Below are 243,793 nucleotides of genomic sequence, written 5' to 3' on the forward strand. Positions count from 1 at the left end.
TTTTAAAATTCTTGTCCTTGAGGTCAGATATTCTTTCTTTCACTTGGTCTATTCTGCTGTTAAAAATCTCATTTTTTTTTTGTTTGACCGATTGAAGGTTACATCTCCAAAATTTCCATTTGTACTCAATGAATTCTATCTTCTTAGTAATACTTTCAATCATGTCACTCATTGATTTCCTCATTTCTTTAATCTATTTGTATTCTTTTGCATCTGCTTGAGTTTCCTTCCAATCATTATTTTGAATTCTGTATTAGTCATTTCATAATTTCCTTCAGTTCAGGATCTAATTCTGGAAGAGTATTGTGTTTTTTTGGAGGTGTCATGCTCCCTTCCTCATGTCTCCTTGGTAACCTCCTTTGATGTCTGCCATCTGGTGCATTTGTCCCTTCTTTATGGAGAAGGTTTTATTGTTAAGGAGCTTGTGAACACAGGGCTTCACTTGGCTTGTTGATTTGGCCTTGGTTCTATGTGAGCCCTTGAGTGTAGTCACCAAGTCACTAACGTGCTGCAATTCATAAAGAAGTGTAGCTTTGAGATGAGTGTGTTCTTGTGTGTATATCTTTGGACCATAGAGTGTTTTGTGTCAGTCTCCCTGGTGAATGTGATATCCAGGGCCTTGTTCTTGGTGCTGAGGGAGACCACAGTGGCTTCCCGCCTTGTCCTACTGGCAAGCCTGTGTGATGCTGGGGCTTGTGGCACCAATTGCTGTGGCTCCAGGACTGTGTGATACAGATGGACCCTTCCTCAGATTCTGTTAAGAGAGTCCATCTGTTGCTATAGCTTATAATACCAACCATCCTAGGACTATAGGATTTGAAGTGGATCCTGTTCCAGTCCTACAGAGTGACTACAAAGGTATTCTGGAGGGTATGTGTCCAGAGAGGTGGAAAGCAGGTAGGTTCTTCCCTATATCCACTGGGTAGAGTCAGTGGCACCAAGAAATTTAGGATTAATTGTTCCAGTCCTGGTGTTGTATAGTGGGGTCATAACCTAGATCTCCTAAAGTGGGAGTTTTTTTTTTTTTTTTTTTTTTTTTTTTTTTTTTTTTTATGGGCTGTTTCTGTTATTAGACCTCAGAAGCTAGGTTGAATCTCCCTTGCTCCTGTAGAGTACATCAGCATATCTCTGGGGCTGATTCCCCAAAACTCTGATTGTTGCAAGGTGTAGGGGATGTCCTTTGCCTCATATGTTGCTTCGACTCTGAGTAGCATGCTGGCAGGAGAACAGAGGTGTGCTGTGCTACTTGTCACTGCTGAGTATGGTGCTATGAGGGAGTGGGGGAGGGAAAGGAAGCAAGGTGGCTTCCCTGCTCCAAGCCTGACAGTTATTCAGACCCCAGTCAGCCCTCCAGGCTGAAGTAAAAGTCAATGGGTAAAACTGTGAGTGGTGGGGCTCATGGCAATTTCTTCCTACCTTGACATGGTAAGATGGTGCTCATGGCTGGTAGCTGGCTGTGGCACACCAGGCTGGCTGCAGCCATGTCTCTTTTCTCCTCTTTTCCCATGGAGTCTTCTTTATCTTATTTTTTTTCTTTGCCGAATATTTCCATTATTCAGACCACTGGAAACATAGTCTTTCCTTTGTTTTCATATCCCATGTTCTCTATTTTATTTCACTGAACTATTTGTCTTTCTCTCAACCAGCGCCATACTATATTGGTTATTATATAGTAATGACTAATAATGGGTATTATGAATATCCCCATTTTTTCCTCAAAGTTGTTTGAGGTATTTAAAATCTTATGCCTTTCCATATACATTTTTTTAGAAGCTTGCGTGTGTATACAAAAATCTTTTCTGAGATGTTAGCTTGTAATCACATTAAGCCTTATATTAGTTTGGAAAGTGTGACATGTTTCCTATGGGCACTACTACCTCTGCATTTATTTAGGTCATCTTTCTTTCATCCAAGTTTCCTGAACATTTTATAACTTTGAGCATAAATATCCTATACATATTTAGCTTGGGTTATGCCTATTTTATTTTCTTTAGAGTGATTTTCAGTGTTTTTTTTTTTAAAAGATTTATTTGTTTGAAATAGTTTACAGAGAAAGAGAAAGAGAAAGAGAGAGGTCTTCCTTTGCTGGCCTACTCGCCAAATGGCCACAAAGGCCAGAGCTGGGCCAATCCAAAGCCAGGAACCAGGAGCTTCGCTGAGTCTCCACTCGGGAGCAGGGGCCCAAGGACTTGGGCCATCATTCACTACTTTCCCAGACAAGAGCAGAGAGCTGGATAGGAATTGGAGCAGCCAGGACTCGAACCAGTGCCCATATGGGATGCTGATGCTTCAGGCTACGGCTTTACATGCTACACCTCAGTACCAGTTCCCCAAGTGGTATTGTTTTAAATTTTATTTTCAACATGTTTATTGTTATCATATAATACAAAATCGTTTATTAGTCATGTATTCCATGATCCTGCTGTTTGAGTTTTTTCCATTCCTTGAGATTTTCTATGTAGACAATCATGTTCTCTGTAGATAGCTTTATTTTCCAAGTGGTATATCATATTTTCTTTGCTTTATTTCAGTGGTTATACCATCCAAGAGGATGCAAATAAATGTGGCAGGAGCAGACATTCTTGGTATATTCTCAATCATAGGAGAAAGTCCTTAGTTTTTCTCCATTAATTATGAAGAATTTATAGATTAAAAATATCAAACTGAAGTAATTTATTTATAACAGATGAGTTTTGAAAATTATGAGTAGATGTTGGATGTTTTCTAAGTATTTTTCTCTCATTGATATGATTTTCCATCAATGACATATACCTATGGCAGTATATGGTTGATATATTGACTTTCAAAGGGAAAACTACTCCACATACACGGAAAAAGTCACATTTGGTTACAGTGAAAATTCTTTTTATTAGATTGCTCTTTCAAAAAAAATTTTGGCATCTGAGTTTGAGAGAGATAGTGGTTTGTAGTTTTCTTTGTGCTGTTTGTTTAGAATCATTATATAGTGCCCGTCTTTGTCCCTCTTAACAGTTTTTGTGTTAAAGTTTATGTTGTCTGATATTAAGATGGCTAGGCCCACTCTTTTTTCATTTCTGTTGGCATGGTATATCTTTTTCCAGCCTTTCACTTTCAGTCTGTATGGATCTTTGTTGGAAAGATGTGTTTCTTGTAAGCAGCAAATACATGGGTTTTGTTCCTTAAGACAATCAGCCAATCTGTGTCTTTTAACTGGACAGTTGAGGCCATTAACGTTCAATGTGACTAATGATAAGTGGTAACTTTGCCCTGCCATTTGCCAAAGATATTTTCTAATATATGCTTTGAATTCCCTGTGATCTTTTGCTGTGAGGTTTCCTTCCTTTACCTTCTTTCATATTGATGACCGTGTTTCTGTGTTTCTGTGTGTAACACATCTTTAAGTATCTTTTGCAGGGCTGGACGAGTGGCAACAAATTCTTTCAATTTCTGTTTGCTATGAAAGGTCTTTATTTCACCTTCATTCACAAATGAGAGCTTAGTAGGATATAATATTCTGGGCTGGAAGTTTTTCTCTCTTAGTACCTGGGCTATGTCTCGCCATTCCCTTCTAGCTTGTAGGGTTTCTGATGAGAAGTCTGCTGTGAGTCTAATTGGAGATCCTCTGAAAGTAATCTGACATTTCTCTCTTGCACATTTTAGGATCTTTTCTTTCTGTTTCACTGTGGTGTGTTTAATTACGAAATGTCATGGTGAGGATCTCTTTTGGTCATGTTTACTAGGGGTTCTATGAGCTTCCTGTACTAGGATGTCTCTGTCCTTCTCCAAACCTGGGAAATTTTCTGCTATTATCTCACTAAAAAGGCATTCTAATCCTTTCTCCCTCTCCATGCCTCCGGAACTCCTAGAACCCGAATGTTTTTTTTTTTTTTTAATAGTATCCTGTAGATTCCCCACAATATTTTTTAGATTTCTAATTTCCTCTTCTTTTCTTTCGATTGACTGTATCCTTTCCTGTTCTCTGTCTTCTAAGTCTGATATTCTCTCTTCTGCTTCACCCATTCTGTTTTTAAGGCTCTCTAATGTGTTTGTCATTTTATCTATTGAATTCTTCATTTCATTATGATTTCTCATCACTATCACAGTTTCATGTTCTAGTAGTTGTTTCATTTCATTTTGATTCCTCCTTAATATTTCATTTCATGAGAAAGATTTTCTATCTTGTCCATTAAGGATTTCTGTAGTTCCAGAATTTGTTTTTGAGAACTTCTTAATGTTCTTATCAATTTTTTGAGATCTGCTTCTTGCATTTCTTCTATCTCATCATCTTCATAATCTTGAATTGAGGTGTCTTTTTCATTTGGGGGCGTCATAGTGTCTTCCTTGTTCTTATTAACTTGGTTTTTGCATTTTTTTTGGCATATTGGAGATATTTGGTTTCTTCACTGTGGTGTTTTTTCTTGTTATACTATGACTCTAGATTAAGTGGACTGTTTTTGATGGAGCCTTAGAGGCATGAGATGGGTGTGGCCTGAGAGCTCTGTTTGGTTTCTCAGGGTTAAGGGTGTGCCAAAGGTGACACTCCCAGGTTAGGCATGGTAAATGTCTCTCTCTCTCTCTTTTGATTCAAAAGGGAAGTAATTCCACACAGCTGAACCGAATTGGAGGTAGTTAGCAGGCGAATGATATACCCACAGGAGCCAGAGATCAGAAGCTCTTTCCCAAGGACCACACAGGGAATCTGTTCTGCCCTCAGTGTGGGCTCAAATTCTCCTGCAGTCTCCCACTGTGTTGTTAAGGTTACCGAATTGTAGCATCTCTGGAGAGTACTCACGTGAATTCCTTGAGTTCTCTCCCTGACCGTCTCTTTTTTCACAGTCTCAGTTCAGTAGCACCACACATTCACTAGGTCCTAATCTCCTGTTAATTCACCCCCCACCCCAGAGTCAGATTTTTCTGCTAGGCTCAGGTCTGGTGCAGAGCTGAGGTTGCCCTGCTTATGACGTATGTCCAAGATGGTGCCTGCTCTTTGTCTTGCTCGCCTATGAGAGGTGAGCAGAGAGAGAGAGAGAAACTCGTTTCCGTATCAGTCACTTTTTTTTCTCTCTCTCTCTTCTAGTTAGCCTGGTGAACTTTTACCCACAGGGTCGTTCCATCTAGTCTCCTCTTTCTTCTTGCCTGCTGGTGTCTCAGGCTATTGAGGTTTGGCTCACCTCGCGTTCCAGCGCTGGTGTGTTGATTCTGCCACTGGTGTCCCAAACTGTGGGCTCCCATGCTCTCCACGCAGGTCCACCAAAGTCTTAACTCCAGAGATTGATGTTTGCTCAAGTTTTACTGAGGCAGTTTGAGCTTCTTCAATTTTTCTCCTCCCCTTCCAGCGCTGGCATGCAGACTCTGCGGCTCCAGCAGCTCCGGCGGCTCCGGCGGCTCCCGCGGCTCAGCTTCCACGTGGTGGGTGACCTTGCTCTCCCCGTAGGTCCTCCAAGTCACAGCCACTAGATCCGGAAGAGTTTCCTCTGCAATTTTTTACTGATCCTTTTCCTGAGGCTACCGTAACTCCACTTTTATTAAACTATCTTTTCCTGGACTATCGGTGCGTGCCCTCACTATTCCGCCTATCTTTTTTATTTTCTATAGTGACTACTACATATCAAAGAAAACATATTTGTCTTTGTGACTGGCTTGGTTCACTAAGCATAATGATTTCCAGTTATATCCAGAATTTCATTTTTATGGGTGAGCAGTATTCCATAGTGTATATATACCACATTCTCTTTATCTAGTAATCAGTTGATGTACATGTGGATTGATTTCATATATTAGCTATTGCAAATTAAGATGCAATAAGCATAGGAGTATAGATAACTCTTTTATAACCTGACTTCATTTCCTTTGAGTAAATTTCCTGGCATAGGATGGCTGGGTCATATAGTAGATGTATTTTCAGACCTCTGAGGAATCTCTGTACTGTCTTCCATGATGGAAGACATCTAATAGTGTATTAGGGAACCTATTCCCCCACATCCTTGCCAGCATTATTGTTTTATGATTTTTTAAAGATTTATTTATTGGAAAGAGTTAAACAGAGAGAGGAGAGGTGGGGGCAGGTCTTCCATCTGCTGGTTCACTCCCCAATTGGCCACAACAGCTGGAGCTGTGCTGATTTGAAGCCAGGAGCTTCTTCCGGGTCTCCCAAGTGGGCACAGGGGCCCAAGAACTTGAGCCATCTTCTACTGTTTTAACAGGCTATAGCAGAGAGCTGGATTGTAAGTGGAGCAGCCAGGTCTCAAACCGGCACCCATATGGGATGCCGGCACTGCAGGCACTATGCCACAGTGCTGGTCCCTGTTTTTTGATTTTTGGATATAGCCATTCTAACTGGGCTGAAGTGAAGCCTCATTGTGGTTTTTATTTGCATTTTCCTGATGGCTAGTGATCCTCAGCATTTTTTCATGCGTCTGTTGGCCTTTTCTATTTCAACCTTTAAAAAATGCCTGTTCATGTCCTTTGCATAATTTCTTAAATTGTTTTGTTGTTGAGTTTCTTGTAGTCTTTATAGATCTTGAATATTAATCGTTTATCACTTAAATTGTTTGCAGATATTTTCTCGCATTCTGTTGGTTGCCTCTTCACTCTGTTGAGTGTTTGCTTTGCTGTGCAGTTGCTTCTTAGCTTGATGTAAACCCATTTATCTATGTTTGCTCTTTACTGCATATGCTTCTGGGGTCTACTCCAAGCAGTCTTTGCCTATGCCAATGTCTTTGACTATCCCAATGTTCTTCTCTAGTAATCTGATGATCCTTGAGCCATTTTGTGTTGACTTTTGAATAAGGTGTAAAGTAGGGGTCATGTTTCATACTTCTGCACATGAAGATCCAATTTTTTCCAGTATCATTGTTGAAGACTCCTTTATTCAGGGATTGATTTTAGCTTGTTTGCCAAAGATTAATTGGTTGTAGATGTGTAGATTAATTTCTAGGGTTTCTATATGGTCCCATTGGTCTACATGTCTGTTTTTATGCCAGTAGCAGGCTGTCGTGATTAAAACTTCCCTGTAATATGTCTTGAAATTTGGTATTGTGATGCCTCCAGCTTTGCTTGTGTTAAGATTGCTTTAGCTATTTAGGAGTCTCTTGTGTTTCCATATGAATTTTAGTATCATTTTTTTCTATACCTAAGAAGTCTGTAGATATTTTGATTGGGATCACACTGAATCTGTAAGTTGCTTTTGGTAGTATCAACGTGGAAGATTCTTCTATATTTTTTTATGTTTTCTGCTACTTTTAAAAAAGATTTATTATTTTTTATTTATTTGAAAGAGTTATATATAGAGAGGTCTTCCATCTGCTGGTTTAGTCCCCAGAGGGCTACAATGGCTGGGGCTGAGGCATTCGAAGCCAGGAGCCTCTCGGGGTCCCTCACATGGGTGCAAGGGCCCAAGGACTTTGGCCATCTTCTACTGCTTTCCCAGGCACATTAGCAGGGAGCTGGATCAGAAGTGGAGCAACCAGGACTTGAACTAGTGCCCATAAGGAATGCGGGTCCTACAGGCTAGGGCTTTAATCCATGTGCCACAGTGCCAGCCAGTGTACTCTTCTATTTCCTTCTTTAATGTTCATTGTAGAGATCCTTCACATTCTTGGTTAGTTTTTTCCATGGCATTTAAATTTCTTGGTAGCTATTGTGAATGGGACTTATCTTACAAATTCTTTCTCAGCCATGGCATTGTTTGTACAGACTATTGATTTTTGTGTGTTGATTATATCCTGCAACTTTTCCTCACTCTGAGTTCCAATAGTCTCTTAGTAGGGTCTTGTCATTCACCTATGTATAGGGTCATGTTACCTGTAAACAAGGATAATTTGACTTCCTCCTTTCCAATTTTATCCCTGTGATTTCTTTTTCTTACCTAATGGCTCTGGCTAGAATCTCAAGAACTGCAGTGAATAGCAGTGGTGAAAGTCAGCATCCTTGTCTGGTTCTGGATCTTAGTGGAAATGCTTCCAACTTTTCCTCATTAAATATGATGTGGCTGTGGGTTTAAGACTGACCATTCTTTGACTAAGATGATAGACAAGATCAAGACATTCTCTTAAATGTGTTCACATTTAAAGATTTGCTTTCATTAAATACAAGAAAATCAAAAGATAAACTGACCTTAATATATATAACATATTTAGTCTTGAAATATTGTGAATAATATCTTTTAAAGATATTCATAAGTATTCTAAACTTGAAAGAAAAATAATGTAAAATTAATGAAGAACACAAGATGTCTCCATTTCTTTCATGCCGGACTCTGATTCAAAGCTTGGTTCATACCTTAAACTTTAAAAAAAAAACTTAACTGCTGAGCAATTTATTCCCTGCCACAGCATCTCAGGCAAGGGTCTGCTTTTATAGGACAAGTTTGGCTTCTGAGGGTGATTAGAAATAAAACAAGGAGTCAGTCAACTGAAAATTAGGCAGAATTTTCAGGCTTTGTTCTGATGGTCATCTGGGAAAGGCAAGATGTCATGTGAGTCAGGTGGAAGTTTCTTGGAGTTTAGCAGTCAGGTGGGTCAGGTGAAGGCTTGTTTCTTTGCTGGGTGTGATGTTTGCCATTCCATTCATTCTCTTTCAGTGGGCACATGTGATTCTTTACAGTTCTGTGAAAGGACTTCCTTTAATTCATCTTCATGGGTATGTCTGCTAATGACAAACTCTTTAAAGCTTTCCTTCATCTGAGATTATTGGTATTTACTCATTATTCATCAACAGTAGTTTCAATGGATAGGAGATCCTGAGTTGACATTTCTTCTTTCAGCATTTGCAAAATGTACCCCTTCCTTCTGGCCTAGATGGCCTCAAATGATAAATCTTGTATCATCTGAATTGATATTCTTCTGGAGGTAATTTTGCTTTTTCCAACATTTTTTTGCCTTTACTTTCTATACATTTGTGTTTGCATTTATCCTGTTTAGATTTCCTTTACATTCTGGAATGTGTATGTTTGTATATCACCACATTGGGAAGTTTTCAGCTATAACTTCTTTGAAAGCTATTTCAGTCTTACCATCTATTTCAGAACTCTGATGTTGGATCTTTGCTATTATTCCATAGATTGCTAAGACTTTTTTAAGTCAAGTTGTCTGTTCAAATTATGATCAAACTGTTGATATGTCCCCAAATTCATTGGTGCTATATGGTCATCTCCACTTTACTATTGAGCGTACACCAACTTTTGTTCTTGTACCTTTCAGGATTATTGGGGCCGGCGCCGTGGCTCACTTGGTTAATCCTCTGCCTGCAGCACTGGCATCCCCTATGGGTGCCGCGTTCTAGTCCCGGTTGCCCCTCTTCCAGTCCAGCTCTCTGCTGTGGCTTGGGAAGGCAGTGGAGGATGGCCCAAGTGCTTTGGCCCTGCATCCGCATGGGAGACCAGAAGGAAGCACCTGGCTCCTGGCTTCGGATTGGTGCAGCGCACCAGCCGTAGCAGCCATTTGGGGGGGGGGGGGTGAACCAACAGAAGGAAGACCTTTCTCTCTGTTTCTAACTCTGCCTGTCCAAAAAAAAAAAAAAAATCTTGAAGTCATGAGATTCTGGTTGAATGTACCCATGACACAACTGTTGTTGTGAAAGTTAAAGGAAATAATAGAGGCAATGCATTTATTGCCAATGCATGCAGGCAACAGTAAGTGCTCAATAAATGATTATTTCCCTTTTTTCCACAGAGTCCTATATCCCTCCATTTAAAGTCCCTGAGAACCAAAGTTGTTTTTTTCCACCTTGTTTCACTAGGGTCTGCAATGTATCTGGCAATAAAATTGCTTGAATGCTATTGTAGCATTTTAACACTTCCATTTTTCTCTAGTTACACTTTCTATTTTTTTGCCAATTTTTTAAGAATTCCTTGTGATTCAGCTTCTTGCCCCAATTAGCTTAACTAAGGTTTTCTTTCTTCTTGACTTATTGCTGTGCCATCAAGCAATAAGCTTCTCTGTGCTCAGTCATCTAATTTTTGGGGGAAAGTTCCTTTTTCTCCTGAAAATATTAGGCAGCATCTCTCAGAGGCCCTACAATCTGGTAGAAAATTGGTATTTCTTGACACCTTTTATCTGCCCAGGGTCATGGAATTACAAGTTTTAGCTTATTCATTCACTCCTCATAGCAAATGAAGAGGCTGAAAGGTTCTAAGAATTTTTTAAAATATTGTCAGTCTCTCAAATAAATAAATCTTTCATCTGCTGATTGACTCCCCGAAGGGCCAACAGCTGGGGTTGCCCAGGTTGGTGCCAAGAGCTGGGAACTCCATCCAAATTTCCTATGTGGGTGGCAGGGACTCAAGTACTTGAGTCACCATCTGCTGCTTCCCAAGCACATTAGTAGAGAGCTGGATTGAAAGCCAAGTAGCTGGGACTTGAACTGTAACTCTGGTGTGGGATGTGAGAGTCCTAAGCTATGGCGTGACCCACTGTACCACAACCCTAGCCCAAAAGTTCTAAATTTAATTCCAAGTTACTGAATATAAAGTCAAACCTAGATGAAAATTTGCATCTAAATTTTAACGTCTCTGAAACCTGCCTATCACCATGTATAATCAAATTCCAGAAAACATTTACTCAATCTTAATAAAACATATTAAAAACACTGAGTTATTTAGAAGTGCAAATTGCTCTAGTGTTACGCAACGAGAATATAAAGAATATTCATCTAATACCATCTTGAGATTTCAAAGCAAAATTTTCCACATTTCATCCTGAACCTTCTGCCAGTTCTGTAACGTCTGATACTACACAGAGCTGAGGCTCAAGGAGTTGACTGTGTTAGGAAAAACAAATCAAAAACTGAAAAATCAAACAACCTCTGAATGCAACATGAAGGTGTTTCAGAAACAGCAGGATTCCGACAGCGTGGGCAGCACAGATCCTGAGTAGTCTTTCAGCGGGAAACCCTTATGATCGAATAGGAATTAAAGAAAGTAAACATTTTGTCCAACTTTATTATTCAGGGAACAAAATTTACTAAGAGTTTCTTGATAATGAATTTCCTTAGCATTGAAATGGGCCGTTTGTAAAGATACCCTCTCAAGTCTTTAAAATATGACTTGACAGGAAAACGAATTAACAGCAAGATATGTAATATTTTGAGAATTTTCTTTGAACAGAAAAAAACATGCCATCAGTTCAAGGACACAGTAGATCCTTTTGACTCAATGTCATGCCATGAAAAGTGGGAAAACATCAAGGAGATAATTTCTTAAATATAAGGTTTTCAATAGATGAACTTTATTAAAATTATATTTAAAATTTTGTAAAATTTAGAGAGAAATTTGCATCAGTGTATGTGTACATTTCCCAAATATAAGTAGTGACATTTCTGACAGTGGAGTTGTGGTCTTCACTGATAAAGAAGAGCAAATAATTTTTCTGGACTTGGAACCAGTAGTAAAATTTACAGAGGAAACCTCTCTAAGAGGTTATGTAAACCTGTAAGAGGTTTCCTCTCAAAGAACTTTGAGAAGGCAAAGATGAAGCCATCATGAGAAACCAGTCATATTCAGCACATTTATATAAGCTGAAAAACACTGATGTTTTGGTCTCTGTCTGGGGTCAACAGGGTGCTCAGGTTAGAAAGGTCCAAACTTTGACAAGAAAACCTCATAAATCAAGCTGAGCAAATGATCCTTTTGATGTAAGAACATAGACTGATGTCTTTTTTTTTTTTCTTTCTGTTAATGAGATTAGGGGAAAAAAAAGGCCAAACCACTGGTTTCCTAGAAAGACTAACTATGGCTTATGGCCGAAAGCTTAAAGTTCCCATTCAACATTAATTATACTCTACGAAATTTCCAGTGTTAAGCAGAGATTGGGCCCATTAACTAAAATAATTCTTCAAAGGGCAATACTGCTCCAGCAGGGTTGTTAACTCTGCAGAATGGCATTTTATTTAACAGACAGCATGGACTTCATACACATCCAGAATCAGTGCCTTGGAAACCAAACAACTTTAAAAGTTAGCAGCAGTTTCTGCAAGTACAAAAATACACATTTATTACATAACATATGATAATAAAATTTGTCAAGATATATTATACAAACTCAAAGCATTTAAGATAAAGCATCAGTCTAATATATTATAGCTTGATGGAGTATGATAAAATGACATGTAGTCTGTCTTCAAATCATACAATATAATATTTTACAGCAATATTAACAAACTATTCACATTAAGTATTATAGGAGCATCTAAGGGAACACAGAGAATAGGAATGATCATGAAACAACCTCCGCAACTATTTTTCTATGCTTCAAATTGGGTGATTTTCTACAAGTCAACAAGAAAGTAAAGAGGTTAGAACTATTACAGTGGTAAGTAGAGAAGTCATTTCTTCCAGAAAGACACGCCAAGCTCTAAGAGCTTCATTCACATCTTGCAGTTCTGACAGTAGTATGCCCTAAGGGTAAGGGAGTCCCTGCTGACTTTTTCTATCATTCCACAGACAAGGTATATGGACACCTAGGCATCTTAATATGGGGGTGGTTGCTAATAAGGTGAAATCTACTTCACAGCTGTGACTGAGCTGGCTAGGGTCATGAAGGAGCTCTTTAGACACAGAGTTCTAAAAGTTAATTATAATGATTAGGGCGAACAGGGCCGTGTCCCCAAGAGGTAGGTAGCACCTCTAGCTAATTACAAAATGACTTCCTTCTTAGAGAAAACATTTTTTCCCCTGTAACTGAAAATGCAACCTTTAGGACAAAAGGAGAATATGTGATGTCACAAATTCCTGGTGATAAGAAAAATAATTTGGAATAAGTTAGAAAATGGTCCATTGATGGTGGACTAAATGGATAAAATGGGCCTGGCCTCTGAGCAACTTATCAGAGGGAAGATACACACCCATTTTCAGTGCTGCCCCTTCATACTGGTTGACAAGGCCCGATTATTCCTTGGGTAGAATTATTGATATAAACTTTTAAGGCAAAAGAGAAGAGAAAGGTCCATGGATGTAAAACAAACCAATGGGGTATAAGTTCTCTATATACAAGACAGCCACGAATTACTTGAAACAAAAATATGGCAAAACTTCTGGAAGTAAGAAAATCCAAATCCAATGATGGTCTGAGAAGGCCTAACAGGCACTTTGTTGGGTATTCTATCCTGTGACTCCTTCTAACCTGCCAACTTCCAAATTTCTCTCTAGATTGCCAAACTACAAATATCAAAGTCAAGAATGACTCATGAGTAATTTTTCTGGTTGACTTTAATCTGTAAGAGGCAGGGCCGCAGAGAAACATTTCAGCATATAGGTGCCATGCTTTGATCAAGTTGATAGCAGCATTCATGTAGTTGAGAAAGACCTATTGTAGTCTTTTCCTCCTCACTAAACAGCGAATGCTGTCAGCAGGTCACCTCCTAAATAGAAAAAGTTGCATTTCTGGAGTATTTTCCTAACACAGGCATCTTCGGACAGGGCACTGATATGAAGAACCATCTCCCTTCTCCTCACAGCCATTTCCTCAAGCTGTTACAAAGCAGTTCAACACTAATGGAGAAATAAATCAACTCACACAACCACCAACAACAAAAAACTATGATATCATGGCAACTATGGCTCTTGATATATTTGAGTTTACTACAGTTGCATCAATGAGCTGGTTCCTGGGATAATCCTGTGACAACATGTGACTTTAAGATGCTACAGATGTGGCCACAGGCTTGGATTCAGGGAACGCTTGTACATGATTTCCTTCATTACCAGACATGCTTCTTTTCATGCTTTGATTAGTGGCATTTTTTCTGCCTACTTATTTTAAACATTCCATGGAATGTGAATGGTTTCTCTGTACCCTCTCTCTCGCTCCCTGTTCTTCATGTATGATATCCTGGTCTTCTCAAGACACTAATCTCACAGACACTTCACATAAGGCATGCTTCCTCTACAGAGAATGCTTTCTTTAGCCCTATGCTAGTATCTGTGAAAACACATGGCAGGGCCAATCCTATACTTGAAAGAAGGAACAGCCTCCCAAACACTTAGGTGATGAAATTTTTTAGCGTTATCTTTCTCCAAGTAGTCTCAACAAAGAGAAATATTTTGTTGTCCTAAGTATCAGCAATGATTATCCTTATGCTACCTATCCCAAGTATCTCATATAAAGGGGTCGTAATAATTGTCATTATTAATAGCCCAGTTCCTGTTCTTATAGACATCAAATTGTTACTGTGGTTAAATGTCTTTGGTTAAACATCTGTCTCCATCATCACAAACCACTGTAGGCCTTGAATCTGGGCTGGCTGCATCATCCACAGTCACAGAGCTGGATGAGGCTCTCTCCCAAGGCGGTGGACCAGGAGAGCGCTGGCCACCGTTCTCTTCTCCTTCGTGGGACTTTATACAAAGCTTGAGTTTGCCTTCCACGAGGCTGAATGAAGAACTGCAGTATTTTTCCGAGTCCTGGCAGGGATGAGAACTATACCACTGGGCTGTCCGTGTGGCTCCAAGTCCTTCAGCTGCCCTTAGGGTCATGTCTCTCTCTCTCTCTTTCAGTGAGTTGGCTTCTGGAATACCAGAAGCATGTGGAGGTGGCTCCAATGGTCCTTTCACAGAAGTTATTTTATTTTCCTCCGGTTTGGCAGCCTTTGCTTTCTTTTTGAGGGACCAGTTTTTCAAGCTGGCCACACCATTCCTCAGCCACGTGCTGGGGTGAAGAGTTACAGCATGCATCTGTGAATGCCACTCCACGGTGTCCTTTTTTGTGTATGGCAGACGGCTGGTGGCCTGACCTGATGAGGAACTGGGCATTCCAGAAAGGAGGTTGGAACTACTAAATTCAGAAGAAAAGTCTCCCTGTTTTCTTTGAGACTGAAAAGTGCAATCTATTGGAGAGGAAGTTTCAGTGGGTGTAAACACAGAGTGTTCAGAAATTTGAGAAAAAGCACTGTCTTGGGAGCTCACCGAAGAGCCGGATGGGGAAGTTCCTGGAGAGGATAAGCTGGAATAGCTAGTCCTGGGGCACAGGTTTAGCCTTGGGGGTAGACCCTTCTCAGTGTTTTGGTTTGTTGTACTACTCTTGCCCACCTCAATCCCCATGACCAAACTCTGGTTAATAAGCTTTTGCCCTTCTATCTGCAAAGATTTATGCCGCTTCAGGTAGTCTTCCTCTCCCTGCAAGAGGCCAGCATCACAGCTGGTTTTATGTTGTTTCTTTGAGTAAATCCCCCTGAGATAGGTGAGTTTGCAATTCTGATCATCTATGTTGGGCTCTGAGCAGCGCCGGTGTGTCCTGGAACCCTTGAGGGAATCTGGTCTGTGAGGTGGGGAATACTCAGATGTATCCGCATCAAAGGGCTGGTTCCTGGGGTGGTCCTGTGAGGACAAATGACTGTAAGATGCCACAGAAATGGCCACTGGCTTGGACTTGGGGAAAAGTTTCACATGGTTGCCTTCACTGCCAGGCAAGCTTTTCTTCTTAATGTTTTGATGAGTGGCACTTCTCTTGCTGCTCTCAGTGCCTGTGACCGAACTCTGTTTAAAACTTGTCTTGCCCCCTTCCTGGAGGGGTTGATTCTGCTTCACATAGTCCTCATCCTTTTGAGAGAGAATGGCATCACAGCTGGATTTCCGTAGCTTTTTCTGGTAAAATTCCCTGAGATAGGAAAGCTTTGAATCTAGATAGTCAATGCTGGGCTCCGAGCAGCGCCGGTGTCGCCTCAGGCTTTTTGGAGCTCCTGCCACAGGTGTGGACAGGGAGCTGGGGGTACACGTACCAGGTGGGGCCCTGGCATGACCATGTGGTGGGATCTTCGTGTATACAACTGGAATATTCACCGGCTTGGATTCAACAGGGATTTTCATTTGTATGTCTTCATCTTTCGAATGGTCTAAGTCAAAGTCACTCAGGGTTAAAAGGCCTTCTAGCTCAGGCTGGTCGAGGTCATAGTCACTGAGGGTTAACACAGAATCCATGCTTCTGCTGCCCTGGCCAAGTTTCTTCACCAAGTCACTACATGGAGCATCAGCATCCTCATTGAGCTCATTTTCTAAGCTGTCATAGGAGGAATCATTTAGTTGAAAGCAAGAGATATCTGTAAAACAAAAACAAACCAAGATTAACATGTCACAAATACAATCCTATGCTCCTGTGCTGCCTTAAAAACAGACTACGCTTAAGATTTTCCTCAAAGCAATAAACACATCATACAATTGAAAGAGAAGCAATTTGTGCCAGATATACCAAGCTTCTGAATAAGATTGTGCCTGCTAACATGGATTGCTGGTGGTTGTACACAATTAAATCCAGTCTTGTAGAAATCATCTGCTAAGCCTAACAATTTATCTTTTATAAAGTTCTTTATGGTTCTTGTAAAGAGTGACTAAAGCAACAAAGTTTAGACATTGTTATGCTCTACATTTTAGATAAAGACACTGATGTTCAGTGGCAAAGAATAATTGGCTAAAGATAACATAACTAGTTATTGGTAAAGGAATCATTTCTGGAAGGTTCTATGTCTTTGAATTCAACATTACCACTCTATTTCCACCCAAATGACGCTATTTGTCTTCAGAATGTTTTACAGCACAGTGGAATACTGAGGTGTTTGTTGGGGGCTATTAAGAGGAAGAATAATAAGAAAAAAAAAACTGGCCTGCACCTAGGGCCTCTGGGCTTCTATTCCAGTTTCAATCATAGTAGTTCTGTTACATAAGGGATCTTAAAAAAGGGATGAAACTTTTGGTGCAAAAATTTTTTTGAAGTCCATGCATAATTTTTCCTAATGCTCATTTTTCATAAACTTCTTGGAGATCTCTTGTATAACACGGATTTCAAAATTTTTTTACAACAATATAAACTTTAATTTTGTTTTCTATGAACTTTCTGTGTGAGTGTGGAAGTCTTCTAAAAGTTAATGGAAAATGCATATTTAAAAACATTTTCTTCGAAAGGCTGAGTTAAAGTTTTCTTTCACTGTTTCACTCCCTAAATGCCTGCCAACATTGAGAGATAAGCCAGATAGAAGCCATGAAGGAGGAACTCCATCTGGGGTCTCCCACATGGATGGAAGTAAACCACATACTCAGGCTAACTTTCTCTGGCTTCTAGAGGCATGTGCAGAATAGCTGGGACTTGAACCACGCACTCCAAAACAGGATGTGGTGGCTTAAATCCCCGAGCCACAGTGACCACCCAGAAAATACATATTTTAAAATTCAATTTCCATGAACTTTTTGAAGTTACCTTCTATTAGCATTCCTCATAAAATTTTATTTATTACTAAGTGTGACCATTTTTATTTGTCAGCATTTGAGGAAGCCATTAAATCAATTATGTACTATTTAAAGTGACAGCTAATAGTAATTAAGCACTTTATCCTGTCATTTTGGTACAACCTATTTCAGGTAACCAAATATCCTCAACAAACAAGGGAAAGCTACATGTAACAGATGAATGCCTACCAATAAATGTATAAAGGATGACAGATTTAGAAAACACTTCACAAATTTTAATGAGATGATCATAACCCTCATTATATCAGATCACCACTATCAATTATTAAAATGATTGGTTAGAACTTGATAGTTTTAAAATGTAAATGTAGCAACAGATTGAGTCTTATTTTTAAGGCAAGAATGTAACTGAAGTGAATTGGCAGTGAGCACAGCAATCCAATCATCAAGCTCAAAATTATGTGTTATATGTCTGCTGATATGATTCAGCATGACTACTCATCACTTATTAAAATGTGAAAGAAAATACTGGGATAGAAGAACATGTTTCCACCAATAAACAAACCCAAAACGCAGCACATTTCTCTGAACAACTATAGGGCCACCTCTTCAATAGTGACCATAACAAAAAAGGACCTAAATAATCAGATGCTATATGTGGTCCTTGAATAGATCATGGTTTGTGCCAAACAACTGGTAAAAAGCATTTCTGGGTCATCTAGGAAATGTTTAATAGTAGATAGTTGATGAAATGGACAGATGGAGTTTGTTAACAAAGTTGCCTGTAAGAATGTTTGTACACTGAACTGTTTTTGCAAAAAGTGCATACAAGCGGTGGGGGTTTGATGTAGCAGTTGGGGCACTGCTAGGCACACCTGCACCCCATATTGAAGTGCCTGGTTTCTGAGACCAGGCTCTACTTTTTTTTTTTTCTTCAAACCAAAATTTATTTAGAAATACTTCCACTAATGACATCTAGAAGGTTGGGCCCTCATCTTGTGCATTTCTTAACCCTACCACACTGTTTAGAAGGCCTGCTGTTATGTCAGGCTGTGTTAAGAACTTATAGAAACCATGATCCCATGGACCCAGCTCACTTCACCTCAGCTATTATGGGCCAGGACGATTACTGTCCCAGAATCTTCATATGTTTATTTCTCACAAATCCAATCCAATTATTCACAGTACCTGAAGCATTCTCTCTAGTATCACATCTCAACGACACCTCTCCCAAGAGGGAAGTAATTTCCTCTCCAAATATTCTACAGCAATTTTCAATCAGAAATTGTATAAGCAGAGAAACCTGTACAATGAAGGACAAAAATGAAATGTTACTTTTGATGTTTATAAATATTTCATATGAATACCTGATCTTTTTTTTAAAAAGATTTATTTATTTATTTGAAAGTCAGAGTTACACAGTGAGAGGAAAGGTGGGGGGCGTCCTTCAATTCCCAAATGGCTACAATGGCAGGGGCTGGGCCTGGCAGAAACCAGGAGCTTCATCCAGGTCTCCCACATAAGTGGCAAGGACTAACCACTTGGTCCATTTTCTACTGCTTTTCCAAGTACACCAGCAGATTGGAAGTGGAGCAGCCGGGACATGAACTGGCACCCATATGGGATGTGGGTGTTAGAGGTGGTAGTTTAACCCTCAATATCACAGTGCCAGCCCAATGTTACTAAAATTTATAAGGTATCATTAAATAAAGACTTAGGATAAGTATTTGTTGCATAAAGGGTATATTGTCATAACCTTGGGAAAAAGACTATCAGAGGGATATACTATGCAAGACAGAGACACAGTTAGAAAGAAAACTTGTGTGCCTCTTGATGAGCCTACATGTAGTTTCCCTGCCCCGGCAGTTGAGGTGAAGGGCAGATACCGTGTCGGGAGCAGGTAATGCAGGAGAGTGATTTCTGTAACTTCTGTATCATCACCACTTCCACTTTTAGATGGGACAGTGTCAGTCAATGTAACTAACTTTGCCTAAGATTATACACATGACAAGTAGTGGGGCTGAGAACTGAACTAAGTCTTTGTTTTATTTTTCAGGGTACCAACTACTTTCTTATCATTCTCTGATTAATGTCAGTTACATTTTGTTTGGTTTTCTTCAAAGGAAAAAAGTAATTCAACTACTTTCACTTTTCTGCAATATCACCTGTGTATAGTCTAATAGTATAGGATAAAACACTCTAAACTCAACTTTATAAGTTAGTGTACTTAAGTAATTTAAGAGATCAACTTTTGGGATTAATACCCAGAATCTTAGTTTCAAATTAGGAATCCAGTCACCCAGTGCATAAAAATGAAAAACTTCCTTACCTTTTTTGTAAACTCATTTTCTAGTTCTGGGCTGGAGGAAGTAGGAGGCCAAAGAATGCTTGGAGCGATACACACGGCTAAATTAAATGCAGTCATCTGATTGGATGAGGAATGTTGCTCAATATTGTGTAACACCCCAAAAAGATACCTTAGGAGAACCACATTGGCTCTTGGAAGCTGGTCTAATAGCCTAAAGACAGAAAAAAGTGCTCTTTAAGCAAGACATTTCATTAAAAACCTGTAAAGACAGGTAACCCGTACTTTGCATGGGGAACCATGCAAGACAAGAGGGCAAAAACCAAGCATACAGTTCAGATATGGAAGTTTCAGGACTGCCTATACAGAAAGAAGGAATAAGCACAGGGGCTTTATTTTTCAACTTCTGTATACTGCCTCTACAACCCCATGAAAATGTAAAAGGTGGCAGAAAAATGTCTCATACAAAATACTGCATGAAGAACATCCCTGAAACTACGACGATATGTTTTTTTTTTTTTTTTTTTTTTTTTTTTTTTTTTTTTTTTTTTAGGCAGGGTGGACAGTGAGAGAGAGAGAGAGACAGAGAGAAAGGTCTTCCTTTGCCGTTGGTTCACCCTCTAATGGCCGCCACACTGATCCGATGGCAGGAGCCAGGTACTTATCCTGGTCTCCCATGGGGTGCAGGGCCCAAGTACTTGGGCCATCCTCCACTGCACTCCCTGGCCACAGCAGAGAGCTGGCCTGGAAGAGGGGCAGCCGGGACAGAATCTGGCGCCCCGACCGGGACTAGAACCTGGTGTGCCGGTGCCACAAGGCGGAGGATTAGCCTAGTGAGCTGCGGCGCCGGCTGACATGTTTTCATTTGGGCAAATCCTGAAACGTTCTCAGTCAAAGCCTACAGAATAGCTTTCTGATAAAATTAAACAGCAATTATTTCAAATGGCAACACAGGAATTGCACTGTCTTGGTGAGAACCCAAACCCGAGGTACCAAGACTTCCAGGTCCATCCTGACAGCTTGTGCTGTGCACTTCGCCAGATTCCAAGGTCAATACTGTCCCACATCTGTTTCATTTCTACCACTTTCAACAGAAGTCAAACTTAGAACAGTATAGTTTTGACTGTACTCATTTGGTTGGTAATAGGAGGTTTTTTAATAGCCATTCTCAAAAAATTATTTTCACTACAATATAAGATGATTTTTATCACTGTTGCTTTATTTGTGATTTCCAACCAGAGCCTATGACCTGGGAAAATAAGGTGATGCATCTGCTGCTGCTCAGATAGCAGAGAGGCCTTTCCTCAGTACACTGAGTATAGCTTCGTAGGACCTCAGTCATGAAGGCCTGCCTTCAAGAGATCAGAAGATGACTAGGCACATCCAAAGGAAAATAAGGCAACAGGATATATTTTTAGATGATCTGATTCTATGAGGGCCCCAAGATTTTGAACTGTTTGACAACTCTGTAAGATGTAGTTAGCCGAGAGCAGTGCACCTAATACTTATCTAAAACTGGATAGTTCTGACTGGAGACATAATTGACTGATCTGCAGCCCTGCCCTGGTAGAAAAAGCCAGTTTTGCATCCAAGTTCATTTCATTGTTTATGATTCAACTAAAGTACTTAAGCTGTGGTTCTTTGAAATCTCCTTTGAATTGCTTCTAACATCACACTGGTTCACTCATTAATGATTTAAAAATCATATTTGCTTTATATTTTAAATGAGTCATAATTAAACTTTTTTTTGGAAACTGCTTTAGGATGTAACAGCTTGTAGGATATAACATTTTGGACAATGAGCAATAAATTATAGAATTTAATGCTATCCTTTGGCTCACACTGAACTATGATGGAAACAGAAGTGGTATTTTGTTACACAGCTTTAATTTCTGGTGTCTTCAACAGTTACACTAAACTTTTTTACCGATGAAGGAGGTACTTAGTATTTTCAAACTGTCCAAGAAAAAAAAAGTCCTAAACAAGCATATGTAAATACATGATATTAAGAACGATGAGTGTTCACAGAACTGGAAGTATTACCCCCCCCCTTTTTTTAAATTATACCTCCTTCCTATTCTCTTACAAAACAGGAAATATTCAGAAATGAGGGGCAGAGAACTGTACTAGCAATTTCTCTTTGCCTGAGTAAAGACACTGCAGTCTTTGTGATCAGACTGAGACCTTGCACCTTTTTCTTCATGACACTTCTCAAAGAGCTGACTGCCTCGCTGCTAGGCTTCCCACATCTCCTGTTTATGTCACTGATCAGACTGAGCAACAATTCTTGGTTTATCTACCAGACTAAGATTTCCCTAAGGGGAGGGAACAGGCAATTTTCTCTGTATGACTTCAATTGCTGAATGAATCATGTAAGTGGTTAGAAGTCATCTGTTGAGTCAAATATCTACCAAAATGAAGACTATAAAATGCAGATGGTGCCTATGGTAGTAGGTTAATAGATTCTAGCTCCTATCAGATTCAGATATACAGAGGATGTACGATGTTTAAACATTCCATGTTAAAATTAGGGAGAAAAGCAGTAACAATGGCAGAAGTTAGCATAAGTATATTTTTAAGTTGGTCATCATAGATGTGACTTTGAAAGCTGTCATTATTTTGACAGACAACCTTACAAGTTTGAAATTATACTTAAGACATGACAGAATCAGAATAATTACCTTTGAACGGTATTTATTTTCTCTTCATCATTTCCTTGATCCATTACACAGACCCAGTGATCATAGAGATCTGATGAAAAAATACTTCCTGGAATATTTCGTAAAAAATCCTTATAAAGATGGAAAAATAATTATTATTCTCATGCTAAATATATACTGGAGAAATCAGAAGAAATCATTCTGTTGAAAAGTGAATTTAAATTCTCTCTGAATTACATGGTGCTCACTATCCACTGACTTGTGCACACATAAGATCATGCTATGATTTTTTTTTTCTTTTTTCTTTTTTTTTTGGATAACTGAAGTGTGGATTATGGTGGGGTAAAATCAAGGACAACTAATTTGGGATGAAACCTCTTGCTTGTATGTATGTTTTTAGCAAACCAGCACAACATGATGCCTGCAGTAAACCATCCTAAATCCTTTTCTTCCCCTAAATAGCTAGTTCAAGGAAATGTACCAAGCTATCAATGAGATTCATAATCTGGTAATCAATCATATATATATATATATATATATATATATATATATATATATATAAAATTTACTGCTATGTGCCAAGAACTGTTTGAGGTGCTTGGATAACAAAAGTGAGTAAAACAAAGTCTTTGTTATCTTAGTACTTTATTTTTCAGTGGCAGTGGTATGCAACTGCATCAAAAGGTTCTCAAAGACTGTCTGTTCTCCATCAAAGAACTTTCATATATTGGTGAGCAGAAAGCATTCCAGGTGATGGTTGGTTTCTGAAGCGTGGGAAAGCACCCACATGCCTGAGGTACAGTAAATAATACATCTGTGGGACATTATCCTTTCCTGGTGACCTTGTTCTGCCGAGACCACTGGTGGGGCTGGGTGTGGTGAAATCAGACTGACACAAACAGGATGTAACCCAGGGTGTTTGCAGTTTAGCTTTGGTTTACACAAATCTTAGAGGTTAATTGGTCCCTGGTCCTAGAGAGTTAGTTCTAGGCCAACTCTCTCTGTGGATTTTGGAATTGTATTAACAAGGCCAAGCTTGCATTTCTGATGTCCCCCTCAGTAAATTTTAAGCAGAGAAACCTCAGTTTCATGTTTAAGCACTATACTCATGGTTGTCTATCCAAATGTATATTCCTGCTGACAGAATAGAGAGGTGGAAGTCTGTAATTGGGCAATGTTAACTTTTGCTGGAAGACCAAAACAATAACCTTATTGTTGTACTTTGCAGGGGCAACACACAACTTGTTCCTTTTATATCATGTTTCTATTACCAATTCAGAAACTGCAATAACTTATTGATACAGTTAGCTGGTTATGTGGTCATCTTATCTGTACATGTCAATGTCAAGAATGGCCTCAGCCATAATAGGACTTTATTGAAATGTTGCTATGGGTCTTATGGCCAAATATTAATGTGGGACAAAGGAAGGTCGATCAACTATAACTGAGACTCTAAGATAAAGAATCTCATTGTAGTTATATCACTATGATCATACTAAATTTTTTTTTTTTGAGAGTGAAAGTCTTTCTCTGTTCAGTTGTATCTTCCTGCAGAAATGCACCTGGAGATTTGTAGTTCAGAGAGATCATCACGTAAGTTACCCATTTGGGGGTAAAACTATTTAATTTTCATAATTTCAAACTAATTTTAGCTGTAGCATCCACTTAAAGTAAGATTTAGAAGAGGCAAAATCTGTTATTTCAAAATGGGGTAGTTACAATAGTTCTCTTTTAACATCTCAGTGGAAAACATACTTATGATCTGTCTTGAAGAAAAACATCATTAAATCTTAAACCTACACTTGAAAGATAATAACTCGTAACATCTTACTGAACTCTCCCACAGCTGGAATAACAAGTTACGAAATACAGCCACCATCACAGTGGAGAGAGAGTGAGAGCTGGTACTGAATTACAATTACCAACTTGCAGCACTCAACTCAGTCTCCTCCCCTCCCAAATGCAAGCCCAGGTCACCAGCAGAACTTCCAAATTCATTTGAGATGAGATTCTGCAGGATTAAATATGCACTTTTCCTCAAAGGTCTGAGGGATCAAAGTTGCAGTGTCTGAGGCAATTTTCATCCAATTACAGTCTGAAAAGTTAAACTTATATTTAAGTGAAGCCAGCATAAGTGAAAAATTAAAGGAAAACTTAAGTACTACTTCAAAATAGTCTTAAAGACAAGAAAGCTAGGTATTAATTTTAAAAAAAGAAACAAAAGCTCAAAAACTTTTGGCAAAAATTATCTCCTTTCCTGAAACCACATGGGAGGAACATGAGAGTAAGATAGTAAACATGGTGATAAAATTCAGTTACTTGGTACCCACTTAAGCAGAATCTTCAGTCATTTGTGTAAGTTTTCTTTTATTTTTGCACAAATAATATTGCTGCATTTTGAGACATATTTAACTCTTCTAGAATCATATTTCTTTGCAGTAGGCCTCCACAATTTAGCATGAAATTTTAAAAAGTGTGGTTCCATAAAGAATAGCAGAGTATGGAAATATTTCTAAAACAGGCTTTACATTCTTAAAAAAAATGAAGAGAAAAAACCTAATTAAATAAAAATCACTGTATATATCTATATTGAAATCCACCACTGAAGAGCAATCACAAACCCTGGACAAAACAGATTTTCTGACCCTAGCTCAAGCTCTCCAGTTCTCTGGTGTGATATCCTACTGCCAAAAGGTTTAGGGTTTCAAAGAAGACATGGTCCATCTACTAAGAAACACTTGTTTGTTCATAAAGTAAGATTCTACAAGTTGTTGGTATTTCAGGTAGAACAGGGGTATGGGAATATTCTTTGCCATATTTCCCCTCCTCCTCTGACCTTTTTTTTTTTTTTAAATGCTTCAGGCCCTGGGATACAAGTTGGGCCTTATCTCTATTCCTGGCTCCAACACTGGGAGTTGGGAGCCTCAGGCAGGTCTGCGGAAGCTAATGCTGGAATTAAAATCTCTGCTTGAAGCTGATTTTGATTTTAGGTTTTCCAAAAATGCAGGGCATTTCCAAGAATGTGGGGAAGAAAACATTTTAGAAAAACTAACTTTTAGATGTGACGTAAGTAAGCACGGGTGAAGGGTGAAAACCATAAAGAATGACAAGTATGGTGAAGGTGAAAGAAGGTCCCAGAGTAGGAATCGTTCCTACTCTACTTTTGAAGTAGAAGGCTTGGGGGCCAAGGGAAGGAATATCTGTGGGAATGATAATGTAATGCATGGCATTTTTGGCCTCAGCAATTTTTTGTTCCAGTTGTAAAATAGATGGTTTGTCTATTATGATAAACTTCTATAATTATTTTCCAGAGTTCAAAAAAGTAGAAGCAGCGATGACAAATTAGTGTGGACTGAAAAAAATTTAAGAAGTATAGCTCACATATCATATTAGTCGTAACTTAAAATGTCCAATGTTGACTCTGTGAAATGATTTTTTCATACTTTGATTCTAAATCTATTATGACGCTTTGAAAATTAAATAATGCTCATGATGAAACACAAATAATACAACGAATCATTTACCTTGCCCCACAACTATACCATGGGGTGAAGAGAGAATGTTTCCTACCTTTAAGACTGATGCTATCACAAAAACAGATTCACAGTCTAGGTGTACTTGGACTCCAGAATTGAGTTTCTCTTTTAACTCTCTGCAGGATTTCACATTGGCAGACTGCCTGAAGATACCTTTTGTGAAGGGTCCTTTTTGATTCAGAAAAAGCAGCATATCCTATGAGAAAGTAAAGGGGAAAAAAACCAAAATGGCACTTTTCACATTCAAGCAAGAGAGTATATACTTTGGCTGCCAGGGGCTGGAGGCTGCTTGAGGGAGAGCACTGAAGGATTGCAGCTGGATCGATGACCAGAAAGATTAAAGTAATTTTTGGGGAGCAAACATTATGAGGCAGGAGGAGTGGTGTGGAATAAGGGAGATGTTGGTGAAAGGCTGTAAAATTTCAGTTAAGTAGGAGCAATAAGCTTAGGTAAACTATTATATAACATGGTGGCTACAGTTAATAACGAGGTGGTATATTCTTAAAAATTGCTAAGCGTATATTTTAATTGTTCAATTGTGCTGGTCCTCTGCAGTGAACAAAGAGAATGGGTCTGGTGACATGCAATCCATGAGACCTGAAACTGAGTTATGCCTTTTGACTTTTGCAACCTTGGGTAAGGTTCTGAGGCATTTTGTTTTTTAATTTGAAAGGAGGGAGGGAGGGAGGGAGAGAGCGAGAGAGCGAGAGAGCGAGAGAGCGAGAGAGCGAGAGAGAGATCTTGCATCTACTTGAGTTCACTCCCCGAATGGCTAAAAGGGCTGGGGCTGGGCCAAGGCTGAAGCCAGGGGGAGCCAGGAACTCCATCTAGATCTCCCACTTCTGGGGCAAGGGCCCAAGCGCTGGGGCCATCTTCTGCTGCTTTCCCAGGCACATTAGCAGGGAGCTGGATCAGAATTTCAGCAGCGGGGCTCTTACCAGTGCTCATATGGGATGCAAGCACTGCAGGCAGCCTAACTCCCTGCACCACAATGCCAGCCCCTTTTTAACATTTGTAAAGTAAGGATGATGATAACTACCCTCTATGTTTGTTGTGAAGGATAAACAAAATAGCACAAACTGTCATATACCCAATATAGTGCTGGAAGGATGCTAGATACTAACTAAAATGTTGCCTAACAGTGCTTATGTAATATAGCAGTTAGTGATGGTAAAATGTTAGTGGCTCTAATCTAATCTAAAGACAACTAACTGCCAGGGAATTTTATCTTTCTTTGTATTTAAAATGTGCAAGCATAAAGTTTATTAAACCTTTAAGAAGTATAAACATTGCGTAGTCTCTGCTGCTAGACTGATAAAAGATGACTCTCAGAACGATGTGGAATTCAAGAAAGGATTTGTGAGGAATGATGTGGATTCTCTGTAGAGCCAATTCTCATTCATGAGAACAGGCTGTGTGCCTCTTTCCTGGAACTTGTGGACTAACTTATCCATATTAAATCTCCCTTAGATAATGTAATAGCTAAATCAGATTTTTATTATCTGAATAAAAAAATAGAATGTCTGCAATTTTTCCATTTGGAGCCATATGTTATCACCCAGAGCTCTTTATTCCAAAAATCTCCTTCCCATTAGTTTATGGGCCAAAATGAGACTTACCAAGACAGGCTTGGGCAGATTGTCATTCTCACAAATATTTGGCAGAGAAACTCCAAAGAGCTGTCCTGGCACAGGTGACGTTGGTGACATGGGCAAGCTGTCCAGATGAGTGCTAGAACCCCGCCAGAAGGCCCAGTTTATGATAGATCTTCTCCTTTTAAATGTCTTCTGACCTGAATCTAAAGGAAAGACAATTAAAAAACCTAGTTCAATTCATGTAACTTCATCAGTTGAGTTTTAAAAAAATACTTTTTTTATTTGACAGGTAAAGTCATAGACAGTGAGAGAGAGAGACAAAGGTCTTCCTTCCATTGGTTCACTCCCCAAATGGCCGCTATGGCCAGCACTGCGCCGATCAGAAGCCACCAGCCAGATGCTTCCTCCTGGTCTCCCATGCGGGTGCAGGGCCCAAGCACCTGGGCCATCCTCCACTGCCCTCCTGGGCCACAGCAGAGAGCTGGACTGAAAGAGGAGCAATCAGGACTAGAACCCGGAGCCATATAGGATGCTGGTGCCACAGGCGGAGGATTAACCAAGTGAGCCACGGTGCTGGCCCCATCAATTCATGTTTGTTACTATGGCTCAAAGAGAAAAAATACTTACTACAGATGAGGTCCTTTTTTTTTAATCAACAATTCAACCTATGAAATTTCACTGTAATATGAACTAAGAAAAAATGAACTTTTGGGACTACTGGTTTATGCACTTGAGTGCTGGCACTAAATTTTCAGTTTGTCTGCCTCACAAATAATAGGGAAGGAGACAGAAAACAAATGAACTTGAAATTTCATGTGCTGATTAACTCTCCACATGGCTACAGCATTTGGGTTGGGCTGAGGTTGAAGCTAAGCACTGGGAACTCAATCCAGGTCTCCCAAGTAGGTGGCAGGAATCCAACTGAGCTATCACCTGGCTTCCTGGGGTCTGCATTACCAGGAAGCTGACATCATGGGCTGGGGCTGACATTCCAACCTAAGTACTCCAATATGGAAGGTGGACATCTTTACTGGTGTCTTAATTGCTAGGCCAAACACTCACCCTAGCATTACATTTTCAATAGAGAAAAAAGATTCCCTTATTTAACTGTAACAAATTAATGCAAAAAGTGCTTCATATCAGTATACATATTTTTCCATTTAAAAGATGAGACCAAGCATACAAAAAAGCTGAATATTGAAGGAGACCACAATTAAATAATAAGAAACAGCAAAGGAGGGAGATGGTAGAAGAAGAGATGAAGTGGATTGAAATGTGTCTCAAGTTGTTGCCCAGAGACAAAGAATGGTTTGTTACCTGATGCCCACTGTACTACTGAGAACAGAGACAGGAAGCTAATGTTCTACAATTTTTTTCCTCTTTCTTTGTAACTGCAAAGATGTATGCTGAAGGCAGCATGGATGGACACAAACATGAACGAGACTGGCCCTTGCTATGGTAAGTTCATAACCTAACAGGGACTAAGACTGGAGGTAGTGGTGGTCATGGGGGTAAGCAAGTATATTAATAAATGTTATAATGCAGGAACAAAGTACTGGAGACACTCAGAGGTATATCATTTTTATGTAGTTCAGTGGCAGGGGTCTTTGCATTTGATTTGGGTTTTGAATGAACAAGATTTCAACAGAAGGGCCATCTAGCATGGTGCCTTGTACCTAGTAAATAATACTTACTGAACAGTTGAAACTGATGGAGGATTTAAATGAAAAAAGGTAGAGTGAAAAAAGGCAGAAATGTCAACAGTGAGTTATAATCTTATGATAATCTAGTCATGCCATTTTTTTTGTGCTGTGTCTAATTTTAACATGAAAGTTAATGAGTTTGAACATGATTTGATAGAGAAAATGCTCTTCAAGGTTCCATTTGTAAAGGCGGTTGGTCCTCCTGCCATCTCCTCCCAAAACATACACATGGATAATAACTATAAGCCTTGGACAAATAAACCCAAGTAAAACTACCTGGAGGCACTGAAGAGAGGCCAAAAGAAGGTGGGTACTAGTGGTAAAAGTGTACATCTGGATGAAGGGAATGCCTGAATTTTCTATTCTTTTCCTCAAGCTTTTAGCCTGAGGACAGGCAGTAGCAGTAACTGAAATTTAGAGAGAAAGCTGTACTCTTACTGGCTTGAAAACCAAGAGAACAGAGAGGATGGAAATTGAATGGAGAAAACCTAACAGTGGGAGCCCCAAATATTGTAAATAAATTCTGCCCAAATCTGATTTGTGGAGTGGATTCAAAATAGCTTCAATAAAGATTTGAGGAGCCTTCATAGCTAGGCTGTTTCCACTGTTGGTTTGACTCCATCTTTTGCAGGGGAGCGCATAGGAATTAGTTATTAAACTCTGGCTGCATGGCAGTATTTCCAATGACACTCCAAGTTCCTAAGCACGATGGGTGGCTCCTGACCTCTGCTGATAATGGAATGGCAAGGGAATAGATCTTCCACTGATCTGTATTGTCAAAAGCTAATTTCAAAGCAGTCTTATTTTTAACATGCCTTACCCTTTTATTGCCTCAGGATCATGTACTTAAGCAAATATTAGACAAGCCAAGTTATGGGAGGATAAGCGAATAAGGAGTTTTTTACCAGACGGCCTAAGACAGTCACCCACATGTCACCACTGTACACACTCAGGTATGTAAAGTTTTCTGAGTCTGAGTTAGGAGCCTCATTATATTCCTGGTTCAGACACTTACTTGGACAAGTTATCTAAACTCTCCTCCCTATCCCTCTAGGGCTTACTGAGAGGATCATATAGGATAATGTATAAAGAGCATGACTTTGCCCATCGTATGGGTCACAGTGCTCCTGATTAAAGCTGCCAAGGTACCAAACTGCTCCCAACAGAGAGGCCCTACCCTCCATCCCACTCTCCATCTTGTTTGCCAGACTTGAGGAGATAAACAGACCCCAAGGAACACCACTGCTCTGTGCAATTGATGTATTCTTTTCCTGTCCTAACATCCTAGATCCCCACCATCTTAGAAAATGAAACTAAACGCTCTGGAATCCAAGAAGGGGTTCTTGTATGGTTAGCAATGTCAACCTGTGCACATATTAGTTTAATATACATGAATGTGTATTTTGAGGAGTTGTAGTTAGTATGGTTTGCTCACATTTATACTGGCTTTATTATTCCTAAAACTATCAGATATGGTTTAGCTTTCACAAACTTAAGAATGCTCTATCCATGATTTATATATCCAGCTATACTATGAGTGTAGACAGAAGATGAAGTTGAAATTGAATCCTTTATCATAAGTACTTTCAGCTGTAGCCATGCCTTTTGTTATGCAAAGCATTCAATCTGAGAATTCAGGTTCCCTCTGGGCTTGAGAGAAAAAAAATTTCATTAAAGTTTACTTTCTTGCAGAGCTTTTAATGTATAGCTCTGACTTTCTAAATGTCACAGGCTAATGAAAACACATACTATTGCTGTAAAAAAAAAGGTGAAGTAAATATAAAGCAAACTAAATTTATGTAGGTATAGCTTTCCTATATAACCCTGGCAGAATTCATTTTCACGTTTAAATTAGGGAACTGAATATTAAAAACTGCAATTCTTGAAAGTACAGAATGATACTTACAACACTTCAATTGGAAATTCTATTCTGGCCTCCATCTACCCAAATTATACCCCCCTCCCCAACAAGGGCAGTGAACAGTTCAATTGCACTTTAGATTTGCATCTTAACCAGATGTGGGACACTGTGGGCACAGAACTGCAACCTGGATGTGGAAACCCCAACAGTTCAGAAAAATCCCTCTTTACTCCAGACTCTCATATACAACTCAAAGTTTTCCATACTAGGTGTGATGCTCATTTAACCTCTGCTCTACACCCTGAGGATGAATTCCCAGGCCTTAAGATGCTAACAGTCTAAAGAGACAGGTAGACACCTAAACAAAACATGTATAAAATGCTCTGGGAACAGGAAGGGGCAAACACTTTCCTGACTAAACAGATTTCCTTTGATATCTGAGGTCAAATCTTTAAATGTCTGTGTCCTGAACCCTGAATTTAGGGACCAACCACCCCAAAGACAAAGTTACAGTACTCTAAGTCTCAGAGATGGCTGGTAGAGAGACTGAGGGCTACTCTACTTTCAGGATTACATTATTTTCTGCCTCCATGCTGAGGCAGAAGAACACTGGGGATGACTACGCTGACATAAGGTTATCTAGTTAACAGGATTATTTTCTTCAACTAGAGGAATCTTTCTCAGAAAGGGAGACAACAGAATTTTGCCTAATTATGCCCAGTTTTATTGAGGTGGCTTAAAAATACAATTATTCTCAGCTACTGCTCTTATAGAAATGATTTTCTTTTATCCTCTAAGCTTAGAAACAGTATCTGGTTTTCACAAAAGAGGCTATGCAAAATATCCACTTTGTAGGACTAAGCAATTTAAGAATCTATGTTTTATATGGATTTGAACTATACAGGCCACAGAGTCTGATGGACTCTAACAAGTGGTACTTGGTAAGTAAGATCACATTCTATATTTTTATAATATATGCTGAAAAAGAATATTGGCTTTTTTTCAATTGAAACATTAGGGAAAGTAAAACCAACTCTTGTTCTTAAATTTTGATTTGTATTAGGGACAAGCTGGAGAAGATTTTGATCTTCATATGGTTGTATTTTCTATAAGCCAATGATGCTATGGGAGAACTGAAAACAATGTCCACAGTGGCATTTTTTTCCTTTAAATTAAAGAGTCCCTATGAACAGTAACAGAAGCCGGGTGGGATGCTGACAATAAGACAACAACCATGTAAAGTGAATTCCAATTCACGAAGTTGGTGCTAACATGTCTACATAATAGTGAGCTTTAGTGACAAGAGCAGGGATTTAAAGACAGAAGATGTATGCTGCAGTTTGTTTCATTGCTTCATGCTCGTGGAGGTAGTTTGAGTCCATCATAAGAGATGCATTCTGGTTTTTGATAAGTCATGGTTATTGAAATTAGTAATACTGTTTACTTATTTATCCAAGAAGTCAATGTTCAGTGTGTAGCAGCTAAAGAGTTAGCTTTGAATTATCTGCATGGAACAATTACAGGTGAGAATATTTTCAAAGATTTTGAGAAAACAGTAATTCAATATTACCTGAAATGGAATCTGCTAAGATGTGTTGTATTTGATGGTGATGAAAATGTACTGAGCAGAGAAAGGTATTAATTTGACAAGTTTACAAAGCTTTGGAAAATGTAGTTTTTTAAGGCTATGGTTATTTATTGTATTGCACTGATCAGTGGTACAACAGTGAACTTCATTTTCTCTGAGGGGCTTCATTGTTCTTAATCTTGTGAATTTTTATCAGAAATAGAAACGAAACATTAGCCTGTCTTGTGTTATCACATAGTACTCAATGGCTGAATAGTGATAGTTTTTCAGTGATAATTTGAATTTAGGGCCAAGATTGGACTTCCTACCAATAGACACTGAATGGCTCTGGAAATTACTGTTTGCTGTAGATTTGATATTTCTTAATTAATTCAACCTAAAATTATAAGGCAAAACAATACAAATAAAACTTTCACCATGGTAAAGTCAAACTGCTTTAATACACATCTCATCCTGTCAAAAGTTAAAACAAGAACTCTATCCCTAAACCAATTTGCAGCAAATATTCTGAGCTCAAACTACAGTCCCAGCTATGTCATACCAATCTCAATGCAAGAGCAAAGGAAATTACCTTATCTCAAAATACATTTAACTTTTCAATTGAGGAGCGTCTACCTAATCTTCAGCTGAAAGTGATTAATCTGCAATGAAAAGATATACTGAAAAGGCAAACACCAAGACAAGAATCTAACAAAATTTTGCAAATACCATCCAAAAGAGGAATATGTTCAATTAAAATTATCTGCTTGCAGCACATCAGTATTTGGCAGTACCTTTCTGTGTGAAAAGATGTTTTCAAAGATGAAATATAGAAATCTCATTGCAGACCAGAACATTTGCAATCAGTTTTGATGATCAGATCAGTAATTTTTTGTTGTCCCTCTGAAAGAATTTTTACTATAAATTATTCAATTATTTATTGTTTTAAATTCCATCAATAAACTATATGGAAATTTGCTTCTTATGACACGAACATTGAAATAATATCCTTGGTTTTTTTGCACTGATATGCAAATTTTACTATACAGTTCCTTAAGGAAAAAGTGTACTAACTCCTGATTTAAGTCAGTGGTTTCCAAAGCATATGTCCATCAAAATCTTCTGTGGCTTAAAAATATTTAAGTGGTTCAACTATAATTATTAAGTTGCATAAGTGATTCTGTTACTCGGGTTTTGGAACCACTGGTCTATAGTTACTCCATCCCTGGTCCTATTTACCATGAATCACCTACTACTAGAACAACTGTTATCCTTACCTCAGAGAAGAACTAAGCAGAAGATGCCTACAACTGAATTGAGTAAGTTACTGGAAAAATTAGGTGAAACCCTCAGGGCACTTGACTGCCTGTTAGTGAAATTAAATAAAACTGATAAAGGATCCAGAGAATAAAGAGTAGAATATTACTCTCCTCAGCAGAGTTGTAGGGAATGAACAGACTGATAAAGCAATTCATTAATATCTGGGGAAGCCATTGTAATCCATATTCTGTACTTTGGAAATTTATATTCATTAAATAAAAGTTTAAAAAAATATCTGAATTAGCTAATTCAACAAGTACTGAGTACGTATGCCATCACTGTGCCAGGTGGTGGGGACACAGAAGTGAACAAAAGAAATGAAAATCTATGCCTTCATGGAGCTCACATTTTAGAGAATAAAAAACCATGATCTGTATATAGCACCCTTCAAAATGGCAGAGTTGTAAGCAAATAGACTTACAACCCCATAACTCAATTACATTATAGGAGATGACTAATAAAAATTCAAACTACCTTTGTTTGACAGAGGAGGGAGCCTTTTTTTTTAACTTTTATTTAATGAATATAAATTTCCAAAGTAGAGCTTATGGAGTACAATGGCTTCCCCCCCATAACGTCCCTCCCACCCGCAACCCTCCCCTTTCCCACTCCCTCTCCCCTTCCATTCACATCAAGATTCATTTTCGATTTTCTTTATATACAGAAGATCAGTTTAGCATATATATATATATATATATATATATATTTGCAGACACTAGTCTTGTTTATGTGATCTCTTTGGCTCTTAGTCCTATCATTATGATCAATTGTGAACAGAAATTGATCACTTGGACTAGTGAGATGGCATTGGTACATGCCACCTTGATGGGATTGAATTGGAATCCCCTGGTACTTTTCTAACTCTACCGTTTGGGGCAAGTCAGCTTGAGCATGTCCCAAATTGCATATAGGAGGGAGCCTTTGATGACTTACCAGCTAGGAGATCATCAGAAAGTGACAGGACAGGATGTGTATATAGAGATGTAAATGATATGGCTGGTTCAAGGAGCTCGAACATGTCTTAATGAAACATAATTACAATGGTCCAGCCAGTATGGAGTGCTCATTTGGGGTTGGTTATTAAGGATCACAAACTTTCCTGATGCCATAGGATTTCATCTAATAGTACTTAGAATTCACCTAAATAGGATTTTACTAGGACTATGGGAGAGTACAAAGGAGACTGACAGGGGCTCTGGTGTTCAGCAAGATGGAATCTCATCATAATCCTGAAATTTTCAAGTAGGATAGAGCGCTAATGGATGAATAAAGTGGTATGAGACAGAAGAAATCCAGGCTTCCAGAGACGAAAAATAAAATGAACAAATAGTAGTTGAAGAGAGCAGTTCAAGTATTTTTGCCTAACAAGCTGTCAGTCTTGAATCAATGGATTGAATAGGAAATGTTTAATGCCGGTGTTGCAATTATTTCAGAAACTAAGGTGGTTTTAGTGTGGAAATTATAAATTAAACAATTTAAAATGCATTGGCGGAGGTTCTGTTTAAAGGGATACTGATCTGTATGAACATCTAAAGCAAAAAAAAATCTGAATCTTTGCAATGAATGATTTGTCTGTTTTCTCTAAGTCTGGATGGTTGGTCTCAAAAAAGGGTCATTCTGCAGTGAAGATGGAAAAGGTATGAGGTACTCTTATTAATAGATGAAGAATTTCATCTGGCAGTAAGATGATGCTAATAATCTGTCATTTGCCAGGAAGGTCCATGCCATCCATTTAAACTTATTATTATTATTCTTTGGGCCTGAGTTTGCTCATCTGCAAAAGGCAATGCCATGGGTTCATCAGATCCCCTTAATTGGTTTACATTGACAACGACAGTTATAGAAGTTCATCATTAGTTTTCCACTATCCCACTCAGTTTTTGGTAGCCATTGTCTTCTGTCTCTTATAAAATCTTAATTTCAGATAGAGAGCTTAAACTTCAGTTAGGGTAAATTATGTTGTACATTGCTTTTCATTCTTGTCTTTACTATGGGATGGTTAAGAGACATTGGAGTTCAAAGGGGATTTATATGAGCTCAGTAGGCTAAGGAGAGATTTATGTAGATGAGGCTACTCCAAAAAGTTAGCAGAAAATGGAATTAAGAGATAAGTTTATTTTGGCATAATTCTTTTTTTTTTAATTTTTTTGACAGGCAGAGTGGACAGAGAGAGAGAGAGATAAAGGGCTTCCTTTTACCGTTGGTTCACACTCCAACGGCCGTTGCAGCCAGCGCACTGTGCTGATCCGAAGCCAGGTGCTTCTCCTGGTCTCCCATGCAGGTGCAGGGCCCAATGAGTTGGGCCATCCTCCGCTGGACTGGAAGAGGGGCAACTGGGACAGAATCCGGCACCGGCCTATTTTGGCATAATTCTTAAAAGACCCATGCGTTTTTTTTTTTTCAATAAATATTTTCTGTGAACTTTCTGAATAACCTTTGTATTTATCACTATCACCATCCAGGTACAGCATCACAGTCTTGTGACAGCCATGCTTTTTATAATGTAACCACTTGGAGGAACACACAGTACAGTGTTAGAGTGCAAAGAGGGCACTGACACAGCTGCACCATTGCCTGGAATAGTGAAAAGAAGAGACAGACTGTATTGCTACAAGCTGCTGGTTAAAATCTAGTCATGCCTACTGCTAATTTATAATTTATAAAATCATCTTCTAAAACTCCATCTTTCCAATTGAAAGAGAATGTACGTTATCTGGCTGGAAGTTGGAGTTCTGCTTTTGTGCTAAGTCTGTGGTCAGGAACGAAAACCTGTGCTGAGAGAAGGCTCTATGCAGGGGGAGAAGGAACTCACCACTAAGTTGCTGGGCTGCAGCCAGGCGGCTGGGCTTCAGGATGAACTGGCACTGCATCTCTCTGGGCAGCTGTTCCATGAGGAAGGGCTCTTGGAGGTTGAGGGTGGCAGCAAAGTCCTTTGATCCCTGCGTCAGGAGTGCAGTGTCTCGAAGATGGCTCATTTTAATTCCATAGGGATATTCATGTCCTGTGTATAAAAAAACCTACAAGTAGACTTCAGGCAGACTATTCCTATGAGCATGTATGCTACCAACTAGAGTAGACTCCTATTTACTCCTGCAACAACTTTAGGTTAGGATCCTTCTGCTGACTGAAGGTTCACCATGTATACTCCTATAGCTTTACAGATCACTGCATTACGCAGGTGACCCTACCAAAGCAGTTTATTTTCATGGTGAGGGAAGGAAAGCAAAGAGGAAAAATATCTTTCAAGAATTATCTGGGGGGCCAGCTTTGTGGCACTGCAGTTTACGTAGCACCTGTAATACCAGCTTCCTACTTGCGATCCAGCTTCCTGCCATTGCACCTCGGAAAGCAACGGAAGATGGCCCAACTGCTTGTTGGAGACCTGGATGAAGTTCCAGATTCCCGACTTTGGTGTGGCCCAGGCCTGGCCATTTGGGGAGTGAACAAGCAGATGGAAGATTTCTCACTCTCTAACTCTGACTTTCAAAAACAAATGAACAAATCCTTTTTAAAAAAGGATAGATATATTAATTGGAATAAATATGTACATCAGTTTTTGAGAAACCTAATGATTTTTCCTATGTCTTCATATATGAATATTTAAATACATTGTAATTTCTCTACTACCTAGAACTATAAATATTCAGCAAATTCATGTTCTGATTTGAGAAACCTAATGATTTTTCCTATGTCTTCATATATGAATATTTAAATACATTGTAATTTCTCTACTACCTAGAACTATAAATATTCAGCAAATTCATGTTCTGATTTGAGAAACCTAATGATTTTTCCTATGTCTTCATATATGAATATTTAAATACATTGTAATTTCTCTCACTACCTAGAACTATAAATATTCAGCAAATTCATGTTCTGATTTGAGAAACCTAATGATTTTTCCTATGTCTTCATATATGAATATTTAAATACATTGTAATTTCTCTCACTACCTAGAACTATAAATATTCAGCAAATTCATGTTCTGATTCAAGTACGTAATTTAAATTATTTGCCTATCTGACACAAATGTTATACATATCAAATAAGTAAACATTAGTGGTTAATTTCACTATTGGGGCAAAGGACTATATATGTAAAGCAACACTATCACTACTATGTAACACGTCTGTCTGAAAAAGACATCCTTCATTCTGCAATTAGAATTACGCCAGAGCACTGGGGCTGGCTTGATCCATGCTTCCCTCCACCGCTGTCCTCTAAAATTGTGTTCACAGGCACTAATCAGAAGGAGAATGCTGGGGATTAGAAACAGATGCAGAAAGGAATTTATGAACCAGAAAAACTAAATCCTGGACATCTGACTGCAACATGATTTTTGCTTTTTGTACTCTAAGTAATTGCATCCTCTCAATATAATCTGTAAATAATACTGTGCCATGGATTCTTTTTAAGTATAGAGAGTTAAGCAGTGGAGATGCCCACATTCCATGCTGGAATGTCTAGGTTTGAGCCCCAGCTCCAGCTCTCAGTTCCAGCTGCTTCTCCACCCACACCCTGGGAGTGATGGGTATCCTTCCTAACTCCAGCCTAGCTCTGGCCACAGCAAGCTTCTGGGGGTGAGGGCAGTGAGACAGAGTACTGCAGCTCTATCTTTCAAATTTAATATGCATTTAATTCTTGTGTGTCTATATTTAAATGTACACATATAAATACAAAGACATAAATATATACAATTAAGAATTGCTGCTAAATCATGGGACAATCATGTCTCACGCTAGTAATGCAGCATGGAGCTGTTCTAAGACTAAATGTTATGCAGCTATTTTTAAATAAATATATTAAACCAATTTCATTAAGTATTTGATTTTTAATGACAACTTTAATTCTTGCCCAATGACTTTTACAAAAAGGACATTATAAAATCTGAAACCCATTCAACTTTATCCTTAGCTCTGAGCATGATCACATGCTTATTTTTTTTAATTTATTTATTTGAAAGGTAGAGTGACAGGGAGAGACAGAGTTTTTTTTTTTTAAGATTTATTTATTTATTTGAAAGAGTTACACAGAGAGAGGAGAGGTAGAGAGGTCTTCCATCCGATGGTTCACTCCCCAATTGGCCACCACGGCCGGAGCTGTGCCGATCCAAAGCAGGAGCCCCACTTGGGTGCAGGGGCCCAAGGAGTTGGGCCATCTTCCACCGCTTTTCCAGGCCATAGCAGAGAGCTGCATCAGAAGTGGAGCAGCTGGGTCTCAAACCGGCGCCCACATGGGATGCTGGAGCTTCAGGCCAGGGTGTTAACCTACTGTGCCACAGCACCAGCTCCCGACAGGTTTATTCTAAGTAAAAAAACTAAATTAAAAGGTAAGTATAGGGGCTGGCATTGTGTAGAGAGAATAAAGCTGCCTCCTGAGATGCCGGCATCCTGGTATGGGCACTGGTTTATGTCCCGGCTGCTCCACTTTTGATCCAGCTCCCTGCCACTCTGCTTGGGATGCCTGCATCCCATATTGGAGTGTCTTGTTTTGAGCCCCAGCTCCTCAGATTCCAATTCAGGTTCCGGCCAACGCATACCCTAGGAGGCATCAGAGGTTCAATTGCTTGCCACCCAAGTAGGATACCTGGATTGAGTTCTGGGCTCCTGGCTTTGGCCTGGCCTAACCCTGGCTGTCATAGGTATTTAAGAAGTAAATTATGGGGCCAGCGTTGTGGTGTAGCAGGTAAAGCCACCACCTGCAGTGTTGGCATCCCATATGGGCACCGGTTCAAGCTTCTCTTCTGATCCAGCTCTCTGCTATGGCCTGGGAAAACAAAGAGGGCCCAAGTGCTTGGGCCCCTGCACCCACGTGGGAAACCTGGAAGAAGCTCCTGGCTCCTGACTTCGGACTGGGTGTGGCCATTTGGGGAGTGAACCAGCAGATGGAAGACCTCTCTCTCTGTCTCTCTCATTGTATCTCTACCTCTCAAATAAATACAATCTTTAAAAAAGAAAAAAAATAAACCAGCAGATGGAAATTATCTTTCTCCCTCCCTCTCTGCCTTTCAAATAAAATAACTACTATTTTCTTTAAAATATTGCTCAGATTACTTGACAGAAATCTAAATTATACAGTGACCTCACAGATAAAGGAAAGGATAACCTGAGATCATGCATGTAATGTTTCTCACAATACTTGCCAGATAATAAGCATTTTGGAATAACGAGGTCATGAACACCACCACTGTCGTCATTTCAGACTCTGCTACAGATGTTCTCCCTTGTTTTAAGTGCTCCATTTTAAGTGCTCCCTTGTTTTAAGTGCTATTGATTAATAAATGTTTTTCAACTAAATGATTTTAATACTGTGAGGTATACCATATTTACCAATAACTCTTCAAAACAAATGCTAAAACATTTAGGTGAATAGCGAAGTGTGCTAGGCAGTGAAGAGTTTTAGGACTTTAAATGGAATTATCTATTTTTTTATGATGTCTAACACTTGCCCCCTGTGTCTAGAACTTTGCTAAATACTCACGGATGTACTAAAATGTGAGGCTAGATTTCAGATGGTCTTCCACAGGGTAACACAATAAGTAGAGATAGGAAAAGAAAGCTCAAGAACTAAATAATAGACAAATGGAGGAAAATCATTATCAAACATGCTGCTTGCAGGAAAAAAAATTAAAATACTTATTTTAAAGGCAGGCAGAGAAGGCAGAGATTGATTGGGCTTGAGCTGGTTCACTCCCCAAATGGCCACAACAGCTGGTGTTGGGCCAGGCCAAAGCCAGGAACTCCATTTAGGACTCCCATATGGGTGGCAGGGCCCAGGTACTTGAGCAATTACCCATGGCCTTCCCAGGTGTGTTATCAGGGAGTACTGGAAGCAGAGCAGTGGAACTTGGGATGCTGGTGTCACAAGCGGCAGCTTAACCTGCTGTGTTATAATGCCATACCCAGAAAATGTGTTTTAAAGATTTAGCAGGTTAGCTCTCTTTGTAAAGTAAAACTGCAGGGAGGAAAATTTAGATTTCTCACCCCAGTCATACCATTAGCCACTGAGTGAAGAGATATTGTTCTACCACACAATAAATCTTTCAAGCATTTACTAACTGATATGAGATTTAATATTTAATTGTGTTTAACTTAGTATCATATTACCAATCTTCTGAGATACTTAAAATTATAATTAAATTACAATCAAAGCTATCTTAGATTTTTACAGAAACTTACCAATGAGTGGGTATGGTGCGTCTTCCTTGCCGGAATTGACCCATAATTGGTAATCTTTCTCAGAGCCCTTGGAGATAAAAGAATTAAAACTCACAATAAATCTTTCACACTTGACAACTGAATAAGGACACAGTTTTTGGCATTTTTTTAAGCTTTGCAAAAAGAAAAACCTGGGGACAATATAAATGCTATTCAGCTTCATGAGGGTAGATGTGACTTTTGAAGATGATAGTACTAAATTCCTACAACCCCCCCCCCCCCTCCGATCCTCAGTAGAGGATTCGGGAATCTTGCTTTCTTCCCTCAGTGATCACCAAGAATCCACGAACTGCAACACAGAATCAGGACCTCACTATTTAGGTAGCCCAGGGAATGTGAAATGATGGCTTTTACAAAGGAAGAACAAAATGCCTAGTTATACAAGGCTTATATTTTCTTCATAGCCCTGACATGCGCTGTGTCTCTTAACTTCTCAGAGGATGCTGAACTTAACTCCAGAGACAATCTGGTTATTCAGAAAGCTAAAAGCACTGCTGTGTCTGTGACTGGGAGGTGACATCTCAAAGGCTGATTGTTAGTTTAGTTGCTTCTGACCGAGCAGGAGAAGAATGACCAGGAGGTCTTGAGAAGTTAGGTGGCTGGCACGGTCTGCTCTGGCTTTAGTTTGGGCAAGTCCATTCCTGGGAACTGAAAGGACAAGAGCCATACTTAGAGAACAGGCTCAGTAATGGAAAACTATTTGGTAGTAGAATTATAACCCAGTGACACTATAAATCCCATTAAAGTAGTAGTATTAAACTATAGTTTTCTGAATCCTCTAGGAGGGAAAGAGCAATAACATTTACATGAAGCTAGAACAGGCAAGTCTGTTGGTAATATTTCATATACATACATTTAACTTCTGATGAAAAATTATGGACTTGCGCTTTATACTTCAGTGTCCAGTTATGGAGAATACCATGCAGACTTCCCCCCATATTCCACCTCCAATATAGCTTATTCGTAAGTTCCTCCCTGTCCCATCCCCAGTGGAAAAATTTTAGTGCAAATAGGAAGAACAATTAATAGAAGTCTTTCTTTTATGTAGTTTCTGAAAACACTGTAATAATCCTTTGGCACAGGTATAAGCAAATAACTTTACTTCCTACTTAAATGCATACACATATTTCAGTCTCAGATGGATCACATTATCCAAAGGGAAAGCCATAGGTAAGTTAGTCATGTCATTAATCTCTTTTCCTATCCCTAAAATTATCCACTGTCTTCTAAAATATATTCATAAAAGAAATCAATGCAACTTTACCCAGCACACACAAATTTAATTACATTTAAAATATATTACTAAATTTAACTAAAATTTATTACCACTAATTTTGGTTGGCTTGAGTTCTTAAGGGCTATTATAGCACTGTGCACAAGCAAATCTTAATACAATGACTACTACTATGCCATGTCTTAAATATGTGTCATATCACATATCAGTTATTTTAATATTTATAGAGAACCTCACTCAAAGAATTGTGTTGTTCACGTGCTTTCCTTAGTTTCTATCCTTCTGAAAGTTTCTCCCTTTAATGAAAGCACTAATTGTGTGCTGTTTTTATAAGTGGTAGGGAAGTGATGAATGTGCCTTCCAATTCTTATCTTCCTAATCTCATCTTCAAACATTTCAATTTTCCTCACTAATAAAATTTCAAAAAAATCATCTTTGCCCCAGAAAATAGAAGAGTGTGGTGTGTACTACAAAGCTCTTCAAATCCATGATTTAATTCAAAGTTTGCATTTTTTTTGGCAGTTTGTTAGAGGTACCAGCCATCTGATTCTCAGGACCTGCAATCAGACAATATGGCTTCTTGTCATGTGTTATTAAAATCTGAGAGGCAGAGGGAGAGACGCACACACAGAGAGAGCTCTCATCTACTCATTCACTCTCCAAATGCCTGTAATAGCTGGACCTGGGCCAAGCTAAAGCTGGGAGCTGAGAACTCCTCCAAGTCTCGCACATGAGTGGCAGAGAAGCAACTACTTCAGCCATCACTCTTGACTTTAGGGTCTGCATTTGCAGAAAACTGGAATCAGGATCCAGGACTGGGCATTGAATCCAGGCACTCTGATTTCGGATGTGGACTTCCTGAAAGGCATCTCAACCGCCAGGCTAAACCCCTGTCTCTAGCCATATGTTCCTTATGTAAAAATTCTGCTACAGAGTGAATCCTTCAGAAGTCATCATCCTAACACTGGTTGAATCCAGGGTAATAACAGAGGGGAGGAGAACAACGGAAGGAGACATGGGAAGAATAGTGGCGGGGGAGGTGGTGGCAGGGAGAAGGCTAGACTTTATCATGAATCATTTACCCCAATTTTTTTGTAGAAGTATATAACACAATAAAAATACATATTATCAATCTAAAATTATGTTTTTTCAGGTTTACAGGTTTTAAAATAGAAGAATTAGATTAATAGTTAAATAGCTAAAATAGAAGAATTATATTAACTAGTAGTAAAGCTTTACTATATTTTCTACATTTTTGGAGACAAAATATGATTTTCTATCTGTAATAAAAGATGTATTATCATGGATAAAATTCACAAGAGTATAAAGTATAAAATTAAAATTTAATTAAGAATATCTAGCAGAATAACTTACAGTTATCCCTAGCATTGGTAATGACATGTTGATAACGTCATTCACTGTATCTGAATTCATTACTGTTATAGTTTTAGACTGTAGAAAAAAAAGAAATATAGATATGAATAAACAATTTTTTAAAACAAGTAAACAAAACAATCATGGCTAAATGATTATCCAAAGGCAAATCTTGATTTCAAGTGTGGACAGAGTAAAGCACAAGACTTCAGCAGAACACAAGCCCATGATCATAACTGGCTTTCATACTCTTGTGATGTTACACACTTTAATAAGCATTTATTTCTCTTAAAATGAATGATGTACGGCTTACAAAATAAAAGTGTGGTTCGAAAAGTTCATAGAAAATAGAACAAAAAGTTTATTTTGGTGCAAAAACATTTGAAATACATGCATAGTTTTTTCATGATATGAATTTTCCATGACTTTTAAAAAATTATTTAGAGATCAACACAGATAAAGAAAGACCTCTCATTCTCTGGTTCACTTACCAAACATCCACAAAAGCTAAGGCTAGACTGGGCTGGCCTTACGCTGGGAACTCAATCCAGGTTTCCCATGGAATTGGCAAGGACCCAGCTACTTAAACCATCACCTTCTACATCCCAAGGTTTTCATTAACAGGACACTGGAATCCAGAGTAGAGCTGGGACCTGAACCCAGGCACTCTGAAGTGTGATACAGGTGTCCCACGAGGTGACTGAACTACTGCACCAATGACATACCACTCTGTGAATTTTTGGAAGAACCTTCTCTGCAGGAATTTAAACATTTTTCTTTTTGACACAAAAATACACAATGTTTCATTCAATTTGCCATGAACTTTTTGAATTACCCTCCTATAACAGCTTCAGCGTGGTAGAAAAAGACTCAGTATGTTTCAGAGATTATACATGGACCTTGCTTCCCATCTTCCTCTTAATCTGCCCCTCTGCCCGAAAAATCATTCAGACTAGTGTTCTGCCTTATTACCATAAGGCAGATAATAGTTAAAAAGGGAGACAGCTGGATCCTTATAAATTTCTTCCTGAGTACTGTTTTCTTAGAATGTGGTTTTATTTCTTTGCATGGTATAAAATCAGTTTACGTAAAATCAGAGTAAGAATTTGTAACAAAAGGCGTTTAAAACACTGAACAAAAAACCACTACTTATTTAGTATTTTCTATGTGTCAGGGACTATGGCTACTAAGATTTTCACTACTGATATTTCTAGAGGATTTTAAACCAATGAGTGTGGTAAAACAACTGAAAATTTTAGAAAGCTCAATTCTATTACCAACTCTGCCATTAAATAGGGTATTTATAATACCTCTGTGTTAAACCATATTGAGAATTGCTACTAAAAATAAACACAATTTGCAACAAGTAGAAAAAGAATTAAGATTCTCAGATATCTACAGAGCTCACAGAATTCCAAAAGACATTATTTAAATAAGACAGTACCATGCTATCTAAAATATTTTTTCTATGCACACAGATTTACACATAATTATCAGATAAGTCAGCAATGAGCATAAATGTCTATAATTGATATAAAAATAAAGCTAAGTGAGTCCATTGATAATTCAACACTAATCCTTCTATTATAGTATTTCTTCCCTATGAACAAAATACTTCACAGGACAAACTGCCTCAAAAAGTTGTTAATTGGATTTTTAATTTTTGTAAAGCATTTAACATGTATTTATTTTGAGTTACATTTCTTGAAGCTAGAAAGATTATGCAAAAGTTTGTTAGACTGTAACAGGGAGGGCTGAGTGTACCCAACTGGATTTGATTTCTATCAGAGTTTTTAAAAGCATGCTACATACTTAACTTGAGATGAAATTTCAAAACAGCTCCTGCTTCTACAGTTTCTTTAGGGTCTGCAAACCCTTCTATTCAATTTAAAGATATTATCTCACCAAGTTTTTATAAAGTAAGGAATCTATATTGTCAATTACCTAGCTTCTAAGATAATTTTTTTTCTTAACTTTGGGCACATCTGTATGAAACTACAACTATAGGATTATATTGTCCTCTGCAAGGTTTTCTGGTAGATAAAACAAACGAATTTCAGCACACAGAGCTCCTTGGCTCAGTCAAAGCTGAAAACGTGGCTATTCTGTTCCATGGTAGCAAGATGAACTGACAGGCTGTGCATAACTAAAGGCCAAGGATGAAGAATCTTCTCCATAAGGCACTCCTATTTGGAGGGATCACTCTTCCCAGGCGCAGGGATCCCTGCCTGGAAAGCTACTTCAGAGAGCAAAGGACAGAGTGTGTCACAGCACCCCTGACTTCTCCAGGACACTAGTGATAAATACAGGATATCTCTCTGACTGCATTTCTTACTGCTTTTTCTGAAGTGAGAGTTGGGCATAAGTCCTTTCTCAAGCATACACTTGCCAAAAAGTGTTAAAAATCAGTTCAATGGATTTTCCAAGAAAATCTTGAACCTAATCAACTGCCACAACAACTGAACCAAAGCAGGCAGAAACAACAGTGTTTTTTTGTTTTGCTTTGTTTTGTGTTTTACTTTGCTAAAAGAGATCTCTGGTAGGCTCATATCATAAAAATTTGAGTATTTTTTGCCCCCAAGCAGTGACATCAGGCATTCAGGAGTTGTTCAGAATATTTGCATAACTTCTGTTTTTGGCCAAAACTAACTGTTTCGCACTATATATTTTTCCACAACACAACACTATTCTGTGATCCAGAGCTGCTGTGAAGCATGGCATCTGTAGTCTCACAAAAATCATCATAAATTTCCATCTTGTTCATCACCAGTAACATCTTGGCTCTTGTACTGAAATTTCAGTCATCACAATTACACATACTAATGGAGTGTTAAAGACTTAATAATTATTTGACCAATATAATAAACATTGTGAGGCAGAATCATGCTAATCCCTTACAACTGTCATTTCTCTAAGATCATCATCCCTTTCTTAATCCAAGGAAATCAATCCTTAACAAAGATGAAGACGTTTTCAAAACCACTCTCTATTTAAGAAGTGAAAGATGGGAAAAAATTGCTTGATACCAAAAGGAAATACCTCCTTGTAGAAATAGCTTTACTATATAAGCCTCTGCAGATGCTAATGAAAAGATCCAGAGAAACAGTTGCCAGAGGGAGAAGGAGTCCTCTGACAAGCAATATTCTCTCCAAGTGTGCATATTAAATACTGCAGTGAAAGTTAATTTCTCTAGGGTTTACTTTTCACATATACATAGACATGCAAATACCCTAAAAATGCATCCCCCACCACAGTATTTCTAAATGCCCACCTTCCACAGCATATTCAGTCTGTCTTGTCTGCCTGCCTATCTGTCTCTCTTGTTACCCATAATGTTCTGCCTTAGGTGCTTGGAATTAAATTTTCTGGCTTAGAAACACAACACTTACATAGGCACAATTCCCAATGTCCTTGGCGAAGATTTTGAGGGGAATGCTCTTCGGGTAGTCCTTTTCTTTCTCTAGATTGATGTATCTAATCAAATGCAACAACAACCCGAAACAACACTGCGTCAGATGGCATTCACTAGTGGCTTATTTTTCAAGTCAATCTATTGTGCTAATAGTTTCAATATACTTATATGCTATTTTTAAAAAGACACATGGGAAGACTTAGCAAAGTCATTTTACATTATGGGTTGAAAGGGAATAAAATTTTCTTTCAGGACATTAGGCAGAGGCACAAAAAGAACGCAGCAACCATGAGGAGTGCGGATGGAGAAACATAACTGGGCCACCACACCTGTGGATGCTCCCCCTCCCTTCTCTGGAGGTCTGGGAACTTACTGTAGAGTGTAGGGGCTTACATAATACTTTACTAGGCCAAACCAAAACAATGGTTTTTACTTCTACTTTATTTAGCTTTCTAGTCAAGTGTAAACCTTGGTTATCCCAGAGCTTGGGGAGGGTGAAAGGTGAAAGGAGGGAAGCACTGTGGGTCTGAAACAGGAGCCCAAGCTGACCATTTCAGTCTGTGAAATGGCAGGGATAATCCTTGACCTGTGTGCACTCAGCAAAAAACCTCCCCTTTATGGAAACTTTATACATACTTTGAGGAAACTATTTGTTCTAACTGGTAGGTTGGAACCCAGAAAGAGATGGGAGAAATGACTAATTTTTGTCTCAAATGATTTAACTAGACCTCAGTGTTTTCCTTCCTAGAAAGTTAATACACATGTAACGAGAGAACATTATTCAAAGTAGTAGGTAGTGTACAATCTAACCAACAGCTTATTCTGAGGGCAAATGAACAATTTCTACTAAGGAAAAGGGGGAGAATTTGGAACACTTCGCTGCAGAATAGGTTGGAATTTGCATAGCATACGTAAAAGATTAAAAATATAGATATTGAAAAAGTACCTCTGCAGAAGAGAGAGCCATTTGTCCTTTTGTTCTGGAGAACTGCAATCAAAGAAAATGCGAGAGATATGAACAGCCTGTTGTTACTGATGTAGGTGCACAGACAAGCTGCAACCTTGGCAAAATTGTGTTCTGGAGAACACTGTGGTGACAATGCCCCTTAGGAAAACTACATAAGTCAAATGTAGTTTTATTAAATCCATGGATGGTATCCAGACAAACGTGCTTTCCTATTTTACTGCTCTTTTCTGAGTGGTACTACCAGTGGGAGGTACCTGTTACAGTGGAGAAGGAACTTAATTTGGAATCTACACACCTAGTTTCAAAATTATATGCAAACCAGAGGATCATGGCAAATCACCTAACCTTGCTAAGCCTAGGTTTCGTTATCTTTAAAATGGGGTTGATTATTTCAGAGTATTTTTGCAGTGTGAAATGACATACATACAGAAATTATGCTCAGGGTTGAGATTAAAGAAGAATTTGGTAATATATGGAAATATCTTGAGCCTGGAAACCAGTTTTTGTCAGAAAATAAAATTTTAATACATTAGGACAGAATTGTCAACTAGTGACAGTTTATAGAAAATTTACTATCACTATAACCTGGTTAAGATTAATCCATTGACAATTAAATTATTAGTTTTCCTGCTGTCATTGCTTACTTTTTTATAATGTTAATTTTTCATGAACTCTTTTTAAAGCTTTATTTCTATTTATTTGGAAGGCAGAGAGAGAGAGAGACAGAGAGACAGACAGAGAGAGAATGAATCTCTTCTATTTGCTGGCTCATTCCCAAATGGCCACAACAGTCAGGGCTGAGCCACGATGAAGTTAGGAGCCAGGAACTCCAACTGGGTCTCCCACATGGGTAGCAGGGGCCAAGCACTTGGACATCTTCCATTGCTTTCCCAGGTGTGTTCACAAGGAGCTGGATGGGAAGTGGAGCACTGATATGCAGCGTTGGTCTCATTGCAGTTGGTGGCTTGACCCACTGTGCCACAACACCAGCCCCTGTATTTAATTCTTAAGAGTAATTTAAAATATATTCCCATATGGTCTTGTCAGTGAAAAGCTTTAAAAACCATATTTCTAATCTCTTGAGAGAATACTCTAATCTCTTTATGTAGTTTTTTATTTCTCTAAAAAACACAAAAACCCTACTTTTGTTGTTGTTCCAGAAAAATACTTAATAAATACTTGTAATTTGTTTCTTTGTTGCTTAGCCATTTTCTTCATAAGAATCTTCCATGGTTGGTCATCAGAATGTACATTACATCATTTTTTTAAGCACTGACCACACAATTTCCATCTTTCAAAATCCCTTTTTATTTGTTTCTTAAAACAGACTGTGTTAGGTTCATTTACATCAAATCTTGATTTGGCAAAAGTCTATTGAAATTAGATGAGAATTTTTCTTCAGATTCATTATAAAGTTAAAAAAATTCTCCTTATCTCCTTATAATATTTAGCATTATTTTGACTTTTGACATAATATATAGAGAAAATTGTACAAAGCTTAAGTGTACAGCTTGAAGGATTTTTATACATTAAACACATCCATGTAATCAGCATCCACCTTGGCAGATCTCTTTACGCTTCTCTGTAGATCCTAGGTTTCCACTCTCCTGAATCACAGCAGAGAGTACATCTGCTGGTTTGGGTACTTCATATAAATATAAACTACAGTATACTATTACTGTGTGTCTGGTTTCTGTCATTCAACATTGTGCCTGTGAGATTTATTCATATTATTGTGTGCAGTGTTTTAGATCATTCTCACTGCTGTGTTTCACTGTTTGCATATATAACATATACTTTAAAACATAAATTATGTTTTAAGAAGTATGTCTTTTTAATTCATAGAGATTGTATAGTCTTGCATTTTCCCCTTTCTCCCACGTGATACAGAATCCAGGGCTCCAGTTTCCTTAGTAATTCTCAGTATCAGTCATTTAAAGGACTCCATAATCAACACCAATCTCAGAGTTTCAATAGCACCAAAGCCCACTGAAAGAGATAATAATAGAATCCTGGAGAGGAGGAAGCAATGCATCCTAGAGACAGAACAAGACAAGATGGATTCTTTCACATTATGGATCATCCCTCAGAGGAAGCTGGGAGCCATACTTCACTCAGTTAAGGTGCCCTAAGGAAAAAGAACCTGCAAGAAATGGTGTTACATGGCAACTTGGAAGGCCGAGTCCTAGGCACCAAGATTTTTATATCTGCTAACAGGCTTGTCTCCAACATCTCTGATAGGAAAGGGGAGCTCAAGGCAGACAAAGGTGTCAGCCATAACAACCAGAGACTGAAGGACAAAAACCTTATATCTGTTTTAGGAAGGAAAGTCTCCTGTATTTGGTCCCACCGTAAAGAAAACAAGGGTACCAACAAAGTAGCAAATTTGATTTCCTAGCAGCTGGCACAATGAGGACTTTTAAGGTGAGCTTTAATTTTATCTATAAATAAATAAGCATACCTCAGTTTGAAGTCTAAGAATCATACTAGGTACTTAAGTTAAAATATTCTTCTGATTCCTCTTGTAGACAGATCATTGTCAGATTTAAGTATTTCCTGTGTCTTCTGAACAGTGTTCCCAGTGTGTCATTTAGTTTATCTGTAAAATCAAGGTGTAGCACCTATTTTTCCAGTAGACACAGATCGCAGGTATGTGAATCAAAGTACAGGCAGTGGTAGAGATATGAAATTCCTCTGAACCTTTTTGGATCTGCTGTTACTGCTCTGTTTCCCAAAGTAAAGCATGGAAAGGTCATGCGGATGGCTCACTTTCCCCATCTGACTCCACTGGGAATTCCTCCCAGATTCTGGCAGTTGTTTTCAGTCTTGGATTACAAAGCTATTATTAGTTTTTATTTTTTTTTAAATAGATATTATAGTAACTGGGTAGAAGAGAATGTTTCTTGAGCTGCTAGCTTTATGGAACTGTAAATGAATCATGACCTCTATCTCCCTAGTATTTAATCAAGAGATAACACAGCATTTCCAGTGGTCTTATCCCTTCCTAAAGATTCAAACTTCCCTCTGACAATATTTCACTTTAGCCAATATTTCACTTTATTTTTAACATGTCTTTTGTAGAATAGGTATGCTGGAAATAAATTCTTATAATTTATTCACCTTCAGTTTTGAAGGATAATTTAGCTGATATTGTATTCTAGGTTGAACATTTTTTTTTTTCCTAACAGTTTATAGATGTTCCACTCACTTCTGACTGCCAAAGTTTCTTTTTTCTTTTGCCAGTTTCTAATGAAAAGTCCACAATAATGCAAATGGTTGTTCTCCTACATATAATGCATTGTTTTACAACATGACTGTTTTCTTCATATTCATCCTGTTTGGGGTTCATGAAATTATTGAATCTATAAATTTATATCTTTGGAAAAAAACTTTAAAGGTTTTAAATAATTATTTCTTCAAATGTTTCTTCTAACCCATTCCTTCTTTCTCCTATTCCTAGGATTCCAATTATGTTTTTATTATGCATTTTGATAGTTTTCCACAAGTCTCTGATGCATTTGTCCTTTAAAAAATCTTTGGGGCTTGTGTTGTGGAGCAGCGCCTATGACACCGGCATCCCACATGAGCACCAGTTTGAGTCTCGGTTGCTTCACTTCTGATCTAGCTCCAAGATAACACACCCAGGAAAGCAGTGGAAGATGAATCAAGTACTTGGGTCCCTGTCACCCAATGGGAGACCTGAATGCCGTTCCAGGCTCCTGCCTTCAGCCTTGTCTAGCCCTGCTATTGTGGCCATCTGGGGAGTGAACCAGTGGATGGAAGATCTGTCTTTCTATTACTCTCTGTAAATCTGTGTTTCAAATAAAGAAATTTTTTTAAAAAAATCTTTGTTTTTCAGACTGCACAATTTGTATTGATGCATCTTTAAGTTCACTGAATTCTCTCACTTTCATTCTGCACAAGACATTTTAACTTACTACACTGCAGTTTTCGGTTGTAGAATTTTCAGTTGGCTCTCCTGTGTATTTTCTATTTCTCTGCTGAAATTTCCTATCTGCTCATTAATTTTAACTGACTTTCCCTTTTACCAAGTATGCATACTTAGAAAAACTGCCTTTTTTTTTTTTTTTTTGTAATTCAACACATGGGTCATCTCAGGGTTGACCTTTTTCTGATTATCTTTTCTCTTTCTTCTTTATAAGTCAAGAAATTTTAGGCTGTATTCTCAACATTATGAATGCTTTGTTTTGGTGACTGCATTCTGTGTTGCTTTAGTTTTTGTTTCAGCAGGAAACTAACTTGATAGACCAAGTGACAAACTATCTCACCTGTGGTAGGCAGGAAACACTCAGTTCAACTCTTTCAGTCTCACCTTCAAGCTGCTTCAACTATATCCCATGCATGTGGAGCTCAGTGATCAGCCAGATTTGGACAGTGTCTGTACACGGAATTTGGAGCTTCTCTTCTCTGAAGTGCTTCCTTTTGAGACCTCCCCCCATCACTTTCTAATAATTGTGACTGACCCCAGAGTCTGTATTCTTATTTTTCACCCCAGAAAATTGTTGGTTTTGTCAGTTTTAGTGACCTGCATGTCATGATGTGACTGCAGACTGCTTTGAGGCTACAGCCTTGAAACTAGAGACGTCATTTTGTGCTGGTACCTCTCAGTGCCTCTCCAAAATGTACCAACTTTTGTTCACTCCTCAGAACCCTCAGAGAATAAACTGTTGTTAGCATATTTTTAACTGTAGAGTGGCCATTCTTAAGAGTTTACTCTGCCATACCAAAGGCAGAAATATCCAACACTTCATTTTTTAAAAAATACAACTTAACTTTGAAATAATTTTAGATTTCCAAAAACTTTACAAAGGTGAAATACACAGAGTCCTTGCATATTTCTCCTGAACTTTCAGTTTCCCCTAGTGTTACTATCTTATATTATCATGGCCTGTTTCTCAAAACTAAGGAATTGGTATTGGCACAGGACCATTAACTAAACTCCAGACTTCACTGAGATTTTACCAGTTTTTTCCTCCATTAATTCTATTCTGTTCTAGAAGCCAATCCAGGATCTTCTTAGTGACTGATCTGTGACAGCTTCTGTCTTTCCTGTTTTTTTTTTTGTCTTTTGACGTTGCCAGTTTTGGGGACTGGTTAAGCATCTTACACATTTCTCAATTTGGGTTCAATGGATGTTTTCCTCATAATTAAACTGGGGTTACAGGTTTGGGGGAGAAATATCACAGAAGTAAACTGCCCTTTTTATCATATTGTATCAAAGACTTCATAATATCCACAAGACCACTGGTGATGTTAACCTTGATCATTTGGTTAAAGAATCATAGTTTGAGCAAAATAATTCAAGTAAAATATGTTGTCACATTGCCAACTCTTCTTAAAAAAGGGTCCTGGAAATTCTTTGCTTAAAAATGTCATGTAGTCACCTCCCTCACACTTGAAATTACTCCCTTTCTCCTGTAACTCCAAGGAAATTAAATTAATAGAAAGTTATATTATGTACAGAAATCTGTCACAGAAAGAAGATATGCAGAGGATGATACAAATACACATTCCTTCCATATAAGCTCTTAAAACCTTGTGGTAGGCCAAAAATCCAAATGCAATTTAATGACATACTTGTCCCTTATTAGAAGATTAACAGTTCTAAAAATTTTAGTCATCGGCTCTAGAACGATGTCTGAGGAGTTTGATCAGAATGGGAAGAGATGCAGGAATGAAAAGGACCATGTGCAACCAACTCTTCAATTGTACAACAAACACTACAGTAGGGACACAGTTGTCTAAAATAGCAGTTTTGCTATGCTCACCCTGAATCCAAAAAATGCAATTAAGCAGGTTCAGGACAAGATGGCAACTATTCTGTATTCATACCTTCTCTAACTCCATCCCAGCCTTTGAAAGTCTTGGGAAGCTTCACTTCTTCAGGTCATAAATTTTCTTTTACTGTGAACAGCTCTACAGATACCAAAGACACCGATGTACAATTCAGGCAACCCACTATTTTGTGACATTAATTTTATTTGTACAATGGAAACTAATTCTTTAGAAAATTTGGGAGTATAGACCAGCTACTCAAACTTAATTAAGCTATTTTATAAAATGTGCTTTCCTGAGAGTTTACTTCAGAGTTCTGAAGAGACTGACAATACTTGAGAACTCAGTATGTAAAACACACACCTACACATTAGAGGAGGGTTATATTCGAGATGAGGTCTTGGGGATTGGACCCCTCTGCCTCTCCCTTTCCATATACCCTCAAGTTCCTGTTCCCCTAGTAGTTTCATTAAAGCCCCTTTAACAATCATTTGTCAAATGAGGGTAAATGACTCTAAGAGTTCCAAATATTTACCATTAAATTTTCATATATTTTAAGCAAAAGCTCTTTGAGAGGAAACATAAGTCACACAAGTATCTTTGTGAGGTATGTGTGTATCAAAAGATAAAATATTGGGGCCAGCACCGTGGCGCAGTAGGTTAACCCTCCTCCTGCAATGCCAACATCCCATATGGGTACCGGTTCTTGTCCCAGCTGCTCCTCTTCCAATCCAGCTCTGCCGTGGCCTGGGAAAGCAGTGGAGGATACCCCAAGTGCTTGGGCCCCTGCACCCACATGAGAAGCTCCTGGCTCCTGGCTTTCGATCAGTGTGGCTCTGGCCGTTGCGGCCATTTGGGGAGTGAACCGGCAGAAGGAAGACCTTTTCTCTCTGTCTCTCCCCCTCTCACTGTCTTTAACTCTACCTCTCAAATAAATAAATAAAATCTTTAAAAAACTGATGTAATCTGCAATCAGAATAAAATATCCTAGACATTGGCACAGCAGTTAACCCAGGTAAACATAGGCCAAGTTGTGCTTCTTACCTGAAAGTGGCCACAAAGTTCACTGTGGGCCAGCCCAAGACAAAGGATCTCATGGCATTGGTGTTGCCTTCTCCAACTTCATCCACACAGTTCGCTGTCCACATATCAGTTAATTTAATTTTGTTTTTAATCTTAAAGTTATTATTATATCTAGAAAAAGACAAAAACAGGACCTCTTGTTATTTTGTTTCTTAAATTTTAAGATAGTGTCTGCACAGTTTTCATTAACTGTGGGCAACAGATATCTTATTCATTATTTTTAACTTCAGGGCTCAGTCAAGGTAATTGTAACACAGTTGGCCACCTCTGCTCAAGAAGACTTTGAAAATTTTGTGAAACATGAAGTCCTCATCCTTAAATTTATATCAGTGAAGAGCCATAAACTAGCCATTTTGTTTTTATATGTGAATACTGCATTTGGATCAAAAATCACATTGCTCACATGTACTGAAATGTCATGGAGGCCAGAAATATGTATAATTAGTGTTAATGAAAAATTTGAAAAGTATTCCTGTTACAAAAAAGTAAGTCATTTATTACTTATAACACTTATTTTCAAAAAAATTGAGGGGGCAAACATAAAAATACATGATTTATTGAATGTTCAAAAAATGTTCATCTTAGGAGACAAGCACTGTCTAGAATTAGAAGAGTTCAGCATAAGTTATTTTCTTAAGATTTCTTTCAGGGACTGGCGCTGTGGCATAGTGGGTAAAGCTGCCATATGCAGTGCCAGCTTCCCATATGGGCACCAGTTCGAGACCTGGCTGCTCCACTTCTAATCCAGCTCTGCTATGGCCTGGGCAAGCAGTAGAAGTTGGCCCAAGCCGTTGGGTCCCTGAACCCACAAGGGAGACCAGGAAGAAACTCCTGGCTCTTGGCTTCAGACTGCTCAACCCGGCGTTGGCCAACTGGGTAGTGAACCAGCGGGTGGAAGACCCCCTCCCTCCCTCCCTCCCTCCCTCTTTCTCTGCCTCTCCATCTCTCTGTGTGTAACTCTGACTTTCAAGTAAATAAATAAGTCTTTTTAAAAAAAGATTTCTTTCAATCATTTTCCCTTATATTCTGGCAAAATTGAAAATCTGTAGCCTAAAAACAGAACCTAAACTGAAAAAAAAAGTAGGCCTGACACATTTATCCATCTCTGAGGACACAGACCAATGTTCTTTAAGCCAGCAGTGAAATTGCTTTTGGACAATTTCTACCTAATCCTCCTTAGACTTCTGATATGGAAACCACCATATCTCTTGACCTAATTGACATATTTAATGCTGCTGATGAATCTGAGAACTTAAATAGAAGACACTAAGAAGGATAAAGGAAATCTTGGGTATATCCTTACATTCACAGCCACTTATATAAACACTAAAAGCTAAAATGAAATCAAAGAGATCTTATACGGAAGTATCCCTAATATTCCTCTAATTCATGGAGTATTTAATGCTAAAACTCTTCAAAAGCATTTATAAAATGAAGGAACTATATATGTATGAAGAGTAATCTAGAGTCAAGGCTGCTACGAGGATACACTGAATTAGAGTATAATAGAAAAGTGCCTTAAGGCACAATGGCTTCTTTCTATAATTTTGTTTTAGTGTTTTTCACTGCCATGAAACTATATATTTTTTGTATGTGTGTGAAACAGACTTGATTACAGACAAAATCTGATTTTTCTCTTATACTATATATTTTTAAATTTAATTAACAATTTTTTAATTAGTTTTTAACATTCAATAGGATTTGTCAATACAATTCTAAGAACATAATGGTATTTCCTTCCTCCTTCACTCTGCTTTTCTCCCTCCTACCCTTCTGTCTTCCCCCTTTCTAGAATGTTTCTTTTTTAGTCTCTGAGATAACATGTTTTAAATTTACATTAAAAAGTTTTAATACTTCACCAAATAGGAAGTTTTATCTGGTAAGAAGCAAAATGACCCTAGTTTAGTGGGAATACGGACAACAGCTATAAAATAATAATTGAATGGAAAAATGACCACTTGACCCATATACAGTAAGTTTTAAAGTAGTCACAGATTATTAAAACTATAGTTGTATAACATTCTTAACCACTGGTTTGACAAAAGCATATAACAAAGATTTATAAAAATATATTTACAGCAATACTGATATACACAGGCATGTATTTCTTTTTTAAAAATTTTAGCTCCTACTTATAATGGAGAACATGCAATATTTATATTTCTGGGTCTAGCTTATTTCACTCAACATGATGTCTTCTCATTGCATCCATCTTGCTGAAAATGGTAGAATTTCATTTTTTTATAGCTGAATAATATTCCTTTGTGTATAAATATCAACTTTTTTTATCCATTAATCTGATGATGGATACCTCCGTTAATTCTAAATTTTGGCCACTGTGAACAGTGCTGTTATAAACATAATGATATAGGTATCTTTTTGATACCATGTGTTCATGTACTTTAGGCAAATATCCAGAGTGGGATTGCTGGATCATATGGTGATTCTATTTCGAGATTTGAAGAAATCTTCACATTGTTTTCCACAGTGGCTGCACTAATTTACCTTTCCACCAACAGTGTATTAGGTGTTCCCCTTTGTTTATATCCTCAGCAGCATTTGTTATTTTTTTTTTTTTTGACAGGCAGAATGGACAGTGAGAAAGGTCTTCTTTTTGCCGTTGGTTCACCCTCCAATGGCCGCTGAGGTTAGCACGCTGCGGCCGGTGCACCACGCTGATCCAAAGGCAGGAGCCAGGTGCTTCTCCTGGTCTCCCATGTGGGTGCAGGGCCCAAGGACTTGGGCCATCCTCCACTGCACTCCCAGGCCACAGCAGAGAGCTGGCCTAGAAGAGGGGCAACTGGGACAGAATCCGGCGCCCCAACCGGGACTAGAACCCGGTGTACCGGCACCACAGGCAGAGGATTAGCCTATTGAGCTGCGGCACTGGCTGTTAACTGTGTTTTGAATGTCAGCCATTCTGACAGGTATCAGCTTATATGTCATTGTGGTTCTGATTTGCATTTCCCTGATGGCTAGTGATTTTTTCATATATTTTTGGGTCATTTACATTTCTTCTTTTGAGAATTGTCTACTGAGGTCCTTTGCCCATTTCTTAATAGGAATGGTTGTTTTTTTGTTGTTGAGTTTCTGAAGTTGCTGATATATTTGGGATATTAATCCATTGTTGGATATATAGCTTGCAAATATTTCTTCATATTTAGCTGGATGTCTCTTCATTCTACTGACCATTTCCTTTGCTGTGCAAAAGCTTCTGAGTTTGATATAGTCTCATTTGTTGAGTTTTGCTTTTGTAGCCTGTGCTTTGGGGGTGTTGTCAAGGAAATCATCCCCTACACCAATCTCTTAAAGTGTCTCCTCTCTTTTCTTCCAGCATCGTCATAGTCTAAGGACTTAAATTTAGGTCTTTGATACATCTTGAGTTGATTTTTGTACATGGTGAGGGGTATGGATCTAATTTCATTCTTCTACATGTATACATCCAGTTTTGCCTGCACCATTTATTGAAGAGAATATCCTTACTCCACTGTATGGTCTGAACACTTCTGTCAACAATTCGTTGGCAGTATATACATGGATTCATTTCTGGGCTCTCTGTTCCATTGATCTATGTATTGGTTTTTATGCTACTATCATGCTATTTTAATTAACTTCAAAGCATACTACAAAGCTGTAATAAGTGGTATGATGCTTCCAGCTTAATTTTTCTTGATCAAGATCACTGTGGCTATTTGGGGTCTTTTGTGATTCCGTAAGAATTTTAGGATTTTTTTTTCTAATTCAGTCAGGAATGTCATTGGTATTTTGCCAGGGATTGCATTGAATCTTAGATTGCTTTAGGTAGTTTAGATATTTTAATGCTGTTGGTTATTTCAATCCATGTTAGTTTCTTAGGCTGTGTATCTTCGGTCTACAGAGAGTTTGGTGTCAGTCTCCCTGGTGATTGTGATAGTCAGGGCCTTGTTCTTGGTGCTGAGAGAGACAAGGATGGCTGTCCCCCTTCTACTGGCAAACGTGCATGATACTAGGGCCTTTGGAACCAACTGCTGTGGTTTTAGGACTGTGTGATGTGGACAGACATTTCCTCAGGTCCTGCTAGGAGAGTCCAACTGGTGCTGTGGCTTACAATACCAACAGCCCTATTCCTAGGACTAGGGGATGTGAACTGAACCTTGCTCCATTCCAACAGGGTGACTGTAAGGTATATAGGAGATTTTTCTCTGGAGGGTGTAAGTCCACAAAGATGGAATACAGGTAGGTTCTTCCCTATGTCCACCAGGTAGATCTCCATGGCATTGAGAAATTTAGAACTAATTGTTACAGTCCTAGTGTTGCAGGGAATAGTGGGATCATTACCCAGATCTCTGAGGGAGGGGGATTTTTTTTTTTTATGGGTTGCTTCTGGTATTAGCCCCTAGAAGCTAAGATGAATCCCCCTGGCTCACACAGAGTATGTGAGCGTAGTTCTGGGGCTAATGTCCCAAAACTCCCACAGCTGCAGGATGTAGGGGGATTTGCCCTTTGTTCCCACATGTCACTGACTCACTCTGATGTTTGTAGGAGCAGAACAGAGGCCTGCTGTGTAACACTTCAAAGTATGGGACTCTGCAGGAATCAGTGAGGGCAAGGAAGCAAGGGGACTCCCCTGCTCCAAGTCTGGCAGTTGCTCAGAACCCAGTCAGTCCCCCAGGATGAAATAAAAGTCAGAGGGCACTGTGGAATTCCCTCTCGTGAAAACTGCCAGCGACAGGATGCATGGCAATTTCTTCCTACCTTGACATGATAAGATGGTGGCTCACAGCTGCTTGCTGTGCCCTGTGACTGGCTACAGTGGTATCTCTGGTCTTCTCTCCTCAAAATCTTACCTATTGATGGCCAAGATTTATGTAATGTAAAACTAAAACTACAAATCTTTTCGAAGGAAGCTTCCAAATCTTTCCATATTAGTTTTCAAGCATTTCATGTTTTCTAATACATATCTATCAATATATTAGAAAGCTAAGATATCACATAGGCAAGTCCATGCTTACTGAAAAAGAGTCATTCCAATTATCTTTTCCCTAGAGCAATAAAGTGCCAAGATTACCCAAAAATTGGCTATAAGTACAAACAATGACTTTCATTTTACTAGACTAAAAATAATGACTAATATTTATTGAGAATCTACCTTGTGCCAAACATGGTTGTAAATACTTCACTCATATTACTTACTTTAATGCTCAAGTAGATAAGGAAATGGAATCACAGGTTACTTTCCCAAAAGTTAAACTTTTGAAGTAGCAGAGCTAGAATGTGAATTTTTTTTCCTGAGATAATTTATGCTCTTAACTACTATGTAACCATATAAACACCCTACAAATTGCTTTTTCTATGAACCACCTGGATGGAAGTATCTCTGAAGTTTTCTTCAGCTTTTTCACCTTTGGCCTACTTATTTTTAGTTTTTCTTCTTTCTCTAGAGCTAAAAAAGATGGGATTATTTTGCTTATTATGAAGGTAGAGGGAGAAATCTCATGAACATGTATGTACTTGAAGCGAGATGTTGTAGCATGAAAGTATTTAAGACAGTATTCCAGGTGCCATCACTGTGGTATAGCAGGTAAAGCTGCCGCCTGCAGTGCTGGCATCCCATATGGGTGCCAGTTTGAGTCTCTGCTGCTCCACTTCTTTTTTTTGACAGATAGTTAGACAGTGAGAGAGTCAGAGAGAAAGGTCTTCCTTCAGTTGGTTCACCCCCCAAATGGCTGCTATGGCCGGTGGGCTGCACCGATCCGAAGCCAGGAGCCAGGTGCTTCCTCCTGGTCTCCCATGAGGGTGCAGGGGCCAAAGCACTTGGGCCATCCTCCACTGCCTTCCCGGGCCACAGCAGAGAGCTGGACTGGAAGAGGGGCAACCAGCACTAGAACCCAGCGCCCATATGGGATGCCAGCTCTGCAGGCGGAGGATTAACCAAGTGAGCCATGGTGCCAGCCCCAGCTGCTCTCTGCTATGGCCTGGGAAAGCAGCGGAAGATGGCCCAAGTCCTTGGGTCCCTGCAGCCACATGGGAGACTCAGAAGCAGCTCCTGGCTCCTGGCTTCAGATCAGTGCAGCTCTGGCAGTTGCGGCCATTTGGGGAGTGAACCAGAGGAAGCCTTTCTTCTCTCTCTCTCTCTCTCTCTCTCTCTCTCTCTCTCTCTCTAATTCTCTGTAATTCTGCTTTTCAAATAGATAGTAAATTTTTTAAAAAAAGAAAGACCAAGTATTTCACTGAATCTTTATATTAAAATGACACAGAGGGACATTTTTCCTAGTGGTTAAGATACTGCTTTGGACCTTGCTATCCCATATTGGAGTGCTGAGGAATTCCCAGTTCCTAGCTTTGACCCAAGCTCAGCCTTGCCTGTTGTGGCCATTTAGTGGAGCAAACCAGTGGATGATAGCTTGTCCTCTCTCTCTTTCACTGTCTCTCTCTCTCTCAAATAAAGGAATAAAAATTTAAAAAAACCACTGGGATATTAGTATACTTGTGATACTTTCAATATCTAATAGTACTGGACTATAGGAATTTTTAAAAACATGAGTCTAATGTAAACTGGCTCCAATAGTATTACTATTATTAATTCCAATGATATTAGACCAATAGAAATTAAATGTGAATCTAATATGAACTGGCTAAATAAGACAACAACCATCCAAAACAATTCTTTATTTCTAAAATGTAGTCTGTTACTACAAATTTATGAAGATGACAGATCTGTTTTGCTATCCTATCCTCCAGTCTTTATATTGGAAGTAATGCTTGTGAATTATTTAAATACACAGAATTCTAGGGAGATTTTCTACCTATTCTAAGATGAAGATGTGTTATTAAGTAAATTTAAGGGTACTGATAAGTATCTGATGGTAATTCTAGTGATGATGAATTCATATTTCTTTTTTTTTTTTTTTTTTGACAGGCAGAGTGGACAGTGAGAGAGAGAGTGAGAGAGAAAGGTCTTCCTTTGCCGTTGGTTCACCCTCCAATGGCCGCCGTGGCCGGCGCCCTGCAGCCAGCGCATTGCGCTGACCTGAAGGCAGGAGCCAGGTGCTTCTCCTGGTCTCCCATGGGGTGCAGGGCCCAAGCACTTGGGCCATCCTCCACTGCACTCCCTGGCCACAGCAGAGAGCTGGCCTGGAAGAGGGGCAACCGGGACAGAATCCAGTGCCCTGACTGGGACTAGAACCCGGTGTGCTGGCGCCACAAGGCGGAGGATTAGCCTACTGAGCCACGGCACCGGCCCATAATATATTTCACTGAAACAGAGCTAGCTATTGTTTACTGTTTGCTTAGGATATTAATATGAGAACAGTGATGGTGAATACAGTCATTCCTTTCTGAAAATCCCCTATGGGTGCTTTATGGCTATGAACAGAATATTAACTCCTTCTACATGCTTGTGAAACAGACCCTGTTTTTAAAAATGAAAAGCAGTAATTTTATTGGAGAATAATTTGGTATTTATCACTCTAATGAATATCAAAAATAATCTCTAAGACCACATTTGGTTTTAATACTTTTTTCTAATTTAGTATTGGAAAAAATGACAATATACTAAAAAACATTCAGCAAACAGTATCAACATCCAGCACAAAATGGAACAAATATGTTCGCCAACAAAAGAAAGCTTTAAAATTCTATTATTATACTTACTAAAATTAATTTGATGTGTTATGTGGCATCTGGTCAATTATTTATTCCCCTTGAGATTTTTTTTAACATTTATTTATTTGAAAGGCTGAGTGACAGAGAGGGAAAGACAAAGAGAATGGATCATTAAGTGGAGCAGCCAAGACTTGAACCAGCACTCTGATATGGGATGCCAACATCGCAGGTGTTGGCTTAACCTGCTTCACAATGTTACCCACCTCACCCTCCCTACCCTCCTGAGATTATTTCTGTAGAAATAATTTCTATGGAAATTATTTAGAATTATAATTCTACATGATAAATATAATTATATTATATACATAACTAATAAATATGATTATGTAGAAATATTCCTGTAGAAAGACAGAAAGCAGGTTTCCAAAGGAAGCTTGATGATGAGCTGACGAAACATGGAAACTAAGGTTTCACTTTGTCCCCTGTGGCTAGTACGAAGACTAAGCACCAGTCTCAGATTATTTCAATAAACTCAATGATCCAGGGTAGCACCCAATCCTTCATCTAGGGATTAGGAGTGGGTACAGTGGCATTGTGGGGAGCTACTGCCTTTGGGTTGCTATTTATTTCAGAAAAAATTCTTTTAAGCTCAGAAGGATCTGTGAATGTCTACTGTAAGAAGGATTGTATAAAAAATTTCCTGGCCGGCGCCGCGGCTCACTAGGCTAATCCTCCGCCTAGCGGCGCCGGCACACCGGGTTCTAGTCCCGGTCGGGGCGCCGGATTCTGTCCCGGTTGCCCCTCTTCCAGGCCAGCCCTCTGCTGTGGCCAGGGAGTGCAGTGGAGGATGGCCCAGGTGCTTGGGCCCTGCACCCCATGGGAGACCAGGAGAACCACCTGGCTCCTGGCTCCTGCCATCGGATCAGCGCGGTGCGCCGGCCGCAGCGCGCCAGCCGCGGCGGCCATTGGAGGGTGAACCAACGGCAAAAGGAAGACCTTTCTCTCTGTCTCTCTCTCTCACTGTCCACTCTGCCTGTCAAAAAAAAAAAAAATTTTCCTGAAAAAATAGTATCCAAATTTTTTGCAAGTGGCAAGATTGAATAATCATCTCCTCAAATATCTATGGTCTATCTTAAGGCTCTTGCCTTTATGGCAAAAAATTATAACACTCACATTTTTAAATATTTCTAATGGATATATAAAACACTTAAAAATAATCTTCCATGAACCAAGTTTAACAGCATTTAAATCAATTGTATATAGTTCGTTTTGTCACTGCATTGAAACACTTAAGTGGACCCTAAGGGTATTTCAAAGCAGTATATGGTGACAGGTGGGGGAGGCACTGTTAACCCTATGTGTGAAAGAGAAAGTCAAAAAGTCAGTTATAGAAGTAGATGATGTGCAGGACCCTCTGTCCTCAATCAGTTATATTATGAGACTTAACTGTAAAACTAGTTCCCAGTTTTTTTGTTTGCATGCCTGTGTGTGCAAATTGTTGAAATCTTTACTTAGTACAGAGTTGGTCTTCTGTTTACAAGTTAACTGAAAATGAATCTTAATGGAGAATGGGACTGAGAAGGGGAGACGGAGAAGGAAGAGCCGTGGAGTGTGGGTGGGAGGGTGGATACAGTGGAAAGAATAACTATATTCCTAAAGTTGTACTGTATGAAATTTGTATTCCGAAAGAAAGAAAGAAAGAAAGAAAGAAAGAAAGAAAGAAAGAAAGAAAGAAAGAAAGAAAGAAAGTAAGTAAGTTAGTTAATGACGGGCACAGATTTTGCCCATCTTTCTGAAAGTAGAAGTTTTTTAAAAAAGATTTATTTGTTGATTTGAAAGGCAGAGTTACAGAGAGGCAGAGAGAGGGAGGGAGGGAGAGAGAGGGAGGGAGAGAAGGAAGGGGGGAGGGGGGAGAGGGGGAGAGAGAGAGAAGGAAGGAAGGAAGGGAGGGAGGGAGGGAGGGAGGGAGGTCTTTCACTCCCTAGATGGCCACAATGACCACTGATCCGAAGCCAGGAGTCAGGAGCTTCTTCTGGGTCTCCCAAGAAGGTGCAGGGGCCTAATCACTTGGGCCATCCTCTACTGCTTTCCCAGAAGCAGTGGAAGATGGTCCAAGTGCTTGGGCCCCTGCTCCCACATGGGAACCTCAAGGAAGCTCCTGGCTCCTGGCTCCTGGCTTTTGATCGGTGCAGCTCCAGCCATTGCAGCCATTTGAGCAGTGAACCGGCAGATGGAAGACCTTTCTTTCTCTCTCTGCCTCTGCCCCTCTGTAATTCTGCCTTTCAAATAAATAAATCTTTTTAAAAGAGATTTACCATGAAAGACACTGTATTTAAAAAAACAAACTACAACAACCAAAACCAAGTAAATTGTCTTTAAGGTTCTAAGGTTCAAGAATTTGGTTATAAGTTTTTGTTGCTGCTTATCTACTTCCAGGCTGAGCACTGAGGTAGGCATCTAACAAGCACAATGTGATCAAGTAGAAAGGGCCAGACATTGGAATTAAGGCCTACAATCAAACCTAGCTCTGATCCATATGAAATATCTACTGAGCTTCAACATTCAATATGTTAAACAGTTCTTATTTTGAAGAATTATTAGGAAAATTAAACATTTGTGATTCTCTTATTATAATACCTATCACACAGAACTCATTTAATAATTTTGAAATAAAGGAATTATGCCAGCACCGCGGCTCACTAGGCTAATCCTCTGCCTGAGGCACCGGCACACCGGGTTCTAGTCCCGGTCGGGGTGCTGGATTCTGTCCCAGTTGCCCCTCTTCCAGGACAGCTCTCTGCTGTGGCCAGGGAGTGCAGTGCAGGATGGCCCAAGTGCTTGGGTCCTGCACCCCATGGGAGACCAGGAGAAGCACCTGGCTTCTGCCTTCGGATCAGCGCGGTGCGCTGGCCGCAGCGCGCCGGCCGTGGCGGCCATTGGAGGGTGAACCAACGGCAAAGGAAGACCTTTCTCTCTGTCTCTCTCTCTCACTGTCCACTCTGCCTGTCAAAAAAAAAAAAAAAAAAAAAAAAAAAAAAAAAAAAAAAAAAAAAAAAAAAGAAAGAAAGAAAGAAAGAAAGGATAACTAATCATTATTTTAATAAAATTAAAAAATTAAAAACAACTATTTGCTGTTCTATTAACAGCCTCCTTGGTTACAGCCTCAAATGGACCCAGTGCAATGGATTTATGGAGAAACTTTTATTTCTCTGCATGCCTCAAAACACCAAATCCACTTCCAAAACTACATTCATAGGCACTGCTTCTATTCAAAACACATTTTGAAAGTTATCTTTAGCTTCAATTTTAAAAGAATATTTGAACAGTTCACTAATCATTCTATAACATTTCTTACTGAGTATTTGGAGCCTTTTGCTCATCCAAAAGAAAGATTAGTGGTGGAAAAAACCATAGTAGAAGAATCTTCAATGAAATACAGAAGAAAATAATTATACAATATAGACAGCACACTACATTTTTGTAAAAGAACAGACTTTGAAATAAGAGAGATCTGGAGCCAGCGCTGTGGCACAGTAGGTTAATCCTCTGCCTGTGGTGGCGACATCCCATACGGGTGCCAGTTTTAGTCCAGGCTGCTCCTCTTCCGATCCAGCTCTCTGCTATGGCCTAGCAAAGCAGGGAATATGGCCCAAGTCCTTGTGCCCCTATACCCGCATGGGAGACCCGGAAGAAGGTCCTGGCTCCTGGCTTCAGATCGGCCTTGCTCTGTCCATTAAGGCCATTTGAGAAGTGAATCAGCAGATGGAAGACCTCTCTGTCTCTTTCACTGTCTGTAACTTTACTTCTCAATAAATAAATAAAATCTTTAAAAAAAAATAAAGAAATAAGAGATCTATAAGTAAATTGTGGGACAACTAATTACCTTAGTGATCTTGGAAAAGTCATTTCTTATCAATTTCTTTTATAACATGAGAAAATTTAGTATATCATACACTGTTGTAAAGATTAAATTGATTAGAATAATACCTCATATACAATAAGTTCCAAAAATAGGGCCAGTGTTCTGGCACAGCGGGTAAAGTCACTACCTTCAGTGCCCGCATCCCGTATCGGTGCTGGTTTGAGACTTTACCGCTCTACTTCTAATCTAGCTCCCTGCTAATGGCCTAGGAAAGCAGCAGAGGATGGCTCAAGTACTTTGGGCCCCTGGCTGTGGAGATCCATAATAAGTTCCTGACTCCTGGCTTGAGCCTGGCCCAGCTTCAGCCATTGCTGCCATCTGAACCAGCAGATGGAAGATCTCTGTCTCTTCCTCTCTCTGCATAACTTTTTCAAATAAATGAATCTTTTTAAAAAAAGATTCAAATAAATTTTTGTTTTTTAGTGTTGTTATTATCAGAGTATTCCATAAAATCATTACTTAGGCCTGCCCATGTATTATGACATACTATAACTTAAGAGTGTTAGCCATAGAAAAAAATGTTTATTATTCTTTAGTGACTAAAAATCTCCTTGATGAGAATCAATTTGTTAAAATACTAATAGCTTTCATGTCATTTTATAAATAAGGATGGAGGATGGAACAAACAGTAGCCATCAGCTTCTTGGTTGGTGTAAACCATATTGGTATTCAGTGTTGGGCACTACATAAATCTTACTGGGTAGCTCTTATGCTCTGAATACATAAGTTCTTCAAAAAGTTCATGGAAAATATATGTTTGAAATGCATTAATTTCAAAATTTTTTGCAACAAGACAAACAACTTTTAATTTCATTTTTATGAACTGTTTGAAGTATGCTCAGATGTCTGATTCCTTCCATTTTTTTTAAGATTTATTTATTTATTTGAAAGGCAGAGTTACAAAGAGGCAGAGGCAGAGGCAGAGGGAGAGGAAGAGAGAGGGAGGGAGGGAGAGAAGGAGGGAGGGAGGGAGGGAGAGAGGGAGGGAGGGAGGGAGGGAGAGAGAGGGAGAGAGGGAGGGAGGGAGGGAGGGAGGGAGAGAGAGAAAATCTTCCATCCGATGGTTCACTCCCCAGATGGCCACAAAGGCCGGAGCTGCACTGATCTGAAGCCAAGAGCTTCCTCTGGGTCTCCCACGAGGGTGCAGGGGCCCAATAACTTGGGCTATCCTCTACTGATTTCCCAGGCCACAGCAGAGAGCTGGACTGGAAGTGGAGCAGCCTGGACAAGAACCGGCACCCATATGGAATGCCGGCACTGCAGGCAGTGGCTTTACCCACTACACCACAGCACAGGCCCCTGTATACTTCTAACTCCTTTCAGCAGATAAAGCCCTTACTATCTCTCATGAGGATTCCTACAATAACCTACTGTGTAGTCTTTTTGCGTCCACTCATTCTTATCCTCCAATCTACTACTGACCATGAGAAGAGTGGTATTTCAAAACTACCAACCACCTAAGCCATGCCCCTACTTAAAATCCTTCAGAATAAAGGTCAAACTCCTTACCACAGCCTCAGAAGTATGAGTCTCTAAGATGACCTGCAATGTACCCTGCTTCCTGGTATTCACACCCACGTGTAGTTCCCCTCCATACTGCACCAAGGTTGGTCTGTGTGGCCAACAGTATAGGTGAGAAAGGATGGTACCTTATATCACTTCCCCAATTAGGTTAAAAAAAAGACTGTGGGGGACAGCACTATGGATGGTAGACCTTTCTATCTCTCCCTCTCTGTCCGTAATTCTGCCTCTCAATTAAATAAAAATCTTTAAAAAAAAAAAAAGACCGTGACTTTGGTTTTGGGTATTCTCTCCACTGCCAGTACTCTGTCTCACCCTCTGAGATCTCATAATGTAAAGGAGGCAAACGACGATTTGTGGGCAGTCCTGTGGAGAGACCCGCATAAAGACAAACTGCAGCCCCTGGCACACAGCTGCTGGGGAACTAGGGCTGCCAGCATCCACATGAGTCAGCTTGGAAGCAGTTTCTCCAGCTCCAGCTGAGCCTTGTGAGGACTGATACCTTACAAGAGTCTTTGAGGGAGAACCCAGCTAAACACCCCTGGACTCTTGACTCACAGAAATGGTATGAGATGTTTAGTTTTAAAGTGTGATCGCTTCTCAGCCGTCTGGCTGAGACCAAATGTAGAGTTCTAAAGTGTTATGTTTTGGGGTAATTTGTTACATGGCAATGAATAATACAGCTTACAAATATCCTGATAACCTAATCCTTGTCTACTTCTCTAACTTAAATTCATAGCACTCTCCTGCCCATTATACTGCAGTTCCATGAGATTTTAACTCTTCCATTGGCTCACTTTCCCTGCCACATCTCTATCTGCTTTCCCTTATACCTAGAACGCTCATCCTCTCCGTATCTGAAAAGCTAGTTGCTTTATATCTTTTAATGATTTCTTTCCTCCTGATAGCACTTACCTAGCATATGCCTCATCTTTTACTTCACTTAGCCTCCATTTTCTTCACAATACTAATCCCAGCCTGCTCTGGCCCCTACCATAACACTGTAAGCCCCCAGAGAATAGGGACTACACCCACTATAATCTCCACTGTATCTCCTGCATTTGTTCACGGCACAGCACAGAAGAGGAAGTAAATAAATACTTGTCAAGTGAATAAACAATTTGAAACTTTTTTTTTGCAAAAACAAAAACCTCAGACATTAACTACAGTAACAGACATTCTCACAGTAAGTGTTGAGTAAAATCAGTATCTTCATTAGGGGAAATGCAATTTTACAATTATGATCAGGAAAGAGTGGAAAGTATACTTACTTGATTTTGGCCACAACAAAGAGATCATTGAACAGGAAAAGATGCCGCTCCTGCCTTTGTAGACCCCTTTTGAGTTCTACTCGGCCGTCAATCAGCAGAGTCCTGCTAGAGCTCGCAAATGATGACAGGAATGCACATGTGTCCACGCTTGCAGAAGGGCTTTCCCTGTAACACATCAAATGTCACAGGTCAATCAAATGACCACATATGGGGCCAAAATTTTATAAAAGTACAGCTTACAGTTGGTTAGGAAATATAAAACTCTAATTTTGTTAATACAGTACCATAGTATCATAACTGAAGTCTTTAGTACTTCATTATGAGAATTTTGAAACATAAAGCAAAGGTGAAATAGTTTCATAGTAAACAGATGTATACCTCAACCTAGATTCTATCATTAGTGTCTTTATATTCTTGCTTTATCATATAGCTATGAAATTATCTACCTATATTCTACCTATTCATTAGTCCTTTTTAATTTTGGCATTTCAGTGTAAACTGCATATAGCAGTATTTATCTCATTAAATAATTAAGCCTGCATGACTAACTATAGTAAATTAGAGTCCTTTGAAAGAAAAGGTAAAGGGAGTTTCTGTGCTTGATTTTATAGATTGTAATTGAGTAGAGAGGAAAGATAAGGCCCATATTCACCATCACAAAGTCCTTTTTCTCCCAAATTATTTTGGGGCACAGTAGTGGGAGAGGGTATAATGGCATATTTTAGTGTGTAGTGATTTTCAAATTTATAGACAACGAGAATAAAGCTTCACCTGATCTTACAAAAATTGAGCAAGGACAAGCACTGAATGGATCAAACAATGGCTAAAATAACATTTACATAGTTTTATTTTTGCTGTTTAATGAAAGGAAAATTTTGTGAGGGAAGAACTGTCTTGTATTTTGGCTTAAGTACCCCAAATTTACTGCTCTTTGATTATAACAACAAACTACCAGAAATCATCACAGTTTAAACAACTGATCCTCAAACTATTATTCAAAGGGTCAGATACCAAAGAGCTTAAGCTTTGTGGATAATACAGTTTTTGTTGGAACTACTCAATGATGCTTTTATATGCCAGGATTGATCATAGACAACACATAATGAACCAGCTTGACCACGTTCCAAAAAAAAACTTTATTTACCAAAATAGGCAGACCTTTGGTATTATTTTATACTTCTAAGATATTTAAGTGCATATAAATGAAGAGTAACTGGGGGCTAGTTTTAAATTTTTCTTCATGCTTTTTTAAAAATTATTATTTGAAAGGCAGAGTTAGAGAGAGAGAGAGAGAGAGAGAGACGAGAGGTCTTCCATCTGCTGGTTCAATCCCCAAATGGCCACAACAACTGGAGGTAGGCCTGGCCGAAGCCAGGAGCCAGGATTTCTTCCAGGTCTCCCATGTGGGTGCAGGGGCCCGAGGACTTGGGCCATCGTCCTCTGCTTTCCCTGGCTCATTAGCAGGGAGCTAGATCGGAAGTGGAGAAGCCAAGACTTGAACCAGCACCAAATGGGATGCCAGTGCTTTAACCTGCTGCGTCACAGTGCCGCCGGCCCTGCTTCTTTGTTTTTAATTAAGTACAAAGACTTTTCCAACATGTCACCTATAGACCATTTCACCTACTGCTCTGTTTGGCAGCAAGTCTCTCGACTCTTCAGAAATGGTGAGGCAGATTTTCTTCCCTCAAGGAGCAGAAATCCATGTTTTTTTCTTTTGCCTGTAACAAAAATGCTGGAAGGCTGAGTGGCAAAGCTGTTGCCATTGGCATCTTTTATATGAACGCCATCAGAAGAGTGAGGATGTGTCTCTGTTGCTAATGTCTCTCTGTTGGCAATCACCACCAGTTCTTCCCAGGGTGGTACCTCTACGACCATGTACAGGTTACCAGTGTCAAACTTGATGAAATCAGTAATCCTGCCAGTCTCCAAATCAGTGTGAATGGTGTCATTGACCTTGATGAGGGGATCAGGATAGCGAATGTTACCAGCATCATGGATCACTAGATGGGGGTTTCCTTTTGTGCCCACAAAGATCCTTCTCACTTTTCACAACTTGTACTTGGCCTCCTCAGGTATAATATGATGAACAGCAAAGCAACTTTTGGTGTCATGGATTAGATGGAAATTCTCTCCAGTCATGTAAATGATGACGATGATATCAATTAAACCAGTAGGGTAGGTTGTATGAGTTTGGAATTTGTCATCAATCTTAACGAACTACTGCATGCAAATTTTCTTTACTTCATCCCCTGTAAGGGCATACTTAACTTTGTTCACTTGATGAGGAATAAACACACTGGTCAACTTGTCCAGCACCCAATGCTCTGGAGCTGCTACTCACTTCAAATACTTCTTAGAACTTTGAGCCATGGTTGTAGTACAAATGGAAAGAGGATAACTCCTAGGCTATTTTTTTTTTTCAAAAAGAGTAGTTGTTATTTTAAAACAATTCCTAAGAATTTTCATACCTAATAACTCATTTTCTACCTCACAATAATACTTTCAAATAAGTAAGTATGGTACTGTGAGAATTCATAATGAAATTTAAACATTTTTTCTGTATGGATTTATTAACTTAGATGTCTTCAGTCTGTCATTTTAAAGATCTACATAAGAAAATGGCAAGGAAGGCCTCAAGACTTTATCAAGTAAGCACTGATTAAGAAACAAATCCCAACATTCATGCTGCAATACTCTAGAACGAAAATAAACACCTCAGCACTCTAATCTAAAGCAATTATCTGTGCTATTGATGAAAAAAAAAAAAAACATGAGAAAGTACTACTGCATTTCAATAGTCAACACATTGATAAAACCACATTCAAATTACCAAAGAAAACTACATAGCAATTATAACATGATATGGTTGTATGCAGTATCACCATACTTCATTTCACTGATTAAATGATGAATTATATAGCTCAAATACAGTCTGAATTTTGACTCGGATTATGAGAACAGAGCCTAGTGATAGGTTAATATCAGGACCAAAATGAACTAAGACAAGGTAAGAGTTTGGTAAGATGGATAGCTGAATGCTTGGGTAAGCAAGAAATAGAGAAAGAAGCACTTTTTAAAAATTTTTTAGGTTTATTTTATTTATGTGAAAGACAGAGTTACAGAGAGAGGTAGAGCCAGAGAGACAGGTCTTCCATCTGATGGTTCACTCCCCAGATGACTGCAAAGGCCAGAGCTGCACCACAGCACTGACCCCAGGAGTACTTTTAAAAGATCATCGATCATCAAAATGATAACTGGGACAGGCAGCATATATATTTTAATGTGATCAATAACATTACATAAAAAATAATACTAATATTAAAAAGGCATGGAGAACATAAAAATAAATAAGTAAAAACAGAATAGCAAGAGGAAAGGAATAAAGGACACTAATAAGTAGTTATAATAATAGAAAAGATCCAAACACAAAGAAGTATTATCTTCAAAGAAAGAAGTAGATTTTATCTTCAAAGTAAGGAGTACATTCATGCCTGGGCACAGAAGTTGCTTGACATCTATTAGGGAGTTATTGAGTAAAAGACACTGGAGACAATAAAATCTATGAACATTTATCTGAAACTTAAAAATAACTTAAATACAATGATGCAGGCCCACTTAGCCGAGAAGTTTCTGAGTTTTAGAACTCTGAACAGTCCAGTGAAAATGGCAACTCTTCAGGAAGAACAGCTCTATTTCATTATGAAAGAATGAGTAGAAACAGATAGATACCAACTAAGGATTCAAAGAGTCTTCAAATCAATTCAGTCAATTTTATGGCCTATTGATTTAAAAAAATCATTATAAATTAAGCAAAACTGGTTTAAGTATTTTTCTTGAATCAGGGAATACAAATATTCAAGCAACTCAAGGAATTTATATGTGTAGTTCCTGCAATGTTCTATGCCCATAGTCTACTGATTCAATGAGGAAGCAAGCATCAATAAAGTGACTGGACATGTTGAGTATTTGAATAGTTTGGTTCAGATAAATAATTATACAGTGGTACACTGAAAATTAAACAATTACACCTCATTAAAAGTAGTTTTGGGGGCTGGTGCTGTGGCACAGTGGGTTAAAGCCTTGGCCTGAAGTGCCGGCATCCCATATGGGTGCCAGTTCTAGCCCCGGCTGCTCCACTTCCAATCCAGCTCTGTGCTATGGCCTGGGAAAGCTGTAGAAGGTGGCCCAAGTCCTTGGGCCCTGCATCTATGTGGGATACCTGGAAGAAGCTCTTGGCTCCTGGCTTCGATCAGTGCATCTCTGGCTGTTGTGGCCATCTGGGGGGTAAACCAGCGGATGGAAGACCTCTCTCTCTGTCTCTTCCTTTGTAACTCTTTCAAATAAATAAAATAAATATTTTTTTAAAAAAGCAGTTTTGTTTGTAACTTCTGAATTAGCTAACGTTGGAAGATATCATCTACTAACTTCTAATTAGAAAATTAGTAAATATATTAATAAATATATTATACTAACAAATCACAAGGTCTCAAGGGAATATACCTTAGGCAATAACTTAAGGAGTCTACTACCTCCAGTTCATTTATACCAAAATGTCAGTTTTCAAGCTAATTTGTAAGTTAGTTGATCCATACTGGAGGAGAATTAACCTTGCCAGGAACCTTGAATTACTATCCTATCAAGATACTTAAAATATTTCAGGATAAGGAAAAATCACATAATGGATACAGTAGCATTTCTTATACATAGTTTCAGATCTATGGTTTCAGTTCCCATAGTCAAGTAAAGTTTGAAAAATATTAACTGGAAAATTCTAGAACTAAACAATCTGTATGTTTTTAATTGTTGTCATTCTGAATAATGCAATAGAATATCCCCTGTCCCATTCATCCTAGACAGAATGTGAATCATCCTTTTCTCCACTGTAGCCACTATATATGCTATATGCCTTTACTCTCTGTAATCAAATCAAATGTTGTAGTATTGTAGTGACTTGTTCCAGTAATTGTCATTTAGTAGCCTGACATTATATCATAACATTATATCATTCATCTTACCTCATCTCATCACATAGACAATGGGTCACCTCACATCACAAGGGTGAAGATAGTACACTATGATATCCTGAGAGACAAAATATTCATATAACTTTTATTCAAATATATTGTTATGATTATTCTATTTTATTAGTTATGGTTGTTAATTGCTATTCTATTTTATTAGTTAGTTTTACTCTTGTGCCTAATTTATAAATTATACCACAGGTAATTCTACAGGAACAAGTAGTATATATATATAGGATGTGGTACTATGCACAGAATTTCAGGTACCTGCTGGGGGTTTTGGAATATATCTCACTTCTTGGGCATGGATGAACTGTCATACCTGCCTTAAAACTTGTTTATTTCTTACTTTTTTTTTCACTTGTGAGGCAGGGAGGGAGGGAAAGAGAGCTCCCATCCCCTGAATGCATAATCAAACTTAGGTATTCTGATATGAGATGTTGGCCTCTTAACTAGCATCTTGGCTGCTAGGCCAAACACCCATTCTATTTTAAGACACTTTTGAAAGGAAGTCACAGCAATGAGCTGACTGAAATATCTTAAGGAAGGAAAGAAAAATTAGAGGCTCTGAAATAAATTTTTGAGCACATTCTCATTTTTGATAAATTTATCTCAAGTTATTTTTCAGTAGATGCTTAATAAAAATGAAATAGAGGAACATGTTAATCCATTAAGTTTTTCTTTTATACTAAGACGACTAAACTATCTGATGAAGTTTAACCTTCATTTTTTAAATTCCAAATTATATTCCATATTTACAAATAATTTACTCAACCACTAACATACTGATGATTTCCCACAGTGCATTAAATAATATTCAAAGGACTAGAGATAGAGCAGTGGATGAAGCAGCTGAGGGCTGCAAAGAATTTCACCTTCCTTTTGGGTAAGAAGAGGGCATGGTTTCAACATAGAAGTGATAGAATATATGTAGTGAAAAGATTAGAGAGAGGCAGGATGGAGGAATGCAATAAATATTGGCTTACAGAAAATTTTTAAAAAATTAGTTAAGTTCGATGACATTCCTTAAAAACCTATTAGAGGTTTTGGCAGTGCGGTAACTGAGCAGATAATGGTGGTTTTCAAAAGGCTGGTAGTTTTGAAGGTGATAAGAAACTGTTCTGTTCCTGACATACTTCTTTTTTTTTTATTTAATGAACATAAATTACTAAAGTTCAGCTTATGGATTACAATAGCTTCCCCCACCCATAACTTCCCTCCCACCCACAACACTCCCCTCTCCCACTCCCTCTCCCCTTCCATTCACATCAAGACTAATTTTCAATTATCTTTATATACAGAAGATCAATTTAGCATATATTAAGTAAAGATTTCCACAGTTTGTACCCACACAGAAACACTAAGTGTAAAATACTATTTGAGTACTAGTTATAGCATTGATTAAACACCTAAGAGTAATTGTGTATTAATTACAGAGTTCAACCAATAGTTTTAAGTAGAACATAAAAAATTACTAAAGGGGTAAAGTATTAAGTTCTTTTTTTTCTTTTTCTTTTTTTTGTTTGTTATATAGTTATTTTATTTTTTTATTTAATAAATGTGAATTTACAAACTGCAACTTTTGTATTGTTGTGGCTTCCCCCCTCCAACCTCCCTCCCTCCCACGGCCCTCCCCTCTCCCACTCCCTCTCCCATCCTGCCCTTCACCAAGTTTCGTTTTCAATTACCTTCATATACTGAAGATCAACTTAGTATATACTAAGCAAGGATTTCAACAGGCTGCACTCACACAACCGAACCAGGTATAGGGTATTGTTCGACTAGTAGTGTTGTTTTTAAGTTTCATAGTTAAACACATTAAGGACAGAGATCTTACGTGGGGCGCATGTACCCAGTGACTCCCGTTGTTGATTTAACAATTGGCACTCTTATTTATGACGTCAGCAATAACCCGAGACTCTTGCTATGAGCTGTCTAGGCTATGGAAGCCCCTTGAGTTCACCAACTCTGAACTTGTTTACAGACATATTTCTAAGGTAGAACTTAAACAGGATTTGACGACAGACTTAATGGGGGGGGGGGGCGGGAGAGACATCAGATATCAGAACAGGGATTTTAAAGATATGGAAGAGATCAAGTCATCTAAGGAGTTGATACAGATGGAGAACAGGGTGAAGTACTGAGCTCTGTATCACACCAGTACTTAGAATTTGGGAAAAGGAAAAACTAGCACTGTGGAATGAACTGGCTCTCAATAAATGACACAAAGAAGCCAAAGGCAAGCTGAGGAGAGTGCTGCAGAAAGGTCAAGGGAGACGATGTTACAGGGTCTCCAGTGACCCTGACAAGAACAATCATGAAGAAACGATTCCAGTTCAGTTTTATGTTAACATCACATTTTAAGTAATTGATTCTTCAAAGTTACCAGCTAACTTCTCAAAAACCATATTAAATTTTAGAAAATAATTTGTTAAAAAGATAGCAAATAAAACTGGAAACACACAAAAGTTTCTAAATTCAAGCGAATGCTAATAAAATGATCTTGGCCAGTATTTGGTAGAACTATTTACAAATATCTAACAGTACTTTCTCACAATATATAAAACTAAAGTTAACAGAACATAACGCCATTTCATAATTAGACTATTTTCATATATCCCAGAAAACTTTTGCCCAGTGTCCAGAAAATATCTCTCCTCTAAGAATGCAAAGCATGTTCTTTTATGCTCAGAAGCAGTAACTTTCATGAAATACTAGCAGCTTTCTGTAAATTGTTGGTGAATTTAAGAATCAGTTGACACAAGGAAGTCAGAACACATTGTCTTTGATAGCCAGTCTACTTCAATTTTCAAAAAGAACATTTTAAAACCACTTTATATATATAAAATCCTTGAATAACTACCAAAAATCTTGAGATTCCATTCCTGCCCCCCAACCTTTAGGACTGACCAAACTTCCTGTACACAAATCCCAAGTCAGTCATTTATGTATGAGTGAGTGCATATGTACCCACTCTGTGTGTATCAGAATCCTTGATAACTGAGGATTAATTATTCTAGAAACACCAGTAATTATAATCCTACCCAAAGGTAACAGGCTCATAACATGAATTTCATAACATGAAATTTTTTTTTTAAGATTTATTTATTTGAAAGGCAGAGGTAGAGAGAGAGAGATGGAGGGAGGAATGTGGGGAGGGAGGAATGTGGGGAGGGAGGGAGGGAGGGAGAGAGGGAGAGAGAGAGAGAGAGGAAGGGAGGAATGGGGGGAGGGAGGGAGGGAGAGAAAAACAGAGAGAGAGGGAGGGTGGGGGGGGGGAGGGAGAGAGAGAGAGAGAGAGACAGATCTTCCATCTGCTGATTCACCTCCCAAATGGCTGTAATGGCAAAGCCTGAGTTAGGATGAAGATAGAAACCTTGCACTTCATTCCGGTCTTCCACGTAGGAGGCAAGGGCTCAAGTACTTGGGCCATCTTCTGCTGACTTCCCAGGCACATTAACAAGGAGCTGGACTGGAATTGGAACAGCCGAGATTTGAACCAGCACCTCAGATGGGATGCTTTTTAAGTGAGTAAATCTCCGATGTTATAGCTGGGAAACTGGACTCTGGCCTCCAGCAGGCAGGTGGACGCCTCTTGCCTAGGCTCCCCATATGCCTCTGTCCATGGGCTTCCATCCTGCTCTCACGTCTCATCTGTAGGACTCCTGCACTAAGTCCCCATGTGGCACCAATGGAGAAACGGAGGCTCAGCAGAGTGACAAGCCCGAGGCTACAGCACCAGGAAATTTAGAACTGGAATTTGAATTGAGAGCCAACTGCAGCCAGCATTACTTCTCCTCCAAAGCTATGGAGTCAAAATCCAGGCCCCTCATGCACTGGTCATGACCTTTCTCTTCAGGAGCGGCAGGGCAGCAAGGAACAAAACAAACCAGCACTCTCAGTCCTCCCAGAGCTTATGGTCTTGCGTGGGGTGGTGGAAAAGAAACAGAAGGAAGGTGTGTGGTGCCTTGGAAGCCTCTGGGAGAAGCTGTAGGCCACGTACCCCCATTCCCGGAACCTGGCCAGCTTTGAGTTCACCTACAAGGGCCTCTGTGCCCTGCAGTCCCGCATTCAGGGTAAGACCCACCAGGTGCACTCATTCCTGGCTGCCTTCATCGGGGCTTCCTGATATTTGGAGACAACAATACCATCAACAGCCAGATCAATATGTATCTGACATCACCGGTCCTGTTTGCCCTGTGCCGCCTGGGCGTGGAGAAGGATTACATCCCTGAGCTCAAGTGGGACCCATTTCCGCTGCACACTGCAGTGGTCTGGGAGCTGGTGCTGTGGCTTTTTGAGTATCACAGGTCCACACTGCAGTCCTCACTGCAGTCCTCCATGACCGACCTGTACGCGACAGCAACGTGTGGTATGACATCTCAGACTTCCTCATCTACAACAAGAGCCATCCCTCCAATTGACGCAGCCCCAAGGTGCTGATGGGGGCTTCTCTGCCCCAACAGGCTCCAGGCAGTGGCGAGCTGTGACTCGAGGTCTGGCTCTACCAACAAACCCTCCCAGGGAGTCCCGCCTTCTCAGAACCATGGCCTCACACTCCGCCTCGTGTTATCCGAGGGCTCCACTTGCCTGGGGAGAAGCACTGGTCTGCAAGTCCTGGAGGTACTCTTGAGTGGTGGAGCAGGGGGCCAAATCGGGCCGAGGAGACTCGGGCTTGGTTCCCACTGTGCTGCTGAGATCAGGGCAAAGCGACTCCCGCCTCTGGGCTCCTGGGCTCATCAAGCTCAGAGGAGGGCACTGAGACCCCTTTCTGGTGGGTGCCTTCTTTCTCCACTGTTCTTATGTCATAGAGGGTGCTTTGCTGGTAGACCATGGTTTACAGCTACTTGTGAAAAACATGGAGCTCCTTGCTCAGGTGTTGTTTTCCTACAGAAGTTCTAGAGCCCCACTGTCCAACAGAAACATGATGTGAGCTGTACATGGAACTGGGATTTTTCTAGAAGCCACTTTAAAAAGGGTAGGAGGTAGCAGGTGATACGAAACTTAATTATATATTTTAACCTAGCATTTCAAAATGTCATCATTTTAACAGATAATCAGCATAAAAAATTAGAGATATTTTACAAAAAAAATCTGATGTTAGCTTGCAATAAAATATTCTCATGCCTCTTTCTGAAAAGTGTCTCCAAATTCAGTTACCTCAGGTTTCTAGATAACTTCATTGTTTATTTTACTGCACTAAAACTTATCCTAGGTTGAATAAAAAAGTAAATATATTTAAAAGATGCTGTAATTTTAGATAGGGCTGCCTTAAAGCATCTCCAGTGTTTCATTTAAGTCTAGGTTGGCAAATTTAATCTTTTTTAAAATATTTATTTATTTAAAAGTCAGAGTTACACAGAGAGAGAAGGAGAGGTGGGGGGGGTGTCTTCCATCTGCTGGTACACTCCCCAGTTGGCCACAATGGCTACAGCTGTGCGATTTGAATCCAGGAACCAGGAGCTTCCTGCAGGTCTCCCACACGGGTGCAGGGGCCCAAGAACTTGAGCCATCTTCCATTGTTTTCCCAGGCCATAGCAGAGAACTGGATTGGAAGTGAAGTAGCTGAGACTTGAACTGGCACCCATATGGGATGCTGGCACTGGAGGCGACAGCTTTACCTGCCATGCCACAGCAACAGCCCCAGCAAATCTAATCTTGATATTCACCCTTTGAAGCACTAAAATCTAATGTACATTCCATTTTCAAACAAAAAGTGAACCCAAGCCTTAAAATTAGTTTAGACAGAATGTTTACAACATATACTGTCTACAAATATTATGCCAGGAGATTTTAAACAGCAAAAGCAAACAATTTTTATATCACTATGGTAAAATAAAGTTTATTTTTCCTATTATTAATCCTTTTCATCTGATGGTGTCACCACTGGCACAAATATCTAAATTACATAGGATATGACAGTACTTAAACGGTCTGACATCTTAAGTAATTATTTTCACCCCATACAACTTTAACAGCTCATTTCATTTCTGGGTCACCAAAAAGATACAAAATTCTGAGTTGACAGGCACATGTTGACTGCCACCAATATGTGTTGAAAACAATGTAATTAGTGGTAAAAATGATAAAATATATAGCTAAAAGAGGTAAGCACCATAGAAAAGAAGTACAAATCAAATATTAAGGGTATTTGAGAGTCAGAAAGCATCCTCTTAGATATTCTCGAATGGTAGAATGGGAAGAGAAAGGGTGGGGAGGGAAGATGGGATCAAAGAGGAATCTATTTCCTCTGAATTTTTTAGACAGTTGTATTCTGAGCAAAGAGAAAAACTACAGCATGTAAAGATCAGGTGACTTGCTAAAGGTCACAAAGCTATTTTTTTGTCAAGGCAGACCTGAAACAATGGTATCCTGATGCCCAAAGCAAGCAGATATTGGATTAGGCATGACATTTTGGATGTAAGCAGAATTTCAGCAGTGCTTTTCATCCAGTTTTATTCATGGCAAATGATCTTTGCTTTGCATTTCTCTGGTTGAGATAGGTCATAATGAAAAAAGTATTTGCTTGGGGCTGGCACTGTGGTGTAGCAGGTTAAGGCTGCTCCCTTTCCAATTGAGCTCCCTGCTGATGTACATGAGAAAGCAGAAAATGGCCCAAGTGCTTGGGCCCCTGTACCCATGTAGGAGACCTGTAAGAAGCTTCTGGTTCCTGCCTTTGACTGGCCTAGCTCCAAATGTTGCGGCTGTTTGGGGAGTGAACCAGTGGATGGAGAACCCCTCTGTCTCTAACTCTTTCAACAAATAAATAAATAAATCTTTAAAAAAAAAATCAAGTCTAAAATTAGTTTAAAAATTTGCTAGGAAGACACTGAGAACAGGAAAAAATTCCAGTTTGTTTAAATCACCTTCATTATTTGATCTTATGAATCTTTTTAAAAAGACTTTTGGTATCCCTAGTATATTAGCAGTATCTATTCATAACAGGTATTGACTAAATGTACTTACAGCCTACAAAAGTGCTCCTCAGCATTTTTTTTAAAGATTTATTTTATTCACTTGAAAGAAAGAGTTACAGAGAGAGGTAGAGCCAGAGAGATAGGTCTTCCATTCCATTGGTTTACTCCCCAAATGACTGCAACAGCCAGAGTTGTGCTGATCTAAAGTCAGGAGCCAGGAGCTTCTTCAGGTCTCCCCACGCAGGTGCAGGGGCCCAAGCACTTGAGCCATCTTCTATTGCTTTCCCAGGCCATAGCAGAGAGCTGGAATGGAAGTGGAGCAGCCGGGACTTGAATTGGAGCCCATATGGGATGCTGGCACTGCAGGCAGTGGCTTCACCCACTATGCCACAGCACCAGCCCCAAGAAGGCTAACAAACAAGCTGTCTGCACATTAATGTTTATTGCAGCTCAATTCACAATAGTTAAGATCTGGAACCAACCCAAATGCCCATCAACAGTAGACTGGATAAAGAAATTATGGGACATGTACTCTATAGAATACTATACAGCAGTCAAAAACAATTAAATCTGGTCATTTGCAACAAGATGGAGGAATCTGGAAAACATTATACTGAGTGAATTAAGCCAGTCCCAAAGGGACAAATATCATATGTTCTCTCTGATCGGCGACAACTAACTGAGCACCAAAGGGGAAACCTGTTGAAGTGAAATTGGTTGAACTCTGTAATTAACACACAATTATTCTTAGGTGTTTAAATTTTCACTGAAAAGTGATCCCTGTTAGAAATTTGGAAAGCATTATGCTGAGTGAAATAAGCCAGTCCCAAAGGGACAAATACCATATGTTCTCCCTGATGGGTGACAACTAACTGAGCACCAAAAAGGAAACCTGTTAAAGTGAAATGAACACTAGGAGAAACGGTGACTTGATCAGCCCTTGCCCTCACTGTTGATGAACAACTTAATACGTTATCCCTCTTAGTATTTTTTTGTTTGTTCTACCTAATACTTTTGGTTGAATATTGTAATCAATACACAGTTATTCTCAAGTGTTGAAACTTAACTGAAAAGTGATCCCTGTTAAATATAAGAGTGGGAATAAGAGAGGGAAGAGATGTGCAATTCAGGACATGCTCAAGCTGACTTGCCCCAAACGGTAGAGTTAGAAACATACCAGGGGATTCCAATTCAATCCCATCAAGGTGGCATGGACCAATGCCATCTCACTAGTCCCAGTGATCAATTTCTGCTCACAATTGATCATAATGATAGGACTAAGAACCAAAGGGATCACATAAACAAGACTAGTGTCTGCAAATACTAGCTGATAGAATAAAAAAGGGAGAGAACGATCCAACATGGGAAGCGAGATACACAGCAGACCCATAGAATGGCAGATGTCCTAAACAACACTCTGGCCTCAGAATCAGCCCTTAAGGCATGTGGATCTGGCTGAAAAGCCCATGAGAGTATTTCAGGCATGGAAAGCCAAAACACTCTGGAAAAAAAAAAAAAACACAACAAAAAACACCCTAAATGAAAGATCTCTGCGAGTGAGATCCCAGTGAAAAGAACAGGTCTTCAAAGAAGGAGGTACCTTTCTCTGAAGGGAGGAGAGAACTTCCACTTTGAACGTGGCCTTGTCTAAATATGATCAGAGTTGGTGAACTCAAAAGGCTTCCATAGCCTTGGCAACTCATGACAAGAGCCTAGGGTGATTACTGATGCCATAAACAAGAGTGTCAATTTGTTAAGTCAACAACAGGAGTCACTGTGCACTTACTCCTCATGTAGGATCTCTGTCCTTAATGTACTGTACATTGTGATTTAATGCTATAACTAGTACTCGAACAGTATTTTTCACTTTGTGTTTCTATGTGGGTGCAAACTAGTGAAATCTTTAATATATGCTAAACTGATCTTCTGTATATAAAGAGAATTGAAAATGAATCTTGATGTGAATGGAAGTGGGGAGGGAGAGGGAAAGGGGAGGGTTGCGGGTGGGAGGGAAGTTATGGGGGGGGGAGCCATTGTAATCCATAAGCTCTACTTTGGAAATTTATATTTACTAAATAAAAGTTAAAAAAAAAAGAAAAAAAAATGATTGTAACTGTGCATTACCTGCATGCCACTCTATTTCTGGAATGATTTTCTATTAGTTTTTTTTTTTTTTTTTTTTTTTTTTAATTTTTTGACAGGCAGAGTGGACAGAGAGAGAGAGAGACAGAGAGAAAGGTCTTCCTTTGCCATTGGTTCACCCTCCAATGGCCGCCACGGCCGGCGCCCTGCGGCCGGCGCATTGCGCTGATCCGAAGGCAGGAGCCAGGTGCTTCTCCTGGTCTCCCATGGGGTGCAGGGCCCAAGCACTTGGGCCATCCTCCACTGCACTCCCGGGCCACAGCAGAGAGCTGGCCTGGAAGAGGGGCAACCGGGACAGAATCCGGCGCCCCGACCGGGACTAGAACCTGGTGTGCCGGCGCCGCAAGGCGGAGGATTAGCCTAGTGAACCGCGGTGCCAGCCTCTATTAGTTCTTATAAATACAAATTAAAAAAGTACAAGAGAATTCCAAAAAGATGAGTATTTGAATTCAAGTAATTTATAGTGATAGGACTTTTCTTAAGGGATCAGAGCATTCTGAAAAGTGAGAAAAAGCTAAAACCTATCAGAAATAACCTAAGCCAACTCTCTTACCCAAGCCAACAAATTCTAATTTAGACTCACCCCTCTCAAAGACTTCAGCTGTGTACATATGTTCAAAACTATGTACTAGGATGCCCAGCCTGGTTTTAGAATTCTAAACCCCAATGTGAGGACATACCTTTCAAATTTGCTCTGTAGAAAATACAAAGCCTAGCATATACTCAACAAATGTTTGCTGAATTTAAACCAAAATGAACTAAGGAAAAACAAGAAACTTTTAGGTGTTTATTCATTGAGTACCAGTCATGGAGAACCATCATAGTAAAATCATCACACTGAAAGTCTTTTGATCACTTTTCAAAACCTTTTCTCTCACATTTGTATTTTCTAGGAGATCACAGTGATCGTAAGTTAATGTTAAGTATGCCTTGTATTTTATTCAAAGCTTTTATATAATGCTACTAACAAGGGAGTACTTTTAAATGGCTGCTGATGCATGTTAAAGTGTGAAATCTACATATTAAAAGCTAGACAAAATAAAAATTGACAGCTCCCTTTAACTCAAACCACATTTTAAGGCAGTTTTCACATAGCTAAAATGACGACATTGCCTCAACAATGCTGAAAGCACGCACTGCATCTGTGTTGGTGGAGCTGAGCAAACACACATGTGGTTAATTTATTTCCAGACTTTGACAATTTTAGTGCAAAGCTATCAGGTGCTTTTTCTGACTACTCAGCCTAAGTGATAAAGCAAAATGCTGTCATAGTGGCCTCCCTGGAAATAGAGGATAGTAGGGAAGTGCTGTACTATTTCTATTACTTCTAATAAAATTATATTCTACATAAATTCCATAAGTTTCTGAATCTAGGGATTCGGAGAAGTTTGAGAATAAATCCTTTGGCAGAACACAATCAAATTCCAATGGAAGTTTTATTATTATTCTTCAGAGAAAGCCTATTCTTTAACCTCAATGCTGAATACTTAGAGACAAAATTCCACAAAAACATAGTAAAATTACTTACATTTGAGCTATCTAACCTCTTTTTATTAATCATTTATGTTAGTAAAACGGTGCCATTTTATCTGTGGTGCCACCTTAAGCTCTGGGCACCATCTTAGGCTCTGGCCCCTGTCACCATCTTGCACAGTAAGCTTTAGTCCTAAGCCCAGCCTGGCTTGCTAGAAGTCAGGTGACCAAATGGCCCAACCACAAACATCAGCTCCACATCCACCCTAATGGGATTCATTGCTCCCACTTCCCTAGCCCCTGCAAGAGTATAACAGGACTTGTGCTGTCTCTCTCTTGACCTCTTTCTTGGTTCCTCCCTCTTTTGTGCCCTCTCCCTCTCCCTTCAGCCTGTCAGACTTCCCCCCACCCAACAATAAATCTTTCCTTTAACTCTGGTGTTTGGTGTGTTTCGGGTGACCTTACAATTTATAGTTATTTATTCATTCATTCATTCATTTATTTTAGATTTGGAGAGAGATGCTACTCTTATTTTCTAGTTCACTCCTCAAATACTTGCAATAGCTGGGGCTAGGGTTAGCCAAAGCTGGAGTCAGGAACTATATCCAAGTCTCCCACATGGGGGCCAACACCCAACTAGTAGAGTCATCATTGTTGCAACCCAGGTACACATAATGGAGAGCACAGCTTGGACTCTAACCTAGGAACTCTGTTATGGGATGGAAGCAGCCCAGCTGGCATCTTAACTGCTAGGTCAAATACCACTCCATTCATTCATTCTCTTATTTTTTTTAAAGCCAGGAAACTAAATAGACAACTTTCTCAAAGAGAACAAAACGAAAGAGGGATGAAGAGCAACTTTCTCTTCTAGAACCAGAGCTTAATGTGTGCACAACATTAGAAGAAGAGAATCAGGGTTCCTGACTTCACGGAGCTTACAATGAGACAAGGCAAGACAATATGAAATCATTAGAGTACAGAAAACTTTAAAAAAGGTGGTAGCAATTGGAAGTATAAGCAGGAAGATTCATCATCCTATAACAAAAAAATTACACTAAAATGAAATAGAAAGGAGATGTAATTCTAGCTTATTAATGAATTACTAGCAATGAAATATGGAGTGGGGAAGAATGAGAGAACTACATGTGAATTACAGGTAGGATTAATATGTTTTGGGTTGGAACATTCACATATGTTCCACGAGTCCAAGAATTTTGTCCATCTTGTTCACTGCTGCACTCCCAGAAACACCTGGTCATTAGATATACTCAATAAATATTTGCTAAATGAATTAAAATCATGAATGTTTATCTTGTTATAGTCTTATAAAGACCTTTGTCGCTCCCCGTCTTCGTGGAGGAACGACACAGGACCCTGCGCTGTTCTTTCGTCTGCTCGGCCCTCCCCGGGTTTGCTGCTGGTTCTTCCTGGGTTGGCTACCGTCCCTTCCACCTCCGTGGAAGGGCGGTTCCCCCTGCCACATTCCCCACTTCCGCGGGGGAGCGGCACACCGCTGGCCGGCTCTCTCGGGGGCTGCACAGGTGTTCCCCTTAGATGTTCCTGGTGCATGCCGTCTCTCTCCTCCTTTATAGTCCTCCTCCGCCAATCCTAACTCGGCTGCCCACACGCCGAGTATGCTGCTCTCCTCCAATCAGGAGCAGGTCCTACAGTTTATTGGTTGAACTGGAGGCAGCTGTGTAGAAGCTGTTTCCCTTCTCAGCGCCATATTGTGGGAAAGCAGATGCATAGAATAAGTCTTAATTCCAGTAACTTAGTCTAGTCCGAGTTGCTCCCCACAACCTTTTTATAGACAGTCATGGTTTCCTTTGAAGGTAGCAGATATCATAGGGTCCGTGACCAAGGGTCTGTCACCTCTTAATTCTTAATCTGGTGCTTGTAAGAGTGAAGTTCCTTGGAGTTGGCAATGGAATGACTGAGAAAGGGAAGAAAGAGTCAGTTCTACTTCATAAATCATGTTTTCTAAGGGTAAGTGATGGTATCTTTTGAGGCATGTTAATAGTTATCTTACATCAGGGAGGCCTTTCCTAACTATCCTAACTTAGTCACCTTCTAATTGCCTTGTTTTATTTTCTCATATTAGATACCACTTTCTAATACTCTGTTGTTTGTGTGTTTTGCTATGCGTAACTCACCCCCACCCCAGAAGGTAAAAGCTCCAGGAAAGCAGCAGCCTTACAGCTATACATGCATAAGCCTAGAGAAGTGCCAGATACCTAGCTGTCACTTAAACATTTGTTGACTAAATGAGCCAACTGCTGGGCAATGAGAAAAGGAGATAGCCAAAACACTTACTTCTTCTACAGTTCTCATTCTGTGGTGGCATAATATAGGTTGAAGATCTGTAATCCAAACTCAAAAATGCTCCAAAATCGTAACTTTTTGAATACCAACATGATACCACAAATGGAAAACTCTACATCTGATCTCATGTGATGGGTCACAGGTAAAATACAGGCACACTAAAAATGCTGCATAAAATTACCTTCATGATATGTGTATAAAGTATATATAAAGCATAAGTGAATTTTTTGAGTTGTGTCCCATCCCCAAGGTATTTCCTTATATATATGCAAATACTCCAAAATTAAAAAAAAAAAAAACTGAGATCTGAACACTTTTGGATAAGGGATACTCAATCTGCATTTAGAAAACAGAACTCGAGGGCAACACCACATTGAAACATTTACTTCTCATTTTTCAGAGCTTTTATATGTTGGTATACATAATGAAATTTAATTTAAAAAAAAATCCTTCTTCCTGCCAACTAAATATCTAATAGTAGTAATGGTTAATGGTTTTTTTTTTTTCTTTTTTCTTTTTTTTTTTTTAGTAGTAATGGTTTCTACTTACCCTGAATATACATTGAGAAATGCAGTTTCATGTTTTGTGTCTGATCCCATCTAGTCTGCCATGGTGGTGATGCCTAGCACTAAGAATTCCTTTGTCTACAGTCGGGCCACAATGTTAAACAGTAGGTATGGGGACTATAAGGAAGTCAAAAGATGAAAACTGAATTGAGAGTTCCATCCATCTTTCCTTACCTGAAGACTCTCCGTCCATTGCCAGCATTGATGCATTTGGGTTTTACTGTGCTTGAAACTCTGAGCTTCATTAATTTTGAAAAGTTCTTGGTCATTATATCTTAAAATATTTTTTCTCCTCCATTTTTCCCTTCTTTATTCTGGAATCCCAATTACATATACAAGTATATGAGACATTTTGGTAGTTATTCAGATCTGGATGCTTTACATTTTTTCCCTCTGTAAAATTTCTATTTGCTGATATTTCATGGTTACTGATCCTTTTAAGCTGTGTTAAGTCTTCTGATAAGCCAGTTGAAAGAATGCTTCATCTCTGATATTGTGTTGATCTACAACATTTCCTCATGAGTCACTAAATTACCACCTCTCTGCTAAAATATCCCATCTGTTGGTGAACACTATCAACCTTTTCTACTAGATCCTTTATGTAAAATGTGTTTTAATGCCATGATAGTTCCAACTTCCGGTTCAGCTTGCAGCCTGGTTGCTTTATCTTTCAATAGTGAATTTTTTCCCTTGTTTTTTTTTTTAGAATGCTGTGACTTTTTTATTAAATGCTGGATACTCAGAGAATAATACAGATGTAGATGATAGTATTCTTATGGAAATAGTCATATATTGTCTTCAATTAGGCTGTTAGTATGAGAGGTTGTTGAGCCAATGTAGTAAGCAGCTGAAGTTGGGTTTTGTTGTTGCTGTCTTTCACCCCAACACAATATGGGCTTCAAATCTTTCCAGTGACAGGCTACTGTCACCTTGTTTAGGTGAGGCCTTGGATGCTTCAAAGTTTTTCTGTTTCTGTTCCATTTTCACTTTTGGCAGTTCCTGAATGCTGTCACTACTGGGGGAGGTATCTCACCCATTCTTGCTCTTCCCCAGCAGTAGACTGCAATTTGTTAGGCTTCTTGTGGAGATATCTGAGATCCTCCGTTTTTCTAGTCTATCTCACTTTTGGACACAGGCTATGCCCCTGGGCTTCTGAGGCAGGATCTTATATTTCTGTCCATCCTCAACCCCATGACTGCCAAACTCTGCCTTAAATCCCTGGCAGCTCTTGAGAAGAACATTTTTCAGCTTTCCCTTTGTAGTGGCCAGAGTCCTGGGGAAGCTTATAGACAGTCAGGCCTTTCCTTTTTTTTTTTTTTTTTTTTAAAGATTTATTTATTTTACTTGAAAGAGTTACAGAGAGGCAGAGACAGAGACAGACAGAGAGAGAGAGAGAGAAAGAGAGATGTCTTCCATCAGCTGGTTCACCCCCCAAATGGCTGCAACTGCCAGAACTGGGCTGATCCGAAGCCAGGAGCCAGGATCTTCTTCGGGTCTCCCATGCAGGTGCAGGGGGCCAAGGACTCGGGCCATCTTCCACTGATTTCCCAGGCCATAGCAGAGAGCTGGACTGGAAGTGGAGCAGCCAGGACTCGAACCAGCACCCATATGGATGCTGGCACTGCAGGCGGTGGCTTTACCTGCTATGCCACAGCGCTGGCCTGGGCCTTTACTTCTACTCCTTCCCAAAAGCAATGGGTAACTGGATGCTTGAGTCCTGCGGGTGACAGCATCAGTTCCCTCTCCATCAGGCAGGCTTCTTCTTCTTCTCAGGAAGTAATGGAACTTTGCATGGACCCTGCAGATGAGAGGGTCTGTTGTTCCTACCTTTGTAGTTCAAGGCTTTGCTTAGTGTAAAAAAAAAGTCTGAAGAAACCAATGATTTCATGCCTGTTTCCCAGAGGCAGTCATTGCACTTTTGCAAGCCTAGTTACTAAGGTGGGCTCTCTTCCATCTCTTGGACCATCCCCAACATTTTTCCCCCATCTGTGAGAAAACCAGTGGAGGCCCATGGAAAAGAAGTCTATACAGGAACGTAAACTTGTGTTCTGGGGATCCCAGTTACTTTCAATTGATACTTTAGCCCACATCTAGTGCTTTCAAGAAATGCATTAAACTTTCAATTATTTTTTTACCTGCTATAATGAAGACCATCTCTTCTTTCCATGCTCTTCCAAAGGCAAAACCGTTTATGTGTCATGTCTTCAGAGGGGCTTATGACTCTGTGAAATTTAGTTAACTTGGTTGTTTTGTATAACTGATTCAAGAAATGCTAAAATTTTGAAGATTATTTGGCCTTTGCTCATTGTTAGGATAGGACTGAGACTTAATTTTATTAAGGAAAGAAGCACTTATCATACATCTAATATTTTTTCAACCCTGGTCCTTTAAGTTGGTGAGCTATATCATTTATTTTTGTTGTTAAGTCTATTTCAGCTTTAAATTTCTAAGCTTCTGAAAATATCATAGAAGGGAAATATAAATATAGGCTGTGAGGAAAAGAGAATAAGAAAACCAAAGCTGGCTATGAGGTAGTCACTAGCCATTCAGATAGACAAACTTTTAAAGAAATGATTATGATACATGTGTGGTAAGGGAGATTTAACATAGCTTAAGTGAAAATAATGATGCTGAGTCAATATGAAGAGTAAGGAGCTTGGAGAGGGAAGACAGAAATATCTGGTCAAGAAAAGCATCAGAAGGCATAAGCAGAACTGAACTTTTAGTATTATCTGAGTAGCAGAGGGAAAGTACATTCAAGACAAAGAGAGGGAAGTAAATCTTCAGAATATTTAGATCTAAAATTTGAGGAAAGATGGGAATTAAGAGCACACATTTAGGAGTCAGATCTAATTTAGAAAGTTTCTCTGCCACATCAAGACTACTGTTATTTTGGATATTTGGGTAAGCCCTTTAAATTACATTTAACCATTCTTTCAACTGGAAATATTAATGTCTATCTCTCAGAGTTATTGTGTGGATTAAATAAGATAATACAAGTAAGGCACTTAGCTAAGCACATCTGGAACACACCTGTGCTCTATACACAATAGCTGTTACACTGGTAGCAATGGTTCCCCATCACAGAGCAGCAGCACCACATATCCTTTGTATCACTGGTCATTTGGGGTTTTTCTAGAAATCCGAAGAAGCCTCAAGGGTCACTTGCTTTAGGAAAAAAATGTTTTCTTAAGATCAACCCTATACTTCTTTAAGCTATTATATAGTTTCTTTCTCCTTATTGCCACAAAACCTAGAATATATATTTAAAAGTAGTTCTCAAGAAAGACCCTCCTACTGGGAAACAGTAAGTAACAATTTAGGCCTGGCAAGTGCAAGGAATTACTAATTTAATCTGTTCCACTGCCTCTATGTGGGAGAGAAAGCAGATAAAAAAGGCATAGGCTGAAAAATCATTCTTATTTATAGGAAGGAGTTAAATTCACACAATACAAATACAGTGAAACAAGATTTCTCATTCAGCAATGACTTCTTTTCCTGAACACAGAATGAAAGTTTGGTCCATGCCTGTCACACCCAAGATTCAGGTTGCTGTTGTTTATTGTTTGCTTTTGGCTCGTACTACCAGAACGGGCAGCAGATCTCCAGACACTTAATAATCCCAAAGAGGTACGGGAATTGCCCTACTATTGCTCAGAAATTAACTATTAACTTGAATCTCCCTTGCCATGTAACCTTAGACACACAATCTCTCTAAGACTTCTCATTCATAAAATAAAAAGGCTGGTGGAAAAAAAAATCTATACAATTGCTTTAGTATGAAGAGAGGGATATCTGCATCTGAAATGAAGAGACACAATAAAGGAATCTTAAGTTCTAGTGGAATTCCTAACTACCCTTTAAAGTTGCATGTTCAGTATAGTGAGTTCTGGTCACATAATACTTTCATCATTATAGAAAATACAAGTATTCTCAGTATTGCTTGAGCGATCTAATCATACAAAGTTTAACTGATTCTTTTTCCTTTCCCACTGAAGCACATTTTTTTTTTTTTACTCATTCCACCATTCCACAATCCTCACCAATAAAAAATTCTACCTAGAATAATTTAAATATTTACTTAATATTAACTTTAGGTAATAATTATAACAATTATGCATCACATGAAGGTGTTTTAAAATGTTCATGGAAAAACAATTAAAAGGTACATTTTTAAATCTATGCAGTTTTATTATACATTTTCAACCAAATTTTTGAAAACCCTTTGCTTATGTAATTTTATAATAAAATTGCATCTATAGACTAGACAATTTTTTTTCTTGCCAAGGAATGATATCTCAAAGAATAGGATAATAACTTATTGAAAGTTTTAAAGTAATACAGTATCTTATCTGCCTATAGTATTTTAGATATGATTCTGTTTGTAACCTAGTGAATTTTGCCTGTTATGTCATGTAACCAAATCACAGATATCAGCTTCAATAGCTTATTCTTTGTATTCCTGGGTTCCTACCTATATTTGCAAGAGACTTTCCTTTTATGCTATGTGGAAAGTTCCTCACAGAAGTTTCCCCTTCTTTCTATAGGCAGTATAGTTAATAGCATAGGTTTAGCAGTCAAACATGACTTCAAATCCAGGTTCTGGGGTTAGCATTGTTGTGCAGCAAGATAAGCTGCCACCTGGGACACCAACATTGTAGATGATCACTGGTTTGATTCCCAGCCTCTCTACTTCTGACCCAGCTCCCTGCTTAAATTGCTTGGGAAGGCAGTGGAAGATGGCCCGAGCGGACCCCTGCCACCCATATGGGAGACCCAGATGGAGTCACAGGCTCCTGGCTTTAGTTTGGCTCAGCCTCAGCCATCGCAGCCATCTCGGGAGTGAACAAGCAGATGGAAGATGAGGATCTCCATCTCTCTCTCTCCAACTCTGCTTTACAAATAAATACATAAATCTTTTTTAAAAGTTCTGATTCTGTCACTAAGTTGTATATCTTAACCTTTAAAGTTCCTGAATCTATTTTTTTCTCAATTTTAATGGAGACAATTAAGCATATGTATCTCATAAACTATTGGAGTTAAAAAAGAAGACATGTGTTTAAAACTCTTAGGGACACAGCAAATGCACAAAAAAGAAAAGTTAGCTGCAGAGAGTAAAGATCACATAAAAATCAAATTCTTGCCCAAATAACAGGATATTTGGCAGCTGTCAAAGTATCAGTTCACAGAGTATACTTAATTGTAAAGAGAAAAAGGAAATATTTTTAAAACAAAGGTATCAGGTCATCTTAGTTAAGTGGGACAACCTGATATGTTACTCCTAAAGTGAATTAGAGTATGTCATCTTTACAGCATTCTTCGAGATATTAATAACATCGAGGTTGTAGACAAAGTTTCTAGTTTATAAAAAATGTGAACGAAATAAAACAAGTTAAATAACCATACAAGGAAACACTACACAAACCTAGAATGTGGTTTGCGGTAGTCAATGTGCCAATGGTATCTGCCTGGTGGTACTCAGGTGCTTATGTATTCCTTACCAATATCATACCAGTGTTTGTTCTAGTGACCAAAAGACTATGCTAGAGGTGACAGTATGTCACTTCCCAGGTGAGGTTATGATAGAGGCTCGAGCTTTTGTCTTTGGTGAGGTGTGAGGCACCTTTGTGGCTATTTCTCTCGGATTACTTACTGTGGGCTGCTATGTTGTTAACAACTTGACAGGAAGACCCCCGTGATAAAGATGAATCCTCTTTCCAACAGCCCCCTGAGTAAAGCCTTCCTGGCAGCTCCTTCTGCCTCCGTCAAACCTTCAGTCAACTACAGTGTCAGCTGACACCTTCTAGATGTCTCCTCAGAAATTATAGAAACAATCAATGTTTTAAGCTGTCAGGTTTAGAATAATTTGTTATGCACAAATGGATAACTAATATGTTAGCTATTCTATAGCCAAATCCAGGTTTTTAAGACCAGTCTCTTAGTATTTTTTATTTTAATATTTAATTAGTTTTTAACAGATTCAATACAGTTTGTAGATACAATTCTAAGAATGTAATGATAATCCCTTTCTCCCTTCCCCTTTCCCTCCTACCCTCCCTCACTCTTCTTCCCTCTCTTTTTTCAAAGTTTTGAGATAACAGCTTTTAAATTTGCATTAGAGTAAAAGGCGTAATGCTTCATCAGCTAAGAAGTTTAACCAGTAAAAAGCAGTAAGATCTAGTTTAGTGAGAGAATAGACAACAGCTATAAACAGTAATTGAATGGAAAAATGATCATTTCATCCATATAGGCAAGTTTTAAAGTAATCACAAATCATTAAAACTATAGTAGTATAACTTCTTTAAACTTTCTTAACCAATGGTTTGACAAAGGTATAACAAAGGTGTATAAAAAATATATTTGCAGCAATACTGATACACACAAGCCCTTCTCCCATCCCTTCTTTTCCATTCCAATTTTTTTTTAAAAGTTTAGCTCCCACATGTAAGGGAGAACATGTGGCATTTGTCTGTGTCAGGCTTATTTCCCTCAATGTGATGTCCTCCAGTTACAACCATTTTGACACAACTGACAGAATTTCATTCTTTCTTATACATGAATAATACTCCATTGTGTATATATACACCACAATTTCTTTATCCATTCATCTGGTGATGGACACCTTAGTTGATTCCATATCTTGGCTACTGTAAACAGTGTGCTGTAAACATGGTGGTACATGTTCATGTCCTTTGGGTATGTATCCAGTAGTGGAATTGATGGATTTTATGGCAAGTCTATTTCTAGTTTTTTAAGAAATCTCTATACTGTTTTCCACAGTGGCTGCATTAATTTACATTCCTATCAACAGCGTGTTAAGTATTCCTCTTTCTCCACACCTTCACCAGCATTTGTTTCTCTGTGTTTTGGACTTTAGCCACTGTGACGGGATGAGGTTATATGTCATTGTGGCTAGTGATGTTGAGCTGAGCATTTTTTCATATATTTGTTGGCTATTTGCATTTCTTCTAGGAACTGTCCATTGAGGTCCTTTGCCCATTTCTTTAATGGAATTTTTTTTGGCTGAGTTTAAGTTGTTTATATTTTTATATTAATCCTATGTCAGGTATGTAGCTTACAAATATTTTTTCCCATTCTGTTGGGTGTCTCTTCACTCTACTGATTGTCTCCTTTGCTGTGCAGAGGCTTCTAAGTTCGATACAGTCCGATCTGTTTAGTTTGGTTTTGCCTGTGCTTTGGGGGTCTTGCCCAAGAGACTGTCCTCTACACCAGTATCTTAAATGTGTTCACTGCATTATCTTCCAGCAACTTCATAGTCTCAGGTCTTAAGTTTATGTCTTAAAACTCCTTCATGAGTTGATCTTTGTACATAGTTATGGATCTAATTTCATTCTTTTTTTAAGATTTATTTATTTGAAAGGAAGGTTACACCCACACATAAACACACACTGATGGAGGGAGGAAGGAAGCTAGAGAGACACCCTTTATCTGCAGGGGGTTCTCCAAATGGCTGCAATGGCTGGAACTGGGGTGAACAGAAATAGGAGCTTCTTCTGGGTCTCCCATGTCGATGCAGGAGCCAAGGGGTGGGACCATCCCTCACTGCTTTCCCAGGTGCATTAGCAGGGAGCTGGATCAGAAGTGGAGCGGCTGGGACTAGAACCAGTGCCCGTACAGGATGCAGTGACATGGGCAGCAGCTTTACTTGCTGCACCAGAGAACCAGCCCCTCTAATTTTATATAATTTTGCCTGCACAATTTGTTGAAGAGATTATTCTTTACTATATGGTCTGAGCATTTTTTCAAAATAAAAATCAGTTGGCCAAATGTATGCGGATTAATTTCTGGGCTCTCTATTCTGTTCTATGCATTGTTTTTCATGCCAATACCATGCTGGTTTAATTACTGTAGCTTTGTAGTACATTTTGAAGTCAGGTATTGTGATGCCTCCAGCTTGACTTTTCTTGCTCTTGTGGTTCCATATGAATTTTAGGATCATTTTTTCTAATTCTGTCAAGAACATCACTGGTATTTTGATAGCGATTGCACTGAACCTGTAGATTGCTTTAGGTGGTATATACATTTTAATGATATTGATTCTTCATCCCATGAGCAAAGACTATCTTTCCATTTTTTCCTGTGTCTTTGATGATTTCTTTCATCAATGTTTGATAATATTCATTGTGGAGATATTCACTTCTTTGGTTGAATTTATTCCTAAATATTTGATTTTTTATGTGGCATTTATTAATGAGATTTCTTCCTTGATTTCTTTCTGTAAGTTTATCATTAGCATACAAAAAAGCTAATGTTTTCTATATGTTTATTTTGTAACCTGCAACTTTACTGAATTGGTTCATCAGTTGTAAATGCATTTTGGTGGAGTATTTAAGTTTTTCCATGTATAATATCATGTCATCTGCAAACATGACTTCCTCTTTTCCAATTTTGATTCCCTTTATTTCTTTCTCCTCCCTAATTACTTTTGCTAAAGCTTCCAGTACTATATTGAATAAGAGTGGCGAAAGTCTTGTTCCAGATCTGATGGGAAATGCTTTCAGCTTCTCCCCATTTATGACATTGGCTGTTAGTCTGTGATATACAGCCTTTATAATTTGGAGGTGTGTTCCTTCTACACCTAATTTGTATAAAGTTTTTTATCAAGAAGGGGTGTTGAAGCTTATCAAGTGCTTTTTTGCATCTACTGAGTTGACCATATGGTTTTTGTTCTTCATTCTACTGATGTGATTTATAACATTTATTGATTGAACCACCTTTGCATTTCTGAGGTAAATCCCACTTGGTCTTGATGTGTGATCTTTCTGATATGCTTTTGGATTAGATTGGCTAGTGTTTTGTTGAGAATCTTTGCATCTATTTTCTTTAAGGATGTAGGTCTGTAGTTTTTGGGCTGTGTCCTTGTTCAGTTCTGGTATCAAAGTAATGCTGGCCTCATAAAAAGTGTTTGGCAGAGTTCCATCCTGTTCACTATTTTGGAATAGTTTGAAGGGAAACAGAGTTACTTTCTCTTTGAATATTTTCTAGAATTCAGTAGTAAAGCCATCAGGCCCTAGACTTTTCCTGCATCAAAAACTTGATTACTGTTTCAATGTCATTGCTTGGTATGGGTCTGTTTAGGTAGTCTATATCGTCTCGAGTTAATCCAAATAGGTTTTATTTATCCAAGAGTTAATCCATTTCTTCAAGGTTTTCTGGTTTATTAACATATAGTTCTTCATAGTAGTTTCTTATGATCCTTTGTATTTCAGTGGTTTCAGTTATAATGTCTCTTTTCTCAACTCTAATTGTATTTGAGTTTTTGCCTTTTTCCTGTTAGTCTGGCTAGAGTTTTATCTATTTTGCTTGTCTTCTCAAAAATCCAACTTTTTTGTTGATGTTTTGTATTTTTTTTTTTTTTTTAGTTTTGATTTCATTCATTTCTGCTCTGATCCTTATTATCTCTTGCCTCCTGCTGATTTGGGGTTTGGCTTGTTCCTGTTTTTCTGTCTTCGAGATGTGTCATTTCATTTTTGAGGAAATTTTTTTTTAATGTAAGCACTTAATGCTACAAACTTCTCTGTTAATACTGCTTTTGCTGCATCCCACAGGTTTTGATGTTCTGTGTTTTCATTTTCATTTACTTCAAAAGTTTTTTATTTCCTTTTTAATTTCTTCAATGACCCACTGATCATTTAGTAGCAAATATTCAGCAAGTATTTAGGAGTGCTTTATTGTTGTTCTTGTTGGCTTCTAGTTTTATTCCTTTATAGTCTGAGAAGATGTATGGTATGATTTCAATCTTTTTAAATTTGCTGAGACTTGATTTGTGGACTAACATGTGGTCTACACCAGAAAATGTTCCATGTGTTGATGAGAAGAATGTGTACTCTATAGCTGATGGGTGAACTGTCCTGTGAATGTCTGTTAGGTGCATTTGCTTGATAGTATGTTTCAATTCCAACATAACTATTGATTTTCCATCCAGATGATCTGTTCATTCATGAGAGTGGTATGTTGAAATCACACACTATTACTGTATTGGAATCTCTCTCTCCATTTAGGTCTAATAGTATTTGCTATATATATCTGGATGGTCTTGGGTATATATATATGACTGTTCTGTCTTCTTGCTGAGTTGAACCTTTTATCAAAATATGAGTTCTTTATTTCCTTTTAAAGTTTTTGATTTAAAGTCTATTTTATCTGGTATCAGGTTATCTATTCCTATTCCTTTTTAGTTTCCATTTGCTTGGTGTACCTTTTTCAAGCCCTCCACTTCCAGTCTCTGTATATCTTTGTAAAGTGAGTTTCATGTATGCAGAATACAGTAGAGTCTTGGTTTTTTATCCATTCAGCCAACTTAAGTCTTTTGGATGAAGAATGAAGCCATTTACATTCAAGGCTAGTACAGATAGATAAGAACTAAAATTTCTCATTTTGCTGATTGGATACTGGTTCTACCTATGCTTTTAGTGAATTTGGTGGTGTCATATTTTTTCATGACTTTTACCTCTAATGGATGATGCCCATCAGAATTTTTTATCAGACTTCTGTTTTGGTGGTGAATTTTCTCAGTCTTTGCTTATCTGGAAAATACCTTATTTCTTCTTCACTTTTAAAGGATAGCTTTTCTTGATAGAATATTCTTGGTTCAAAGTTTTTTTTCCCCAAGACCTTGAATATATCATCCCACTCTCATCTGTCCCATAGGATTTCCGCTGAGAAGTCTGATGTTATCTAATTGGTTTTGCTTTATATATAACTTGACACTGACTGTCTTTAGGATTCTTTTCTTGTCCTTAGCTTTTGACAATTTGAGTACAATATGCCTTGGAGAATATCTTTTTCTGGTTGAGTTTCCCAGAGATTTTTTTGAGCTTCCTGTATCTGGATGTCCATGGTTCGTTCAAGACCAACAAAATTTTGAGTTATTATTTTATTTCACAGGTTCAATGCCTTTTTACTTTTCTTCTCCTCCAGGAATACCTATTATACTAAGACTGGGTTGCTTAATGGTATCCCACATTTCATGTATACTTTCTTCATTTTTAAAATTTTTTTCTCTTTATTTTTATCTGAGTTATTTCAAAAGTCTTATCTCAAAGTCAGAAATTCTTTCTTCCACTTGGTCTATTCTGCTGTTAAAGCTCTCAATCTTATTTTTTATTTCACTGATTGAAGATTTCATCTCCAAAGTTTCGAACTGGTTCTTAATGAGTTCTATCTCTTTAATAATATTTTCATCCATGCCACTGATTTCCTCATTTATTTTAATCTATATGTATTCTCTTACATCTCATTCCATTTCCTTATAATCATTATTTTGAATTCTGTATCTGTTATGTCATAGATTTCCTTCAGTTCAGATTCTGATTCTGGAGAATAACTGTGTTATTTTGGAGATGTCATGCTACCTTGCTTCTTCATGTCGCCTGTGTCCCTAAGTGATGTCTATACATCTAGTGTAATCATCCCTTCTTCTTTATGGAGTAGGTTTTATTGGAAAAGAGTTTATGGTTTAGCTGGAATGATGGGTATCACTTGGCTTGTTACTTCGGCTTGGTTCTAGGTGAGCTCTGGAGAATCGTCTCTGAGCGATCTCTGGTATCTCACTTAGCATCAGTTGTGTCTGTGACACAGTGGACTAGTCTGCTGAAGTTCATCGGGGTAGAAGTGTGGCTTTGAGATAAATATGGGTTTCCATGAGTGTGTATCTTTGGTTAACAGAGTCTGGTGTCAGTCTCCCTGGTGATTGTGATAGCCAGGGCTTTCTTGGTGCTAAGGTAGACAAAGGAGTCTGTTCCCTTTTCCCAGGATTGTGGAACAACCTACTGTGGCTCTAGGACTGTGTGATATGGACAGACTCTTCCACAGGTCCTGCTAGGAGTCCAACTGGTACTATGGCTTATAACACTAACATGGACTAGGGGATGTGAACTGAACCCTGCTCCAGTCCTACAAGTGACTATAAGGTATACAGATTTTACTATGTTCATACTGGAGGGTATGAGTTCAGAGAGGTGGAATGCAGGTAGGTTCTTCCCTATGTCTACCAGGTAGCTCTCCATGGCACTGAGAAATTTGGAACTGTTAAGTTCTGGTGTTATAGGGTATCGTGGGATTATTATCCTGATCTCTCAAGGTGGGAGCAGATGTTTTTATGGGTTGCTTCTGGTGTTAGTGCCCAGAAGTTAAGGTGAACTCCCTGGCTCACAAAAAGTATATAAGCATAGGCTTGGGCTAAAGTCCATAAACTCCCATAGTTGCAGGGTGCAGAGGATGTCTTTTACCCCATTAATTGCCCTTACTCTGCTTCTGGTAGGAATGAGACAGAGGCATGCTGTTAGGCTTTTTGTTGCCAAGTATGATGCTCTGCAGGGGACGCCGAGGGGAGGTAAACAATGCTGTTTCTCTGATCCAAGCCTGGCAGTTGCTCAGACTCCAGTCAGCTCCCCTAGGCTGAGGTAAGTCAGGGGTTGACTGGAATTACCGCTCACCTAAAACTGTGAGTGCTGGGGCACGTGGCAAAATCTTCCTACCTTGATATGGTAAGATGGTGCTCACAGCTAGTCCCTGGCTACACGTCCTGGCTGGCTGTGGCCAGGCTTCATTGTTTGTTTACTTCTTCACCACAAATTTCTGTCAGTCAGACCCCTGGAAACATGGTCCTTCCTTTGTTCTTTTTGTATCCTGGAGCAGCTGAAGTTACTGTGGCTATCCGCTATTCAGCTATGTTGGATCTGCCTGATAAGACTCTTTGAAAGTTAGTGAAACAGAGTTTTGTTAAAAAAGTTCCAGGGTCTATTTGCATTTACAAAAGGATAAAGAGACATAACAACCATATCTAATATGAATCTTGATATAAACCCTGGCTGAAAAATTGACAACTATGAAATATAAAAACTATTAGGACAATTTGCACATAAACAGCTATTAGATACTAAGAAAATCATGTTAATTTTCTCAGTTTTGATAAAGGTTATATTATAAAGGAGCATGTCATTTTTTTTGGAGTATGCTGAAGTATGTTAGAGTAAGAACTATGTATATACTTTAAATAGTTCAGTAAAAACACAGTGACCTAGATGAATAGAGTTGAAGCAAATAGGGCAAATGTCAGTAATCAAAGGTAAAACATACATAGTGGCTATGAGTGTTCACTCTACTATTCTATGAACATTCCCTTATATTTAAAAGTTTTCCTAACTAAAATGCTAGAAAACAACTCAATATACCCCTGCCACAAATTAGAGCTATCTCTACTTATCATTAGAAAAAAATTCCAATCTAATGAAAAATTCCTATGTTTCTATCCTACAGGTTTTTGATACTCAGTTCAGAAGTTTCTACAATTCCAAAACAAACATATCAGAGGACCATTGTTAAACCAGTAGTTCCACTTAAAAGGTATCCCATCTGTTCAATGTTTACTGGAAGTAAGAAATAAGAATTGCAACTGATTCCTTCATCTTCTTTTCCTGTCTTCATCTTATTTTCCTCTTAATAAAAAACAGACAACTACTGAGTCCAAGAGGAATTAGTCCATTTCAATATCCAGGTGCACAAACATACCCACACACTCATTTTTATATAATAAATGAAGAACTTATGTGTCTCTTGAAAACACAGGGTAATAAAAACACAGCAGGGGAAAAAAAGAACAGCAGGAGGACAAGGAATTCATACTCAAAAGTTGAATGAAAAAGGCCCTTTAAAGCCACTGAGTTTAATGTGCAAATACAGTCTAATTTAACTTTATAATTCTGATGTGGAAGTATTATCTAGGTGGAGTCAAGTTTTAGAAAAATTCAGTGACACTCTCATCATCAACACATGAAAATTACACTGAAAACTGGGTCAATATAATAACTCAACACTCATTTTTATAAATAGCACAGATTCAACAGATGTTAAAAGGGTAAGGGAATATTATGAAGAACTATGCAGCTATAAATTTTAAGATGAAACAAACAATTCTAATTATATAATCTACCAAAACTTATTAAAAAGAAATCAATAACCTGAGTAGTCATATTAGAGAAATTCAACATGTAGCTAAAACCTCCCCACAAAACAAACCAACCAATTCAAACTTCAGGCCCAAATAGCTTCACAGGTGAATTTTACATAACAATTAAGAAATAAATAATACCTAGTCCTCATAAATTCTTCCAGAAAACTTAAAGGGAGAGACAAAAATCTTCAAAAATTTCATGGAAAAGTATATATGAAAAAAAAGATGAAAGCATTCCAACTTTTTGTTCCAAAATAAACTTTTTAATTATATTTTTCATGAAATGTTAAAAGTATACTTCTGTTTCCCTAATTATCCACAGAGGCTAGCCAGAGACACTATAAGAACAGGAAATTACATGACACTCTCTCATGAATACAGAGATAAAAATTCTGAAATAGCCTTCAGAAGCAAGTTGGATTCAGCAATATACGAAAAGGGTATTACATCACAATCATGTGAGGTTTATTGGAAAAAATGTACAAGTGCTTTAACATTTAAAAAATCAATGTGACTCACATAGTTTACATTAAAAAAGAAAAAAATCATATGATCATCTCATTAGTGATGGTAAAAAAGCAACGGACAGGGCCGGTATTGTGGCTCAGCAGGTAAAGCCACTGCCTGCGACATGGGCATCCCAAACGGACATGGGTTTAAGTCCAGGCTGCTCCACTTCTGATCCAGCTCCCTGGTAATGTGCCTGCGAAAGCCGCAGAAGATGACCCAAGTCCTAGGATCCCTGCCACTCACATGGGAGATCCAGAAGAAGCTCTGGGCTCTTGGCTTTAGACTGCCCCAGCTCCAGCCATTACAGCTATTTGGGGAGTGATCCAGCAGATGGAAGCATGCTAGCGTACTCTCGCTCTCTCTCTCTCTCCCCAACTCTCTCTGTAAGTCTGCCTTTCAAATAAATACATAAATAAATCTTTTTTTTTTTAAAGCAATGGATAAATTCACTACTCATGAGAAGGAGCCATCAGTCTATTTTAAGAAGGGAGCTTACCTTCTTCTAAATATCAGTAATACAACAAAGGTATCTGCTATCACTAATTCTTTTAACATTGTACTGCAAATTTTGGCCAGAGAAATCAGGCAAAAAAGAGAGAATAAATAAATGCCATCTAGATTAGAGAGAGGAAACACAATCATCCTCATTCACAGAAGATGTAGTAGTCTATATAGAGAAGTAAAAAAGAATGATAAAAAAAATTTCAAACTAAACTAAGAAGTAAGTTTATCAAGGTTGTAGGACATAAGACAAATATACAAAAATGAATTAATAGGGGTGAGTATTTGGCCTAGTGGCTGAGATGCCTAGTTTAGTACCTGGCTCCACTCCTGATTTTAGCTTCCTGCTAATGCAGACCCTGAGAGGCAGCAGTTACAGCTCAACTCATTGGGTTCCTGCCACTCATGTGGGAGATTTGGATACAGTTTGGTTCCTAGACAAAGCTATTGCTGGCATTTAAGTAGTAAATCAGTAGATGGGAGGACGCCTTCCCTCCCTATCTATCACATGCACTGTCTCCCTGCCTCACACATATTTGACAGAGTTAGAGAGAATGAGACAGAGAAAATCGATCTTCCATCTGCTGTTTCACATCTGGATGGTCATAACAGCCTGGGCAGAGCCAGGCTGAAACCAGTAGCCAGGAGCTTCATTCAGGTCTCCCATATGGATGGTAACAGCCCAAACACCCGAGCCATATTCTGCTGCTTTTCCCAGGCTGGATAGGAAGTGGAGCAGCCAGGACATGACCTGGCACCCATATGGGATGCTGGCATCACAGCCTTACCTGCTACAATGCAATGCTGCCCCTTTAAATTTTTTTTTTTTTTACAACTGTGTTTCCACATACAAGTAATAAGCATTTGAAAAATAAAATATACTCACTAAAACAACACTAAAATATAAAATTCCTAGGCATAAATATACTGAAAGATGCAAAATACAATACACTGAATATTACAAAACACTGCTGAGAAATAAGTAGATTTAAATAAGGGAGAAATTTGTTTTGTTCAGATAAATTTCAGTTATTATGATGTTAATTCTACCATAACTGTCTACAGATTCAGCACAACTGCATCCAAAATCTCAGTAGGTAATTTGATGTGTTTTCCAATTAAAAGAGAACTAAATTAAGAATAACAAAAGTAAATCAGGAAAGTGGTCAAACATTTAGAAATTAAATAATATAAAACAATTATAAGATGACACAGGAAAATTAGAAAATATTTTGAACTGAATGAAAATGAAAACACAACGTATCAAATTTGTGGCATGCTACTAAAGCCATGTTTTAAAAAAATCCTGTGTTAAAAATTACAAAAATTCTACAAGTCAATAATCCAAGTTTTACACTTTAAGAACCTAGGAAAGAGCCGGCGCTGCAGCTCACTAGGCTAAACCTCCGCCTTGCGGTGCCGGCACACCGGGCTCTAGTCCCGGTCGGGGCGCCGGATTCTGTCCTGGTTGCCCCTCTTCCAGGCCAGCTCTCTGCTGTGGCCAGGGAGTGCAGTGGAGGATGGCCCGAGTACTTGGGCCCTGCACCCCATGGGAGACCAGGATAAGTACCTGGCTCCTGCCATCGGATCAGTGCGGTGCGCAGGCCGGGGCGGCCATTGGAGGGTGAACCAACGGCAAAAGGAAGAGCTTTCTCTCTGTCTCTCTCTCTCACTGTCCACTCTGCCTGTCAAAAAAAATAATAATAATAATTTTGGGGTAAGATTCCGAAAGCACATACACACAAATAATAAAAAGAATACATAGGGTTGTATAAAGCTAAGATGTTTCTATACTGCAAAGGAACAATCAAATGTGTGACAACAAACCTATAAAATAGGAGAAAAAAATTTTGAAAATTATCTGAGAAGGCCAGCACCATGCCTCACTAGGCTATTCCTCCACCTACAGAGCCGGCGCTCCGGGTTCTAGTTCCAGTTAGGACACCGGTTCTGTCCCGGTTGCTCCTCTTCCAGTCCAGCTCTCTGCTGTGGTCCAAGAAGGCAGTGGAGGATGGCCCAAGTTCTTGGGCCCTGCACCCACATGGGAGACCAGGAGGAAGCACCTGGCTCCTGACCGGCACAGCGCGCCAGCTGTAGCAGCCATTTTGGGGGTGAACCAATGGAAGGAAGACCTTTCTGTCTGTCTCTCTAACTTTGCCTATCAAAAAAAAAATTATCTGAGAAAGCATTACTATTTAGAAAATATTCAAAAAACAAAACAAAAACTCTAAATAATAAAAAATTAAATAACCAAAAAAAGAAAAATAACAAATGCTAGTAAGGATATGGAAGAAAACAAACCCTTATACATTGTTGGTGGAAATGCAAATCATTACTTTCATAATGGATAACAGCATGAAAATTTCTCTAAAAACTAAAAACAAATATACTCTATGATCCAGTTATTTCACTTCTAGATATTTATTGACCGGAAATGAAAGCAGTATATCAAAGAGACATGTGTACTTCTGTATCAACTGCACTATTCACAATAGCAAAGGAATACAATCAATCCAGATTCCTTTCAGAACAATAAATTAACAAAATGTGATTAAACACACACATATACACACAAACACACACAGAGATATTATTCAGCCACAAAAAAAGTGCTGTCCTCTTATTTGCAGCAAAATGGGTGGAACTGGAGGAAATCAGTTTAAGGGAACATCAGATTCAGACAGACAAATACCACAAGTTCTCTCTTATATGTAGAAGCTAAAAGAAAAAGGTTGATGTGAATGCAGAACAGTAATTACTAGAGTCTGGGAAGGGTGACAGTAATGGAAGCTAGCAGAAGGCTTGGATAATTGGCACCAAAATGTGATTTAATCATCACACACTGAATGAATGAATCAAATTAGCACATTGTACCTCATAGATATAGACAATGAAATTAATAAACAAGAGCATAATTCGACAATATAAAAATAATTCTTAACACTCTTAATGAACATTCAACCTAATTAGAGATGCTTTATGTTTAAAATAGAAATTGTTCCATTCCCCAAAGGCATACAAATGGTTAACCATATGAAAAGATGTTCAATATCAATAGGGAAACGCAAATTAAAACCATGATAAGAAACCTGTTCATACCCAATAAAACGGCTATCATCAAAAAGACAATAATACATCTCATTAAGGATGTGGAGAAATTGGAATCCTCATATACCGCAAGTAGGAATATAGAAACGTTGTAGTTGTCTCAAAAAATAGTTTGCAAGTCCCTCAAAAAGTCAGTTACTTAACAATGAAATATTCTTTGGCAATAAAAAATAATGAAGTATCCATAGATGCTACAACATGGATGGACTTTGAAAACATTATGCAGGCACCAGCGCTGTGGCACAGCGAGTTAAAGCTCTGGCCTGAAGCGCCGGCATCCCATATGGGTGCTGGTTCTAGTCCTGGCTGCTCACCTTCCCATCCAGCTCTCTGCTATGACCTGGGATAGCAGTAGAGGATAGCCCGGGTCCTTGGGGCCCTGCACCCACGTGGGAAGACCTGGAAGAAGCTCCTGGCTCCTGGCTTTGGATTGGCACAGCTCTGGCCCTTGTGGCCATCTGGGGAGTGAACCAGCGGATGGAGGACCTCTCTGTTTCTACCTCTCTCTGTAACTCTGTCTTCCAAGTAAATAAAATAAATCAAAAAAAAAAAAAAAAAAAAAAAGAAAAGAAAAGAAAAGAAAACATTATGCCAACTGAAAGAAGCCAGTCACAAAGACATACATAGATATGCATAGAGTTTCCATTCTCTGGTTCACTTCCCAAATGCTTACAATGGCCAGGGCAGGAGTGGGGCTGAAGCCAGAGCCAGGAATGTAATTCAGACTTTACACTGTCTGTCTGTGTTCTTGTTACCCAAGTGCCAGGGTACACTGGCTGGCAGCTGGAATTGGGAGCCAGAGCTGGCACTTAACACCCAGGCACTCCAACATGGAATTCAGGAGTCCCAACAGGAATCCCAATTGTTAGGTCAAACGCTTGATCCTGACTCTACACTTTAAATAAGTAAATTATAAAGTATGAACTACACATTAAGAAAACTCTTTGATAAAAGATTATTATCTGGCCCCCTTTCCCAAATAATGACACGAAATGAGGTATCGGGATTTTCAGTGATAAACAAAAAATATCTATTTCCATCTTTCCATCCTCCAGCTATAAAAATAGATGAGATAGACTAGAAAGCTCATTCCACAACTTGAAAATGCCTGCATTCACTGGTTGTCTATTGCTGCATAACACATAACCCCCAAAACACAGCACCTTAAAATAAGTCATTATCTTTCAAGTTTTACGATCTAATCTCAGAAGTGATATGTAATCACTTTTGCCAAGACCCATCAGTTACACAGTTCAATTCTGATAGCACATTAAGATTTTAGACAAGGATGTGAATACCAAGAGGTTGCAGGACATGGTGGAGGCTGACGTTATGACAACAAATAGGCCAATGATGCCACAGAAGTAAAAGTTTGATCTTTTCACTGAAAAAGGATTTTTATATATCCCTCAGCAGTGTGACAGATATACTCTGAGACATTTTGATAGTTACCAATAACAGGCTCTTGCTAAGACCATTCATACCATTTTCCATTATCTTTGTGACTAAGTTACTATCAGAATAAAGAAACATGAAACTGCATAGTTGAGAGCTGCTGGATAAAGTATATGAAGAATTTAGTTAACTGTGTTCTCCCCTCTATAGCTGGCAGAAATGAAAAAGTCCCAGTTATGGAAAGGTTACGTTGTACTACCAGGGTCAGACAGTGCTAAGCAAGGGAACAGAGTCAATTCTCTGTCTTTTCATTACACTAAGATCTATGTGTCAGGGAACCAATTACAATGATTTGTAATACATATGACACTGTAAATGTGAACACTGGATCAATGTACAGTAAACAGCCTAGTTATTCCAAAACTGATATCTCCTGGTATGGCTTTTCAGTCCTGTTTGTTACAATTTTTTTTATTTAGTAAATTTGGAAAATTTAATTTCCAAATTTAGAATATTTAGTATATTTGGAAAATATAAATTTCCAAAGTACAGTTTATGGATTACAATGGCTTTTCCCCGCCCCATAATTTCCCTCCCACTCACACCCCTCCCATCTCCCACTCCTCTCCCATTCCATTCACATCAAGATTCATTGTTTAATTTTTTTTATTTTATTGACAGGCAGAGTGGACAGTGAGAGAGAGAGACAGAGAGAAAGGTCTTCCTTTGCCATTGGTTCACCCTCCAATGGCCGCTGTGGCCGGTGCACCGCGCTGATCCGATGGCAGGAGCCAGGTACTTATCCTGGTTTCCCATGGGGTGCAGGGCCCAAGTACTCAGCCAATCCTCCACTGCACTCCCTGGCCACAGCAGAGAGCTGGCCTGGAAGAGGGGAAACCAGGACAGAATATGGCACCCCGACTGGGACTAGAACCCGGTGTGCCAGCGCAGCAAGGCGGAGGATTGGCCTAGTGAGCGGCGGCGCCGGCCAAGATTCATTTTCAATTATCTTTATATACAGAAGATTGATTCAGTATATATTAAGTAAAGATTTCATCAGTTTGCACCCACACAGAAACACAAAGTGTAAAATACTGTTTCAGTACTAGTTATAGCATTACTTCACATTGGACAACACATCAAGGACAGATCCCACATGAGAAGTAAGTACACAGTGACTCCTGTTGTTGACTTAACAATTTGACACTCTTGTTTATGGCGTCAGTAATCTCCCTAGGCTCTAGTCATGAGTTGCCAAGGCTATGGAAGCCTTTTGAGTTCGCCGACTTCGATCTTATTCTGACAGGGTCATAGTCAAAGTGGAAGTTCTCTCCTCCCTTCAGAGAAAGGTACCCTCTTCTTTGATGGCCCCATTCTTTCCATTGGGATCTCAATCGCAGAGATCTTTACTTGGGTGGTCTTTTTTTTTTTTTTTTTTCCAGAGTGCCTAAAATACTCTCATGGGCTCTTCAGCCAGATCCAAATGCCTTAAGGGCTGATTGTGAGGCCACAGTGCTATTTAGGACATCTGCCATTCTATGAGTCTGCTGTGTATCCCACTTTCCATGATGGATTGTTCTCTCTCTTTTTGATTCTATCAGTATTAGCAGACGCTAGTCTTGTTTATGTGATCCCTTTGACTCTTAGACCTATCAGTGTGATCAATTGTGAACTGAAATTGATCACTTGGACTAGTGAGATGGCATTGGTACATGCCACCTTGATGGGATTGTATTGGAATCCCCTGGCACATTTCTAACTCCACCATTTGGGGTAAGTCCGATTGAGCATGTCCCAAATTGTACATCTCCTCCCTCTCTTAATCCCACTCTTATATTTCACAGGGATCACTTTTCAGTTAAAATTTAAACACCTAAGAATAACTGCGTGTTAATTACAGAATTCAACCAATAGTACTAGAACAAAACAAAAAAATACTAAAAAGGATAAAGAATTACATTGTACATCAACAGTCAGGACAAGCGCTGATCAAGTCACTGTTTCTCATAGTGTCCATTTCACTTCAACAGGTGTCCCCTTTGGTGCTCAGTTAGTTGTCCCCGATCAGGGAGAACATATGATATTTGTCCCTTTGGGACTGGCTTAATTCACTCAGCATAATGTATTCCAGATTTCTCCATCTTGTTGCAAATGACGAGATTTAATTGTTTTTGACTGCTGTATAGTATTCTATAGAGTACATGTCCCATAATTTCTTTATCCAGTCTACTGTTGATGGGCATTTGGGTTGATTCCAGGTCTTAGCTATTGTGAATTGAGCTGCAATAAACTTTAATGTGCAGACAGCTTGTTTGTTTGCCAATTTCATTTCCTTTGGGTAAATTCCAAGGAGTGGGAAGGCTGGGTTGTATGGTAGGGTTATCTTCAGGTTTCTGAGGAATCTCCAGACTGACTTCCATAGTGGCTTAACCAGTTTGCATTCCCACCAACAGTGGGTTAGTGTCCCCTTTTCCCCACATCCTCTCCAGCATCTATTGTTGGTAGATTTCTGAATGTGAGCCATTCTAACCAGGGTGAGGTGAAAGCTCATTGTGGTTTTGATTTGCATTTCCCTGATGGCTAGTGATCTTAAACATTTTTTCATGTGTCTGTTGGCCCTTTGGACTTCCTCTTTTGAAAAATGTCTATTGAGGTCCTCAGACCATCTCTTAAGTGGGTTGTTTGTTTTGATGTTGTGGAGTTTCCTGATTTCTTTGTAGATTCTGGTGATCAACCCTTTATCTGTTGTGTAGTTTGCAAATATTTTTTCCCATTCTGTCTGCTGCCTCTTCACTCTCCTGACTGTTTCTTTTGAAGTACAGAAACTTCTCAATTTGATGCAATCCCAAATGTTAATTTTGGTTTTGACTGCCTGTGCTTCTGGGGTATTTTCCAAGAAGTCTTTGCCGGTACCTATATCTTGCAGGTTTTCTCCAATGCTCTCTAATAATTTGATGGTGTCAGGTCATAGATTTAAGTCTTTAATCCATGTTGAGTGAATTTTTGTATAAGGTGAAAGGTAGGGGTCTTGCTTCATGGTTCTGCACGTGGAAATCCAGTTTTCCCAGCACCATTTATTGAATAGACTGTCCTTACTCCAGGGATTGGTTTTGGATCCTTGATCAAATATAAGTTGGCTGTAGATGTTTGAATTGATTTCTGGTGTTTCTATTCTGTTCCATTGGTCTATCCATCTGTTTCTGTACCAGTACCATGCTGTTTTGATTACAACTGCCCTGTAGTATGTCCTGAAATCTGGTATTGTGATGCCTCTGGCTTTGTTTTTGTTGTACAAGATTGCTTTAGCTATTTGAGGTCTCTTGTGCCTCCATATGAATTTCAGCATCACTTTTTCCAGATCTGAGAAGAATGCCTTTCGTATCTTGATTGATATTGCATTGAATCTATAAATTGCTTTTGGAAGAATGGACATTTTGATGATGTTGATTCTTCCAATCCATGGAAGAATCCATGGAAGATTTTTCCATTTTTTGGTATCCTATTCTATTTCTTTCTTTAAGGTTTTGTAATTTTCATCGTAGAGATCTTTAACGTCCTTGGTTAAGTTTATTCCAAGTTATTTGATTGTTTTTGTAGCTATTGTGAATGGGATTGATCTTAGAAGTTCTTCCTCAGCTGTGGCAATTCCTGTGTATACAAAGGCTGTTGATTTTTGTGCATTGATTTTATACCCTGCTACTTTGCCAAACTCTTCTATGAGTTCCAATAGGCTCTTAGTAAAGTTCTTTGGATCCCCTAAATAAAAAATCATATCATCTGCAAAGAGGGATAGTTCAAGTTCTTCCTTCCCAATCTGTATCCCTTTAATTTATTTTTCTTGCCTAATAGTTCTGGCTAAAACTTCCAGAACTATATTGAATAGCAGTGGTGATATTGGGCATCTCTGTCTGGTACCAGATCTCAGTGGAAATGCTTCCAACTTTTCCCCATTCAATAGGATATTGGCCATGGGTTTTTCATAAATTGCTTTGATTGTATTGAGGAATGTTCCTTCCATACCCAGTTTGCTTAGAGTTTTCATCATGAACGGGTGTTGTATTTTTTCAAATGCTTTCTCTGCATCTATTGAGATAATCTTATGGTTTTTCTTCTGCAGTCTGTTAAGGTGGTGTATCACGCTGATTGTTTTGCGCACATTGAACCAACCCTGCATACCAGGGATAAACCCCACATGGTCTGGGTGGATGATCTTTCTAATGTGTTGTTGCATTCTATTGGCCAGGATTTTATTGAGGATTTTTGCATCTATGTTCATCAGGGATATTGGTCTGTAATTCTCTTTCAGTGCTGCATCTTTTTCCGGCTTAGGAATTAGGGTGATGCTGGCTTCATAGAAAGAATTTGGGAGGACTCCCTCTTTTTCGATTGTTCTGAATAGTTTGAGAAGAATTGGAGTTAGTTCTTCTTTAAATGTCTGGTAGAATTCAGCAGTGAATCCATCTGGTCCTGGGCTTTTCTTTGTTGGGAGGGCCTTTATTACTGTTTCAATTTCTGTCTCAGTTATGGTTTTCTATGTCTTCCTGGTTCAATTTAGGTAGGTTGCATGTGTCCAGGAATCTATCCATTTCTGATAGGTTTCCCTGTTTGCTGGCATACAAGTCCTTGTAGTAATTTCTGATGATTCTTTTTATTTCTGTTGTTACGTTTCCTTTTTCATCTCTGATTTTATTGATTTGGGTCTTTTCTCTTCTTTTTTTAGTTAGTTGGGCCAATGGGGTGTCAATTTTGTTTATTTTTTCATAAAACCAGCTCCTCGTTTGGCTGATTCTTTGTAATGTTTTTTTGGATTCAAGCATGTTGATTTCTTCTCTGATTTTAATTATTTCTCTTCTCCTACTAGATCTGGGTCTGGTTTGCTGCAGATTTTCTAGATCCTTTAGACGAACTGAAAGCTCATTTATTGGGTGCCTTTCCAATTTCTTGATGTAGGCACCTATTGATATAAACTTTCCTCTTAACACTGCTTTTGCTGAATCCCATAAGTTTTGTTATGTTTGCTGTTATCCTCGTTTACTTCCAGAAAGTTTTGATTTCTCTTTTGATTTCTTCTATGACCCATTGTTCACCAGGAGCATGTTGTTCAATCTCCATATGCTTGCATATGCTCTAGGGATTCCTGAGTTGCTAATTTCCAACTTCATTCCTTTATGGTCTGAGAAGCTGCATGGTATGATTCTAATTCTTTTGAATTTGCTGAGACTTGCTTTATGGCCTAGTATGTGGTCAATCCTAGAGAAGGTTCCATGTACTGCTGAGAAGAATGTAAATGCTTTATGTGTAGAATGAAAAGTTCTGTAGATATCTGTTAGATCCATTTGGGCTCTAGTGTCGTTGAAATCTACTGTCTCCTTGCTCTTCTGTCCTGTTGATCTATTTCTGAGAATGGAGTATTGAAGTCCCCCAGATCTATTGTATTGGAATCTAAGTCTCCCTTTAAGTCCCTTAACAAATCTTTTAAATAAACCGGTGCCCTTTAATTAGGTGCATATACATTGATAATCGTTATATCTTCCTGTTGAATTGATCCCTTAATCATTATATAGTGCCGCTCTTTGTCTCTCAACAGTTTCTGTGTTAAAGTTTATGTTGTCTGATATTAAGATGGCTTTGCCCGCTCTTTTTTCATTTCTGTTGGCATGGTATATCTTTTTCCAGTCTTTCACTTTCAGTCTGTATGCATCTTTGTTGGAAAGATGTGTTTCTTGTAAGCAGCAAATAGATGGGTTTTGTTCCTTAACCCAATCAGCCAATCGGTGTCTTTTAACTGGACAGTTCAGGCCATTAACATTCAATGTGACTATTGGTAAGTGGTAACTTTGCCCTGCCATTTGCCAAAGATAAGTTCTAATATATGCTTTGCTTTGAATTCCCTGTGATCTTTTGCTGTGAGGTTTCCTTCCTTTACCTTCTTTCATATTGATGACCGTGTTTCTGTGTTTCTGTGTGTAACACATCTTTAAGCATCTTTTGCAGGGCTGGACGAGTGGCGACAAATTCTTTCAATTTCTGTTTGCTATGAAAGGTCTTTATTTCACCTTCATTCACAAATGAGAGCTTAGCAGGATATAATATTCTGGGCTGGAAGTTTTTCTCTCTTAGTACCTGGGCTATGTCTCGCCATTCCCTTCTAGCTTGTAGTGTTTCTGATGAGAAGTCAGCTGTGAGTCTAATTGGAGATCCTCTGAGAGTAATCTGAGGTTTCTCTCTTGCACATTTTAGGATCTTTTCTTTCTGTTTCACTGTGGTGAGTTTGATTACAATGTGTCATGGTGAGGGTCTCTTTTGGTCATGTTTACTAGGGGTTCTATGAGCTTCCTGTACTAGGATGTCTCTTTCTCCAAACCCGGGAAGTTCTCTGCAAGTATCTCACTAAAAAGGCCTTCTAATCCTTTCTCTCCATGCCTTCAGGAACTCCTAGAACCCGAATATTGGTTTTTTTAATAGTATCCTGTAGATTCCCCACAATAGTTTTTAGATTTCTAATTTCCTCTTCTTTTCTTTGGTTTGACTGTATCCTTTCCTGTGTTCTGTCTTCTAAGTCCGATATTCTCTCTTCTGTTTCACTGACTCTGATTTTAAGGCTCTCTAATGTGTTTGTCATTTGATCAATTGAGTTCTTCATTTCATTTTGATTTCTCTTCACTATCACACTTTCCTGTTCTACTAGTTTCTGTGTTTCATTTTGAGTCCTCCTTAAGAGTTCATTTTCTCAACAGAGATTTTCTATCCTGGCCAGTAAGGAATTCGGTACCTCAAGCATTTGTTTTTGAAAACTTCTAATTGTTCTTATCATAAATTTTTTGAAATCCGTATCTTGCATTTCTCCCATCTCATCATTTTCATAATCTTGGCTTGGGGTGTCTTGTTCATTTGGGGGTGTCATAATGTCTTCCTTGTTCTTGTTTCCTTGGTTTTTGCGTTTGTTGCCTGGCATTGTGGAGATATCTTTGGATTCTTCTTCCCTTGCTGTGGTGTTTCTTCTTGTTATACTATGACTATATTAAGTGGACTGTCTGCTTTTGATGGAGCCTTAGAGGCTTGAGATGGGTGTGGCCTGAGAGCTCTGTTTGGTTCCTCAGGGTTAAGGGTGTGCCAAAGGTGACACTCCCAGGTTAGGTGTGGTAAATTTCTCTTTTTCTTTCTTTTTTTGATTCAAAAGCAAAGTAATTCCGCACAGCTTGCGTTCCAGTGCTGGTGTGTTGATTCTGCCGCTGGTGTCCCGAACTGTGGGCTCCCACGCTCTCCACGCAGGTCCACTGTGAATCACTAGTTCTGGAAGAGTTTCCTCTGCTGTTTCTTCCCCCAGTCTTCCTTGAACCTGCAGTATCACCACTTTTAATTAAACTGTATCTTCCCGGACTATCAGTGTGTTCCCTTCCTATTCCGCCATCTTGCCGCTCTTGTTACATTTTTTCAATCAGCAGTTGACTTTCTTCCCTCTTTCCACTCCAACTGAGAGCTGATCTACTTAGCTAGCGTAAAAAGGAATGATTCATTCAGTTCAGCTATCATTTACACACACACACACACACACACACCACACTACATATACAGTCTGTTATAGAGTGTCTGTTCAATGCCAGCACTGAGCAGGGATATTTTGCAGAGTAGAAAACATAGCCCTTTCATTCAAAAAGCAGGCAATGAAGTTGAGAAGACAAGACCCAGCCCTACAACACTCAGAAAATGGGTCACTATGTGACAGGAGGCCTCAAGAATTCATACAATTTAATCATTATATTTAACAACTTATGTAACAATTACAATATGCCAAATATGTTACAGTCTTAACTCTTTTAATCCCTTTAAAGGTCATCCCCATCTTGCAGATGAGGCAAGTGAGGTTAATTGGCTTACAGAAGTTCTCAGAGCTGGTTAAATAAGGACAAGGTTCAAACACAGAAAGCATGGCTCCAGAGTCCACATTCTTAACCGCTATAATAGGAAGCTTCAATAATAGCAGCAGTTTTTCTTCTGCTTCCTTTATATACACTTTGCAAGGTTTTGAAGGAAAGTCAACCTTGAAATTCCAAAATTGCTCTGAGAAACCCTAGCTTTCAGGCTGCACAGGGCCAAGTCAGTATCTAGCCCAATGCAGTAAGGATGTTCTAGGACAGTCTGCTACCTGTACACGCAGGAGTGAGGAAGGGTGAATAAACACGTATCAATGAAGTAGTGATTTCCTGGTGCCAAAATGAAAGATTAGATTGAATCATAACTGCAATTTGAAAATTAAGCTGGTTAGAATAGAGAAATTAAATGGATGTGCTGTTCTGCAATACAAAAATAAATCAGTGTGTCCCTGCCAAAGCCCATTAGAACGTGAGAAATTTCATATGATCTCCTAAACATGTCCTCCCAGAAGCATACCATAGGAATAGTACATTGTGCCAGGAAGAAATGTATCTGGTTGTCTTTAAGAATATGGTAAGTCCGTAAGAACAGCTCCTTGTTTACTGATAAACAAATTAGGTATCTGATCCTCTGAGGACTCTTGTTTTATCATGAGCAAGCCAGATAGGAAAATCAGGTCTTCTGAACTCCACTCCAGTGGGCTTCTTGTCCTTGGATTGGTGTCCAGTTACCTTTGGGAACTGTCTGGCAGTGCTTGAACTTTTGTTTCAGAATAGTCCTAAGTGGCTGACTGTGGACTAGGATATCATTGGCCTAAGGTATTCTTAGGATAAATAAAAAAAGCAACTGTAACTAGACAAGAAACATATGGATGGTTCCAGGGTTGGTTTGCCAGCTTGCCATGGCTTACTACTCTACTATTGGCACTGGCTGGCCCTGTAATTCTGATTTTCCTAGCTCTGCTTATTGAAATGTGCATTATAAACTGTGTTACTAGATATGTTAGAGAAAGAATTAGCACAGTGAAGTTAATGATCTTGAAAGCAAATTATAAATATTTAAAAAGTGCTGAAAACAATAAATCAAAGGTCTGATCAGTGTCTAGAGAAGGGGGAAATGTAAAATCAGAACTAAAATGGAGTGAGTGTGGCTAAAAGCTAATTGCAGACCTCTTGCTTCTGTACATATAAGCTTTGCTTGCTAACGGCTAAGGGTATATCTTGTGAAACTATATGGGCCTAAATTCCCAGGAACTAGGTTGACTGAAATGTGTCCTTCACTGTTATCTTACCACCATACCTTGGATCTGTTACTGGGTTTGTTATTGTTAACAGTTATCTTATAACCATATTCTGGTTTTCCTTTTTATTGTTTACTACATACCAGGGGTCCGGTTTGAAATTGTGAGCCCCAGTGGACAGAATACTACAAAAAGCTGTGTAACTGCTTTTGGGGGCCACACTCTGGTAAGGAGTGTCGGTCCTGATTGGTGGCCAGTCCCTATTGGTTACCTTTCCTCTCATTTGTCTCTCATTTGCTTCACATTTTCAATAAATTTCATGTGTGACTGTCCAAAAAAAAAAAAAAAAAGAATATGGTAAGTAGTTTCAAAGGAATAAAGCAGTATATTGGCCCAGGAAGCCTTTTGCCTAACGAAACCATAAATTTCATTTAGTAAAAATTGTCTGCTTTGCTGCCTTACAAAGTGATTGCTGTCTCTTTTCCTTTATATCTGAAATTTACAACTTTTAAATTTTAGTTTATTTTATTTATTTGAAAGGGAGTTACAGAGAGAGGCAGAGACAGAGAGAGAGGTCCTCTATCTGCTGGTTCACTCCCCAGATGGCCACAATGGCTGGAGCTGTGCCAATCCGGAAACACAGGCACTCCAAAATGGGATGTGGACATTCAAAGTGGTATATTAACTGCTGTGTCAAACAATTGCTCCTGAATTTAACAACTTTGAGAAAAGTTTCTTAAAAAGAAAATAGTGATCTTGGGGCTTGCTGACATTCTTCATTTTTTAAATTTCTGCTTTAGTGTTCATCACATACTTTGAGTCACCCATGGCTCTCTCAAAAACCTCAGAGCACATCATCCAGAATGGTAGACACAGGCCTAAGGGAGAGCCAACTGGCATGTGATACAAGACAGCACAAGAAAGAGTGCTGGCACAGGTTTTCTTTCTAAGATAATATGCCAGTGTAGATTGTTATAATCTGGAAAGGACCTTAAAGATTTTTTAAAATTCTCCTAAAATTCAAAATCATATTTAAAAGTCTTACACCAGGAAACTATACCTAAGTACAGAAAATTTATAGAATTTCAAAAGAAACTCTAGAAAATTTTTAAAATTAGCTTTTCTCTTTTAAAATATATTTTCCTTTAATTTATATTAGACAGTTACTACAAATATATTAAAGTCTCAGTACGAGAAAGGCTCTTTTTTTAACGTGATTCCCCTTCATTCCCTTTTCTGTATCTGGAAAGTTCAGACTCTACCTATCAGAGGTAGAGGCAGTTTTTCATTCTGTTATGAAAGTAGATTTTACTATACTTCCTTCATTTGAATGTATGGTAAGTTATCATCAACTACACAGGGTAATGTTAAAACTGTGATACTAACAAGGCAGAGAAAAAAGAAACCAATAATGAGTAATGTGTAGAATTCACTGGGGGGACAGTCTGAGTAAGACTATGTGAACACAGATGGGCTAGAGAGGTGGATGGGTGTGTGTGTGTGTGTGTGTGGCAGCGGGGGTGGGGGTGGGGTGGAACTGGGAGGGTTCATTCACAGCCAGCTGAACTGTAGTTAACAGATCCAAAGGAAACAGAAGTCAGTTAGCAAACGGCTGTTTTCCTGGTTATCCAATGACCCCCATTCAGGTTCTGGCACCTTCTCATCCTCACTCTAAACCAGCCAATTCCATATGTATCCAACGTGACTCAGAGCTTTGGCACTGTTCATAAGTGGCAGAGCAAACTGGGCCGATCTTCATGGCTCAAGTTCTCATGTCCTAGAGTCACACAGGGTTCTTATAACCTCAGCCTAGTGAGGCTACAGAAGTTGTCAGAATCTGCTGAGAATATATCAACACATTTAGCTTCAGACCAGATCTAGACATTTGTCTAGCAAAAATGAACTTAATATTAGACTATAGCTGGCTTTCAGATTCTGTATCTTTCACCCTTATTTACCGTTGCTATTGTCTCAAAGTATCTATATAAGGATAATGCGCACTTCTGCTTTTACTGATGCTACCACTAGCAACAACAAATAGCTCGCACATAGATGATATCAATTATGTGTTAAATTCTGTCTCAAGAACTTTGCATATATTAGACCCAACAGTTCTCCTTAAAGTCCTGTAAGGTAGATACTGTTATTGTCCCTGGGTTAAAAACATATCCCTCATCACACAGTAAGTGAAAAAATACCATTCAGACCTTGAAATTTGGATCAGGAGTCTATGTTCTTAGACACTATTTCATATTTCACACTCCTTTAGTTTGTGTAATACAAAGAATGTTCCATCAAGACCAGAAATCTGGACTCTAGTTGTGTCTCGGACACTGTCTGACTTAGGGGGAGTATTTGACTCAACTTCTGCTATATAATAAAACGGGCTCAGTGATCCACTTCTAGTTGTACAACACTGTATTGATAAAGTGTTTTTTATTAACAAATTTGACATTACCAGATGAGGTGGGAGGTTTAAAACTTGGAAATACAATTTATCTATGAGAAGGCAGAAGGAAACTATCAATAAGCAAATTTTCTAAACATTTTTACTCATTTCTCATTTTATATTCTTTGATAGAAGTATTATGATTCATATTTTATACAGGAAAACAATGAGACTCAGAGATTAGGCAATTTATCCAAGAGCCCACAGATAATCATGATGGAGAACCAGTATTTGAATGCTACAAAAGCACTACCTGCTGTATCACAATGATCCTTCAGTGCTACCATTCTCTCCTCTCAGCAGCAGTAACCAGAAATCGCAAAGGTAAAATAAGCAAAGTACCAGCACAAAATCTTGCAAACAGAATATGCACCATTAATTAGGAGGTGAAGATGAAGATAAATAAGTGAATATCAATTTAAAAGTCTTAACAGATTGTGGTCTAAAACAAAAATAAACACATTTTTGTGTGATCTATACAAGGTGGGCTCACTATCATATTGGTAACAATGAATCTTCAGGGGGAAAGTTCTCATGATTTGAATTCATTCCTAAACAAACAATGAAGAAATACCATAAGAATTCCAATATATGTGCTATCTCCAGGTAACACACTTGAGTTCTGCGGGTATGTTGCTGCATGACATTACTTTCTAACAATCACTCAGGATCATTCTGCTATAAGCAATTTCCATTTACTCCAGTGAAAATTTCACAAATAATACTAATAAATAAGCAAAGTCTTTCATGTGTTGGCTATCTAAAAGTGGATGGCAAAGTCAGAAACTAAATTCCTTTTGGTTTGGAAACAAAGCCACTCATTCATTCACTAGTTCATCTTAAAAATAATTGAATAGTGAATACATACATAATTTTGTTAATAAATATGTCTTATGACACTAAATGGAAAATGACAAATAAGGTGATTCCAGTGAAGTATGATTGAGTTCAATGACTAAAAGATACATAAGGTTTTATTTACAAAGGGTTAGAAAGGGTCCTGAAGGAAGCGATATTTGAGGGAAGGCTAGAGAGTATGTTGTGTTTATGAAACTATAAGCATTAGAATTCATGGCATATGTAGGAGAGTCTTTTGGTTTGTTGAATTTCAGCAAGTCAAATTATATAAACAGGGACATGGAAAGGTTTTAAGAAATAACATAATTCAATATTCTCATTTTACTTCTAAGCACACTAAGCCCTTTACTATACATGCTCAGAGTTCTAACACAAAGGTAACCGACACAAGGTGAGGCTATCCTTAAACACAGAACGGAACACTCTTTTGTCGACAAGTGAAAGCAGCTGAGTGCCACCCTGTTGTAACCGCTCCCCTTAGCAAACCTCTAACCTTCACGGTGTGACTGATGTATCACCTGCTACATCAGATACTCTACCAATTACTTAGAGAAGCCACCTCCAGCTGATCTGAATGATACCCACAAATGAAAAAAAAATATGTGAATTATGTCTCCATTTCATTCTCTATGGCTTTATCAAAAATACTGGAGATAAAGCTATATTTAATACATAAACACAGTTAACTTATTAGTTAACTCACGTCTTTCCTCTTTAAACCCAGCTCTTGTTCATTAAATTTAAAAAAAAAAAAGATTAGATGTAGCAGCTGTTAAATGATTCTTAAATCCCCTGCAGATTTTTGCTAAACTTTGGATAAAAGCTTTATTATCTAAAAGTCACTATTATTAACACATTAACCATAGGACAACAGTAGAAGTGGTAAGGTTCTAATGCAAGGCAAAAATTTAAAAAACATGTAATTCAAAAAGAATTCCAATAAATAAAACACTATTTCTTTGTCCCCACATTGAATACAAATGTTTTGAAGGCAGGCCAGTTCTCATATATCAAGTGACAGCAATCTTTTTGTGAGGAGGTATTAGAATTCTGATGTAAAAATTCTACTTCAAATAGGTATGTTATCATCTTGGACTTTAGAAATTTTACATATTTCTTGAGTATAATGGATAGAAAGCAAAATTACAATAAATTTCATTATTTTTAAGAAGAAAGAAGTGTATCAATTAATAAAACAATTCTCTATAGCATTTCCTAAAAAATAGCAAGTTTATAAAAATATTTGTGTAGCTCTTCAGGAACATACATTATATAAAAGATGAACAAAATCAAAGACTTGAATGTTTAATATAATAGTTCATTAGGGTTTGATGTCCAATTTTTAAGAAAACCACAAGAAAGTTGAAAACAGGAATAACAAATATATTAAAATAAGAATTTAAACATGAGGGAAAGCAAATAAAAATATGAAACACATATACTCAGACAAGCATTTAAAAGGATACAGAAATTATTAATAGTGATTATTCTGGGCAAAAAACAGGGATTTTATTTTTTATGTTATGTATGTGCCTACTGATTTATGTATCACTTCTGTTAATTTTAAATACTTCCTTAAAATCATGTTCCATTATTTCTTTTTTTAAGCAAATTAAGTACACAAGGATATTTTATATCTTTCCACGATGGTTTTCCACCAAAAGTACATCAGAACCCTTACAGATAACAGATACTACACACTTAAAAATCAGTAAAGATGGACGGTAGATCTCATATTAACTGGTCCTTCAACAATAATTTTTTAAAAGGTGTATCAGAAACAACTATAGAGTTTTAAAAACATAAAGATGCCTCAGTCCCATCAAAACTACTGAAATAGAAAGGTTTGGAAACCACCAGATTGGATGACCTTTAAAGTTCTTTCCAATCCTGAGGCTGTATTACTAACAGCTATTCTGCAAACCTTTAGGATCTAACCTGTGCACAGAGTAAAAATATCATTCCTGTAATACAGGTAAAGGTCCTTTTCCTCAGGACGACACACTCTCATTACCGACTTAGACAAACTCACGGAAATAAACTGAAGATTAAAAACACAACTCTAGTTATTTTGACATAAAATCTGTAACATTTGCTACTACTGAGGTAGGAATTGGGGGAACTAGTTTTAACGTAAGCACCAATTACTGCAGAGGTACTAAGGAGTTAGTGTGGCCAGGGGCATGGTTGTGTATTATTGCAGTGGTTCTCTATCCCAAAGCAATTATAAATGGCATTTCCTAGTGAGTCATTTAAGTCTTAGCACTTTCCCCAGCCTGTCACTTCATCTACATATGTCATTTTTGATCCAATTATACTCAGTGCCCTTTGTTATCTAAAATTCTATGACTATTTTAACTCCTCTTCTTATATTCACAAGTGAAATTCACAGATATTTAGAAGGATTTCAAAATTACTTTTAAAACCTTAACATCGATACAAGTGGTAATAAAAGCAATTAATATCGTTATATATTTCAATATGCATATGCTGAGGTACAACTACACTAAAAGATAAAATGAAGCAGCCAGTCCATACACCAACTTAGAATTAATTCATGCAAAAGGAAAGAAAAAGGTGAAGGAGGGATTGAGGGAGGAAGGATAGGAAGTATAATTGTGCTCTTAAAACTGCATATATGAGAGCCGGCACCGCGGCTCACTAGGCTAATCCTCCGCCTTGCGGCGCAGGCACACTGGGTTCTAGTCCCGGTCGGGGCGCCGGATTCTGTCCCGGTTGCCCCTCTTCCAGGCCAGCTCTCTGCTATGGCCCGGGAGTGCAGTGGAGGATGGCCCAAGTGCTTGGGCCCTGCACCCCAATGGGAGACCAGGAGAAGCACCTGGCTCCTGCCATCGGATCAGCGCGGTGCGCCGGCCGCAGGGTGCCAGCCGCGGCGGCCATTGGAGGGTGAACCAACGGCAAAGGAAGACCTTTCTCTCTGTCTCTCTCTCTCACTGTCCACTCTGCCTGTCAAAAAAAAAAAAAAAAAAACCTGCATATATGAAATACATAAAATCTTTTCTATTTATATAAATAAAAGTTTTTAGAAGGCCACTTTAAAAGATATTTAGCTTATTTTTACTTCAAATTTCACTGATTAATTTACTTATTAATGCCTGAAATTACTACTCTATTTTAAAATAATACTAGTCTGGTTGTTTTTCTTGATATCTAAAATTGGCAAAAATATTACCATATTGATGCACAGACATCACCTTGTGATAAAAACTAAGCAAAATTTTGTGCATAAACATTGTTTTCGGTATTCTATTTCCAATAGTTTCCTCAAATAGACTCTGGAAATATGTGAAACCTGTCTGTGTAGTTTGTGATGTGAGATTCATTTCTGAGTCAGCTGTAAAGCAACTGAGCATACATACCAGCTCCCACAGGCTTTATGGTTCCCATAAAGAATGTTATGTTAAACAAATGCAGAACAGCAACCACATTTTCTATTATTGAACACAGAATGATGGTGCCAATAAATAAACAACCCTAATACATAAAAAAACATCTGAAAAACTTCATCTTCCAAGCACACATATCAAATGTGTAACACAAAGCTTTGCACTTGCCTGGTACTAGGCCGCTTCTGCAGGGCTTTATCCAGGATGAGAGAGGGAGCACTTCTTCTCCTTTCTGCTAGTGTTTTCATTTTCTGTTGAGGAAAAAAAATCAAATGGCTTGTAAAGGAAATAAATATTGATTTTTAATGCAATTCACCAAGTTTTGTATCAACTATCTTTGTCTAACAAGGAGCCAACAGTTTCATTATGGAGGGACAACTATAACATCTAAAATGGAAAAGTAACTGTCAAAAAGTGTTGTAGGCTAAATATTTTTATAGACAGAGAATCAAAAATGTTAAAAGGGAAAGGCACCACAGTAACCATTGTTACTGCTTATTATGTGACTGGTCTTAAGCTAAAGACTGGACATGCTGTATTTCATTAATGCCCTAAAATGTCATCAGGGTAGATACTGCTTTTCTCTATTTCATAGTCATGATAGGACCTAAACTGGGCTTTAAGGAAGGGCTTGGAGAGATCAAAGACGAAGCAAAAACAGTTAAAGTAACAGCATAGAGACTGGAGTGTTACATAAACATTTAACTGACATTTAAGTTTTGCTTTAAATTTGAAAATTTACACTATTGAGAATCCTTTCTTCCAAAAGGATTTTTTTTTTTTTTTTGGTTATTGTTGGAACTCAAAAAAAAAAAAAAAAAAAAGACTGACCGACTGACCAACCATCTTTCTTTGCTTGTGGTAAATAAGCAGAAGAAAAACATGATAATTCAGGTATTCTCCCAATGACTTAAAATTTGTGGCCAATGAGGCATTATTCAACTTGAATTACCCAGAATTTATTCTAAATTCAGTCTTATATATTTAATAATTCTAGCTACAACCAAAGAATCTGCTACGAGAGATATATTAGTAAAATTACAACACAGTCACAAATAGCCCTGAGTGAAGTTTAGATTCTATCACCAAAGCCATTCTTCCTGCCATACCCTTTCACCCTGTCCAGTCAGGGGTCTCACTCACTGCCTGAGGGCCTGGGCCAGCCATGCTTGGGAACTGGACACTGCTTTAATAGGAAACATACAAAACTAACTAGCTGTTTTCAGTATCAGTATCTCATTACATGATTCAAAGAAGAACTGATTCTTAGCTACTAAAATAAAACCAAGATCCTAGCACAGAAATAGATGAAGAATCATCCAGCTGGACTTCCTTGGCACAATTCCTATGCCACAAATTCACCTTGCTCCCAGGGATCTCTCAAATTGTTGTCACCTCCACTCTAGCCTCAGTATTGCTGTTGCCCTCATTACTTTTCAGGCTCAAATGTGGAAACTAATAGTCCCCCAATATTCTTAGCAGAGCCGAGACAGCAGGTGAAACAATTACATGAAATAATAAGAAAGGACAGGAAACAAATGGGTGAAGAAGAAAATCCCAACCATCCCAATCAGGAATTACTAATCATGAATCAGTTCAGGCTGGTTTACCTGTCAAACATTTTTGTGTGATGTGTATTTGGCATTTTCCTTTTAGAAAAACAGCTCACAATCGTCATCAGACTGATTTCAATACTCTATTTACTACAGCTTGCAAACCCCATCTCATTTGTTTCCATTAGTCACACCTCTTAGGACCTCAACCCACAGGAATCTAACATCCTGATACTAGTATGACTGCAAAGGTTTTAAGGAGAAATGCAATCTAGGACACAACTACTCGCACTGCGAGGTAAAACAGCACCTTCCCACGTGAAAAGCCTCAGTACTGGAAGATTACATTGACTCCACTAAGAAAGGTGACAGTTTGCTCACAAGCAGCAAGATATGTTTTTGATTTTGTGTAGTAATCTGTTTCCTCTTCAGGCTAGGTCTGTTCACCCCATCCTGATTCTCTTTCTTCAGGACCCATGTACCACTCTGATGTCTGAAATGTGCCCAATCCCCAAAGCTTAAAGCTTCACCTGAGCTGTGGGCTCTGTCTGCTTTGACCTCAAGGTCTGCCAAGCCATCCCAGTGGGGGCTTCCTGGACTTGTCTCAGCAGCTTTATGTCTGCCTCCCTCAGGACTCTGATACCACCACCAGCAGATTCAAGATCCTACACTAGATCTTTATTACACGATTTCTAATTCTGAGCTCCTTGGCTTTCGGATTCATGAAGAATCTGGAAAAGGTTCAAAAGACAAACATAAAGTAACTTAAAATGTGAAGAAAGGACTCCATGGGGAAAATTAAAATGATGCAAAATTCTTCATTTGGAAACTAATAAACTTCAAATTACTGTGGAACTATAATATGGAGGCAGTTAATCATCTTCTAAGAAAGCTTAAATAAAAAATAAATGAGGCTAAACCGTAAAATGAGAATACAGAGTGACCATGGGTAGTCACATGTACAAAAGCCACAAACTAAACTGTACATACCATTTCAGAAGGTTCAAAACCCTCATAAAATGGATTCTTTAGGAATCCATGGAACCCAAATTCAGGAATCTTCCGATATAAGAAAATATTTTGCAGACTGATAGTTCTAAAAAAATGAGAATGGTAATCAGAGAAGAGTGATGGGATGGGCATTTGGCCTAGCAATTTAGGCACCATTTGGGATGCCAACAGCCCATATTGGGAAGCCTGCATTCAAGTCCTGGTTCCACTCTTAATTCCAGCTTCTGGCTAATGTGTACCCAGAAGCAACAGGTGATGGCTCAAGTAGCTGGGTCTCTGCCACCCACAAAGAAGTGGTTGAGTTCTTGGCTCCTAGCTTGGCCTGGCTCCAGGTGTTTGTGGGCATTTAGGGATTAATCTCTGTTTCTTGCCCTCTGCCTTTCAGTGAATATTGTCTTTAAAAAAAATGACAAATTTTCTTCTAAAAAGGTGCTTTTAAAATAGAAGTTTTTCATGGAAATCTAATGTAGAAGATCATTTGCAGGTGCAGTGAATAAATGGTGTTTTCTGAGTTATTAAATTGTCAAACATGTAAGGGGTCAAAGGGTGAATGCATTCACCTCGTACAACCGGATTAATATTGAAAAGCATACAATCAAATTACAGTCAGAATATTGGTTCTATTTGAATAGGTCCTGTTGTCTGTACTCAGATTTCTTATGTCCACTAACAACCCAAGACAATTCAGTCACTTCTCTGGGCCTCTATTTCCTTGCCTACACAAAGAGAATATTTAACTACATACATCCTCTCTTAGGTCTCTTCTATCACAGTCATGCATTAAGTGTCCACCAGACATTTACTCTAGATATGCAAGAAAAGTTTACAAATACCACGTATTTAGTATTCACAGGATTCACTTTTCTAGTAAGTAAATATAACTGGCATTCTCTCTCTCTATACATATATATTTAAGTATTAATTCAGTCAAAATAATTTTGCTCAAAAGCACAGCAAAATGAAGGGCCAATGGCAACTTCAAAACAAATTCACTGATCAGTTAAAGATCTCTTCTCAGGCAAAAAAGACTTGGATTTTATTCTTGTTTATAACAACAAAATGAAATATAATACACTGAAATAGAATGAGACTGTTGATTCCTTTACAAATGTATAATAGTACAAACTTGTCAGGACAGGTTGAGTTTATGCTTCTACCAACAAATTTCACTGCTATTCTGGAACAGGGGTAACTATGACTCTTTGCTTCATAACAAAACAGAAGGTAAACTTCAAACAGTTTATATTTTCTTCTTTAGCTTAAAATCACAGTTCTCTGGGTGGCTTTTCAGAATTTGCAAATGTTTATGCAATTCATAACTAAATGACCCCATAGTTGGTGCCACCTTGTGATGGAGTGTTTTTTAAAAAGTGGTCTTTCTTCTCTGTGAGTGAGATCCCAGCAGAAAGAATGGGCCATCAAAGAAAGAGATACCTTTCTCTGAAGGGAGGAGAGAACTTCCACTTGGACTATGGCCTTGCCTAAATAAGATTAAATAAGTTGGTGAACTCAAGAAGCTTCCATAACCTTGGCAACTCATGACTAGAGCCTCAGGTGATTACTGACATCATAAATAAGAGTGTCAATTGTTAAATCAACAATGGGAGTCACTGTGCAACCACTCCCCATGTAGGATCTCTGTCCTTAATGTGTTGTACTATGTGAATTGACGGTAAAACTGCTACTAAAACAGTACTCTATGCTTTGTGTATCTGTGTGGGTGCAAACTGTTGAAATCTTTACTTAGTAAATACTAAGTTGATCTTCTGTATATAAAGATAATTGAAAATGAATCTTGATGAAGAATGGGATGTGAGAGGGAGTGGGAGATGGGATGGTTGCAGGTGGGAGGGAGCTTATGGCGGAGGGGAGAACTGCTATAATCCAAAAGTTGTACTTTGGAAATTTATATTTATTAAATAATTGTGAAAAAAATCTGAAAAAAGTTCATAAAAATTACATATCATGAAAAGTTACGCATGTATTTCAAAATTTTTACACCAATATAAACATCTCCTAATTCTATTTCTATTAACATTTTGGAATACCTTGATAGGTACAGATATTTGAATGACGTATTAAAGGAATCTGTTAATGCTGAAAAAAAAAGTGGTCTTTCAAAAAGAATTGATAAACAATGAATTAGGCAAAAAAAAGTAAATTAGTCTTTTGGGAACGATTTTTTTAAGAGATTTATTTACTTGAAAGGCAGTTACAGAGAGTTAGAGACAGAGAGACAGAGACATCTTCCATCTGCTGATTCATTCCCCAAACGGCCACAGCAGATGGATGGGCCTGAGCCAAGCTGAAGTCAGGAGCCAGGAACTCTATCCAGGCCTCTGGTGTGAGTGGCAGGGACCTAGGCACTTGGACCATCATCCATTGCCTTCCTAGGTGCATTAGCAGGGAGCTGGATGGTAAGTGAAGCAGCTAGGACTTGAACCAGAGCTCCGATACGGAGATGCCAATGTTGTAAGGTAGCAGCTTACTCCACGGTGCCACAAAGCCAGCCCCAGGAATGATTTCCTTGATACTGTACCATTAACTTAGTATTCAGAACTAAACAAGAACTTTATGTGAGCTAAAAAATAACAAACATGAGGTAGCATCTGTCTATACTCCTGCCCCTAAAAGGGAAAAGATGAGGAGGCTTAAAAGAAGTTGTAAGAGATAATAAAGAATGATTAAAATTAGAAAACTACTATCTTTTTATAAACAGCCATTTACTGGGGAAGTATAATATGGACATTAGAGAAATTAGATCAAATGCCAGTAATTCATTTTTTCTCTTAAATTTAATAAAACTGCAGTAAGTTTCCAACTGTTCTGAAAGCTGCTTTCAATTTGAAGTCATTTTAACTATATATTCAACTCCTTGTTTCCCTACTTTGCTTCACATAATTTCAGTAGTAACATTTCAGATTATATTATTTTAGATATTATTTATCTTTCTGCTCCTTTCTAGAGAATAGGAACTATATATCTTCTTTCCAAACTTTCTACCTCCCATCAACAATTATTTTCTAAACTTCAACTCTGTTGTTGAAGCAGGCCTATTATTGCTTTCTTAAAGCTTAGTATAATATTTCATGTAAACTATATATTAAATGAGTATTTTTATGTGAGCTTAAGTAGAATAAGCAAGCAAATATTTAAAAAATTAATTTCAAAGGCAGAGAGCAAGAGCCAGAGTGATTTCCTATCCACTGGTTCACTCAAATGCCTTCAACAGTTGGGGCTGGGCCAGGCTAAAGCCAGGAGCTGGGAACTCAATTTGTGTCTCCCATATGGGTGACACGGACTCAACTACTAGTGTTATCACCTGTTGCCTCCCAGGGTCTACATTGGCAGGAAGCTGGAACTGGAGCAGAGCCAGGACATGAACCCAGACACTCCCTTCTGTGAGCATCTCATGAGGAATCATAACCCCTGTGCCAAATGCTTTCCCCTACCTCAATCTCAAAATCCATTCATTCACATCAGTAGCACCATCCCCAAACACACATAGAAATATAAGTAAACCTTTAAGAAGTTCTGCTGAAATGGCATCATCGGCATCATTAAGGAAAATATAAGCATTTGTAACGGAACTAGGTGGTGACAGTCATACCTGTACACTGCAAACTGTATGTTTTGAACACAGTAGTGCATGACTTAGAGTTTTCACACAGCAGATTCCGAACAGTTACTAAGTGAATGCATTAACATTGCCTATATTAGGGTACCTTAAAAAGTTTGTAGGAAATAATTAAAAGATAAGCTTACTTTGGTGAAAAAAAATTGAAATCCATGCATATGAAGTGCCTCCAGAAAGTTCATGGGGACAGGTAATCAGTGCAGTGGTTAAGTCACCACATGGGATACCGATATTCCATAATGGAGTGCCTGATTTGGAAAATAGCTAATTGGGTTCTTTTTTTTTTTTTTTTTTTAAGTTATTTGACAGATAGTGAGACAGACAGACAGAAAGGTCTTCCTTCCATTGGTTCACCCCCCAAATGGCCACTACGGCCAGTACTGCGCCAATCTGAAGCCAGGAGCCAGGTGCTTCCTCCAAGTCTCTCATGCGGGTGCAGGGGCCCAAGAACTTGGGCCATCCTCCACTGCCTTCCCAGGCAACAGCAGAGAGCTGGTCTGAAAGAGGAGCAACCAGGACTAGAACCCGGCACCCATATGGGATGCTGGCACTGCAGGCAGAGGATTAACCAAGCGATTCTGATCCAGGTTCCTACTGGGGTATACCCTAGGAGGCAGCAGTGATGGCTCAAGTATTTGGGTCCCTGTCACCCATGTGGTAGACCTGGATTGAGTTCCAGACTCCTAGTTTCAGTGTTGCCCAACCTAGACCGTTTTAGGCATCTGGGGAGGGAAACCGTGGATGGAAGATCTTCTTCCAGCTCTTTCTGTGTTTTTATGCCTTTCAAATAAAGTGAAAATAAAAAAAATTAAGCTTATGAAAATGCACATAATAAAGAATTATGCAGGAGATTTGAAATTTGTTACACCAATGTAAATCTGCCTTTTAATTTCATTTTCATGAGAACTCTTTGAAGTGCCTTGTATATAAGATTTTAAGACAGTGTTCCTATGCAGGGAAATGAAGTTATAAATTGGTAATTGAAGAAAAAAGTTTTATTTTCAACAACTCAGAAAACATATTTGACATAAAAAATATGTAAACTCTCCTTGGAATTTTAGCTTCATGTCAACCAAGAGACATAGCTATTTTTGGAACTTCTAAATCATTCTGAATCTGATCATTCTTACTCCTCACAGTGGTTAAAGATAAATAAACCATGTCAGAGAAAGGAACAAGATGAAAGATTCAAGTCAGAGGTGAGCTGCAATTTTTCATGCTTTGATTTGTCCCAGTCATCTTATAAAGAAAAGGAATTTAAGTGAAATGGCATTGAAGCCACTTTTAAGCATTTAAGAGGCAAGTGTTTGCCTTTTAAAAAGGGCTTTGAGGAAAGCTTTTAAAGAAGTCTTAATTTTCAGGGCTAGAGAAAAATGTTTATCAAACTTACAGATTACCTTATTTAAATTTGACTATTAATCTTTTTGTGGCTAGTCTGTGAAATTTAGTGAGCAATAAGATGCTTCTTTCCTGCCTTCCCTGCATGCCTACAACTTACTTGTGGAGCCATACTTAAGTTATTGAACAGTTATACTTCAAAGACACTGGCTTTGTAAGGGAAAAAGTACTTTTAACCTGGCACCTTACTTCTGAGCCCTGTCATCACAAGGTTTTGGATACTGGGTAAGCTAAAATACCTGGCTGTTGTCACCTTGGTCTATGGTAAGTATGATATTCTACTTATTCATAAGTTATCCACCCAGAATAAGTACGAGCATTTAACTAAAACAAATGTGGTAATGGTATAGTATACCTATGCAGGGATATAACTTCCTTTCTGAGGTTAAGAAAGAAATCATTTTACTTTTAACTCTTTTCCTCTTTCCAGGAGACAATTATCACTTTGAAATACAATAAACATAAGCCGGCGCTGTGGCTCACTTGGCTAATCCTCCACCTGCGGCACTGGCACCCCAGGTTCTAGTCCTGGTTGGGGTGCCGGATTCTGTCCCAGTTGCTCTTCTTACAGTCCAGCTCTCTGCTGTGGCCAGGGAAGGCAGTGGAGGATGGCCCAAGTGCTTGGGCCCTGCACCCGCATGGGAGACCAGGAGGAAGCACCTGGCTCCTGGCTTCAGGTCAGCACAGCGCACCGGCCACAACAACCATTTGGGGAGTGAACTAACGGAAGGAAGACCTTTCTCTCTGTCTCTCTCTCTCTCACTGTCTAACTCTGCCTGTCAGAAAAAAAAAAAAAAAAAGAAATACAATAAACATGAGAATTTATGTAATGTAGAATGGATACCAAACTAGAAGTCTGCCACTCAATTTCTCAGATTCTCACTAAAATGGACATAATATCAGCCCATAAAGAATCAAATAAAAGTATTTATATGAGAGGTCTGTAAAAATTTCATGAACAGGATAATGCAAATTTGGGGCAGGCATCCAATGCAGTCAACATTTGGATGCCTGCCTTCTGTACTGTGCCTAGGTTCCAGTTTCAGCTTATCCAGTTCCCTTCCAGCTTCCTCCTAAAGCACACCGTGAGAGGCAGCAGATGTTGGGTCTCTACACAGAAGATCTGGATAGAGTTCCAAGCTCTTGGCTTCAACCTGGCCCAGACCTGGCTATTGTGGACCTCTGGGGAATCAACTACCATACTGAAGATCTCTTTCTGACTCTATGCCTTTCAAACAAAATGCATAAATAGAAAAATAAACATTTTAAAAGATAAAAAAACATTATGGAAAATGTGCATTAAGTCTCCTCATATGAAAAACCTCTGAAATAAAAATCAATGATGGGGCCAGTGCTGTGGCGCAGCGGGTTAACGCCCTGGCCTAAAGCGCTGGCATCCCATATGGGCACTGGCTCTAGTTCCGGCTGCTCCTCTTCTGATCCGGCTCTCCGCAATGGCCTGAGAAAGCAGTGGAAGACGGCCCAAGTCCTTGGGCCCCTGCACCCACGTGGGGGACCCAGAAGAAGCTCCTGGCTGCTAGCTTCCGATCGGCACAGCTCTGGCTGTTGTGACCAATTGGGGAGTGATCCATGGGATGGAAGACCTCTCTCTCTCTCTCTGCCTCTCTTCTCTCTGTGTAACTCTGACTTATGAATAAATAAAATCTTTTAAAAAAATCAGTGATAATGTAATAAAAACAGCTTTAAAATACATAAATACAGTATATAAAAATGATATTTGAATTTCTCAATATATTATTGTTCTGTAGCCTGCACTTGCATCATGATGAGCTTCCAATCTGGCTACAGATATATACTTTTTTGAGATTTATTTATTTGAAAGGCAGAGTTACAGAGAGAGTGGCAGAGACACAGGGAGAGATCTTCCATCTGCTGTTTCAACCCCCAGATGGCACCAACAGCAAGGACTGGACAAGGCCAAAGCTAGGAGCCGGAAGCTTCTTTAGGGTCTCCCACGTGGGTGGCAGGAGCCAAAGCACTTGGGTCATCATCTGCTGCTTTTCCCAGGTCATCTCCAGGGATCTGGATTGGAAGTGGAGCAGCCAGGACTGGAACTGGTGCCCATAGGAGATGCCTGTGTTGCAAGCAGCAGCTTTACCCGTTATGCCACAATGGATTTAAATCCACCAGTTTGAACCTTTGCTTATTATTTCTTCTCAGTGAACACTGACCATCTCTCCTCCAGGGTGTTAACCAATGCTCTCTGCCAACCATCCTTCATAGGGCAGGTTTTCACTACATTTTCACCTAATGGCCTACATAAAATGATACTATTTATACAATGACAGCTAAGATAAACAAAAGGATACTCTAACCACCTTAGTACTCAGTTGCCTGCCTGAGGGCCAAGGTACTGAAGTTATCAGACGCTTCTCCCTTGCCTGGGAAGCTCTACCCTAGCCCCTCATTTTCTTCATACAGTGTATTATCAAGTCCATAATGGCAAATAAAGAAACAGTGTTTCCACTGAATAAAAACAGATCCAGTGGCCTGTGTGCTGTAGCAGGTAAAGCCATCTACACCGGCATCCCAGCTGCTCCACTTCCAATCTAGCTCCCTGCTAATGGCCTGGGAAAAGCAGCAGAAGATGGTCTAAGTACTTAGGCCCCTGTCACCCACATGAGAGACCCAGATGGAGTTCCAGGCTTCTGGCTTTGGTCTGGCCCAGCCCTGGCTATTGCAGCCAACTGAGAAGTGAATTAGGGGATGAAGTGTCTGTCTCTCTCTGACTTTCACATACATACATAAATATTAAAATCAGATTCAGGTGTATTTGTATTTAGACACAGAATCTCAAGGCCGTGTTCAAGAGGATGAGTAGAAAAGACACTCTTCTCGGTGTAACTTAGGATCCAGGTAAAAAAGGCAGGAAAAAATGCATAGAGCAGCTGGATTTTCCTGATCTTTGATATGTGAGCTGATTAGGGTACACACACATTCCATTTTCAGAGTCCACACAAGTGACCAGACATCCAAAAACAGGTTTTACATTTCAGTTGTGCCATGTGACAGGTGTCTGTCAAAATTAGGTCAAGGCTGTGCAGCACGGACATACAGTGCTGATGGGGCCACTTCTGCTGTTGGGTAGATATTTCTAGTCTAATCTAAACTTGTCCTAGATAAAGAAAAGAAGAGTGAAACAAAATTATCAAATAAACCGGGCTGTGTCGCCTACATGCCCAGTTACTGGTGGCTGCCAGGGCAGCTATCCTCTGCTTCCTTCCAGCCTCCCACACGGCAGCAGGGTCTTCCATGAATAAACACAAGCTAAAAATCACTTCCACCCTAGGGTGCGGTGCGCAAGGAAATTGCCCCAGGCCGGCGCTGCAGCTCACTAGGCTAATCCTCTGCCTGCGGCGCCGGCACCCCGGGTTCTAGTCCCGGTTGGGGCGCTGGATTCTGTCCCGGCTGCTCCTCTTCCAGTCCAGCTCTCTGCTGTGGCCCAGGAAGCCAGTGGAGGATGGCCCAAGTCCTTGGGCCCTGCACCCGCCTGGGAGACCAGGAGGAAGCACCTGGATCCTGGCTTCGGATCAGTGCAGCGTGCTGGCCATGGCAGCCATTTGGGGGGTGAACCAATGGAAGGAAGACCTTTCTGTCTCTCCAACTCTGCCTGTCAAAAAAAAAAAAAAAAAAATTGCCCAGGTACCATTATCACATTGGCCATTCTCTCCTCAGGTTTTCTGCACACTCCAGGGCCTTGGAAATTCTTGTGCTTTTCAAAACTATAGAGATATCAACAGGAACGATCAGGAGGGCAAACTTTTCCTTCTGTGAAAGTGTGTTTGAGGTTTTCACCAAATGCTCTAGAGACATGTGGGGTATGAGTCATGAAACACTACTGAATCAAAACAAAATGCACATATATTTCCTCAAAACACTGTATATTATATGAGAGGAATTCAAAAAGTTCATGGGAAATGTGTATTATGAAAAAACTATAAAGGGATTTCAAAAATTCTTGCACCACAATAAATATTTTATCCCATTTTCGTGAATTTTTCAAGTACCCTCATTTGACTCTATGTATTATGAGTGTATATACACACACACACACACAGAACCCTGATATTACATACCTATTTTGTGACAATATAAGTTGTGTTTTAGTTTAGTGGAAATTTAAGTTGAAATCTAGTGTATTTTCAGCTCCAAATATCTTCCAGGATGGCAAGCCTTTTAATTACATATTCTTGGTAGGTTTTAGTGTTTTTATGAGCAGAAGATGTCACTACTCTGAAAAGATCAAACAGTAAGTCCTGGATAGAAGGATAAGAACCGTGAGAGAATTCAGACACCTCAGTTACGGAGCAGCAAGGATTTCATTTTCTGTAGATACCATCAATTTTCATACTTCTCAGACTACTGAACATGTTCCACCTTTTGTCCTACAGACCTTCACCAACTCACAATCTAGAATGCTGATGTCACAGACAATGAGAAATCGTTTCAAAGCAATCTTCACTTACGAGCAAAAGCAACAACTGCACTACCTAGTCAGGTACCTGTGGAATTCCAGTCTGTGAGTTACAGCTGTCTATTTTAACTTAGGGAACTTAGTTTTCAAAATTAATGATTACTTTTTAGGCAAATGTATAAAAGTTTAAAAACTGTCCTTATCCTTTATTTTATAAAAACAATTTATTCTATTGTACTATATGTTTTAGTCACAAAAATTTTTTAAAAAGTACATTCTACCACTCTTCACATTTTATGTAAGAATAACTATCAATAGGCTTTTTTCTCAAAACTCAAGATTGATGATTTAAAACTTTACTCATTTAAGAGAGCTTCCACTGAGTTTTCCACACAGGCATTTTTGCAGGTTGGAATTATCTGAGGCATAGGAGTGAAGGCAGCCACAGTCTAAGTGTGAACTACTGTTTGGGGAATATGCCAACCACAAGTGTGGTATCAGCAGGAAGATCAGACCTAGCAGAATAGCATCTGAAACACATCTGCTGTACATACAACGTCTATAAATGACAAGCATCAAAGTAATTAGGTCAGTGACTGTGTCATTACCACTATTAGCCAACGTTCACCTAACATTTCCCAAATGTCAGCAGTGAACAGAACATTCAATGGTAGACGGCAAGCCTGGAGACTGCTCCCAAACGAAGGATCACCTTTCAGGAGAAAAGACCTTCATGTGTACTTTTTCTCACTGGTTATATACAATTCAAATCCACCCTCTCCAACATCTTAAATTACAAATCCCAACATGCAGCTCAAGGCTAACTAGATAAAGAAACCAAGTTAGAACTCCTGGGTTCAAATCCCAGCTCTGCTGCTTTCAAGATGTGGACTTGATAGGTGTTAGTACCTTCTTCCATAGAAAGCTATTTCCTGGCCAGTGCCGCGGCTCACTAGGCTAATCCTCCGCCTTGCGGCGCCAGCACACCGGTTTCTAGTCCTGGTCGGGGCACCGGTTTCTAGTCCCGGTTGCCCCTCTTCCAGGCCAGCTCTCCTATGGCCCGGGAGTGCAGTGGAGGATGGCCCAAGTACTTGGGCCCTGCACCCACATGGGAGACCAGGAGAAGCACCTGGCTCCTGCCTTCGGATCAGCGCGATGCACCAGCCATAGCGCGCCGGCTGCAGCGGCCATTGGAGGGTGAACCAACAGCAAAGGAAGACCTTTCTCTCTGTCTGTCTCTCTCACTGTCCACTCTGCCTGTCAAAACAAAACAAAACAGCTATGTCCTTCATCGTATAACCGAATCATATTAAATATTAATCATATTAAATATGATTAATCATATTAAATATGATGCCTGACTATATTAAATATAGTCAGGCACTCACTCAAAGAGGTCTGAAAATTTTCTCTACACCTCCATAAATTACAGCCAACTCAATCCTTTTACTGGAGTTTCTTCTTTATGCTTTTCGATACCTATGTCTTCCAAAGGTGACTGCTTTGAAGGACAGCATTTAATCCTAAGCATGTCACATGTAGTTTTCAATTTTTAAAAATTAAATTCCTAGGGTCGGTGCCATGGCTCACTTGGTTAATCCTCTCATATGGGCGCTGGGTTCTAGTCCCGGTTGCTTCTCTTCCAGTCCAGCTCTCTGCTGTGGCCCGGGAAGGCAATGGAGGATGGCCCAAGTGCTTGGGTCCCTGCACCCGCATGGGAGACCGGAAGAAGCACCTGGCTCCTGGCTTCGGACCAGTGCAGTGCCGGCTGTAGCGGCCATTTGGGGAGTGAACCACTGGAAGGAAGACCTTTCTGTCTGTCTGTCTCTCTCTCACTGTCTATAACTCTACCTGTCAAAAAAATTAAATTCCTTTTCTTGCTTTACACTTACTCTCACATGGTAAAATACACTAATGACTGCCACACTCTTTTCAAACATCTTTAGTGATCCTTAAGAAACAACCTTATGACATATAGGTCTATACACACACTTTACATGCACTTTACAAAGAAACAAGTCCAATCTCAAATTGAGATCATGTGAGTGATAATAATCCTTTCCTGATTAATTCTACTTTGATTATTCCAGGATCCTCCCAACTAAAACAATTTTATGTACCTGATTTTATGCAGTTAACATTGTGAAGACCACCAGAGAAGGCCTCAGTTGGGTATGGGTTTAAATAATGGACATAGTATTTCCCTCCATATTGAAGAATAAAACTAAAGCTTACCCACCAACATATTTCATTCAAACTCTAGTATAAGACACACATATAGCCAAAGTCAGATCTTGGGGTTGCTACCATGAGGCACTATAAACAGAACTGAACCTAGAGAATGTATAAAGAATAGGACAGAAGGAAGTTTACAATAGCAGCTGCTACAGTTGAAAATGTTAGAACTATTTTAAAATCATTTTCCCTTGACTGGATTTCTGCACCTGTAAACATCTCTTCCCTACCCCAACACTCACCTTCCTTGAAGTTTTCAATTAGTATATGGAAGCAAAGGGTCAAGGGTGTTTTGTATCACATACAAATAATCTCCAGTCAAAATGATTGTAATATTGCCACCATTTTAACACTGCTCTGTACAAATGTGAACATCCTCAAGCATGCACTACTCCACAAGAATTTAAAGCATTATCTGTATGCTGACATTATATTTTAGAATCCAATTTTTAGGAATTACTGTAAAAATGCGCATTCTTCTGAAGAGCCTCAGTGATAGAAAAGCTCAGTCTTGGGGCCCGTGCCGTGGTGCAGTAGGTTAATCCTCCGCCTGCAGCACTGGCATCCCATATGGGCGCCGGTTCTAGTCCCAGCTGCCCCTCTTCCAATCCAGATCTCTGCTATGGCCTGGGAAAGCAATGGAAGATGGCCCAAGTGCTTGGGCCCCTGAACCAGCACAGAAAACCAGGAAGAAGCACCTGGCTCCTGGCTTCTGATCAGTGCAGCTCCAGCCATTGCGGCCACCTGGGGAGTGAACTAACAAAGGAAGACCTTTCTCTGTCTCTCCCTCTGTCTGTAACTCTACCTCTCAAATAAATAAATAATATCTTTAAAAAAAAAAAAAAAGCTCAGTCTTGTGAGGGTGGATTCAACTTTTGGAATTAGTCATATCTTCTGACTAGTGAATACAATTAAGTGATCTAGCTAGGTAACTGTGCTTGACGTTAAAACAATAAATGCAGCTATAAATCAAAGAGACTAACTTCTTAGTATACACAAATTAGCTCCTCAAACACACCCATCTCAGGACCTTTGAACTTACAGTTCCCACTTCTTGGAATCTTTATACAGTATGCTCTTTTTCATGCATAAAAGAGTTTAGGGGTAAGGGTCATATAAAAGAGGTCTTCTCTGCATACCCTAAGAGTGGTCCAACTCAAACCCAAATTCATCTAATTCAGGGTCACATCTTTTCTTTAATGATAGTTATCACTACTTAATTAACTTCTGTTGTTCCTTTTGTCTGTTCCTCTTGTATCATCCAATACCATACCACTAGATACAAGGTGGCCATTTAAATACAAATTCAAAGTAATTAATACACTTGATCTTAGCCAAAAGGCCAAGAAGTAATTATATTCAAAGTAATAACAATTAGGTAAAATTACAGAGTAAAAACTAAAAACTGAATTTCACCAAAAAGAAGAACTCCAGGTCTTTAAAAACACTATTAAGTGATACTGTAATAAATCACAGCCTGAGAGAAAACATCTTGTAAATCAGCTATCTAATAAAAGATGTAAGCCCAGAGCATATAAATAACTCATACTCAATAAAAACCTAACAATCCAATTAAAGCTGGGCGAAATATCGGAATATGTACCAAAGACGACATATGGACAACAAGCAGAGAGATGCTCAATGTTCTCAGTCATTAAGGAAACAAACATCAAAACTGCTAGATACTTTACACCCACTAGATGATAATAATAAAAAAGACAATAAAACAAGTAATGGCAAAAACATGGAAAAATACTGCTGGTAGAAATGTGAAATCATTTAGGGGAAAAAAAGCTGGGCAGTTTCTTAAAAAGTTATATACCTAAAATACTATTCAGTCTCTCCATATTTAAGTGTTTACTCAAAAGAAATGAAATCAGCCGGCGCCACGGCTCACTAGGCTAATCCTCCGCCTTGCAGCGCCGGCACACCGGGTTCTAGTCCCGGTTGGGGCGCCGGATTCTGTCCCGGTTGCTCCTCTTCCAGTCCAGCTCTCTGCTGTGGCCAGGGAGTGCAGTGGAGGATGGCCCAAGTGCTTGGGCCCTGCACCCCATGGGAGACCAGGATAAGTACCTGGCTCCTGCCATTGGATCAGCGTGGTGCACCAGGGAGCAGTGCGGGAGCCATGGTGGCCATTGGAGGGTGAACCAACGGTAAAGGAAGACCTTTCTCTCTGTCTCTCTCTCTCACTGTCCATTCTGCCTGTCAAAAAAAAAAAAAAAAAAAAGAAGAAGAAAAAGAAATGAAAGCATAAATGCATGCAAATATTTGTATATGAATGCTCAGAGGAGCATTATTTATAATAGTTAAAACCTGGAAGTAATCCAATTGCCCATTAACAGGTAAACAGATAAACAAATTATGGTTCACCCATGTGCTAGAACTGTTACCCCAAATGCTACAAAATCCACAAATTTTTGGTTGTTGACATGATGCCTCAAGTGGACAATTCCACATCTGGTCTCACATGATGAGTCACAGTCACCACACAAGTACACTAAAAATATAGTATAAAATCGTCTTTGGGGTGGGAGCTGTAGAATAGAAGGTTAACCCTCTACTGCGCTGCTAGCATTCCATAAGGGTACCAGTTCAAGTCCCAGCTGCTCCACTCCCTATCTAGCTCCCTGCTAATGGTCTTGGAAAGCAGAGGAGGATAGCCCAAGGACTTGAAACCCTGCATTCATGTGGAAAACTTAGAAGAAGCTTGTGACTTAGGCCTGGCCCAACTCCGACCATTGTGGCCATTTGGAGAGTGAACCAGTGGATAGAAGAATGATCTCTCTCTCTCTCTCTCTCTCTCTCTCTCTCTCTCTCTGAATCTCTGCCTCCCAAATAAATAAATCTTTTTTAAAAACCACCTTCAGCCTATAAGGTATTCATGTAACATAAACAGATACTATGTTTAGACCTGCGTCCCTTCCCCAAGAAATCTCATTATGCACAAGCAAATATTCCAAAATCCAACAAATTATTTTTTCTAACTTTCATTTAATAAATTTCCAAAGTACAGCTTTTGGATTATAGCAGCTTCCCCTCCTCCATAAGCTCCCTCCCACCCGCAACCATCCCATCTCCCACTCCCTCTCACATCCCATTCTTCATCAAGATTCATTTTCAATTATCTTTATATACAGAAGATCAACTTAATATTTACTAAGTAAAGATTTCAACAGTTTGCACCCACACAGATACACAAAGCATAGAGTACTGTTTTAGTAGCAGTTTTACCGTCAATTCACATAGTACAACACATTAAGGACAGAGATCCTACATGGGGAGTAGTTGCACAGTGACTCCCATTGTTGATTTAACAACTGACACTCTTATTTTTGATGTCAGTAATCACCTGAGGCCCTAGTCATGAGTTGCCAAGGCTATGGAAGCCTCTTGAGTTCACCAACTTATTATTTAATCTTATTTAGGCAAGGCCATAGTCCAAGTGGAAGTTCTCTCCTCCCTTCAGAGAAAGGTACCTCCTTCTTTGATGGCCTATTCTTCCACTGGGATCTCACTCGCAGAGATCTTTCATTTAGGTCATTTTTTTTCCACAGTGTCTTGGCTTTCCATGCCTGAAATACTCTCATGGGCTTTTTAGCCAGACCCGAATGCCTTAGAGGCTGATTCTGAGGCCAGAGTGCTATTTAGGACATCTGCCATTCTATGAGTCTGCTGTGTATCCCGCTTCCCATGTTGGATTGTTCTCTCCTTTTAATTCTATCAGTTAGTATTAGCAAACGCTAGTTTCATTTATGTGATCCCTTTGACACTCAATCCTATCATTATGATCAATTATGAACTGAAACTGATCACTTTGATTAGTGAGATGGCATTGGTACATGCCACCTTGATGGGATTGAATTGGAATCCCCTGGCACATTTCTAACTCTACCATTAGGGCTAAGTCCGTGTGAGCATGTGCTGAACTGTGCATCTCCTACCTCTGTTATTCGTGAAGCATTCCAAAAATTCTAAATACTGTTGGTCTGAAACATTTCAGACAGTGGCCATTCAACCTGTACTACTCAGCAATGAAAAAAACTACAGGTACAAAAGCCTACATAAATGAATCCCAACATAACTATATCAGATGAACAAATTCAAACAAAAAATATAAAGTATGATTTCATTTATATAAATTCTTGGAAATGAGAATAAATCTACAGTGACAAAAAACAGACCAATGTTTGCCTAGGAATGGGAAGGGAATGAAGTGGTCTGAAAGGGACATGAGGAAACTATGGGGGTTGATGAGTATATTCATTACCTTGATTGCAGAGATGGTTTCACAATTATATAATATCAAAACTGATAGGTTTATATACTTTAAATACCAGTATGTGCAGTTCCTTATATGACAATTATACCTCAATGAAGCTGTTTAAAAAGTTTTATCTTCTTAGCTGTGTCAGCCATATTTTAAGATCCCAACAGCCACACAACCTACTGAATAGGACAATGTAGACAAAGAAATTTCCATTCTTGTACAAAGTCCACTCAACAGCACTGCTACAGACCAGGGCTCAGGAAAGTACACAGCAGGGACCCTTTGCCTATTTGTCAAAATGAGGTTTAATTAAAACAAACATATGCCCATCATTTGCATATTGTCTAAACCTACTTTAGTGCTACAACAGCACAGTTGACTAGCTATGACAGAGAACACATGACCTGACTAGTTGGTTTTTTAAGAAACGGTTTGTTCACCCTATTCTAAACCTTAAGTTCTATGTACAGGGACCCTGCCTGTCTTGTTCACTACCGCACATAACCCAGCTAATATATATGGAACACCTAATATGTAGCAAACACTATTCCCAGGCACTAAGGAAACAGTCTTGAACAACATAGATAAGGTCTTTACTCTCATGGTTGTCATCCTATTGTGAGGGACATGGTTAACAAGACAACAGAAAAAGAAAATGTCAGGCAATGTATAATGCTAAGATGACAACAAAACAAAAGGTACAGAGCATGAATAAGGACTTCCCCTTAGGAAGTCAGGACATGACTGTGGGAGGGCTTAACATCTGAACAAGTCAACACTAGTAAGATCTGGAGAAGTAGAGGGAGCTGGGGCTGGCACCGAGTAGCAGCAGGTTAAGATGCCACTTGTGACACAAGCATCCCATTATCAGAGCGCCCGTTTGAGTCTTGGTTGCTCCATTTCAGATCCAGCTCCCCGCTAATGGGCCTGAGAAAGCAGTGGATGGTGATGGCCTAAATATCTGGGTCCCCATCACCTATGTGGGAGACCTGGATAATTTCTAGCTCCTGGCTTTGGCCTGACCCAGCCCTGACTATTGTGGCCATTTGGGAAGTGAACCAGTGTAGTACAGAAGCACTCTATAGCTCTCTCTCTCTCTCCCCGTCCCTCTTCTCCCTCCCTGTTGCTCTCTGTTGCTGCCTTTCAAATAAATAAACATAAATAAATCTTTTAACAAAATAAGCAGTAGAGGGAGTAACAGCACCAAAACTTCAACAGGAATGAATGCGATGACTGCTGTATGAAAAACAAGGCCCATGAGGTTGGAGAACACACAAACAAGGTGTGCGGAGGGAGAGATAGATGCAGAAGTAGACAGAATCAAAGAAAGGGGTCCAAATCATACTATACATGTGATCAAAATCCACTACAGGATTTTAAGCAGATGAGCAACATGATCAATTTACATCTTGAGAGATCATTTTGGTGCTGTTAAGTGGAGACTGGGATATGGAGAGGAATAAAAGATATTAGACAAGAAGTTTCTGCAAAGGTACAAGTGAGAGAAGGCACTGGCTTGTCTAGGACTACAGCAGTGGAGGTGAAGCAGAGAAATTCAAGACAGCCAAGATGCATTTCAAGTGACAGCTTTTCTTACAGACTGGTCATTGCAGAGTGAGGAAATGAGAAGTTGAAAATGAATCCTAGGTTTTTGGCATTAACAATAATTATGGAGAAAATTGCAAACAGCAGTAACATTTATTGAGTGTCTACTATATGTCAGCAGACAATTTCACATTTAATTTTCCCAACAACCTTGGGAAGATGAGTATTGGTCTGGCAATGTATCAACCCATTACATTTTATAATGAGGGATGGCATCTCAGAGACAGTGGCCATACTAATAAAGAACCTGGCAAAAGGGCCAAGCAACCCTTCAGTTATTGGACAGGTACTACTTGATAAATGATGAAGCTACTCTTTAATGCTTTCTCCTTTTGCCAGCTTATTTAGTTAGCCTCAGTTAAAAGAAAAAAAATGTTCAGAAAAAACAAATCTTTAATTTTTTCCAATTCCTCAATGTTACAAAAATTAAAAAAAAAAAACTATTTTAAATTCTATGTCAATTATCTTCTTAAATGGACCACTAGCCTGGTAAATCCACGTTTTATCTGCCAAGCCTCCACCACACACACACACACACACACACACACACACACTCCCTTCATCTCAGAAAGGGAAAAGCGACAAGGACAAACCGCTCGCCTCAATCCATCAATGGCTGAGCCGGCACTACAGCCCATACATCATCTAAGTTCACGGACACCCTGAGCTGTCTTTGCGACACCGTCAAGGTCCTTGGGAGCTCACGTACACTGCCATACTCGGCCCACGATCTCACCTCTTTTCAGCTGGCCTCTAGCCAACCAGTGATGCTAGTGGGCAAGATTTATCAAGACAAGCAGGGAGCCTGGTAACCCCTTGAGTCTCTAACCATAGGCAATGTCTTAAGCTGTTTCTGAGGATTCCTGGAAGCTGAGAAGGCACCACCATGACTAGGAACAAAAATGGCCAAATATCGGAAGGTCTTGTGCTCACTAGAGGAAGAAGGGAGGCAGACACGACTAAGACAAGGCTAGAAACACCCAAACCAATCCCTTAGAGTCTCCAACAGCCGAGGCCGGCAGCCCGCAGCCCACGTGCACTTGCTCAGGGAACCGTTCCAAAGCAATCTGACCACGGTCGGAATCCTCCCGCCGCGCCGTGGCCGTGTTTATCGCAACGAACGCTACAAGTTGCTGCCCGCATCCCTCCTCCAGCCTTGACAGGGAACACGCGCGCCGCCCCCGCGTCCACACCGACTCTCGCATCCCTCTCCAGCTTGGCCCGAGTCCCCAGGGCGAAGGCCCCCCGAGACCCCCTCCACCACAGCCCATCGCCCCCAACCCAGCCTGGTTCTAGGCCGCGGCGACCCCTTAGGGGCGACTGTTGGCTCCTCCAAGTCTGACCACCGCCTCAGAGTCCCGGAACCGAGCCAGCACCGTCCGCCGGGACGCGGGGACACCCCTCGGGGGCCCCGAATCACTGCGGAGCAGCCGCGCCTCCGCCGCCAGGTGAGGGGGCTGAGCCCGGCCGCTTACCTTACCCAGCCGCGCTCGGGCGGACGGCGCCGGCCGTGAGGACTTCGGGGCTGACCCGGCCGAGGGCCAGAGCGCGCCAGGCCAGCTCCAAGCACCCGGGGACCGAGCACCCGGAGACACCGGGCGAAAGCGAGCCCCCCAATCGAGGCCCGCGCGCCCCGAAGGAGGGAGGAGCCGGACTGCCGCTCTGGCGGCGGATGGAGACGGGGAGGGAGGCTGCGGTGTCCGCTCGCCACGGATTAAGACGCTAGATACGAAGAACCTGGGGGGCTCCAGGGGTGACCCGGCCGGCGGCGGCGGCGGCGGCGGCGCGCCCCGTCGTGAGGGGCGGGGGAAGGTAGGAATGTCCTGGGACGAACGCCGGGGGCCGCGAGCCGTGGGCGTTAAATCCCCGCGGGTCCGGCTCCTGCGCCGCGGTGGCGGGCGCGGAGGGCGCGCGCTGGGGTGGGGGCTGCGGCGGTGGCGGCGGCGAGCGCGGGGCCTCAGCTCAACGTCCTCACCTTCTTCGTGCCGGAGCCTCCTCCGGCGAGCCGGGATACTCCCGTCAGGGAAGAGGAGCGCCCCGGCTGCCCACCTAGAGTCTCCTGCTGGGGAGACATCGCTTCCATGAAGAAAATCTTCCAACGGATCCCAGCCCAGGAGGAGGCTACGCGGTCATGTCCGCGGGCCGGAGGGGCGACGACGCGCAGGCTGAGGGGCGGCCGCCGCGCTCAGGCAGGGAGCGGAGCTCCGCGTGCGGGCGGCGCGCCTCCCGTCGGGGCCATGGACCGCTGCCTGCGCTCGGCACCGCGGGCTGGAGGCGATTACAGCAGCGCCCGCCCGCCTGCCTGCCCGTCCGCCCGCCGTGCGGCCCGCCCTGCCTCGGGCCCGCCCCCTCCGCGCGGGGCGCCCCGCGCCGGGACCCGCCCCCGCCGCCCTCGGCCCTCCCCGCCGCGGTCCGGGCTTGCCGCGCGCCCGGCCGGGGCGGCCTTCTATATATGTATAGGGGCACAGGTGATCGCCTGACCTTGTGCGTCCGCCCCTCTGAGTGGGTCCAGCCGGAGGGAGCTCACCGGCCCGAGTCACGCGCGGCCTCTCCCGTCGCCCTGCCCACTCCCACCCGACCCCATCCCTTCCCGCGCCAAGCCCGCGGGGGAAGGCGCCTCTGCAGCGCGTGCTGCGGCGGCGGAGCGGTAGCGACCTCACCCCGAATGGAGGAGTTGCACCGATTGCTGCCTCGCTTTGAGCGGACTGCGGAGGGGCGCCCCCGCGCGCCTCCCACCCCACCCGCGGGCCTCGGGCACGTCGCAGGGGTGGGGGGTCCGGCTATGCACATTTGGAAGCCTCCGGCGTCGCCCGGCCTCTGGTTGCAACCCCGATCGCTAGCTCGGCTGTCTGGGTAACCCCGGCGGGCTTTGCAGCCGCCAGCGCGTCTGCACCAGCGGTTTCTGCTGTGTGCGGGCCGCAGAAACGCGGGCATTCCCATCGGGAAGGCGCAATTAAAGAAAATGCAGGCAGAGAGCGGAGGCTGAAATTTGGCTGAGCTATTGAGAAGGTTACAATATGTGGAAGTGTTTATCAGATATCTGCACTGAGAGCATAACTTCCTGTCAGCCCGAGTAGTGGCTTTTATTTATTTATTTTTTTAAGGTCAAGGAATAATCCGAGGGTGGGGATTTGGAGGCGAGCGGGGTTGCGCCGGGTGTTGCTGCACTTTGCAAGGATGGCTGACTGGCGCGGATGCTTCGGTAGATGGCATCCTATCCTTGGAGTCGGGCTGCAGAGCAGGCGGCTGTTTGGCGAGCAAGGACACAGCTCTATGATAGGAGGTTGCTGACTAGGGTAGGGGGTGGGGCTGTTTTTGTGGGTGGAAAAAAAGAGATTGAGGTTCCTGCCGGGTTGGGCTGTTCCTAGGACAGGTTGTAGAATAGGGCTCTGGAGAGCTCTGTTGCAAGGCAGGGATAATGTCCAACACACACACACACACCACCACCACCACCATCACCACCACCAAACGCTGGAGTCATGTATTGTGGATATAAGGGGGAGAATGCGTTCCAGCTCATTTTACGCCTCATCCATGTCGCTTTGTTTAGGCTTGCATAAGCTTTACATATCATACACATCTTTACACATATTAATCATTATAACTATAGATGTGTACACACAGTTTTTCACGGTGACTTTTGCAGTCGAGACCTGTGGGTGCAATGGGACTTTGCACTCACGGTAGAGTTCATCACACATTTTACACTGCACAGGGCTTTGTGGCTGCTTCCCCTCTGCCCCTGTGGCAGAAATTATCCTCCTATGACTTGTTAGCCTCTTTTAATTTCTTTCATGAATGGACACTCCCAATTTTCCTTTGTGTGCTTGGTTTTTAAATTTTGATGACATCCAAGATTTCATGTACTTGTTTTTTCAGTGCTTACTGTCTATATCTCAGAGAAAGCTAAGCTTCCAAAGGGCAGGAATCTTACTGTACCCCAATCACTTAAAGCAGTGTCTAACAGCACAAAAGAATTAACGAGCTTCACAGAGAATGTAGGATGGCTCCACAAAGCCCAGCTGGAGATGGTTTCACTCAAACGGCCCCAAATACTATCAGCTGTTTCTTTTTGTGATAAATACCTCTTGTTCCAAGTCAAAGTATTATTTTCATTACGTACGTGGAAAGCTCACTTTGATTTTTTTTAATTTGTACGCGCTTATTTTTCAAAATCTACTAGTTTTGGTTTGCATAGAAGACTGTCCTACTTCTCCACCATAAGGAGTTTTGAGGTAGGTCTCTCTTTTTAAAGACCACTGAGTTGGCTGAGATTAGTGTCACCAGAGTAAGATCTGAGGAACACAAATCTGATCACGTCACCTGCTGCTCACACCTTTCCTTGGTCCTCCTGTGTACAGGGTCAATTTTAAATGCTGTGCTGTGATGTGCAATGCCAGGCTGCTGCAAATCTGACACTTCACCCACATCGCTTTCTCGTGCTATCTCATGCTCTGCTTCAACGCTTAACCTATTTTCTGTCACATCAAACTCTGCTTCCAAGAACCCACCTTTACTTCTTACATCCTGAATAACTTTGAGCCTGATGATCTCATTACTTGAGAGTAATTCCTATAACTTTGCACTTAAATGTTTAGTACCTAATGGACAGTAAATGTCTAATGTTTTTGAGGAAATCTTCAAGACTTTAATCAACTAGAAAAATCTTCCTATTTCTCTTTACCTAGCTACCTCCAGATCCTGACCATACACACAGCACTAAGTGCTACTACCTGAAGTGGTAACATAGCATTTGAGTGCTTGCTTTATTCCAGAGACTGTTGTAAGCCATAAACATATTAACCATATTAATTCACTTGTATCTTTATAATAATAAAAGGTCAATCCCTTTATCACCCCATTTTGCAGATGGGAAAACCAAGCCTCAGAGATGCTAAATGATGTGCTCAAACAGCTGGTATGTAGTCAATCAAATGTGGAAACTGGGGAGGCTGCTCCAGAGTCTCCATTCTTCACCGCCTGGCCAACCCTCTCCTGAAAATATGTCTTTCTTTTATGACACATTTTACACTATTATTATCTTTGCACGAGTACATTCTCAATGTTTTTTTTTTCAACAATTTACCTTTGAATGAAATTTTAGTAATAGAAATAGCCATCTTCATTTCCATTATATGCTGTGTGATTTATGAAAGAAGCAATCCTGGACTAATCCTTCCGGCTTTTTAGAATGTGAAACCATTTTCTGTGCACTGGGAATGTTATATAGTAGAAAAGGGTTTACGTCCAAAATGCGTGCAATAATGAGGAACTGGGAATTCCATTTGGGTGGTCACATGGGGGCCAGGGGCCCAAGCACTTGAGCCATCACCTGCTTCCTCCAGGAGGTATTAGCATCCCCAGCAGCTATGCCACATCAGCCTCCCCTCTTCACTTTTATCTTGCACACCTGTGATCTTTTCCTTTCACTTTTTTCTAAGCACACCCATGAAACACTTCTGAACGAGGTTTCCCCTAAAGAGTTTTCTTTCGCCTTCATAAATTGCTAGTGGGAATGGGAAAATGCTAGTTTGGTGGCACCTCAAAAGTTAAACAGAATTTCCATAAGACCCAGCAATTCCACTCCTAGGTAAATGTCACCCAAAATTGAAAACAGGGACTTCAACAAATGTTTGTATGCCAGTGTTCATTGAAGCATTGTTCACATTAACCAAAAAGCAAAAACAACTCAAATGTCCATCAACAGACAAAGGGAGAAGAAAAATGGATATATCAGTACAATTGAACATTATTTAGCTATTAAAGGGAATGATGTTTTGATACATGCTACAACTTGGATGACCTCTGTAAACATTATGCTAAGTGAAATAAGCCAGATAAAAAAGGACAAATAATGTATTACTCCACTAATATGAAATAGGTGAATTCACACAGTAGATTAGGGGGACAGTGTTGTGGTTCAATGGGTTAAGCTGCCACTAACCATCACTTGGGTCATTAGTATTCCATATAGAATCGCTGGCTCAAGTCCCCAATGCCCCATTTATAATCCAACTCCCTGCTAATTCACTTGGAAAGGCATCAGACAATGACCCAAGTACTTGGGTCCCCACCATCCACATTGGGGACTTGGATGGAGTCCTGGGCTCCTGACTTTGGCTTGGACAAGCCCCAGCCATTGTGGCCTTCTGGGGAGTGAATCATAAGATGAAAGATTCTCTCTCTCTCTCTCTCTCTCTCTATCTCTCTTTATCTGTGTGTGTGTGTGTGTGTGTGTCACTCTGCCTTTCAAATAAATAAAATCTTACAAAAAAAACCCAACCCTGAATGCTTATAATGTCAACAGTATCACAGTATTAAATCATGCTATCATTCATTGGGAGTTAACATTGAAGAATGGGGGATACAGATTTAGATGTCAAACACTGTGCTAAGCATTTTACACACTATCATAATATTCAAAACAACCCTGTTGACTTGTATTTTTTCCCACCCATTATATAAATGAAGAGTTTGCTACTGGAGATATTAAGCTACTTTGTTAAAGAGTACATAAGCAGGGCCAATGCTGTGGTGTAGCAGGTAAAGCTGCCACCTTCAGTGCTGGCATCCCCTATGGGCGCCAGTTCAAGTCCCGGCTGCTTCATTTCCAATCCAGCTCTCTACTATGGCCTGGGAAAGAAGATAATGGCCCAAATGCTTGGGCCCCTGCCCCATCATGGGTGACCCGGAAGAAGCTCCTGGCTCTTGCTTTGGATAGGCAGCCATCTGGAGAGTGAACCAGCAGATGGAAGACCTCTCTGTCTCTACCTCTCTGTGTAACTGCCTTTCAAATAAATAATCTTTAAAGAAAAAAAGAGTACATAGCTACTGAATGCAAGAGCCAGAATAAAGCCCAGGATGCTGAAGCCCATAATCTTTTTATAAAATTTATATATTTATTTGGAAGGGAGAGAGCAACCAAGCTCTCCCACCTACTGGTTCACAGCCCAAATGCCTGCAACAGCTGGGGCGGGGCCAGTTTGAAGTCATGAGGAGCTCAACCTGGGTCTCCTACATGGGTGACAGGGACCCAACTACTGGAGTCATCACCTACTGCCTCTGAGGGTGTGCATTAATAAAAAGCTGGAGACAGGAGCAGGGCTGCGACCTGCAACCAAGCATTCCAGTATGGAACGTGGGTGTCCCAAGCAGTGCTTTCCCAAATACCTGCCTCACCTCAAACTCCATATTCTTTTTTCTTTTCTTGTTTTTTTTAGGATTAAAAACAATTTTAATTAGTCTTTAACAGATTCAGTATAGTTAGTAGATACAATTGTAAGAAAATTCCTTTTTTAAAGATTTATTTATCTGAAAGACAGTTACACAGAGAGAAGTATTTCATCCACTTGTTCACTTCCCAAATGGTTGCAATGGCCAGAGCTGAGCTAATCCAAAGCCAGGAGCCAGGAGCTTCTTCCTGGTCTCCCATGTGTGTGCAGGGGCCCAAAGACTTGAGCCATCTTCCGGTGCTTTCCCAGGCACATTAGCAGGGAGCTAGATCAGAAGTAGAGCAGCTGAGATTGGAACCAGCACCCATATGGGATGTGGGTGCTCCAGGCTGGGGCTTTAACTCGCTGCACCGCAGCTCCAGCCCTGGTAGTATAATATTCTTAACCATTGATTTAACAAATGTATGAAGTAAAGTTATATAAGAGTATATTTGCAGCAATACTGATTCACAAAGGTATTTCTTTTTATATTTTTGTTTTCTGATTTTTTTTTAAATTTTAGCTCCCATATAGAGAACATGTGTTATTTGTTTTTCTGTGTCCAGCTTATTTCACTCAACATGTCTTCCAGTATTCATGTATTTTGATGCAGATGGTAGAATTTCATTTTTATAGCTGAATAATATTCCATTGTGTGTGTGTTTGTGTATGTATGTATAATCATATTTTCTTTATCCATTCATCTGATGATGGACACCTTGGTTGATTCCAAATTTTGGATATTATGAACCACCATTCATATAAACATGGTGCTATAAACATGGTGGTGCAGGTATCTCTTTGATACATGTTCGTGTCTTTTGGGTATACACCCAGTAGTGGCCTGCTGAATCAGATGGCAAGTCTGTTTCTAGTTTTGAAAGAAATCTGCATACTATTTTCCAAAGTGGCTGCACTAATTTATACTCTCACCAACACTGTAAAAGTGTTCCCTTGTCTCCACATTCTCGCCAGCATTTGTAACTCTCTGTCTCTTGGATTTTAGCCATTCTGGCCAGAGTGAGGTGATATGTCATTGTGGTTTTGGTTTACATTTCCCTGGTGTCTCGTGATGTTGAACATTTTTCATATATTTGTTGGCCATTCATATTTCTTCTTGTGAGAAATGTCTATTGAGACTCTTTGCCCATTTCTTAAGTGGATTAGTTGCTTTTTGCTTTTGTTAAAATTCCATGTTATTAATCACAAAACTTGATCGCAGTCTTCTTTTTGTTCTTTATGACTTAAGACAATCATACACTGCATTACATACATTTTCATACAACATAAAATTGGACCTGACCCAAACTCTTCTACTTGGTCCACAGTCAGCTTATGTACTGACCAGAGGCTTAGCCCAATCATTTAAAAATGTATTTTACAAAGCCACTTGATATTTCAGCAAGAAACAGCAAAAAATAAGAAAAACAATCTGTTTTGCATCAAATTTTAGGTTGCTCTGTGAGTCAGACCAAATTAATTAATTATTCATTTATTATTTACTCTATGCTTTATACCTTTGCCTATTCCTCAAGAGAAAGCACAAAGTGTGATATTTCTCTCTCCCACAAATCACTTTGGGTGTCTTTCCTCTTTCCTTTTGGTTTTTCCTCAGCATGTCAGTTGTCTGCATGTTTTCTAGCTCTGTCTACCTGTTTATGTTATAGCTTTCTCCAGATATTTGTGGAAATGACCCCTTTAACTATACTCCTAGTTCACTGCTATGTCCACCACAAAGTTGATTACTCTGTATACCAACACAGTATAGTTAGGGAGCTAATCCCATGAGTAGGTTCAGTAAGTTGTGCAAGATCACTCAGCTAGTAAGTGGTGGGACAGCATTCCAAACCAGTTTTGACCCTCAAAACTCTGAGACTTCAAACCTTTCCCTTAAATCCCATTTAAATTATTAGTGAAAATCAACTGTTGTATACTTATAATATAAAAGAACAGAAAATGATACTGTTAATTTTTTATTCCCCCCCAAAGAAACCTTTTATTTAAAGAATACAGATTTCATAAGCACAACTTTAGGAATAGAGAGATTCTTCCCACCATTCCCGTCTTCCCACCCACTCTCCCAACCCTCCTCTAATTCCCTCTCCCATTCCCAGTCCCATTCTCCACTAAGATCCATTTTCTTTAACTTTACGCACAGAAGACCAACTCTATACTAAGTAAAGGGTTCAACAATTTGTACAGAAAAAAACATAAAACTAAGCAACAAAAAAACTGTTCCTCAACAGTCAAGACAAGAGCTGTTCAAAGTCATTGCATCTTAAAGTTTATTTCACTTTTTTTTTTTTTTTAGAAACTTTAAAGAAGCACTCAAGAATGATACATCTTTTGGGAGCACTTAGGCATAATTATAATACAACTCTTTAGGACAGAGGTCCTGTATGGGAAGTTAGTGTACAGTGATTCTTGTTGTTAATTTAACAATTAATGATTGTGTATGATTTCAGTGATCACCCAAGTCACTTGACATGATCTGCCTCGGCTATGGAAACCTTTTGAATCCACAGATTGCACCAGTATTTAGACAAGGCCATAAGCAAAGTGGAAGTTCTCTCCTCCCTTGAGAGAAAAGTACCTCCTTCTTTGATGGCCACTTCTTTCCACTGATGTCTCACCCACCGAGGTTCTTCATGTAGGATATTTTTTGCCACAGTGTCTTGGCTTTCCATGCCTGAAAGGCTCTCGTGGGCTTTTCAGCCAGAAAAGAATGCCTTAAGGGCTGATTCTGAGGTCAAAGTGCTATTTAAATTGATTCTCATTCTATGAGTCTACCATGTGGAGTGCTTCCCATGATGGAGCGTTCCCTCCTTTTTAGTTCTATTATTATTATCAGACTTTTAATCCTTTTCATTTGATCACTTCAACACTTCAGATGGTATTTTGACTACCCAGCTTAGGGGATTTAGGGTCTCATGGCAAGATACTAAACTGTACCCTTAGAAGTAAGTCCCAAGGGGTGTATGCAGACCTATACAGCTTCACAGTTATAAACATCATATGCTTCATAATTACAACTTTAGGAACATGGTGATCCTTTCCACCGTGCCCACCCTCCCACCTCTACTCCCAACCCCTCTTCCTCCTCCCTAATTCCCACTCTTATTTTATACTGAGTTCTATTTTCAATTGACTTTATACACATGTTTAACTCTATGCTAAGAGTTCAACAAATAGTATATGAAAAAAAAGGAAACTGTTCCTCAACAGTCAAGACAAGGCCTGTTCAAGTCATTCTTTTTCAAAGTGTCAATTTCACTTCTACAGATTGCCTTTTAGGTCAGGGAGAACATGTGGCATTTGTCCCTTTGGGACTGGCTTATTTCACTAAGTATGATGTTTTCCAGATTCATTCACTTTGTTGTAAATGACTAGATTTCATTTATTTACCACTGTGTAGTATTCCATAGCGTACATAACAAATCTTCATTTCTTTCTAGAATTTTTTTGATTTCTCTTTTGATATTTTCTATGACCAATGTACATTCAGGAGCATGTTGTTCAGTCTCCATGTGTTTGCATATGTTCTAGAGATTCCTTAGTTGCTGATTTCCAGCTTCATTGCATTATAGTCTGAAAAGATACATGGTATGATTTCAATTTTTTTTTAATTTGCTGAGAATTGCTTTATGGCCTAGTATGTGGTCAATCCTAGAGAAAGTTCTATGCATTGGTGAGAAGAATGTGTATTCTGCAATTGTAGGATGGGAAGTTCTGTAGATATCTGTTAGGTGCATTTAGTCTGTAGTGTTGATTAACTGTTGTTTCCTTGCTGATTTTCTGTCTGGTTGATCTCTCCATTGCTGAAAGTGGGGTATTGAATTCCCCCATTACTATTGTATTGGAGTATATAGCTACCTTTAGATCCTTTAATATTTTTTAAGTGCCCTGTAATTAAGTGCATACACATTTATAATAGTTACATCTTCCTGTTGAATTGATCCCTTAATCATTATAAAGTGCCCTTTCTCTCTTTTAATAGCTTTTGTGTTAAAGTCTTATTTTGTTTGATACTAGGATGGCTGCAACAGCTCTTCTTTGTTTCTGTTAGCATGGTTTATCTTTTTCCATCCTTTCACTTTCAGTTTGCGTGTTTCTTTGTTGGTGCGATGTGTTTCTTGTAGGCAGCAAATAGATGGATTTTGTTTTTTGATCCATTCAGCCAGTCTGTGTTTTTTAACTGGAGAGTTGGGGTCATTTATATTCAAAGTGACTACTGGTAAGTTACAACTAGTTCTGCCATTTTTCCATAAATATTTCTGTTTTTTCACTTTGGATTTCCTTTGTACTTTTACTGGGAGATTTTCTGCCTTTACCTTCTTTTGTAGTCATGACCATGTTTCTGTGTGCAGCACATCCTTAAGCATCTTTTGCAACGCTGTATGGGTGGTGACAAATTTTTATCTCTCTTTTTTTATTTATTTGACAGATAGAGTTAGACAGTGAGAAGGAGAGACAGAGAGAAAGGTCTTCCTTCTGTTGGTTCACCCCCCAAATGGCTGCTATGGCTGGAGCTATGCCGATCTGAAGCCAGGAGCCAGGTGCTTCCTCCTGGTCTCCCATGCTGGTACAGGGGTCCAAGCACTTGTGCCATCCTCCACTGCCTTCCCTGGCCACAGCAGAGAGCTGGACTGTAAGAGGAGCAACCAGGACTAGAACCCGGTGCCCATATGGGATGCCAGCACTGCAGGCAGAGGATTAACCAAGTGAGCCATGGCGCAGGCCCTCTTTTACTTTTTTTTTTTAAAGATTTATGTTAATTTACTTGAAAGAGTTACAGAGAGAGGTAGAGACAGAGAGAGAGGTCTTCCATCTGCTGGTTCACTCCCCCGATGGCTGCAATGGTGGGAGCTTGCGCCGATCTGGAGCCAGGAGTGAGGAGCTTTCTCCTGGTCTCCCACGTGGGTGTAGGGGCCCAAGGACTTGGGCCATCTTCCAGTGCTATCCCAGGCCATAGCAGAGAGCTGGATCGGAAGGAGAGCAGCCAGGACTAGAACCGGCACCCATATTGGATGCCAGTGCTTCAGGCCAGGGCTTTAACTCACTGCACCACAGTGCCAGCTCCAAATTCTTACAATTTCTGTTTGTTACAGAAAGTCTTTATTTCACTTTTATTCATAAATGAGAGCTTTGCAGGGTACAGTGTTCTGGGTTGACAGTTTTTTTCTCTTAAGACTTAGAATATATCAACCATTCTCTCCTAGCCTGTAGGTTTTCTGTTGAGAAGTCCACTATGAGTCTAATTGGAAATTCTCTGAAATTAATCTGATGTTTCTCTCATGCACATTTTGGAATATTTTCTTTATGTTTTACTGTGGTGAGTCTGATTACAATGTGTTGTGGTGAAGATCTTTTATGGACATGTCTATCTGGAGTTCTATGTACTTCCTGTAATTTGATGTTCTTTTCTTTCCTCAAATTGGGGAAAATTTTCTGTTATTTCACTAAAAAGGCCTTCTAATCCTTTCTCTCTTTCTATGCTTTCAGGAACTCCTAGAACCTGTATGTTGGGTCAATTGATAGTATCCTTTAGATTCCCAACCATGTTTTTCAGTTTTCTAATTTCTTCTTCTTATTTTTTCTGACTGTATAATTTCCTATGATTTGTCTTCTATGTCAGCTATTCTTTCTTCTGCTTCACTGATTCTGTTATTGAAGCTTTCCACTGCATATTTTATTTGTTCTATTGAATTCTTCATTTGCAAGATTTCATTTTTCTTTCTCTTTAAGATCTCAATTTCGTGGGAGAAATTTCCATTTATGTCATGTACGGATTTCATTAGTTTGTTCATTTGCTTCTGATTACCTCTAAGTAATCCTATGATTAATTTTTTGGATCCCATTTCTTCAAACTCTTCACCTTCACAATCTAGTACTGAAGTATTGTATTCTTTTGGGGGCATCATGATGTGTTCCTTATTCTTGCTTCTTGAATTGGTGCCTTTTATCATTTGGTATTTGTAGAGTTACTCATTGGTTTCTTTCTTTTTTTTCTTTTTCTGTGGCGGCTTTTATCTTTGGACTATGTCTCTGTGGATTAGTGGAGTGCCTGCTTTCAGGGAATACCTAGAGGCCTGTGGTGGGTTTGGCCAAGAAGCTGTGTTCAATGAATGCTGCAGGGTGAAGGGACTGTTCAGGTTACACCTATGTTGGGCTTGGTAAATCTTCTCCCCCACCTCTTTTTTTAATCAGAGGGGAGGTTTTCCTGTTCTGTTGGCATAGACTCAGTTCATTTCCTCCCTTCAAAGGAGGCCAGTGCCTGAGCACTAGCCCCCATGGATATATATGTCCACACTTCCACAGGACCACACAAAGGATCTGTGCAGTCCTATGTATAAGCAGATTCCCCAGAAATGTCCCTCACCAGGGAACCAGGGATCCATGAATATGTGGAGCCTCCCACAGTGACTGCCCAAAGTCCCAGCCACACCCTGAATCTTCCCATGCTTTCAAAGCACCGCAGTCTCAGTGTTTTCATAGTCCTGGCACAGCTTCCCACAGTCACAAGTACCAAGCCACCTGTCAGTTCTCTCTGCCAGACTCAGTAGTCTCTGCTTGGTTGGTTGTTGGGCATGGATACGAGCTGGCACAGCTGTTATGTTTGTCCAAAATGGTGCCCACTCTCTATTGGCTTGTTACAGGATGCTGTTGCAGAGTGATCAGGGAGAGAGAAATGTGTCCCCCCCCCCTGCCTTTTTCTCCTTTAGTTTGGTAGGTACACTATTCCCCACAGGGCTCCAAGCCAGATTCCCTCCAGGTTTTTCTTGCACCTTATCACCAGTGGTTTAGGCTGCTACAGTCTGGTCTCGCCTGTCCAAAGCTGGTGCAGAGGCTCTCGGCTGCTGGGGTCCTGCTTTGTGCATGTCGACACCTCCATGTAGGTCCACTGTGTCCCTCTAATTTGTGTGGATTTTTCTCTGCCCTTTTCTTTCTATCTCTTCTGATGGCACTCTCTCCACTTTTTTTTAAAACTATCTTCTTCTAGACTTCTAGACTAGTAGCTCCCTCCCTACTCTACCATCTTAACCCAATCCCCTGTTAATTTTTTAAAAGAGTTATTTTTAAAATAATGCATGTGTCAAACAAGAGGAAGATAAGTTAGTTTCAGACATTCTGAAAGCTACTTTAAAGCATAATTTATAAAGCATATTATATGAAACACCAGTACTTTAAGATACTCTTGAAAAAAAAAGGCTTCAACAGTCAACTAAGTTTTGGAAATATTGCTGAAGTGACAGCTATGAAATATGCATATCAAAAGCTTTGATGATTTTTATAGTTTTTTTTTAAAAAAAAAACTCTCCTTAATCTCTGCTTAATATTTGTTCCACCTTCAAATAGTCAAACTTCTCTTAACAATGGGGTTACCATTCTGAGAAATGTGTTTTTAGGTGATTTCTTCATAGTGCAAACATTTTAGAGTGTAATTACCAAATCTACACGATACAAGTCACTCACTCAATGTGGCCTCTTAATGCAGTCAAAAGACTCAGCCAACAGGAGATAGATGAGACAGCTTCCAGCAAAACAAAGTATATCTTATAGGAAACTTGTATATGATTAGGAGTACAGTGTAAAATAGTGATAAAAGGTTAAGTACAGTTAATATATAAAGCAGTTACATAGTCTTTTACTATCATTATCAAGTATTATATAGTATGTATAACTGTATTTGCTATACTTTTACACCTGCACAACTGTCACCTCAATAGATTTATTTGTACCAGCATCACCACTAACACGTGAGTAGTGTGTTGCCTTACAACTTTGAGATAATATCACTTGGTGTTAGGAATTTTTCAATTGTCATGTTATGGGACCACTTTCTGTCATATATGTGGTCCATTGTTGATCAAAACAATGTTTTGCCAATCATGAATTAACATGTAATTACAGTCCTGTCAAACACTGCTGCTTATGCAATGGCTTTTATTAGAGATGTGAGAGTGGAGCATGCTCCCGTTTAATCACTAACTTTCTATTGATATCTTTCTCTTGGCATGCATAGTTAAGTCTTTACAACCTTTATTTTAACATAAAAATTTTTAACTTTTATTTAGTAAATCTAAATTTCCAAAGTACAGTTTATGGATTACAATGGCTTTTTCCCCTCCATAACTTCCCTCACACCTGCACCCCTCCCATCTCCCGCTCTCTCTCCCATTCCATTCACATCAAGATACATTTTCAATTATCTTTATATCTTTATATACAGAGATCGATTTAGTATATATTAAGTAAAGATTTCATCAGTTTGTACCCACACAGAACATAAAGCATAAAATACTGTTTCAGTACTAGTTATAGCATTAATTCACATTGAACAACACATTAAGGACAGATATCCTACATGAGGAGTAAGTACACAGTGACTCCTGTTGTTGACTTAACAATTTGACACTCTTGTTTATGGCGTCAGTAATCTCCCTAGGCTCTAGTCATGAGTTGGCAGAGTGCTGTTTAGGACATCTGCCATTCTATGAGTCTGCTGTGTATCCCACTTCCCATGATGGATTGTTCTCTCTGTTTTTGATTCTATCAGTTAATATTAGCAGACACTAGTCTTGTTTGTGTGATCCCTTTGACTCTTAGACCTATCAGTGTAATCAATTGTGAACTGAAGTTGATCACTTGGAGTATTGAGATGGCATTGGTACATGCAACCTTGATGGGATTGTATTGGAATCCCCTGGCACATTTCTAGCTCTACCATTTGGGGCAAGTCCGATTGAGCATGTCCCAAATTGTACATCTCCTCCCTCTCTTATTCCCACTCTTATATTTAACAGGGATCACTTTTTAGTTAAATTAATCACCTAAGAATAATTGTGTGTTAATTACAAAATTCAACCAATAGTATTAACTAGAACAAAAAAAAATACTAAAATGGATAAAGTATTCAATTGTACATTAACAGTCAGGACAAGGGCTGATCAAGTCACTGTTTCTCATAGTGCCCTTTCACTTAACTTAAAAATTTTTAAAAATACTTAATATTTTAAGTGTAGTCTTCAGTTCATACAAAGCAAAACAAAAAAACAAGGAGTTTTCCTCCTAGACCTGCTTAACTTCCCTTTTATTCCCTTTGAGATATATACAATTAAGGAACCTACACTGACCACATATTAATCACCCAAAGTCAATAATCTACATCAGCATTCACCAGATGTTATATTTTGATTTCCTGTTTCTCATCCTGTTTACAACTACATTGATTTCTGCACTAATTTTTACTATTTCTTTGCTTTTGCTTTGCTCACTTGGGATTTAATTTACTCTTCTTTTTCTAGTTTCTTAAGGCAGAAACATAAATGACTGATTTTAGTTCTTTTTTCCACCGTACATTAAGTGGGTATTAAATGCCATAAAATTCCCTCTAAGCACTGTTTTTGCTGGGCCCCACAAATTTTTAAGTTATATTTTCATTTATTTAGTTAAAATATTTTAGGTTTCTCTCAAGATTTCTTCTTTGATTCAGCTGACCAATATGATTTTCCTCAGTATTACTAAATCTAGAAAGAAGCAAAATGAATAATTATCTTTTTCTTCCTTCTTCTAATTGATTAGCTGAAACTAGAGAGAAACCAATGACATTGAAGAATGAACAATGACTCAGATTCTGTTATGGAAAGGAAGGCTCCAGAGCTACACATTCATTCAAGAAATGATCCAGCATACCACCTTCCACTGCAAACAGACATAGAGAATCCTAGCAGTGAATACATAACAGAATCTCAGAAGAGATAGCAAATGAGGAAGATGAAACAACATGGTTGGCAGCTCTGCAAAAGTAATATAGTACACCATGAAATTATACAATGCTTGCAAAAGAAAAAAATCCAGCCTAAATGAAAATATAACCTGATGGAACAAGAAAAATTTCTTCACAAATTTTGCCTGCTATAGAACGACTAAATAAGAACCACTATTCAATGAAATAAGTAGAGATGACATATGAAATGAAAAGATAGGTTTCATACCAAGAAAATAAAATAAGGATCCAAATCAGTGTCATTACAGAGTAAATAAATAAGTTAGACATAAAAACTTAAACTGAAGATAAAAAGTATCCTATGTTTTTGGCAAATTTAATACTTAACATCAAGACATTTCTATTATGCTATTATATTTCAGTTTCCATTATAATGCAAGAAAACTGCATGAAGGCAAGGAGTTTGTTTTTTCACTACTTTATTGCTAGTGTCTGGAACCATGTCTGACAAGTTACAATCCCAGTAAATATCTTATATGAATGAAAATAAGAAAATTTACTTAGGCATAAAATTTATCTACAAAGGGATAAAGATTGAGGCTGACTTCACGTTTCTGCAGATAGAAGGAAACAGACTAATATGTAAAGTTATATGTGAAGTACTATATGTAAAGTACAAAGTTTTAAGAATTAAAATCATGGGGCTGGTGCTGTGGCGCAGTGGGTTAATGCCCTGACCTGAAGCACTGGCATCCCATATGGATGCCTGTTCGAGACCCAGCTGCTCCACTTCTGATCCAGCTCTCTGCTGTGGCCTGGGATAGCAGTAAAAGATGGCCCAAGTCCTTGGACCCTTGCGCCCACGTGGGAGACACAGAAGAAGCTCCTGGCTCCTGGTGTCGGATTGGCACAGCTCTGGCCATTGCGGCCAGTTGGGGAGTGAACCATTGGATGGAAGATCTGTCTGTCTCTTTCTCTCTCTCTCTCTCTCTCTCGCTGCCTCTCCTCTCTCTGTAACTCTGACTTTCAAATAAATAAATATATCTTTAACAAAAAGATTTAAAATCATGCTGGAATCTTATCTAGCCAAAATGGCCTTCTGAAATAAATGTAGCAGATATTCTCAAATAATACAATTTTAAGAACATATCATTATTTAAAGAATATTTTGACAAATCAATCTAGTCAGTCAAAAGATGAATGAAAACAAAGAATTCAGGAATATAAAAACACCGGTAAAGACTGATGGGTGAACATCAATTTATTTAAGTATAATGTGATTATAAAATAATTCATGTGTTATGGTAATAGGACAAGGTGCAAATGTGGTTGAATCTTGACAATATAAAGTTAGAAAAGAACTGAATATTTCCTGTGAGATCAGAGGAGTAGAGAGAGAAGCCTAGCATCAATGGACATGAGTTAAAATTGGTAGGACAGATTTTAGTAATATTTTCTAATTTGTCTTTGTCTTCTTCACCCTTCAAGAAACTTTCAAGAGCTCTTCTTGTAAATAATATCTGTGCCTAAATATTTTATTTAAATATGATAATTCCTTTAATTTACTTGCTTGTTTTTTTTTATAAAATTCAAGATAAATAACACCTAGTATAAAAAAAATCTTTAGGGACCACTGCTGTGGCACAGTGGCTTAAGCAGCTGTTTGCAACATCACTATACTGTACTGAAGTATTGGTGTGAGTCCTGGAAGCACTACTTCTGATGGAGCTTCCTGCTAACGCTCCTGGGAAGGCAGTGGATAATGGTTCAAGTGCTTAGGCTGCCACCCGTGTTGGAGACTCAGTTGTGGTTCCTGGCTTCTGGCTTTGGCCTGGCCCAGATCTGGCTATTCCAGCATTTGAGGAGTGAAGCAGAAATAGGAGATTCTCTCTCTCCCTTTGATGCTTTGCCTTTCAAACAAACAAATAAATAAATATTTTTTTAAAAACCCTAACTACTTCTTAGTTGTATAGAAAACATTTGGAATTTTTTCCTTTAATATTAATAATAGTAGTTTCTGGGTAATGGGGTTTAAAATGATTTTAAAACTTTCAGTTTGCTGGATTGTTTGAGCTTTCATAATAAGCACATATCATCTTTACAAAGACAAGTGCTTTTTTATCTTTAAAATTAAAGAAGAAAAATAGAAATTAATCTGTTGAGATGTTAATAATTGATTCTAGACATGGTAGTCTTTTACTTTTATTTTCTTCTTGTATTTAACTTTTTTGTTTTAAAAAAAGTTAGCCCCCAAATTTTTTAAAGCATCTTTAGAAACTTGTTTAATAAACATAGCATTTGCCAATAGTCACATTACCTAAGTTCCGCTCTTCAGAAAAAAGTAAAGATGAATTTTGCCTTAGATTCAGAAAGTTTAACATTGGAGAATTTGATAGAAGTTAAATTTATGGAACATTTAATAAAAATAGTTGCAAGGTATGAAGATTCATTATGGAACTGAGTAGGGTGTGAAAAAGACCTCAGGAATGTCTACTATTTGTTCATCACTGAACTAAGTCCTTTATTCATTATCTCATTTAGTCTTCGCCATGAACTCATGATGTGGGACTAGAATTATTCCTGCTTTTTAAAAAAGAGAAGGCTACGGTTCTGTGTTGTTCTAGCACTTGACATGACTGTATAAGTCAGAATTCAAACATAAGCTGTCTGGCTTAAAGCCCATTGCATTCATTCTCTCCCTGAAGCCTCATAATAATTCTGCAGCATGCTCCTCCCATAGATCAGAAAACTCAAGTATTAAAGGTGAAATTACTTTCATAAATCATATAACAGGACTGGAATATAATTTAAGCATATATGATCCACCAGCAAAGCAATCTTTAACATAGTGTGTGTGCACACATGCATGCATTTGTACAGTCTCACATATGCTGCTATAAAATCAGAAATAAATGTTTACTGAGATTTAATAATTATTTTGATTGATTTCTGTTCATTCTCTAGCATCACCTTTTCTTAGGAAACACATTATATAGAGAGATTTTGATTCTTAAGACTTTCATTCAATAACCCAATTCTATAATCTAGTAAACATGTGTAAGGCAGTTGCCTCTCAAGATTAGAACTGAGCTTTAAGGCTGCAAAGCTTATGGCTCTAGATTTTCTCCAGAAATGAACAGAATGGGAGAAGGGCAGAGAGTGTGAGGTTCTTACAGTAGAGTTAATCATTATTTTTCTGTAATATTTCTTTAGGAAAAAAGACCAAACGAAACAAACTTAATAAGCTTCATTTTACCTACAGGTTCAGTTATTTCTTTACTCTTCATTTGCTTTCTTTTTGAAATATATACACATGCAAAATCACACACAATGTTTCAATTTAGTATTCTTCACTTTTATGGAAAAGCAAAAGCATACTCACACAGCCATTCTGTTTTTCACTTTTGTATGCAGTGGGAGAGTACATAAAAAGTTCATGGAAAATGCACACTTTTTTCTTCTCTTTCCCTCTCATCTTCCCTACCTGCCCCTCCGCCACTCTTTCAAATAAATAAATGTTTTTTAAAAATATATATATAAATGTACAGGTGGAGAAAATGTCAGTAAACACTGGATAGTGAAAGATTTTCTAAGCATATGAACATGGAAGTAGAAAGAGAAGATTGTCCACTTTAAAATGTGAATTTTTTGCCACTAATTTTTATTTTCTCTTTTAAAGTTTTTTATTTTTATTTTTAATTAGGTTTTGACAGACTTGCCCTATGATCCAGCAATCCCACTACTGGGTATATACCTAAAAAACATGAACACAAAGTATCAAAGAGATACTTGCACCACCATGTTTATAGCAGCACTGCTCACAATGCACATTCTATTTTAATTCCATGTTTCATTAACTTTTTGAAGTCTCATCATATTCAGTAAATTATATGAGATAGCCAATAGTCTATTATAAAACACACTTTTGTGTTAGAAGATTTTGCCCAACTGTAGGCTAATCTAAGTATATTTAAGATAGGTTAGGCTACGATGTTTGGAAGAGTAGGTGAATTAAATGCATTTTCTAGTTATAATATTTTCAGGTCACAATAAATTTGCTTTTATTCCATTGTAGATTGAGCAACACATGTAGATTGAGCTATAGACATAGCTATACATACTAAAACATACATTCTAAAGCCTAAAGCAAAGGTTCCAAGTGAGATGGACAAAAGATCCAGACATGTTTCACACTGGTTTTATGAAGCCATACTCAAGTACATTGTGGGTAGTGGAGTGAGTAACCTCAGAGAGACAATTATTTAGGGATGGATTCTGTGAAAATAAAAGTGTTTTGGTATGTGTACAGACATATGTACTACATACAGTCAAAATACTTCCAAGAGGAGCAAATAAGTAAATATAGGTCTTATTTTTGTGTATGAGACTAACATGTCAATTAGTAATCTACATTCTGATATCTTTCTAGTGTGTTCTGAACACAAATACTGGAGTAATGGGCCATGAAAAGAAATTGCTACATTGGTTTGAACTCAGTTTTTAGTTTCTTAGAGGGAATGATATGTCTTCCAAGAAAAGCAATCATAGGTGACAAATAAACAAAAACAGAGATGCTTCTCTGAAATTTCAGAACCACAAGACTTTTTAATTCTTCAAGGAAAATAAATTTTAAATTACCTAGTAATGGACCTATCATGTAAGTTCTCTGAACTTCAGATATATGTAACACTTTCCTCAAGGGTTAGTTGGCCTAATATATAGGAAAAAATAATACTGAATTGCAGATGACCCAAAAAGTAATTTACATTTGGTTTAGGAATGTGTTAATTTAGTTTGATAATACCAGTAGATTTTCTTTGCTAATTGTACTACACTCATATTTGGGTTAATGTAAAAGTTGATCTGATTTCCTAGAATAGAAAGTGTTGACTGGCTGACTCCGGGAGGCATCTGGTCTCAGATTACAGCTTTGCAAATAGATCCTTCTCTGTGCAGCAATTAACCTCAAATCTGTCTACTTCATTACTTTCATACCTACAAATAGGTTGGGCTAACAAAAGCATCTTATGAAATGGCCATTTCAAGGGGCATTTTATAGTTGATTTAAAGTATGTATCCTAAAAACTGTCTTATTCCAAAACAATCAAGAAAATCTGCAATGTTTTTCTGGGGAAGAAAAAGCAGGTAGTCTATAAGCTATCTTTCCATCTCCACAGTCATCTTAACAGTATTTTTTAAAATATTTTATTTACAATTTTTATAATATTTTTTGCAATCACTGTATATTCCTGGCCATTCCATGTACAATATGGTTATTCAATAACTCTTGCTTACCTAATATTTTTTTAAATGAGAAACTTATTTGACCTTAAAAATAGAAATTTTAAAAACACCAGAATTTATGAATTTGTTGCTTGTATTTTCCTTCTAAGAGCCATTAGTGCAAAGCAGAGAAACTCCATTTGGAAGCAGAAATCTAACTTGGTTACCTGGTTCCACTTTTTAAAAGCTATATACACAGGGGAAAGTTTCTTAACTTCTCTGAACTTCAGATACATGTAACACTTTCCTCAAGGGTTAGTTGGCCTGATATATAGGAGATAAATGTAGTCATCAAAACATGCTATCTAATGTAAAGCACTACATAATGGTGTGTATTAAAATTTCTATTTAATACAGACAGGAAGTTCTCTAAACCTTAGGTCTGGAATTCTTACTCTCAACCTTCTGAGAAGAAGAGGAGGAGGCAAAGGACGGACAGGAGACATCCTTTCATTCACCTTTCCCAAGCCATGCAAAACAGGCCTTGCAAAATCAGAGTATGTAAATGAGGGTGAAACAATGGGAATTCACTGGCCCGTAAATTAAACTTGGGAAGACTTTTTCTTCCTATGTGAGTTGATCATTAAGGCACTGAAAGCTGTCTCCACAGTTTCAGTGATGAAATACTGCAATGTTAAATTACTGAATGGCACCGTAACTCAAAGAATGGAGCAGGAGGAGGGGATTGATGAAAAAAGAAGTGCTTATGTTGACACACAGAAATGCTTCAGTAATCAGCAAGGAATGGGAGGAAATAAAGGAGACATGCATGCTTAATGGGGTTTTTAGTAAATTGAATTTTGCACAAATGTGTTTCAGCTAGTGGCAGTGCTTAAGGGCTAGCCCCATCAAGTCAGGTGATCAGACAATCTTGTTTGCACAGTGTGTGTGGCAGGGAAGGGATTTATTCATTTTCTGAGGAAGATGTGATGCCTGCATTAAGGCAGTAATAATTTTTTTTGAGTATTTGGGTTAGGAAGAAATATGAGCACCATTCACCTTGAATTCAAGGATCAGGTGAGAAAGTAACTGTTAATAGAAAAAAAAAAAGCGAAGTCACAGTCACATTCAGGGTATCACAGACTGTGTTGATACAGACATAGTGTTACTCTGTAAGGAGATACTAGATGAAGGCAAGATAAAACTACAGCCGATTGTGCACTTTTATGTTATCTTGACAAGAGCATCGGCAGGACTTAGCTTAGCCAAATATTAGCACTCTTCCTAAATGCTAATGAAATACAAGTAGAGAAATAGAGAGATTCTGAACTTCAGTGTTTTACTGGCGGGTACTTTGATTCATACATCCTATTCTATGCTAGACTACAGACACAGAATTGTCCTCTCATCTAATATCATTTCAAGAACTATACTCCAGATCTATGCTCAACAGAGAAGGAGAGGGAGAGAGAGGGAGACAGAGAGAGAGAGAGAGAGAGGAAAGGAGAAAAGGAAAAAGTGAAAAAAGGAGGGAAAGTAGGAAGGTAGATGAGAGGGAGCCAGAGGAGGAACAGAAAAGGAATTGTGTGCGAATAAGCACTGGTTTACCAACCATTTAGCAGTAGTAAAGGGATGACTTAAAATTGGGAGGTGGAAAAAGGTTACGTCTTCAGCCACAAAATCAGAAATAGTTCATGACGGAGAAGTAGCACACCTAAGCACTTGAAACCCTCTCCTGAAGCACTTTGTGCAAATTGATTGACGCTCCTTTTGTAACCGCTGAAGCTGCCTTTTCCTAAGGAAAGAAATCTATTTCAGATGAGTAGCTTAATGGCTAAAGGAGCATATGAGAGAAAGACTCAACCAAATTAAATTTCAAAAGCAGACGAGTTGAGGAATGTAATACCTAATGAGACAGACTGACTTGATCAAAGTGTCTGATAGAGGGTTTTTCTTGTAGACTGATGTAGTTCATATGGCTCTGATAGTTGTGTGCTATTGAAAAGTCTGTTGCCTTCTCTGTAAAATAAAGAGCTTTTACTTCTACATCAGAGACGTATTTTTAAGTATATTTCTATTGAAACTATAGTCTGGTATGTTTAAGATTTTCCTATTTACACGCCTCTATTGTATAATTTTGTTCTAGCCCATTTTATTTCTTGAAGAAAAGAAAGTTGTGAGGATTGATAGTGAGATCTCTCAGGGAATTCCTGCCAACAGACCTGAAAGCTGAAAGTGGGAACAGTGAAGGAGAGGAAATGTCCAGTGTTTTAATCCTTCTAGTTGTGGTCTCATGAAGCTCATCGTTGGTGATGCACAGGCCTTGCGTAAAAAAAATCTATATGAGTGTTTCAAAAAACATCATGGAAAATTTGAGTTAAAAGATAAATTGGGGGCAGATGTCTGGTGCAGAGGTTAAGTCACTGGTTGATAAGAGCACATCCCACATTGGAATGGCTGGTTTGAGTCCTGGCTACTCTACTTCTGATCCAGCTTCTGGCTAATGCACACCTAGGAGGCAATGAGTGATGATTAAAGCACTTAGGTCTCTGCTACTCATGTGGGGGACCCAGACTGCGTGCCGGGCTCCTGGCTTCTGGCTGCTCCAGGCCTGGTTATTGCATACATTTGGGGAGTGAACCAGCAGATGGAAAGTCTGTCTCTCTGCCTTTTAAAAAAATGAAAATAAATAAGTAAATAAAAAAATTAAAAGAGAAATTCATTTTGAGGAATTTTTTTTGGAATTGATACATAGGTTTTTAATGACACATTTTCCACAAACTTGTTGAACACTGTGTGTATTCACAAGGATGACTGAAGAGTCTACCCTATATACTCAGTTTAGATGGTTTACGTTAAATGTTACCCATATTTTGTTCAGGTGTATATCACCACCTTAAATGCAACTGTTCTAAGGGGAATTTTTCCACTTCCCTATTATACTGGATGCCCTCCTTTTCTCTCAGTACACTTACTGCCTTTTGGTCAATCACAAAAAGATCTAAATTTGTTTGACTACTACCTCTCTTTCTCAATCTGCATAATTGAGGCAGGATGCAATACTAATCCTTTTGAAACATTTCTCAAGTACACATCTTCTTCCCCACTCCACACCCACTCTCCTTGCCAGACCGTTAACATCTCTTATTTGAGTTCTTAAATTTCTAGCTGGTCTTTACTCCCCCATTATTTTCATGTTCCAACTGTCCTACAAACTACTGACAGTTGCATTAGTGTTGTGAGTTTAGAGACCCAGGAACAGACATCTGAGATCTTTGTGCAAGTTTCTCTGGGAATACTCACAGAGGGGCAAATCTGAGGGAGTGAAGGAAGAAGGATTTGATGGATGGCAATGTAGCATTGCAGTGGAGTTGCAACAGAGGAGTCAGTCAGTTCCCAAGAGGGCAAGGTATGGCAGGACACTCAGCTGTGAGCCATTAACAGCAAATAATCCTGGCTAATGGGTACATATGTGTCTGAAGAAGATTCTGGATGTTTCACCAGAGAATCCACCAGAATTCATCTCTTGGAATGCTCAGACTCTCTTGCTTTATGTAAGGGATTCATACCATCTTGGAAAATCTCTGAGTTTCTACTTGGTTTCTTTCTCTGGAAGCTTAGAAGAGGGAGGTTAGTAGGATGCAAATCAGGTCTTGCTTCTACAGCTGGTATGCAGGTTATAGCTCACATCCCTCTAGTAAATTCTTGATTCCTTTCTCACAAAACCCTAGCCCTCCTGCAGGTCAAAGTGGCTTAACCAGTGAGCTGAGCGAGTCCCTCATACTGTGAGGTTTACATCCTTGATCACTATGGATGTAGCACTTGTCTATTTGCCATCTAAATTGGGCAGAAGAGTATCAAGACATGGCCAAGTTGGTCATTTCGTGCCCTTAATAGATTATACTGGCCCGAGGAATGATGAAACTATCATCTTTTAAGCCCTCAGAAGTGGTTCTGCCTAATGCTTTGTGGGCAAGAAGGGTAAACACTACCTGGAAGAATATGTGCAATTCCAGCCAAGGTGAATTTCTGTCCATTCCAGTGTCCAGCACATATACCACAATAAATGTGCTAAGCACCTTTGTGGTCTCTTAAGAGATAGTGCCGGAGGCCAGCATTGTGGCATAGTGGGTTAAGCTGTTGCCTGCAGCACTGGCATCCCTTTTGGGTGCCAGTTCAAGTCCTGACTGCTCCACTTCCAATCCAGCTCCCTGTTGGTGCTCGTGAGAAAGCAGAGGAGTATGGCACAAGTACCTGGGCCCCTGTGACCTATGTAGGAGACCCAGAGGAGGCTCCTGGCTCCTGGTTTTGTTCTGGCCCAGCCCAGCTGTTATGGCTGTTTGGGAGGTGAACCAGTGGGTAGAGGACTTCTTGCTTGCTGTAACCCTGCTTTTCAAATAAATAAAATATATTTTTTTAAAGAGATAGTGCTACGTGAGAGACTAAGCGTTGTCTGTTGCTGGCTGGTGGGACATTTGACAGTAGTAGCAGCTGAATCAGCAGTTGGAGACATGAGTAGACTCTATAGCTTCTTGTTATATAACTAGTTGTGCCACACTTGTTTGTCCATTAACAGAAGTTGACTGACATCAAACAGCCATGCCATTCTGTGTATTTGGTTGTTCAACACCTCTTCTGTAGGTGGATGCTCTGTGGTGAGCCTTAACATGTGCTTCAAAGATCATCACATGCCACTTTCCCTCCTATATACTTACCCACAGCCTTCTTTCCATACTTGCTTGCAATCTTCTAACCTATTTCCTCCAAAACCCTAATTAACCAACTGTCCATCACCACCACCCATAACTTTATAGTCCTACCTTGGTCTGCTTTTCTTTCCCCATCCACCCAAAGGTGACGACCAGCACACTGCCCACAGATCCCCCTTGCTAGATTACTGATGTTTGTAGCTAAAACGTAATTCTAGATTCCTTCTTTTCTTACCCACATTAAGGAGCATGTGACTCTTCTGGGGGAAAGCAGAGCAGGGCAAGACTGCACCACAACAGAGACGAAACAGTCTCTTCTAATCCTACAAAGGCAGATTCTACAAGCACGAGGTTTTCCATGTAGATTACTTAAAATACTAGAAATATCAGGGTACCTAATGCTATTTTCTCAAGTTTTCTTTGAGCCACATTTTACTGCCCCTTTTGTGCCACTTCCCCACATATTCATTACTTAATATTTTAGGAGCAATTTCCATTCATATCTGACTGTTTATCATTGGCCAGTTGCTTTTGAAATCTCTAAGTTAACAAGCAGTCAAGAGGATTATCAATCCAGTTTTTAATTTTTTTAAATAATGCATTTTGCTAGTTAGGAGTGATGAGAAGGAAAATACTGGAATAATACATGTTATCTGGAAAAGAAGTCAGTCTGTTTGCAACAGCAGTTCTTCCACAGAATGGCTAATTGGGCTTTTGTTGTTCCTACCTAGGCTTTATTTTTGGAAAGCAAAATCAACCTAACAGCTGTGGCGTACTCTAGTCATCTGCGATATCTGCTTTTCCAATACATTCTTCCTTCTAAAACAAAATCTCTTGGTGTCAAGGGGTTCATGAGTGAGTTTTAAAATATTTGTCAACATGCCTAGGTGCACTAGGAGTTGAAGTAAGTGTTTTTGGTCCAGGAAGGCTTTTTGGAAGTATCTTTTTAGCCATGGTGGGTGTAGGCAGGTTAGAAGAAGACAGACATAATGAATAGCATAGGCAGCCGGCGCCACAGCTGAATAGGCTAATCCTCCGCTTTGTGGCGCTGGCACACCGGGTTCTAGTCCTGGTTAGGGCACTGGATTCTGTCCCGGTTGCCCCTCTTCCAGGCCAGCTCTCTGCTGTGGCCAGGGAGTGCAGTGGAGGATGGCCCAGGTGCTTGGGCCCTGCACCCCATGGGAGACCAGGAGAAGCACCTGGCTCCTGCCTTCGGATCAGCGCGGTGCACCGGCCGCAGCGCGCCAGCCGTGGCAGCCATTGGAGGGTGAACCAATGGCAAAGGAAGACCTTTCTCTCTGTCTCTCTCTCTCTGTCCACTCTGCCTGTAAAAAAAAAAAAAAAGTAGCATAGACAAATAATAATCAACACAATTTATGGAGCTTACCATTGAGCCAGGCATCTTCTATGTATCATCTCGATCCTTATAATAATCCCAAGAAGTATATACTAATTTCTATAATTTATTGAAGCTCAGAGAGCCTAAGTAACTGCCCCCATAGCCACCCAGCTAGGAAAGGGGGAGAGTTTGTATGGGAAACTAAGCCAATTTGACTTGCCCAAATTCCATGCTTTTGGTAGCTACACTGTATTATTTAAATGCAGTATGTTATGGTTTTGTTGAGTTGATGAAAACTCCTAAGACTGCTAAGCTAGATCTCTCCTTTCTGTAATGGGTAGTTTGTCTTCAGTCTGAAAAACTGGATTTTTTGCATAAATTACCATCAATTTCAAAATGACATATTTGCATTGTCTTCAACATTTGTTTTTCCCCTTTAAGTTGTTTTTATTGTGGCAAAATACACATGATGTAAATCTTACCATTATAACCATTTTTCAGTATACCATTCAGTGATATCATTCACACTCATTTCATTCTGCAACCATCACTATCATCTATCTCCTGAACTCTGTTTTATCTGGCCAAACTGAAACTCTACTCATTAAACAACAGATCCCCACTCCCTCTTTTCCCAGACTCTGGTATAATTTTCAAATAAAAGATTTTTTTTCTGAAAGTAAACAAAAATACAATAATGGTGACATAGTCAAATAGTAACACCCAAAAGTCAATATCTAAACTTGACCTGTGAACATTTGGCTATTATACTTTGCTATATTTAGATCTGGGAGAATGGAGCCTATCTTTTTCATTTTATATGTTTACTTTCTTTTCCAGATTGAAATTCACCTAAAAGTTGTAGTTGTGTGTGTGTGTGCATACTCAAGTGTGTATGTGTTTTGGTCATCTATCCATTAATAAATAGAGCTAAAGAAATGGCCTATGGTTGTGTTCTCTCACTGTGCTCAGGCCCATTGCCAACAGAATCACACAAGCTTGAAATACTTAGAAATGCCAATGGTCACCAGCTGGCTTTGGAAAGAATGTCCCTAGGACTGTGGGCCTCCTGCAGGCATCAGGACCTTGATAAAGTTAGATGCATCAGCTTGCTGGAAGGCATGTTCACTGTTATCGTCTTTGTGACCCTGGAGGCCCCTTGCACAGTGCTTGACCTAGACTATGTAGTCAGAAGCAGGCTTATTAAATCAAAATGGATAAAACATAGGCTAGGAACTATTAACTGTTACTGCTTGGAAAAGCATGGCAACTTTCTCAGGTTTGTCTGGTGGATTATTTGCTTGTAGTGATAATACCTAAAAACTTTTTTTAAAAGATTTTATTTATTTATTTGAGAGGTAGAGTTACAGACAGAGAGAGGGAGACACAGAGAGAAAGGTCTTCCATCCACTGGTTCACTCCCTAAATGGCTGCAACAACTGGAGCCAGTCCAATCCAAAGCCAGGAGCTTCCTTTGGGTCTCCCACACGGATGCAGGGCCCAAGCACTTGGGCCATCTTCCACTGCTTTCCCAGGCCACAGCAGAGAGCTGGATCTAAGAGGAGCAGCCAGCACATGACCCAGCACCCATATGGGATGGTGGCACTGCAGGCGGAGGCTTAGCCTACTATGCCACAGCACTGGCCCTGCCTAAAAACTCTTTAAAAATATTTATTTATTTATCTATCTTTCTATCTATCTATCTATTAATTTGAAAGGCAGAACAACATAAAGAGAGAGGGGGCGAGACAGGGAGAGAGAGATATATCTTCAATCTGCTGGTTTACTTTCCAGAAGCATATAACAGCCAGGGATGGGCCAGGCCAAAGCCAGGAACACAGAGCTCCATCCAGATCTTCCACATGGAGGGCAGGAACTCAAGCACTTGGGCTATCATCCACTGCTTTCCCAGGGGCATTAGCCAGACTATGAACTGGAAGCTGAGTACCTGGGGCCTGAACCAGCACTCTGAAATGGGATGGGGGCATTGCAAGTAGCAACTTAGTGCACTGTGTCACAATGCCCACCCTGCCTAATACTGTGAACTCAGAAGGATTTGCATGCTAGTTCTTAGAAAAAGCAAGAAAGAACATGTGCAAATGCATTTCACTATTTAGTCAGGCATAGGGGAAGAAGAGTACCAAGGGGAAAGCAAATGATGACAGAGTTTAAATAGTTAGCCCATGAAGATGAAAAAATAGAGAACTAGTAGAGTTAGAGAAGTTGCTTTGACAGTGATTCTCTAACAGTTTTATCCAGATCATGATAAATATGTTGAAGGGACAGAGCTAAGGGCCGAGCTTTGAAGCTGGAGGTCCAGAGACCTTTCCAAGGTGAAATGCTGACCCATGAATCAGTCTCTTCTGAGTGCTGTTGAAGATGGTCCCTAACTTAGGATGGTTCAATTTGCCATTTTTTACTTTACAATGATGTGGAAGTGATATGCATCAGTAGAACCCAGCTGTACGTCAAGTTTTCAGTTTTCCTCTTTTCCCAAGTAGTGGGTTGTGCAGCAGAGAAAACTGCATCTCCCAGAAAGCCATGCGATCATGGGAGTAAACATCCAATACTCTACAGTGTACTGTTTTGCTAAGCTGTGATGTTAGGTAGATTAAATTACTAAATGTGTTTTTGACATTTTCAGCTTATCATGGGTTTATCGAGATGTAACCCCATCATTAAGCTAAGTAGCACCCATGATTGATTACTGTGGGTCTCCTTAACTTTATTCTTTAGGTAATGAGAGACCTGTAACATGACCTATTCTCATCCAGATTCACTATATTTGACACAGTTGCCCATAATTTTCTTAAAAATATTTTAATGGATGTAGAAACCTTTATCTAACAATTAGAGACTCTTACGTATCCAATTATTGCTGCCTGTGATAGTTACCCTCTACAAAGTCCCCATGAACACTAACTTAGCAGATACTGAATTATATTAGTCCTGAGGAAAATACTAGTTAAATTCCTGCAAATCTCTGATCATAATATTTTCATCAGCCAATCAATAGGTAACTGTTTCATATGTATTTCTGCGTAAAGGCACTTTATTTTTATATACTGTTGATTCAGTATGTTCTTGAATTCATGATCACAGTTGAATTCAGCACACAATTCATGGCTGGAGAAAGCCTAACACATCCTTCTTACACTTAGGGATACTAGACAGCACTTCAGCGTTATGCTTAGGGGCCATATTTAGATAGCAAAATCACCAACCAAATAAAGCACAAAAATGCAAAAAATGTGACACTGATTGTGAAAAGGACATGTGTTTATAGTAAGAGAGCTGAAACAAGATGGTAAGGTGTCACCTTGTTTGACTACAGCTGGGAATGTGTGCATTGGGCAACACAAATTTTTATTAGTCTGCACATGTCCTCAAATGACTGAAACCAAGATTATTGATTTTGGAGTCACAAATAAACTTTAGTGAGTAGGTGAATTCACAAGTAAGGAATCCACAAATCATTATCAACAATATTTTTCTGAAACACATATGGAACACATAAAATATTGGCTGCATTCTAAGTGAAAACAAAAAATCAAACAAAACTCAACCATCAGGGGATTGGTATCTTACCAACTATATTGTGTTTCTACGGCATGAATTACAAACTACAGCAACCCCAAAACACCTTAGAACTAAATAATAATGGTAATCATATAAATTTAAATTGTGAGATGTAGATAAATAGTAAAGAAATTTTTTTATATCTTTGAGTATTTTCATTTAAAAATAATAATGAAATTTATTGAGATAGAGTAAAATAAGTTAGAAAAGGAACAGCAAAGCTGACCAAAGATAACAAAAGAGGAGAGTAAATATACAATCATTTAGATCAATATAATCAAAATTAAATTAATAGACATATCTTTGGTGAAACTGATCATGAAAAAAAGGCAATACATAATCTTTAGAACTAAAAGTGATAATACAACACATTAGAGTTAGTAAAACAGTAATATATTTTTCATTTTGCCCACAAAACTTAAAGCAAATACAGAATTAACAGTAAATCAAAGGCCAATCCTATTATGGACATAGATTTAAAAGTCCTAACCAAAATATTGACAGACTGGACTCCAGGGAGATTAGATAATCATATAATATAATATGTTAAAATTATTTTATTCCAGGAATTTATGATCAATTCTGCATTAGAAAAATTTCATAATAATTTTATCACATTAATAGAAAGTTAATATATAAAGATGATATTTGCAATAGATTCAGAAAAATCATTTGGTAAAAATTTGGGTAGGGGCATGTGTTGGTATTGTGGTTAAGATACTACTTAGGATGCCCACATCTTATACTGGAGTGCCTGGATTCAAGTCCTGGCTCCACTTCTTATTCTAGTTTCCTGCTAATGTGTACACTGGGAACAGCAGATGATGGCTCAAGTGTTTGGGTCCCTGCCACACATACGACAGACCTGGATTGAGTTCTGGGCTCCTGACTTCAGCTTGCCCCAGCCCTGGCTGCTAGAGGCATTTGAGCAGTGAATCAGCAAATGAGAGATTTCTCTCCCCTCCCCTCTCTCTGCCTCTTAAATATAATAAATGAATGAATTAATAAATACACTTGATCAGCATAGCCCTGACTGTTAATGAACAACTTAATACATTATCCCTCTTAGTAGTTTTTTTTTGTCTGTTCTACTTAATATGAATGGTTTAATTCTGTAATTTATACACAGTTATTCTTAAGTGTTGAAATTTAACTGAAATGTGATCCCTGTTAAACATAAGAGTAGGAATAAGAGAGGGAAGAGATGTACAATTTGGGACATGCTCAAGCTGACTTGCCCCAAATGGTAGAGTTAGAAACATACCAGGGGACTCCAATTTAATCCCATCAAGGTGGCATGTACCAATGCCATCTCACTATTCCAAGTGATCAATTTCAGTTCACAATGGATCATAATGAAAGGACTAAGAGTCAAAGGGAGCACATAAACAAGTCTAGTACCTGCTAATACTAACCGATAGAATAAATAAAGGGGAGAGTGATCCAACATGGGAAGCGAGATTCTCAGCAGACTCAAAGAATGGTGGATGTCCTAAACAGCACTCTGGCCTCAGAATCAGCCCTAAAGGCATTCGAATCTGGCTGAAAAGCCCATGAGAGTATTTCAGGCATGGAAAGCCAAGACACTCTGGCAAAAAAAAAAAAACAAAAACAAAACAAAACAAAAAAAAAACCTAAATGAAAGATCTCTGTGAGTGAGATCCCAGTGGAAAGAACAGGTCTTCAAAGAAGGAGGTACCTTTCTCTGAAGGGAGGAGAGAACCTCCACTTTGATTATGACCTTGTCTAAACAAGATAAGAGTCGGAGAACTCAAGGGGCTTCCATAGCCTTGGAAACTCATGACTGGTACATAGGGAGATTACTGATGCCATAAACAGGAGTGTCAATTTGTAAAGTCAACAACAGGAGTCACTGTGCACTTACTCCTCATGTAGGATCTCTGTCCTTAATGTGCTGTACATTGAGGCTTAATGCTATAACGAGTACTCAAACAGTATATTTCACCTTGTGTTTCTATGGGGGTGCAAACTGTTGAAATCTTTACTTAATGTATACTAAACTGATCTTCTGTTAAAAAAAAAAAAAAAAGAAGAAATTATCAATTCCCAACTTGACTCTCGCTTGGATTAAACATGACAATAGGTCTGATCTGATTTCATCATCATTTAAAAAATCATCTATTATTTTTCACTTTATGTTTCTGTGTGGGAGCAAACTGTTGAAATCTTTACTTAATGTATGCTAAACTGATCTTCTGTATCTTAAGATAATCGAAAATGAATCTTGATGTGAATGGAAGGGGAGAGGGAGTGGGAAAGGGGAGGGTTGTGGGTGGGAGGGACGGTATGTGGGGGAAGCCATTGTAATCCATAAGCCGTACTTTGGAAATTTATATTCATTAAATAAAAGTTAAAAAAAATAAAAATAAATAAAAAAATACATAAAAATTTCTTTGGCAAAATAGAAACAAAAGGGAAATACTCCAAATGATAATATATTACAGTACTTCAAAATATTCATGAAAAAATATAATTGAAAGATAAGTTTACTTTGGGGCAAAAATTCTGAAATGAAATCTATGCAATTTTTTCATAACACACACTTTCCATAAACTTTTTGAAGATCCCCTCTAAGCAAGGACTTCAAAATTTTTTGCACCAAATAAACTTATTTTTAAATTCCATTTCCATGATTTTTATAGTTCATATATATATTATATTAATGATAATAAAATATGATTCTTTTTTGAATCAGGTTAATACTGCAGTGCCTAGAATCACTGTTTGCATTCAGCAGTGTCCTGAAGTTCCTAAAAATGAAGTGAGCGAGAGTTGTGCATGAGGCTTCTCTAACCTCTATAATCTTACAGGAACGTGGTAACTGTGGAAAGAAAACACGTCTCAGGCAGGTACCTCAGCCCTACCGGCTGGCTTCTGTAGAAGATTATGTTTTTTCCTATCTTGGTCTCACAGAGTGTGTATGAATATTTTGAGCAAGTGGGAGTTGAGGATGCTATTCCAGGATAGTTGTTTAGGACTCAATGACTCTCATTTGAGCAGCCAACAGTTGCTGAGCCTAGGAGGTTACTTGTGCTACATGTGTGATGGGTTCTGAGCTCATCTCCGTGTTCATGCAGATTCCTCCAGTGGACAGAATTATTTATCTGCTGTGCTCTTCCAAGAAAGTTTCCCATCCAGGAGCTTCCCAAGTCCCTCTGAGACTACTAACCCAGATTTCTGTTTTTGAAGGAATCTGTGGTTCTAGGACTGTGCAAGTTTCCTTGGTCTTGTTTACCAATCAATAGCTCTGGAATTAATTAAGCTTCCTGGGGAGGCTTTCTAGACCACCACTAGCATGGTTCCTTTTAAGTCATTGGAAATATTGGACTAGGCTTTGAAGCCTGACCATGATAATGAGATGTGGGACCTGGGGTGCCATCTAGGAAACAGCCAGTTCTTTTCATTCTTCCTTCCTGCCTGCCTGCCTTCCTTCCTTCTAAACATTTTTATTTATTTGAATGAGAGAAAGAGAGAGAGAGAAAGAATCTTCCATCTGCTGGTTCACTTTCCAAATGCTAACAATAGCCAGGCCTAGGCCAGGCTGAAGCAAGGAGTCCATTATGCAATTTTGGTCTCTCATTTAGATGGTAGGGGCCCAAATACTTGAGCCACCAACTGATGCCTCCCAGGGTACGCATTAATAGGAAGCTGTAATTAGAAGCAGAGCCAGAACTTGATTCCAGGCACTCTAATATGGAATGTGGGTGTCCCAAATGGTGTCAACTAGTGTATGAATTGCCCACCTACCCCAATGCATTCCTTCTCGAATGCTCATTTCTTGGATATCAAAGTCTTCAGATTTTCCTCTTATCTCAAAATAAATTAGAGATCTAGATTGTCATAGAAAAATTCTGATTAAAAATAATGCCAGCTAATTAAAAATATTTTTAAAAACAGTGTACCAGCCAGTGTTGATTGGCATATATGATTTATGAGCTAACAGTTGTGGTTCCTACGCTAGATTGTTAAGGCAGAACAGGAAGGGCCATATTTATCCTGCTTACTTTTGTATCCCTAGCACCTAGTATAGTGTTTAACGCAGACAAGAGCTCAGTAATTGCTGAATGATAGGAAAATAATCCAGTAACATTGTCAAAGAGAAAATGACAGGCGTTTAACTGAGCCTATCTAAGACACCATCACTTTCTCCTCTAGCTTTTCAAAAATCATTCCTTTTAACAATAAGAAATTACACCAACAGGCATAATTCACTCTTTTTCTTCTTTAGAAAACTAGGATGCTATCTATCTTACCTATTGCCAGTCCTAAGACTCCTTCTCAACATCTCTTTGGAAATCATTGGCATGGATACAATGATACTGTTTACAGGATTTTTTGAGTTCCTGGTCTTAATCCACTAAGGAATTTGTATTCTTTGGGAGCAGACAGATGATTTCCTTAAGTCTCTACGTCCATTTGGTTGATTTTATTTTACCCTTTTCAACATGGAGATAATTTCCTTGAAAAGGCAGAGGTGAAATAGAAATTTATCTGTGTTCTTCCCTTGCTATCCATTAACACTGCACCATCATTCCTAGGTTAATGTCTAAAATTATTATTGTTAATAACCCATAACTTAATAAATTCTGAAGAGTGATCACATATTTGGCCTGGAATACTGATTGCAACTCTGCCAAGGAATATCCTGGATAAAACTTGAACTTAGACCAAATAGGACAGATGGTTTCATTCATTTATTCAACAACTATTTATTGATCATCTGTTATATGTCAGGAAGTATGCTAGTCACTGCAAATGGTTGTACGTTTCTGACCTGAAAGAGGTCACAATTTAGGTGATGGGGAGCAGACTGGGTAGTAGTTGGAGAGGTAGGATAATCATTAACCAGGTTAGTACTATAACAGAAGGCAATGATTTTTGGCAATCAAAATTTTTAAAGGATTAATTTTCTTCTTTTATTGGGTGATAGGTTTAGTGTACTATACAAGGAATATACCTTGACTTAAGCAAAACACTATAATCTCTTACTACCCAATACGGCACCTAAAATGTTCTGAAGAACAAAACTAAAAAACATTTGCTGAAATGACAGTATAGCGAGGTAAAATTTTCAGTGAGTGGTAGGGTTGACTATCAAAAGGGTAATGAATAAAATATTTTTCATGGTGCTATGGGGTTCATCCTTGACTATCTTCTTTAAAAACCTATTAATATGTGGAAGGTATACTACAGATCATGCACACCTGTCAGGGAGATTGAGGGCTAGGAATGATACTTAAGATTTAAAGCAGTGGTAACAATTTGGAATGATAAAGTAGATGAAATGTAATACAGGCTGAGTTACTCCTTATCTAAAAATGCTTAAGACTAGAAGGCTTTCGGATTTCAGATTTTTTCAGATTTTGGAATATTTGTAGACACAAGTTCATAGGAAGATATCTTATGGATGGAACCCAAATCTAAACATAAAGTTCATTTATGTTTCATATATACCTAATACACCTAATTCTGAAGGTAATTTTATACAACATGTATTTAAATTTTTATTTCTTTTATTTATTTGAAAGGCGGAGAGACAGGGACACAAGGAGACACAGGAGGTCTCCTACCCAATGGTGCACTCTCCGGATACCTACAAAAGCCAGGATTGGGCCAGGTTGAGGCTTGAGCTAGGAACTCAATCCAGGTCTCCAATGTGGGTAACAGGGTCCCAACTACTTGAAGCCATCACCTGCTGCCTCAAAAAGGCATCAATAGGAAGCTGGAATTGATAGCAGGACCAGGACTAAAATTCAGGCCCTCTCATATGGGATGCAGGTGTCTTAACTGCTCTACCAAATGCCTGCTCCCAATCAATATTTTTCATGTGTCTGCATTTTTACTGCAACCTTTCATATGGGATCAGGTGTGGAATTTTCTACATGTGGTGTCACTTTGGCACCCAAACCTCATATTTTGAAGCAGCTGGAGTTTGGATTAGGGATGTTCAGCTTGTACATATTTTAAACTGTTGGATTGTATAATATGAGAGGCATAAGACTTGCATAAGCAATGATTCACAAGAAAAAGATCCTGAAGTTTTAGTTGACGCTGCATTCAATGTTAGCCTAAGATTGATGTGGTTAGTAAAAGTAAAATTTGATTTTATAAAAAAATAGATTTATTTTATTTGAAAGACAGAATTGGGGGCAGGGGGAGATCTGTCTTCCATCCCTTGGTGCACTCCCCAAATGGCCACAATGACCTGGGCTGGACCAGGCTGAAGCCAGGGGTTTCTTCTGGGTTTCCCATGTGGGTGCAGGGGCCCAGGGACTGGGCCATCTTTTGCTGCTTTCCCAGGTACTTCAAAAGGGAGCTGGATTGGAAGTAAAGCAGTCAGGACTCGAACTGGCGCCCATATGGGATGCTGGCGTTGCAAGCTGTAGCTTTACCTGCCATGTCACAACGCCGGGCCCAAAGTTAATGTATTCTTATACTATACTAACCAAAGTGTAGTATGAATTCACAGGAATGCCTCATCTTATTGTTATTCTTCTCTTTATTGCACTTTACAGATATTACTATATTTACAAATTGAAAATTTGTGGCAACTCTATATTGAGCAGTGTATTGGTATGGTTTTTTTGAAAAGCATGTGCTTACTTCTCTCTGTCACAATTACTGTGGCAATTCTCTATTTCAAAACTTTTCACTATTATTAAATCTGATGGTAATTTTCGGTCAATGGTATTTGATATTATTGTCATTGTTTTAAGGTACCACAAACCATTCCCCTTGTAAGAAGACAGTTAACTGACATGTGTATGTTATGATTGTTCGACTAATCAGCCATACCTTCCTTCTTTCTCCCTCTCCACCAGCCACTCTACTCCCTGAAATTCAACAATATTGAAATTAGGCCATTTGGTAAACATACAATGTCCTTCAACTGTTTAAGTGAAAGGAAGAAAAGCCATTTTAAATAAAATCAAGAGCTAGAAATCATTAAGCTTAGTGAGGAAGGCATATCAAAAGCCAAGACAGATTGCAAGCTAGGCTTCTTGTACCAAACCGTTAGCCAATTTGTGAACACACAGGAAAAATTATTGAAGGACATGAAAAATGCTACTCCAATAATCTCATGAATAAGAAAGTGAAACAACCTTATTGCCAATATGGAGAAAGTTTTAGTGGTCTGCATACAAGATCAAACTAGCTACAACATTCCCTTAAAGCCAAATCCAGAGCAAGGCCTAACTGAACGCTCTTCAATTTGACCCAGGTGAGAAAGCTGCAGGAAAAAAAAACTTTGAATTTAGCAGAAGTTTGTTCATGAAGCTTAAGGAAAGACGCCATCTTCACAATACAAATGTGCAAGGTGTTGTAACAAGTGCTCATATAGATGTAGCGATTTATCTAGAAGATCTAGCTAGGATAATTGAAGATGACAACACTAAATGGATTTTCACTGCAGATGAAACAATTCTCTATTGGAAGAAGATGCCATCTAGGACTTCCATAGCTTCCATAGTCAATTCCTGGCTTCAAGACTTCCAAGGAAGGCTGACTGTCTTGTTAGTAGCTAATGCATCTGGTGACTTCAAGCTGAAGCAAATGAACCTGTATCATTCTGAAAATCCTAGGGTCCTTTAAAATTGTACTAAACTTGCTCTGTCTGTGCTCCATAAATAGAACAATAAGGCCTGCATGACAGCACATCTGGTAATAGCATGGTTTAATGAATATTTTAAGCCCGCTGTTGACACTTGCTCAGAAGAAAAGATCTCTTTCAAAATATGACATGCATCAACAATGTAGCTCGTCACACATGAACTCTGAGGGAGATGCAGAATGAGGTGGATGCTGCTTGCTCACTAATACACCATCTATTCGGGATCAAGGAGCAATTCTGACTCTCAAGTCTTATTTAAGAAATACATTGTGTAAGTAAATAAATTTTGTATAAGTGATTCCTCCAGGAGATATGAGCAAAGTAAACTGAAAACCTCATGGAAAGAATTCAGTCTTTTGGATGCCATTAAGAACATTTTGATTCATGGGAGGAAATCAAAATAACAACAACAGGAATTTGGAAGAAGTTGATTCCAAGCTTCATGAATGACATTAGGGGTCCAAGACTTCCACAAAGGAAGTAACTACAGATATTGTGGAAATAGCAAGAGAAGTAGAATTAGAAGTGGAACCTAAAGATGTGACTGCATTGATACAATCTCATGAAAAAACTCTAATGAATGAGAAGTTGCTTTTTATAAATCTGCAAAGAAAAGTAGTTTCTTTCTGAAAAATTTATCTATGTATTTATTTGAAAGAGAGAGAGACAGGGAGAGGGGGAGAGAGAGAGTCTTCTGTCTGCTAATTCACTGCCCAATAGCCAGGATGCAAACCAGCACTCTAGTATGTCATTCTGGTGTTGTAAGCGATGCGTTGACCTGCTGCTCCACATTGCCAGCTCTGGAAGGTGTTTTCTTGAACCGGAATCTACTCCTAGTGAAGATGCAATGAACACTGTCCAAATGATAACGAAGACTTTATAATGTTATGGAAACTAAGTGGATCAAAAAAAAGTGTTAAAATTTGAAAGGAATGACTCTTATTTTGAAGTAAGGTTATCAAACAGCACCACATACTTCAGAGCCATCTCTGCTGGAAAGCAGCCAATTGATGCAGTCAACCTCATTGTGATCTTCTTTTAAGAAACTGCCATAGCCACCTCAGTCTTTAGAAACCACCACCCTGACCAGTCAGCAGCCAGCAACACTGAGGCAAGAATCTCCACCAGCACGGTTTGCTGAAGGGTCAGAGGACTTTTTCAAGCATTTGAAAACTATAGACTGTTTTAAAAGTAAACTGTGCACTTTTTTTTTTTTAAGGTATAATGCCATTGCCCACCTAATAGACTACAGGATAAACAGAGTGTGTGTGTATATATATATATATATATACACATATATATATATGCATGCAGTGGGAAAACAAAATATTCTTGTGACCCACTTTGCTGCTATATTTGCTTTATTGAGTGGTTTGGAGCTGAATCTGTGGTGTCTCTGAGATAAGCCTGTATGCTTGTGCCCACTGCTAATTTAGCAAATAGCAAAGTATATTAAAATTATTTGTCTAGTGTGTCTCCCACTTGATTGTGAAATTCTTGAATGTAGGGACTATAGCTTATTTAGTTATATATTCCCAGGATTTAGCTCAGTCTTAGAATATAGTTAATGTTCAAGAAATAGGGGTAGGAATTTAGCCCAGCAGTTAAGACAATGGTTAAAATGCCCATGTCCTACATCAGAGTATTGATTCCTGGCACCAATTTGTGTTCCCAGCTTCCTGCCACAGAAGGCAGCAGTGATGGCTGAAGTAATTGGGACCTTACCACTCACATGAGTGATCTGTACTCCTAGCTTTGGCCCCAGCCCAGCCTTGGCCCCTCAGGCATTTGGGGCATGAACCCATAGATTAGAGCTCTGTTGCTGTTCTCTCTCTCTTCCTGTCTATGGCTCTTTCTGTCTCTCAAATATTAAAAAAAAGAATGGCCTAATGACTAGTAATCATATAATATGTAGGGTTGTAGTGAACACATTAATGTAATTATCTAATTCAATCCTCTCAATACATCTATAGAGGAAAGTCCTGTTATCATTTCCATTTGACAGATGAGGAAATTGAGGCTTCAACATACGACCTAGGAAGTAGGACACACACACACACACACAAATACAAAAAACTTTCCTAAATCTTAATATTCAGAAAAGTTTGACTTTTTCCTTCAGGCTTTTTCAAGACAAAAATAACTTGTCCAAAGTCACAGACCTGTAAGTGGCAGAGCTAAGGGTTGAACCCCTGAAGTCAAGCTCTTAAACTTACATTCTTCTAGGGTTTGTTTTACCACATATTTATATAACAATAGTGGACATCTGGCATATCGTTAAATCTCTTTGTGGGATGGCTAAATCTCATATCAGAGTGCCACCTTCAACTATCAGCTCTGCTTCCAATTCAGCTTCCTCCTGATGTGTACTGTGGGAGGCAGAAGATAGTGGCCCAAGCACTTGGGCCCCTGACATCCACATTGGAGACCCAGTTGGATTTCGAGGCTCCTGGCTTCTGCCTGGCCTTGGTTGTTGTGGATAATTGGGGAGTGAACCAGTAGGTGGCATATCTTTGTTTGTCTCTCTGCCTTTAAAATAAACAATAATAAAACAGTATTTACATAATACTATGTGATTAAACTGCATGCCTCTGCCTCAGAGCATAAAGTTCGAGGAGACGTGGTTTCTTCCCCTGCTTTTTCCTCCCTCCTTCCTTCATTTCTTCCCTCCACTTCTTCATCCTTTGTCTATCCTTTTAAATCATTTAATCAGCCTATAAAAATAAATGCAATAAAATTGTTTTTATAAAGTATTTTTAAAAATAGATTTATTTATTTGAAAGAAGAACAGAAAGAGAAAGAGAGATATCTTCCATCTGCTGGTTGATTTCCCAAATGGCTACAATAGCTAGGACTCAGAAATGCCAAAGTCAGCAGCCAGGGACTACATTCAGGTTTCCCACATGGGTGGCAAGGACCCAAACACTTGAGCCATCTACCATTGCCTTCCAAGGCACATTAGCAGGGAGCTGGGTCAGAAGCAGAGCAGCCATCCCTGGAACTAGCACTCTGCTATGGGATGCTGGCATCACAAATGGTGGCTGAATCCACTCTACCACAACACCAACCCCTAAAACTTTGTAAAGAAATTCTAGCTAAGGGAAAATAAGGGTCCATAAGATGGAACTAGGGTAAGTTTACTACACAAAGCACAGATAGCAATGTCCTCTTTCCACGAAATTCTTTGTGACTACCCAACTCCATATTTATTGCTTCCTATTTTCATCTTCTATTTCTTATCTACAGGACACATTTGGCCTTTATCATACATCTGTAACAATTTTTTGGTGACACTTTTGTTTATTTCCTCAGTAATACTGTAATGCATCTTTTTTTTTTCTTGACAGGCAGAGTGGACAGTGAGAGAGAGACAGAGAGAAAGGTCTTCCTTTGCTGTTGGTTCACCCTCCAATGGCTGCCGCGTCTGGCGCGCTGCGGCCAGCGCACTGCGCTGATCCAATGGCAGGAGCCAGGCACTTATCCTGTTCTCCCATGTGTTGCAGGGCCCAAGCACTTGGGCCATCCTCCACTGCACTCCTGGGCCACAGCAGAGAGCTGGCCTGGAAGAGAGGCAACCGGGACACAATCCGGCGCCCAGACCGGGACTAGAACCCCGTGTGCTGGTGCCGCAAGGCAGAGGATTAGCCTAGTGAGCCGCGGCGCTGGCCTGTAATGCATCTTGAGGCAGGGATCTTCTTATCTTTCATATACATATGACACCTAATATATACTGCTTGATCCATAATAAATTCTCTATAAATATTTATTGAATTGAAAGGGCTTTCAATTATTAGGAGTTAATCAATATCTACTTACCGACTTTTCTCAACTCTTATGTCTTCTTTTTATTTTCCTATATCCCTAGAAGTCCAGAGGTGGCGGGATTCTTTATGTTTCTGCTCTAATACAGTCAACTACAAGTTAAATGTCTGCTTCCCCAACAGATTGTGAACTACCTGCTGACAAAATTTATCTCTGCACATTCTGAGGTCAGTTCCTAGTAAATACTAGGAGTCAATGGATGTGGAAGGAGGAGAAGAAGGAAGGGAGAAGGGAAGATGTTTTGTGTGATTGTTGATTATCACCAGAGGGCTGGATGGCAGAAGAAAACATTTAGGTAACAAAATTTTGTATCTTCAAAGAGTCTTAATGAGGGGGAAATACTTGATAATTCTTGCTATAATAAGATTTTAGAATTTGTATGTTTTTCTTTCCTATGCCCCTTTTTATGACCAACTTTGTAATTAACAGTATAGAACCATAATGCCTGGGATCAGATGCTGGTCTACTACTGTTTAGCTATACGACTTTGAGCAAAGCATTTATGTCTCTGTGCCCCAGCCTCATCATCTACGTAGTGGGGTAACAAAAGCACCTCCCTCATGAGCTATAATGTGGATTATCTAAAGATGTAATACTTAAAAATAATTTAAAATGCTGCCTACAACATAGAAAGTACTGTAGAATGTTTGCTATCATTATGACCCCTGTATTTCTGTTGTTTAAAGATTTATTTATTTATTTATTTATTTATTTATTTGAAAGGCAGAGTTACCAAGAAAGAGTGAGAGACAGAGAGATCTTCAGTCCCTAGATAGCCACAATGGCCAGGGCTGGGCCAGGCAAAAGTCAGGAGCCTGGAGCTTCTCCCAGGTCTCCCATGTAGGAGCCCAAGCTCTTGGGCCATCTTCTGCTGTTTTCCCAGGTGCATTAGATGGGACCTGGATTGGAAATGGAGCAGCAGGGTCTCAAACCAGTGCCCATGTGGGATGCCAGCATTCCAGGTGGTGGTTTTACCCACCATACCATAATGCTGGCCCCGACTGCTATTTTTGAAAGGCTGAATTTCTCATCTTGTACTGCAAAGTCTAGAATACCAGCTATTACCAAAGAGTCAATTGCCCTTTGAGAAGAACTGGAAACCCTCCAGGACTTACTTTTGGCTAGGGCACTCTGTACTTCCTGGAGTGATAGTGGCCACAAAAGCAATGCTCACAGGAGATAATGAAGTACCATATAATTGCAAAGTCAAGACTGTCTAGCTCCTAGAAACACCCAAAGGAGCTTGGTTTAAATTTTCACTGTGCTTGAGAGCATAATTGGTATGAAGCAGGCAAGCATCCAACTAAGAGATGGTTCAGGCCATGGAGAAGAGACTGTTGGGGATGAGAGGAAGGCCCCACAGAACACACTGACTCAGCTGTGACATTCCTGAAGGCGGGACAGAGGAGCTGGCTCCAGGACCCAAATCCAAGTTTACAAATTCCTTAAGTTAAAAGTGATGGAACAGAGGCAAGAAGCCGTGCTCCCTTTTTATTCCTGTAACAACTTAACTTGGTGTCGTCTTTTGAAGCTTACAAAAACTCTTTGCAGTACATTATCTTATTGATGCATCTGTGAAAGATAAAGGGAAGTGATCTTTATGAAAAATTCATGATGTAAACATAAGGATCAAAAGGAAGATACAAACTTTCTTATTACCCTCAAAGTGAGGTTTGAGACCCTCAAAGTCTTTCTCCTGTTATCCAATGGTGTACAGTTTTTCTTAAAGAGAAGAAAATACTATTAGTTTAGGTCTAGAAGTAGAGAAACAAATTAGGGAAATTTTGTATTAATGACAGGGTCATCTCTGCTAAGCAAGCAGACTCAGTCATGGGAACAAAAGTGGGACATGAATGTTGGGATTTGGCTACACAGCTCCAGCCTGTGCAGGGAGTCATAGACAACACACACTCTCCCAACCCTGTGGTTTTGCTGCTTCTACCCTGCCCCAAACTCTGCTTAGAATCCACGCTGGATCCCCTCCTGGAGTTACACTGTCTACTGCCCAACCCAGATGCTTTCATGAGTAAGTGCGAACTGAGGGGCCAAGAGGGGAGAAAATCAATCCAATCCAAGTTGGATGAACTGCCTTCAGTCAAGCACACATTTGTTGAGCTCGTTAGACAATAGATGGTATAAATGTGCTAATCCACGTATGTTAGCCTACTTCAAAACGTTTGTAGGAAAATGAAATTAAAAGGTAAACTTACTTTGGTACAAAAATTTTGAAACCTGTGGCCAGTGTTGTGACCCAGCAGATTACACTGCTGCTTGTGATGCTGGCCTCCCATATTGGAGCACCACCTAGAGCCCTGGCTGACACCAAAGTTGAAGTCTATCCACCAAATCCCACTGATGAGACCAATCCTTGAGTACCATTTAGGAACACAAAACTTCTGTTATTGGGTTCCTAGAACCTTATGAATTTTGTGCAAAGGCAAAGATCTGTTCTTGGATAGTCTGGGTTTACAATGAAGCTACTTATCACAGCAATTGGAGCATTTCAGTTGCGTTAGGCACTAACATTTCAGTGGAGCCTGGCTATAATTTCAATAACTCAGAAATAGATACAACACTGGGCTGGTGCTGTGGCACAGTGGGTTAAGCCACCACTTGTGATGCCAGTCTCCCATACTAGAGTGCCAGTTCAAGTCCCAGCTGCTCCACTCTGATGCAGCTCCCTGCCAGTGTGCCTGGGAATGCAGCAAAGATGGCCCCAGTCAAACCACGATAGCATTTCCTGGCTTCAGCCTGGCCCAGTGCTGGCCTTTTCAGTCACTTGTGAAGTGAACCAGCAATGGAAGAGCTCTCCCTATCTCTCTTTCTGTCTCTTCCGCTCTCTCTGTCACTCTGCCTTTTAAATTAACACATAAGTAAACCTTTAAAAAAAAGATACAATATTTAAGAAACCATTGCCAAGAATGGGCTCTGCTCCATGATCTCAGATAACATTCTGTATCTACAGTCCCCTGTGTACATCTGCACTGCAGCCAGCACTGAGACGGGCCCACGAGGCGGTTTTCTCAGAGAGAACAAGTGATTGCTGCTGAACGGAGGGCCTATTCCAGAACTATTATTCTGCAGGCTCTGTTTGCAGCACTCACCTTAGGAAGCTAATTCTTCTAAGTGATGCCTAGGCAAACTGCCAATTGTTTTTGCTTATCATTAATATGGGCTCCTGATCTCGTTGCCATGGTTACAGGAAACTCCAGAGTTGGCTTTCACTCCAATCAGGGGTCCTGTTGTTTATGGTAAAAGCTGCACTCTGACCTAGCTTTCCAATCAATCCTGTTCCATCCAGCCAAGGTCCCACACTCCTGGGCCTTGTAGTTTTCAAGGGCAATGCATTAGGTAAAGGAGAACTATTCTTAAAAAAAATAAATGATTGTGTATTTCTGATTAAGTGAAATGCTACTAAAAGAAGATATTTACTCCTATTGGGAACTTGGAACCCACTTTTGGAAGGGGTGACTTTAACTTTAATGGTGAGTACATTACCCCCAAGGGAACTTTTTTTTTATTTCTGTTTCATAGCAGACAGCACTTATAAAATTCTTCTTCATCACTACAGAGTGGAGGATCCTAAATTTTCTGATTGGTCTAAACTGTCACTACCAAAGGCAGAATCACCACCAGCCCATGAAATTACTCCCCGTTTTAGCAGGATGACCTTCAGAACTATCAGCTCTCAGAAAAGTGCCTGGGGAACCCTTAGCCCATGCTCTTGATCCGACGCCTCGCTGTCCCTGCCCTTGATAAATTAGGCGTCCACAGAGGGAGGGCACCAGCTAAGGTGCTGTGAGCAATTGCCTCACAGGTTACAATCTCTGCCACTGCTTTTCCACTTCTGCCCAGGCTGCTCACGGAGCTTGTCCTTGGGGCCCCGAGTGTACCACTCCTCAAACCTGCCCTTGACCACTCATCTTTCGCTAATTCCATCTGCACACACACATTGGGCAGGGCAAATAAGAATCCACTCAGAATTAGTGGGCTTGGGCCCCACCACTGATTCTTTGGTCACAATAAAAAATATGACCACCGCACATTTTGCTTCATCACTGTTTGCAGTGGCTTCATTCTGTTCTGAAAGGGGCCATGGAGAATTATATTACTCTGACTCCTTTAAAATAGGAACCCCTTATTTGGCTCCCCTAAAACCCAGGCAGCAGGCAGCTTTGGCAGTCCCCCAGAGCAAATAATGACTTGGTATTTCAATATTCATTCTCAGCACTGGCTATTCCCCTGGGCACTCAGGCACATGGCCCTTTGGAAATCAAACAGCAATCAAATCTGGTTGGAGCTGGTCAAAGTGAAGACATTCCAGGGAACGTAGGCTTGTTTTTTCTACAAGCATAAATCTGATCACACCACTGTCTGTAGCTTCTCCTCAAAGACAACAAGTAAAGTTGCCATGCTTAGGAACAGATCTGACTCAAGAAAAAGGGCTCACATTAACTATTTCCTTTCTTGACAATCAAAATACTCTCCAGAGCCAAAGCCACAATAAGGACACCTAATGAGGAAAGGATAGGTAGCAGTTCTTATTGCCTGCAGCCTGATTTCAGTTGGGAAAAGTCTAATTTAGTACTTGTGTGGGTGGACATGTGCAAATTTGCAGAATAATGTGCATTAACTGTTTATTTACTTATCCTCTTGGAATTTGGCATGCAGCCTGGCTGCCAGTCACAGGCCAACACTTACCAAAAGTGGGGAGTAACGAAAGTTTATTTTAGAAAACCCTGTAGCCTTTTTTGCTCCTTCTTTCTATATCTGGGGAATCCCCTCCCCCAGATGATCGGAGCCATTCATTCTCATTCTCATTCTTTCTCCCTCCCTCCCTCCCTCCCTCCCTCCCTCCTCTCTCTCTCTCTCTCTCTCTAAATTTGTTCTGGAAAGTATCTGAATAAGTCATTTGTTCTAAGTTATGAGACATCATCCCTGTGGAACAATGTCTTTTTTATTCAGCAATATTAGAAAATGAGGCATTCTGCATAAATAAAACTTCCAAATAAATTAAAATCATAATTCTAAGTGCCAATTAAAAAATTAATTGGCTTGGACGGAAGCATTTAAAATGCATTATGTGTATCATTATAAATTCATGCACAGAGGATACCAAAATGATGATTAATCAATTGTGTAGCATTTTACATACTACAAAGTGCTTTCACATACATTTTCTCATTGTTTTTCGCTACTATAAAGAGAAGATACCGGGTTCCTATTTGTCATGTAGGAATCATTGTTTCAAACAGGGGTTGCTATCCTGTATTCCATATCACCCTGTGACACAATGATATGTACAACACCACAATATGTAGTATTCAGGGATGTACAACATTTGCCTCTTTCTGGGGCCTTTCATTTGTTTGCTATACTTTCTAGGTCTTAGTGTCTGCTGCCTCTGGAGAACTAGCTCCTATTTTTGTTGCTGGAAAATCTGCATCTAGCAGCTTGGACCAGCCAATCTAGTTTACTAAATATACCTCATTGAACTAACTGCTGCTAAGCTGTGGGCTAGGAAACCAGATGAATTAGCTTACTAAAACCATATTTTAAAATAAGACCAAACAAGCTACCCATTTATTTCAGCATGGCTCTGAGATGATTTTATTTCCAAGACTTAAAGCTCTAAAATTCTCCCCTCTAGTCTTATTTTCTCAGCCAAAGTACTCTAACTTTTCCCCCATGCAGACTGGACCTCAGCATCACGGTGCCCATGATGCTGCAAGTGGGAGCCTCAGATCCCTTCACATCCCAGGAAGTCCAGCTCCTACTTCCTTCTGATCCTGCCTTCAGAGTGCTGAATGCTCTTAGATAAATTTAGAAGGCCCTGTTGAGGGGCCAGCACCGTGGGTAAAGCCACCACCTGCAGTGCCGGCATCCATATGGGCACTGGTTCGAGTCCCAGCTGCTCCACTTCCAATCCAGCTTTCTGCTATGGCCTAGGAAAGCAATAGAAGATGGCCCAAGTCCCTGGGCCCCTGAACCCATGTGGGAGACCTGGAAGAAGCTCCTGGCTCTCGGCTTCGGATCAGCACAGCTCTGGCCATTGCAGCCAATTGGGGAGTGAACCAGCAGATGGAAGACCTCTCTCTGCCTCTCCTTCTCTCTCTGTGTAACTCTGACTTTCAAATAAATAAATAAATATTTTAAAAAAAAAGAAAACCAATTTGGATAGTACATTATAATTTTAGAACTTTATAAAGTAACCCATTATTTATTTTAAAATGTAGAGGGTGAATTTTGAAATAGTCCCTTCAACAACAAAGGAAATGAATAATAAAATCACCTGTAGTCCCTGTACTCAAACCCCAGCTCTGTTGGGAAGTTTGGTTTATTTCTTACCAGTATTTTCTGTATGAGCATATGTGCATGTGTGCTTGTGCATTTAAACATTACTTTACATTTTTTTTGCTTTTTTCATTCATGTTTATACCACTGCTATATTCCACTGTCAATATGCAGCATTTTAAGCACTTTTTATATTGACATAATCTCCAGCTTATTGAAATGCTGCAAGAATTCTGCAAAAACAGTTTTTCCCTAAATGATCTGAAATAATATTGTTAACTGGTACCCCAAGATTTCCTAATACATTTTTTTTAATTCTTAAAATTCCTAACTCATGAAAATTGTATAAATTGCATATATTCACAAAGTACTATGTGACATTTTAATACATGTATACACTGTACAATGTCCAAATCAAAGTAAACATATATCATTGTTTAGGTTTTAAACCTATCATTTTTAATGATTGCAATACTTTGTCAAGCAGTTGTACACATTTGCATTGATAATCTGTCTCCACTGTATTTTTAGCATCTTTTATTTTATGGGTGGTGATATGAATTGTACTGCAAAAAATTTTGATATTTATAATGTTTTCTCTAATTAGGATTATTTTCTAATTAATTCCTAAACTTGGTAAATAGCAAAAGCATTTAAAAAACATAACATCATTAGAATCTTAAATTTTTCCCTTGTCACTGAAATTTTTATCTTTGTCTGCTAAATATGCTCACTAATTGGAAATTCATCTTATGTCTACTTTGTGTTAGGCACTGTGGATGCCAAAAGGAATAGCACATGGCCCCACCCTCAAGGGATCCCCAGTTCATGTTATTTTGTGATCTGTGCTATAATGAGAGATTTACTTGGTGTGCAGTAACACAGAGGCGAGAATGTCTAATTCTTGACAGAGGAGACCAGATGTTTGCATTAAATTTTGAAGAATAAGCAGGCATTTACCAGGCAAAAACACAGATCCTGAAGAATCAAGTTGTGCGCAGAGAACTGCAGGTGCTTCATTATCCCTGGAACGTGGTGTGGGACCAATAAAATATCTAACACCTGCTACAGCTTATTGCAAGTTATGTATCAAGTACATTCTAAATATTTTATTGATATCATCTCCATCAATTTATACAACCTTGCAAGGTAAGTAGTATTCGCTGTATATTGCAAATGAAGATCTTTTAACCATTGAATACTGATACATAGCAGAAGATATATTGAAAGTCAGTTCCTACTGACTGCACAACCTGTGCCCCTCATCATTGTGTTATGCTGCCACTACCTAGATGCCAGCAGAACAGTTATGGGAGCTGGGATGGTAAGCAAGGAGAGACCAGCTCATTGAAGCATCTATAATTTACGATAAGGACTACAGCCTTCTTAAACTTTTCAGATGCACCAGGATTGGTAACTTCCTCTTCTGTGCTCTTGTCAAGCTTTTATAGGCTTCTACTACAACACGATTATACTTGTGCATATTGCTAGTGTCTAGTTCCAAGTATGTGCCCTCCATTGTATTGAGATTTTCAAGTGTAAAGGCTATCTCTTAATTACATTTGTCTTCCCAGCAACTAGCTCAGGGTCCAGCAAACAGCAGAAATGGAATCAATATGAAATGACTGAATTGTGCACTTTTGAGCCAGATCACTGGTTTGTCAGAGCAACATCTTCCAGGCTCACAACTGTTAGTCATATTTTCAGGAATTATCTTAGCTTGTTAAATACAGATATTATTAAATTAAATTATGTAAACTTACAAGTAAATATTATGAAGGGACTAGTGTTGTGGCAAGCAGGTAAGCTGCCACTTGCAATGATGGCATCCCTTATTAGAGTGCTCATTCTGTCTCTATTGCTCCACTTCTGATCCAACTTCCTGTTAATGTACCTGGGAAAGCAGCAGAAGATGACCCAAGTGCTTGGGCCCCTGCCACTCATATCTGAGACCCAGATGGAGTTCCTGGCTGCTGGCTTTAGCCTAGCCTAGATGTGGCTGTGTGGCCATGTGGGGAGTGAACCAGTGGATGGAAGATATCTTTCTGTCTCTGTCTCTCTCCCTCTCCCATCCCCCATCACTCTTTCAAATATGTAAATATTTTTTAAAATGCATTATTAAAAGCAAAGATAATCACTTTCTCTCTCACTGTCTAACTCTGCCTGACAAAAAAAAAAAAAAAAGCAAAGATAATCCATTATAAAAACTTGGAACTTCTTTATCTTATTTTTTAGAACATTCATTCAGCAAGTGCTTGTTGAGATGTCACATTGAACTAGGATCAAATTGAACTAATTTTTACTATTATTTATAATCGTGAGGTTATTTCACCTATATCCTCTGTATGATGGAAATATCCTGCAATGTTTTACATCTCATTCTAATTGTGGGCTCTTATTGGTGATCTGAAATAGCTTAGGGTGCTAAGCACCTCTTTTGACACTTATTAGCATTTGCAATATTAGTTGTGCTGATTCCCCTGTTTATTGACCATTCATCATCATGGTTTCTCCCTACATCTCCTTCAAAATTCTTTTTGTAGTCCTTTTATAGTTTTTTTTTTTACTTTTGAATATTTTACCTAATTCCAAGGTGTCATACAAATGGCATTCAGATTTGTATCTCCAACTCTAATTTCTCTTTTTAGCACCAAATGATATCTCACTTCCAACTACCTGCTGTGTATCCTGAACTAAATGTTCTAGAAAATGTCTCAAAGCAATTTTATTCTTTATAGTTTGTTATATTATAAAAAACATGATAAAGCTTTTATAATTATATTTTTTTCCTAATTAAGATGATTTCACAATTAGCTCCTAAAATTGAAATGACTAGAACAAATGGCAAGAACACTTTAAAAACTGTTACTCAAATCTTAAATATTTTCCTTTTTTACTTAATTTTTTTCTACTAAATATGCTTACTGTTTGAGCATCTACCTTATGTCTACTGCACTCATTATACTTGTATAACTGAAGGCAGTTTGTGCCAGTCTGAGTTCCATGATTATATTGATTTTTATTTATGTTATATTTATATAAATATTTTATTTATTTTTATATTGATATTTTTTCATTTCAATTACCTGGGCTTGAAACATAATAGAACTTGTTTCTTTCCTATTATTTCCTCTGTATGTTTCTCTTAAAATCTCTGAAAGTTGCCTTTTCTAAAAGATTTATTTATTTATTTGAAAGTCAGAGTTATAGAGAGGGACAGATCTTCCAGCCACTGCTTTACTCCTCATATGGCCAGGGCTGGACCAGGCCAAAGCCAGAACCATCATCCAGGTCTCCCACGTGGGTGAAAGGGGCCCAAACAAGTGGGCCATCTTCTGCTTCTTTTCCTGGGCCATTAGCAGGGAGCTGGATCGGAACTGGGGCATTCGGGACATAAACTGGCATCCATATAGGATGCCAGTGTTGCAGATGGAGGCTTTACCTGCCATGCCATAACATTGGCCCCGAGTTACCTTTCTTATGTTGTAAATGTTGACTGAGGTAGCTTGTCCACATCTTGACTAATGTCGTGGTTATTTATGCAATTGCCTTACACTTCTTAGATAGCAAGTCTTCTCAAAGGCAGGGAGAAGTAAGGACCCTGAGCTGGGGAGATGATGCTGACTGTTAGTGGGCCCCATAAAGGTCCTGGTAGGAGAGGTGGGGGAAGTCAGAGAAGCAGAGATGCTGGAAACAGCACTTGAACATCGCCAGGGGCCGTGAGCTAAGGACTGTGGGTGACCCCCAGACTGGAACAGGCGAGGAAGAGATTCCAGAAGGGATACAGCTCTGCTGACATCTTCATTTTAACACACTGAGATGGATTTTCAATTTCTGACCTTTTGAACTGTAAAAGAATAAAGATAAAATGTTGTGTTTTCTAAAGATTTATTTGATTTGAAAGGCAGAGTTACAGAGAGAGAAGGCAGAGAGAATGAGAGAGAGAGAGAGACAGAGAGAGAGACTGATTTATTTTCCATCCTCTGGTTCACTCCCAAAATGGCCACAACAGCCTGAGCTGGGCCAGGCTGAAATAAGGAGCCAGAACTCCATTGGATTTCACGTGGATAGCAGGGGCCCAAGTACTTATTTCGTCTTCCATTATTTTCCCAGGCACATTAGCAGGGAGCTGGATTGCAAGTGGAGCAACCAGGCCTTGAACTGGCCCTCATATGACAGGCCAGCATTACAGGTAGCGGCTTAACCCACTGCACCGCTGTGCAGGTCCCTAGTTGTGTTGTTTTAATCCTCTAAATTTGAGTTGTTTGTTACAGTAGCCATAGAAAACTAATATAAGAAATCTTACTGAAGTGTATATTCTAATATTAAATGATGCCAGGGGCCAGCTTTGCAGTGCAGAAGGTTGGGACGCTGCCTGCAAAATACCAGCATCACATATGAGCACCAGTCTGAGCTCTGCTGCTCCACTTCTGATGTAGCTCCTTGCTAATAATGTATCTAGGAAAGAAGCAGAAAATGGCCCAACTACTTGGGCCCCTGCCACCCATGTGGGAGACCTGGAAGGAGTTCCAGGCTCCTGGCTTCAGCCTGGCTCAGCCCTGGCTATTGTGGCCATTTGGAGAGTGACCTGGCACAGATGGAAGATATTTTTCTCTCTCCTTCTCTTTGTAACTCTTTCAAATAAATAAAACTTGTAAACAAATTCAACTTCATTTTTTATAAAAATATTAGATGATAGCAAACAAATTACTTCTTAATGGCAGAGTTTCAAGAATCTGTAAGCTGTTTGGAGGAAGCAGGTTTTCCCAGCACATAATTTATGAGACTGGTTGGCTTGTGGCATGGCAGTAAGTAGACAGGGCCTTAAAGGCAGAAAGTGTTCAAGTGGGTACATGATGTTATGGTCAATAAACAACTCATCTTAACCCCAGGAGACAAATTAGCCATGAGAAAATGAAAACTCAGAAGCCTTTAGCCTTCTCAGAGGTATTCTTTAGAGAGGAAGACATTAGAGACTACAGAATGAAATGAGGCCCATGACACAACTGCCTCATAAGTGAGCCGGGACCAAATTCCTATTTCTTTTAAAAGTTAAACTTGCCTACATTTGTTATATATTATTTTGAAGCTTCAAGAGGCTTTTATGTTAATGATAAATAATGACAACTAACATTTATTTATAAATGTTTCTAAAGCGCCCCCATATACATTATTCTCATTTAAGATAGCGACCAAATACAAAATTTCCACTAGAATGAAGTAGATTATTAATAAAAACTAAAAGGTAAATAACTTTCTTGCATGTGCATTTTTAGAAAACAACGTAAAACATTAACATCCTGTTACTGACTCTCTGTAACACACAGCGGAAAAAAAAAAAAAAAACACTTCAGCTAATGCCTCCAATTATGCATCACTGCCCACTGCAGGTGGACCAAACGTTTCTCTGGTGCGCATTAACTGGACATCCTTGTAAGCCATACAGGCATCACAGCCCCAAACTGCTAATGCTTCTGTAGTTAGGAGGCCATAAGCAGTGTCAGTCATTCCAGTACTATCATTTAGTGCTAAACTTGGCTATACCATATTAAACATTTGGTTCAAGAATTTTTTCCAGGATCCATTTAGCATATTTTCAGAACATTATATATGTAGCTATAACATGGGGAAAACGTGTCTTTCAATTAATTCTTTTAAAAAACAGAGTATGACACCAAATTCTTCCTCCAGTGGGGTCTTTGAAATTAGTGAAGTCTGTTTTTTAAGCCAATCTTTCCCTTTTCTGTTTGTACAGATACAAGACAAATCTTAGCAGATAGTGGATTCTTAGTATTTGTTGATGAACTTGGATTGTACCACATGAAATTGCTAATAATGGATCTGTTGAAAACTGACTGCAATTAGTAACACTGACATAAAGTGTGTTTCCAGTTGTGCTATTTAGAATTATGTTAGTGTTTATGCTCTTAATTTTCTTTGATTATTGAATTGTTTTGTGATGGTTTATTGTTTTACAGAGAAATAAATAATTTAGTATCTTCAAAAAAATTCCTATTTCTTTAGTCTCAGGTCACTCTCCCTCCCCTTCTGCTTTTCTCAGCCACCCAAATGTCCAAGCCATTGTTGAGAAACTTCACCTTTGGTTCTTTAACAAGATTTCTACTGGTGTGATCAGTATGATTAGTTATCTATCAGTATAGAATGAAGTACCTCCAAACCTAGGCACTTAAACCAACAATAGACATTTAACAGTGTCTCAAAATCTCTGTGGGTCAGAAACTCCAAGCTGGCTTGGCTGGTGAGTCCTGGCTCATGACCCCTATGGCTGCAGTCAAGATGCTGTCTAGTTTGCTGTCATCTGAAGGTTGAATCAGTTGAAGCAGATGTTGGTTATTGCCATGAGGCCTCTATTCCTTTCCACGGACACCTGTTTATAGGGGTCCCTGAGGATCTTCATGGCATCGTGGTGGGTTCCTCCCAGATCTTCAACTCCCAGAGACAGGAAGAGGTAGATGCTTCCCTTTCTATGACACAGCCTCAGAACTCACAAAGCATTATTTCTGTCCTATCTGGTTATAAATGATTCATTCAGTCAGGCCTATATTCAAGGGAGCTGGATTCATCTCTCCCTTTTGAAGAAAGAGTGTTAAAGAATTTGTGAACATGTTTTTGATACCATCACATCTTGTTTTAAAAGGATAGAGCACTTACCAACTAATATTTATATGGCATTTTACATTTCACGATATTGCACAAAATTGCGTATATTTCCACATATACTATCTCCACTAAGCAGCCTGCCAACTTTGTAAAACAGGCATTGTTATTGTTGTCCCCTTTTAATGCAGATGGAAAGTGAAGTTTAAAGACCTTAAGAAACTTGCCAAATCTAGTCCTTAGGTCTCTAAAATTAATGCTCCTATATTTTCACATCTTGTTTCTCCTAAAGCACTGATATGCCTGGTGAGAAATAGTTATTGTCATTTGAATTTATGTCATTACTTACCTCTCTTTAAAGTTCAGTTATTCTATCAAGGAAAAAAGAAAGAAGTAATGTTCACTGACCTCCCATGACCCAGATATGGTGCTAGTTACTTTACATCCTTGTGAATTTCTTGAGGTTGAGACTTGTTCATCTTATCTCCTCCCAAATACTAAAGAATAAAGTTCCAAGGAGCTTGGTTCTTACACTTTTTCTCCTGCTGTCCTAACTCTTGGATGATCTCATCCAGTCATATTTTTGAATCTCATTCATATCCTGATAGCTCCCAAATTTATGTCACCAGTTCTGACCTCTCTCTAGAACTCTAAACTCACATATCTCCTCTTAGCATCTTAAACTCAGCCTGTTCAAAACTGAACTTAAAACTTCCTTGGAGCTGGCACTGTGGCACAGTGGGTAAAGCCGCAGCTAGAAGATTCTCTCTCTCTCTCTCTCTCTCTCTCTCTCTCTGCCTCTAGCTTTCTGTAGCTCTGCCTTTCAAATAAATAAATAAATAAATATTTTTTAAAAAAAAGTAAAAAACAAACAAAACCCCTTTCTTTTCCACCAGAACCTTTTTGTTCCAAATCACTGTGATGATGGCAACATTCATTCAGTTGCTCAGACAAAAAATAACTGGAGATTTGTGGTTTTTTTTTTTACTGACTTCTCTCCTCTCATACTATACATCAGAAAATTCTATTAACTTTATCTTCAAACTGTATTGCCAGTCTAAGCACTTCTGAGCATCTCTATCCCTACCCTAGTCATTATCCTCTCTCCTAACTTGTCCTTACTCTTCCTGACACCATGCTTGTCTGCTCCCCCATCCCAGTGTATTCTCCATGCAATAGTCAAAGCGATCCTTGGAAAATATAAATTATATATGTATGTATATGTATGGACATATATACCCTCTAGAGGCTTCCTGCGACTCTTAGAACAAAATTTAAATCTCTTTCCAATGCCTCCAATGTCCCACAAAATCTGGCCCTTGCCTACCTCTCTGATCCTCACTCCCTTGAACTTGCAAGCATGCCCCTGCCACGTATCTTTCTCATCCCCTCTGCTGGAATGCTCTCCTATCAAAAAGGTACTTAGCCTTCTCCTTTACTTTGTTTCCTCTTATACTGTAATGTCACTTCTTCAGAGAAGGCATCTCTGGCCACTCTGTTTAGAGTAGACCTGCTCTTTCCCCTTTATTTCCTGTCCTTTATCAACTGTTTCCCTATAGCACTTACTAATGCCTGATATTATACTTATTGATCTGGTTAGGTTTTTTTTTTTTTTTTTGGTTTGTTTGTTTTGCTTAGCTCCTTCAACAGAACATGTTTAATTCATTGAGCCAAACATTTACTAAGTGAATGAATTCATTTTTGTATCCCTTGCAATAATTTTTAATTACAAGTCTGGAACATAGGAACTATTCAATAATGTCTTGTCATATCATCTCAATTAATTATTATTAACTTGAGATGTAAATATTTTTCTCTTTTTACAGAGACATGATGTGAATTGTGTAAGAGCACCCAAAGGAGCAAAAGTTGGCTTCCTGATCTCTGCAACTTTGTGGACTCTGTCATTTCCACTTCCCTCTTGGGTTTCCACTTCTCTGTGCTGTGTCTGAGATCTTGAAATTGCTCAAAAGACATATAAGAAGTCAAGAAGAGCTCAGATCAATGAGTTCTAAGCTTTCAGGAACCCAGAGAAACACAGTTGGCAAGCTCCAAGTACTACATCTTCTCATGGTTATAGGCAAGAGTATTCTTGACACTTCCCTCCTCCAAGAGCTGTTCCAAAATGCATACTGTGAGTTTTCTCTGGGCAATCAACAAAACATCCCAGAACAGTGGTCTGAGGCCAAGTCTAGAAGGCTTCAGAGCCCACATCCGGTTGCAGTTTTCCTCATAACTCAGAAGGGGGACGGTAGACAGACAGGCTAAATATTAAATGACGCCCTGTGAGCCATATATGCCTATTTCAGCACCCTTAGGGAGCTCTGGGCAGCAGTGATGATGATGCTTCTTCATAGTTATTGGAAACTTTAGAAAACCAGATCAATTACTTTTCCAAAGGTCTTCATGTCAATAAACCTTTCAAATAAGTCTCCTTCCAAGGCTGCCCGACATAAAAGTCTGTCTTTCCCATGAGTTCACCTTCAGTTACTGCAGTCCAAACTAATCATTCCATCACCTGCTGTCCAGCTTCCCATTCTGACCTTCAGTTATAAAGTTCTTTGATATTGTTTTTGGCTCTTCAGTGGGGACATGGATTGGCTCCCTGACTGGTTTGCCAGCTCCTTGAAGGCAGAGACCACAGCATACAAAGATATTTCCAAGAGTTCCTGGGAAATGTGTATCATGAAAAAAGTTTATTTTGCACCAAAATAAACTTACATTTTCTAGAAATTTCTCACTGGACCACATTCACCCCACCCTTTACTCCCAGCTTTGAATGGAATTCTGTAGGATTAGAGCTGTTTTGCCTCTACCCGATTGAGTGCAATAACATCTCAATGTGGACTCCCCAGTGACTGGGTCCACTCATTGGTTTGATTCAGAAGCACCAGCTAGTTTTGGACAGTGGAGTTTAGACAGCAAACCCTGAGTCTCAGGAACCTGTTTCCCAATTTTCTCTCTGATCTATGTGACTCAGTTTCCTTCATGGTAAGCTGAAGTGTGACAGTAACTGAGTACTTGGGGAGAGCATTTGGTAAACAGTTAACACTTTGCTTGGTAGGACCACAACCCATGTCAGAGTATGTGGGGTTCAGGTCCTGGCTCTACTCCCAACCCCAGCATCATGCCACAGTGCACTCTGACAGACATCAGGGGATGGCTCAAGTAGTTGGGTCTCTGACAGCCTTATAGGAGATCTGGACTGAGGTCTGGGTTCAAGGCTTTGGCGGGGCCCAGCCCAGGCTACTGCATGCATTTATGGAATGAAACAGCATGTGGGAGATTTCTCTCTCTTTTTCTCTTCCAACTTTCAAATAAAATAAAATAAAAATATAAAAGAAGATTACTGTTTATGGCCCTTGTCTATACTCTTGAGGAACAGTGGCTTTTCTACTTACTGCTTGTTGAATTGTTTATTTAGTGGAGGGTTAAACTTGTGATTATAAAGTAAATTGAAAGTAACATTAAACTTGTGATTATAAAGTAAATTGAAATATAAGAAAAGAAGGAGGAGGGAGGGTGGGAGTCTGTGAGTGAAGGAGTCTAGAGTGGGAAGTATCATTATGCTCTTAAAATCGTTTATATGAAAGAAGTGAAATTTGCTCTTTTATATAAATAAAAACTTTTCAAAAGAAGGAATAGGTGCTCAAGAATACTAGAATCAAGAAGAAGAATTTCTCTTTTGTGAATCTCGTCAAACAAGAAATACTGGTAACAGAGGATGCCATTCACTTCACGGAGGGGAAGCCGAAGCTTCTCTCGGAAGAGGGAGGAGGCTGCTGTGCTTCTCGAGCCCCTGCTGCTGCCCTGTTTGTCCACATTTCCAATCCTTAAACCTCTGTGACTTAAGGCCCTGAGAGTGGACCTAGCAAGATTCTTCAGATCTCCACAGCCTTCTAGGGTGTAAAAGAACAATAAAAATCAGCCTAGTATACTTGAGTTCCCTTAGCATCCCTCCCTCTAAACAGTCTGCCATTCGAGCCTTTTCCAGAGGTAGCGTCCCAGTTAGAAAGAGCAGCTTGAAAGGGTCTCTGTTCAGAGATGGTACTCTTGACTGGAGCAGAACATGCACTTGGAGCTGCTTTTCCATGAAGGACATCTGTGGAGTGCAGGCAGCAAACCCGGAGTCTCAGGAACTCGGCGGTGGTGCACTCACTGCCAGTACTCATGACTTGAAGGCTGCTAAAGGTGAGGGTGTGTGTTAATTCCTGCTACGCACGGCTTGCCACGCGTGCCTCTGCGAGGAGAGTGTCTGCTGTGGAACTTTCTGGAAAAACCCTTGGGAACAGGACCAGCGATGGGAGGTCAGGGGCAGCACACTGGGCAGGAGTCTCTGCCAGTCCTTGAGTGATTGCTGGGGAGCCCATGGCTCACAGGGGTCACAGCTAGATCTGCACTGAGCTGTAGACCCCAGAAGTCAGGGGTTGGTTATATTGCTGGGCTGGATACTGGATTCCACACCAAGTTGGTACTCCTTAAAGGATTGAGCTTGGTGATCATCACAGTTTACACAAAGTCAAGTGGTTAATGAATGAACTAGGAATCAGAGTTTTATATCTATGAGCTAATTATATCTGAGTTTCATAATAACTTGAGGCTATTTATGAGCAAGTATTATTATTATAAGCCACATTCTGCGGATGAGAGGCCTGGCCCTGCATCAAGAAGTAGAATGATGTATTTAAAAGACAGAAAATAAAGAGTTAATTCTTTTGATCTGGTATGTGCAATTCAAAGAAAACTTACTGTAAATAGTGGACGCTAATAGGTGGTTATTTAAAAGAAAATATAGTCCACAATGCCTGGAAATTAGAAGCAGAATTCCTTTTTTATTTAGTAAAGAGTATTTAATATAAACTTTTTAAAAAGGGTTAGACGTGCTTCAATTGTTCTTAAACTGTTTTTGTAACACTGTTGCCATATTTCCAGAATTTTTATGGAAACTTGAGGGGAAAAAATTACTCTGTGAACTTTTTCTTATTAAGGCAAATAAATAAATAAAGGTGAAATTTTGTGTATGCATCTGAAGCCCAGATAAGAGTTCCTTTGTGGTTCTCACTAATATAGAAAAATCTATTTAAATTTTCTCACTTCCCCTTTCCTTTCAAACCTGATCCAGTTAGCCTTGGCTCTTATCCCCTCCTTCCCCAGTTCTAAAACCAAATGGAATGTTTGTGCTGAGGGACAAGTCTGTACAGTGACTCAGAGGAAACAAGCATTTATAAACCATGTTTCCCTAAAGCCTCAGTACAAACACAACTGTGGCCCACTTCCAGATCGGACAGCGCAACACTCACTAGTGTGGCCCTGGCCAAACTAAGTGTCCAAGGGCCTTAGCCAAAAACAAGACCTGGGCTGCAAATGGCCTTGAGGCACCACCACACCTTGCAGATCTTTCATCTCCAAGCGTCAAAACAACCTGTGCTGGAATGAAGTCAGACGAAGAAGCGTTGTGCTTTGCAGGAATGCACAATTCTCTTGAGTTTTCAGTGTAGCTTGGCGTGACTTCAGCTTCATTACAGGCTAGTCTCTTAATTGTGTCCCTGAGTTTTCTTTTCAGGATAAATGTCTTCCCCTTGAGGCCCAACATAATCATATCTGCCTGGAATACAAAGGGTTACCAGGGCATTTGGTTTTCGCTCTGGAGTCAGCCTGATCTAGTTTTGAATCCCAATTCCTTACTTCGTATTTTCACTTGACAAAGATTTAGGAATACTGACTTTGTGCCAGGCTTGCATGGTTCTAAGAGCTGAGAATGAGGGAGGGAGAAGAGTAGACAGGGCTCCTGTCCTCCTGCTCTGACATCCTAATTAGAGGAACCAGGAGAAACAAACACAAAACACAAAGATCATGTGGCAGGGATGGTGATAACGTCATGGAGATAAATTAGGGAGCTGGTTCCGGTGACCAGAGGCCTCTGCATGATGGAGAGGAGGTGGCTTCTATGGAGCAGAGGCAGCTAAACAGAGACCTGAGTCACATGAAAGATTCAGCAGAATAAGAACACGCCTGGGGCCAGCGATATGGCATAGTGGGTAAGACACCACCTACAGTGCCGGCATCCCATAGGGGCACCAGTTCACGTTCCGGCGGCTCCACTTCTGATCCAGCTCTTTGCTATGGCCTGGGAAAGCAATTGAAGATGGCCAAAGGCTTTGGGCCCCTGCACCTGTGTGGGAGACCTGGAAGAAGCCCCTGGCTCCTGGCTTTGGATTGGCTCAGCTCTGGCTATAGCAGCCATTTGGGGAGTGAACCAGCAGATGGAAGTCCTTTCTCTCCATCCCCTCCCCGCCTCCACCTCCTCTCTCTCTCTGCAACTCTGCCTTTCAAATAAACAAACAAAAATCTTCAAAAAAAAAAAAAAACCCATCCCTACTCAGGAACACACAAAGACTTGAAAAAGAAGGAATCTTGGACTGCTCGAGGAACAGAAAGTCTACAGGGTGAGAGAGGGGGCAGTGGTGCAAGATGAATCTGGGACGCATGGAGGATCAAAGATCCACTCATTCTTTGAGAAGGCTCCAGGGAGGGGTGGATCTATATCCCCTCCCCTTTAATCTGAGCTGGCCTCTGAGTGCAGTGACCATGAGCTTATGGTGGAAGTGATGCAGCACCAGTCCTGGCCGTGGCCTATATGATGATTGCCAGCTTCTATCTTGGTTCTCTGAGGCCTTACCAAGGATGAGGGACCTCTTTCTGCCAAGGGCCATTTGGATATTTATAACATCATTCACAGGCCACAAAAAATTATCAACTTAAAAATTAGCCTGCTATAGATTAATTGAATTTTTTAAAACGATTTTATTTATTTGAGAGGTAGAGTTACAGACGGTGAGAGGGAGATACAGAGAGAAAGGTCTTCCATCCACTGGTTCACTCCCCAATTGGCTGCAATGGCCAGAGCTGCACTGATCCGAAGCCAGGAGCCAGGAGATTCTTCATAGTCTCCCATGTGGGTGCAGGGGCTCAAGGACTTGGGCCATCTTCTACTGCTTTCCCAGGCAGTAGCAGAGAGCAGGACTGGAAGAGGAGCAGCCAGGACTAGAAACTGCGCCCATATGGGATGACGGCACTGCAGGCAGCGGCTTCACCCACTACAGCACAGTGCTGGCCCCTAGATTCATTGAATTTCAAATCCATCCATCCTGTGGTTATCTTGGTAGGGTCAGACCAAATGGTTTTGCAAGCTGCAGACTGTGCATTCCCCAACCCTGCAACTGATGCATCAGAAGGTTGAGGATCTCTTGCTGAGAGTACATGAAGAAGAGGATGTCACTGAGCCCAGCCTTCCAGGTGCCCCTGCCACAGGGCCAGACAAGTGAGTGTAACCACCCTGGATCAGCTGAGCCACCAAGTGGCTCCAGAAAGTGCCTCACGAGACAAAAAAATCAGCTAAACCAAACCTCACCCAAAGTCCTGACACACAAAATCAGGAGATACAATATTTTGGTGGTTTTAAGCCACTGAGTTTTGGGGGTCAGTACTTTAATAGAGAATAGAGAGACAGGCCACAGTCAGGTTGCTGTGACCTTGAGCCAGGACACAGTGTGGCTTGAGCTGAGTAAGAAACCATGGGGGAGCTTATGTAGGAAATGTGGGGCCTACTACATTCTAAAACTTAACTTCGTCATTTGTTCCTGGCTTCCTACTTCTTTGATCTTGTACAAGTAAACTGAGCTATCCGTGTCTTGGTTTCTCTACCTGAAAAATAAAATAATAGTTTCTACATCATAGGGTTGTTTGGGGATGAAGTAATATAAAATAATTAGCACAGTGCATAGCGCCTGGTTCAGGGCCCGATGAATGGTAGCTGTACCTGTTTCTATTTTTCTGGCTCAGTTCCTACCTGAAGAATCAAGGAGACTCCAGTTCAGGAAGTCCTTAGGGGAATTATGTACATGCTCACATCCAGGGGCCTTTGCCACCCCAGTTGCCTATCCACCAGGATGGGCCAGCAAAACTGCGATTTGGTATCCTCTATGGCCTCCTCTCCTTTTCTAATGCTGGTTCTGTGAGTTCTTCAAAATGCCAAGCCTGAAAGGACAGTGGTCTAGCCTCTGCATTCCTCTGCAGCGGCTGCTTTGTCACTTCCAGCAGGGCTGTGCCTGGCTGCTGCCACTCATGCTGTCAGGAGATTCCAGTCGTATCCTGCACAAGTGGGACAAACAGCCTCACTCCCTCTCCTTTAGGTGAGAGACTGTCAACAGTGATCCTCTGACCTCCCAGATTCCTGGAGACTACTTTCTATGATACTACTTTCTATGATACTACTATATTAGATATATTAGAGTGTGTGTCAGTCATAACTGTTAGGAGGTGCCAGGCCACCTGACACTGACTGTGAGTGAGATCACTTACTGGTCTTTCCCATAATCCCACCCTCCCCTTCACTCAGCTTCTACCTCTATCGTCTGTCTATTTGATCAGTTTTTCTTAATGTTCTCTTGGAAAAGATCAGTTCCTCCTTCAGACATGTCCCATAGAAAGAGAAGTGCTCTTGTTTCAATTACTTTTTCTTCTCAGATTTCCATTTCAGAGACTCACAGTACATATCCACAAATCCCATGACATACTCTTGCAAGAAACACTCTTTTGCTTGGCTTAATCCAGTATTTCATAAACAGATTTAATCACAGAGCTCTTGTTTTGAGTCTCTCCTATGAAGAATCAGTGTGCAACAAAATGTTGTTTGAGAAATGCTTCATTTTATTCCCTCACTTCTCTCAACTAGAAAAAATGCTGCAGTAGTTCCAGAACTATGTATTTTTCTGGATTTAAGTTCTAGGTCACATTGAAAGTAGACTGCCCGTGTTTGAGTCTTGAATTCATTATTTACTTGCTACACAACTTTGAGCAAATTACTCTATCCTTACCTTAGTTCTCTTTTGTGTAAAATGAAGATAATTGGTACAATTTTCAATAGGGCCGCTGAGAAGACTAAATGGTAATAGGCATAGAAATTGAATTCTACTCTTTCTGCTTATAATGACATTATCATTACTATTTTTTTAAATTTTTTTTTATTTTTTATTTTTTTGACAGGCAGAGTGGACAGTGAGAGAGAGAGAGACAGTGAGAAAGGTCTTCCTTTGCCATTGGTTCACCCTCCAGTGGCCGCCGCAGCCAGCGCACTGCAGCTGGTGCACCGCACTGATCCGATGGCAGGAGCCAGGTACTTATCCTGGTCTCCCATGGGGTGCAGGGCCCAAGTACTTGGGCCATCCTCCACTGTATTCCCGGGCCACAGCAGAGAGCTGGCCTGGAAGAGGGGCAACCGGGACAGAATCCGGCGCCCCGACCGGGACTAGAACCTGGTGTGCCGGTGCCGCAAGGCAGAGGATTAGCCTAGTGAGCTGCGGCGACGACCTATCATTACTATTATTATACAAATCCAAAAGAACCATTATCTAGGGTCTACAAATCTTTATGTAAGAATTTTACTTGGGACACAATTGACTCAAGCTAGATTTGTCCAACCTGCACTGAAATAAATCATCCTGTTCTTATTTTGAATCATCACTGCTCTGTAACACCTGACTTTAGATTCACTTTATTATTTATTTGAAAGAGAGAGAAATATATATATATATATATATATATAGAGAGAGAGAGAGAGAGAGAGATGTCTTCACTTCCCAAATGCCCACAACAGCCAGGGCTGGGCTAGGCTGAAACCAGGAACCTAGAACTATATCCATGTCTCCCACATGGGTGGAGAGGCCCAAGCACTTGGAACATATTCCTCTGCTTTCCCAGGCATATTAGGATGGCACTGGATTGGAAGTGGAGCAGCTGGAACTTAAACTGGTGCTCACATGGGACGTTCATTTAACCTGCTACACCACAACACCATTCACCACCCACCCCCATTTTTAAAGATTTATTTCATTATTTATTTGAAATGCAAGTTTAGAGGAAGGGAGGGAGAGAGGGAGGGAGAAAGAGGGAGAGAGAGGGAGAGAGAGAGGCAGGGAGGGAGGGAGAGAGGGAAGGGGAGAGAGAGAGAGAGAAACATCAGACTTTAGGACAGGAGTTCCATCACTGTTATTTATTTATCACTGAAATCAACTGAGAAATGTGTTAAATGTTCTTCTCCCATTCCTAACACTTATGACATTTATAACACTTATGACAATTACAAAGTATCAATACCGTAACAGAAAAACCCAATGTTGATAGTTCTACTTTAAATATAAACATATGTGTTTATGATATTTCTGCCATTACACATCAAACCTCACTGAAATGAAAACTACTGGACAGGTGTAAGCCTCGTGTTAACCATTTATGCTAAGCACTTAGAGTTCTCTAGTTCATCCGTTCTCCTTTTGTTAGAATAGCTGTGCATGTTGGGGTGAGAACCAGCATTAATCCCATTTTCTCCCATTTTCTAAATGAGGCCTTCAAGGTTACGGAAATTTTATTTTTATATTCCTGAGAGTGGAAGTGGAAGGACAGATGCTAGTTGTGAGGGTGAAGGGAAACATGACTGGGGTGTTTCCAGGATTAGTAGTCATTGTTAAGATGCTTTTTTTCGGCGGGGGGCACTCAGATCCTGCCTAGAAGAACAGGCATAGCAGCCCTTTCATGAGAGTGGGTTCGAATGGGATCTTTTAATTTCCTAAGAGGAAGGCCAATGTTTTATCCTTGAGTGATGTAGAGAAGATCATGGTGGAACTGACTTGGGATAAATGAAAGTTTAGTGATAGAAGAAACACATGGTGTATGGGCCCCTGAGTTTTCTCTGTGTATCAGTCCTCCTTACATCATCTCTATCCAGAGAGGAAGGGCAGGTTAGGCGCTCTATTCAGTGTCCCACGCCTCACTGCAGGCAGCTGCTGAGAAACAGGAAGGATTCTGATTATGATAAAAACACTGCACGAGCCTATCCTTGAAAACTTAGACCTATACTGATGGGGAATGTACATGGTACACTCATTCACTAATCACCTTCAGTGCCCTTACAAACCTCCTGATTTACAAGCACTAAGCTTGCAGGCAGATGTTGTTGTAACTCATGTAATAACAGAAGTGATTTTTATAGAGCAAAGCACAAATTCTCCTTGTAGAATTTTTACTGCAATATTGTCTTTATTCTCTGGTTTCTTGGCTGCATTCTCTCCATTCATGAGCAGCATGTGATTTCCTTACAGTTGGGAAGAGTTGGAGTTCTAAAAGGATCCTGTAACATCCAGTGGGCAGCAAATGTGTGTTGAATGAATGGATGGAGTAAGCAAATGAAATGTTTCTCCTCGTATTTCCCAGGTAAACTATTTGGAATTCATGTTGCTGGACAATTGTTTGGTCTTCCACTTTGTGTACGCATTGAAGATTGATTTTTCTAAAAGTCAACAATCAATTTGGAGCACTTTTGAAAGCCACTCTTTCTAAAAGTCCAATATATGATGTAAATATGATAAAGCATCTTCTTTCCTACGCATTGCTCTCTTCTTCTCTTCTTCAGAACAATTTCATATTTGACAAAAGCATGAGGAACGGCACCTCTCAAACACAATGCAGACAAACTGCCCACTGCTATTTAATGAAAAGGAAACAAAATTGATCTTACTTGGTACTTCTATTTGAATAAAAATATTTTTAAACCCTCAGGCCAGAAAACTTCCCTAGCGTAATATTGAATGATTGCTTGACATTTCTTTCTTTATAAAAATATCAATATCAACTCTCTAATATATGAGTTTTATCTTCTTTTGCACAAACCATAAAATAATTGTTAGTATATACAATATACAAAGCTCTGTATTGCTGGAGGTCTTCTCAAGAACTTATAATCTGAGATTTATCTCAAAGGGAATAAAAATGAAGTTATAAAAATATTTCTATTGGCAATGTACTTTTTCCTGCTGTTTCACAGAACCAAAGGAATAGAAGAATGATTCACTGGGAAAGCATTTGTTAATAATTTACATATAGAGTATCTTGGAATATTTTTCCTGCAAATGACTTTCTACTGATGAATCTTCCCATAGCTTCTAATTCAAACCATGTATTCTGGGTTTAATATTAGGATTCACTCTTAACTGTCTTGCATGAAGGGCAGAGAATAGATCAAAGACCCCTATGATGACAATAGAAAATAGTTATGAAAAGAAGAACTCAAACCAAGAGAAACATGTCATCGTACATTTCACTATGGACAAAATTGGCATGAGGCTTGTTCTATCAGCATCTGTGAATCCAGGTTAAAAGATTCTTTATGAAAAAAATAATCTTTTAAAACCTCAAGAAAAGCTTTATTTCCCAGCCCTTCATCTTTCGTTGATTTTGTCATTATTGCCATCAAGAATGCAAAGCAAATCATCCACCAGATTTCCAGATCAAGACTCACTCTCCCTTTTTTGGTGTGTGTGTTTTCTTCCCAAATTAAATGAACAACGCCGGTTCCAGTCCCGGCTGCTCCACTTCCAATCCAGTTCTCTGCTATGGCCTGGGAAACCAGTAGAAGATGGGCCAAGTCCTTGGACCCCTGCACCCACGTGGGAAACCAGGAAGAGGCTCGTGGCTCCTGGCTTCAGATTGGCACAGCTCCGGCCGATGCGGCCACTTGGGGAGTGAACAAACAGAAGGAAGATCTTTCTCTCTGTCTTTCCCCCTCACTATCTGTAACTCTAACTCTCAAATAAAATTTTAAAAAATCTTTTTTTTTTTTTTTTTTTTTTTTTTTTAGCATCCAAATCCTTTATTTTATACCCAACAGAAAGACACCCTGAGGGTGTAACTCTATGGATTTATGTACTGATATAGTATGTAAATAAAAATAATATACATATTCTTGATGTTCTTTCTAACAAAGAGAACATTTTGGAATTAATTTGAGAAGGTTAGAAGCTATCCAAAGAAAGCATGGGTTTCTGCTTGTCTTCTTTTTTTTTTTTTTTTTTTTTATCTTTTATTTAATGAATATAAATTTCCAAAGTACGACTCATGTGTTACAATGGCTTCCCCCCCCATACCGTCCCTCCCACCCACAACCCTCCCCTTTCCCACTCCCTCACCCCTTCCATTCACATCAAGATTCATTTTCGATTATCTTAATATACAGAAGATCAGCTTAGTATACCTTAAGTAAGTATTTCAACAGTTTGCTCCCAAAAAAAAAGAAATGAGGTCATGCAAAACCTGAAGAGGCAAATGCTCAAGATCTAGATGATGACAGAGGTATGCTTCTGTTTTCAAGCCTTTGCCCTGACTTCCCCTCCATTTGTAGTGCCATCCTCCTCTTTTGGAAACCTTTCCCTTCCTTAAAAAACAGCCCTTCTTTTATTATTCAAGTTATAATTATCCTACCATTTGCAACCAAGTGGATGAGACTGGAGAGGATTATGCTAAGTGAAATATGCCAGACCCCAAAAGACAAATATGACATGTTTTCCCTGATTTGTAGCTAATACATACAGTACAAAAAATTTAAGTATATGAGTGAAATTGACATCTTGGGATTTGGTTATTGTTTATAACTCTTGTCTACATTCCTGCTGAGCAGTGGTCTTTCCACTGTTTTCTTGTTGAACTCTTTATGGAGCATTAAGCTTGTGACTAAAAAGCAAATTAAAAATATGCTATCATGAAAATTAGGAAAGAAAGGAAGGAAGGAAGGGGAAGGGAGGTGGGAAGTGTCATTATATTCTTAGAATTCTATCTGTGAACTACATGAAGTCTATTCTCTTTGTATTAATAATAATAATAAAAGAAATTGCTCTCTCCCAGCTCTTCCAGTTCCATGGTTCTACATTTTTCTTTTTTGTAGTAATCCCATGAGAGTTATCACATACAGGCTTGTATTACAGAAATTTATTTTTTTAGCAAAAAATTTCCTTATAGTTCCTGAAACATCCAAACTATATTTGCTTTTATTTTTTGTTTTTGTTTTTGTACTCTTTCTCTGAATAGGTCTCAATATCTGTTTATTGAATGGATGATCGGATAAGTGAATGACTGTAGCAAATGACTGCGTCAAAACTCCAAGGAAAATGTACTGTTTACCACAAGTTAACAAGTCTTTTCCTATGTATTCTACTTCTTGATTCCTGTCTGTCGCTCCCCCTCTTCGTGGAGGAGCAACACAAGACCCTGCGCTGTTCTTTTCGTCTGCTCGGCCCTCCCCGGGTTTGCTGCTGGTTCTTCCCGGGTTGGCTACTATCCCTTCCACCTCCGTGGAAGGGCAGTTCCCCCTGGCCACATTCCCCACTTCCGCAGGGGAGCGGCACACCGCCGGCCGGCTTTCTCGGGGGCTGCACGGGTTCCCTTAGATGTTCCCCATAGATGTTCCTGGTGCATGCCGTCTCTCTCCTCCTTTATAGTCCTCCTCCGCCAATCCTAACTCGGCTGCCCACACGCCGAGTACGCTGCTCTCCTCCAATCAGGAGCAAGTCCTACAGTTTATTAGTTGAACTGGAGGCAGCTGTGCGGAAGCTGTTTACTTCTCTCCCAGCGCCATATTGTGGGAGAGCAGATGCACAGAATAAGTCCTAATTCCAGTAACTCAGTCTAGTCCGGTTGCTCCCCACAGATCCCCCTTTCTTTTTATTTTTTTGGCGTTGATACGCGCCTGTCTTCGGTGTCCCGCGGCACACACTCTGCTCTACTTGCTAGAGTTGCCACAGTCTCTAACAAGTCCTATCAATCAGGCAAACCGAATCCGGGTCCTCTCTTCGCCATGTTGTGAGGAGGTTTTTAGGCGCTGATGCGTGCCTGTGTTCGGTGCCCTGCAACGCATGCTCTGGTCGAGCCTGCAGGGGCTTACAAGCCCTATCAGGCAAACCGAATCCAAGCCTTCTCATTGCCTTTTTGTGGGGAGGCCTTACTGATGTTAATTCGTGCCTGTCTTCGGTGACCTGCGGCGCATAAGCTGCTAGCCGCCCAGGTGCTCATCGCCTCACTAATCGGGCAGACCGAATCCAAGCCTTCTAATTGTTGTATTGTAGGGAGGCCTTTCTATTTCTCTATTTCTCTATCTCCGGGCATTCCTATTTCTCCCATTTTACTTCTGTCTGCCAACATTCCCATTTCTCTCACTCCACTTCCAAACTTCTGTTTCTCTTATCCCCGCAGCTTCCCGGCTGAGCCGCTTCAGCCCGCGCCTCTTTCATCTGCGCAGCTTCCCGGCTTTGCGCGGCTTGGCTTCGCGCGCTCCGCGGTCTCCACGCCCTTCGCGTCTGCACCACGGCCTCGCGCCAGCCCCGTTCCCTATCTATTCACGCCCCGTGCTCTCTCTGCACGCGGCGGCTTCCGCGAGTAACACAGCGTAGCTTACGTGTCCGCCACTAGCATTCAATCTAAGTTCCCCAGGCTAGCCTGGCGAATTCAACCCAGCATACGTCTCCGCCCCACGGTTTGGCTTCCCGTCCTTTGCTCCCCGGGCTAATCAGACGGATCCCAATCTGGCTTACGTTTCAGCTTCTGGTTTCAACTTTTCGCCCCCTATTCCCGGGCTAACTTGAGAATCCCAAAGTGGCTTTCGTGTCCGCCTTGGCCTGCCCCCCGCGGCTTCAATTTCCCTAACATTTTTCTTTACCCGGTATGTTTCCCTAAGTTTTCTTCCAACAATATTCCTCCCTCATTTCTCCTGGCCTCTCCCCACAGTCCGCGTCCGAGTCTGTTTGTTCTAGCTTTCACTTTCGCTTTCGACCTTAGAGATTTCTCCCAGCTTTCCCCCGTAGTCCGTATCTGAATCTATGCCTAGGCTTTCAACAGCTTCCTCCAGCACCTCTTTTGTCCGGCTTTTCCCTAGGCTGTTTGCTAGTCTCTCTCTCTCCGGTATAGTCCGCATCCGAGTCTGTTTGTTCTAGCTTTCACTTTCGCTTTCGACCTTAGAGATTTCTCCCAGCTTCCCCCCGTAGTCCGTATCTGAATCTATGCCTAGGCTTTCAATAGCTTCTTCCGGCACCCTTTTTCGTCCGGCTTTTCCCTAGGCTGTTTGCTAGTCTCTCTCTCCGGTATTTTCCACTTCTTCCCGGTCTTTCCCTCCTAGGTTTCCTATCCGTGCTAGGTTTCCTATCCGAGTCAGGTTTCCTATCCGAGCTAGGTTTCCTATCCGAGTCACGGCACCATTATGTCGCTCCCCCTCTTCGTGGAGGAGCAACACAAGACCCTGCGCTGTTCTTTTCGTCTGCTCGGCCCTCCCCGGGTTTGCTGCTGGTTCTTCCCGGGTTGGCTACTATCCCTTCCACCTCCGTGGAAGGGCAGTTCCCCCTGGCCACATTCCCCACTTCCGCAGGGGAGCGGCACACCGCCGGCCGGCTTTCTCGGGGGCTGCACGGGTTCCCTTAGATGTTCCCCATAGATGTTCCTGGTGCATGCCGTCTCTCTCCTCCTTTATAGTCCTCCTCCGCCAATCCTAACTCGGCTGCCCACACGCCGAGTACGCTGCTCTCCTCCAATCAGGAGCAAGTCCTACAGTTTATTAGTTGAACTGGAGGCAGCTGTGCGGAAGCTGTTTACTTCTCTCCCAGCGCCATATTGTGGGAGAGCAGATGCACAGAATAAGTCCTAATTCCAGTAACTCAGTCTAGTCCGGTTGCTCCCCACACCTGTCAGTTATTATCACCACCATCTTACAACTTAGTAAACCATGGATCAGAGCAGGTGGATAACTTTTCAACCTCAGACAGCAAGTACATGGCAGGGCTGATATTGATATACAGGTCTCAGGCTTCCCACCTAGCATTCTTTCTGTTGTCTCCTTTTGCTTTTTATATTAATTCATTCTCTTTATACTACAGAGTTTATTTAAAAGTTTAATGCCTGTATATTGCACATGGTTTGAGGAAAGACCACTGAGGTTGTTCATATTCTTAAAGAGCTAATTCAACATCTTTCTATGTTTTAATGAGTCTTTGAAGAGCCAGTGCCACTAACGTTTCATTGGATGTTACCCGTCTCAGGTGGGGGCTGCATCAGATGATAAACGGCCTGTATCTACCTCCAGAAAGCAGTTTCTCAGTCCTTCTTACCTTGCTTTATGGACATATTTTTTCAAATATCAAACAGATATTCATACATTAAAATGCTTCCATTTTCACACAACAGTTGATTTTTATTATAAATAAGGCTCCTATTACAGTTTGTTTATTATTCATCACACTCCAATATTCATCTGAACCACAGTTATTTGTATATGCCTTTGAGTACTGGATTCTCCAATAACTATGTGGTTACAAAATAATAATATCTCCACTTAAAAGGTAGCCTGACAGAGCGAAATGGGGCTTACCTTGGAGTCTGATGACATGAGACAAAACCCAAGTGGACTATCCGTCTTCCATGGAAACGCTGCATGTCGCTGGGCAATTCCTCAGTGTACCGCATGTGCATCTTCATTTTTCCATCTACAAAACGAAGGGATTGAAAGTCTGACATCTAAGTTCTTTCCAACTCTTAAGATTCTAGAGTTTATTTGGTCTTTTTTTTTTTAAATAAACCTTACAAAAACTTTTATTTATTTACTCTCATTGCATTGGGCACTCCCCAAAGGCCCACAACAGACAGCGCTGCACCAGGCTGAAGCCAGGAGCTCAGAACTCAATCCGGGTTTCTCACCTGGGTGTCAGGGACTGCAGTACTTGAGCCATCGCTCGCTGCCTCCCAGGTGCACGTTAGTAGGAAGCTGTATTGGAAGCACAGAAGCTAGGAATGGAGCGAGTCACTGCAATACAGGATGCAGGCTTCGCAAGCAGTATCTCAACTGCCATACGCAACATCCATCTCTTATTTGGTCTTTTAGTTCAGTAGGAAAGTACTGTTCTTCCTAATGGTTATAGAAGGATTAAGTTTATAAAATTAAGGACATGTCCACTGTTGACAAGCTGTGTGAGATTAAATAAAATACGTAAACTCTCCCTTGGTTTGCACATGTATAAGATAGGGATGATATAACTTTTATTGTTTTTACCAGAAAGGTAGAGTTACACACAGAGAGAAGGAGAGGCAGGGAGAGAGAGGGAGAGGGAGAGGGAGAGGGAGAGGGAGAGGGAGAGGGAGAGGGAGAGGGAGAGGGAGAGGGAGAGGGAGAGGTCTTCCATCCGCGGGTTCACTTCCCAGATGGCCACAATGGCTGGAGCTGTGCTGATCCGAAGCCAGGAGCCAGGAACTTCTTCCAGGTCTCCCACGTGGGTGCAGGGGCCCAAGGACATGGGCCGTCCTCTACTGCTTTCCCAGGCCATAGCAGAGAGCTGGATTGGAAGTGAAGCAGCCGGATCTCAAACCGGTGCCCATATGGGATGTGGGCACTGCAGGCAGCGGCTTTACCTGCTATACCATAGCATCAGCCCCTACATGCAGTCTTTAATGATATCTGGCATACTATAAACAGTTTTTGGGATTTCATGTTTTTCTCCACTTAAGGCAGTATTTGTATTATTAAGACATGTTGCAGATATAGATCATTCATTTTTTGCTGTTGCACAATATTTCACCCTATGGATATGTCATGCAATAGTATTGATCCATTTTCATGAAAAATGAACATTTGGGCTGTTTGTAGAGGTTTTACTATTAAACCCACAAAACCAAACCAGCCATGAGCAAGGCTTATACTTTTCTGGTATACAAGAATTTTTTCTCCTTACTATTTGCCACTACCTACCCTTTTTTGTATATGCACATGTAAAATATATCAAGATATATATAAGCATATTTCAGTAAGTTCATGGAAAATGCATTTATCTTTCAATTCCATTTTCCACAAACTTTCTGGAGTAGCTGTGTGTCTTTAAGAAATAATGGACTGTAAAGACAGAATTGATTTGATAAAAGAATGAATGAACAAACAAATATATAAAGTTGTTTTATTTGTTAAGTAAATCATCCTATTAGGATTTTCTATTAATGAAGAAATCATCATATAGAATATTGAAAAGGCACTGAGCAAACTATTCAGGGATCCAGCTTCTAGTCATAGATCTATCACAACTGTGAAACTCTGGGCAAGTTAGTCTTTCTGGACATAAACACTAATATAAAGGGAATGATAATAATAATTTCTGAGTATTGTGAGGATGAACATGGTTTTTTTAAATAAAGTTTTAGACTGTGAATTGATACACATGCATATATGACAGTTATTACTCCTTATGGGAAAAATCATAAAATTTATTGATATTTTTAAAATGAGCCTATAAGATTTTCTTTCTTCAAGAATTTCTGAAGGTAGGGAGGGAACAACAAGGGACTAGAGAGAGTGAGAGAAGACAGTTCAGGGGCCCTAATTTGGTTCACATTATGTATTGGATGTGCAGTGTCAAGGTTTTGCTGCAAAAGCAGGCTATTTTTAACCTCTAGTAAGAATTTCTTTTTAAGTAGGGCAGCCAAGACAGTGCGTTACCCTTTCCAATCAGTCTGCCTAAATGAAATATTCATCTTTTGTGTCAAAATTAAATATGGTTGGGTACTAAGAAGGGGTAGAGTCTCCTGTGGGTGAATCCTTGAAAAGTCCTAGATGTAAAATAACTAGTGGAAATATCCATTTATATTAAATTAGATTGCATATTGCAGAGAAATGAGATTTTCTTGTTTGCTTCTATCTCAGATCCACATGAACAGGCAAAGGCAGAGGGGAAGCCTTTTATCCATCTGTTTCCAGACCTGTGTAATGGATCTGACTTGCTTGTATGTTGCTCAAAGTTAAAAGCTTTGGCTTCTGTTTCATCATCTGTAAAAAGGATTAATGACAACATGGGCCCACTGCTCGTGCTGTAGGACTAAGGATGGTATTGTGAGTGACAGCCCGTTGTAAAGGTTGGAGCTGATACTGATGTCACAGGAACTGAGTCATGTGATTTAGAATCAGGACACTGAAACTCACAGCACACACATGTATTTGTGTGATGAGAACCAGACCCGGGAGCAGACGCAGGAAGTGAGCAGTGGATGTTGCCTTCTTCCTGCTGACCTCACTTTTGCTGGGCGTGCCTCCTTCCTCGCAGGCCTTGTCTTCCTCGGTCACAGCCACCTGCTCAGGGTCTCGCACAGCAGATTTGGCTGTCCCTCTGCCCGACATGTTATCCTGCATCTCCTTCTACCCAGTGTGGCCTTGACCTATCCTTCCTAAAACAACTCCAAGGCTCAGCACAGCAAAAGCCAAAAGGATTGTTTGGACTGGTGTTCCCTCACAGCCTCAAGTACTGAGTTTTGATACAATCCCTGGATGAAGTTTCCATGGCCACAGAGACCCACTGACAGGAGTGAGGAAGAAAAGATCCACTCGGAAGCTTTAACTTTTCCACACGTTGTGCAAGGTCATTGTGACATTTTACATATTCCAGGACCCCTCTGGAAAAAGCACAGGCCTCTCTCAGCCTTTGACAAGGCCTGTGTGACAAAGTTACTATGAGATCATTGTTAATGAGTGTTCATGGAATAGCCTTTATGGCTTTAATTCCATGTCTCACATTCACAGTGAGAATTTAAATGTATCAGGAGAAGAAATAAAGTTCCTTAAGGAAAAAAGAGATGTTTAAAATTTTTAATTAAATATGGACAAGCATGCCTGGATTGGAAGTAAACAGAAAACCTACTCTAAGAGTCATTTTGCCTCCCCCTCTCTCTTGGGGCCCTATATAGTTTTTCTCACATGGTTTCAGCTTCTCTCCACATTATTCTCCGTACTTTTCTTCATATTTTCCAGGATAAATCCCAGAAGAACTTAGCTTGGCTGGCTTAGCTCATAATTACTGCCCTTGTTGGACAAGACACTTGAACAAAGTCACCTAGTAGGTTTCCAGTCCACCCACTCTTAAACCAAGCAGCAGCCCAAATGTGCCTGCCTGGGCAGGGCTGAGGGTTTTCAGGTTTTCAGTAGATGAGAAAATGACTGGCAGATCCAGGACATTGAAGTGTCAGGGCCCATTGAGCGTGAGGGAGGGAAATTGCTTTGGGTACATCGATGTCTTAGAGAGGCCCCATCAAGACACCATGGTACAGTCCCTCCTTCTCTCATCTCTACCTTGAACAAGGCTGTTCCTGCAGATGAGACATCTCTCTCTCTCTCTCTTTCTCTCTCTCTTTCTCCCTCTCTCCCTCTCTCAGATATATATTCAATTTCTCAAAAATGCCACAAAGAGGAGGGCAAATAGTAAGGGCAAAGCAGCTCCAAAGATTCAACTTAAGATTGCTGGAATTTTGATCCAATATTTAGTTTTATTTTTTAATTAATTTATTTATTTGAGCAGTAAAGATGGGAAGATAGAGAGAGTAAGAGAGAGAAAGAGAGAGAGAATCTCATCTGCTGGTTCAGTTCCCAAATGCCTACAAAAGCCAGGGCTGGGCCAGGCCAAAGCTGGGAGTCAGGAGACCAAATAGCCTCTCACATGGGTGGTAGGGACCCAGTAACTTGAGCCATCATCCCCTGCCTCCCATGGTGCATATTAGCAGGAAGCTGAGACCTGGCATGTGACGTGGAATGCAGGTGTCTTGGGCAGCATCTTAACCACAAGACCAAACACCTTCCTTGCTGGCTGAAATTTTATTTCCCAACTCAAATCCAAGATGCTATTCTTCCACTTACCAACTATGATAACTTGAAAAACTTAAGTACTTATTTAAGTATTCACTTCCATGCTTTTGTGAGGATTAAATGGGGGAATATACGCAAAGTCCTTTACTCTGCCCTCAGTATATTCAAGTGTTCCATGTATTTTAGCGATTTTTATTGTTTCTGAATGATTACTTCATTGGCTAACTCTCTAAACATGTAACTTAATTAACATCTATCAGTGTTTTATTTGTGCATATTTCATGAAAGCACTTAAGGAGCACCAAATTGACTTCAAATTTTCAAAATTAAAGTGATTTTAAAATTTTAACAACCAACTTATTTAAAATGCTATTTCTTAAACAAAACCAGTCCCCACAATTGCATAATCTTAGAGTATCCATGAGTGTTAGCATTGCTTTAAACTGTAGACTAAAGAATTTTTTTTTTTTTTGACAGGCAGAGTGGACAGTGAGAGAGAGAGACAGAGAGAAAGGTCTTCCTTAGCCGTTGGTTCACCCTCCAATGGCTGCCGCGGCCAGCACACTGTGGCCGGCGCACTGCGCTGATCCGATGGCAGCAGCCAGGTACTTATCCTGGTCTCCCATGGGGTGCAGGGCCCAAGCACTTGGGCCATCCTCCACTGCACTCCCTGGCCACAGCAGAGAGCTGGCCTGGAAGAAAGGCAACTGGGACAGAATTCGGCGCCCCGACAGGGACTAGAACCCTGTGTGCCTGCACCGCAAGGCGGAGGATTAGCCTAGTGAGCCGCGGCACCAGCTTAAACTGTAGACTAAAGAAATTTTAAAAAAATTCATGATAATGAATATATGCTGTTGAGGTGGAATTTCACTTGAAAATAAATTTATAAATACTGATAAAAGCTCAGCTTTTGAATAGACTGAGATATTGTGCCAAAAAGAAATTGTCAAGTTTTAGAAAGCATATAGTGCTTAAAGGTTATGAATCTGTGTAATTTTTATGTGACATTTCTTCTCAAAACAAATATAAGACTTTTTTCTCCTTGAATGAAAAATTCTGTGCTAACTCATATCCTTCCCAAACACTCCTTGCCCTGCAATAACTTATCAGTGTGTATACAGGATGGGAAACAAAAAGGTAAGGAAGTAGTTTTCAGTTTCAAGTTTCCACAGGGTTATTATAAATAACAACCAGTGTGTTTGAACAATGGGGTTTTCTAGTTGACTTAATTTTTGACTTCCCTTTGAATTAACCAAAATATTTTTTTCATTTTGGTCCATGTTAAAAGATGGTGAATTTAAGTGAATCTTAGATAGTTTGGGTTTGTTGGGTGTTGAACATGGCTGTTAATTCTCACACAGGAATTCCAGAAACATTTGTTGACTGGCTTCTCAACTACACATGTATAAGGTAGAGAGCACTGGGCAGAAGATGTCAGCTCCAGGAAATTCTTTAAAACACAGTTTTCAAACACTTTTTATAGCAGCTCACAATAAAAAAGCCAAACACACACACACACACACACACACACACAAACCTATTTCACATCACTAGTTGCTGTCAACAAACGTGTTTGTGTGTGTCCATATAAACATCTGAAATGAGAATTCTGTAGGACTGCACTTACCAGCTGCAATGCATTCTGATTATTTTTGGCCTTTTCCATTTCATTTTTAGAACAGAATGCTATCTGTGACCTTTTGAATTGATTTCAAGACCTATCAATAGATCATGACCTTTAGTTTGAAATATGTGGCTTTAAAAACAAATGTGTTATAGCAACATATTTTCTTGTCATTTTGTATAAATCATCTAAGTGTTGGACTCAGGAAAAAAAGGTTCTGTAGCTGCTGCTTGAACCTGCTATACCACAATGCCAGCTCCAGAATTTCTTGGTTAATACAAAATTTTTTTTGACAGGCAGAGTTAGACAGTGAAAGAGACAGCGAAAGTTATAGACAGTGAGAGAGAGACAGAGAGAAAGGTCTTCCTTCCGTTGGTTCACTCCCCTAATGGCCGCCACAGCCATCACTGCGCCATCAGAAGCCAGGAGCCAGTGCTTCCTCCTGGTCTTCCATGTGCTTGCAGGGACCCAAGCACTTGGGCCATCCTCCATTGCCCTCCCAGGCCACAGCAGAGCTGGACTGCAAGAGGAGCAACCGGGACTAGTATCCGGCACCCCAACCAGGACTAGAACCCAGGGTGCCGGCACCACAGGCGGAGGATTAGCCAAGTGAGCCATGGCGCTGGCCAGTTAATACAAATTTTAATATTTGGATTAAATGAAATCAGCATTTTATTACTATTACTTAAACAGCCACTTATCCCAATAATATGAACTTAAAAGTACTAGATGATTTACCAAAGTGATTTTTGAAAATAAAGTTTCAATCAATGATTACACTAAAAATTATGATCTTAAAGTACCTGACATGAAATTAAGATTAAAAAAATAATCCAAGAAAAAATAGGTCATTATGCCACTGACTCCTTTAAGCTCATGCTAAAGTCTGCTCTTCTGCTACTCCTTTGGTTTTGCTGTTTCCTAACATTAGGGGTTACTTCTGTAGCTTCCACTACCTTTCCCTGCAATAGGGTACACAGAGCATGTGTTCTAGAAGAAAACTCATGAACAGAGAGACACTTGGAAGATCAAACTTTCAAGATCTGAACTTAAGACCTCAAAATTGCTTCTTTTTCTTTCTCCGGCTCCTTGATTAAGGGCTTAAGTTACAGTATTATAGGTATGGATGAGTACTGTAGTGCCAAGGGTATAGCACAAAGTTCTTAGAGGACCTGGAATGCTCATTGTCAAGTTCTGAACTGTCCTTTCAAGCAGGCAAGCTCCCAGTGTTCACTGAGTACCTACTACACATTTTGCCACCCTCATGTTTCTAAAACTATGAAAAACGAAACTGTCTTGGTATGTATTCCAAAACCTCAATTTTTTTTCTTGTGGCCGCCATGTGGCTTTTCAGAGAGTCTGATGGAGACAGTTGTGCAATCTAATCCTGGCCCTCCAGGCACAGCATGTTCCTGGTGGTACAGGAAGTGGTGGGCAGGTCTAGTCTCACACTGATTCCCAGGCCTGACTCACAGAGGCTGTATGATTGAGGACTTACCCCAGCCATGGTTCCTTATTCCAAGGCAATAAAGCCCATATGGCCATTTGGGCTGATGGGTTTGCACCCTCTGGTATCTGCTCCACTGTTACTGTCATACAGAATCACAGGGCATTAGTGATTGCCTGGTGAGGTACAACCATGTAGGGTTGGTCCTGGTTCCAATTCCAACTGGCTTTGTGAGGCAGAGTGCATTACTTGAGGCCTCCAGGTGCCAGTCCTGTCTGTGATATGGAGGCAATAGTCCAGTCACCCCTCCTCATCTTCAGGTTCTATATCCAAAGATTCAACCAACTATGGAATTGGACAAATACTGCATCCGTGCTGAACATGGACAGACATTTTTTCTATGCAAATACAACACCTTTTTGGGGACTTGAGCATCTGCAAATTTTGGTATCTATTGGGATCATGGAACCAACTCCCTAAGGATAACTGTACCTACCAAGTAATAATTAGATTAAAAAATAAGAAAATGCGCCAAATGCCTATTATCTGCCAAATAGCATTCTGAGAACTTTTTATTTCATCCATGTTAACTCCACAAATCCTCTCAACAACTGTGTTTTGGCTAAGTTCAAGTGTGAGGGAGGTGCTGTTACACCATTTTCATCATAAAGAGAAGTAATCTGAGATTGATTTGCACAAAAGTGAGCAGGGATTAGCATCCAGGAAGCCTGGTGCCAGAACCTATGCTCTTAATGCAAAGTAGTCAGGTGGGAGTTTAGGAACATAAAACTGTTTAAAAATGGTTCTGCTAGCCGCAAAATCCACTCAAAGGATATGTAATAATTTTTCCTTGATACCAACTCTCAGCCTTATGCTAGGTGCTGTGGGAAAGCAAAAATAAGTAAGACATTGTTGCTATATGTCATGGGAAGTACAATTCACTGGCATCTCTACAAGGAAAAGCAATACACATTGATTGCTACAGGAACTTGGGGGTGGGAGTTTCTGGTGTTGGCTGCTGATCAGCTGAGGGTGAACTAGAATGAGAGGAGAGGTCAAATGTTATTTATTGAACTGAACATGCACTGAATGTATTTGTTCCTCATTAATTCACTCCACAAATGCTTATTAAGAATCTATCTTGTGTCATGTGTCCTTGGGCAGGCTCTGAGTCCTCATCTCAGAGTTCACATCTACTGTTTGTCTTTTTTTTAGGTATTGTCTTCTTTCTGAATTTTGTTTACTGACTATGTTCATTAATAACTCCTAACATTAGTGTTCTAGGGCAGAGAGTATAAATATAGTTTCTATGTGTGTTTTAATTTTGTTTTAAATCAGGATAACAAACTATTAAGTAAAAAATGTTCTTCCTACTCTGATGAAAATACCTTGCAAAGACTTGGAAGGCCAGGTTTGAGCTTGTAAATATCAGCCTGGAGGACTGAATGAGAATTTGGTAGTTTAGAGAGAAAATACTATCCTCTCCTCTGTGTGTGGTCACTCAGTAAGGGACCTTGGCGATATGCCACCTGCATGCAGAAGTTTTGTGCACCTCTCCATATCTTACCAGCAGCCACTTCTTGGCCATCCTTTGGGCCTACGCTAGCCTGTCCTGCAGAAGACTGACCCAGGGAAGAGAAGTATGATAGAGGTCATTGGTAAAGAAATTCTAGTTTCTAGAACCTGAGGCACGGTCTAGATGTAGGGACAGAGGCTGCAAGTACGCACATCTTTATTGCCTCCTGGGGAGGAGTGGATGGAAGAGTCAAGTGTGTTGCCTTTAAGCTGTGGACCTGAAAGCAAGGCCCCATTTGCCTTGCGTTTAACAGTAGCACCTTATATCTTGTGCCTTTTATCTTTGCATTTCTCAGGTGAATAATGAGAACTATATGTTCCTATAAGATCTCTGCCTTAGAATTTCCAAATAGTTATTGTCTTAGGCCTTGCCAAAAAGGGAAAAAACAAAAAATAAAAAAAAAAAACAAAAAATGTATTTATCACTCTTGTCTTACTGAGAGCTGCTGCTAATCTCAGATTTTTAACAAACCTAAACCAATGCAGGTGCTGCTAACTTTGCTGTGAATTCTGTAGATACTGTCTGTCCTCATAAACCCAAGGCCGCCTCTAATTTGCTTTATCACTTCTTTTTTTTAGTTTTCTGCAATTTATTTCTTTTTTCTAATCATTACTTTTCCATATCTAATTTGTCTTTAGTTCATAGGCTGCTTCATAGCACCCCATCATTTGTAGTATATTTTAGCTTGAGAATTATAGAAGACCAGGTTTTAAAAAATGTTATTAATGAGGCTTTTCTAATTCAAAACCATACATTAACCCATTATGCCAGGCATCATGCTTGCCCATAGGAAGATCTAGATGAGTAAGAACCAGTTACAGGGGCCAGCGCTGTGGCTCACTTGGTAAGTCCTCCGCCTGCGCGCTGGCATCCCATATAGGTGCCAGGTTCTGGTCCCGGTTGCTCCTCTTCCAGTCCAGCTCTCTGCTGTGGCCCAGGAAGGCAGTGGAGGATGGCCCAGGTGCTTGGGCCCTGCACCCTATGGGAGACCAGGAGGAAGCACCTGGCTCCTGGCTTCGGATTGGCGCAGCGCCGGCTGTGGCGGCCATTTGGGGAGTAAACCAATGGAAGTAAGACCTTTCTCTCTGTCTCTCTCTCTCACTATCTATATCTCTACCTGTCAAAAAAAATAAAAATAAAAAAAAAGACCCAGTTACAACATACAAATTTCTCACAGGTGGTTGAGAAAGACAGGTCAGCAAATGGATTATAATGAAATGCAGGAAATCCTACTACAACGGGCTATGTGAGGAGAGAGGACTGAAAATCTGATGCCATCTGGAGAAACCCAAGAAGCTTTTACTGACAAGCTGGTACTTCAGCTAGCACTTCATGGTGAGTCGGAGTTTGCCATACTGGTGAGATGACCATCACTGTCCATTTTCCTTTTTAATTTTTTTTTTTTTTTGCACTTAGTATGATTCATGAGATGTCTGGACTTTATGTACCCATTGCTTACAAAATCTAGATGTTGTGTTTTCACTCTTCAGTCCTGTGTCTCATATTTGGGAGACACTTTTCTATATAGGTCTCAGTGTTAGCTCTGTGAAATGAGGACTAATACTGTCTACCTTATGGAGTGGTTTTGAAACAGCTCTCAGGGCACAACCAAGTCAGGGTTCATTTTCTTGGGATGTTAAGAAGTCCTGAGAAAGCAGGGCAGATCTGGTACAGAGACATTAGGATGGGGCCAGGGTCCTGGGCTCCTATTAACTTTCTCTTCTGCCCCTGTTAACATATGGTTTTCCTTATCATGCTTGTTGAGTAACGATCATAAGACAGGCATTCTACCTCCAGCCCTACACCCAATTCAGGAAGAAGGAAGAGGGAAGGATTAAGGAAAATGTAGTGCTAGAAAGAAAGAAAACTTTTACCAATAAATTTCCACCTGATTTCTGCTTATGTGTCACAGACCAGATGTTTTTGTGTGGTCTTCCCTGACTGCAGGGAATCTGAGATTCTAGCTGCGCATTTGGCATCCTGAGCAGCACTGGGGTTACAACACTAGAGAGAAGGAGATTGGATACTGTGTAGATGATCGGGAGCCTCTGCTATAGTCTCCCCTCCCGTCCCCAACACAACTAATCCTCAGTGGTTAAAGAAGATACTCAATAAATGTTTGTTCAGTTGAAGTGAGAAAGTTCACACTGCTGCCCTGGACGAAGTCACCATCGTTTCTTGCTACAATAAGAACCTTGTACTGATCTCCTACTCTACACTACTGCCTCTTGACAATCTATTTCTCATCAGGAGTCAAAGTGAACTTTTGTAAGTTGACCTAAATGTAAGAGTGAACACTATAAAATTCTTAGAAGAAAACACAAGGGAAAAGCTACATGATACCAGATTTGGCAATGATCTCTTGGATGATACCAAAATATAAGTAAAAAAGAAAAATGACTTAATAGGCTACATAAAATTAAAAAAATTTTCTGTGTATCAAAATATATAATCAATAGAGTGAAATGGCAATATATATCATGGGAAGAAATATTTGTAAATTGCATTTCTGTTAAAAAGTTAATATCCTGAATAGATACAGAAATTCTACCATTCAACAACAACAAACATGAACAACCCCATTTACAAATGGGAAATTTATTTGAAAAGATCTCTAAAGATATGAATATACTAGTGGCCAATATTCACATGAAAAGATGTAAACATCACTAAGCGTTAGGGAAATGTAAATCAAACCCAGAACGAGATACCATCCCACATTCATTGAAATGACCACTATTAAAAAACAGAGAATATAAGTGTTGGTGAGAATGTGACAAAATTGAAAAACTTTTATATGATTGGTGGAAATGTAAATGATGTAGACACTATGGAAAACAGTATGGCAACTTCTCAAAGTGTTATAAACAGAATGACCATGTGATCTGGCCATTCCACTTTTGGGTATAAACCTACAAGAAGTAAAGGTAGAGTCTTGATGATATGTGTATATTCACATTCATAGCATCACCATTGTCTATTCACAAAATCCCAGACATGGCAACCCAAGTGTCTGCCAATAGATAAATGGCTAAACAAAACATAGTATTTACGTACAATGGAATGCCATTCGGTCTTCAAAAGGGAGTAAATTCTGACACAGGCTACCACATGGACATTATGCTAACTGAAATAAGCCAGTCCCAAAAGAAAAATAATGCATGATTCTACTTATATGAGACACATCAAACTCATAGAGACAGAAAGTAGAATGGAGGTTGCTAGGAGCTAAGGGAAGGGGTTAATGCGGAGTTGTCTAATGGTTGTAGAGAATCAGTTTTGCAAGATGAAAACATTTTGGAGTTTGGAAGCAGAACAAGGCGAATATACTTAATACTATTGAATAGTACATTTAAAAATGGTTAAGATGGTAAATTTTATGTTGTGTGTATTTTACCACAATTAAAAAATATATGTCAGATCATGTTATTTGCATGTGTAGATCTTATAAAAGCTTTTCACTGTAACAGAAGAAAATTCAAATGACCTCTCACAGCCTGCAAGACACAAACTTGGCAGTTGCCTGACTGCATGTAATAGTATTCTCTCTATTCATGTTTCAATGTCACCAACCTTTTCATCTATTTTAAATCTGATAAGCTCACTCCTGCCACACGGCCTTTGCACTGCTCTTCCATTTTCATGGAACATTCTTTGTCTTAGCACACTTGGCTCCTTCTTATCATTCAGGTCTGGGCTCAAATACTTTCTCTTCAAATAGATCCTTCACCAATTCTGTCTAAGGGTGCCCCCTGCCACACTGACTGCTACATTGCCTTCCTTAATTTATTCATAGTGCTTATCACTATGTGAAACTGTAACTTGTTCTTGGGGCTGGCGCTATGGTTTAGTAGTCAAGCTTCTATCTGCAGAACTGGCATCTAATACAGGTGCAGGTTCGTATCCTGGCTGCTCCTCTTCCAATCCAGCTCTCTGCTAATGGCCTGGGAAAGCAGTGGAAGATGGCCAAGTGCTTGGGCCCCTGCACCCACATAGAAGACCCAGAAGAAGCTCCTGGATCCTGGCTTCAGATTGGAAGCCCATTTGGCCTGGGCTTTTGGGGAGTGAACCAGTGGATGAAAGAACTCTGTCTCTGTCTCTTCCTCTGTCTGTAACTCTGCCTCTCAAGTAAGTAAGTAAATAAATAAATAAATAAATCATTAAAAAATTGTTCATTATCTGTCTCCTTCAGCAGACAGTAATTCAGATGAAACCAAAGACTTTACTTAATTACTGTATTCTCAAGACCTGAAAGGCTTTGACATTTAATACTTATCAGTTATTGAAACTGGAAATATTTATTGGGTCCTCATTTTGTGCAGGTAAAGCACTACTAGACAAACATATATAAATATTATGTGAACAACTTTGTAATAATCTGCTAGTAGGTATAGCTTTTCTAGGACTGGAATCTTAAGGGCCACGACCTAGTGAGGAGTGCCTGCTTTGGAGGGAGGACAGAGGTGAGGGATGTCATGGGGCTTTGATGACTCATGAGTCCCTGTACCAAGCTTCACCCAAGTTAGTCTAACCATAGACTTAATCTTAGCCAGTTCCTTCGCATGCTTAAGCCAGTTTCAACTGTTTTTTCTTTATTTAAAATTTTTTATTTGTATAATTGAAGATATTTCATGTATCTCATAGATATAGTTTAAGAACCTAATGACACTTCTCACCCCATCCTCCATCCTTCCCTCACTTCCAACCTTCCTCCTATTTCCTTTTTTATTTTTCTTTTAATTTTTTTGATAATATACTTTTCTTCCTTTGAGAACAATTTTTATCATCAATTGAAGAAGCACCTAAGGAAACAAGAACTGCCACTTGGAACACAGTGTCCTAACCCATAAACACATAGCAGAGTTGCAAAGAGCTATAGACTCTTCCTGCATTGTCAATGGATCACATGTATGCACAAAAGAAGTTGGAGAAAATTGTATTTTCTTGAGTTCTTAGAAAGGAGAGAAAATATATTTAAGAGAGAGAGAGAACAGAGTCAGCTAGGATAAAGTTGTAATTGCTCTTTGTGTGAAAGGGAAGTTTCCTCATTAATCCAAAGGAAAAAGGAAAGAAGTGATGATAGAGGTATGAGATACCAAAATTAAGCCAGCCCCATAATACCCAAAGTACCAAACTTACAAAATGCTTGGTGCCTGTGGATTTGTGTGGGTTAGGGGCAGAGGGAAGTGGGGGAGACCTGGTGCAGAGGCTGGGTTTAGTGCCTGGGATGGCATGATGTGGAATTCGGGCAATACACATGGAGAAGTCACAGAAAATATAGGGTAGGTGCTGGACATCGCTCTAGCTATAAATTTGGGGTTTGGATAATGTTGGCCCAGATTTCCCAGGGGCAAAGGGCTTAAGATGGTATCTAGTGCATAGCCATATTTTCTTCTATTGCAGTATATATTCTCTGTATAGTACATTTGATTTGTTAATATGAATAACTATATATGTGTGTGTATATATATGTATTATACCCTTCTCACTTTATACATAAAATTCCTTTATTTTACACAGACCTTACTTCCCAAATCTTTCAGACTATTTTAGGAGGTTTGGCGTATTCTATGCATTTCAACCTATTTTAGAAGCAACAATCTGATGTTCTATAATTCTCATGGACTATGATGATGCCCTCTCAATGCTTTCACAGGAAATTGTTTTCCTCCTAAAAACATGGCCTAATGCCGGAACCTGATACATACTTGGGCCAATGGTCAGTGTCAACTCCAGAAATGTTATGAATTTCCAACATATTATATAATCCAACCTTTCTGAAATGACTGATGACTATTATAAAAGGAAGAAATAATCACAGTGCATGCTGTGACCCATGTCTTGTCACCATTGTAAACTAGAAGAGAGACACTGGTCAGTATCTGGACATGGGGCTAAGTCAAACAGGATGTGTGTACGGAGCTTGACATGTTCTGGGTGCAGTGGCTGACAGACCTTGGGCTGCACGATGACAGTACTTAGGGATACTGGTTGTACCAATCTCATATTCTTACCATTCAGTCCTTTGCCATTTATGTGGTATAGAGTAGAGCATAGAGAGATGGAGAAAATATGATCTCCATGGAAGTGGCAGAACGTGGTGGAAGACATAAGCTTGGGTTCGGTCCTAGTTTCTTCCACTTTACACCTCTGTACTCTTTGCTTCCTTTGTGAGCCTCAGTTGTTTCATCTGTAAAATGGTGATAGTTAATATCTACTGCAGAATTTTATAAGAAGTAGAAATAAAGCATATAAAGTAGTTAGCATAGTGTCAGTATTTGTATGTTATTACTATTACCATCAATGTATCCATGAACTTATTAATTGATGTTAAAGGCAGAATAAATAACAAAAATAAAAATGGTAGAAGAGATTATAGTAAAAACAGCCAAGATGCAGCAGAAAACATCTATACAAAACTACACGCATCATGTAGATGGTTTCATATAAATGTTTTGATTTTGATCTGACTTCTCTATTTTGATTGACAGTCTTGACTTTCCAGTTAGTAAGCTGAAATAGAGGCAGTTGGGTCTTTTTCCTTGATAAAAATGGGGTAGTCCACCTCACAGAAGGACGATATATGTTCTTAATGAAGGTTGTACTATGTATAAAGCAGGTAATACATGGTTGTTTATATTTCTTTAATAATAAAAAGAAATTATTTTGAAAAAATTCAGTTCAGCATGGGCCATCAAAAGAAGGAGATACCTTTCTCTGAAGGGAGGAGAGAACTTCCACTTTGACTATGGCCTTGTCTAAATAAGATTGGAGTTGGTGAACTCAAGAGGCTTCCATAGCCTTGGCAGCTCATGACAAGAGCCTCGGGTGATTACTGACACCATAAACAAGAGTGTCAATTGTTAAGTCAACAATTGAGAGTAATTGTGCACTTACACAGGATTGTGTACAGGAGTCACTGTGCACTTACTCCCCCTGTAGGATCTCTGTCCTTAATGTGTTGTACTATGTGAATTAACAATATAACTAGTACTCAAACAGTACTTTATACTTTGTGTTTCTGTGTGGGTGCAAACTGTTGAAATCTTTACTTAATATATACTAAACTGATCTTCTGTATATAAAGATAATTGAAAATGAATCTTGATGTGAATGGAATGGCAAAGGGAGTAGGAGATGGGATGGTTACAGGTGGGAGGGAGGTTGTGGGGGGGAAAGCCGCTGTAATCCAAAAGTTTTACTTTGGAAATTTATATTTATTAAATAAAAGTTTAAAAAAATCAGTTCAGCAAAGTATCAATAGTTTCTATAAAGCAAACAATTATGACCTTGAAGATATATTACATATATATATTTCTTCTAATGTCTGACTCCAATAAAACACAGTATTTGAAAACAATGCAATCTAAATTATAGTTAAATTCTGCTACAGATTTTTGGAATGACAAATCTGAAACATTTTGAAATAAAAGAAAAATAGAGTTCATCAGAAAAATCCTTGAAATTTGACAAATGTTTTAAGATGGACTAAACCAAAAGTTAATATTCAGTGTTTTTTCTTCTTACTATCTGTTGAATTCTTTACTTAGTGGAGGGCTAATCTTATGATTATAAAATAAATTGAAAGTATGTCATTATAAAAATTAAAAGAAAGACTAAGAAAGGAAGTAGGAGGGAGAGCAGAGTGGGCAATATCCCTATGCTCCTAAATCTTTGTAGATGAAATACATGAAATGTGTTCACCTTATATAAATAAAAAGTTGTTGAAAATGTTAATATCCTGAGAGGATGCTGTTATAAAGCTAGAACAAGCCGTTCATGCTTCAGCCTCCTGTCTTGTTCTGGGATTTACTTTTTTTGCCTTTAATCCTATAAAATGATGACTTGTATCATTCTCCAATTGTATCTTGTGTGTCTGTTTCATCGACAGAACAAGATTATGTGGTTTTCCAGAACAGAGACCAGGTCTTGAAACTCTTTTGCTCTAATTACAGCACCAGGAAGAGAGTTCAATATGCAGCAGGCACTCAATGAACAGTTGAGAAAAGCTTCAAATTTTTCATCTTGCTGTAGAAATATTATTCAATTCCATTAATCCATTCTCATTCCAAATAAGAGCCAATAAATGCCTGCATTATTGTGTCATGATCCACATCTAGAAGGAGCTGGAGAGTTCTCAATAACAAAATGAGATCTCTCCTATGATCAACTGTAAAGGTTCATTACTTGGAAACAAAAGAAAACAAACACAGACTCTCTGGGACTCAGGGATGGACAGACTCCACATCCAGCAGTGGTAATGTCTCCTTTCCCATTTGCCGCAGAAGCATTAAAAGGAAGACACGACCCCACCTGGCAGATGGACCTAACTTCCCTACCAGCTCTCCTATTCCGATGACTTCTGGAGGAGAGGGGAGTAAAGCAGAGAAAATTGCTGTGAAGTTCAAGACCAAAGGACTGCTGGCCACATGTGAGGCCCCTGCTCTGGCAGGGCAGCAGCAGTGAGAACGACTGGTGAGGCCAGTTTCCAAATCTGGACTCGGGTTTCAGATCAGAGCAACAGAAGTTAGGGCTGGCTAGGTATGGGGGGGAGGATTTCAGGGTAAAGCAAAGACTTCTACCAGAGGGATAAGAGACTGGAGTTAGCATCAACAGAATCAATGAAGCAAGTGAAGAATTGCATAGAATGGATTTAGGCAAGAGCACGTTGCGTGTGAGTTCACTTGGGGACTTCCATGGTGTGTGAGGACCTCAGTGAGAATTTTCTATCCGTGAAGGTTACTGTCCTCCTGCAGGCTTTCTTCCACCATACCCTCTAAAGGTGAAGACGTTTCTGATCCCAGCTTCTTTTAGTATTATTTACACCCATCTTGACCGTCTATCATCTCCATCTTCTAAGACCTATCAGAAATGTCCCAAATGGCCCCCAGCTTTTTCCTACGGATGTCTGTAGGGATGTCATTATAACATCTGTCCTGTTTAGTTTGTGATCTGTATGTCCTCTATTTCCATCAGTAGTCACAGGTCTTAGGTCATGTTTATATTACGAGTGCCTTGCAGGGCAGGCAAGGATGTCTCCTCACAATCTACTCATGAAAGCCTTGGCAGCAAATAGCACTGTATCCCAACCCGGGGAAGCACTTCATTGTTCTTCACAGCTAGAAGCCTGGGAATAAAATATATATTAGAATGTGCAGAACTCCAGAGTCAGGCTCAGAATAAACTGGTTGATTCCAACTCTCAATTTCTCTAGGCCACAGTGCAAACACAAAATTAAGGAAAAAGAAAAGATAACCATATAACAAGGAAGATGATGGTAGTAATACACACCTTAACTAACATGTACTTGGACATCTCAAAAAGTTCATGGAAGATAGAATTAAAAGATAAGCTTCATTTTGGTGCAAAAATGTTTTAAAACCCATGCATTTTTTTCATAAATAAGCATTTTCTATGAAATTGTAGAATACCTTATATAAGTGGATTTCAATTGTTTTCACCAAAATCAAATTTATCTTTTAATTTCATTTTCTCTGAACTTTTTGAAGTCTTCTTGTATTGAACATTTATTACATAATAAGGCACTAAGCATGTATATTATCTCCTTTTCTTACCAGAAATCTTTTGAGGTGAATGTTGTTTTCATTCCACCTTACATACAAGAAAACTGAGTCTTAGAGGGTTTAAGTAACATGCTCAGATTTGCAAAGCTAGTGAGTATTAAATATTAATTCAAATCCAGCTCTAACATACCCCCTAGCTCTTGTCTTCATCCACTAAACTACTGCTTCTCAAGGTTCCCACTACTTCTGAAATTGCCATTGAAACAAACAAGCAAAAACTTAGAGTGAACAAAATCCTGGTGTGCTGTTTAGTCCTGCTAAGCCACACTGTCAGGGATGAGCAAGGTGGCGGTGCCTTTTCCCTCCACAAAGTCACTGGAGACAGGCTTCTGTGAACATGTCCTTGTTTATTCACAAGCACGTACATTATAAAAGGGGCATAACCAATTCTGGGGAACGCTAACCATAAGGTAGAATGGACACTGGTGCCAATATTCCGATCCAATCAGCTTGAAAGTCAGATAGACAGGATGGCTCCCCAGGTGGGCCTAATGGGCCTGGGTTGCACCCCAGAGAAGTTTACCTGATTGGCAGAAGGCGGGGTGGGGAGAATGTGCCTGGGCTCAGGTAGCTGCTGAGATCACCCACACTCGTGGACAAACAAACTCTAGAAACTTGAACAGGGCTACTACTTGACGTCAGTGGACGATCCATCAACACTGAAAGCAGGTCAGGAATCGCAAAGGTGTTTGCTAGTGAGCCCCCACAGTCCCTGCCTGCATCCAGGGCTTGTGATCACCCAGAAGTACATACTGTGTGTAGGGTGCAGACATCACATCTCTGTTCTGCAGCATAAGTGGCTGTGCTGGCAAATGAGAGCTGTTGCCCAGGGAACATTCCTCAAGTGAGCTTGATAAGCACTTGTAGCTGTTTGATGTCATTTAATGACTGCTATTACTATAAAAGAGTCTGATCACTATGACAAAGTAGTCAATTTAGGAAACTATACCCACCTCAAAAAATTAATTCAAGTCTCCGTGCACCTCTTAGGGCCAAGCTGACAGGACACTGAGGGTACGTTAGGAACGTGCGGGAACAGAGCAGACAGATGAAAAACAAGGTGATGAGCACTCTGCTGAGGGGGCTCAGTGCACTGAGGTTACAGAATACGCTGATCCAAAAATGATGTCAAGGAGGAATTAAGTTTAGGGCTGAAGTTCCCTTACTAGAGGCCCTGTGTTCACTTTCCAGAAATCCACCACAGGACGTGAGCATAACCCAGCAGCACACATTTATGCTCTGTCTAAAAGTGACACTGGAAAACAGATGCTGCCGGAAACAGAAAAATATGTCACATATCCATGTGACCCTTTCTGGATCTTTTGAGTGTCTTTTAAGCTTTCTCTGAAGCTTAAAAGCTGTGGTTTCGGAAGGTAGGTCATAAACATTTGCATGGACATTTTTAATATAATGAGAACATGGAATTGGAATGTACCATTTAATTGGTTAGGGCAAACTAACTGTTATTAACAGATACAACAACAAGTCCATGTACGTTTCAGGCAGAATGGAGATGCCATTCTGCAAATCAAGTAGGGACTCATGTTAATGGAAGTTCCATCATTTGACAGTTCAGGAATGCCTTATGCATGGATATCTGTCTAGTGCAAGGGGAAACTATCATGGAAGATCTTGTAGAAGAGGATTTTATGGGTGGGGTTGGCCAGGACGTGGCATAAATAACCTCTGCCCACATCCAGTCTTTGGCCACTGCTAAGCATCCCAGAGCAGTTAGGAAAAATAATCCAGCTGATTGCCCAGGGAGAAGAGGAATGCTTTGAGAAACAGCCAACAGTCCCTGCCACCACCATGGATGTAGATGGCAGAACCAAACCAGGGAGGCCTTTTGGAGACCAAACTTAGTGAGGTTAAAGGTGGAGAGAAGAAAAAAGATGTTGACTGCTCTGATGACAGTTTCAGTTCTCCTCCACATCACCCATGGAACAAGCCTAATTCTCCATGTGGCAAACACCTCTCGATATTGCAGATTGAAGTCTGTAGGAAATCTGTGTAGGTGTTTATGCCATCTATAGCTTTATCATTGCACTTATAACATCATATTCAAATGCTATAATTTCAAACATTTTCAGTTGTGTCAGGTACCAGAGTCAATTCACCAAAGTTCACATAAATGAAGATGTTTGAACCTCAAAGTCTCATGTTCATCTTAGAGGTGGATGGATTAAGGGTGGAGACTCGATGCAATTATGATGTCATGGAAGTAGGACTAAAGGGAGGCCTTGAGGTTGTTGTGGCCTGACCATGAGAAGGTAGGTCTTGTGAGAGGATTGTTTATTTAAGCCGAGTTTGTCCAAGCTCCCTCCCTGCTTTTTGAATTACGAGGGGGGTCCTCCCTTGGCATCAGCTGCACCAGCTCTTTTCTTTAGGCTCCAGACTAACGAGTCATCTGATCTTGGACTGTGAACCTCCAAAACTCTAAGATGAAATAAACCTCCTTCCCTTCTAAGTATTACATCTCAGCATCTCAGGTATTTGTTAAAGTAACTGAAAAACAAATAAACAAAAAAAGCAAAGCATAACCAAAAAAAAAAAAAACCTGAGTTATACATGCTGCATTTTCTATTTTTTATTTTAGGACACTTTTTGATTTATGCAAAAATTGAGAAGATAGTACAGAGTTCTCAGTTACTCCTATGTTTCTAATCTTACATTGTATAATGTATTTGTATGGTTATTTAGGAGTAGAAGATTATACTCCACATCCTTGAAGGCAGAATATTTATATAAATTATATGGAATTTTTCTGCATGAGAGAACTATGTTGCATTTTTAAACAGAGTAAAAGTGTATAAAGATTAAATTATTGTTATAGAACATTAAATTGTTGAATACATGTTTCACTTTTTTATATCTTCTTCAACATCCATTATTTATTCATTTTTAAATTCATTTTAAAAGTTTATTTGAAAAGCAGCATGATGGGGAGAGGGAAGAGAAAGGGAGAGAGAGAAAAATCTTCCATCTACTGCAGGGGTGCGGAACTTTTCTCTTCCTAGGGCACCTGGATATTTAAAACATCATCTGTGGGCCATACAAAATTATCAACTTAAAATCTAGTCTTCCAGTGATTTATTGAATTTCAAGTCCCAACTGTGGTTCCTTGGCAGGGCCAGATCAAACGATTTTGCTAACCTTATACATCCTGCAAGCCAGATGTTCCCCACCCTTAACTGATTTGTTCCCCAAACGCCAGCAACAGCAGGACTGGGTCAGACCAAAGCCAGGAGCTCTATCTTGGTATCTCACGTGAGTGACAGGGTCCCAAGTACTTGAGCCATCCTCTGCGGCCTTCCAGGAACATTAGCTGGAAGCTGGATCAGAGGCAGAGGTGGACCTTAACCTCAGGCACTCTGCCCATTTGGGATGCCAGTATCCCTAATGGCAGGCAGCTTAATCTGCTGTGCCACAATGCCTGCCCTGTACACTCATTATTTAATAACAATAGCTAACATTGAGTTGTTATCAAATACAGTCTTCCCAACAAAACTATTGAATAGCAATTCCTATTGTAAGAATGTTGTGCATGAGGAAACTGAAGCTTAGAGAGGTTAGATTGTGATCATTTGTTAACCCAAATCAGAAGCTACTATGCTGCTTAAAAACTTAGATTTTCAGTTTCAGTTAGAATAAGATTGAACCTTTCCTCCTTGGCCTGCTGACCTATATCATTCAGTGCAACTTATTTTTTTTCTATCAAACTTGCTCTCCTTCACTGTGCTCTACCCTTTTTCTGTTTCCATCATCAAATTAATCTTGCCATAAAACCCCTGAACTTTCTGTTCTGGCCCAAGATCTTCAAATATCTAAATCCTTTTGATCCATCAGGTTGCAGGGAACAATCTTACACCTTAAGAGAGGGCTTCCCCCATTCTCCATTTTAGGTGAGTTCTCCACTTCCCTGAAAAACCATTCTCAATCACTTTATCCTGTTTCACGCTCTTCATAGCCGTTGTGATGCTCTGGAATTATTTTGGTAATGCATATTATTTCCCATCTTCCCCTCTTGCCTGTAAATTCCACAAGAATGATGCTCGTGCCTATTTTGTTCACTTTGGTGTTCCCAGAGCCTAGAACAGTATCTGGCACAGAGAGGACACTTGGTAAACATGACTGGAGGATAAATAAAAGAGTCACTTGACCCAAAGAACAAGACTAACAAGTGGCAGAGTTGGTATTCAAACTCATGTCTTCCTGATAGCAAAACAAGCTTGTAACATTTGCTATAAAGTCTAAAAGGCATCCAGCAGATGATGTTTTGATCCAGAAACAATGTGCTTAGAGCCTGAAGACAAGGACTTGGGAGTTAACTCCCATGGTTGACCTCTGATCAGGATGCCCCATTTGCCAGCTCTGTCATTAGCAGCAAGCTACCCCACTCTCCACATCTGAGTTTCTCGGTCTATAAAAAGGAATAAAAACCCCACTCCCCTCACTTAGGTTTTCTGAGGATTAAATAAGATAAGCATATGAAAACTGCATTGAAGCTTAGAGACTAAGATAAGAAATTGTTTTCATCGAGAAATAGACAGTTTCTTTGTTGATTCTTCCTAGGCAGTGTTCTTACAAGGAAGAGTTGATAGTGAAGAGAGTAGAACCAGGTTGGAAGGGAGACCCTGAGCTCTTTTTGAACAGGCTTGGATGGCACTATAAGCCTGTATGCTAAGAATGTGGCTCAAATATGGTCTTTGTCACTGTCCACTTAATCAGACTTTGGGAGCAGAATATTACTATACTTGTTGAAGTTTATGTTTTTCCCCTGGCTTGTGGAGATAAATATGCCTGCTATGGGCTGAACTGGGTCCCATTCCCACTCCAAATTAATATATTGAAGTCCTAGATACTGGTACTTCAAAATGACATAATTTTTTTTTGGACTCTGGGTCTTTAAAAAGATAAATGAAAATGAGGCCATCGGGGTGGACCCTAATCCCATGTGACGGGTGTGTTTCTATGAGCATGATATTTGTTCACACGGGGAGACACCTGGGATGTGCACGTACAGAGGAAGAGCCATGTAAGGACACAGTGCAAAGGTGTCCTGCAAGCCCAGGGCAGGGGCCTCTGGAGAAACTACACCTGCCAACACCTGGGTGTTGGACTTCCAGCTCCAGAACTGTGAGGAAATGAATTTCTGTTATTCAAGCCATTTGCCTGGTATTTTGTTGGTGGTATTTTGTCGTAGCAGCCCAAATAGACTAATACACTACTCAAGAGCAAATCTGTCTTCCCAAAACTCAGTGACTCACTCTGTAGTGTAAAGGAGTCTCAGAATGTGGAATGGTTACCCTCGGTTGGGACAGGCACCGAGATGTGTCAATAAACATGTAATTGTGATTGTACCAGCCAATGGTGTTCATGGGTGGATGGACTTCTTCTTCCTTTTCTTCTTTTTTTAAAAATATTTATTTATTTATTTATTTGGAAGTCAGAGATACAGAGAGAGAGATTTTCCACTTCCCAAATGGCTGCAGTGGCCAGGGCTGGGCCAGGCTGAAGCCAGGAGTCAGGAACTTCTGAGTTTCCCACATGGTCTCCCATGTTGGCGCAAGGCCCCAAGGACTTGGATCATCTTCTGCTGCTTTCCCAAGTGCATTAGCAGGAAGCTGGATGGGAAGTGGAGCAGCCAGGATTTGAACTGGCATGCAGGGTGCCGGCGCTGTGGCATAGCAGGTAAAGCCACCACCTATAGTGCCAGCATCTCGTATGGGTGGCAGTTCGACTCCCAACTGCTCCACTTCAGATTCAGCTCTCTGCTATGGCCTGGGAAAGCCGAAAAAGATGGCCCAAATCTTTGGGCTCCAGCACCCACGTGGGAGACCCGGAAGAAGCTCCTGGCTCCTGGCTCCTGGATCGGTGCAGCTCCAGCCATTGCGGCCATCTGGGGAGTGAACCAGCCAATGGAAGACCTCTCTGCCTCTCTTTCTATCTCTGTGTAACTCTGATTTTCCAGTAAATAAATAAATCTTAAAAAAAAAAAAAAAAACATAGAAAGAACCAGCACCCACATGGGATGCTGGCACTGTAGGCGGAGGCTTAACCTTCTACGCCCCAGTGCCAGCCACTGGATGGACTTGTTATGCTACTCTGTTAGAAATTAAGAAATACACAAGGCAAGGGGCTGGCATTGAGGTGCAGGAGGTCAAGCTGCTGCTTGTGATGCTAGAATCCAGTTCTGCTTAGCTTCCCATCTGGCTTCCTGCTAATGTACCTGGGAAACAGCAGATGATGGCCCAAATACTTTCTTCCCTACAACCCACGTGGGAGACCCAAATGGAGTTCCTGATTCTTGGCTTCAGCCTGGCCCAGTCCTGGGTGTTGCAGGCATATGGAATGTGAACCAGTAGATGGAAGCTCTCTGTCTCTGTCTCTCCCTCTCACTCTACCTTTTGAATAAATAAACCTTTTTTTGTAAAGAAATACACAGGCAAGGTGATGAGTCTCTGCTTTAAATAAATGCTTAAAATGTTTTCCTATGTGCTGGGGAGGGGTGAGCAGATCTGGTGTACTCACCTCACTTTACAAAGGAGACAGCAAAATGCTTACTCAAGCTCTTGGAAGCTTGTTCATGGCAGACTTGGAATCAAAACTCAAGTCCTCTGAGTTGTATTGTGGATTCCTGGCCACATCACACTCCAACTAAATATATGAGGGAAAACAACTTCAGGTTTAGTTTTCTTTCATATTTTACACTTGTTGCTTACATTTCTCATGTCACATGCTAGTCTTTAGTTCAGCCCTAACTTTGGTTGAAAAGCGTACCAATCTCTTTCTTTTTTTTTTTTAACTTTTATTTAATGAATATAAATTTCCAAAGTACGATTTATGGATTACAATGGCTTCCCCCACATACCGTCCCTCCCACCCACTACCCTCCCCTTTCCCACTCACTCTCCCCTTCCATTCACATCAAGATTCATTTTCGATTATCTTAATATACAGAAGATCAGCTTAGTATACATTAAGTAAGGATTTCAACAGTTTGCTCTCACACAGAAACATAAAGTGAAAAATAATAGATGATTTTTTTTAAGTGATGATGAAATCAGATCAGACCTATTGTCATGTTTAATCCCAGTGAGAGTCAAGTTGGGAATTGATAATTTCTTTCTTTCTTTTTTTTTTTTTTTACAGAGGATCAGTTTAGTATACATTAAGTAAAGATTTCAACAGTTTGCACCCCCATAAAAACACAAAGTGAAATATATTGTTTGAGTACTCATTATAGCATTAAATCTCAATACACAGCACATTAAGGACAGAGATCCTACATGAGGAGTAAGTGCACAGTGACTCCTGTTGTTGACTTTACCAATTGACACTCCTGTCTATGGCATCAGTAGTCTCCCTATGCTCCGGTCATGAGTTTCCAAGGCTATGGAAGCCCTCTGAGTTCTCCGACTCTTATCTTGTTTAGACAAGGTCATAGTCAAAGTGGAGGTTCTCTCCTCCCTTCAGAGAAAGGTACCTCCGTCTTTGAAGACCTGTTCTTTCCACTGGGATCTCACTCACAGAGATCTTTTGCCAGAGTGTCTTGGCTTTCCATGCCTGAAATACTCTCATGGGCTTTTCAGCCAGATCCGAATGGCTTTAGGGCTGATTCTGAGGCCAGAGTGCTATTTAGGACATCTGCCATTCTATGAGTCTGCTGAGTATCTCACTTCCCATGTTGGATCACTCTCCCCTTTATTTATTCCATCGGTTAGTGTTAGCAGGTACTAGACTTGTTTATGTGCTCCCTTTGACTCTTAGTCCTTTCATTATGATCAATTGTGAACTGAAATTGATCACTTGGAATAGTGAGCTGGCATTGGTACATGCCACCTTGATGGGATTGAATTGGAATCCCCTGGTATGTTTTTAACTCTACCATTTGGGGCAAGTCAGCTTGAGCATGTCCCAAATTATACATCTCTTCCCTCTCTTATTCCCACTCTTATGTTTAACAGGGATCACATTTCAGTTAATTTTTAACACTTAAGAATAACTGTGTATTAATTACAGAATTAAACCAGTCATATTAAGTAGAACAGACAAAAAAACTACTAAGAGGGATAATGTATTAAGTTGTTCATTAACAGTCAGGGCTATGCTGATCAAGTCACCGTTTCCCATAGTGTCCGTTTCACTTCAGGAGGTTTCCTTTTTGGTGTTCAGTCAGTTGTCACCGATCAGGGAGAACATATGGTATTTGTCCCTTTGGGACTGGCTTATTTCACTCAGCATGATGTGTTCCAGATTCCTCCATTTTGTTGCAAATGACTGGATTTCGTTGTTTCTTACTGCGGTATAGTATTCTAAAGAGTACATATCCCATAATTTCTTTATCCAGTCTACTGTTGATGGGCATTTAGGTCGGTTCCAGGTCTTAGCTATTGTGAATTGAGCTGCAATAAACATTAGGCTGCAGACCGCTTTTTTTTTGCCAATTTAAATTCCTTTGGGTAAATTCCAAGCAATACGAATCTCTTTCTTGTAAGCCAGTGTGTGTTCTTCTTTCTCCAAATCACTGCAAATGTGAGATCTGCTTGCAGAAATGTCCAGAAGTCTTTTGCAGCTGCTGAAGGGCTGGTGAGCTTGGAGTGCAAGTGGAAATAATTCTGAGTCTCTCCCTTGCAGAGCTTATCAACTTAGAAGCCAAGACACAAAAAAGAAATATCTTGAATATCTTGCTGAAGCTTCAGTTAATAGAATTTTGAAATTATTTACTAGGTAGACTCTTTCTTCATTTCCTTATGAACTAAGAGGCTGATCATTTTTTTTTAAGATTTATTTATTTTTTATTTGAAAGGCAGAGCTAGAGAGAGAGAGAAAGAGAGAGAGAGGTATCTTCTATCTGCTGGTTCACTCCCCAAATGGCTGCAATGGCTGGAGCTAAGCGGATCCAAAGTCAGAGGCCAAGAGCTTCTTCCAGGCTCCCACGTGGGTACAGGGGCT

The 243,793-nt window shown here is 39.7% G+C and overlaps 1 protein-coding gene, 4 long non-coding RNA genes and 1 pseudogene across 25 annotated transcripts; 3 read left to right on the forward strand and 3 right to left on the reverse strand.

Moving 5' to 3' along the window:
• Positions 1-11,837: 11,837 nt before the first annotated feature.
• Positions 11,838-145,643, reverse strand: ARHGAP20 (Rho GTPase activating protein 20). 12 transcript variants are annotated; one of them, XM_070077912.1, is made up of 17 exons: positions 144,953-144,994; positions 123,005-123,087; positions 74,093-74,159; positions 73,297-73,410; positions 69,078-69,242; positions 54,741-54,890; positions 47,880-47,921; positions 46,911-46,995; positions 43,522-43,599; positions 40,875-40,941; positions 36,509-36,697; positions 27,270-27,448; positions 25,685-25,846; positions 22,136-22,245; positions 19,479-19,668; positions 18,338-18,452; positions 11,838-16,008 (listed from the first exon to the last, which is right to left on the reverse strand). In XM_070077912.1, exons 3-17 carry the CDS (start codon positions 74,095-74,097, stop codon positions 14,150-14,152), a joined length of 3,510 nt encoding a protein of 1,169 aa, XP_069934013.1. In that variant the 5' UTR covers positions 74,098-74,159; positions 123,005-123,087; positions 144,953-144,994; the 3' UTR covers positions 11,838-14,149. The 12 variants fall into 12 exon arrangements, with proteins under 12 accessions (XP_069934013.1, XP_051705416.2, XP_069934025.1 ...); XM_051849456.2 differs by lacking the exon at positions 144,953-144,994 and adding an exon at positions 144,453-144,507; XM_070077924.1 differs by lacking the exons at positions 73,297-73,410; positions 144,953-144,994 and adding an exon at positions 145,459-145,643.
• On the forward strand, positions 25,842-54,130 carry LOC103349462 (uncharacterized). Of its 3 annotated transcripts, none has more exons than XR_011390544.1 (6): positions 25,842-26,286; positions 28,645-28,703; positions 29,123-29,254; positions 29,785-29,901; positions 35,851-50,324; positions 51,361-54,130. It is a non-coding gene; the product is annotated as an uncharacterized lncRNA (long non-coding RNA). The 3 variants fall into 3 exon arrangements; XR_011390546.1 differs by having other exon boundaries at positions 49,791-50,324; positions 51,361-53,857; XR_011390548.1 differs by having other exon boundaries at positions 50,222-50,324; positions 51,361-53,857.
• LOC127491757 (small ribosomal subunit protein eS4, X isoform-like) lies at positions 69,249-73,288 on the reverse strand (annotated as a pseudogene).
• LOC127491771 (uncharacterized) lies at positions 91,975-100,878 on the reverse strand. Its single transcript, XR_007920677.2, has 2 exons — positions 100,019-100,878; positions 91,975-93,332 (listed from the first exon to the last, which is right to left on the reverse strand). It is a non-coding gene; the product is annotated as an uncharacterized lncRNA (long non-coding RNA).
• LOC127491770 (uncharacterized) lies at positions 127,007-131,717 on the forward strand. Its single transcript, XR_007920676.2, has 3 exons — positions 127,007-127,072; positions 130,177-130,236; positions 131,502-131,717. It is a non-coding gene; the product is annotated as an uncharacterized lncRNA (long non-coding RNA).
• Positions 144,026-231,615, forward strand: LOC103349468 (uncharacterized). Of its 8 annotated transcripts, none has more exons than XR_011390542.1 (6): positions 144,059-144,425; positions 186,343-186,515; positions 193,285-193,663; positions 200,959-201,266; positions 210,289-210,400; positions 211,544-211,795. It is a non-coding gene; the product is annotated as an uncharacterized lncRNA (long non-coding RNA). The 8 variants fall into 8 exon arrangements; XR_007920664.2 differs by lacking the exons at positions 144,059-144,425; positions 211,544-211,795 and adding exons at positions 144,647-144,789; positions 226,432-231,615; XR_007920665.2 differs by lacking the exon at positions 144,059-144,425 and adding an exon at positions 144,647-144,789.
• The last annotated feature ends 12,178 nt before the right edge of the window (positions 231,616-243,793 follow it).

The sequence above is a fragment of the Oryctolagus cuniculus genome, chromosome 1 (assembly GCF_964237555.1).
Source record: "Oryctolagus cuniculus chromosome 1, mOryCun1.1, whole genome shotgun sequence".
Lineage (NCBI taxonomy): Eukaryota > Metazoa > Chordata > Mammalia > Lagomorpha > Leporidae > Oryctolagus > Oryctolagus cuniculus.

Excerpts from the sequence above, each read along its gene's own strand:
- ARHGAP20 (XM_051849448.2), bottom strand. The coding sequence starts at position 145,060 with ATGGAAGCGATGTCTCCCCAGCAGGAGACTCTAGGTGGGCAGCCGGGG. Across the intron at positions 22,246-25,684 it reads TGATAGCATCAGTCTTAAAG|GATTTTTTACGAAATATTCC; the intron begins GTAGGAAACATT and ends CATCTTTATAAG. Across the intron at positions 19,669-22,135 it reads AAAATAAATACCGTTCAAAG|GCTATTAGACCAGCTTCCAA; the intron begins GTAATTATTCTG and ends TTCTGTCTTTAG.